This window comes from Lampetra planeri, chromosome 1 (assembly GCF_965212315.1).
Source record: "Lampetra planeri chromosome 1, kcLamPlan1.2.h2, whole genome shotgun sequence".
NCBI classification, from domain to species: domain Eukaryota; kingdom Metazoa; phylum Chordata; class Hyperoartia; order Petromyzontiformes; family Petromyzontidae; genus Lampetra; species Lampetra planeri.
This window is the reverse complement of record NC_136107.1, coordinates 31,424,018-31,689,602: the sequence shown is the minus strand read 5'-3', so window position 1 is coordinate 31,689,602 and position 265,585 is coordinate 31,424,018. Positions and strand designations below refer to the sequence as shown.

General features: G+C 48.6%; 2 protein-coding genes and 2 long non-coding RNA genes across 4 annotated transcripts; all 4 read right to left on the bottom strand.

Annotated features, from left to right (window-relative positions):
- Positions 1–6,074: 6,074 nt before the first annotated feature.
- On the bottom strand, positions 6,075–9,001 carry LOC144721277 (uncharacterized). The gene is made up of 2 exons (XR_013585874.1): positions 8,854–9,001; positions 6,075–6,288 (listed from the first exon to the last, which is right to left on the bottom strand). It is a non-coding gene; the product is annotated as an uncharacterized LOC144721277 (long non-coding RNA).
- Positions 9,002–21,917: 12,916 nt separating this feature from the next.
- LOC144721262 (ras-related protein Rap-1b-like) lies at positions 21,918–22,856 on the bottom strand. The gene has a single exon (XM_078598757.1). The coding sequence runs from the start codon at positions 22,738–22,740 to the stop codon at positions 22,024–22,026; it is 717 nt and encodes a 238-aa protein (XP_078454883.1). The 5' UTR covers positions 22,741–22,856; the 3' UTR covers positions 21,918–22,023.
- Positions 22,857–23,042: 186 nt separating this feature from the next.
- LOC144721270 (uncharacterized) lies at positions 23,043–32,020 on the bottom strand. Its single transcript, XR_013585873.1, has 2 exons — positions 31,938–32,020; positions 23,043–23,173 (listed from the first exon to the last, which is right to left on the bottom strand). It is a non-coding gene; the product is annotated as an uncharacterized LOC144721270 (long non-coding RNA).
- A 42,086-nt stretch (positions 32,021–74,106) lies between these two features.
- On the bottom strand, positions 74,107–224,213 carry LOC144742021 (caskin-1-like). The gene is made up of 24 exons (XM_078592449.1): positions 223,309–224,213; positions 184,959–185,010; positions 172,693–172,790; positions 171,194–171,339; positions 168,123–168,218; positions 162,787–162,917; positions 145,414–145,522; positions 139,266–139,374; positions 136,500–136,594; positions 135,566–135,680; positions 133,020–133,148; positions 125,354–125,603; positions 120,867–120,901; positions 119,659–119,783; positions 106,939–107,014; positions 104,247–104,341; positions 101,293–101,403; positions 100,307–100,408; positions 87,863–88,001; positions 86,834–87,441; positions 84,838–86,740; positions 83,506–84,123; positions 82,897–82,993; positions 74,107–82,152 (listed from the first exon to the last, which is right to left on the bottom strand). Exons 1-24 carry the CDS (start codon positions 223,400–223,402, stop codon positions 82,053–82,055), a joined length of 5,433 nt encoding a protein of 1,810 aa, XP_078448575.1. The 5' UTR covers positions 223,403–224,213; the 3' UTR covers positions 74,107–82,052.
- Between the last annotated feature and the right edge of the window lie 41,372 nt (positions 224,214–265,585).

Here is a 265,585-nt window from a genome sequence, read left to right as displayed (position 1 = left end):
TCCCATTCCTCTTCATGGAAGGTGATCTTGTAGCCTGCAACAACATCGATGGTGTGATGGCAGCCCTCAACATCGTTCATTATCCAGATGAGTGGAGACTGTTCATTGATTCACCGAAGATGAGTCTGCATAATGGCAATGTTTTGCCATCAATTCCAGTTGGTCATGCAGTCCATATGAAGGAAACCTATGACAACATGAAACAACTTTTGAGGTGCATAAACTATGACCAACATTAGTGGCAGCTTTGTGACGATTTGAAGGTTATTCCTCTCTTGCTTGGTCTGCAGACTGGATACACAAATTACTGCTGTTTTCTCTGCGAATGGGATAGTCGTGCGAAAGATTACCACTACGTCAAGATAGATTGGCCACTCTGACAGTCATGGGAGCCTGGGAGGAAAAGTGTTCAGCATCCACCACTTGTTGAATCAAGGAAATTTTTGTTACCACCCTTACACATCAAGCTGGGTCTGATGAGGAACACAAGTAGCTTTCTAGTACCTCCGTGGAAAATTTCCAAGATTAAGTGAAGCTAAGATAAAGGAAGGTGTCTTTGTTGGTCTTCAGATTCGTGAACTTCTTCGAGATGATGCATTTGACAGTGTGTGGCAAGACAAAGACGGCATGGAAAGCCTTACAGTTAGTGGCAACAAATTTTCTCGGAAACAACAAGGCAGACAACTACAGGGTGTTGGTGGAAAACCTCTTCAAGGCATACAACAGCCTTGGTTGCAACATGTCACTAAAGATACATTTTTGCACTCTTATCTAGATGTTTTCCCACCGAACTGCGGAGCAATAAGTGACGAGAATGGCGAGTGATTTCACAAGGACATTGCAACAATGGAGAAACGCTCTCAGGGCAAATGGAGCCCATCAATGCTTGCAGACTATTGCTGGACAGTGACAAGAAATGCTCTATTTAATGAATACAAGAGACAAGCCAAGAAGCGCCGAGTAGACACTGCATAAGGACTAAACTACGCACTTATATATATGTACTGACATCACTGGATGTCACCAAGCTGGCGGTGCAGTACCGGCCCTAGAGGGGCACGGTGTAGGATGATTAACAGCGCTGGATGGCACCATGCTGTAAGTGCAGTGCCGGCCCTACAAGACACTGTGTGTGGGTGCCGACCAAAGGGGAAGGTTGTGTGAGGCCATGGCATTCTGCTTGACCCGGGAGGACACTTGAACGGATTTGAATGACAGGGTTGCCCCCAAGAGGGGGCTATGGGGGTCACGTGATTGGGACGCAGGTCCTTCCTGATGGTTCTGGGAGGGGAACGTGTCCAAGGGCGGAGCCGGCCACGCCGCAGAGAATCTAAGCCGAGTCCCGAGAGGGATCGGGGTTGTTCATCCCGGGAAGAAACCCTTCGTCTACGATCTCCGTTCTGCGAGTCTTCCAGCACGTGGACCCGGGCAGATGCTGTTGGTCCAGGGTCCGTAGTAGCAGTTATGTGGTAACTAGTGTAGTTAGCAGGGTGGTCACTACCCTAGGTTGTTATTCTGTTAAGGGGAAGTCTACCCCGTGTGTTGGAACTAAATAAATGTGCTGCCTCTAAAGTCTACGTCTGCGACTCAGTTGAACCCATTACACACACACACATCGACTCACACACACATCGACTTACATGCACACACAAATGTTTTGTTATTTTCACTTTCATACACACACATCGACTCACACACACACATGGACCTACACACACAAAGAACTGGACTTACTCACATGGACCCACGCACACACATCGACTTACACACACACATCGACTCACACAAATCGACTCACGCACACACACATCGACTTACACATAGATACATCAACTTATACACATGCACACATGGACATACACACACATCGACTCACACACACATCGACTCACACAGACACATTGACTTACACACACACACCGATGCACACGCGCACATCGACTCAAAAGCACACATGGACCTAGACACACACATTAATATAATGTTTACTAACTTAATTTTTAAATATCAGTTGTCTCCACCCACATTATTATTTTAATATTTCCTAACTTCATTTTTAAATATTAGTTTTCTATCTACGTGCGTTTGGTGAAAAAAGCAAGAGAATAGTACTTACTTAACAGTGCCGTGGTGAGGCCTAGTCCCGTGCAGAGCCCCCGGCCTCGCCTACCCCCCCCCACCATTCCCTCGCCCGCTCTACAGTCATAGTACATAAGCTCTATAATAATAGTATCTACCGACCCTATAGTAGTAATTGCATACATTGGGGTGGGGGGGGACATCACACTTTGAAGATTGTACCTCAGTCTTGGGTTTTTTATTGTGGCATTTTTAACGCGAATGAGAATCCCCCCACTGGAGTGGCCATCTTTATTCGATGGTTAGCCAAAAGCCACTGCGACGGTGACCGGAGTTCGCGTGATGGTTTTTTGACGAGATCAGCAAGGCATTGTGGTTAATTTGTGGCAAGCACTTTGTGTGTAATGAGTGCGACCTTTTAATGTTTTCGTGCGGCAACCGGAAGCCAATGCAGCCCAGCAAGCACTTGACGGACATGGTCGGATCTTGCAGTGCCCATCGCGACACGCGAGGGTAACAGCCAAGCATCTGAACGGGAATATCGAGTGCTGTTGACTCTCAATGATGGTGTGGCACAACAGCCTGCACGGGAGGCATAACCATGATCTCAGCCTGCTCTTGGTTGCAATCTCTGCGGGTTTTGTGGGTCGTGATCGAGGCCAGAGACCTTTTGCATTCCACTGACAAGCCACAAATAGAGTTCACAGAAGGCTCGACATATGCACACCTGAATAAAATGTACTTTAAATTCAAAACATGTGTGACAAACATATCAAGAGTAGCTCGAAATGAGCAACACCATCCTAAAATAATAATAGTAATGTTACAGTACACTTGCAGTCGATGTGTTTTATTCCTTAGACGCCAGTCTTCATTGAGGGCCCTCGCCAACTTGAGTTCATCAGAGGACCAGGCAAGGAGGTCTTGCAGGTGTGAGGATTCTTCAAACCCGAGGTTGTTGTTCTCCACATCAATTGCCTGGAGCTAAGCGCCCATTCGCGTACCATAAAGCACAGCAACTCGTGAATACCGCATTCTCATGACTGGCCAAAAATTTGGCTGGCTCAGGTTCTTGAACTGGGCAAGTGAATGTGGCCTGGATTGCTGTGGCAACCTTACCCAGCCAAGGCACCCGAGCTGCGTAGCCCACTTCGAACGGGGCCACAGGGCCAGCATTAACGGAGGCAGCTACCCACGTTAAGCTTGGGCCATCCTTGCAAACAACCACGGCAACGGTGGCATCAACACAGAGATGAGTGATCAATCGTACCTTTCGGTACATCAACTTCAGGGCCTCATTTTAGTTTTGGAATAAAAAGCTTTAAAATTCCAAATGCGATAGATTATCGTTTGGGGCCAGCTTAACGCAAGTCAAGAACATGTCCCTTGTGTTTTTATTTATTAAAGTCACTTCTCTCTCGTTGTGGAGATGTGGATAGGGTAGAAGGGATAGAGCTCACGGTTCCATGCAGCTCTAGGGACAATAAATAAGCCGTGCTGAGACATTTTTAGAATAGCCCAGCACGGCTCGGGTCTGCTTCCCCCAAGTCTACGGAAACGTAGCGTCAGAACCAACCCCGGCCACATAACCAGCCCACCGTCTCATCACGGTTGTGCCCGGGTGGATTCAAAACCATGTTGGGCGATCCACACAGCCTGAGGCGTTGCGACAACAGGCGATTGACCACAGCAGCAGCAGCAGGTGGCAACAGTTGACGCTGTCACCGCCGTCCTGACACCATTCTCTCTCGCCAACCAGCTGCGCCTGTGCCATGTGACCAGAGGTCGCAAACGGGTTTTGATTCCTTACCCGTACCCGGCCGCACCAATGTCGCAAACGGGTACCCGTACCCATACCCGGCCGGGTACGGATAGCCGGGTATCGGGTACGGGTACCCTATTGCGACCTCTGGGATGAAGCCATGTTGCAGGCGCGGGTGGGTTGATTCTAGGAACTTGAATTGTGAGAAGAGACAAGACGTTGGGAAATGAGTGACAAACGGTTACTCACCAGTGACTCACGGCCTACCCGTACCCGTACCCGGCCGCACCAGGGTCGCAAACGGGTACCCGTACCCGGCCGGGTACAGGTAGCCGGGTATCGAGTAGGGTACGGGTTTCGGGTACCCGATTGCGACCTCTGCATGTGACCTCTGCAGCCCCGCCCCACCCCCCCCCCAGTGGTTTAGCAGACAACAGCGGACTCGCCTACCTGGCTGAGATGAGCTGCCCTCTTCAGCTATGAATGTACCAGGTGACCTCCAGAACATAAGCCATTACATTTTTCAACCCACCATGAGTCTAGCTCACCACAGATCGCTTCAAAGTGGCCTGTGTTCTGTTAGCTGTGATCTTCCCGACACTGTTAACCTGTCCGCTGCCTGCTATCTGTAATGATGCCGCCCCTGGCTGCTTGTGTCGCTATTCTTCCTCCTCTTCGAAACTATTGATAACTCCCTTTATAATCAAGCGATCACGCATGGATTTTACGATTAAAATTCATTCCTGCACCTACGATACCTGGATTGAGCGTTGTCTTTGAGAAGTCGCGTGATACCATGTACGCAATCGTTCTGCAGTTGTTACATGTTAAGGTTAAGGGAGTGGATAAAACTGTACAAACGAGACGTAAACACAAAAGTGAGAAATAATACAAGTAAGTTGGTAAAAATAATACAAAAACTTTGATTCCAGAATTGCAATGCAACACTGAATGTATTTACTTCTTTGCGACAATTCATTGAATTACTGGTAGGGGTGGGATGGAAAATCATTACGGGCCTACTCTCAGTACTCCATGTTCTACTCGATCTTGCATCCGAGCCTCATGTCGCCAATAACTTCAACTCCAAATGATCTCCTCTTCGCTACATCAGCGACTCCTCCACATACCTCGCTCGCCGTGCGCTTCTCTCTGCCCTTGCTGATGGCCTCTGCTCCACCTGTCCACAGCAACCCTCAAGGTCATCTCGTGACCGTGTTAGCGCAAGCTTCCTTACTATTGCAACGTTGATCTTTACAAATCAGCCCTGCATATGATGTGGACCTACATCTGCTGACGGTGCCACCTATAAACACACTCGAGGAAGACCAGGGGCCAAGCTGCCTCAAACGTCCCTCTTCAAGTCATGGCTTGAGAACCCTGGTGTGGAGTGGGTCAGGTGTTGTGAGGTACAGGGGTGGGGATTGCAATCGGATGGGATGGAGGCATCTCCAGCCGCTGATCTGCCCTTGAAGCAGACAACTTAAAGAGTATCCAATCAGGCTGCATCTCCCGTACACTCCGCGTCTCCTGTGTGGCGCGCTTCTCTTCTGCCCTGCTATATGACGGTGTTGCGACGCGTGCTCAAGACGTAGCTCCTGAAGTTCTCGGTGGTCGCGACGACGGCCAAGCTGATCGGAATCACGGGAGATGGCATCGGCCTTTTCCCCTCTTTTCCTCTCCCCTCCTCCTCCTCCTCCACGTTGCCTCCATCCTCTAACTCCTCGTTCTCTCCGTCTGCCTCCTTGTCCTGCAATTTGTCTTCCATGAGGACCAGGCGAAAGCCCTGTTCTTCTGGTTCTTGCAAAGTTGAGCCACTGTAGCCACTCGGGTCCTTCCCTCGGCAGTCGTAGACGATGCAGGAGATAAGAAAGATGAGCAGCAGGATGACGTAGCTGACGATGAGGATGATGAGGTTGATGATATTGGGCTCCAAGTCCAGGAGGATCTCCATTCGGGAGACTGATGTGTCCTCTCAGGGTCGATGTCTCTCCGTTTATGTTCTCTCTGTCTCCGTTTGTGTTCTCTATGTCTCTGTTTCTGGTCTCTCTTTTTGTTTTATTCCTTTTCTCGTATTTGTGTCTCCGTCCTGCCTTCCTGGTCGGTCTCTGTGTCTTTGTTTCTAGTCCCTGTCCATTCCAGATCTCTGTGTTCCTGGTGTCTCTGTGTTTCTCTGTTTGTGTTTCTCTGTTTCCAGTCTCTGCCCTTGTCTTTGCTTTTTCCCTTCGCTCTCAGTCACTGCCTCTCTTTGCTCTTAGTCTCTCTCCATTTCTGATCGCTCCATCCCTGCTCCCTCTCTCTCTCTCTGTGTGTGTCCTGTCCTCGATCTCCCTCAGTGTCTCCACCTCCACCCGCTTCTCATTACTCGTCTTGCAGTGCAGTCACAGATATCCTCTGTTTTACCAGCAGTCGTCGCCATCTCTCGCCAGACTTGCATGAACAACACTCTGTATGTATAACGAGAGAGTCATTGTTAGTGGTGTGAGACACAGCTTCGATAATGGTTGCAAGAATTAATGTATCACGGTGCATAATAAGTTACAGCCACTTACTCAATCCACATAGAAGTAAGACAAAGGTTGCACAGAGAAGAAGACCTGATGCAAGCAGTGATGAGAAGGAAACTGGCACTATTTGCACAAATATATAGGATGGACAGCAACAGGAGCATTAAAAGTTTGTTGTTGTTCGGAAAAATGGAAGGAACTGGAAAGAGAGGAAGACCTAACAGAGAACGGCTTGACGACGACATCACAAGAGATCGGTGCCAGAAAGAAGTGGCCACGACTTGAGCGAACTGACACAAGGCGGAGGAAAGTGGAAACTACCGACGGAATTATACAGTGGACACCTACGGGGCTATCTGCCCATGGATCATGATGATGAGGACTCAATCCACTGTTGAGCGAAAGCCTCTCCATACAATGTTGGTCATGGGGATCGTGCGACCATACTTCACCACACTGGTCAGTGCAAGTTAGTGAATGGGGGTTCCTTGGATTGAGTCAGACCTCACTCGCTACCGATGTTAGCCATGGCCAGGAATTGAACTAATCTTTCTGTATTGTTACAAATATACATATGCACGCAGAAATATGTCCATATTGACCAGCGGGGTGAATTATGATCAAACAAGCCTCATGGCGGACATGGCATGGGTAATCCTTCGTTCAGGAGGGGAATCATTTTTTTAAATAAATCATTATTTTACTTGTACCTATACATATGTAAATCTGGGTCGTTATATGTGCTTACGCATGTGTTATATTTGTGTACGTATTGCGCATATGTGTGTCTACCTGTAAATGCACATTCCCTAAAAATGTGTATCCATCTCTGGGTAAGATGACTGAGCATAGAACATTACCATGTAGAATGTGCAGACTATCTGAAAAATTAATTGTTGTCAATCTGGAGACAGAATTCAGTAAACTAATAAGGGACATAGTTGGCATTGGTGATGTGAACATAAAAAGACATAACTCTATAGTTGTGGAAAGTGGCATCCTTTCCTATCATCGAGGGACAGTTGACAGTAATTATGGTGGAGTGGAATTCTTAGCATCGCCATGAATAAAAATTGGGATTTTGGGGGTTTAAGAGTTTTATCAGATGATGTGTGTCAGCTTGGACTAAGGCTCTTAAAGCGCAAAAAAGTCAAGAGATTATTCAGGGACATGTTCCGAGGGCACCAAGAAGAAGCCACAATAGAGACGATGTAGACCAGTGGTACGAGAAAATTGCCCAACTACCAAAGGCGAGGAGGGTTCCACGCATCTCGACATTGTAATGGGTGAGAGAGGGCAAAGAGTTAAACAAAGGATAGCGTCTGCCAATTTCATATTGACGCTGAGCAGTGGACCCACGTGCCTAGAAGACGTGATAGAGATGAATATCATCAATTTTAAATAACGCAATAAGTAGAATAGGAATGGATAGCGCATTAAAAGTGGAGGTTACACAACAAACAGAGAACAAATGATCTGGACCCACAAATGACATTCTTAGGAAGAGGAGCGCGATACCAAAGGAGATACGAGATGATTTGAGATGTATACACAGACACATTCTCTCAACAAAGTTATTCAGAGCAATAGAATATGTAAAAATTTGAATTTGAGAGCCACGCATATAAATAGACAATGCATATTGACCATCCCAACCTTTGCAATGGCTATATGATCTGCAGGAAATTAGAAAATGACGCAATAGAGAATACTGTAAAGTGTGGCTCAAGATACATTTGAGCAAAACGAAAGCCACTTGCAACAAGTTGACTAAAACAACTTTAGACATTTGCCTGAGGGACACCACATGAAAGGACGTCGGAAAATGCATCTATCGGGCAGCGATTGGAGACAGATTGGCATGAGAACGATTCAATTAAGGGACAGAGTAGAGCGGATTGGAGTGCTTTTTTACTTAAATTAATCATGGAAAGCATATGCACAGACAATTAATGTGTTTTTTTATTAGGGTGTATTTAAACAGGGTGTATTTCGCACCTTTGATGAGCACGGTTGGCTACGTACGGTGCGAAAGAAGTTCAACATACATGCATATTACCCGTTCTTTTGACATGTGAATCAAAAGCATGGACATAGACAAATCAAATTAACAAAGGCTAAAGAGTCTGCATATACGCATGAATACATGCATGCCTGGAATTACAGAGAGAGAGAGAGACAGAGACAGAGGAAAACACATGGATCAGACAATGAGACACATCATATTGACACGTCGCGCAAATAACTAAAACTCAACAATTGTTCTTCTACCAGGTAAGGCCCACAGAGCTACGTAGCTCTTTTTCAGAAGCGACCTGAAAACAAATGACAGCTCAACGAAGTGGCTTATCACGTGGAATTGTATAGCAGCAGCCAATTACTCTTAAACGCACGTCTCTCAAGGGTTTGATGGCCGGCGGTCGAGCCTAACCACATAAGTGGCAGCCAACGGAGAGAACGCGTCCAGAGAGCACGTCCACAGTAGACGTTAAGCGATGAGATCACCTGGGGTGCAGGAGCTAGATGGATTGTTGCATCGCAGGGCCGTGGCGAGGGATGGCGACGGCTTGGGGAGGCCTTCATCCAGCAGTGGATCGATCAAGAGTCAACGTGCGGATATGTGAGCCTTGCGCAGCGGTGGACCTCGCCAGGGCTACAGACCGGGAAACATCACCACCACCATCATCATGAGTCATGGTCGATTACTTCTGGCTATGTCATCATCATGTCCCCGATACTGCACCTCCGATTAGCGCGGTTGGCTACGTATGGTGCGAAAAAAGTTCAACGTAGATACATACACACTGGATAAACACGTTCGACTGCGGTGTGTGTGTGTGGATGCATCTCTGTATGCGCGTGTAGAAATGCAATCACACTCAAATTCTGAATCATATCTTATCTGTACTCGTGAATGTGCGTCTATATATATACGTACACGGGGTACAATCCGCTTGAACCCACATCAATGTGCTTGCTGTTCGAGCGTCTGGTCACCAGCAGCAGCAGCGAGCCTCCACCGCAAACCTCCGCCCGCCGTCTTAATAGGCGCTCGCTGACAGCACGTCCAGCGCGCAGCCCAGGCATTGGCTACATGGGAGACCACGGCTTGCCTGCTTTCTCGCACTCCGCGGATGGAGATTGAGACGCAGCCGCCGCTGGAGTGGAGGGAGGCCGAGAGGTGACACGAGAGGCGTGGGGTTTCTTTTAGCTCGGGTCGCACCAGTTGGAGATTAGATCGAGGCAGCGGTCCAAATATAAACGGATCATTCGAAATGATCCCCGGGCGCAGATGCACGCGCGCGCGCACGGACGCACACAGCAGAGGTGTGGACTCGAGTCATGTGACTTGGACTCGAGTCAGACTCGAGTCATGAATTTGATGACTTGCGACTCGACTTGGACTTGCATAACAATGACTTTGTCCCACCTATGAGATGTGGACTCGAGTCATGTGACTTGGACTCGAGTCAGACTCGAGTCATGAATTTGATGACTTGCGACTCGACTTGGACTTGCATAACAATGACTTTGTCCCACCTATGGCACACAGACCGACGATTCCCACCTTACAGCCCAATTCAGTGAGGGGTGCAAGCTGCTACTCTGTTCGTGAGCACCTGCTGCCTTGTGCATTAGGGGCCGTCCATAAATGATGTCACGCGATTTTGGACGATTTTTACCCACCCCCCTTTGTCACACGGCGTCACAAAAAGTCAGATCCCCCCTCAAATAAGACGTCACAAATATCTGCCCTCCCCCTCAAAATAAAACATGCTTCAAATCGCTTTAAACTATTGTCATTGTAGTGCGTATTTAATGTGGCGCTGCACTCTGATGTTGTAGGAGAAAACATTCATTAAAAAGTATATTTAATTAAGTCTATATTTATTTAAAGTTGCACATTTTTACGTGACGTCAAATTTCTCAACCCCCCCCCACCCCTCGTCACAAATGTCTGACCCCGCCCCCCCCAGGTGCGTGACGTCATTTATGGACGGCCCCTTAAGGCTGGCGCGGTGCATGACTGTGTGATGGGGACGGCGTCACGCTCCGGCCGTCTTTGTCTCTCCGCTAGTGGTGATGATTTACACACCTCGTTAGATACTCGACTTACGGGGGTTCAAGACACCATTTGGATAGTGCAGCGTGCTTCCAAACCTCTACACACCGCTTGGACAGTGAAGCAAAAATCCCATTGTTGCACTGTACTATGCTCCAACATCTGTGCACCCTCCCTTCACCAATCGGGACTGACCAGCCCGATGAATTATAATGGAATAATAACGCCCACGACCCTCATCTGGCATACAGTAGGGACTGTACATGAATGTTGATTGGTAAACAAGTCGAGTCAACGTGTCCAAGTGTTTACAACAAACAGTTGACGGCGCTCATCGTTGCAGGAGACACTGAGCCAACGGTGGAATTCCCACATTCTCACGACGGGGGCAGAGTGTCATCGATGCCCCCGTTAAGACTCACCGGTGAGCCACGCCTCAGTTCCAGACTGCCACGACTGAAGTCCAGCACTGCAAAAGCTGGGGGTTGGTGGACCACACAGATGTTTTGAAACTCCCTTCCCGTGGGCATAGAGTAGGGATTCTTAACTTGGGGCGCACGCACCCCTTGGAGATGCCAGATGCCCTTTCTCGGGGTGCAAGACATGGCCGCATGTTGTTCGAAGGTAAATAATGGAAACACACATTAAGCACTGGCACGTAAGTACAACTACTTTGTTTCATCAAACCTTTGTATTTATTAAACATTATACAACTGTTGTTCACGATTGAGAACCAAAGGGGTGCAAGGCTGCAGTAAAGGTTAAGAACCACTGGCATAGAGGTACCATATCCTGGCTTGCCAAGATAATGCGGTACAGCAAAGTATGAACTAATCTCCATCTGCCGTATTGGTGCAGGAGAGAGTGTTGTAGCTTTCACCCATGGGTTTTCTCCGAGTGCTCCGGTTTCCTCCCACACATATCAACACTCGTTAATTGCGTCACCATCTTAATCTACAGGGTGTTGAAAAAAGATGGACCCGATTTGAAATCGCTATATCTCTGCAACCACGAACCGCCCATGAATGAAACTCTTACCACTTGAGAGGGCGGGGCATAGAGAGAGGGCGGGGCATAGAGAGAGGGCGGGGCATAGAGAGAGGGCGGGGCATAGAGAGAGGGCGGGGCATAGAGTTTCAAATCATTACAGCTCGATGCCTCTCCCAGCGCACAAACAGCCCCGAGCCTTAGTCATTCGCAAGATGGCGACCCCGCAACACAAGGCGTTTTGTGTTCTGCAATTCAGTGACTGAATCCGTAATTGCGGTGCAGCGTGCGTTTCAACGGCGTTTTGGCATTGATCCGCCAATATCAAAGAGCATGGTGGCACAAAATACCGTGTTTTTGTGCCACCTTTAGCGACTAATCTGGATGACCTCAAAAACAGAATCACGGCAGCGGTGACTTCAGTGGAAGAAGACACTTTGAGAGGCGTTTGGGACGAATTCAACTATCTTCTCGATGTTGTCCATACAGCAGGTGGAGGGCACATAGAGCATTTATAAAATGGTTAGTAAAACTTAATAACGCATTAAACCGTTTGTAACTTTTTGTGTAATTGTAACGTGTTGCCATCGTGAAATATACTGCTTTGTAATTGCGTCCATCTTTTTTAAATACCCTGATTATGCACATACGCGTTTGCAGATCGTACGGTATTGTAATGCAGTTGCATGAAGGATTCTACTGTCTAAAAAGTAAAAAGTATTTTCAATGTGCTATACTGGGCGTCATAACATCAACAACATGCACAGACCAGGGTGGTGAAAGATGATCAAGCAATCTAACACGACTGAGATTGTCTTGGGAGGCGTGATAATTTTATTTTTTATTTTTATATTTTATTATTTCCCCTCTACGTGACTTTACCGAAAGAACCAAGAATAAAAATGAATGAAAAACAAAAAAATGCACTCAGCAGTGAATTATGCCAAGCTCCAGACTGCTAAAAATTGCTTAAAGTACTACCTTGGTCATTATTAGGGGTCATCAGTTGCTCAAATTCCTATATATGGACTAGCATCTTATTACATCTTGGGTGGTCTTAGAGGTCACATGGGAGACTTAGACCACAACTACTTTTTCATCATGTTGAAAAATGTAACATATGATTTGTAAATGTATATAGTATCTTGCTTTTGTTTTACTTTTTTCTTAGGCTTGTATTTATATTTTGCACGTCTTGATAAAAAAAAAATCTGATCTTAAGATCTAATCTGAAGAAAGTGCACGTATCTTTGTAATTAATCACCAACGCTTGTCATGCGCATAGACAGGCCCCTGACTCATACATGTGGAATCTCCACCACTGGCTTAGAGGTCATCGTAGTTCAAACGATCCTTTGAGGAGGAAGACACGTGGTTTGATGATTCCACTGCCACTGTCCCTGCCACTTGTCGATGCTGGTGATGACGACATTCGTGATGTCATCCACTATTCCAGGGCATTGCAGCAATGTGGTTCAGGAACAAAATGCCAACGCGGACGTCTTCTGGCCACGAGAGGGCTTCAGGAGAGAGCTCGTGTAGCGTGCCTCGTCCTCCGTTAAAGGAGCGCAGACTAAAGTGGTTCACGATGCGACTCATCATCATAATGGATGGTGTGCCGCTTCTTGATGGCGACGATGATGACGATATTGGGAGAGTGCTGTACTTTGGTTGAGACCTGGGAGTTTATTGACATGAGGTCTGGCTCCGGACTGGCGCTCTAATCCCACCCATTTCCTGATCACATCGTAATCGGATGGAAGGGGGGAAGGTGCTCTGGTTTATTTGGGTGGGGGGCGGTCAAGCGAGCTTTTGTCGTTTGACGCACACAACCAATCCTCTTTCCAGTGATTTGTGACCACGCTTAGAGTACCCGAAACATCACTCGCTGCGGTCTTTGCACCCAATCCCAATTCAATACATTTATTCCGTACCCAGTGAGTGGTGCAGGTGCTGATGGTTATGGACCCCCATTCGCAATATATCTAGACGACCAAATGACCCCGATCTCATCGAATCTAGGAAGCTAAGTGGGACTGCGCCTGGATGCCACTTGAATGGTTTAACCGCCAGGGCTTGCCAGGTGTTGTAGGTGTCAGGCTGCGGGCCGCACTGTGGCCAGGAGATGGCAGTACACCAATGGATGAGTTCCTCATAAGGTAAACAAAATGTAATGTACACTACACGTATTTTGTCTATTGATTCAATCTATGCGTGCAAAGCTTAGACTGTCATCCCCTTGCATGCGTTGGGTTTATCCGAGTACTCTGGTTTCGTCATTAGAAGTTTCTTTAAATAACCTCAAGGCTCAGTGAGGCTCCCTTTGGCAACTTTATTGGCACTCAAAAAAATTGGAAGTATTAGCACGTACATCAGAACATCTAAAAGGTGATGACACGTGGAGGGCATTCGCCCCATCTCATTACTTCCAATTAGCAAAGTTGGCTACGTATGGTGCGAACAGAGTTCAAGAAGTTAATCCCGCTCGTTAGGGCAGGAAACCAAAGACAAGCTGGAAGGCAGCGAGACACCGGTGCCAACAATTGCCCATGCTCTGTGGTCTGCCAGTAGTGAGGTTGTAGGAGGCACTTGCAATGTATAGTCCGATATCGTGCACATTGTGGGTCATTTTTCTAATTTGGACCATGATGCCGGCACACAATGGCCGACCCTTGCATAAGACACAATGGGGATCTGTATCATTCACTATTAATGTTCATGCACCCTCAGCATTATCTGAACTGGTCCTGGGCCTCCCCTATGAGTACCTGTTGCGGTGTGTCAACATCGCTGCTGGGAATACAAAGGCGTGGTGTTGGTCACCCACCCCCTCGTGTGCCGTTCTGGCCTTCATAAATGCTCGCTGAAAGCACATGCCCCAACAGTCCGTTCAGGCTATAGGGGGATCTTTGTGTCAGTGAGTAATGCGTATGTATCATGGTCAAGCATAGTGACCATCAGAGTGACAGCCAAGGGATTACGTGCGTCAGAGACAGATGGAGCGATTAAATCAGCACGCGTATTGGTGTTCGCTGGATTATTTCGTGTGAGAATGATGCGAGATGGCCAAGGCTTGATAAGGTATTTATTCAGCAGTAGATTGATCATGGCTGATTTTGTGTGTGTGTGATGGAGCATCGAGGTACTTTCAAGTACAGGCGTGATATCGATTGTTGGCATGGCAGGGCCACGAGGAATGATAAACGTGTGGATGGCCTTCACACAGCAGTGGATAGACCATGGCTCATAACCATAACGACGCTGGGATAATAACAAGTGCCGGATTAAGCTAGTGCGGGGCCTGTAGCATCATGTTATAAAGGGGCCCCTCGTTAAAAAAAACATAAATGTTTAACTTGCATAGTAAAGTAATTGTATTGTTTCATTTGCTACACAGCCAAATAATACGACATATCGCTAACCTTAAACACCCAGTCGTCCAAGTTGAAAGCAGTATAGTACTATACTAATAGAGCAAGTGCAGAATCACTGAACCGGAATTGATAACTTTAAAGCATTTAGTGCGGGGCCCTTGAAAGTGCGGAGCCCGTAGCATATGTAGCTACTTTTGCTACTAGGAGAATACGGCACTGATAATAACCACGATGATGTTTAATGAAAGTAGCACTACAAGACGGGAAACGTCGGCCGGAGTTGAGAAAAAGATGGTAGAAGTTGCTCTATACGGACATGGGCCAAACACATCCCTTCTTTGTCGGCTCAAATTTCTCAGAAAAATTGTCTCAGGATCTGAGCAACCATTACCATCTTTTTTATCCGCCGCGATTCTAGTATATTTTTACCACAATCCAAAGTAGTTGTCCTTTATGTGAAATCGATTGTATAGTTCCTCAGCGAGCCTTCGACACTTCACGTGGCCTCAAAGTGCACCTGGCCTGGCGCAGGCGCCGTGGTGACGTCACCGTCACTTCGTGGTGAATGGCGGTTGTTGGTATTGTTATTGTTCCTTATGACCACCAGAGGGCAGTAGTTTGCACGCATCGGCTATTATTATTATCCTTCCATGGACGATCGAGATTAACTGTAGCAACCAATGCAATCTCCCCTGCCGATTGAGAGCTCATGTAGCTCAAAAGCACGACGACTCGAACCATTTTCGGTGCATAATCGTTCGTCGCGCCCTTCATTTGACTCACAGGGCTTGGCCAACGTTGCCCAATACCGGTATAAACACAATAACTTGTACCCTTTCACACGAACATTATTTCATTCAGTTGGTCAAACATGCAAGCCTTGAGATGGGTTCCATGGATAGATTGAGTCTGCGGATTGAACCCATCCTTTTGGCACTTTTAATACTCGCCCTTTAAGTGCTTGGGTTTTCTACGGATACTCCAGTTTCCTTCTGAGTTCGGATGCCACGTGATAAGCCACTTCGTTGAGCTATCATTTGTGGCCAGGTCGCTTCTGAAAAAGAAGCTAATAGCTCAGTTGGCTATACCTGGTAGAATAAACATAAATATATATTGGTGGTTTGCTTACATTTCCTATACTTTGCACTCCTATCGTGTGTTTGTATTGTTTGTTGTTGTAACCTTCTGACCCGCCCCTGCTGGACATCTGTGAAAAAGAGCTTTGTGGCTCATCGGATTCCTCCAGTATAAATAAAGATTCTGATTTTTCCACAACACTCATTCAATGTAATTTCCCAAACATCCCAGTGCAGCACCTTCATGAAAAAGACCAGGCTTGAAGACTCGCTGATGCCTCAAATGTTACAATAAATGACCACTTTATGATATTTATTAAAGCGGTGAAACGTTGTGCTTTGATCTTTTTTTTTTTTTAGAAAACCGATATGATAATTCTCAACTTGTAACACAGTGCAGTATTCCCTCGCTCTCGAAGAGAGAGATAGAGAGCGAGACAGGGTATGGCTCCTGCTCGGAGACCATGGGAAAGGGTTTTTTAACAACATTTGTATGATCCAGCAACCGTTACTACCTCTGCTGTGCTGGATTGACAGGCCACATCCATAGCCACCACCAAGTTTGACTTGTGACAGAGCCTTTGTGTCTCAAATGACACGTGGCGTGTGTTAAAGGACGAAGGCAGGGCGACGCGCAATACGGTTATCGCACGTGTTTATTACAATCTCGCACGTTCACATTGACTACGAGCGAGTGGAACATGTACAATGACAACACGATAAGAAAGCAGCGCACAAACACCAACTCTAAAGCTCCAGGTCTATCCTCGCTCAGAATGGCGCACACGTGAGCGGCATTAACAGGTGCACCCAGAACCACTGACAACCACGCGAGGCCAATTTGGGACAAGTCCCGTTCGTGTGCACCGATTGAGACGAGTCGGGCACACGAGATGGACATAGCGTGGCGACGCGCGTCCAAGTCGCCTTTGTCTTCCCCGCATTAATGGCTACTCGTTTTAGGCGGAGTCGACCTACGCGATGCGCATGATGGATTCAGATACCATTTGCAACTGTCGCGCTTCGTGGCCAGGGATGGAACTTGGATGTTCAGGATTTCTGAGATTCTGCGAGAACCACCGAGGACACCGCGTGGAACACGCGCGCGTGCATGCACTAAGCACTACAACAATACCAGGTCACGCAAGGCTAGTTGCACCGCAACACCACATACACGACCACAAATACTGCATGTTTTCAATGTGCTTAGCTCAACAAACTGCTGAGACAAGCGAAATTGGTGAGCACCTATTAAGGCGGAAAAAAAATAACTCGTAGCTTAGCGTGAACCACGCCCTGGCTGTCTTCATCTCCCCAGTGATGACGTTTACACATCACACCTGGTACTCATTTATGGCTGAGTCGACCTAAAGGTGCCCATGCATGCTAGGTTCATTTATAATTCACCACCGATGGACATCGTGAGGAATTGAACCTGAGTCACATAGTTTGGTGCAAAGAAAAGCCTTATATACAAACCGCACAAATTCCGTGCACATATGACCCAATCACCAGGATGGCACCCAATCTCATCAGCTCTGGGGAGCTAGGCAGGGTGAGCCTGGCTCGTCCTTAAATGGATGACCACTATGCCAAAGAGACGGGTGCAGTTGGTGTTGTAGAGGGCAATGCAGACAAATAGATTGTTCTGCACTCTTCCTCCACCCCAGTAAACATGCAACGTTGGCGTGTGATCGCAACCATTGGCCCAACGTTGGCCCAACGTTAGCCCAACATTCCATGCTTACTGGGACAGTCACCAACCCGCACTGGCCAGCGTGGTGAAGTATGCTAAAATAATTGTCTCGTCCAGCAATTGATTCATAAAATCGCGTTGCATCTGTACACACAAACACCACACGCACATACAAGACGAAGGCAAAGATCCCACGTACACCCTAAACAGACTTTTGGGGAAAGTGCTGTTTGCGACCTATGAAGGCCAGCATGGCACACGAGGGGGTGGGTGACCAGCACCACGCTAGGCCGCCTTTGTCTCCCAAGTAGAGATATGAATGCACCGCACCAGGTACTCGTTTGAGGATGAGTCGACCTAGGGGATGGCCCAAGGACCGGTTCAGATAATTGTCACTGTTGTTGGTGGCCATGAGCGGGAATCAAACTCTGGTCCGCGGGTTTCGTAACGCAATGCGATAACCGTTGCACTGCCGCACGACATAACCATTGCACTACACGCACGTACACACTGACGGGCACATGCAGAAAACCCATCACGACATCACAAATCAGGTTAGCAATCCGTCTCCAATTTGGAGCTACTGGTTTTCACCGTCGCCCAACCGCCAGCACAGCTGGAACATCACTGGTTGCTAAGCGACACAAATTGTGTTCGCCGGCGCAATCACTGCCTTGCATCTGTAGGCCCTACCGGTAACATCAACGGGCCTGTGTTTACTCAGGAAGGCCTCACAATAGTCCCAGGACCATGTCTATAGGGAGGCTCCTGCTACATTGAGATGTTTGGCTATTTCTGTGAGGAACAGCCTGACTTCGTGTGGGAGTAAGCGGACAAACACACAGCCAAGTGATTTTGAGACGTGAAAACTAAATGGCCATAATGTTCATGGAAACATCGTTGTTAGCGACTACTCAATTCGCTATCGTCGACACTGGAGCCAAGTCCTATTACACAGTCGCCATGTGTAGCTCTAGACTATGTAGACTACGGTAAAACCTTGTTATTTCGGTATTTGTGGATAATTGGGCACGGCTGCGCTTTCGGCATCTATTCGCCATGAGCCGAATTTCTATACCGAATGGTTCAATTTCGCCATACACGTGGAGGGACGCCGCGCGCCACGACCAAAACAATGACTGAGTCTAGTAGCGGCACGCGTGGTCAGCGTTAGTGCAGACCCGTCGCTTTAGACTTTACCTTGTTTGTGCAAGGCAATCCTTTACAAAATATCGTCTACGCCTACATCAAGAAGTAATAGAAAGGGACTGAAGTATACATCCCTTAGTCTGCACGACAAATCAAAAGTTTTGGATAGAATTGATGCAGGCGTGTCAATGCGTATGTTGTGCGAAGATTTTGGAAAACAAATTTGGAATTTTTTATTTATTGGGGCAGGAGGCATTGGGGAGTACCACTGCATAATTCGGAATATTGCATAATTCGGCAAGGCCAGAGCTCCATGTATAGAATTAACAGGGGTTCACTGTATATATAAATCACACTCAGATGACTGATGTAAACCCTAATCGTATTCTAGAATGACTAGAAATATGAAATTTGGCACAAATATGTCTTGCCACTTCAACAATCCCAAGGTTTTTCCAATCATATTTAAGACCCAAACATTTCATACACTAAGCCATGTGCCTAAGATTCCACATGGCACAGTGTCGTGATTAACACTTGACGACATAACCTACTTTCTTTGTAATCAGTGGACCAAGTAATTGGCCTCTCGTGGAGTGTGCCACTCAAGCAGATAAAAAAGGCCGCAATTGGATACTCATAAATATGCTCATATGATGGATATATATGTTTAGTTCAAGAAATGTCGTAACATGCAACAATATATAAACCCAGTTCGGTGGTTATCATAATAGACACACTTTAAAGGTTACGAGTTCAAACCCCAGTCAGCATAGTCAATTCAGCCCATCATCTCCTCCCCGCCCCCAATATTGTCTTATGTAGTATTTTAATCCGGCCTTGAGAATGTGGCATTTCCACCGCTGGCTCATGGCAGCCAAATTAAAATTGCACCTTAAACGTCCCAAATTCTCATTTGAGCGAGGGAGATGCTTCGCGGGAGAAAATAAAAAACCCGATAACACAAAAAAAAACTTCACCTACAGTTTGTGTTCTCGCAAATACAGTCACTGCGTCATTATATGTGCGCTCTGCAAGGCGGAATACTGCACTGGGAAATACTCAAATGACAGACGCACGTCACGACGAATACACACAAACACGCGGATGCACATTCTGGGGTCGCCGCCTTTGTCGACGATACAGCGCGGTCCAGATGTCTTGTGACCCCCAATTAATTAATTGACCCCTCACAGGTTTTTCCCCTTGCATATTCATTTCTGTTTTAAATAAACCTTACTTCAAAACATATTACGTTTTAGATCATTAAATGGGGGGGTCACACGGCATCTGGACCATCCTGTAGATCAAACCCGGACGGATGATTCAGCCCAAGTCTTATCGTCATGACTTGTGCAGTTGACCACAATAAAGTTCGACACAAATACCCGCAGCAGAACACAGATGGCAATGCTCCGGACTGTCCGGGTCAACCCTGCACAACATCTACACACACGACAACACAATGACGGCTATTTAAAGGGATGGGGATGGGGGGAGGGGTAACGATTTGTGGTGACCGTGGCGCCCTCTAGGATCCAGAGGGAGGAGTCACGTAGACTTCAAAGAACGACAGACGGATTCGACGCTTTTGAAATACAGCATCCACATCGATCGAGTGCAGTGTGTTTTGCACTTCTTGTAAAAGGGGCTCTCGCATGGAAAATGCATAATTTGATCGGTGGTAATTCATGACTCCGGTTTGAGGAGGAAACATGATCCGTCTCGGGGTTTTCCAGTCTCGGTTCCGGACGCCAGTATAGCTGGAGGAAATTGATAATTGTTGTAAGACAGAGGAGGCAACGCACGCACCAATGCTGGATTCCACCAGTACGGTTCTTTGTGGGAAGCCGCGTGGGCTGCGTTCGGCCGTTTGCTCGAGAAAGAGTTGATGGTGAAACCACTGCCACCGCACTCCACTTTCTCAGTCGCATCCTGCCTGAGTCTACGCATCTCTTTGTGAGAGACTGTAGGCCTCTGTGCGAGTCTATGGGTCTCTATGACGGAGTGCACTGATGATGACGCCATTGCTAGGGCAATCCACTTTCTCTGCATTCAAATTTCTCAATGTGTCTGTGGCTCTCCATGTGCGTCTATGGGTCTTTGTGTGAGTCTATGAGTCTCTATGTGATGATATGGATCTCTGTGTAAGACTATGTGTGAGTTTGTGTGTTAGTATATGGATGTCTGTGAGACTATGGGTCTTCGTGTGAGTCTTTTAGTCGATGTGATAAAGTGCTGGTGATGAAGCCACTGCAAGTGTGTTCCAGTTTCTCAATTAAACAAACTACACGCATCACCTGATATTGGAAAATCTGAGATGGACTTTCTTGCCTCTTCAATCTGGAGTCACGAACTGGATTTGATTGAGCCACACAATAAGATCAATGTGTGATAGTTTAGGTTATTGTATATTCATTTTACATTTCTGGCAAATGTAGTGAGGTCAGATGAAGATCAGGGTTCATTTAGCCACGCGAAATTTCATCAATTTTGTTAATGCTATCTCAACCGGTGTTCTAGTGGGTAGAACACTGGTTCACATTTCTCATGGATAATCAGCACAGATATAGCCATACCACCCTCCTGCCCAAAGTGTGCCTATGGCTATTCATCCTAGAAAAAACCTGGTATAAATCAGGGCCAACAGTGGAGACACGTGTCTCCCCACTGCTCCTTATAAATCAACAGTGCTCTCCCTACAAGAGACTGGTCGCAGCCATAAAACTGTGGAATTTTCACCACCAAGTTACACCCAATCCTCTTCCCAGTTATCTGGAGCCACGCTTGCCCATGATAACACCAATCGAGAGGGCTCTATATTCATAAAATACAAAGGAAACACGTTGCATGTATACCCAGTGATAGGGTGTTTGACTCATAACTCAAACAATTTACGAGTGGCTAATCTTTCTTGGTCAAGAGTCAATTCCGCCCATCATCCATCCCGGGTCGACAAAATCAGGACTACTTCGTGGGTAGACAACAACGGTTATTTTATGCATGGAATTGTCTCAGCCATAGGAATGTGGAATTTTGCACCACCGGCTCAGGAACTGCAACGGAGAGATGAGCGCCGCTCCATCGCTCGTTTGAGCAGTGAGACACTTGAAATGTTGCGTGTTGTAGCTCAACAGTGGATGTCTTGGCCATGGGAATGTGGAATTTCCATCACCACCACCACACCATTTCACGTGCGAGCGTAGAACCATCTTGCGGTTGGGCTCACTCCCACGTCCACTGCGTACGAGGCCGTGAGCCAGGCGAGCGAGTGGGTGGACGCTGGGCAGGCAGGCAGGCAGGCAGGGACGCGGACAATCTTGTCCACAATCAAGCCACCACGCAGCTGTTGGCCTTCTTGATGGGCGGCCGCGCCACCTGCAGGGGCAGGGGCCTCACGGGCAGAGTCTCGCGGCGGCGCTGCAGAGCGGGGCTCAGGCGGCTCGGGAGGTTCACCTCCCGGAGCAGCTGAGCGAAGACCCGCGTCACCCCTCCGTCCTCCTTGGCCGACGTCTCCACCAGGCAATGGTTCCACTGCAGCTCGACGGTGGCACGGGCCACCTGGATCTGCTGCTGGTGGAGGTCCTGCTGCTGCTGCTGCTGCTCCTGCTGCTCCTGCTGCTCCGGCTGCTGAGGCTGCTGCGGCTGCTGAGGCTGCGGTGGCTGGGTGTCCGCCTTGTTGGCGATCACCACGATGGGAGGGCGCTTGTCCTCCTTGATCTCGAGGACCTCTTCGCGGAGCCTCCTCACCTCCTCGAAGGACTGCGGCTCCTCCAGCGAGAAGACCAACGCGAAGGCGTCCCCGTCGCGGATGTACAGCTTGCGCATGGCCGGGAAGCGGTAGCTGCCACTTGTGTCCATCACCTCCAGCTTGATCTTGGAGCCGCCGGCCTCATACTCGAGCGCGTAGAGCTCCTCCACCGTGGGGCGGTAGCGCGTCTCGAAGGCGCCCTGGAGGAAGCGCTTGATGATGGACGTCTTGCCCACGCCGGCGGCGCCCAGGAAGACGAGACGCACCTGGGTGCGCTCGGGCACACCAAGAGACATGGTCACTGGCGATCTCCTCGCTCGTGCCAACCCGTGTGTGGGGAGTACGAGTGCTAGTGGTGTCCAGTTGTGGTCGTCGCAGTTGTGGTGGCGGCGGCCTGTTGTTCTAGAAGATGTTCTCCTTTATTCTAATACTTTTTTCTTTGCACGGATATTTGTATTGTCTTCTATTGTTCTGGGTGTCGTGCTTCGACGAGGCTTTCCTCTTTTAGCAGATGCCCTTATATTGTTTACCCTTTCTTTCCTTGTAGATGTTATTCTTACAACATTTTTGGCTCATACATATATTTTTTCTTGAACTCTTTATTCGAACGGATGTACTACTTTGATTATTTTTCGATGATGATTTTCCTTTCAGATGTTCTATATATTTTTTCTCAAATGTATATTCTTTTTCTTCTTTCCAGGAACCCCGTGTGTTTTGGTGACGGATCTGCAAAACAACAATAATAACAATAATACATCCCTTGATGTACCAAGGAAAACCACACCGAGTCTGACGTCTCAAGTCTCATTTCCAGGAGGGTCCTGAGTTGGGAGTGTTCGGCCAACCAGAGTTTCCACGGAAAACGATGCATACGAAAGAGAATATTAAACGGTCCGCACAGATGGATTCAACAATCCGTTTGCTGCACCGCCACCTCGCAGCCAAGCGTGTTTGAAATGTAAAAAAATGTTCATGATCCACAAACCCCTTGCCACTGAAGGGCGAGATGCCTGGAGGCGATACATATTTGTCCTTGATTTATTTTTTTCCAAATGATAGTTCCATTTCGGTATCCGAGTCACGTCAAAAGACATTACCAAGCTGCAGCGTGTACACAATTCTTTGCGACACGCCGTGACGGGTACATACTGCAAGGTCCGACCATGTGCTTGTCATTGGTGACCGGGCTAAGACAATCAACTCTCCACACCTTTGTAATGACAAGTTGCTCAAACCCTGCTATCAGCGGGCAAGTGATGCGTGACTGACATGGCCATTATGAATTCGCCTGAGCCACTCGAGAACAACTCGATGATGACTGTTGCACATAAAAGTCATAGTTAGAGCCCTTTGTCAATACACTGCTGGATTAGAACTGCTCACACCGTGTCGGCCGTGGAGTTTGTTTGACCATACTTCACCACGCTGGTTCGCGAAGGTTCGGTAGGATGACCGTTAGGGGAAGGGGGGGGGGGTGCAGAACCGGTTCGGATATCACTCGCCGCTGATTTTTGGTGGCCGGGTCTCGGGACGCAGTGTGCTAACCACCGCGCCACTACTCCACCCAAAGGCATGCTGTCAATTAACATGGCTGGCTGGCAATTTGAACGTAATGCACAGGGTGTAGACTACAGAGAACAACGTCATTGAGCAGACGTAACGCCGCCTTCCCGTATTTGTTTTTCCGCATAAAAAACGTGAAAACATTTTGCTACATCACATTGGCTCCACGCCCTTTTGGGAGTGTCTCTTTTTAGCAGCATTGGTTCAACGCAAGCAAACTCTGGACCAGTTTCCACGTTCACCGTCTCAGGCAGAGGTAGGCTTAGCTTAAACCAATGCTGGTGAATTGTCTGATGTTTAAAGGCAAGGTCCCCGCTGTGAGAAATGGGCTCTAGTTCAACGCAAAGCTATACAATACATAATAGGCATAAGGTAGGCTTCGTTTGAGAGAATGCAATACAATGTAGGGTTATTGTATACCACAGAGAACCATTGACTCACAGCGTCCTCGACTCACAAACTCTTAAGTATCCGAGTTTGCAGAGACCGCCTGCATAGGAATACCAGGTGTTATAGGTTTGGCGTGTGACGTCGCCACGAGATGGCAGCAAAGCGTTCGTTTCTTGAATCCATGGATTCAGAACTCCCAACGTTACCCTCTCGTGCCCGCGGGGGTCTTCTCGACGCTCTCCAGTTTCCTCGCACGTAAAGCCAAGCTCTTCGTGAATAGCATTGTCCATACATACCCGCCATGCGTGATCATGGCCATGCAGGTGGGTGATCTCTCACTGGGCCATGGAACTTCCACCGCCAGTCGCCTGCGATCCTGCGCAACCCCATCAAATAGGCGCGCACGCGGCACGTGACTTCGAAAAAGCGAGGTTGTTTTACATTCCTCAGCACCTTTCATCTCTCTTTCGCCATGTTCTGTACTGAACATTCCTTTGAATTAGCACTGATTTAATCATATTTAAATGCGCGCACATCAAAGAATGTCCGTGACATTTGTTTAAAATTGCCCTTTGGGGATAAAACTCACGTACATATGAAGACAAATATCCCCCGTATAGCCTTAACAGACAGTAGGGGCAAGTACTGTTAGCCAGCACCTTTCAAGGCCGGCACGGTACACGAGGGGGTGGGTGGCCAGCACCACGCCCGAACGCCTTTAGTCTCCCTAGTGGCGACGTTTACTGCGCCAGGTACTCAACTGAGGCTGAGTCAACCTACGGGAGGCCCAGGGACCGGCTCAAATAATCCCCCCACGGACATAGAACAACAGCCGCCATTCGCCACTAAGTGGCAGTGACGTCACCGCGGCGCTTGTGCCAGGCTATGTGCACGTTAAGGCCACATGAAATGTCGAATGTCCGCTGGCAGGTCACAAGACAGACCCAGGTGCCATGGGTCGACTGACTGAGATTACTGGCCGATGCACCTGTGCCCCTTACTGTGCCAACTTCCTGTGTTTTATCCACCCAGCGTTGCATTCGTTGTTGTGAGCATCCTTTCTTGCTGGAGGGCGACTAGTACAGGTTATCAGAAAGTCCACTTAGCTCCACATCCTCTTGTACCACATCACTCCATCTCTTCTGTAGCCCGTGCCACGCCCGTTTAGCCCCCTCGAGCAGGCCGAACAAAAGCTATTTAGGCATGTGATGGCTGGGCATGTGGGCTACATGACCCAGCCAATGCAGCCATTGTCTGCTGGAGCAGCTCACCGAAGGGACTTTGTCCAGTTCTTTTAAGGATTTATGAGCACCTCACACGTGGGCAGGACAGCCTAAATGTTTCCAATCTGCGAAGATGCTCCATTAGGGGGATCCACGTTTCGTAAGCGTAGAGAAGGGATGGAATGACCTTGGCTGAGAAGACTCGAAGCTTCATATGGAGCGACAGACCAGGTAGCTTCCACATCGTGTTACACAGCCGATGGAAAAATAATGCCGCTCGACTGATTCGGAGTGAGATCTCTGCTATCAAACCAGAGCCAGTCATGAGCACACTGCCCAGATATGGAAAACTATCCACATTCTCCACAACTGCCCCATCACCAATTGGGAGTTGTAGGGGTGGAGTATCTGATGGCACAAAATGCCCAGGCAGGTGCTAAGTTTTGGTGGGGTCGATGGTAAGGCCCCATCTCTTAGTGGCACGCTCCAGGTTTAGCAGCAGCACCTCCAACTCCTCCTCTGAGTGAACAGCAATCACCAGATCATCAGAATACATAATATGGTTGACTAATAGGGATCCCTTGACCGCACCCGGGCATCAATGAGCCTCCCATCATATCTGTACCAGACGAAAATTCCTCCGGTAACGCCATTGAAGGCTTCACAAACTATGTAGTCGAAATAGATGCTAAATAATGTGGGAGCCAGTGGACAACCCTGTCGCACCCCAAGGTGAACAGGTAATGGATCCGATTCCCCACCATCATGAAGGTCCTTAATGATTGTGAGCAGACGGTCTGAGCACGAAGGATAACCCAAAGCCCTGGCCTACTGATGGTATAATAGGCCTTGACCAGGTCAATAAAGCAGAGATGTAGGTCTTGTTGGAATTCTTTACACCTCTGCTGTAGCAGATGGACAGAAAATATAATCTGTGCAGGACCGCTTTTTGCTGAAACCACATTGGGGCTCCGCAAGCCTCTCCTCAGCGTGCCTGGTATGGCGATGTTGAATAATCCATGCCAGGATCTTTCCAGGCACACTGAGGAAGGGTATGCCCCTGTAGTTGTTACAGTCTGTGCAATCCCCCTTATTAAAGAGGGAGACCACCAGGGCATCCTTCCATTCCTGCAGAACCCGTCCAGTTGTACAGACTGTTATTATGATGTCATATTGGGCAGTCTGCGTACAAACACCACCCTCCATCAGCATTTTGCTTGGGGGATCATCTTTGCCCAGTGCTTTTCCTGGTCTCAGACTCTGGATTTCCTTTTGAACTTCCTCAAACAGATGACACTTCAGCTTGTCACTCACAGGGGGTGACGACTTCTTCCAATATTTGAGGCACAGCAGCCTCAGAAGGGTCACCCCCACTGTGCCCAATGATGTTTTCTAGGCTGAGAGATTTCCTCTAACTCACAGACATGCTCAGGAAATCTGCAAACCTGTTCCTGGGGGTCAGAGATCGGATCACCATCCTTTCAGTGCTGCACGGCTCTCCGAACCTCTGAGTGAAGGCTGCGGTAAGCCTCCTCATTCTCTGACATGGGATTCTAAGCCAGCCGGAACACCTGCTCTGTCAGCCAGGGTCTCTGGGGACGTTTGGACCATGCACCTAAAGCCACCATTGCAGTTGCATGAGCCACAGTCCTAAACTTTGCCCATTTCCCCACAGCATCAGAAGTGGGGGAAGATGCCAACCCCAGCTGCAAGCGATGATGAAATTCTTGCTTGCAGGTTTTATCAGCTAGCTGAGACCAGGCCACTTTTGGTTTGGATGGGGTCCTGGATGTACACCCACCACCTGAGTGGAAGAATGGCAGGCGCATCTTACAGATGACAAGCCAATGATCAGTGGGCAGATTAGCTCCACGGTAGGTCCTGGTGTCAAGGATATGGGCCCACATCTGCGGTTCCATCACTATATCATACAGCAGATGTTCTTGCCTGGACCCGGCATGCATCCATGATCTTGTGTGGATGCGCCGATGACAGACAACGTATTGGTAATTTCAAGCCCATAGGCTGCACACAAGTCTAGCAGCCTTCTATCATTGTAATGGAGAAGTTCTGACCGATGCCTTCCAATCACTCCAGACCAGGTGCCAGCATCATGACCCATTCGGGCATTAAAGTCACCCAACAGGATGACTCTATCCTGACGGGCCACTTTAGCTAACACCTGTGACAGGAGGTCAAAGAAGGCATCTGACTCATTGGCCTTGCCTGCATCCCTCCACTGATGTTCATCTTCGGTGGGGGCATAAGTTACCACGACCACCACTCCTCATCTCTGGTTGATGGGAAGACGAGCCCAGAGAAGTCTCGGGCTTACAGCTCCCCACACCTCACCGCCACCGCTCCATGCCCCCTTCAAATTTGTGTTCAGAAGAGCCACTGCCTGTTGATTGGCAATCTCCTACCCCGAGTAGAGGACTGTCCACCCCTCATTGTGCCAGGAGCCAGAGCCAGTTCTCTGGACCTCCTGAATACCGCAGAGATCCAGTAGGTACTGGTCCAGCTCCCGACAGAGGAGTGGCAGCCTCTCATCCGCAGTGAGTGTTTTCGAACATTCCACGTGGGTACCCGCAATGGCTTTTTGCTGTTTATAGAGGAACTCCGAGGGTAAGGATTCAATCGGGTTTGGCCAGGAAAAGTCATAGACACCCTGTCCCCCCGGGGCCTCCGGCACATGCTTATTTCGATTTTTAACACGTGTTTTAGTGGCAGTTAGGTTGAAGGTGGAGGGATTACCAGCCCCTTGCACCCATCCAGAGCCCCCATTGGCCACTGTGGTGGCTGCAAGCACCATTAGGGGAAAATCCGAATAGCATTGGCCATTACCCCCATGGAATTGCTCGCATCCACCACAGTATTACCGTCCGGCACCACCGAGGAGGTAAGGGTTTATTTTTGCTGGACACACGTACATACAAGGACTGACACACAGACATAAAGAGTTAAAAAAAAAATTTGAAAGACATTTTTCCGAACGAATTGTTCTAAGTCATTATGATTCTCTTTATTTACCCATGAACACCTCGTTGAGTCTCCAGACTCTTTTTGAAGGAGGGTCCTGCGTTGGGATGTTCGGCCAATTCCATTAACGAGTGTTTGAACTCACGTGGAGCGAAATCAGAGCACGCGGAGAAAACCGAACAAGCATAACGCGTGAGGAGGTGGGGAGGGGCACTGTGCGCTACCATCTCCTGGCCATACTTCACCGTCCCGTGGTCAACAACACGTGACAAGCCTTGGTGGTCACCCACTGAAGTGCTTAACAGGTTCAACGTTGCTGAGCACTTGAGGGTGCGATGAGAAGAGGCTCGTTTGGAGTAATGCTCCCATTATGCGCCCTGCAGGTTCACGCGACGTCATCGACTCGAGTGGGGTCACAACTGTAGGGGCAAGTGCTCTTAACGAGCACCTATTTAGGCCGGTACGGCGCACAGAGAGGGTGGTGGTGGGTGGCCAGTGCTACGCCCCAGTCGCCTCTGTCCGCCCAGTGCTGATGTTTAATACACCGCACCAGGTACTCATTTAAGGCTGAGTCGACCGAGGTGACACCCAGGACACATTCGGATATCACTCGCCACGAATGCTTGCCCGTGCATGGGAATCGAACTCAGATGGCCGGGTTCGTAATGCACTGCGTGCGCGAGCCACTGTTTTACCTCTCCCCAGAACAACACAGACGAAGATCACTCGAATAGCCTTTCGTAATCGGGCAAGTGCTGTTGGCGAGCACCCAATAAGGCAGACAAGGTACACGGAGAGGAGCTGGGGTCGCTGGGTTCGTAGCGCAGTGCGCTAACCACTGCACCATCGATCTCCGAGAACAACACAGACATATCCTATCACGTGCCAGGATGTTTGCGAGCACCTATTAGGATCATCACAGTACATACGAGGTAAGTGGCGTGGCCAGAACAAGCACTCGCGGTCTCCTTTGTCTCACCAGTACTGATGTTGACACGCAACAGGTATTAATTTAAGGCTGAGTTTATCCAGCGCACGCCAAAGCCAAGTTTCATTCACCTATCGCCACTGGCGATTGCCATATGACCTGGTATCGAACCCTGGTGTTTGGTTAGAGGCAGCACTCGCAATAAAGATTGCACAAAGGCAAACACACCCGCACTGTAAACGTGTATGCACCCACACACAATTCACTGGGTGCAGACTTGTTCATACGCACAAACGCACGTGCACACGGACACGCACAAACACACGCACGCGCGCGCTATTCACACCTGCAAACACCACACACACACACACACAATTATAACACAATTGTAAAAAAAAAAATCGATATCACCGGGATTGGCCAAACATCCCATGACTGCAAATCACGCAATTGGGATGACACACAGAGGCAGTCAGCAGCAGCAGCAGCATCGCCCCTACTGTGGAAACTTTGGCCAGGGCCCTCCTGAAAAAAAAGAGTCTTGAGACTCAGAGTGATATTCTTAGGTTTTTTCGGTAAAGTCACGTAGGTAAAACATCAAAATTAATGAAAATAAAATAAAATAAAAACAAACATCACGACGTTTCGGAGGCAACACAAGTCTCCGTCATGCTTTTCGGGATGAACACGTGTTGTAACAACAATAATGACAGATACGTTTGCACGCGTACGCATACACACGCGCAAAGTAATTAACGCGTACATACTTGAATATAAAAATAAGCTAAATAGCTCAGTGGGCTTTACCTGGTAAGATAAAAAAAGAAAATTATTTAGTTTTATTTGTATACAATTTTTACTGATTTGTTTACCTTTTCTCTACTTTGCACACCTGTTGTTGTATTGTTTGTTGTTGTAACGTTCTGAGCTGCCCCTACTGGACATCTGTTAAAAAGAGCTTTATTGCTCATCGGATTCCTCCAGTATAAATACATATTGTGATATACATTCATGTGCACACACAGAGTTCAAACACACACCCGCAATACACATATATAATCCTAGAGTCATTATTTACATCCCTACCGAATGAAAGGGTTGTATGAAGACTCAGTGTACTTCACTATGGCCAGAGGCGCGTGGGGTGGGAGAGATATGCAAGGCCGGCTGAGAATCGAACTTAAGTGGCCTGGTTCACGGTTCAGTGCGCTAACCACAGCGTCACCGCTCCTCCTCGATGTACAAACGATACGGTGACAATTCGAGCGCATACGCTATTCAAATACGCATGCGATTCACGCAGAAACAGACAACAGTGCAAACACGCGTGCAAATACACACGCGTGCAAACAGATGATTGCACACACACACACACGCACGTGTATATGGTCATGTAAATATCAATTTAAGAAATGCAAAAACATGCTAATAGCAAATCTAATGCTCACGGTCTGTAACGTATTCGTACAAACAAACGCGCCATATGAACACATTCAATTGAAACACAGCGCGTGCACAAACGGGACTGACGCGCAACAGACGCGCATGCATTGACTGAAAAATAAACTCGCACAAGCACAATTCACACTCGCAATTCAAACCGCACGAATGCGCAATTTAAACACCCGAATGCCTTTCGCGGGTAAAACTCGCACATGGCGCATGTCACAAGCACAACATTTACCCGAGCGCAGCTGTGATTCACACACACACGATCACAACTCACACCGTGACATTCACTCTCTCTTACAGAGACAAAGATGCACAGTGTAGCCTTAACAGACTGTTGGGGCAAGCAAGTGCTGTTAGCGAGCACCTGTGAAGGCCGGCAAGATGCACGGGGCGGTGGGTGGCCAAAACCACGCCCGACCGCCTTTGTATTCCTAGTGGCTAGACACCGCACCAGGTACTAAATTGAGGCTGAGTCGACCTTGGGGAGGCCAATGATCGGTTCGAACAATCTTCACTGGTGTTGGCCGCGAGCGAGAATCGAACTCGGTTCAAAGGGTTCATAGCGCTACACGACCACTCTCTCTGACACACACACACGCGCACAATGTATACCCCCCCACAGTTTATCTCCCACACAAAGACAAAGATCCCCCGTCTGGCCTTAACAGACTTTTGGGGGCAAAGTCCAGTTAGCGAACCACCTCTGCAGGCCGGCACAGCACAGAAGGGGGTGGGTGGCCAGCACCACGCCCGACCGCCTTTGTCTCACTGGCGATGTTTACACATAGGACCAGCTCCTCGTTTAAGGCTGAGTCGAGCGAGGGAGCGGTTCAAATAACCTTCACCGGTGTTGGCCGTGAGCGGCACTAACCACTACGCCACCGCTCCCCCTAATTCACACACACACACAGACGCGCCGCGTATCTTGTCGGTCGTCAACGTCTCCCTCATTTACCTTGCGACCAACGCGCTCACACCTCAGAGCACACGATGGCAGCGGGCAGGTGCAGCTCTCAGTCCAGAGAGGATGTGTGCCCCGGTGTCCCGTATCCTGTGCCTTTTATAACGCTCCGCCAAACGCTGCCTCCCTCTCTCTCCCCTTGCACCCAAGGCCACTCCCCCGCACAGCCCTGAGATAGGGTAGCTCAGCTTTCTCTCTACACACACAAAGATCCCCCACCCCCCCCCGTATAACCTTTAAGAGATCATTGGGGCAAGTGTTGTTCGCGAACACCTATGAAGGCACACACGTGCATATAGACACACACACATTCGGATCACCCACAGAAAGACGAGCAGCTGCCACGAGTGGGCACGATGAGAGATGTGAGCGGAGGCTCAGTGCCCGGTTCAGCGAGAGGAGCTTGAGGGCGGTGTTGTTCAAGCACGACCCCGCGACACTAAATCACGCCTAATAGAGGCAATGAAAGCCGCATCTGGGTCACCTGGTTACCTCATTCTACCCTTCCCGTGCACCTGTCCCATTGAAATGCACATATGCATGCGCGCGTGTATCTGTGCGTCCATGCGCGCGCGCACGTGCGTTAATATGCATTGAATATGGGGAGCAGAAGTGGAGTGGTTTGCGAGCTGCGACACGGGCTTGATTCCCGCTCGCTGCCAACACCGGCGACGAATATCTGAAACCGCTCCTGGGCCTCCCCTAGGTCGACTCGGCCTCAAATCAGTAGCTGGTGCGATCTGTAAAATGTCGCCGCTGGAGAGACAAAGGCGGAGCTGCGTGGTGCTGGCCATCCACCTCCTCGTGTTCCGTACTGGCATTCTTAGGTTCTCGCTAACATTGCTTTCCCCAAAAGTCTGTTAAGGCTTTACGGGGGATCTTTTTCATTGTAATATGTATCGGGAAGCGGTCGTGTAGTGGTTATCGCGCTGCACTGAGAACCAGAGTAGTGTAAGTCCGCGTTTAACGCGGAAGATGCGTTCCCGAAAAGTGTCGCGTCAAGCGAAAAACGCGTTGTGCGAACACGCGTTAAGCGAGGACCTACCATGCAATTGGTGCATTCTTTTTGTATACTGTGCCCGCTTTCTGTCGGATTCAACATCACACTCCACTGGGAGGCGATTTACTCGGTGTGCTGTTGGGTGGGGATTGTACACGTGCGTTAAGTGTTTACTGCGGCACATTGAGGAGAGTGGGGAACTGAAGGCTGAGCCTGCCCCATCAGTGGCGGCAGATATAACCAACCAACCCACTCGTCGTGGTTTGTTTGGGGTACCAATGAGAAATGTTGTTTTACGATGTTTATAGTGTATCACGTTATTATACGCAGCGACGCGTCTGTGTGTGTGCGAATGTAAGTTGTGGCTATACGATACAGCAACCCACCCTGCTTCTAAAGTTCTAAAGTGTTGGATCACGGGGATGACCCGACACGCATTATACACCGATGCATTTGCATGTAAATATGTATGTATATGAATATATATGCACATGCACGCACGTGTGCATCCATATGTATGTATGTATGCAAATAACAGAGTGCATATATACGTGACTATATGAGCCAGCATTCAACGGGGTTTGACTATGCATATTGTGAAATAAATAGAGTGGCCCAAAGTCTGGGCACTTGATTCATTTTAACGCTGGCTTCAAAACATTTAAATTGTTTATGCTTTAAGTTCAGATTTTTTTCTATTATTATTACATATCTATGCTTCTTATTTCTTCTTCTTCTTGGTTCTTTCGGTAAAGTAACGTAGAAGAGAAGTAATAAAATAAGAAAAATAAAACAGAATAAAATAATTCTCACGACGTTTCGGCCACAACGCAAGCAGCCGTCCTCAGGTGAAACCAGGTCTGTCGAGGCGGCAGCGTCTGAATGAAACAGCACACGTGCTTGGAGCATATATATATAAGCTGGGTTGGAAGGGGGGGGGGAAAGGGCGCCTTGACAAAAGAAAAACATTCTTATTTCTTGTCAGATGTTAATGGAGTCAGTTTTCACTTTCGTTCAAATACATTAAATAACCCTTTGTGATTTGTTAATATAAATATAACCCTTTTGGACCACCCTGTATGTCTGCATATATGCAACGTGATTGTGAATAGAGACGAAGGGGTGCGTTGATTTATTATAATTTATAACTATTGATCGTTATCGATTCCTCGAGCTCACAATTCACGCAGACAATCACGTGCGCAAAAATCAACGTCTGTCGATTCGTATCTCGTACAATGGGTTCACGTGACCCAATCAGCCACTAGAGGCCGATACATTCGTCGCAATGTCCAAAAAAGAATCGATTATATTTAATAGAATCACGGTGTCAATTAGACCCCCGACTGTTGGTAAGTTGAGACGGGCTGCCTAACAGGAATATCCTGAATTGCTCGTGCCATGCCGCGCTACTTCTGATGTCTTTTGAGATGTTTGTCAATGCGCTTACAACTCGGGAACCGTGGGCGGTACAGGGATGAGCAACGCACCAATAATCTGCAATATAAATTGCTCCTTTACAAAATGCGAGCTTTGTTTTTGAGTGGCGTGAGCTGACCTGGAAAGTGCAGTACTGACTGGTTGTGATGCCTCAACTACAATAGTTGTCGTCATGCTACGGATCAATGTACCGTATCATGAGTGCGTGTGTATGTTGAACTTCTTTCGCACCGTACGTATCCAACCGTGCTAATCGTAGGTGCGGGGGAAGGACAACGAACTAAACACAAATAGGAGGTCTAAAGAAAGTGCAACGGAAGGAAGCGTTGGACCAAGTTATAAGGACAGCGGATTGTTTTTCTTTCTTTTACACAGGCGCTTAGTACGGTTTCAAAAGCCCAACACATCAAGCGGCCAGCAACAACCAGCAACTATCAACGTTGTAATCGATGAGAGTGTGACACCTTGCTGCAACTGAGCGATAAGAGGCTTGGGGAACGAAACGATGGGAGGCAATTGCATGTGACTTCGGAAAATAGGCAGGGAGATCAAATGTTAGCAACCGACCCCCAAAGCAACAATGGGGTTTTGTGTGTGAGAAAAAAAGGTAACACTACTTGTTGTAATGCAAAATGTGTGCTCATCCTTCAGCCTTACATGCTCTATTGTTTGAAACAAGTTTTGCTGGCTGACCGGCTGGAGGGATGGAGGGTCACGTGCAAAGGACTTGCACGCTGCTCGCTAAGCTCAAGATGAACATGTTTTGCACGGGAGACCCTGTCCCTACACGGCAGTCATCCTGCCTACACTGCTGTTGTGGTGAAACGGCTGATATCGGTGGTGAGTGATCGACGAGCCGGTCCTAGGCGTAGCGTGGCTGGCATGGGCCTCTCATAGGTCGACTCAGCCTTAAATGAGAATCCCTGGCGCGCTGTTATCTGATGCCCCGGGGGCACAGCTGTCTCGACGCAGCCCCTGGGTTTGACTGCTACGTGAATTTCCACCGCGTGGACTGAAGACAAAAGGTCGTCCGGACAGGGGTATGAGACCTATGAAAGGGAGCTCGGCGGCTCAGTGCACATCGAGTGGGATGCATTGTATTGATATTCTGGCTGGAGATGCGCTAATGAAGGGGTCAGGGCTGCACAGACCCGCGCTGATGAGTGATGTCCGCGTCCTTTCACGTAACGCCGCGCACGTGTGCAATTGTGTGGGGTCACGAGTTTATATATAGTACGTGCTTTGTGTGTGTGTATGTTTGTGTGTGTTCGTTATAAGTGCACGTGTGCGTGCGTGCGTGCGTGCGCACGTTAAAGAGGGAACGGTGGCGCCGTGGTTAGCGCACTGCGCTACGAATCCGACGGTGACGATTTTCTGGACCAGTCCTGGGCCTCCTCGAGGTCGACTCAGCCTCAAATGAGTACCTGGTGCGGTGTGTAAACATCGCAACTAGGAAGACAAAGGCAGCCGGGCGTGGTGCTGGCAACCCAGCCCTTTGTGTGCCGTGCCGACCTTCATAGATGCTCACGAACAGCACTTACCCTGAATGTCTGCTAAGGCTATACGGAGCATCTTTATTTCTGTGCGTGTGATTACGCCGGCGTCTGTATATATTTGCACGTGTGTGTGTGTGTGTGTACATGCATGCGAATGACACGTGTATTCATTACGAATCTGCCACAATGCACAACGCAGGTGGCGATTGCTATCTGAACCTGGTCTGTGCTTCCGCGAGGTCGACTCAGCGCTGGGGAGACGAAGCGACCGAGTGTGAGCGGTGCCGGCCACACCGCCCACTCAACCGCACCCTGTATAGGTGCTCACCAACACTGGTACAGTGGCGTCAGTGGTTAGCGCTATTGCGCCGTGAACCTGTCGACGTAAGTTCGATTTCTGGGCACAGCCAACATCAGCGGCAAGTGACTTCTGAATCGGTCCTGGGAGCTGACAACTTTACTATACGTTCTGATTCACGTGCTCCTGTTTCTGTCCGTGTAATAATACAAGCCACTCCATGCTTCAGCTATTGTTCCGTTTTCTTTGTCAATGCCAACGTTTGCGATGCATGTCGTTGCAGTGTTATACTAACACGTTGTTCCTTCGTCACCTTGCAGTGTCGCTTTTCAACAGTAAGGTCCGTTTTTATAAAAGTGACATAACCTCTCGTCCATCGCCTTTCACGAGCTGCCCTAGGAACACGTACAGCTGAGCTCCTCCCCACTCCAATCATAGATCTTAAATTGAATTTCGATGTAAAGCTTTCGTGACTGCAGGGATTCATCTCCTTGGTTCTTTCGGTAAAGTCACGTAGAATGGAAATAATAAAATGATAGAAATTGATTTTTATTTTATTATTTCCATTCTTTCGGTAAAGTCACGTAGAATGGAAATAATAAAATAATAAAAATTTATATAAATTTTGTATTATTTTATTATTTCCATTCTACGTGACTTTACCGAAAGAACCAAGAAGAATATATCTTAAATTGTTTATGAAACTCGTCGTCCGTGACTTTTATCGTGCTCATATTTGCGACCTTTTGTTTTTCTTTATTAAGACCTTCGATCACTTCCTTTTCTTTCACGAAGTTTTACAATTTTTTCCCGTCGGAGGGAAATACAATGACGATTCTTCAACAATGAGTTCGTTCCCATTGGTTGTAGCAACGACCACGTGATAAGGCGGCGGTGACGTGGCCCAGCGACAGCGAGTTGGCCGCACGTTGCAGAGGTTCGCGGTTCGTTTGCAGCGGCCGCCCTGGTCATTACTGCGGGCACAACAGCCGTAAAGAAATACTAACGCGCCATCCGCTTCACGGTGGATGTTTAGATCCCTTGACGTCATTCGCAAGAGGAGGCCTTTGTGTGCCACCGTCATGGTCCAAATTTGCGAATTTTGAAAATTGCTCGATTAAGACATATTCCATTCTATGTAGGATGTATTTCGCGCCCTTGCCGGTGATCCTTATAAATTTTCATCATCAGTGTGATGGCCGCCACACATTTTAAATCATTGGGAGTGACAGCACGATGGGGTGTTTGTACTTATTGTGTATTGTTGGGGGCTGCACTACAGGCCACCAGGAGCCACCAGTGGCCAGCAAGCCTTGCAGTGAAGGACACTTGTGTGTGCAAATCATCGCCCACTGCAGCAAAAAACTTGCAGGACCCTGTTGAATAAAGAATCATGAGACTCATTGAGGCTTTCCTGGGTAAACAAGCGTTAACTCTGGCTTTCAAGGAGTTGGATCACAGGTGTACGCCATCACTACTGAGTCAATACCAAGTTTGTATATTTTTTTCACAATTGACAATTAAGTGCGGAACAGTTTACGTACGATGTGCCATCACAACTATAAAATGTTTGAGCAATATTAACCGGAGCGAAACATTTAACGTATTTAAAGTAATCACAAGGAGAGGAATTCGATAGTTTATGTATTCGTTTTTTGGGGACTTAGGGGCCGTTCATAAATGACGTCACGCACCTAGGGGGGGGGGGGGTCAGACATTTGTGACGATGTGTGACGAGGGGGGGGGGGGGGTTGAGAAATGTGACGTCACATTAAAATGCGCAAATTTAAACAAATATAGACAACACGTTCTACTTAATTAAATAGACTTTTTAATACATGTTTTCTCCTACAACATCAGAGTGCAGCGCCACATTAAATACGCACTACAATGACAATAGTTTAAAGCGATTTGAAGCATGTTTTATTTTCAAAATGGAAATATTGTTTTAGGGGGGGGCGGCAGAGCTTTGTGACGTCATATTTGAGGGGGGTCTGACTTTTTGTGACGCCGTGTGACGAGGGGGGGGGGTCTAAAATTGTCCAAAATCGCGTGACGTCATTTATGGACGGCCCCTTATAACAACATATGTTTCATATGTTGCTTCTGTCACCAAATTGCATTCCAATTGTACCATCGCCATCGAGTTATGAGATTAGATTTCCAATTGGAATATCCAGCTTGGCAGTGGCAGGGGTGCCTTGGAAGATGACATCATCAAACAAATTATTGGGTCATTCCATTTGGCCTCTTTACCCAATGGTGGGGGGGGGGGAAGTAAACATTTAAATTCCTCAAAATGAGTGTTATGATGTAATTCAAACCATTGATTTTGTTGACTCTCAGAGAGAGAATTGAATGAATTTACGTTAAGACCCTTTGACATGCTGCTTGTTTTCTGTGTTGTCGTTGGTGACTCGGCTGTAAACACCGCTGAGGGACACTCATCCACGCGTGGCTGCAACCCAAAGTCAGTATCGCAGTGGTGGCGGCTCAGTGAGTTAACACCTGAGCTACACGGCCATCTATTACTTATTTAAAATCCCAGTCGACCTAGGAGCAGCCCAGACCAGTTAAACAAACAAAAAAAATCCACTTGTGTTAACAATAATAAAAATAAAAACAGATGTTTTCTTTTCAGATAATACGTGATTATCTGCCAGCTTTGTAATAAAAACACAAGCACATATTTACGTACGCAAAACATTGACAAACAGTGTTTGTTAATGATTAAATGCAATACGTGAGTAAGCTTGTCTTGCTGTTCAAATGGCCACGGGCTGGTGATCAACCGGATTTACAGCCCTGTCCTAGGGGGGGAAATTCCACGTTTTTATGGCAGTGGTCACGAAATCCAAGGGACTGCTACAGTCGCAACAATTGCGACACTGGCTACCTCTGAACGCAAAGTCGAAGGTCAAATGAGCATTGGGACGGCACTCACCTCTGCTGGTGACACTGAGACAGTGATGGCTATTCCACATTTAAAAAATGGCCTCAACTATTATTCAGCAAATGATCCTCATGGCGGTACCCCGGGGTACCAAATAATACAAACTTTCCGAGGCAATTAAATATTTTATTTCTGGGATACTATTTTTTTCCAGGGGCGTACTTAACTCCGCGACTAGGGTACCAATCAATCCGAAATCAATGCTACTCCACGATGTCGAAACGCAGCGAGGACGATTGCGCCGAAACCCTGAACGCTCACGGTACGCACCGTAGTAGTGCATCGTGTACAACTCGTCGAGATGAGTCGATCGCCGCATCGCCGACCATCAACAGACTAAACATGACTGCATCACGGACATTATGCGAGAGCCTGGGTACTATGGAACCCCGGGGTACCGCCATAAGGTTCATATCACCAACGTCTTGCAGGGAGCTGATCAGCGCACCTCCGATGAGCACGATCGGCTAGGTGCGGTGCTAACGAAGTCCAACATACATGCATACATACACACTTGTCGAGGTTGGTGGAAGAGCCAGTGGACAGCTTCAGTAATTGCGACAATGGACCTGCTCCCTTGACCTCCCAGACACGCCCCACTCGTGTGCTCCCCATCCTCCGCTCTAACCTCACATTTACACTGACGACATAATTCGTTTGAACGTGTGTTGGTTTTTTTGCGCGCGTGTTTGTTCGCATTTTTTTCCTCCGGGTGTGCCCTCGGAGTGGGCTGCGCATTTGAATGTTTTATAAAATATTGCTTTTGGAACAAAAAATGTCACTCTTGCGAAGTGCATGACAAATTGCAACGGCGTTTAAAGAGCACTCTCCCCGTTGTTGTGTGTGTGGCTGGGCAATGTTTAAACACGGGCTGTTCCCGGGCTTAGCGAACCTTACCTGACCCACCTGCAAAAATAAATGAACGCATAAATTAATAAATAAATGGCGCGCTTAAATAAACAGTGCAATGATCCAAAACAAGACATGAGCATTGGCTGGCTTAGGACAGTTCTCCTGCTACCTTTAGAATTATGCTCTGAGCACCATTCCTCATGGAAATTCAACAACAGTTGCTTTGTGGATTGACTGGCCCCTAACATAGGCATGTAGAATTTCCACCACTGCCACAGCGCTGCCAATAGAGATGAGTGCTCCTGCACATGCCCTTGAGCACTCATTGACTGAGAGTTTCCCAATAGTTGCATTCGTCTGGCTAACGCAACCTTTTGTGATGGCAAATATCTTGAAATATGTGAAATATGCGCGTCTGTGCGATTCAATTCGACCTGAATAATTTGTTTAATTTATTTGCTTCTTTGGCGATTATTTTTCATTGCCAGGTCCTCATTGGCATGCGGAGAGCTCCTCTGGCTTTTGATGAATGCCACGATTACTCAAGAGAAGACCTCAAAAGCCAGATGGCGCAATTAATGAGGAGAGAGCAACTTGTCAGTCAACTGCACAGCAACAACAGCAGCAGCAGCAGCAGCAGAAACAACTGCGGGATCTGGCAGAGGGAAGGAAGCGACATCAAGCGGCGATTGGTCACGATGAATCACTGACTTCACCTGGTTCTTTGAGTCTTCGGGAGTTCTCCAAAACCTCGAGAATCGAAGACATGCCTTTGTTTGGCTCCGCGAGTCTCAATTTTTTCTCGTTGTGGGTACAGCAGGGTTGGCACAGCAGGATAGTGCGCTGCGCTACGCACCCGGCGACCCGAGTTTAATCCCGTGCCATGGCTAACATCCGTAGACAGTGACGTCCGAACGGTTGCCAGGGCCGCCCCCTTCACCTACCCACCCTGACCAGCACGGTGAAGTATAGTCAAGCAACGCTCATGATGGACGCAGCATTGGGGGAGAGAGAACCTTGGCTTAGCAATGAATTTACAAAGGGCTAAAAATAACACGAATGAATTTATGAAATCAGCCTCCAAAAAAAATCTAAAAGCCGCGCCCCAGGTGAGGCTGATTTAGAATTCACGCCGTGGTGTTGACCGAGGTCAGGCTCACACCGCTGGGCACAGGGGACCTTTCGCGATAGCGAAAATTAAAGGGCTTAGGATTCATAAATATCCCTCCCAATGGAGCACATCGAAGATAGTGAGCAGGTAAATCCTGATGTGCATTATTTATAAAGGCAGCTGTCCAGCTTCGTCACGTTCAAAGAAGCGAATGACAATAATGACCTTTACCCAGGAAAGTCTCGCTGAGGCTCCTCAAGATTTATTTTTTTACGAGAATCCCGCTTCTTTTTTAAAGTTGTTTGTCCAATTCCGTTAAAGGGTTGTTCGGCGTGCCCACAGCACGCGTGTGAACAAGAGGATACACGGATATTTTTTTTGTTATGCTACTGCATAGCAGCAACGGGTTCACTTGGCAAATATAAGACATATGGTGTTATTGGTCTGACTCTTTGAGTGGCGTTAACATGAGTTGTTGATTTGGTGACTGATAAATATGAAGTACAAATTATAATTATACACTTAAATTCAAGTAACCTTAACCAGCCAGCCAGACAGGTGGCTCAGTGGGATAGCAAGCGGCGAAGGTTGCGAGTTCAACTCCTGGTTAGGAGTTTTGACTTAGCCCATCATTCCTTTTGGGGGGGGGGGTCAATACAATAGGTACCGTTTTATGAGGAAGTCAGCAGGGGTTATCCTATGGATGGAATTGCGCCTCGTCATAGGAATGTGGAATTTCACACACGAGCTCAGGAATGTCAACAGGAAGTGAGCATCGCCGCAATTCTCATTTAGACAGAAAACCATCAACTTAAAAATATTAACATCTATTTTTTTAATTCCACGACTTTACCGAGGTCAATGATTTGACTGACAACTTCGCATGCGTAGCCGATTGCAAATGAAAGCTGCTGCATTGTTTATTTGAAGTTTGTCAACGCAAAATACAATTTCGAGAACGACGCATACAGTCCTAGAAATGAATCTTGTAATCATGGTTTTGACATTTTCCGAAGTGGTGACATTCCATTCAATCTTATTTCTTCACTGGGGGGATTTGGATCTGTTGCCTAGAGTTAGTCTGAAATCGTCTTCCTCTTGACCTCGATATTTCACGCTCACAGTCTTGTTCAGGCCTCTACATAGCGTCCTCTCTCTGTGGTGACATTGAGGTGTAACTTGCGTCAGACTCGCCTGTGATCCACCTCCGAGGTTAAATTTGCTGAGGATGGAGATACACATTTCCAACAATCTGAGCGTTTTGTCCATTATAATCAAGGCAATTTCATTTATAATTCCGCTGTTCATACTCCATTCATGTCCATATTATAGACTTCTCTTTTTTAAAGGAGTTAATTATCTTGATGGATCAATCATCCTCTCATCTCTGTACCTTTTACCTACCTCTGCACTGAGGTCACCCACAGTCATGTTCTCGTGCGTACTGGTCTGTTATAAGGCCATAAACTTGAATGAGCGTTAACGTTTAGCGAGTTAAAATCATTAGGCAATTATATATATACAAGTCTACATTTGAATCCTGCAGAGGCTAAGAATCTGACGAATGTGGAACAAACGAGATTCGAAGCTTTCGTGACTGCAGAAATTACTCTTTGGTTCTTTCGGTAAAGTCACGTAGAAAGAAAATAAATACAATAATAATAGAATACGACGTTTCGATTGCAACACTAGCAACCATCATCAGGTACGAGTGAATGAGAAAATAAACATAGCAAACTTAGACATATAATGCAATACAACCCAGAGAGTCGGCCAACACAACAGTCAACATCCTACCTGGTTGATTAACGTTCTTTCAAAAAATCCTACATTTGAGACAGAGACAAAATACAGACACGGAGACACACAGACACATAAGTATAGAGAGAACACACAGAGACACACAGAGAGGGACACACACACACAGACAGACAGACACACAAGTAGAGAGAGAACACACAGAAACACAAAGAGAGGGACACACTCAGAGACACAGAAAGACAACACCTCTGTGTCGCGGCCTTAAATAGAGAGGGGGGCAGAGGGGGGGGGGGGTAGAAAATAATAAGAGAGTTTCGATTTAAGGCTTTTGTAACTGTAGGGATTCATATTCTTGGTTCTTTCGGTAAAGTAACGTAGAAGGGAAATAATAAAATAATAAAAATAAAACTATTAAATTCTCACGACGTTTCGATTGCAACAGAAGCAATCATCATCAGGTGTGAAACCCACAGCAAGAAAATCTGAAAAAAGTGGCATGTTTTTCTTAACGTTAAGAAAAACCCGCCACTTATTTCCCTTCTACGTGACTTTACCGAAAGAAACAAGAAAATGTAAGAGTTGTGTGGAATTCCTGCCCATAGCGGGTGGAGGAGAGACAATAGACTTACACACAAGTACGGAGAAAGCAAGTTTAGTAAAATTAGGAAGTGTAATGCCATCCAACCAAGAGAGTCGGTTAACACAAAGTTAACACACAGTTAACACACAGTTAACACACAGTTAACCAACTCTCTGGGTTGTATTGCATTATATTTCTAAGTTTGCTATGTTTGTTTGCTCATTTATTCGTACCTGATGATGGTTGCTAGTGTTGCAATCGAAACGTCGTATTCTATTATTACTTAATTTATTTATTTTCCACGTGACTTTACCGAAAGAACCAAAGAAAAATGTGGAACAATGGCCGAGAAGTATGCAAGGAAGCAGGGAGAGATAACATTGTAGGAACTACTCGGCGAGACGGGAAGACGGCCGCGTGGATCATGGAACAAATGCAAATCAGAGACATTATGCTGACTGTTAAGAAGCGTGGGTGAGCTTCACCGAGACACATCGCTGGATGCGACGACAACCAATGGACAAGTGCAGTGATGAAAAGGCAGCCAGAGAATGGAACAGTTTTCAGTTTCAGTTTTCATTTATTTGGTATAGCCCTGTGAGCCATTCGGCTCTTGAATCGGGTGCAACCGCAACAAACAACAAACAAAAACATGAACAAGAAAACATCTTAAAGTGAATATGTCACTATGTGCAAACAGAAATTCCAAGAAAAGACAGCAAAATATTGCAGAAAAAGCACCGTACACCAACGCTGTCTGCAGAAATCCCAGTGGGATGCAAGTCAAACAACAACAACAACAACAACCACAAGACAACTTAGATTAAGGCGATCAGTCTAACTCCGTACTACAACAAACAAACATGGCCAAACAAAAAACGTTTCGAAATCACCAAAATAAAGCCATAAAAGCAATGAAACAGTGATCATAGGAACTGTGTCCGGCAGGATGACCCCCGCCGACATGGAGTTATAAGAGATGGAGTGAGATGGATTGTGGGCATCACGGGGCTATGAGGGATGGCGATGGTGTGGGGAGACGTTCAGCCAGCAGTGGAAAGCCCGTGACTGATGGATAGGCTTTCAATTGTTCAGCATAGCGTCATTGAGTCTCAAATCGTTTTGTTTAGGAAGCTACAATTGGGATGTTTGGCCGTGAATTCCTGAGAGAGAATATATTGGAACACAATATGCGTGCAGGGAGAATGTGTGCGTGTAAGAAGAGATGACATTTAAAAAGCAATGGTACGGCACATGTGTATCAATAACAGACTCGCTGTACTGCCTCTCAAGGGCAACGTATTATCACCACTTTGTCACCAAAACACTGGATTCCAATTGCAGCCCACACCACCATCACCACTACCGCCACCTTCACCAACGGCATAGCCGACATATGCTGCTCAGCCCGAACTATAGATGCTCTGATAGTGGCATTGTCCTTGTACTGGTCGCCTTTAGGCGTTCTGTGGTCTAACACTGGTCGTGAGACAAGGTCCTAAAGAAGGCTGCCTCTGGTGTATGCCAATCAGTTTCAAAGATAAATGCGTGTATCATTATTATTATCAGAGCGTGTTTGTTTCATGTTCAAGTACGTGTGGCTAATGCAGACTTGATTCCTTGCAAAACGGTTTCTATTTGGTGTTTGAACATCTTAACACCTGTTAAATTTCCAAAAAGAGTAAAACCAATTCTGATATTGTTTCATACTTTTTACTGGCAAAAAGGTCCCAATTCCCATGTTGTGTGTCAGCGCCAACGTTCAGAGCGACGTGGACCGGAGCAGATGGACTGCCGAGTGTAGAGGCAACCGCTCCACCTCTGAATGTCTTGTGCCTAAATATCGCGTTATGTTGTGTTAACTATGTACATTGTGTTAACAATGAATGCGGTCAGCAGTTTTCATTGTGCATGTGCCCTTCGTTCGCCCCGTAAATAGGCCAATTGAGCCATCTTGTCCTTTGTTCTGTAATTCCAGATCAAGCCCCTTTATTCTCTCTCCCTCTACGCGCGTGTGTGTGTGTCATTATTCACATATTGTAATGCGCAACAGGTTGCCTGCTGCCACGCAAACAACGTGTCCTTCCATTTGTTTAACAACCCCTTTTGCGCGTACACACACGGGTTGGCTTCCAGCTCGGTCGCGCCGCGCTCCTTTATTCGCTCATTGTGATTCAAACCCGAATCCACGGCAATTCCCGCAGCTCCACCTCGTCCGCGTGTTTAATGTGCTCCGGTGCTCATTCATCACACGCCACGCGACCCCCCTCGCCGCCTCCCGCGAGTCACGTGATTCGGCGTTATACTTAGGGGGTGATAAATGTCACGGAATAGCATAACACATTCCTCAAAACCCAAACGCTCTCCGTTTAAGTAGAGTTCAAAACAAAACAAAATTGCCTTCCCTCTGGGCAGCGTGTGATTCGGTGCTGACAATTAAAGGTGGCACTGCACTTTATAGGCCATCGTCATCATCATCGTCATCTCCATCGACATAACCGGCAATATGACTCGAGCTCTGCCTGATCACAAGCCAGCATTTACCGCACTGAACCCGAACACAGGAATGTAGAATGTGAAGCACGCGCCGTCTCCCGCCAATGCTGGAAATAATAGCCCTTCAAATCAGCATTCAAACGGCAAGCAGGGGGACATTTCCTTTGCTTTCTCTCTCTCTCTCCAAGACCGTGCTCACTGCCCTTTCCCACTTAATTCATCCAATTACTCACAATATTAATTATACATTCAAGCGTGTCTCGTTGGCTTTTACTCCAATGATGAACCAGGTTTTTGCCCATACCTTTCCCATTTACCGAAGAAGCAATTACGTCTACAGAGGGAAACATCTTATTGGCAAAATTGCTCCGTGGCTCTCTGGTTCCTGTGTGTGTGTGTTTTTGTCCTTCTCCTAATTGAGCCCTCTCAGGGGCATCTGGCTGCAAGCCTCAATAAACAAGGCGAGACAATCTGAATTACATCCATTCAAGGCACGCATGAAACGCATTTATCCTCCCGCTGTAGGACCTTTAATGAACACAGGCTTCCGTAGACTCATTTTCACGGGAGAACCTTTATGGGTTCCTTGCAAACCAGACAGCTGCCACATAGCAACCGCCAGCCAATCTCACGCTTTTGTTCTGCAGCGCACGCGATCACATAGCGACGATTGCATCAGTGGTGTTAGAACAGACATGGAAGTCCGTAGCACATGTGACCGCATAGTCCTGGTAATCGCCACATTGGAATTGGACATTTGCACTTTGGTTCGCCATTGGGGAGACAAAGGCGGCCGGGCGTGGTAATGGTCACCCACCACCTCGTGCGCCGTGCCGACCTTCATAGGTGCTCGCTAACAGCACTTGCGCAACACAGTCTGTTAAGGCTATACGGGGGATCGTTGTCTTTGTTTGGTGATGTGGTGGTGTTTAGCAAATCAACCCCTACATCCCTATTGTGCCAGAAAGTCTGTGGCGGTCTGTGAGCAATGCCATTGAGGGAGAGGTTGTTGGATGTCTGCTAGCTACGGCTATGGCGCACTCACGTCCACGACAAACACATACAGGAGGTTTGGTCCAGTGTATGATGGGATTGTAACTCCTTGACCTACACTCCGCTTGCAAGAAAACTACGGAAAGTGAATAAAATAATGTTGACAAAAAACGATCACGTGTCATAGCCAGGGGAGTGTGCTTGCCATTGTAGTAATAGCAGCCAATTCAAAACCACAGTTGCTTGGTCTCAGCTCGCTGTTGGTATCAGCATTTGAGAATGTAATCATCACTTGCAGCTGAGGTTGGGATCTCCCTTCCCTCCTAATGCTGGGGGGGGGAAAGGAATGAGGTTCACAAATGCAGATTATGCAACTGCTTTGCTTGCAAGAAGGAGGAGTTCTTCACAGAGCCGTATGGTGCTGAGTGGTGGTCGTGGATTGTCGAGAAGATGTAAGCTGCCTCACGGACCCACGACCGCAGATAAATACCATACCGTGGAAAATAAACTTTCTACACCACTGCTATTGCCATTGATAAGTGGGAGACTGGCAGTCCGATCTCTGACCCCCCACTATTAGATATGCATAATCGGTCAGCATTTCTGTGAGGTCTTCAGGGAGGAGGAACCCTTCAGTCCCAACAACTTCCTAGGCCAGGGAGTGACGCTGGCTATGCTTGAGCCACATTCTCAAAAACTGGAGGAAAAAGTGATTATCTGTGAACGGCGGACATGTGATCTGCCAAGGAGGTGCGGAGAGCGATCCAGAGGCCAGGTAAAGCACCCAAGAGGAATGACCTCCCAAGTGAACGGCTGGAGGAGAGTGGCCCATTGTGTGCAAGTTGCCTTACGTGACATCATGTCGACCGCTCGGACCACAGGACAAATTCTGCAGGATCGGAAGGATGCCATGGTTGGTCCCACTTCGTAAGAATCTCGCTACCGTGGCAATTTTGCACGGTCAAGTTCAGCAGGAGGATACTTGGACCGCGTGTCTGTGAAAATAATGGTGGATTAACGTGGGCGGCGCCTTCTCGTAAACGCGTTTGCTTTGTGGGAGAAGACGCCCGTGCGCGCTTCGTTGCTGCCAGAGGGGGCAGAGTGATGGTGATGTCACAGGGCGCCTGCGAGGGTAATAGTGGGGGGGGGGGGGTGCAGATCACGTGCCCTGCCTATTGCTTGAGGCTGTCTCATGCGCAGGCCCCTCTAATTATGGAGCACAGGGTCTGGCCAGGTCACGTGAATACACAATGTTCGTGGATTTAAAAAAAACATATTTTCGTTTATATATATACAATATTTTAATCCAATTGTCAATCCACTGCTGGATAAAGGCATTCCCAAACTGTGTAAGTCAAGTGGCGTCGTTTAACTATATTTCACCACACAGGTCACAGGGAACTGAAACTAATGTTAATTTTGCAAACTCACCAATAATTCAGATGAACCTTCTTAAACAGAGAATATATCATTTAAAGACGGTCAGTGCATCGCGCGCTTTCAGATGCGCTAGTGCGGCCGTCTGGAACGCTCTTCCTTCTGATATTAGGAAGCCACTGGAGCTATGCACTTTTAAATAATCTCGATTCAAAATTCATTTCTTTAAGACTGCGTTTTGTGTTTAGTTTGTTGTCCTTCACCGTACCTCCGATTAGCACGGTTGTCTAGGTACGTTGCGAAATAAGTTCAACATGCATTTGGCCGAATAGTCTCATACTCTGCCATTTTATATTCTTGCTGCGAGGCTGGCCAAAACTCCAGCTTCCCCTCTTCGTAGCACTCACCACGAAGGCACAGCCAGCCGAGAAATTTCCAGAAAGGCACAGATCAATATCAGCCACCTAACAAGCCGCTCGCACGTGATGTCCACAGGTTAGCGAGTCGCAGAAATCGTCGCAGGCGGCTCGGCACTGCGCTGATAAAGACGCGAATAACCTCGCGGCTAACCCGCCGCACCTTCGGTTTTTCGAGGCGTTAGCTCGGATCAACAGGCAGCTTTTTCTTTTTTTCCTCCGAGCAAAGACTTTTGATGGACCGAACATCCAGAATGTTATATATTTTTGGGGTTAAAGGACTTGACCAAATAATGATGTTGTTCGTCGAAGCGCGCATGTGCACGCGAAAAGATGGATGGTGATGAATGTTTGCACATTTTTTTTCTCCATTTATTCCGTCAAAAAAGAAAAAACGTACGATCTGGTTTCCTTATTTGATTAATCTACAAAGGGCTTGCGCCTGTGTGAAGGGCACGTGTTATTTATTTATTTGTTATTGAACTTTTGCACCCCCGGAGCTATTTGGGACACACGCCTTATCTAACGATCTGGCGCTAAGTGTGCCGATAGGTCACGCGCCAAAATCTCCTTCGCCGATTCGCTGCGTCCAGCCAGAGTGCCGTTGTATAAGAAGGGGCGCGCAATCGCTGCCTTCTCTTCCCCGCAGATTTGTTGTTTAATTCTGAACGAAACAAATGCGTTTAGCGCAAATGAGATGTGCTTACGTGCCCATTACAGAAGCACGACTTGCATACTCCATGTTGTGACTATAAATAAAGTCGATAAGCACATTTGGCATATGCATCGTGGCTATCGTGAAGGCGGTTTCATTGTGCCTTGTAAGCTTTACTTTCAAGTGTTATCACCAGAAGCCAAGTTTTATCTCCAGATAAACGCCACCATAGAAACGAATTGCATGCTATAATGATTATAATTTCTATTATTGTGACTGCTAACAGTCATCCTGTATCTTATACTCCATGGAGATTGCCCGGTGCAGACAACAATCAGCAATAGTTCAGCACAGTTGCCAATCATTTTCTCTCGCCAAATCAGGTCATGCGGTCGTGAGCCAGTGGTGGATATTCCACGTTCACATGGCAAAGGGGTCGTTTTCTTATCAGGACGACCACTTTCCATGGCCCAGGGATATAATGGGCCGATTTAAACCACTTGACAGGGTTTGAACTTAGAACGTTCCAACTATGAGCCCAACGCTGCTGTGACAGCAACGGTATGAGAAAATGTAAAAAAACATGTTGTGTCTGCCATACATTTAACACATCTGACATTTGTATGGGCAAAGAAAATGACACAGTGGAACGGTGTGTCAAATCTTAGGTCACACCTGCCCATCAAAGAGAACCATGTTCTCTTCCAGTTAATAGCTTTGTTTTTTTGGGGGGCTTTTTGGGGCAGCGATACCTTCTAGAACCTCATTCACCCTCAGCCTCGTGCATTTCCCCACTGACTATTGAGACGCGAGTTGAATCGAACGTGGCCTGCTGGAGCTCACACTCCGGGCCGCGACTGACCAAGCCCACAGTGTGTTTTTCCGCTCTCCCTACCGCAGTGCCGGTTCTCAACTCCACTTCATCCCTAAACAACACCCGCCCAAAATTGGCTTAAGTGCCACAGATAGAGATTCAAGCTCCCAATTTTCTACTTAACCTGTTTACAAGAGTTTGCCGTGTGCCAGCATTACTCAATTTTTCCCCCTCCCACGACACAGGCTGTCAAGTCCTGTGCTACCACAGAGCAGAGTGGGCTGCACACGTGTGTGTGTGTGTTTTCGTCTGTTCGCTAACAGCACTTGCGCTAACAGTCTGTTAAAGGCCTTTGTGCGCGTGTGTGGGGGGGGGTCGGTAGTGTAGCGGTTAGCGCACTGTGCTACGAATCTGACCACCCGAGTTTGATTTCTCGCTCGCAGCCAACATCAGCGACGGATATCTGAACCCGTTCCGTCGTGTAGCTCAGCGTTACGTAAGCACCTGGTTGCAGCGTGTGGTTGTAAGCATTGGGTAGAGAGAGGTGGCCAAGCGTGGTGCTGGCCACCTACCGCCTCGCGTGCCATAATAGGTACGCACTAATTAAAACACATGCCCCAATAGTCTCTTGAAGGCGTCTGTTTGTTTTGTCTTACGTGTGCTTGTGTAAAAGGGGTGGGGATGTGGTGGGGGGGGGGGGAGTGGTGGTGCAGCAGTTTGCTCACGTTGCTACGATTCCACGAAACATGGGTTCGATACCCGGCCACGGTTAACATCAGTGTGGCAAGTGTCATCAGAACTTGTCCTGGATATCCCTGAGTCGACTTGGTCTTAAATGAGTACCTCGTGCAGTTTGATAGACAACAGCACTGGGGAGGGGGGGGGGGAGAGACACGTGTGGCCGTGCGTGTGTTCTGGCTACACCAGCTTGCGCAGAGTCGGCCTCGACAAGGTGCGTGTCGCTCACAGTCTCTGTCGTCTGTAAGACTACAGAGGGAATATATATAGAGAGGTGCACGCGGGTGCATCGCGTGCCGTTTGATGCTCAGCGGAAATTGTAAAAGCATAAACATAAAAAGTAGCAGGTTGTGGGAACATTCAGGTAAGCGACTGGCATCAGGTTCGGGATGTCAGAGTGGAAAAAAAACGAAACACAATTCGAACGATATTTGATTGAGCCACGGATGTAATCAAACCACGTATGGTTATTCTCAGCCGCGTTTGATTGCTTGCGTTGCAGACATGTGGACATGGGGTTGGTGGTTCGCACTAAGATGTGTTGTGTGGGGCGGGGAGGTGGTGCTTAACATGTCTGAAGTGCATTAAGGCTTGTGGCATGCAAGGCGCTCCATATATAAATACATGTATTATTGTTGTTATTGGAGGGCGTACAGAAAGTGGGTTGCTGACCCATCTGTGTAGCAGACTTTGAGAATTTCTCCCTCATATGCAACGGGTTTTTATCCAGGCATCCTCGATTCCAGTACACAATTAAAAACAAAACATGATCGTATTTATAATACTGTACTTTAATAATAGTAATGATGCGAATATTTTTGTTTATGCAGCAAAACCTCACCGAGTCTCAACACATTTTTTAGGGTCCCACGGCAGGATGTCGAGCTAATTCTATACATTTCTGAGGAAAATTGAGTACCCGGAAAAAATTAAAACCACAGATATAAGCCCTGCACAGATGTATTTACTCCACAGAGACTCAATTTATTGAATCTATACGCGTGTAGCGTACTAATTTACCGACACTAGTAGGAGATACTCCCTCTCTTTTATTCCGGCCTTCACAGCCTTCGGGGATAACTCCACACCGGGTCGGGACAGCCAACACGCTGTCAGACCCACAGCTTGAAGAGGCGAAGACCACGACGATGGCAGCACGACGAGTTCCACTCCAGATCGCAGCAGCCCCGACTGTGAGTCGGAACTCGTCTTTTATCCTCCCCAGCGTGGCCAGGCTCTGCCCTCGGCCCCGCACCCCTCTGGATCCCCCAGAAGGCTCCGTGCCTTGCCCACAGGTCCAACTGGTAAAGCGGGCTGCTACCTCCAATCCCATTGGCTACCAATCTCCCAGCGCCACGTGCTACAGTGACTCATTTAATGTCCTGCCATCTCCTGGCTACCTTGCAGCCTTGAGTCGACAATACCTGGCATGTCCTAGTGCTTACCAATCAAAGCACTAACCAGGGTCTAAGCTGCTAAGATTCATAGATCGGACGTGACCAGGCACACAGAGGAGGGAGTTGTCGTCATAGCTGACCAGTCACACCTCTCAGACAGGATCCAATTAAAAGTAGTCTTTAGACTCAGTGAGGTTATTTTGAGTAAGCAAGGTTAATGATTATAAATGTTACCTATTCAGATAACTCAACATTACTTTGGGTAACCATACGTAATAGTCAATCATCAGTAAACGTGTCTAAGAAGCCAGTGTGTCCGCAAACACACAGGCAATGTGTAAATCTACATGCCGCAAGCAACCATGCATGCCTGTTGATGTTTATCGTGTCAAATTCTGTGACAGTCGAGACATTACTCTGGCTCAATTTGGCCTGCTGCATCGCGATACATTGGAAATGAAATGGCATCGTGCTTCGACTGATTGCATTGTTCCACGTCAAATCCCATGCACTGCATCGCATAAAATATCACTGTGAGTGAAATTCAGAGAATAGCAACATTACAATGCAAAATAGCAGCATGTCATCGTGTCATGGATAGAGTAATTCATACCACATATACATATCCTCATGATCAATCCACTGCTGAATGAAGGCATTTCCAATCCGCCAACCGTCTCTCAAGATCCTGCTACGTAACAATCTACCCAGCATCCGCACGCGAGCCGATTCATCGCTCCATCTCCCCGCTGGGCGTCATCACGTTCTGTTCCTTGGATCCACACTTTATTTATTCAAGCCATGCAGATACCCAGCGTTTTTTCTCTCTCAAACAACACTAGGTTAACACTAAATAATAATGCTAATTCAGGAGGGCCCTGCATTGTGATGTTTCAACAATCCCTGCTTGGCGACTGTTTGCTTGTGGGATTAAAGGGATCTTTTTTCACTCGTAAAAAAAGAAAGAATCCACACACACGGGTTCACGAAACCCACGCACTGCACCGTCATCTCCTAGCCACCTCATACCGCAGCACACGTGGTGTTGTCTCGCAGCGCACGTGTTGCCTCACAGCGCACGTGATGTTGTCTCGCAGCGCACGTGATGTTGTCTCGCAGCAAGATAATGTGTCCTCTCTCCGACGTGCTGGGGAGAAAAACGTCGGACATTCAGGAGGAAGCCCCGAGAACACGCCTGAGAGTCGTGAATCAGCACAACCGCGAAAACCAGCGCAGCCGTAAATTGCGATCCCTTTACGATCCGTAAATTCCCAAACAAGCGGTGGAGGAGGGGGGGGGGCAAAAGAGAGTCAGCTGAGTAATTGCCAAGAGGAAAGGGTTCCAGGTGGTGGGGTCAGCTGAGGAGAAGCAGCGACCCCCCTCCCCACACACCCATATTCCTTTGAATGGAAGTTAATTAGAGGCATTCGCGATAGAGACCTTGATTAGTGGGGGGGGGGGGGTGCAGTGGGATCTCAAGGAGCCTCTTGAGATGCAGGCTTTAGAGACAGCTCCGCGTGGCTTACTCGCCGTGCGCGCACGTGTTCATTTTTATGGCGCCCCACCGACAGCCTCCTCTGTAATGAGCAAAAGGTCTGGGGGTTGGGGGAGGGTGGCAGCGGGGATTTGCTCAAGGATGGTGGTCCCCATTTTTCACTTTCACGTCGGGGGAGCACAGCAACCGGTATCATCAGACATCGAGGTCTCGGTTTTGGTGGCTTAAATACACGCCGGCTGGTTGACTCAAATCCGTGGCCGCGAAAGCAGAGTTCTTCATTGTGTAATGTCAGCGGGTCGGAGACGAGCTTTGTAGAGGCACCTTCTTTATTGAACGCTCACGATCTCGCCTGCACACTCTACAGTCGCTAGCCTATACACAGCACTCGCCGTCCAACACCGACGGCACTGACGGAGACAGCCAACAACTATCGAGCAGCGCAATGTCGAGCGGAGACGGCAGCGACGATGGCGACGAGGCTACAGCAATTACGAGACGAATTCAATCCCAGAACCGGCAGCCTCGAGCCCCCCGCTCTCGGCCTCTTTTATGCTCCCAGCGCGGCCTGGCTCCGCCCTGGCCACGTCTCCCTTCTCAAACCCACTAGCAGGTTCCAAGGGCTTCTAGATGGGGCCCCCCGTGACCCTTTCCCGAGTTCCACCGCCCTGCCGACACAGCCGTGTATATGCTTGCCGGCGTGTGTACTGTTTGTCCACCACAGTTACCGCTGCTGGCCACCAGCCGGCGCTATTACACTACAATTGCAAGGCCTGCGGGCCACTGGTGGCCCCCTGGTGGCCTTTAGCACGACCGCTGCCGTGCGACCCCCGACAATACAGAGCACGTGACAACACCCCCCACCCATCATCGTCGTCATCGTCGTCGTGCTGCTGCTGAAAAAACCCTACAATAGTTTCAAATGTGTGGCAGCCCTCGCGCTGATGATGTCTTATCAGCGAAAGTGCTGCCCCCTCTCTGAAAATTAGTGAAGAAGACCAACTTCAAAAGAAAAAAACACAATGGCCGATGTTTCGGCAAATGGTCCTTATTCATGGCGCGTAGAAAGACTCTACCTCTGTGGTCTCTATTTAGGAGCCCACATCACTAATTATTTATGACTATATTGTTTTTCTTTTAAGGAAGCGTTATTGATGAATATGCTGAGCTCTGTTGTTGCGCGTTCACCACAGTGTGTATAGCAGTGCGTTGTTCTTTGGCATGTTTTGTTAACGTGACAAACCTCACTAATCGGCTATGTCGGGTGGTGGCGGGTTTAACGACACATTTATATTTACGCGATCTAACCCCCCAATAACCTCTATTATGGATAATATTGGATCGCGAAAGCCTACGACGTGTTAAACTCACGCGTTGGGTTTATAGGTTGGCTGCAAGCCAGGGGCAGCAATTGTCACGTGTCGAGACGAGTCATCGTCGCCCCCTACTGCCAAACGACTGCCCACTTACAGGCTGTTGATGAGCAGTCGCCTTGTGCCACACAGGGACAGCAGCTGCCACTGCCCCACAAATTTGTATTTTTTTCCGAGATGAAATGCGATGTAAGATGATTTGACCATATAAGTGCGACGATTTGACTCATTGTTATCGTGAATGGAACTCAATAAAGTAGTCCCTCCGTTTCCATTGTTAATCCGTTCCACCAAAACTGTCAACCGAAATAACTGTGAATCGAATTCACCTATAAGTTGAAAAATTAAGTAAAAATCACTGAGTCTGCAAGTGAGCTGTTTCCACTGCCAAAACAGAAAACGCAATGTTAAACAAAGCACAGACAATATCGTTAACGCTCATAAATGGGCGTCGCCGATTGGCTGAGGGCATGGCTCAGTCCCGCTTAACGAGCGCTCGGATTGGCCGAAATTAGCGTCCGCGTGCACAACGTCAACACGTGACCGTTACGTCAACATTTGTAGCGTTTGTCTAAACTCTAAACCATGGTGGGGGTGGGGTGGGTCCACGATGTGAGACGAAACGTTAACTGAAAAAGCGTTCACCGATGTCACAGTCAACCGAGGGACTTCTTGTATCGTCGAGAAATCCACGTTGTCATCAGTGCCGACTCACCACAGAGAACGCGCCCATGGAACCGCTGAGTCACTCAAGCGACCTGCGACATCTCTCGGCTTGAAGTGGAGTTCAGGGAGAGAGGTTGAAGCACCCCTCGTGTCACGCTGACGCAGGCGTCTACGCGCCACGCAACCCCAACACACACACACCGGCATCGCAGGCACAGGCCCTACACCCTGTGCGCGTGCGTGTGTGTGTGTACGTTGAACTTCTTTCGCACCGCACGCAGCAGCCAACCGTGCGCATCGGAGAGGTGCGCGCGCGAAGCTGCCGGCAAGCGTGGAACAAATATGCCCTGCGACAATTGCTGACGATTTTAATGCCTCCTGGTAGTGCAAGGTTGTCGTGAAGCAAGGCTGTCGCGAAGCAAGGCTGTCGCGAAGGCAGGCGCTATGCTTCTCAGGCGAGGTCTGCAGTAGTTTCACAGTGGGGGGAGGAGAGGGTTTGGGGGGGGGGCGGTGTTGCCGTGTGTCATCCCGATTGAGTAACGTGCGGGGAAATGTTTCACGTTTGCACCATAACGCCGACGCACAATGGCCAAACGGTTGTTTGGTATTGACGCCACGCGATCTCGTGTCGTCTATTGTGAAGCCGATGTGGAGCGTAGTTGATGGTCGATACATCTCGCAGTAATAACTAGGGCGGACCGCCGATTTAGAACCACAAACCTCGCAACAAATGGCCAATGCGCTACCTCCCGGCCATGTTAATGAACAAAACTAAACACTTTGGTTGCCGCGATATCATTTTTCACTATTCGATATTATCATATTTTTTTGGTGACAATTACCACGATATCAGTTATCATACCGTTACAATTTGTATTTCACGTATTTATCTAATAGTTTTTGTGCTTTGCTTTACTTCCACCAATATTGTATTTTTTGCAATTTTGTAATCTATAATGCACATGCGGTCAGTTACACAATGTATATTCTTCAATGAGTGATTGACGACTAAAGAGACAAGGTTGTATAATCGCCACGCTTTCAATAATTCCGCAGAACGCTCATCAAAAAGCCTAATATAATTGTTAATAGCCACACGTTTTTACTTTAATCATTGTGCTTTTGTCATTCTGTTAACATTTGGCAGGAATTAATAAATGCGAAAAAAATAACTACGTGAGCTAAATGATATATCCAATTAGTCAATTGAGATTACACATAGCAGTCATTGCCCCCTTCTGACAAAATAATTCCAGCCAGCAGGCTCAGACTCCTCGTACCACACAGGGTCAGCTTCTCCTGGGGGTGCACTTACAATGCGTTGACATGCGATGTAAGTCGCTTATCGCGTGTAAAAAAAACACGCTCTGAGATGTCCCGGCATCCAACGCGCACTATGCAAAACAACCTGTGATCATTTTTATACAACGATAATATTGCACACAGAGCGGGTCGATTGCCGTGGACCTCATTGTCCTGACGATATATCGTAGCGTCGCCGTATCTCAGCAACCATACGAAACGCGCGGCTTGGCGATTACCTAATAAGGCTCCTCTGGCCGGCTCTTCCAAAGTTTAGTGATTCCCCCCCCACCGCTCGCTCCCGTGAACGCATTAATGGGATGACCGGGTGGAACAATATTTGCTCACCAATTAAGCAAACGGGACCTTGCGCTTTTAGGCTGCAGACTGGATGGAGGGACACGGTGTGCGAACGCGGAGGAGATAAGATTCACGTGGCGATGGGAGAGACAGGGCCATGGTTGCGGGTTCTTGCGCACGCTGCCCTCTCGCTGCCTGAGCGCGCACGACGGGGCGAGGAGACAACGTGCGTTGTTGTTGCTGCTGTTGTCTGGTTCGTCTTAGCAGCCACGGGGGTCGACAACCTGCGGCTCCGGAGCCGAATGCGGCCCCGTTAAGGGCCGCTTCGTCAGGTTATTCATGCAGGACCGCCATCCTCGTGCATTGCTGCTCTTGAAATATTGTGGCAGTTTTTTTGTTTTACTGAATTCGAAAGAAATGGCACTTCTTGTTATTTTGGTTTGCCCTGGGTCTTGGCTATCTCGACAATCGGGTGGGGGCTTTGCCCCACAGGGTTTGGGGGGTTCTAGGGGGATAAACCCACCGCATGCCCCCCATAGTGAAGCCTTCGCCAATCCCATAGTGAAGGCTTAGCCAACCCTGTACTGAAGGCTTAGCCCACAAGGTCACGCCGTCACATTGGTGTGGCCATCCACACGGTTTGATCAATTCAGTGCCCTATGTTTATTAGGGGTGCATCGACTCATCGATGCATCGATTGAGAACAGATTCATTCACTCACGGACGCGGCCACTCCGTGGTGTCATGGTTCGACCTTCAATCCGGAGGTCGCACTGCAGCTGAAACAACGGGGACAAGACTTCTTAAATCCCTCCACCTCTATGTAAATGGGTGCACTGCACTAATGTCTGCAGGCCACGGGTGGCGGGGTAAGGTCTGGGTGCTCCCACACATCTTACAATATGCCTTGACCGGCATGGAAGAGTAGGCCAAATACCCTCTACAACGGCTCTCTAGAGCTCCCAATTGCAGGGCCGCACATTTGCCTGCAAACATGGTCGCGATACGTGTATGGAATGGTATGGGTGAGAATTGATTATTCCAGATGTAAGCAAATCATACGTGAGTGATGTGCTAATTATACGTGAGCGATGTGTTAATTTGGGCCAGCACCTCCAGCAACAACACAAATATACACGGGAGGCGGCATCAATCAGATGCAATTCGCCGAGACTGCGGCGTGCGATTTGTTACACAATGAACGTGAACCACTCCATCAGCAGTCGCAAAACCTCCGAGTGGCTTAATGGTCCAACACAGCACGTGTCAGGGAGACCTCGCATCCATTGGCAGCTTTGAGCCAGCAGTGGATAATGACATATTCTGGTGGAAGGGGCCATTCTATCCAAACCATGCTCGCTGTTGCCGTCCCATAAAGTGGTAGGTCCCAGCTTATTTATCGACCGTGGTTGGGCGGGGGGGGAGCGGCGATGATGGGATGCCGAGAGTCGAGAACTGACTGGGACACTGAACTCGTGAATTTCTGGCTGCAAGTCCATTACTCCGACCGCAGCGGCGCTCAGCAACGCCGTAACGAACAGCGGCAATGGGATAGCAACAGCAACAACACCAATCATCAAAACAATAATAATAATACTCTTAACCCATAATGTAGGAACGGCAAACCCAAGTACAGGGGCTCCGTGCCTCTCGTATCCACACTAATCTATTAAAGAGCCCAAGCAAACGTGTTGTGAGCTGCACACAGAAAGAGAAGCAGAAAAAAAAATGTCACGAGCTTTCTCTGTGGCTGCAGAATGCATTAGTAGCCAGGCAACACGCATCATCTCCATGGCGCCCACTCGTGAAAGGGGCATTACAAATGGCAGTGCGATTGAACAGCGGTTTTTCCCGTGTTTTTTTTTGTGTTCTGAGTTGTGCATCTCCTGCGCGAGAGAGGATTTGCCTGATTGACCCGGAGTGGTCAGGGGGTGCGGGGAGATTGGAGCTGAGAGAGACTCGGAGAGTGAGGTTTACTGGGCGGGGGGGGGGGAGCGGAGGGTAAAATAATAGAAGGGATCCACTGAGAGAGACTCGGAGAGAGATGTTTACTGGGGGGGAGTGGAGAGAGCGGGGGGTAAAAGAATAGAAGTGACCCACCGAGAGAGAGACGAGAGAGAGGCCAGCAGGGGTGGGACGTGGAGAGAGAGCGTCCGCGCGAGGTTTTGAGAGAAGGGGTCGCGAGAAGAAAACGGGAGAGGAGGGGAACGAGCGGGGAAAAACTATCAAGAAAGTCGGCCTCACAATAACGACCGCAGATGTTCAATTTTTCGAACTCGATGTTGTTTGACCAATACATAAATAAACATGTCATGCGTGTGCACTCAACGCGTGTTACGTTTACTTTGTTTTTTTAGACGTTTACATTAAACAACGATGATAACATCATGGGATCTCCTTTGCCAGTACCAGAATATGATCATAGGTGTTTCCCCTTTTTTCGTACGCCTTTTGGCGTCCTCTGGTCTAACACCGTTTTGAGACTAGGCTCAAAAGAAAGCTGTCTCTGGAGTGGACCAATCAGTTTCAAAGACAATGCATAGATTATCAGAGTATGTTTTTTGTTTGCATTCTGACCACAAGTATTGTTGTTAATGCAGACATGATTCCTTGTAAAAGGTTTCAGTTTGGTGTTTTAACATCTTAACACCTGTTTTGTTGCCAGAAAGAGGGGGGAAACCCTATTACCAACGATGATAACATTGACATTGCCTTCACGCCCCCACCCCCTCCCCCCGCAGCGAGTGCCACACTCTTACACAACCAGGTGACCTGTTCAAATCCTCGGTCAATCATCATCGTCGTCGTGGTCAATCATTATTTGAGTTGACATAAACGGGAACTTGTTTGTCCATACTTCGCCACGACGGTCAGTGGCGGGTTGGTGAGAGGCGACGCGCAGGATCGGTTCGGATGTCGCGTCACGCACGGGAGAAGTTGATCGCCAGGGGTGCCTTGTGCGAGATTTGATGTTTCACTGAAAGTAACCGTTCTTTGGCATTGAGACATTTGACATAGCCCACTTCTGTCGAAATGCACAGCAGAAACAATCAAAGTCATTTATTCCGCTCAATGCATGATAATTGCGCGAGTGAAAAAAAATAAGTGTGATTCGATTTAATTAAATTTCAATGATGTTATCATGGAACACAATGAGACATTTCTAAGCCCAGAATTTCATATATTGATTGAACCGTTTGATGCGTAATCAACAGTGTCTTGCCTCACGGCAGATGGGGAGCGTACGTTCACAGGAAGTTCCTGTTTTTTTATGCTAATGTTGGTCACGTGACCAGGAAGTGACGATGTTAGATTTCCACTGTACCCCGCGGGCGTCAGCCATTACACAGATAAGTCAAGATGGCGGCACGCATCGCATCTCAGTGAGACCACAGCCGCACTTGTCCATTGTGGGAGCTTAAGAAGCATTATCTGTAAGTTGTTTATATTCCTATAATATTGGAAATGCTGTTGTAATGTTGGAATGACCGTTATAGCAATGTAAATGCCTTTATGGTGCCGTTAAGTTGTTGTAGTAAATACGAGGCCTAGTTAGTAACGAAGCCTGTGACTTTCCTTATTGTGGATGTTACTTGTGATTTAGTAGGTTGAGTCAGACTTGTGCCTATGTTGCGATCCTGAGAGTGATGACGAAGTATCTCATCCACAGTTTAGTGTTAAGTGTAATGCTGTACATTTGGGGTGCAGTGGGATGAATACACTATGTGCCTGTATGCAACGCACCAGCTTGTGCCTTTGTCTAGTTGTTCAGGGGTAATGTGGGGGCCTGGTCCTTCCAGGATCTATTGTTATCTGAGACAATGTTCTGATGCTGTGGTGTTCATTGTGTGGGTGTTTCCGAATTATAACAGATGCTGTATCTATGTTTTCTCACCAGTTTTACCTGTTACAATCAATAAATGACGATCGGAGTTGGACGGTCATCCTGGCTCCGAGGGTTTATTGAACACATGGTTATATACTCGACTAGCGGTGCAACGCAGCGCACGGCGAGGCCGAGACAGTAAAAATATATTCTTCCTGAAGCTCCCAAGCAGTGCTGCAGCCAGCTCTCTGCAGCCAAGTAAAAATATACTCTTCTTAAAGTTCCCAAGAAGTCCTGCAGCCAGCTCTGCAGTCAGCTCTGCAGCCAGCCCTGCAGCCAGCTCTGCAGCCAGCCCTGCAGCCAGCCCTGCAGTCAGCTCTGCAGCCAGCTCTGCAGCCAGCCCTGCAACCAGCTCTGCAGCCAGCTCTGCAGTCAGCTCTGCAGCCAGCCCTGCAGCCAGCTCTGCAGCCAGCCCTGCAGCCAGCCCTGCAGTCAGCTCTGCAGTCAGCCTGCAACAAGCAAGGAGCTCTGCAACGAGTCTACATTAAAATCGTGCTGCAAGCATCGCAGCATGGAAAGCCACAGTTCAGCAGGGGGAGATGCTGAAGAAGGTGAACCAAGCAATCCAGGATCTCCCATCCTGCCTCAAGAGGACCAAGGGAGTTCAAGGCCCCAGAGGGAGGTCAGGTTGACGCAACGGGCCTTGGAAAGCTATGAAGCTGAGGAACAGGACCTTGATGCCAGGATACAACGGGCATGGAACCGGGTTGAAGCAGATTTATCTGAAGCTTCAAACGCCTCAGACACAGTGGCCTCAATTCAGCGGGCCATCCAGCGAGTGAATGTGAGCAGCTCAAGCTACAAGCTCCTGGCAAATAAATACATCTCGCTCCTGATGAAGGTGAAAACAGATGAGGGCATTGAGGGAGTGCGCAGACAAGAGCACTTCCTCGAACTGCTCGATGATAATGTGCAGGCAGTGATACAAGATGCAATGGACCGTGTGGAGGGCTTAAGAGAGACACGATCTCAGCACTCTGTCTCATCCAGGTCCACCACAAAATCTAAAGCCTCAGCACACTCAAAGACATCATCTACTAGTATGGCAGCAGCTCAGGCACGCGCAGCAGCAGAAGCAGCAAACGCCCGTATTGCCTACATGGCTGAAGAGGAAGCCATGCTAATTGAAAAGGCCCACATACAAGAAGAAGCAAGCATAGCAACTGCTGCCACATGGAGGAAAGCAGAGCAAGAAAGTATATTAGCAACTGCTGCCGCACGAGAGCAAGAGAGTATATTAGTGGCTACTGCTGCACGGAAGAAAGCAGAGCTTGAAGAGCAAGAGAGTATATTAGTGGCTACCGCCACGCGGAAGAACATTGAGCTGGATGCTAAGTTAAGCACCCTACAACTCAAAAGGGAAGCAGCTGCTGCAATGGCCCAGGCAGAGGTGCTCGAGGCAGCAGCCAACCTGGATAAGGAAGAGAATTGGAGTGAGTTTGGCACTCAGATACCTGTCAAGGACCGTGATCAACTCACCAGAAAAAATATTTTTGACTGGTCTGAACAATGCATCAATGCTCCTCCACCAAACGATACTGAACAAAGGGTGGACGTTCAGGCATCGCCATCTCCACACCGAATGAACATGAATGCTGTCTACAGGAATGGTGGAAATGCATATCCTGCCCTGGCAGTTAGTCGCCAACTCAGCGTCACGCACGTGGGGTCAGACGTGGATGCACCAAGTCAGACCCACATTCCAGACAGTCACATAAAGGGATCCAGCCAACGTGATCGAAACCCTTTGGGCCCACAGTCCAACGCCATCGCAAATGACGGCATGCTTGGCAATACAGCCAATAATGCCGCCTCACAAGCGCCAGTATGGACACACCCTGGATCAGCAGGACTAGGAGATTTTGCTAGGTACCTGGCTCACCGCGAACTAATCAACACAGGACTCGTTAAGTTTGATGACCACTCTGAGAACTATCCAGCCTAGAGATCTACCTTCAGGAATGCAATCCGAAATGCAGACATCTCTGCAAGTGAAGAACTCGACCTGTTGGTGAAATGGTTAGGAATTGAATCTGCAGAGTACGCAAAGAGGATCCGGTCAGCAAACATTGACGACCCCGCCTCAAGCCTGCATGCGGTGTGGGAGAGGCTCGAGGAGTGCTATGGTAGCCCAGAAACCATTGAGAAGGCTCTCTTCAAGAAGTTGCAGAACTTTCCAAAAATCTCTGGTCGAGACAATAAAAGGTTACGGGAGCTTGGAGATCTTTTGATGGAGCTTGAATCAGCCCAGGCTGATCCCTACTTACCAGGTCTCATTTTCTTGAATACCTACCATGGCGTGAACCCCATCGTAGAGAAATTGCCATTTGACGTGCAGGAAAAATGGAGAATAGCGGGTTCAAGATACAAGTCAGAGCATCAGGTTGCATTCCCCCCATTCTCTTTTTTCTCAAAGTTTATCCGCAACCTGGCTAAGACTAGAAATGACCCGAGTTTCATGTTTGGCACCACGGGGATTTCCAGTCCAGATTTCCCAAAAATGGAAAGGACAACGGCGAAACGAGGAACAGCGAGAGTGCCAATTTCCGTACACAAGACTGAGGTCTCTCCTGCGACATTCGCAAACTCCGTCCAGGCAACCACCACAAAGAAAAAGATAGAGGATCCAGAGAAGCAATGCCCATTGCATGATAAACCTCACTCCCTCCAGAAATGCCGTGAGTTCAGGAGGAAGCCATTGGAAGAGCGGAAGAACATGCTGAAAGAATTTGGAGTGTGCTTCAAATGCTGTGCTTCTACAAACCACCTTGCAAGGAATTGCAAGGCAGATATCAAGTGCGAGGAAGGTGGCAGCGACAAACACGCAACTGCTCTGCACACATTTTACTCGAAACCCAGTAGCACTAAGGCTTCCAATCCCGAAGCAGAGCACGGCGGGGAGCAAGGCGAGATCGCCGCACTCACTTCGTCAATCACAACCAAATGCACAGAAGTCTGTGGAGAAGGCTTCAAAGGAAGATCTTGCTCAAAGATATGCCTCATCCGAGTCTATCCCAAAGGACATCCTGAAAGGGCAGTAAGGATGTACGCCATAATGGACGACCAGAGCAACAGGTCTTTGGCAAGGTCAGAGTTCTTTGATCAGCTAAGTGTAGGTGGGAATTCCTTTCCATACATGCTCAGAACATGCTCAGGACTGATGGAGACAGCGGGAAGAAGAGCGAGCGGCCTCATGGTGGAAACCATAGATAGCACCATGAAGCTAGCCCTTCCTACGGTGACAGAGTGCAACGAGATACCGGACGACAGGAGTGAGATTCCCACGCCTGAAGTTGCACGTCACCACCCACACCTGAAACCCATAGCAGAGTTCATCCCGCCATTGGATCACGCGGCACAGATTTTACTTCTGCTCGGCAGGGACATGCTGAGAGTCCACAAGGTTCGTAACCAACGCAATGGACCTCACGACGCTCCTTATGCCCAGAGACTCGACCTAGGATGGGTCATCGTAGGTTACGTTTGTCTGAAGGGAATACACAAACCAGACCACATTAGCACATTCAGAACGAGTGTGCTCACGAATGGACGCACGTCGCTCTTCAAACCGTGCCCCAACCACTTCACGCTGAAAGAGGAACTCGGCGAGAGAAGTCAAGGTTGTACCGTGCAGACTTACGAAGAAACCACCATGACTTCGCTTGTGCATCCACCATCTTCGTTGGAGTTTGTTCCTCCACGTTTCTCCAAGCCAGTCCTGACTGACGGGAAGAAGACTAAGGTGAAGCCGCTGCTCGTCGCTCTGCTGGTGGTCGTGGCGGTGGTCGCTGTGACCGTGGCCTCTCCGTTCCTTGACTCGGAGCTATCGTCCGAGTGGGAATTCTGGAAGGAGTTCCACGGCAAGGCCCCACAACCGGAACATACCATCTCAAGGCTCGAGCTGTGTGGAGCCATTCTTGCTACAGAGGAGGCGGAACTGATCTTAGACGAATTTGACGTCAAACTGGACGCGGTCAAGTTCTACACGGACAGTAAGGTCGTACTAGGCTACATAAACAACCAAACCAGAAGGTTCTACACCTACATCAGCAACCGGGTGGAGCGCATCAGGAGATCGATGCAGCCGGAGCAATGGAATTACGTTCCAACTGACCAGAATCCAGCAGATCTCGCAACTAGGTCTGTCCCTGCATCTCTGCTGAATCAAACCATCTGGCTGACGGGTCCAGCATTCCTGTTACGACGTGACGTTGGCCCATGTACTACCAAGGAGACCTTTGGACTCTTAGAGCCCGAGTTCGACAAGGAGATTCGTCCTCTAGTGACAACTTTCGTAACAAATGTGCGACCAAGAAGTCCACTGAGTCCACACCATTTTGAACATTTCTCGAAATGGACGACGCTCGTGCGAGCGATAGCACATTTAACGCATATTGCAGACTGCTTCCATCGCCCAATGAGAGGCACCACTGGTAGCTGCAATGGATGGCATCACTGCACAGTGCCACGCACTGAAGACGAGCTTTCCAGAGCAAGGAAATCAATCTTCCGCTGTGTGCAACAGGCAGCTTATGCAAGTGAGATCAAGGCCATTAACAAGGGAGAAGACCTTCCTAGGGTCAGCACCCTCAGGAAGCTAAACCCTGGGATGGACAAAGACGACTTGCTCAGGATCGGTGGTCGGCTAGGGAATGCAAAATTAGATGAGAATGAACGAAACCCCCTCATAATCCCAAGCCAGAGCCACATCGCAATCTTACTCGTGCGCCACTACCACGAGAAGGTCAAGCACCAAGGTCGGCACTTCACAGAAGGAGCAATCCGATCTGCAGGGCTGTGGATCGTTGGAGCAAAGAGGTGCATCGCCAGCACAATCCACAAGTGTATCCGGTGTCGCAAGCTACGTGGAAAACAGGAAGAACAGAAAATGGCAGACCTCCCAGCCGATCGACTCAGTGTGGAACCTCCCTTCACCTCTGTAGGGATTGACGTGTTCGGACCGTGGACAGTCATCTCCCGCCGCACCAGAGGAGGGCTCGCGAACAGCAAACGTTGGGCAGTGCTGTTCACCTGTATGAGTACAAGAGCAGTGCACATCGAAGTCATCGAGTCCATGGACTCTTCGAGCTTTATAAATGCACTCTGGAGGTTCTTCGCCATCAGAGGGCCAGCCAAGCAACTCCGTTCTGATTGTGGAACCAATTTCATAGGAGCATGTAAAGAGCTTAAGATCAATATGGAGAATGTCGAAGATTATTCTGTCAGGAAATACCTTAGTGACCAAGGCTGCACATGGATCTTCAATCCTCCCCACTCTTCGCACATGGGTAGAGTCTGGGAACGCATGATCGGGATTGCTCGACGCATTCTCGACTCCATGCTATGTGATGTCGGGTCCACACGGCTCTCTCACGAGGTCTTGACCACTCTCATGGCCGAGGTCTCAGCCATAATTAACTCAAGACCCCTGATCCCCGTCTCAACCGACCCGGAGTCACCATTCATCTTGACTCCTGCTACACTTCTTACCCAGAAGACAGATGTGCTCACAGCACCTACCGAGGAGGCCAGCACTGCAGACCTCTACAGACGTCAATGGAGACAAGTGCAGAGCTTCGCGAACACGTTCTGGCGTCGCTGGAAAAACGAGTACCTTACGACACTCCAAGTGCGCAACAAGTGGCAGTCTAATAGACCAGACATCCAAGAAGGCGACCTCGTCCTACTGAAGGACAATCAAGCCAAACGGAATGAATGGCCAATGGGCCGCATCCTCAAGTCGATTCCAAGTGCCGATGGAAAAGTTCGAAAGGTCGAGGTTATGATTGCGAAGCAAGGAGTCGCAAGAACTTTCATCAGGCCCATAGTCGAGATAGTACTACTTCTCTCTCGCAAAGATATGGACAAATAAGTCGACCCGTTGAAGTTGTTATACACTTGTTTATGAGATAGGAAATAAATGGTGGTATCTCCTAGATACCAGACGGGGAGTGTCTTGCCTCACGGCAGATGGGGAGCGTACGTTCACAGGAAGTTCCTGTTTTTTATGCTAATGTTGGTCACGTGACCAGGAAGTGACGATGTTAGATTTCCACTGTACCACGCGGGCGTCAGCCATTACACAGATAAGTCAAGATGGCGGCACGCATCGCATCTCAGTGAGACCACAGCCGCACTTGTCCATTGTGGGAGCTTAAGAAGCATTATCTGTAAGTTGTTTATATTCCTATAATATTGGAAATGCTGTTGTAATGTTGGAATGACCGTTTTAGCAATGTAAATGCCTTTATGGTGCCGTTAAGTTGTTGTAGTAAATACGAGGCCTAGTTAGTAACGAAGCCTGTGACTTTCCTTATTGTGGATGTTACTTGTGATTTAGTAGGTCGAGGCAGACTTGTGCCTATGTTGCGACCCGAGAGTGATGACGAATTATCTCATCCACAGTTTAGTGTTAAGTGTAATGCTGTACATTTGGGGTGCAGTGGGATGAATACACTATGTGCCTGTATGCAACGCACCAGCTTGTGCCTTTGTCTAGTTGTTCAGGGGTAATGTGGGGGCCTGGTCCTTCCAGGATCTATTGTTATCTGAGACAATGTTCTGATGCTGTGGTGTTCATTGTGTGGGTGTTTCCGAATTATAACAGATGCTGTATCTGTGTTTTCTCACCAGTTTTACCTGTTACAATCAATAAATGACGATCTGAGTTGGACGGTCATCCTGGCTCCGAGGGTTTATTGAACACATGGTTATCTACTCGACTAGCGGTGCAACGCAGCGCACGGCGAGGCCGAGATAAACAGTGCTTATGCAACTCACGCTAAAGAGCCACTTGCTATGTTGACTAATCACTGAAGGGATAATTTAATTGAGTTGACCTGGTTTTCTGCTACATTCATAATTTTGGTCGTTGTGGATTTGTGAGCCAACGGTTAATCTCCACAGGACCCATCTCAATTGGCAGTCCCAGGCCAGTGTTGTAAATTCCAACTTTAGATGGCAAGGACTTGTACACAAAATGGTACCTATGATAGAGTTAGTCGGTCGACACGGCTGGCCCGCGTGGAAGAGTAGACCAAACACCCTTCATAGTTCCCCCTATTGGAGGCCCTTTTGCCATCAGTGGCGTGAAAGAGCAATCGAAGGGCAGTGTATCTAACCTCATGTCACTCCAGAAGTGTGGTGTGCATGTCTCACTGTCTTGCATAGCACCATGAGATAAGGTTTCATTCACAGGGTCCCTAAATGTAAATCCACATTGTTTCGTAAGAGTAGTGATGTGTGGTGACATCCATGACATTAGACATGCGGCCCTCTTGACGGGTTACAAATGAATAACAACGGCATTTGGGCTATGCAATTGGCTCTCAATAATGTCCTCTTGTGAGCGATATCATAGTATCGTTAATATCCACTCAAGAACAGAACGGAGCTGTTCAGATGTGGCTGGGTGACTCAGAGGGCAGAACACAGATTTGGCAACTACTGAGCCCTGGGTGTGAGTCTAGGTTTCAGTCACTCTTGAATAATCCAGGTCCTCAAGAAAGATAGTTAATGGTCTCAGAATTGTCACCAATGATTGCACACAAAATTTACATCTTATTGAATTGAGGTTTCCACTTAATTCGGAATTGAACATCTCTCTATTGCAGGGCACGTTGCAAAGTGCATCTGCCATTCGTGACCCCAGAAGTAAGTCTGGCAATATCTCCTTTCATTTGGCATGTTCTAACTCACAGCGTGATGCACTGCTCTTCGAGAGCTCCGATTGGACGTTGCTTTGTCGTGCGACTTGACGATCATCGCAACATTTGGATAGAAATAAATAGACAAAGGCAAAAAAGGAGGATGCAAAAATTAAGTAACGGAGAGCAACATTTGGTAATTCACCACATATATCGGGAGCACGCTTCGAAGGCGATTCGCGTGTATCTGCTGCATAAACTGATATAAATCTAAGCAACAATGTCAAGGCTCATGAAATTGATGCGTCTGTAACCCAAGTCTATTTCAAAATACTTTTTATCGATTTTCACTCACCCAAGACAATCTCAGTTTGGGAAGGGTTACGGTAAATTGTGATTCCATCTGGAACTGACAACTCGGCTACTTTCAAATACAGAAGACATACATTGGGCTGTGTCTTTTCAGGAGAAAAAGTCCAGAGGAAATTGAAAGGTTTAAACTTTGATCAGATAACGCCAAGTCTCCATTCGATGTGATTTAAGATTTAATGCGGGGCAGCCGAGACATAAAATTGATGTTTAAAAATGAAAACACCGCGACACATTTTTTACGATCCCGTCTTAAATGTGAGAAGGCAGCTTCGTGACACGTACCCCGGTCTTGTGCACGGACGCATTTGAGTGTACAGCAGCGTTTGTCCTAGGACGGGAGCTGGTTCTCAACGTAGTAATGAGGCACTGCTCTCAAAGAGCCTTTGAGTGCTCGTGGATGCATGTAAACACTTTTTGGTTGTGTATTTGCGTTGCGAATGCCTGTGTACGTGAGTTTAACGCGTAGCAGGCTTTCGCGACCATTATCATCCATAATGCAGGGTTGTTTTGTTTGTTTGATCGCGTAAATATATAAATGTGTCGTTAAAGCCGCCACCACCCGACGCAGCCAATTCGTAAGGTTTGTCACGTAAAAAGAACGTGGCCAATTCGCTACTAGTAAAGCACACTGGTGTGTTGGAGAGCAAACCCACAACATTGACAATCTGAGTACGACGTTTCGACAGTAATTACAACGAGCATCATCAGCCACAACACATCGGTGTGCTATACCTAGTAATGAATTGACATGTCACGTAAACGTTCTGTTTACGTGACAAACCTCACTAATTGGCAGTGTCGGGTGGTGGCGGCTTTAACGACACATTTATATCTACGCCTGCGTATGTGCTTTTTTGCAGAACTCTCCGCGTTTGTGCTGCATCGCGCTCCAAAGTGTTTTCGGGTCGTACCGACGGAAAGTGTCTCAGCTTAAAGCGCAGGTTAGAGTAGTCGCGTAATTATTTTTGTAAGTATTATTAAAGTAGAAATATTAAACTAAACTTCGCATATGTGGATACATATCTGCAGTAGTAATTACACATTCCCATGTGGCCAGTGGGATTGGTAGGAATAAGCAAACAAAGTCAGAGTTTAGGGCCCCAAGTTACGCAAATGGTCCAGATTAATACAAATGTAATTGGGGTGCAGTAAACATCAGCTCGAATTCGGTTTCTTACACACATTTAATTATCACAAAACGGTGACTAGGAATATCATCTCTATCCTGGCTGCAGATCTCTTCTCTCTCATCTCACCGCACGTCTTTCGCTCATCTCACTTTCATCTCAGTCGATTGTCTTTAACCCTTCTGTCAACTCACGAGTCGTTTATACTGGAAGGAACCACCTGGTTACACCAGCCCACAGGGGATTATTGTGTCCGTCCGTCCGTCGTGCATCCAAAAATGGGAGGGGTGGGGCTGGGTGGAGAGAGGAGGGTGGGGATGGGCTGGGTGGGGAGGGTGGGGAGGGGCTGGGTGGGGAGGGGAGGGTGGGGAGGGTCTGGGTGGGGAGGGGTGGGGCTGGGTAGGGAGGGGCTGGTCACCTCGTGGTGCCCTTATAAAACTCAACGTTTAACCTACTCACGCCGGCTTGTGCCCGCCCTCACAGTCGGGCATATTTGCGGAATACACCACGCCGCGTTTGACGCTGGCCATTGTCCGAGCAGGTCCCAACGTTCCTACCAGCTCCCTCCGCAGGAATGTGTTTAATGTAACGTGTTACACCGAAAGGATTGGGGAGGGGGTCATGCATGCTCTGGGGCGCCCCCAATTGGCCACCATCGCCACCGCTGATTACGAATTAAATAATCAAAGGTTCTCCCCTTTTCAAACTACTGCTGGATGAATGCCTCCTCACGCTACAATGGATATTGGTGGGGGAGTTTTTGTACCATGCTTCAACATGCCGGTCCGTGCGGGTTGGTAAAGGGGAGCCATATCAGAGACCACTTTCAGTTACCACTCGCCGCTGCTGTTAGCCGTGGCGAAGAATTGAATCCAGATCGCTGGGTTCATAGCACAGTGTGCTAACCACTGCACCGCCTCTCTTCCACCAGCTGATATGAAGCAGAATACAGCATAACACATCGCGGTAATAATTCGTATCTTAAAATAAAGATACCAATTATGAAAGTGACCGGTACTCAATTCAAGCTCAATGCATGGCAGTCGTGTTACGTCCACAGGGCAGGTCCCCGCTTGCAGCGCCGCCCAGTGGACCAAGAAAGCAAAGACAGCTGAAGCGTTTTCATCTTCTTGGTTCTTTCGGTAAAGTCACGTAGAAGGGAAGTAATAAAATAATAAAAATAAAACATAATAAAATGAAATAATTCTCACGACGTTTCGGCTACAACGCAAGCAGCCGTCTTCAGGTGAAGAATGAGACACTACCAAGCTAGGAGCTTATATATAAACTGGGTTGGAGGTGGAAGAGCGCCTTAACAAAAAATCTGAAGCGTTGTGAGCGTCCAGCATACAGGGGACTCAATCTTGATTTTAAGCTTTCGTGACTGCAGGAATCCATACTCTTTGGTTCTTTCGGTAAAGTCACGTAGGTAATACAGGGGCTCCTCGACTTACGAACGCATTAGGTCCAGAGGTCTGTTCGTAAGTCGATTTGTTCGTAACTTTACTCCTGTCGATTCCAAACATGTTATATGGCGTATACACGAAACAGGGGCAATGGATTTAAAAGTTGTAAAATTTCCTGTATGATGTAGATGCCACTGGTGCATCACGTTCTGCAGATGTAGATGCCATCACCGCCATGTATTGCGCGGCGATTGAACTTACGACTCTCGGTCCAACAGGCAACTGGGCATACGGACCAGGTGTGTTCGTATCTCTGAAAGTGCGTAAGTCCAAAGCTCGTAAGTAGAGGAGTACCAGCATATTAGCAAACCTTAGCTAACATCCGAAGAGCCAGGGAATGACACCGAGATTCATTATTAAAAAAAAAGCCTTGAGACTTTTTTGCATTGTGAATGTCTGGCCAATTCCATGAATGGGAAAGTGCTGCCCCTCTCGTGTGTGAATGAGAGACGTCACCCAGAATCAATTCCGTGAAATCCGCTTCTGCGAACAATTGATTTTTTTTTCACGGGAAATCATTCTTTGTTTCGTGACACGACACTCGTAATACTACAATCAGGATAAAATTAGGGAAGAAAATTACTAAATATATATTATTCTACAAGAGCCACCAGCCTCGAAAGATGTCAATTGGACACGGTCATGTCATAACCCTTGCCATGCACGCCTATTGCTGTCAAATAATAAAAAAAACTCTCCTTTTGCCTCTGCTGGCAAATATGTCGAGATCAAAAAATTACGTCACCTTTTGGCTTAGTTGTGCCACAACAGAGCACTCTGTCAGGTTTAAATGACTCTTGGCCAACACGTGACTTCTGTTCAAACGAGTATTGGGGCAAAACTTTCCTCCATTTGTAGCACCCAGCCCCTGCTAGATACGAAAGACTCGCGTGGCAAGGACAGCTATCTCTCCAAGACCACCACTTTTGACTTGCCACAAACTGGTGCTTAATTCAACAACTCGCCATAGTGCCAAGCGCCCCTCGGCTGAATACAGACGATCATCTACACACTGAGAACAAACGAAAGACCAAAAGTAAACATCGCGCGCGAAGTGCACCTACACGCGGGGCTTCATAACTCACCAGCGAGGTCTGACCGGGCTGGAAGATGAGGGGCCGTCCATAAATGACGTCACGCGATTTTGGTCGATGCATGCTTCAAATCGCTTTAAACTATTGTCATTGTAGTGCGTATTTAATGTGGCGCTGCACTCTGATGTTGTAGGAGAAAACATTTATTAAAAAGTATATTTAATTAAGTAGAACGTGTTGTCTATATTTATTTAAAGTTGTGCATTTTGATGTGACGTCACATTTCTCAAACCCCCCCCCACTCATCACACATCGTCCAGGGTGCGTGACGTCATTTATGGACGACCCCTAATTTTGCACTCGGCACAACGCATCCCGTAACCGCTCTTGCGATGGCAGTGGCTACGGGTCACGTGTCCATCTCCTCGGGTCACGTATCCATCTCCTCGGATCACGTGTCCATCTCCTCGGGTCACGTGTCCATCTCCTCGGGTCACGTGTCCATTTCCTCGGGTCACGTGTCCATCTCCTCGGGTCACGTGTCCATTTCCTGGGGCCACGTCATAATGCGGGCGAGCGCTACGCGAGCGAGTGTGCGGCACAGCGCCATTACTTTCACAGACTACTCTTTTTCAAATTTGGTTTTACAGTCTCGCCCAAAAACCCCTAAAGAGATTTGATGGGAACTCATCGTGGAGTGTTCTTGGTGGCTTAATTCCTGGGTAGAGCAACACAAAGACAAAGATCCCCCGAGTAGCCTGTAACAGACTGTTGTGGCAAGTGCTGTTAGCGGGCACCTCTGAAGGCCGGCACGGCGCACAAAGCGGGTGGGTGGCCAGCACCACGCCCGACCGCCTTTGTCTCCCCAGTGGCGACGTTTACACACCACGCCAGGTACTCAATTGAGGCTGAGTCGACCTGCGTGAGTCCCAGGCACCGGCTAAATACAATAGTCGCCGGTGTTGGCCGTGAGCGGCAAATCGAACTCGGTCCGCTGGGTTCGTAGCGCGGCGCGCTCACCGCTGCCCCACCGCTCCCCACGCGCCCCCCTTAAACGCGAGCGCGAATCGACGGAAGCAGAGCGACGCACAGAAAGAAGAGGGCGACGCACACCTTCACGAGCATCGTTATCCTTAGCTTACATTTATTTGTATTGTGTTCGGGGTTAGGGTGGGAGTTCCGGAGGTTTCATTGGGGGTGCATGTTTTCTCACAAGGCCCCCACTCCCACCCTGCTTGAACTCCATACATGGGGGGGGGGGCACGTCTTGCAAGGGATGATCGATCGCCGCACATCTTATCTTATCTTATATATATATAAAAAAACAATCTGGGAATAGCCATCGACTGTCAGCTCAGACTGCGTGCGAATTCTGCACAAAGCGAATGTCCTAGCAAACATTGAAATGTACAGACCACATAATGCACAGCGCACCTCACGATAACAATTGAATTCGGTTTCTCTATGTTTTTTTTGTGTCTCGTTTTGAACACCTTTTCACTTTTTTTACTTGTTTTCATACCTAGCGTTTATGTGACATTTCCTTTGTGTGTAGTGTGTGTGGGTTTTTTGCTGCACGTCTGGCAGTATTGAGGCCGACGGAGATGCGGAATTACGTCATGGTGTCAAAAAAAGTATTCCGCAGTGGAAAAACGGAGGCTTCAACACGAGTTGGACCACCGTGCTTGCAACACGAACGGGCGAGCGATGAGCACACCACGCTCAGTGGCGGGTCAGCTCGAGCCCTGGAGCCACGTCCCTCGTCGCAGATGCTGACGAGACAACGTGGCCGGGTTGAGCTCGGCAAGCGCCCGCGTGCTGGCGCGTGCCGGCGTTCGCGTGCGCGCGCTCGTGGGTGCGTGACGCGGTGGTGGTTTGTGGTGGTTGAGTGCATTGCGCTGCGAATATGGCGACCTGCGTTCGAATCCCCACCGTGCCCAGTGGCAATTATTATTTGCCATCCGAATATGTATTGGATCCCACTGTCAATCAACCTATTCTGTTGGCCGTTAGGGCTATAACCTCCCGCATGATTCAGTGGATTACTCGACTCAGGGTCGCGATACGATTACATGTTTGAATGGTTAGCACCTCTTGGGGCTGCAGGGCTTACGCGAATTTAGTAACTACAACGTACGCGCATTAGGAAGAAGAAAAAAACGTAATACGCGATTCAATGTAGGTATCTATCGCAAGCATAAACATCGACATACATCAATCGATGTAAGGTTATTCACGCCGAATGCCCAAACAACCCCCATTACTTGTGCCGTGCCGGCCTAAATAGGCGCTCGTTCGCAGAGCACCCGTCCCTACAGCCCTATGAAACCAAACAGGGGAATGAACGGATGGGTCACCTGCGTGTTTTTTTTGTTTGTTTGCAACACAAAACATAGTTTTGACACCACCTCACAGTAAAGAACCCCACGCTCAGAGGGGCTAGCGACATTGAAAAAGACAAAATTAACACAACGTCGCCTTTTAACCATCTCACAACGACATTACAGAACTGCCCGGACATCATCCCCATTCGCCCAGCGTCCACATTCCCATCGACAAAAACAAAACAACAAGGGAGCCGCAGCAGCAGCCCGACACGCGGCAGCCGTTGTCTGTGCTCGTTGGCATGCTGCACGCGCACACACGGGCACGCGCGCTGCTGCACGGGCACGCGCACACACGGGCACGCGCGCGTCTCCACGGGCACGCGCGCTGCTGCACGGGCACGCGCGCGCCCGCGAGACAGCGCAACGCACACACAGCTGAACCCGCGCTACGCTCACCGACTCATCTGTGCTTCGATTCTTTTTTTTGTAGCTGTACAGTTAATACGTCTAACTTGTAAATATTTTCTCCCGGCCATTTGTCCACAACCTCTCGGTGTGTATAATATATATAATTATTTTTTTCAATATACGTATACTTTTCATTATTATCATATTTAATATATAATCTAATTGTATCTTACCCGCTGGACGAGTTTTGACCAGCAGAAATTGTGCAAGGTATTATTACAGTCCTGGCTGTATATATCTCTTATGTGCTGCTGAGATTTATTTTTTTAAGCAAAGACCCAGAAAGGCAGTTAAAGAGTGTGGTGTTTGCTCCTAAGGCCCTCTAAGTGGGCTCGAGTCCATACGTTCATATGCCTTGTGCTTTGTACACGAAAGGGTGATCGCAGTTAATCGACAAAGGCCCACACTACTACAAGCCTCATCCTGTCGTTTGCCGCAAGCATTGCCCGTAGCTCTATTCAGAGAGAATGTGAGTTTGAGATATGCATTTTCTATTGGGGGGAGAAGGGGGTGTCTAGCTATCCGTCTCGCTCCTCGTATGCGTGGAGTTTCTCCGGGCACTCTGGGTTGTCCACCCACGTGCAAAATCACTTGAGAATTACATTTTATTGGTCAAAATAACCGAAGGTCGAAGCCAACTGAACGCGAGTCCTGTGACTCACTGAAGCTGCGTTTGGTCAAAAGTGGTCAAAAGGCCTCTCCCTTGGTAGCACTCATCTTTGTTGGGGGCCCTGAGCCGGTCGGTGGTGGAAATTCCACATTACCATGGCAGGAGGCGGATTGTCCAACGGATTCGATGGACTTCTCAAAAGAAGTGGTACTTTTTGGGGTCCGTTAAATAATGCAAACGAGCCCCAATATGAACGAGGAACATCGGTTCGTGTCACCGCTGACTTGCGATGACGCTTCACTCAGCCGGAGAGAGTCGCGCCGCTTGCTGTGATCACAGCTACTCGCCGTGCGAGTCGTGGACACAGCCGTACGCCCGGTGCCACACTACATCGGCAGATTGTCGTTTCCTTTTGAATGGTCGATAACATTACGCATCAAATAAAAATGAGGGAGTAGAGGGCAAGACAGAGGGAGTAAAGAAACACGTGTGTTTTTTTTTTCTTATCGCAGGTGACACTTTCAAATAAACTCGCATTGTTGCCAGCTGCCCTTGCTCAAATAAAAATCACACAATACCTTTCAGAGATTAAAACAAAGAAAAAATGGTAACAGTCACAACAGTTTTTTGTCCTCAATGCAGTCATAAGCTGCGTTTGCAGGAACACACTGTGCATTGCAGTCGACTTTGGCGATGAGCTGATCACGAGTGGAGCTGCAATAATGTATCGATTCATACTCAAATCAGCTCTTCCAACCGTGCATCCAATCACGTTGTATTATAATGGATCCATGTGATTTCCACAGCCGCCAGAGGTCGCTCTATTGAATGGATAAGAAACAAATATAAACGGATTCCTCAATGGAGCGGCTCATCCTGAATCTTGATAATTGGCCGAATCGTTTGGCCCTCAACGACTTTCTAAGTTCAGCTTCAGCTGCCACTAGCGATGCCATTAACTGTCGTGTTGTGGTGATATTTAAGAATAAAATGTGAAAAATGTTTAACTTCTCCTTTGTATTTTCCCAAATTAATTACGTCTTGTGTGTAAAAGTTTTGTTTCTACTGTTATCCTAAATTTCAGCATTACAGCAGTGTTGTTGATCATTTGTAAATCACTTGGCATGAATGGGAAATCATAAATTCGTGGACAATTATATGCATGTATTGAGAGTTAAATCGATTTGAAGCAATGAATCAACACATTGTTATTGAACAAAATAATGCATTAATCCATCGGCCACTATGTGCCTGTAAATTACACAAAACCATCTCACCCGACTTTTCACAAAAACAAGCGTTTTAATGTCCTCGTGTGACTCTGTGGCTGCTTGCAGTAGACGCCTTCACTGGAATGGATTCTTTAATTTATCATTACAATATAAGGTGGGTTATTTATGCAGCTCGGCCACCAACTGCGTGAAGAATTGTGCTCAATAACATTAAGTATCGGCTTACCGCGCAAACGGAGTCCAATGTTTAGCCAGGGGTATTTCTTACATCGTGTTTCAGCTTCGAATGCTTGGCAGCCCTATTCGCGGTAAGCTGTGGAGCGTTTAACAGCAAATGTCAGAGCATGGTTGCCTCTTGCACAAACTCGAGCATATCGAATGCAACTTGATCACGTACACCTACACCCTACAATGGCAAATTCACAATACAACTGCCAATGACTTTAATGGATGTAAACCAGAACGAGGCTGCAATTACAATAGAGATTGCATTGTGAACAAATGCCCAATTAATCAGAAGACAAGTAGTACGGAACGAGGGTAATTTAAACTAACACGAATGCAGTCCTAAAGCACGTGTTCCTAACAGATTTGTTTTTTTGTTGTTTAGTTCGTTGTCCTTCCCCAGCACCTCCCATTAGCACGGTTGGCTATGTGCGGTACGAAAGAAGTTCAACGTACAGGATATACAGAACCAAAATCATGTTCTGCTACACAAACAACCTTGGCTAGTCATTCACAGCAATTGCTGATAAACTGTGGAACTCATCACCCACCACCGTTGCCTCCTCTGCATAACTACATTTGTTAACGTTCAGTCCCAACGTCAACTCCTCTCCAGTCTTGGACCTGCGGTGGCGATTGGCGAATGGGGTTCAGTCGAAAGCATTTGGGCGAGGCCAGTGGCAGATGCTCGTTCCTCTCCCGCGTCGGTTCATCGGCCAGGCTTATCACCTCAACGCTGCGTGGAGGAAAACGAAACAGTGACGTGCCTTCACCCCTTCGGGGAGTTTGCACGGCATCAAATGTTATCAGAGGGTTATTTCCGAGGTTACAATATGTATGGAACAATCGTCCTAACCTCACCATTTTATGAAATGTCAGGATTTGATTCCAGATTCATTTATCCCTCATTTTTAGATTAATCATCGGAATCAATTTTCTTGTACGCTCTTTTTGCACTGTGTCAAGGTGTCCCATCAGCCTAAATGTATCACTTGAATTGAATTTCCATGTGATTGGATAAAAAAAAAATTGGGCGTGGAGTGGTGGTGCAGTTGTTAGCGCATGGGCTATGGACCTGGCGCTCTGAGTTTGATTCCTGTCAACGGTTGACGTCAGTGGCGAGAGATAACTGCACCGGTCCTGGGCCCCGCCCACTTCACCAACCTGCACTGACCAGCGTGGTGAAGTATGGTCCAACAACTCCCGTGGGCGATGCGGCGGTGTGGAGATGCCTTCGTCTAGTAGTGGATAGACCAAGGGCTGTCTAATTATTGTTTCCTACAAGCATGTATTGTGAGTGTAATCACTCATATTAACCCTCTGACGCATAATGTCCACTCTAGTGGACTGCTATGCTTTAATACGAATGCTATGAAAGTACATGACATTTCTTCAACACATTTGGGGGCTTTTATTTGACTCCCAAACTCACAATAAACCAAACTTAATTTTTGTTAAGGGGGGTTTTGCGTTTGATAATTCATGCGAGGGTGAATCGATTACTTGTTACATGCCTACAAGAAATGGGCTGGGCCTTTTGTTAGTTGCCACTAACAAAGGTATCGCTCTGATCCGGTCACTTCACGACAGAACAAGTTGAATTCAAGTCGGAATCATCGTGACAAATCTCACACCTCGCCCTAGCTTGCTTCCTCCTGCCAGCCCCACCCCTCAGAGGATGCACAGTCGGCATATGACCTCAAGCGGTTGTGGTCTGTGAGTGTCCAACCATCTGGATTAAAGCCGTCACTCTCCCACCTGATCCTCTCCCACCTGAACCTCTCCCACCGGATCCACCCGGGATTAGTGCCACTGTGTAACGGCAGCCAAGTTGCCACCGACGCCTCAAATGCGTTGGGTCTATCTGTCACTTTGTGCTGTCTCCGTTATTTGCTCACAAGATGTGTAAGCATTTGCGGCTGCAGTTGTGGTCCATCAACCCGAGTGTGTGCAATGTGTGCTTCAGTCAAAACAGTGACTTAATTAGGTCGTGCTGCTTACACAAGATTATCCCCGCAAAAAATGTGGGGCATTACCGACAGCTTTTATGAACACTTGACGAGAAAACCACTTCAGTCATTGTACGGCTGGAGAAAAAAACCCGTTAAAGTCATATTATACAAATGATGGAAAATAAAGGCACAATTATATCCGAAACAAAAAAAAAGTTAAAGACTGTATTTCATTCTGTCTTACAGTCGTCTGCTCATAAAATATCAACAAATAATAATAATAGAATGCAACACCGAATATCAAATCGCAAATGATGGCAAACATAATATAAAAACGTAAGAAGCCACTTAAGTGCAAACGTTGATTGGCTGATTGTCCGTGGAGCTCTGCGCTCAAACAGGCGACACGAACGCTGAACCCTAAACACGCGGCAGCAGCAGCAGCACTAGCAGCGCACGGTGGCACTCGGACCAAAGCGGAAAACCCCGTCGAGAACAACACAGACATCACCTCCACACGGCAGAGCAAAAGATACAACACAGGGCGGTGCCTGGGAATTATTCAGTTTGTCTTCCCACCTTCTATTTTTTTTATTTTCTGCAGTCGCTGCTAAGATATTTTCATTTACAAGTCAGTTTGAATCCTCAGCTTCTGTTCCGTGGTTCTCTTAATGTCCCCCCCACCGTAATTCGTTTACGATGTTGTTGCTGCGGCGTCAAACGAGGTGAGTTTTCTGATGCCGCAGCTTCAAACCTTTCACCACCACCCACCACCCATGGTACGTTTCCAATGAGCTTGCCGTACCAAGCCTGTGGCGGTTTAGTTTTGGGCACATCATCGCTGAAGCTTTGGGGGTGGTCATTCATAGTCACGTGCAAATGCTTTTGAAGACTTGGCGTGAAGAACCCAATAATGGCCATCGGCTCCGTTGGGTTTGCGTTTGTGTTTTTTCTTTCTCTTGCGCTGCACTTGCCGAAGACTTCCACAAAATACTTCGATCCTCTCGGTTTGATAATCTCCCTCCAAGGCCCCTCCACCTGCTTCCTTCTCTCGCCCCCACTGCCCAGTGTCACCCAGTGTCACTCACACAAACTCCCCGCACTGCCCCACGCTTGTCCGTTCCCCAGGCTCAACTCCCACGAGCCATTTAAGAAGGTCCGAAGCTCCTCAACGTAACTCTGTGGAGCCCTCCCATCTTCACCAACCGGCCACTGTTGAGCCATAGTTCCCAGTGCTATTGAAGTTCTCCTGTGCTTCCAAAATGCAGTTTATAAGTCGAGTCCCTGAAGCTTTTAATGCGATGCAGCCAGCAACGGTGAGAACTCTAGTGAGACTGCAGGGGCCGAGGGCTGATGGCCTTAATTGGGGTCGGAAAGACAGAAGGACAAAAGTTCCAAAGTCAAGCCGTGCGGGGAGATGAGGAGGAGAATGAGGAAAGATTCCGTTCTGCACCGCGAGGCAGTAGCAAGCAGAGCGGTTGAGAAGAGCAAGGCCAGGCGTGGAAGACCTCGTCCCCAACTCTGAGGTGACATCACGGCATGCAGCTCCTAGGAGCGATGATGGCCTAGACAGTGGCGTTAGGAGTGAGACAAGGAAGTGACGTGCCAGTGAAAAAGACTGTTCTCGTCAATTCCTCCACGACGCTGCTCCGCGGGAGGCCTCGGCAGGGGTCGTGGGACAGGTTTGGTGCCAGCAGGAACGAGGCGCACGCTGCAATACAAGACCCGAATTTTGACGGCGCACATTCGTTTAGTGAGGGCGCACAAAAAGTCCCCCCCCCCGCTCTCCCCCCCCAAACTTCAGGCCCGTCCGTGTCTCTTCCCTCTTTCGTAGCACCTCGTTTCACGAGAGGCCCTCTGCCTCGACGGGCTTCACGGTGACGGGACGTGAACGGCGAGTGTCGACCGGAGAACGAGCGGAGACAAGGGGCTTCAGAGAGAACGTCCAGCAAAACGACGCAGCGAGCCCGAAAGGAAGAACTGGATAAAATGAAAGGGGGCGAGAGGAGAAAATACCTTCACGCTCGCAGCGAAAGCGCCATACCTCTCCGGGGGGCAGATTTGGGGGCAACTGTGGTGCAGGGGTGAGGTCAAGGGTGAGGTCAGGGTTGGAGGGAGGGGGAGGTGGGACCGGACGGGGTGCGGTGGAGTGTGGCGGTGGTGAGGGGCAGGTGGAATGTGGTGGTGGTGGTGGAACTTCCTTCGCGGGGCCATTGGCTACGTGGCACAGGGAGGCACCCAGCCGGCTCCGTTACTCCAGCATGGCATCCAGCTCGTCGGCAAGATCGTCAAACATGGTCCCGATGTCGTCCAGAATGCTGCCCGTGGATTTTTGCTCCCCCGAGGCGTCACTGTGCACGGGTGCGTGCGCGCACACAGACACAGACGCAGACATCGGCGTGAGTTTCAACGTTGTGCGTCACGTCTTTTACAATGCGGCTCTTTAAACAAATCTTAAAATTATTGTTGACCGGTTCAAATCGTCATTGTGTGCATGTGTGTGTGTGCCTGCTTGTATGTGTATGTGTGAGAGTGATCACGGAGTGCGCTGCCCAATGAACCTGGCCACACAAGTTCGATTCCTGCTCAGGGCCAAGACCAGTGCCAATTATTTGAATCGGTCTTGGGCCTCCCCTAGGTGGACTCAGGCTCAAATTAGTACCTGGTGCAGCCACCTTTGCCTCTCTAGTTGCAAAACTAAGGAGGCAAAGGCACGAGTCCCGGTGAGAGACAGTGGACACACATCTGAATCGGTGTGCATGGTGTAGTGTGTGAACATCAGCACCAGAGGTCCAAAGGCATGACGTCAGCCACACCACCACACGTTCACATGCGTGTACACTTGCACGCAGCCAACATCGGTGACAAACGGGTCCTGCGCCTTTCCCGAGGTCAAATGAGCCTTAAGTACCTGGTGCAGTGTTTGGGGAGACAAATGTGGCAGAGGACGGTGCTGACGGCCCACCCCAATTCGTATGCCATACGGGCCTCTCATTGGTTCTCGCTAACATCACTTGCCCCAACAGCCTGTTTAAAGGCTGCACGGTGGATGTTTGTCTGGTTGCTGTGTGTGTGTGTGCAGGCGTTGGGCTCACTCTGGTCTCTGCAGCTGTTCAATGCGCTCCTCCAGGGAGGGAGCGTCCCGAGACAGCTCGAGTCTGGTCGGAGTCTTGCTGGAATGGTTGGCTTCACCTGGGGCGCAAGGAGACACCACCACCACCATCCATCCATCAGTGGAAGTGACAGCCAGCAAATGAATAGCTTCAAGCATAAGCCCTCGTGTTGCATTTGTGCCCTGTAGTGTTCCCCTAAACTAAGATGACCGTTATCATTCGGGTTAGTTAGGTGGCCGGGTAGCTCCAGGGTCGCTGCGGAGGTTCTTAGTTCGAATCTGGGCTTCATCTGCCCGTGACGAAACAGTTGGTTACCAATGACTGCAGAACGATTATTCCATGAGATCGTTCACTTAGTTTGTAGTCGATTAGACCTCTGTGAAAGTGGAAGGCAGTTAGAACGTTGCAGGTTTCGTGGCCTCTGAACAAAGTAGAGGGCACTACAACTCCACCACCACTCGCCACCATGGCGGCCGCTGTGCTTGAACCACAAACCTCTGCACCAAGCGTCAACCGTGCTGTCGCTGGACCACGCCTGTTCTACATCAGCCAATTAATCCCTACGCCTCTATCACAGCAACGCACGCGTACCTGTGCCGTCCCTGGCCGATGGCTGCTGCGCCAAGTCGCCGGGGGCCAACTTGGTGGCGACGGCGGTGGCGTCTCGTGAGGTTTCCGACGGTACGGTGGCAGTGACGGCGGCGGCAGCGGCAGCTCCATCGCCAGCGCTCCCCATTCTCGCCCTCTCCCCGTCGTCCGCCGTCGCCCGCGCGCCGCTCTTCCCCGGCTCGGCGCCGACCTCCGCGGCTTTCGCGACCTCAGCGTCGGGCGCCGCTTCCCCTTCCCTCGCCGGTTTTGCCGGCGCCTGCGACGACGGCGTCTCGGCGGCGACGGGCGGGTTGCCCGGAGCCACCGCGGACGGGACCGTCTGTCCCGCTCTGGCTGGGCTGGACGCCGCCGAGGGGGGGCTGCTGGACGGGCGCGGCGTGGGTTTGTTGGGCGACGGAGAGGCACCGGTGCCGCCACTCGCGGATGACGGCTGTTGCTGCTGCTGTTGTTGTTTCTGCTGCTGCTGTTGTTGCTGTGGTTGCTGCTGCTGTCCCGCTGGTACTGATTGGTGGGTGCCGGCAGACCAGCCAGTCACTCCTGCTCTCAAGGCAAGCGGAGGTTTGGGGGCCACTGGAGGTGGAACACCTTTTCTCCGAAACTCTACAATGAAGATAACAGCAACGGTAAGGTCATCATGATTTCTGTGCTCTACAGCTCTCTGCTGTGTGTTTGGGTTGTACGACGAGTTGTTAATTAAAACATTATTGTGTTCTGGTTAGGAATTACTTGATTACAATCACGTGTGTGTGTGTGTTTGAATTAGGCAATGGTGTTATTAGCTCACTGCCCTGCAGATTATTAAATGCTCAAAACTTGCGTGCCTTTAACCGCTTTTAGATTTTAGCATTCCATATGCTAATGCATTTTTCTGTGTTTAGTATACAACACAGGCAATATAGAATTGTAGTCTGACCTTGCCCTATGAGTAGGGCATGTCTAGCGAACCAATACCATTCACAGAACGTGTGCATCAGTAGCAGGGCTTATGTAATTAAACCATAGTCTTACAAAAGATCGTATCTGAATTTTCCCCCAACTAACACGAATATAAATCGTGCAAAAATAGGCGTGAATAAAACATTTTTGGAGTGAATATTTTAACGCCATTGCAATGTCATTTTGTTAGAGAAAGGAAATCGCATTTCCCAGCTGAATTCTGTTGAAAAAAGCCTAATGAGCATTTAAAAAAAAGAGTAAAAGTCTTCTTACAAAATTGTAAAAAAAGAAAAAAAAATGAATGTTTAAAATCCCTGGAATCTGAAATGGATGAGGAATGATCAGTTTCACGGCCCCCACCAACCAAACGGCGCTCACCTGGGCTGGCGAGGAGCGACGTCTTCTTGGGCGGCGCCGGCGGCCCCAGCCTCTTGAGCGCGTGCGACGCCAGCGCCGGTTTCGGCGACAGCGGCGGCTTGGGCGGCCGCCCTCCCCCGGCCTCCGCCACGGCTCCCCCCAGCAGGTCGGCGGCGCGGGCCCCGGGCGACCCGGCGGCCGGCGCCGCGTGGCTCGCCAGCGCCGAGTCGGTGCGCGCGCCGCTCATGTGCGACGGCGGCGTCGTCGTCGTCGCGGCCTCCGCCCCGGCGCCGGCCTCGGCGATCGTGTACGGCCGCTGCCGCGCCGGCTTCCCGCCGCTCATCGCCGAGCGATCGACGGCGCAGTCCGCCAGCGCTCGCTCCACGACCTCGCCTCCCCCGCCGGAAGATTTCCTCGCTCGCAGCAGCTGCTGCTGCTGAGGCTGCTGAGGCTGCTGAGGCTGCTCCCTCTGGTCCTTGGACTTGGGCCTGCGTTTGACCGTGTCCGACTCGATGAGATAGAACTCCGGCAGGCCTGCGCACTCCGACTCCGAGTCGGGAGAGCCCGCGGCGAGCTCCTCCTCCGCCCGTCCCCCCGCGGCGGGCGGCGGCGGAGCGCGCTCCGTCTCGGCAAACACGGCGGACCCGTCCTCGTCGCCGGCGGCCGTGGCAGCGGCGTCGTCGTCATCGTCCTCGCTGGGCTTGGGCTTGGGCCGCTGCTTGATGGTGAGGTTCCCCTCCTCGGCGAAGGGGATGCACTCAGAAGAGCTGTTCTGCGACGAGGCGGGCGATCGCTCGGCGAGTGCCGCGGGGCCGCCCAGCGATGCCGCCACCGCCGTCTCCTCCTCCTCCGTGTCCGACTTAGCCTCGTCCTTGTGCTGCTGCTGCTGCTGCAACGCTTCTTTAATCGGTGATGCTTCCTTGAGCGAGTGCGACCTGGAGTCGCTGAGCGTGTGCTTTCGGCTGCCACCACCTTCGGAAAATGATGGCGCGACGGTCACGGCGGCGGTGCCGACGACGACGCCGGCGGCGACGACGTGGTTGTTGGGCTCATCGATGCTCAGGCTGGCGGTGGGCAGCGGCTTGATGGCGTGCATCAGGCTCAGCGTGTCCTCGCTGTCCACGCTCGAGCGCGACGAGAGGCGGCTGACGCGCGGCAGCGTCGCCGTCTCGTACGGCGGAGGCCGGTCGCCCGACCTCTCCCTGCGCACGCCGACCGCCTTGGCCCTGTGCCGTTGCTGCTGCTGCTCCGCATCCGAGCCGCCTTCCCGCGCCACGAGTGGCCGAGCGATGGCAACGGGCGGCACGGCCGACGCCGCCGCCGCCGAGGACGGCTTGTCCACCCTGAGCGGCTTCTGCAGGAGCCCCGGCCTCAACCCCCGGCCGCGCCCGCCCAGCGACGTCATCTCCAGCTTGGCAGCGATGCTGCGCACGCTGCCGGCGCTCGCCGTCTCGATGCCGCTGTCCTCGCTCGAATCGGCCGCCGCTGCCGCCGGGCCGTCGGCCTCCCCGCGCGGCGCGATCATCGCGACGGCCTCCGCTGCCCGGTCACGCTCGAACGCGTCGCCGAACTGCGTGCTCGTGATGGCCGAGCTGTAGCGCTTGGGCGGCGGAGGCGGCGGCCCCTTCTTCTTGGGCCGCACGGCAAACGACTGGCTCCGGTTCACGTTGCGGTCGACCGTGCCTCCCCCAAGGCCGCCGACGCCGATACCGACGCCGCCTGCGCCGCCGCCTGCGCCGCCGCCGCCGCCGCACTGTCCCGCCCGCGCCGACTGGCTGCGGCTCACCCGCTGCTGCTGCTGGTGCAGCGCGGCCGTCGCCAGGTCCAGGCAGTGCGCCTGCTGCTCGCCGAGCAGCTGGTCGGACGGCTCGGCGAAGCCCGCCCGCCACCCGCCCTCGGCGCCGCCCAGCTCCTCCTCGGCGCCCTGCGCCGGCAGCCGCAGCAGGGGCAGCGCCTGGGCGCCGGGCGGCGGCAGCAGCAGCGGCGGCGGCGGCGGCGGCTGCGGCTGGGGCTGGGCGAGCCTCCCCGTGGTCACGAGCGCCACGCCGCCCTCCAGGTGCTGCGCAGGGACGTACGCGAAGCCCTTGCGCGTGGGCGACTGCGGCAACGAGCGCTGCGACTGTAGGCGCGGCGCGGCGGCCCCCGACGCCGGCGGCGGGGTCTGCGGCCGCTCGGGGGAGCGGTGGCCGAGCTGCGCGCCGCCCGTGGCCGCCCGCACGAGCGGCGAGGCCGGGCGGGAGCGGGTGGGCGTCTGCGGCGGCGTGAAGGCCTTGTACGGCGACGCGCCGCCTCCGCCGCCGCCGCAGCTCCGCGGCTTGCCCTGCATGCCCGTCGACTTTCCGCCGGGGAGCGTCGCCGACGAAGACGACGGAGACGACGGAGGATCCTCGGGGAGGGCGCCCTCCGTGCCGGAGCGGCCCACGCGGGGGCTGCTCGCCCTGCGGGCGCCGCCCGCGCGACCCGACCGCCCGTCCTGGCTCTCGCCGCTGTCCTGGCTCGTGGAGGCCAGGCGGACCCTGCGCGGAGGGCGGCGCTCGGGAGAGTTGGCGTCGCCCGACGCGGCTCGCTCAGCTCGCTGCAACTCCAGCAGCTTGCGCACGGCCAGCATCAGCTTCTTCTGGTGGCCTAGCGGCGGGCAGGCAGGCGGCCGGGTGGGGGCAGGCGAGATGGTGGCGGCGTGCGCCTCGGGTTATTGGCCAGGAAGGGTGGCCGATTCACATTGACCAACAACATCGGTGTGATTCACCAACCCTCGCGTCCACCGTGCTGGATTACAGACCACGTGCCATAAACAAACACGGACGGTGGAGCAAACGCATACGATTGACAGACATTGATTTGGATGGAGGATACACATAGTTTGGAAAGATATAGAGCCACGCAGGCTTGCGGGTACTCTGCGGGTATAGGAAACACACATAGCTTGCTGAGGAAAAGAGAGACGGTAAGACGGGCAGGTGAAGAGATGGGCATACAGACGGATGGACAGACAGACTAATACACAGGCAGAGGGAAAGACAAGCAGACGTGTAGGTGCAGGAGGCACCTAGCTTAGTGATGCCGATCTCCTGCAGGTCCTCCCAAGTGATGTCCGTAATGAACTCCACGCTGTCATAGCCGCTCTCCACCAGCAGTCGTTGATACTGAGACAGCCCGATCATGGAGAGCCACTCTCCCAGCTCCGCCTGTAACAGAGACCACAGGCCTTACAGCCCCGCAACCTACAACACCTGGCAAGCACTGCTGGTGGTTGCCCATCCTATGTTCGACTCTCCTTGGTTTCCAAGATCCCACGAGATCAGATTCGGTAAATGGGCACAGTTGGCTAAGAAGTTCAGCATAGATTTGAAGCTTTCGTGACTGCAAGGATTCATACTATTAGGTTTTTTCGGTAAAGTCACGTAGGCAAAACATTTAATTAACATTAATAAAAGTTAAATAAAAAATCACGACGTGTCGGAGGCAACACAAGCTTCCGTCTTCAGGTGGATCCGTCACAGCACGATTGCTGTATCAAGTAAAGATACTAAGTAAAGATACTTGATACAGCAATCGTGCTGTGACGGTTCCATTTGAAGATGGAAGCTTGTGTTGCCTCCGAAACGTCGTGATTTTTTATTTTACTTTTATTAATTTAAATTTTATTTTTTACTTACGTGACTCTACCGAAAAAACCTAAGAGTAAGTTCAGCATACACACGTACATGCGAGACAGAGCGAGCGGGAGAGCGAGGGCACGGTCCGCACCGACTTCACCCCTCGTCTTTACATTCACGCAGGCCATTTAGGCCAACATCCTCGCTTGGCTCCGGCTCAGGTGAGCTGCTTCTGAGCATGGTCCCAAGCCGCGCTCAGCATTTCCACGAGGGCTGAGCCCCCAAGCCCAGGGATTGAGCCGCTCGCTCGTGCGTCTTTGGAAGCCACTGAAGAGGCTCCAGCCTCAGCCGAACCAGAGCAGAGGTGCAACCGAGAATACGGCCCCTAGGCAGTGCCAGCGTTTTGGAACGACCTTGTTTCCAACCCTTAACATCGTAAATTTTCTTTCAGGAAAAAAAATATATCCTGCAGCAGAAGATTTGCGCTGGATACAGCAGTCACATTTGTAAATATTATTCGTAACTTTGGTCATTGCCTGTTTTTTAATCGATATTTCAATGTTAATGTGCCATTTTAGTGAGGGACTACGACTCTGTGGTGTTATCTTGATGTTGTCCGTTTTGTTGTTGTTCTTGCTGCCTTGCCCAATATTGATAAATGAAACTTATTATTTATAATTAGTGACTTGTCTCCATTTTGCACTCCTATCGCGGACCTGCCCATAATGGATATCTCTGAAAAAGATTTCCATAGCTCATCGGATTCTTCCCGCAGGCTAAATAAAGATTCTGATTCTGATCTGGCTCCCTTAACCACACAGCATTTTTATTTTCAGTTAACATGCATTGGAACTACACTCCCCACAGCCTCGATACACCCACCCCACCTTTAGGCTGGCATATAACTAATCAATCTGTTCATTAATTCATCAGGACGAGTCACCCGACCTTGCTCGCTTAAGCATAACTGTAATAGGGGATCAATATTGCAATCGCGTGTCTCTGTTATTCGATTTTTGGTCTTGGCAGTTTAGAGCGAGGCACAACGATATCGCCTCGTCATCCGGTTCCCGTAGGTTGTTTTTTTTCTTCCAAGGGCTTTCTCTTTGAATCTAACGGCACCCCGTGCAAAGAAATGACGTTCGAACTCAAAAGGCCCGACGCAGCCTCAATCGTAGCGGACTAAAGATTCAACAGCTCCTCTCCCACCCGACGCAATTCAACGAAAACCGGCGCAGCGCAGGGCGACGACCCCTTCTCGGTTGACTGAAGCGGTCTGGTCGCGTCGCGAGAAATGGGGAAGGGGGGGGGAATCAGAAGAGAAGAGGGGAGGGTGTAATGGCGCTGCCAAGAAGACGAGACGGGGTGAGGTTGGGAGGGGTGGGGTCAAAGAAGACACGGATGAATGCTAATGGAGTTGCTTCGTGGTTGGGAACCCCTGGACTTGATTCAAAGAATGGGTTGGTGAAGTAATTTGATTCAAGAATACGAATTTGGCCTTCTCGTTCTGCTGGCTCGTTTGCATTGTTGCGTTTCATTTGTTCTGTGTTGCGTTGACTTTCTTCCAATACCGTAAATATCAACATTTGCATATAATTTACAGAAATAGCAAAGTGAACGCATACTTGCCTGCATCACTTCAAGCACGTACGCACCATGAGCAGAACAATCGATTGCTTTGGTCTTCCCCCCCTTCAATTGTATTCCCATTGTACCATCGGCATTAATTTCACGAGACAAACGATCCATTCAGTGGTCTGGCACAACATCAGCCGTGCACATCCCCCTTCTCCCACCTCCATATCCCCCTTCTCCCACCTGCATATCCCCCTTCTCCCACCTCCATATCCCCCTTCTCCCACCTGCATATCCCCCTTCTCCCACCTGCATATCCCCCTTCTCCCACCTCCATACCCCCCTTCTCCCACCTCCATATCCCCCTTCTCCCACCTCCATACCCCCCTTCTCCCACCTCCATATCCCCCTTCTCCCACCTCCATATCCCCCTTCTCCCACCTCCATATCCCCCTTCTCCCACCTCCATATCCCCCTTCTCCCACCTCCATATCCCCCTTCTCCCACCTGCATATCCCCCTTCTCCCACCTCCATATCCCCATTCTCCCACCTGCATATCCCCCTTCTCCCACCTGCATATCCCCCTTCTCCCACCTCCATATCCCTTTTCTCCCACCTCCATATCCCCCTTCTCCCACCTGCATATCCCCCTTCTCCTACCTGCATATCCCCTTTCTCCCACCTCCATATCCCCCTTCTCCCACCTCCATATCCCCATGCTCCCACCTCCATATCCCCCTTCTCCCACCTCCATATCCCCCTTCTCCCACCTCCATATCCCCCTTCTCCCACCTCCATATCCCCCTTCTCCCACCTCCATATCCCCCTTCTCCCATCTCCATATCCCCCTTCTCCCACCTCCATATCCCCCTTCTCCCAGCTCCATATCCCCCTTCTCCCACCTCCATATCCCCCTTCTCCCACCTGCATATCCCCCTGCTCCCACCTGCATATCCCCCGTCTCCCACCTCATATCCCCCTTCTCCCACCTCCATACCCCCCTGCTCCCAGCTGCTGACAGAAGGAGATTTCACAGAACTACTTCTGAGCTCCCTTCAAGCGACCGCTGATGCGGCTGCACCTTCCGACGAGCCTGTAATCCTGTAACTCTGTCACGTGTCACACTTTCCACACGCGCTGCTTGTTGCTGGCCGCTCAGCAGCCGTGCTCAGGAGCCATGACAAAAACAATCATCACAGAATCGCAAAGGAGGCGCTGCGATGGCAAGATATGAACTATCTCGCTTTGTATACAGGAGGTCGCGCGTTCGATCCCCACCCTGACGCCTGCTGTATATTTGGAGTTTGCATGATCTCTCCGATGGTCGCGTGGCTTTTTATTCGGGTCCTCCACATTTTCTCTCCACATTTTCAATCGACATGCGTTTAAGAGTATTTGGCTGCTATAAATGTACACGTGATAAGCCACTTCGTTGAGCTATCATTTGTGACCAGGCCGTTTCTGAAAAAAAGGCTCTATAGATCAGTGGGCCGTGGTTAAATATTTTTTTTTTATAGTTTTGTAATTCCAGGCTACGATTCCACCATCACACGCTCCGATTTTGAAACAGGACCAAGATGTGTTTATCACTGATCAAAAGTTAATGCGTGGCGGTGATTTCCATTGCATTCTGTTTCTTATTACCCGACATTATTATTATTATTCCAAAGGAATATGTATGAGTATGTTAAGCCCCTTAATTATGAAAATAATCATCTAAGCAGAGCAATGATAAAATGAAATAAAGTGGTGTTACACGTGCGTGGATCCGCGACTTGTTTCTAATTAATAAAAATATATTGTATACATTTTACAACTAGGCATAAGTATATTACCCGACCAGCAAATATATGAAATAATGCACGATACAAATAACGCATGATAACAACCCATAATCAAAATTACAAATTCAACTCCATAATCAAAACATGAGGGTGAACCTAACATTCCAAGCATTTCCTGGTCGTCCGTCTGTTACGAATCACACCAACGTTCTTTCCACACATGGCGCATCCAGGTTTCACCCGCTCCCACCCCCCCTGCTCCAGCCCAGAAATTATAGGAAGGAGGATCGAGCGGAAGTTTTTGATCAAAGTTAAAAGTTGTCCGTGAGCTCGTCTCAACTCAATCGCAGAAAACGCGACGACGACAACAACGATGTTGATCACGACGAATTGAAAGCAACGGCTCACAACAATACCTCGGTTTTGTCGATGCGAAGGTCAACATCTTTCCCTCGCGTGGATTCGCAGTCTCGGCAAGTTCGCGAAAGCAATCGTGAAAAAAAGCCACCGCTTTCCCGGAGGCGTGCATCTGGCGAGCCGTGAATATCGCGCGAACGCAAATGCGAAGAACTGTCTGTGCGAACGTGCGGTTGGGCGTCCGCGGAGGCTCCGTTGTGCGGAGCGTAATGGGCAGCGGAGCAGAGAACTCGGCTTCTCTCCCCTCTTGCCCGTGGGCTTGCGAAAAGAAAGAGCACAAAAGGCTGGCTGTGTCGCGACCCAGGCTCGGCCCGGCCTATCATGTGACAGACCAACAAAAAAAAACCCAGCAACAACAACAAAAAAGAACCGCTCCCCACCCCTAAAAGAACTCCACCACTGCCACCCCGCTTTGTGATTAAATAAAAAAAACACTTTACATATGCAGCCCCCAACCCCACGATGATTCCTTGTGGGCCCCCAGTAATGACGATGTCCCCGCCTCCTCCCACGCCACTCCGAGCTTTCTGCTCCCCGGCGCATGCACAGCACTCGCAGCGTGTGAAGTGCTAACAGGGCGGCGTGTCGCGCGACAGATCCGAGCACGAGCCACCGTCCACCCCCTGCCTATCCCGTTGTTGTCGGACGCAAGGCGGGCGTCGAGTGTACGTCTCGCCCACCATACACTCGATGCAACTGCTGGTGTCACAAATGAGCACACACACACATCGAAAATCACAATTCACGTGTCCGTGTGTGTGTGTGTATACACCATGGAGTCAACATTGGGGGGGACCAAATCTTCCAGGGGGTCTGGGGGTCCCCACCCAGAAAAAAAAATCTAAATTTGAAAACGAACTTCATGCCATTTCCTGCCTAAAATATTAAAACATGTAATGGCAGAGATGAGGGATTAATCAAGTACAACCATAACCACAATCATATAAACAGAAATCTATTTTATAGCAATATATTGGGGGGGGACATAATATTGGGGGAGATGTGTCCCCCCCCAATGTTTACGGCCTTGATATACACACACAAATACAGTATACAAATAACCCTGATGTGTAGCCTTACAGACTGCTGGAGCAAGTGATGTTAGAGCACATACATATTAAACTAAACTAAACTTTTTATTTTACCGGGTAAGGTCCACTGAGCTGTATAGCTCTTTTTTCAGAAGTGACCTGGACACAAATGATATATCAACGAAGTGGCTTATCATGTGCTAATATATAGCAGCCAAATACTCGAAACGCACGTTTATGCTAAACTGGAGGGGACCCGGAGACAAATCCACACCACCACGGGGAGAAGATACAAATTCCAAATATGCAGGCGTCAGGGTCGGGATCGAACCCATGACCTCCTGCATACCAGTTCCATTACATACACAACATCTACACATGCACATCCACAAAGACAAATACCCACTGTATAGCCTTAACAGACTGTTGGGGCAAGTGCTGTTAGCGAGCACCTATGAAGGCGTGAACGGCAGATGCGGAGTGGGTGGCCAACACCACGCCCGACCCCCTTTGTCTCCCCAGTGGCGATGTTTACACACCGCACCAGCTACTCATTTGAGGCATTGTCGACCTAGGGGTGGCCCAGGATCGGTTCAGATAATCGCCACCGGTGTTGGCCTTGAGCGGGAATCGAACTCGGGTCGCCGAGTTTGTAGCACTGCGCGCTAACCGCTACACCACCGCTGCCTCTTCTACGCTACAACACACACACGCGCGTACGTACGCACGCGCGTACACACACGCACTCCAGCTGAGCTCTCATCCCATCACCCAGCGGGCTCCCAGCGTCCACAGCTCCTTGTCCTCTCCGGGGACCTCCGTGCTCAACAGCCTCATTCTCACGAGCCACCCACCAGCACCCCCACCGCCCACCCCGGCCACATGCTCGGCACCCTTTCAGGTCCCCCCTTGCCACAACCCCCATGCACGACCCACACGCGTCACGCTCCAACGGCCGTGGTCGCACGCCCTCCCCCCTTCCCCCCCCCCTCCCCAACGCCGCGTCTCAATCTCCAAGGCCCCCTTTTCATTGGTACGTCACGATGTGTTTTTGTCCGAGTTCACTTTACGGATTGTTTTTTCGTCAGACTTTGCTTCACAGTGCAGGTTAATTACGTCCGGTGCATTTTTAACTCAATCTCTTTTTACGGTGGCTGATAATGCCATTTATTGCCATATTGTCTGTCCATCTGTCCATATGTGCATCCATCTGTTCAAGGGCACACTGAAAATGCCTTTCATGAAAACCACAAAACCCACGAACCAGTTGAGGTGTAAGCTACTCCACGATCCACCAATAGCAGTGCACAAAGCTGCTTAGGTTTCAGGCAAAATTTAGAATTTTTGTAATTTCGAAAAATTATTGTACGCATAACTGTAACGTGATGGCATTCAGCTATGAGAATACTGAAACAAACGTAAGACCAAGAGATGTACTGATGAATCATCACATGCCTGAATAAAATGTATCCCTACGCTCATGACACATGCATCGAATCACGCGTAATAAAATCGATATATTTTCGATCGCTATTTTACATCTGTTCAAGTAAGTGGGTTTGGGCAGGATGCGGTCGCTAGAGGGGATGACGATGGCTGCTGGGCGAGAATAACGACCCGATTCCTGAGTGGCAGCCATAGGAGGGGAAAACGCCCAAGAGGTCATCCTTCGCGGAGATGGAGCAATGAGATCGGCTTGTGAGCAGGTGCTGGGTGGAGTGCTGCATCACGGAACTGTGAGGGATGTCGACAATTTTGGGGGAGCCTTTATCCGGCAGTAGATTGATCATGGCTAATAATGTTGATACGTCACATTCAATTTGTTCTCTTAGCCTCTGCAATCATTAAATATGCTACAATGTACCGCAACTTTACAAAATGACCAATTCCTTCATCGAATAATGGGGATGTATGAACCTAAAAGGGTGGTGCGTTCTCACATTCCTCGTCAGAGCAGAGCGCGTTTGAGTGTAAGCTTGCGTGCCCAATGGAACGGAGGCTCTGCTAAGAGAGTGGCTTGCCAGCTTGGTTTTTCTTGAAAAGCACATCCAGTAAACGTGCATAAATGTGTAATTGAAGGATTTAGACGTGTGATTGTGAATTGCACATCGTCCAAACATATGATGAATATGATTGACAAAGTAACGACGGATAGATGTATCACTTCAAGTAAATTCTTACAAGAACGCTACACGCGGTGAGTCACGCGAGTGAGAATGAGTGATGTGCAATTCATGCAACTTATAACTACACTTACATTTGGGGTTTATTGAGTGACCAATACTGTTCAAGTGACAAAACGAAAATCGATCCAAATTAGACTAACAGTAAAGCAAATATTAGACGGAAAATAATTGACCATTGAATCAATGTTAATCCGTAATTATGTGACTTCATTAAATTGCTGTGGGAGACGATGATGATGATATCCTACCTGTCATTGTGCAATGGTAACATTAGTCTAACAGAAGTTTTTTGTTGTTGTATAGACTGTTGGGGGTCACTACTATTCGCAAGCACCTATTAAGGCTGGCACTCGAGGGGGTGTTTTGGCCAGACCCAAACCCTCAGCCACTCATTTCACTCCACGTTAAATCGCACTACGCCGGGTAGTCATTTAATGCTGAACCAACCTAGGGGAGGCCTGGAAGAGATTCAGAGACGACTCTTCTCTGACGAGCCTGACTGGGAATTGAAGAAGCCAGGTCGCTGGGACTGTTGCGGTGCGACCCCGGGTCCCTTTCATCTAAATCCTGCACCCATCGAGCACCATGCATTAAACAGCGCGCACGCCATGTACACAACGCACACACGCCGTGTACGAACGCACGCACGCCGTGTACAAACGCACGCCAAGATCTGCTTTTTGTGTTTAGTTTGTTGTCCCCCCCCCGCACCTCCGATCAGCACGGCTAGCTACGTATGGCGCGAAAAAGAGTTCAACGTAAATATGCACGCACGCACGCGCCAACGCCTCGTGGTGATGATCTCCTGCAGCCATCGAGCAGAAGGGCCCCCTGTGCGCGTGTTTTGGGCGCCGACCACAGCTGGCCCAGTAAATAAATGAACGCCTCGACTCCCAAGAGCTCGGCAACACCCCCCAGCCTCCGGCCATGCCCGGGCCTCCTGCCTCCACGCTCCACAGTGCACACCCAGAGATGATGAATTTGGATTTTGTTGCAGAGGACAGGTCCACCGCCTGCCCCCCCCCCCCCCCCGATGGGCTCGTGGCAACGCAATCAAACGCCCGGCGAAATGGTTTCACTTGCGCACGTCTAATGCGGTACGGAGAGTCAGAAATTCAGAGGTCAAAGCGTCTGGATTCCCAGCTGAAAGCAGCGTGGGGCGATGCCCGTGTCTGTCTCAAGCTGCCGCCGGAGCTTCCACGTCCCAAAGTGGAACTCGTTTTGTCAACCCTAGAGGGATCACAGGCTGAAGTGACATCCAGAGTATGTGTGTGTTATTAAACTTCGTTAGCACCGTACGTAGCCAACCGTGCTAATCGGAGGTGCGGGGGAAGGACAACAAAATAAAACACAAAAAGTAGTTCTAAAGAAATGAGTTTTCAAAATCGCTGCGTGATGATTGTGCATTTTATTTACGTGTACTCGAGTGCCTGATCATGAGCATTTTTCCATCTCAATGGGCTCTCCCCGATTTGAAATAAAATATAAATGTAAAAGTCAATCAATCTCACACCACTGGCAGATAAATGCATATTTTTTTTACTATTTTTTGCAATTTTTTATTTTACCAGGTAAGGCCCACTGAGCTATGTAGCTCTTTTTCAGAAGCGACCTGGCCACAAATGATAGCTCAACAAAGAGGCTTATCACGTGGACATTTACAGCAGTCAAATACCCTAAACGCATACATCTTGACTTAAAGCTTTCGTGACTGCAGAAATACATAATTATTTGGATCTGTCGGCAAAGTCACATAGATAGGTTCAAAGAAAATAACAAAAAACTACGACGTTTCGATCGCAACTCAAGCGGTCGTCATCAGGAAAAGGGGGCTAGTTATTTTCTTTGAACCTATCTATGTGACTTTACCGAAAGACCCAAAGAACCCGAAACGCATTTTTCTAATAACACGATGCCGATTACCAAATACCTCTGAATTCATCTGATCTCAACAGTGGTTGTTGGATCTCAGAAGCTCAGGAAAGTTCAGCCGGGACCCTATTCCACCTTTGGAAGGTGAAGCTGCCTTGGGATCCCTGTATGTGGTAGGCCCATGCTGCAAGCTGACCAGGTGATGGCAGTACAGCAATGAATTCTATAGATCTGCTGAGCTTTGAGTAAATTACAGCCCCTTGCCTGGGCACTGTGGTTTTCTCCCTCACTCATTAATGGAATTGGCTAAGAATCCCAGTGCAAGACCATACTGAAACACACACACACACTCGAGCATCACTGAGGTTTTCCCTGGATTGAACAAAGCCGTTAGTATGAGCATTACAAACCATCATGTGCCGCACGCATTCAACGCCACCCAATCGTGAACACTCAACTCACTGGTGTCAGCACCACTCCATCTGCGCTTCGGGTGTCTCGCCGCGAGTAACTTTTTTTTCACGGCCGCCATCACGTCATCGGTTTCATCCATCACTTTTCCTCCCCCCTGGGCTGGAACATCATGCCTGGGCGCCTCACTCAATGCAGCAGTGAGTGTGGCATCTTGGCCGTCTGCCAGGTCTCCGGGTGCAACAGAGATATTGTATCTCAGTGAGCGCCCCTGCAGCTTGCGAAACAATGCGATGGATTCTTTCATTCACCCGGACCCGGGGTTCCCGCGCGTCGAATTAAATGAAATGCGCTTCTGAAAAAGTGGGGTCCTTTTGGTTATCGGAGTGCCCTGATTGAAGGTTTGTATGGGTTGTGTTCCGAGTGGCCTGCACACAAAGTTGTGCTCTCTTCACTGAATCTTCAGACTGAACACACAAGAAGAAGAAGAAAGCCTCTATGTAAAGTGTTGTGCCCCGCTCAAATGATGAGCGTGGGATGATGGCCGCCGCTGTTAGCGGGCCAGAGAGAGATGTGGACATTTTCACATTTCAATGCCAAGAAGCTCCACCCTTAAAACTGTGAAGTAATGGGACGCAGAAATAATTAACATCTTAGATTCAACAGTAATGATGGTGTTCTGCCCTCTTGTCAATTGACTAGCAGAGGAAGGTCCGCAATGAATGAGCACGGACAACGTCCACCCATGGCATTGCAGGAGTTGAAATCCACGCGTACAAAATACAAAAGAAACGTTAAAAAGTGAGGCTGAATCACTCATCGTATCTCAGCATCCAACGTCCAGAAATCAGTGCGATCGTTCCAGGTTTCCAATCCATTGAAGGAGGTGAGGTGACCCCAGCCGGCGTCATTGTGACTGCGCTATTGGACGCTGTTGTGGAGCTGGCACCTGAAAGTGCTGCGGCTGACTTCTAAGTCATTATTTTTTATCGTGTCGGGGGCAGCAGGGGGCAGTGCTTCCTTGTCTCTGCTGCCCGCATTCACCAACCCGCACTGAGCAGTCTGGCGAAGGTCTGGCCCAAACAACCCACCCGACCCGCACGGTGTGAGGGAGGACCCGGCATCCCATCGTGGATTGACAAAAGGGCCGTCGTTCACGAACACATTAACATGCCCCTGACACAAAGCTTAGGCATGAGCGTGGTTTCAACCGTGGCTTTACATTCAGCACAGCCTATGGGGTCTTCATCAGGGGTTCCTACGTTTCCACCCAGTGCACTGACTGCCTTTTTGAAAACACTGGTGGTCAGTCTCCAGCCCCTTAATGAGTCACACGATTAGTCTCATGTGATGACACACACAGGAGCTGTCGTGTGAACAGCGAGAGACCAATCAAACGGAGCCCGTGACATCACCTCGCTGGTGCCAATTTAAACTGACCCCCAAATAATACAGAGGGTAGAGCGAAAAATGAAACATCTGTTATCATTGATCTTTGCGAGCATTGCTTTCGGTATGTGCCCAATACCGTGAGTCCTTGAAATAACGTTGGTGGAGAAACGATGCTCAACGTATAACATATCTCTTTGTTTTTTTTTTTGGGGGGGGGGGGGGTTGGGGAGGACCCTACAAAAATGGAAACTCGCACTCCTGAGGCTCAGAGATGGAACCGCAGAGGCACGCTGACCTCTTTTGCGAGTTGCGTCTCCACGCTGCACAGAAACGTCACGCAGCAGGCAGCCCCACTTTGGTACTGTACTCTACAATAGCCACTGTGAGTGGTATCACTGTTAATGCACATTCCCAAATCGGCTTGCGGTCTTCTTCGGTGCTGTCAAGGCAAAAATTGTATTTTTGTTTTAAATATTCAAAATGGGAAAGATTATTTTAAATCGGAAAAGTATTAGAAATAACATTAAAGGCTGTCACTTGGATAAATTTAGTGCCGTTCATTGAATAACGGGGGTTTTAATAGGAAGATGGTTTTGATAAGAAAATTCACCCCCCCTGCCCCCCACCACGAGAATGAGCCCAGTATTTCGAGGACTGAATCTACAAAGGACAATTATTTTCTCCGAGACCACTTGGGCACCTTGCAAGCGGGCATCACTCCGCCAGCCGGTAGCGGGCGACAATTTGAATCCCAATCGAGTAAATTTGTGGCCAATTTCTCAGATAGTGGCAGATTTGGACCACGACGCCGGCACGCGATAGCCCACTTGCTCCGAGTGAGGCCAGCGGATCTTTGGCATTCACCGCGAGGAGGGCGGTAAACGTCTAATCTTCCCTTTTTCATATCCACAGAGCGCCTTTAATTGAGGCACTTCGCAAAATGAGAAACGGTATGAACAAAGAAATGATTCAACTACACAGCTGCGGCAACAACCAGGGCAGGCCCGGCGGATTTGAACCACGCACCTCTGCGACGGGCAGGCGCGCTACGACTAGGGCACCCGCGTCACCGGCCGCACATCCGATATAGCACGGTCGGCTGTGTACGGCGCGAAAGGCGATCAACGTACACGCATGCAAACTCAAAGGGCACCTGTCTGTGCTGTACGTTGTGCTGTGTCTTCGCGTAACCCAGCGTCGGTTGTGTGCGAGGCCACACACTCACCGGCTTGTAGTCTGGCAGCCACTCTGGGATGCTCAGTTTGCCGATCTCGACGGAGATTTTCTTCCGATGGCCGGGCTTGGTGACTCCGATAGCGGTGAGGTCCTGTTGCGCAAGACCACAACATATCCCAGCGGCTGTAATCACTCAACTGTATACATTCAAATTATTATTAACGCCGCAAGTTCAGCCCTTGCAATCTTCTATGTGCCTCAGCGTTCCTATGCTGTGTATAGCAAGAATAAATTATTGTCACGTGTGGAAGTCGGTGCTCATTGCACAGGGGGCAATATAACGTCTCTCTTACATCTCACGCCGAACCCATCCCAGTCAAGCTTTCATGGACAATTTGACTCGATACTCGGGCAAAATGAATGAGAGTGGTTTAAAACTATACATCATACTCAATTTCAAATTTAACCCCTATATTGTCGGAGCCAGTATCCAGATTGATGATTGATTTTTGAGTGAGTCTGAAGCAATGATCTGGCCAAATCTGTGTCGTTAAAACCCTCCAGCAGTCTCCACCACCCGCCATAGTCATGACACCTATCTCCTTCCAAAGCTGGCTCAGGTGACACCGATATTTTCCAACTTCCTGGATTTTATTCAGACTTCCTGGATCCTGTCCTCAAGATGCTTGCTGTAGACTCATCCAAAAATGTAACAAATCCAATTTCTGAATGTGGTCGTGAGAATCGGGCTTCAACTTACTGGCGGACCGAAACAATCGTGATCGGCACGATAGACGCTCGTGCGCGAGACAACGTGTTTTGTCCGACCGCTGATGCGGTCTGCCCTTGAGAAAAAGCCTCGGATCCCATTGGGCATTACCCAGGAAATAAACTTCTGACTCTTCTGACCAACCACACAAATGTGGCCTAACACAAAACACAATGTTGAATCCAATTTTAATCTGTAGCTGACTTAACAAAGTTCTAATTCAAAGTATTTCTCCATTGCTTTGTATTCCGATCGGTGCCGCAGACCTCCGGGGTCATGCGGCTGATGGTCGGCACGTCGTAGCCGGCGCTGATGAAGTTGGACGCGTACTGCTGCAGCTGGAAGTCGCTGAGCCACTGGAAGATCGCCTCCGCGTCCTGAGAAGAGTAGGGAAAGGGTTGAAGCAGAGTGAATTCGCTCACGGAATTCACGCGCGCCCTCCAACATTTTGCTCTAGACAACTCCCACCATCTGGCCTTCGTAGATCTTGCTTGTGGTCACCGGACTCGTGGAGATCTCTCCACGAGTCTGTCTCGACAATCGGCCTTGCCCCATCCTGCGCACGTGTCCCACCCAGAGCAACCAGGTTTTCTGTGCCTCTTCGCATCTAAGGCACTCACCTGCCACGTCCTCTTCCGGACGACTGCACGGCTGGTTCTTTGTCTTGCCACGGAAATCCTAGCATCTCTCTCAAAAACTTCAAATGCCGGCGACAAATTGTCGAGCTTCTTAGTTAGGGGGGTCCAGCTCCCTGATCCGTAACGAAATCAGTGATGAAAATAATCATCGATGAAGCCCCGTTGTGAAAATCACTCCCTGTCTGCGTGAGCAGCTACAACACAAGCTGAAGGGATTTATACTGGGAGGAAGCTAAGCAGTGATTAAACAATGAAGTGCACATTTATATACTGCACAGGAAGAATTCTGCAGAAGCTGATAAACGAAACAATAAATTAAATTTGCAAAGATAGCACCGTGCTTTAAAGCCTGTGGACTTTTCATTGACAATCTTCTTGGTGAATGACCGAGACTCTGACGAAAAACCAACATTTACTCGTGAAAAGTTGCATTCATTATATTTAAGAGCAGACTAAATGTTTTATTACTTGAGCCGACTAGAGAGTCACTAAATGAATCCACAGATAAAGATGACTCAAATTCCACAGGTTGTCTCAGCTGAACTTCCACTATGAACACGACTGAGATTTATCCGACTACATGAACACTGGGGTTGCAGGTGGAAATCTGGCATCAAAGTGGGCAGACGCGGTGTCGCCTGGCTAATGCCGCACATCGGCGATCACCTGGTGCGAAATGACCAATCAGCAGGGCGACAGCATGGCCGAGAGATGGTAGTACAGCAAGCGGGTTGCCGAGATCTTCTTGGTTCTTTCGGTAAAGTCACGTAGAAGGGAAATAATAAAATAATAAAAATAAAACATAATAAAATGCAATTCTCACGACGTTTCGGCCACAACGCAAGCAGCCGTCCTCAGGTGAAGAACAGGTCTTTCGGAAAGACTGGGTTAGGGGTGGAAGGGCGCCTTGACAAAGGAATTTGAGACCCCCCCTACCTCCTACGCATTCCACAAGTAGTGACTAATCCCATATCTGTATTTCCCATAAATATTCTAAATTCATCTGTTGATATGCAAATTCCTTTGTCAAGGCGCCCTTCCTCCTCTAACCCAGCTTAAATATACGCTGCCAAGCTTGGTGGTGTTCATTCAGACGCTGTCGTTCCGACAGACCTGTTCTTCACCTGAGGACGGCTGCTTGCGTTGTGGCCGAAACGTCGTGAGAGTTGTATTTTATTGTCTTATTTTTATTATTTTATTATTTACATTCTACGTGACTTTACCGAAAGAACCAAGAAGATGAATCCCTGCAGTCACGAAAGCTTTAAATCGAAAGGGTTGCCGAGATGTTTGGGAGCACCTGGCACGCAAGGGGTCTCTCAAAGTATTCTTCGTTTCCTTCCGCACGCAAATCGCCATATGAGGAAAGTCTCGGGATGAAGTTTGTTTTTTCTTCTTGGTTAAGTTAAAGAAAAAAAACGATAAGCAACGAGGCAGTGCTCCTGCCTGCGTTCCAGTTCTCACAAAGCGGTACCCATTTTAATGATCCCACGAGGCGTGATGGACTTGTCAAAAAAAATACGTCAACAGCAATAATGATGATAATAATACCCAAAAATATAGAAAGTATCTACTCAACGACAATAAATTACTACTTTTTTTTTCTTCTTGTGAAGTACTCACAATTCATATATCAAACAGTGGCCACTCATCCATTGATAATGGGATGCCATTCACCAAATACATAATGCATTGGGAGCTGGCCAAGTCGCACTCAATATAGTGCATTCAACACACACACTCAGCGCAGCGCTGCCAAATCACCAGGGGCATCGGCACGGCTCGCTCGGCGCACCCGCGTTATGCAGGCGCATTAATGGACATTTAAATGTACGGCTGCTCCGGAGATTGCAGGGAATGCATCAAGATTGACAACCGCAGTAAAAATTCCATCCGACGTGCATTGAATCGGCATCGTGGTTCGCGCAGGATGACGTGTGTGCGTGTGTGTGTGGGGAGCGGTATGGAGGAGGGTCATGAAGGACGCTACTGGGTAATTGGAGGCAGTCGCCCTCCAGCAACAACGGAGGGCAGATGAGCAACGCTCACAACAATGAGCGGAGCGTCGGGCGGCTAAAATGCAGCAAGTTGGCACAGTAGGGGGTACAGCTGGTGCATCGATCAGTCATCTCAGTCAGCCAACCCATGGCACCTGGGTCTGTCCCGAGATCTGCTGTCAGCGAGCCTTCGAACCTTCAAGTGGCTTCAAGGTGCACCTAGCCTGGCACAGGCGCTGTGCTGACGTCATCATCACTTAGTGGCGAATGGCGATGGTCTTGGTATTGGGGAGCGGTAGGGTAGCAGTTAGCGCTGTGCTACGAACCCGGCGACCCGAGTTCGATTGCCGCTCAGGGCCAACACCAGTGACGATTATCTGAAATGGTCCTGGGCCTACCCTAGGTCGACTCAACCTAAAATCAGTACCTGCTGTGGTGTGTAAACATCGCTACTAGGTTGGGATTGGCGCTTGCCCCCCACCCCCTCATGTGCCGTGCTGGCCTTCATAGGTTCTCGCTAACAGCTTTTACCCCAGCAGTCTTTTAAGGCTTGGTGTGGTTTGTATACGTTTGTAATTAACAAACCTTTCCTTCCAAGACGTGATGGGGCCTCTTGGTGAGGTCTCCCTGAGGCTGCTCACACACAGGGACACCTCCTGCGCCGTGGGCTCTGCCTGCACCTGACGTGAGAAGGAATTGAAAAGGGGTTAGTACAATTATTAAAACAATGAGCAGCAGACAGCAACAGAAGAATGCAACATTATCATCAGCAGCTGCAGAATTAATTCATCATCAACAGCAACAGGAGTTTCATCATCATCATCATCAACAGCCAAAGCAGCAGCAATAATAGGTGCAGTAGCAGTGATCATCATTATTGCTATCATCAACCTTGTCATCAGCGTTCACGATGAAGTTTGTTTAGGGTTAAGTCGTGTAAATGTGTCATAATTTGATTTTATTGTTTGTGTGCATACCAGATTGCATTTGTATATATTTTGTTGAACTTTATTTTTGCGCAAATTATTTACTGTTGTATTTCTACCTGTTGCACTTATTGTTTTTTTATCGATCCTGCATCACGTCTTATACTTTGTTTTGGATGAACATTACATTTGGGTAAGCAACGGGATATTTTTTATTTCAGACTTCTGTTCAATCCACTTGGGAAAAAATATTCCTCACCTCATGGGGGTTGTTTGACCATACTTCACCACGCTGGTCAGTGCAATTTGATAAAGGGGTTACCCCCAACTGGTTCAGACTTGCCACTGATGTTATTTGGATTCGGGAATCAAAACCAGGCTGGTGGGATCCTCGCTCAGCACGCTAACCACTGAACCACTGCTTCCCCCACGATTGTAAATAAAGGAACTCTATCTACGAATAGACAAATGTTGGAGTGAATTGCACATAAGACAAGGCTATGACAGATGACTCTGAAATGCTCTACATGTGGCTCGTCTGCGAATCTCGTGACCTTATCAAAAGCCCACGAGGACAGAGTTTGCATGCGTGATGTACCCGTGCAGCGGCGCGCTCCTCCGTTGTTGCGCGCCAAACCTGCGCCATTGGCCTGCCCCGTCTTTTTTCACCCACTTCAATCACTTGACGATTCAAGTTAATTTGAGGCAACAATCAACACCTAGCCACCGTGAATGCGAAACGTGCGAGGGTCCGCGCGTGTGCGATCACGACAAATTAGTCGCGAAACGCCCGGACACGCGCCCATGGCCACCTATGAATTGTAACCCTTGCACTGTCGGCGTTACATTTGGATTGCTCGGACGCCCAATGGCTAGCACATGAGAGACGCACAATTTCTCGACGGATGTTCATTTTGGTCCAAGCTGTTAGCGACAGTGGGGCTTATTCTACAAAGCGTTGACGTGTATGTACAATGTTTTGTCAAGATGTGAATCTGGCCCTATATAGAGAGAGAGAGAGAGAGCCATCTGTTGGGGTGTACGTCTCAACATTTCACAATTATTTACAGCCCGTTGTTAATCCACTGCTGGATGAAAGCCTCCCGAGTGCTGAACATACTTCACAAGGCTGGCGAGTGTGGGTTGGTGCGGGGAGGGCGGCCAGGACAGGTTCAGATACCACTCGCCACTGATGTTTGTTAGCAAGGACTTGGGATGTTGAACCCAGCTCACCAGGTTCATAGTGCGGTGCGCTAACCACTGCGTCACCCATCACTTCTGCGCCCGGGCGTGAGACTAGCGGCTAGAAGTCATCATCTCCCCGCTCCAATGAGCTAGGGGGCAGCACTCCTTTCTGTTGGTAACTCTGAACCAGTAGCGGAAATTCCACATTCTTTTGATGGAAGTCAATCTCTCCATGGGATTAACCGTCATTGATTTTCCACAACATCGTTCTCCATTCATGGAACTGGCGAAATGATGGCCTGAGTTGACCCACAACTGGGATTTGAACTCGCAGCCATCTTAATATGATATGAGCACTCTAACCTCAGGTCCAGGTCAGTGCCCCCCAGCAGAAATACCTATTTATTGGGCGGCCAGATAAAAATAAATAATCTCAGGGCGACATCACACAGGCGACGTTAAACAAACCTCAAACCAGTGTTAAACGCTGGACAGAATGAGTAACGGTACGATTGGCATTTGTCCATCACGTATCCTGCTCTGGCTCTCACCCCCGATGTTATACCAACATTTTTCTACTTGCATATAAGAATTGAGAAGGGGGGGGGGGGGGGGCGAGACTTCAGTAGGAGGGAGGGGGGGGGGGCAGCCCCCTCCACCCCCCTGCAGCCCCCCACATGCTACGGAGCCAGCCAGATGGGAATACGCATTACATCTGGTTGTTGCCTGATGATGCGAGTTGTAATTACTGGCCAAACGTCGTACTTAGATTGTAAATGTTGTATGTTTGCTCTCCAACACACCGGTTAGTGCTGCACTTGTGACGACTTGGCATGTTCTGTTTACGTGCTAATTTGCTGTGGCGGATGGTTGCAGGTTTAACGGCACATTTATGTTTGCGCGATCTAACCCTAAAAAACACCTGCATTATGAATGCTATTGGTCGTGAAAGCCCACGTGTTAAACTGACGTATTAGTAAGGATTGGAACCTTCTTTTGCACAGTACGTAGCCAACCGTGCTTATCGGAGGCGCGGGGGGGGGGTGGCGAAGGACGCCAAACTAAAGTCAGCAACAAGCAGCTGTTCTAAAGTCAGCATTTTCAACGTGGATTTCAGAGTGTCGGATATGAACGCTGGCGTGTGTGGGGGTGTGGGCCCCGCGTACCGGATGACGGCTCTCCGTGCTCGTTCACGGCCGGGCTCAGCAGCGGCGAGGGCTGCGGCACGCCCAGCAGGCAGCCCTGGGGAGGGGGCGCACGGACAAGAGGCGGCACGTCACTCGCACACACACGCACGCACACCCACCCACAATACCAACCACCTGGACGGTGGACTTGCAATGATGAGCGGCACACATACGGAGATATATACGCACACACACTTCCGTACGGTACCTGTGTGCATACACGTACAAATGTAAACACACGGTCATTATATAGATTTATTATGCACGCACAAAAAGACCGGGGATTGCACCATTGGATCGGGGCATTGAATTTGCATGAGCCCCAATTGGAAATCAATGGTACAATTTTAAATCATCGCAATGAAAATGGGATCGAATTGAAATTGTTGTACCGCATTATCGCCCATCTCTTTTTATTGAAATGAATTGATTTTACGCGTAAAATGGTTAGCGTCTGACAAAATACTTTTAGGCGGTATGTCGTACGTAAAAATGCATTTATTCACACGAAGAATTTAAAACAAAATGTCTAAATTTTAACTCCAATAAATTGTGAAAAAATTATAAACTGAAAAGTAAACAGGAAATGAATCCTGCTAAGATGAGCGTTGAGCATCACGGCGGTTCACAGCCCTGAGCCAGTGGTGGAAATTCCACATTGCTATGGCAGGGGTGAGGTATTATAATATTTTTTTCCCATAGAACAACCACTGTTAACCTCTTCACAAAGTGCTACTCATTGCATCGACTGCAGATGAATAATTGATCGGCTGAGTCAACAACCTCCCAACCAGGATTTTAACTCGCAACCTCCCGATTGCGAGCTGCTCGGTCTACCACCCAGCCACTTGCCAATACAGAACAGAAAACATACTTTACCTTGTCCTCGTTTGTACAACACTGGTTTTTGTGTTGAGTTTGTTGTCCTTCACTCGCACCTCATGATTAGCACGATTGGCTACGTACGGTCCGAAATAAGTTCAACATGCAGGGACTCCTCTACTCACGAACATGTGACTTACGAACCATCAGAGATACGAACAAACCTGTCCGTATGTCCAGTCGCCTGCTCGGACCGAGGGTCCTAAGTTCAACCGCCGTGCAACAGATGGCGGTGGTGGCATCTACATCTGCAGAACACGAAGGACCAGTGGCCTCTACGTCTACAAGAAATTATACAGCGCTTAAATGAATTCCCCGTGTTTATTGTAGATGCCGTACAACATGTTTGGAATCGACAGGAGTAAAGTTGGACAACTCGACTTACGAACAGACCTCTGGAACATAACTTGTTGATAAGTAGAGGAGTCCCTTACACACAACACTGTAACTGTTGATTTTTGCTTCGATTAAAAATGACTCTAACCGTGTCATTATGCACCCTTCTCATTATACCATACGACATCATGTACTTGTGTAAGGCTGAGTTGACCGGTTTCAAATATTCGCCACTGATGTTGGCCACGAATGTAAGTTTCCGCCAAAATCATTACAAACACTGCCAAGTTTACACACACGGGGTGTGTACATTACACACTAATATACACACCCAGTGTGTACATTACACACTAATATACACACCCAGTGTGTACATTACACTCTACTATACACACCCAGTGTGTACATTACACTCTACTATACACACCCAGTGTGTACATTACACTCTACTATACACACCCAGTGTGTACATTACACACTAATATACACACCCAGTGTGTACATTACACTCTACTATACACACCCAGTGTGTACATTACACTCTAATATACACACCCAGTGTGTACATTACACTCTAATATACACACCCAGTGTGTACATTACACACTAATATACACACCCAGTGTGTACATTACACACTAATACAAACCCAGTGTGTACATTACACTCTAATATACACACCCAGTGTGTACATTACACACTAATATACACACCCAGTGTGTACATTACACACTAATATACAAACCCAGTGTGTACATTACACTCTAATATACACACCCAGTGTGTACATTACACACTAATATACACACCCAGTGTGTACATTACACACTAATATACACACCCAGTGTGTACATTACACACTAATATACACACCCAGTGTGTACATTACACACTAATATACACACCCAGTGTGTACATTACACACTAATATACACACCCAGTGTGTACATTACACACTAATATACACACCCAGTGTGTACATTACACACTAATATACACACCCAGTGTGTACATTACGCACGGGGGGAGGTGGGACGGAGACATCTACATACCTGTCAACCCCTTATCAGTGTCCTACCTTATTACAGACCAATTCCGACCTTATTGGTCACCCCGTGCCCCCTTAAAAATCTCAACGTTCATCCTACAAAGTCCCATCACGAGGGAGAAACACAAACAAACACGTACTTTTTTTTTTGCTCAATTTCCCTGTACAAGATTCCGGGTAAACCGTGTGGGTTGAAAGGTATGCATAATCATCATCATCAAACACAAACAGGTGAACTACAGAACCTTCATTCAGACATTTGCTCCGTTAGACAAAGCGTGTGTATTTAATAAAGTAACACATGGCCATCTGCACGTGACAAACAAATGTGGTCCAGCAAAAGACAACTCTGGACCGATGTCAACCTTTTCGGACTACATCAGCAGAGCCAGGCTTGCTCAGCATTTTCCGCTGGATGACATTAGTCTGGAACACCCATAGTCTGACGGCTTTTGTCATATTTTTTCACGTGGAAAGGCAAACCCATTTGTCCGTTTATTCGTTTGAATATTCCCAATACATTTTTCATGACAGCTCAATGAGTTTACATGTTAAGCCGTATATAGTTATTAATGATTTTGCAAGTCTCAGACATGCACACACGCAAGCACGCTTGGGCTTAGCCGACAGCGTTCATCGTGATCACTCCTTTCCATTGATCTCATGCTTGAATTCCTGCCAACGGTGGAACATTCACATATGGTCAAACATCGGGAGTGAACCTCTCTCCTGTATGATCAACCCCTCCCCCTGTCTCCGATGGGGCAACCCCATCCGTCTGAACGCAGCACACCGGCCATGGAGGACAGGAACGCGATGTCATAGTAATGGCTGCTTTGTGGTTCCTGTTTGGGCACGGTGACAAACTAGTGTTGCCAACTTTTTTCAAGCGGAAAGTCGCCAAATGGACCTCTAAAAACATTTACTGGAAATACCTACGGTTGTCAAAACTTCATGAGAAATTCTAACGCAATCAATTCAGGATTCTGATTACGTATCAGGCTCGCTTATACTCCGGGAATATCGCTCGCTCGTTAGCTGTCCTGGAAAACCAGATGAATCTGATGCCGCCATTCGCTTGGAGGCAGCTCTTACAAAGCCAATGCCAGCCGCTCTCCAATTATTCACCTGAACCACCCTGCCTAGGGCAAGGAAAACCCCGAGGTGGAGTGCATCACCCCACCGAACTGGAGCCACAAGAGCCATGACTTTTATGGTGGGCGAGAAACCTTCGGCAGGCGGACTTGATGCACACAATTTGATGAATGGGGAGTTAATGGAACCATCTGATGGTTCCATTAACATCTGCACCGGCCCACGGTCGGTATCGATAGTGGCCGCTAAGGTGGACGGATGCTTAAGGTGAACATTTAACGAAGTGGGCCAGGCTGTCCACCGTCGTCACGAGCGCTGCCTTGCACACCAGAGAGATGTGCGAAGCGGTAGCGTCTCGCTTTAGGCTATGGTGCTGCGGAACACAACAACTGCAAAACCAACACGGAGTGAAAAGGGGGCCTTGACAAAGCGCCAGTAGCGGAGTTACGAGTGGCTTAAATGTCAGCGGGAGGGGCTCGTGCTAGTTGGCTCATTGTGAATTTTAGGGCTTAGTGCTCTAACCTTGTTGGTTAGTTGGCTAGGGTTAGGGGTATGGCTGGCATATCGATGGCTAGTGTGGTTAGGGTCAGTGATAGTGATAGTACAAGGGGCTGATTGGCTTGTTGGTTAGGGTTATGGTCAGTGGGAGGATTAGTAGTAGTCGTGGCTAGCTGGCTAGTTGGTCATTGCTAGCTTCAGTGGCAAGGCTGGAACTTGTCACTGGAAGCTAGTTGGTTATTGATAGGGGTAATACGAGTGGCTGCTTGGCTCACCGGTTAGAGGGAAGAGCAGGGCTAGCTTTTGGATGGCAAGCGTGCTATCTTCCCAAAAGTGTTTGCTCCACCACTCCATTATAACCTCTCACCTTTGCAGTTTATAAGCCACTCTATCCGTGGTGTTCAGAGCGTGCCTTTCTTGACAGCTGAGAGAGGGGGCAAGCAAGACTAACTGGCATATTGAAAACACTGGGAAAAAAGTATTTTCTTCGCAAGATAACTAACATTGGGTCAAATCGTTCTGCCCCCTCTCTCCTCTCTTTCTACTTTGAAGAAGAGCTATTACCCAGAAATTGGGACTGCAAATATGTCCCGTAAGACTAAGTTAATTGTTTCTTTATTGCATTTGTATACCACCGCCAACGCAATCCTTCAATTGTTTATTTTAATGCGAGTTGTCCATCTGGGTTCCTGTATTGTAAAAGGACTGACATAGTCAACGGTACATTAACTCACGTGATACGTAGACAAAGTAGCCTACGTACACACACACACTGTGACAGTTAATTAGGCGCACTATGCTGTCCTGATGATTCGTAGGTGGGGCGAGATCTGTAGTATTACCTCACCTGACACACATTCATAAAGTTAAGCTCACGGCTCTGATAAAGTTATATCATTGGGATGGGTTTTGGATAAACAATCAAATGTGTTGGAAATTGAGATTTGTTTTAATTGCAATTTTAATGTGGGTTTTCTCATATTTTTGGATGATTTACATTGCACAATAATTGATGCCTTCATGCAACAAGTGACATCACTTGAGGCCACATGACACCACTTTTGGTGGGAAAAGGATGGCCGTGACGTCATGCAAGTGATGTCACTTCCTGTGACATCATTTTTTTAGATCATCCGAAATTTTACATCTTGGCCCGATTATTGGATTCGTGATTAACCTGAACATCGGGAACAAACGCCGATTAGATCAGTAGGCAAGGTTTATCTATGACACAATTGAAGTTCATAATACAATACAGGCCTCACAACTTTTCCACAAACATTAATTTGACTTTTGACTTCCCAATCTGTCCCTAACAATTGCTCGGGGCAATATGTCCTTGACATGCAAAGCATTTTTGTAAATATTCACAATGCCACGACAAGCCAAAAAAACTTCTCCACATCAAAGTGTGTGGCCTATTTAAATGGAACGGCAGTAAAGCACAACGGCAACCGTGCAACCAGATTTACCCTGTTTAGGCATCATCAGCACAGGATAGCCCCAATACAATTGAACCACCACAAAGATGCCTTGGTTGTGGTGGTGGTGGTGGTGGTAACAATGTGGTGAGCAGCGTCAGGGTTGGTCCATGACCGAGCGATCTGTCACGCCGCTTGGCTGCATGCCACTGAATCGCCTACACGCGGACGTCTCTGCCACCAGAGTTGTCCACGTGAAAGTCGGGCAACGATCGAGCTGCGCGATTTGCGAGAGCGTTTTGATTGCCCAACAGATCTCTCCGGGTGTGGAGCCGCCCTCGAAATGAGCTGGCGCGCGAGAGGTGATTCCATCGAGGCCAAACGCAAGCACACGAGGGCATGCACACACGACGACCCGGGCGCACGCGCGTGGCATGGTGTTGCGGAGTGCTCGGCGAATTGACACAATGAACGAAACGTGACACGCTTCAACCAAGGCACTGTGAGCACGACGAGACACGCATGGCAGATGGGCTGCGCTTTAGGGTTCGGAAGGAGCCAACCAAAGTCTCCCACCGAAAACTGTTCGCCGCGAATATTCGAGCAGAGATGGATGTCTATCCCCCAACACGCGATGGTCATATGGCCCATTTGGTGAACGGTATATAGGTGTTGGAGCGAGGGGAAGGCAGAGGGGTACAAAGCAGGGCACATTGAATGAGGTAACAAATAATAATATAACGTGGAAATTTGAAACAATAAAAGCAGTAGGTGTGCACAGGAGAGACATGCATCACTTAGTTTGAAGGCCACTTACTTCAGCAATCCAAGCACACTGACACGAGGCAGAGAAAGTAACACACTGCGATTTAATACAGCCAATGCACAATGCCATCGTCACGTAGGTAACATCACAAGGGGGGGAAAGAAATCCTCGGAAGCGCCAAGCTCGTCTGGCTAAAAACGAAACCCCTTATTGTGCCTTTTCAGTGGTGGTGAAAGGCGGTCGTCTCCCTGCGCGGGGGAATGTGGAGGAGTTTCCACCGTGGGGTCATAGCCACCAACAGATCCCAATGCCCCGTTTTGAGCAAGAAAACAGTTCGACTCGCATATTGACCGTGCACGCATTGTGTGTGTGTGTGTGTACACATGTCGAATTGAATACACAGGGCCCAGATGTGAGTCACGCAATGCCTCTTATAACTATGACGATGATGGTAATGTTTTTTTGGAACACTTGGTAACAGTTTTTTTTAATTAACGGATTTCTGTCATATAATTAATGAAGATGAGCATATTACGATTGATGATAAAGTTTAGCTACGCTGTATATATACACACACACCGTTTTGCATTACAGTACTACGAACGAAACAGTAAATTTTACCATCTAAATGCTAACCGCTTACATTTCTGAGAATCGTGTTGAAATTTAAGCACATGACTAAAAAACCTGGAACAAAAATCCCCTTCAATAAGGCCCAGAATATAGTGTATCAAATAAGCAGATGCCAAACTACTGCTCCAGATCCACTCCCACTCCATCTGGAAAACTAATCCAGTCCGTGTTATGCAGCATAACACACGTGCAGTGCGTTTGCGACCACCGCTGCATCACTAACAGGACGCAACATGTGAAAGCGTGAGACCCATACATCACTTACAAGATCACACGTGTAAAACCCACATTGGACATTACTCCATTGTCGAATGGAGCGACATTCAATGCACAATTTCCATGAGGAATACAACTAAACCTTAATCGATTGCGCAGCTAATTATTTTTAACTATCCTGCATTATATGACCAACTACTACTACACTTGCCAAACCTTTCAGTTAATTTGGTTAAATTCGTCTCGACCTGAATCGTGTATCGTTTGAAGGGGGGAGGGGGGGGGTAGTGTTAAATGGGAATGGCGAAGCTTCCGTGGATTTCTACGCTCCCCTTTCCGCCCCCCCCCCCATTCCCTCCCGGCAGCGTTGAGAGAGCCGAGCGACGGTAAACTGTCGGGAGTTGCCGCGGAAGGAAAGCGGGCGATCGATCGCGGCGGCGGCGGCGGCATGCAGCATCATTGAGCAGAAACATGGGCGCGGGAGCTTGGGACGAGCGAGGAGGGGACAGACGGGGGGGGGGCAGAACCCACACGGCAACGAAGACGACAGAAAATAACCCTCCACAAGGGGCAAGATGCGTGGCTGCGGTGGCCCAGAATGCACCGTGGGTTTTGTAATTAGGGTAATTATTATATTATTGGATCTAAAGTGCGCTCCGGAATTTGGAAAACCAATGGCGGACTATTGGTCCATCATTGGAACATGGACTGTTCGTTTAAATGTGCAACCGCGTGTGACTGAGTTTGAACATTTAACGGAATGTAAAACAATGGGCACACATATATCGTGTATGCGTCAGGTGTGAACACTTGAAATTGACATTGGTTTCACTTGCAATTCGTGAAAAAAGGTGTAAAGTGCTAAAAGAGCCTTTTTATATTCATAAAAATACCTCTTCACCTGGGTGAAGCCATTATTAGTGACTCATTTCATTTGAAATGAAGGGACCATTCTCAAGCACATCTACCCACACACAAGCAATGCGCTTCTTGCAGCATGAAGATGACAATCCCTACTGTATCTTAAAGAATTGCTGGAATGAGTGTCATTAGCGAGCATCTTTCTATGGTGCAATAGATGGTAGTGGCGTGGCTAGAACAACATCTGGCCGCCTTTGTCTCCCCACACACTGCAACAAGTTCTCATGTTATGCTCAGCAGACCTAGAGATAATTCCCTGTCAAGGTGCTGATTCCACCTCCCACTCAGCTGAGCATGACCAGGTATCAAACCTGCATATCTGGGATTGGAGGCCTACGTGGTAACCATTATATAAATCAAACAAATTCACGGACTTTGTCAATCCATCACTAGATGAAGGCCTCACTGCCCAGGCTGTGTTGGTCATGGGGCTTGTTGGATCATACTTCACCATACTGGCCAGTGCAGTTAGACCTGATTGGATATCACTCGTCAATGATTTTAGCCACCTGGTCAGATGGCTCAGCGGTACAGTGAGCAGCTTGTCGACTGATGGTTGCAAATCAAAATCCTGATTGGATATTGACTCAGTCCATCATCCCGCCGAGGTCCATAAATTGTGTACTACTCTGGGAAAGTAAACTGTGGTTGTCCTATGAATTGACCTGCCCCTGCCATAGGAATGTGTAGTGTATATTTAACCCCTGGCTCAGGGCTGTGAACCAGAGATGAGTACCACCTCACTGCTCATTTTAGCAGGAAATCACTTTGACGTGACATCAGCCGTGGTTGGGAACTGAATCTCGGTCGCTGGCTTCATTGCGCAGTGCACTGACAACTGTACCAACTGCTCCATCATCTGTTAACCGTTTCTAATGAAGACCTTTCACACAATCTTAATCTGACAATCGATGAAGGCATCCTAAAGCCATGTCGATCATGCATTTATTATTATTATTATGTACCATACTTCACCACGGAAGGTCAGTGTGGGTTGATGGAGGAATAGCGAGCGACCAATTCTGATATTGCTCGTGACTGATGTTAGCTCTTGACCATTGCGCCACAGTCACAACCCAAGCAAGGCACGCGGGCAGACGGGCCTACCAATTTAAAGTTGAATGTGGCAGAGAGGGCACCTATCCGAAATCTGAACCCCTCCCTGATAACTAACGGTCCTGTCCAGGTGAATGTGTCCTGCTATGCGATGGCACCACTACCACCCCAGGAGACACTATTATTACTGCTCGGTTGAGAAATTAAATTGTGCCTTTGCTCGGATGCACGTGCAATGTGCGACATTCCACTTCTGCCAAAGAATGCGACACCAGGCTCCGGCTAAAACTATTTCAGCTCTCACTGGTGGGGTGAAATGGAACCTAAGACCAGGCTATAATGGAAATTGGAAACACATCAGTCACGTCTTACAAAAGAAAGGAAAAGGTTATCTTTAAAGTACTGAAGTGAAATGAAATGTATATAAGTTAAAGTAATTACTTTGAGCCCTTTGTCAATCTGGTGATGGCTGAAGGCCTCCCTGCACCGTGTCATTCGTGGGGGAGGGGTTGTTTGACCATAATTCACCATGCAGGGCAGTGTGGGCTGCTGAATGGGTGAGAGGGCCATGGTTCTGTTCAGAGGTCGCTACTCACTGATGTTAGCCGTGACTGGGAATTGAACTCGGTTGCCAGGTTGAGAGCGCAGTTTGTGAACAACTGCACAACCACTTTGGTATTATTTACAATAGACTATTATTTAATATTAAGTATTATTTCACGACAAGCTAATATTTTGAGTATGGTCTCCTTCTTCAGGGCAGAGAGAGAGACGTAGAAAGAAAGCAAAATTTTGTGGCCGACAGTTCGATATGACGCCTGACAATGCGGTGCCATGAAAAGTCTATTACGTTTCAGAGTTTAAAAAGATAAAAAGTGTGTCGGAATATGTTTCTCCACGAGCAATCACTTTGTAACACGACACCTTTGCAGGTAAACAGGACCCTGCGGGGTGGGCTGGTAGGAACGAATAACCAAATAATATAAACATCATGTATTATTACACTTGTTAAGCCAGGAAAGCCCCACTGAGTCAAAAGGTTTTTGTAGGGTCCTGCCAAGTGTTTGCAGTAGGGGTCGATGTTGATACACGGACGGACGGACGGATGGACGGACGGACGATATAATCTATTGGTGGTCTGGTCCACTTCGTTCCTACCAGTATAATGTGCTATGAAGTAGGGCCATCATTGCCTGACACGTCACCTATTATATAAAACAGTATATATATTTAAGGAAGCGGAATTGCCCAATGGGTTTTGTTTTAGTTGTGTGTGCGTTGTGCACGACTGCCAATACAGAATAACCAAATAAATTTAAAACTAATTTCTTTGGAACCATTTTTTTGTGTTCAGTTTGTTGTCCTTCCCCCCACACCCCCGATTAGCATGGCTGGCTATGTATGGCGCGAAAGAAGTTCAACATACATACACACACAATTAGTTTTAATGGCTTATTAGGTATTATCTTAATATACGCATGGTGGCTGGGAATGAGCGCTGATGGCAGCCACTGGGGGCAGAGCTGGCGGTTCGACGAAAGAGATGATTTTGACTACAGCAAAGGAGTCCGTGAGTCTACCCACTCGTGCTCTGGGCTTTCGTAGGCACAGGACCCAAAGGCGGGGAGTGGAGGGAATGGAGTTGGCAGCTATGTACGCCAACCATGGCACAATGCCCCCCCCCCTGCCGTGATTTGAGACTGAATAATTCATTCTCGGTTTACCTTGTGGTGCACGGAGCGTCTCCAGTGGCTGCGGGATTTAAGTGAACCAGCTCAACACAACAAATTAAAGTATTGGCGGTACACCTGGTGCACGGTAAAACAAAATCGCTATGATTATTTATCTTCCAGCGATTCACAACCCCAGTCGAAACATCTTGCGGGGTGCGTCAAAATCAATTCTCGTGAGCAGTCGGAAGACGAATGTCAGTTGAAATTTTGATTTTAGACTGTTTTATGAGGACCGATGTGTTATGCCGCACCAGTGTACCCGCCAATGAGTCAAAATGCCAATTGCAATGCTTACGTGCACGATACTGTGTGCGTAGCGCGAGCAGAATAATACATTTTTAACCGCTGAATCGATGTGTCGTTACACACAGCTGTAGATTTATAATTCTGATGCATAACTGCTAGCACCCCATCCCCAGTCTCTTCCATTGATGGCCTCTGCTGTGCCGACTTAAGCTCATTAAATGGGAGAGAAATTTCAGGTTGATGATAACTAAGATCCCTTTGCCGTAGTCGAAACCTGTTCATCAAAACAACGGTGAACCCCGGGCGTTAAGAGCTCTCCTTTGGTTAAAGGGCTAATTTTTCAGCGTTTCAACTGAACGTCTTTTTAAGAACCATATTCAAATTATTGTTTATATTTATGTTATTTTATTATTTCCCTTCTACGTGACTTTACCAAAATAACCAATAATATGAATCCCTGCAGTCAAGAAAGCTTTAAATCAAAAAGAACCATATTGTCGTTTGGGAGAAGTCTTCAACCACCAGATTGTAAAACATCTATAAAGTACCAATATTTACAGTTAATATTGTCATGTTATTGGCGTAAACAGCTGACTCTGGACTCTGAGTCGCAATGTCTCTCTCTCGTCTCCATCTCTCTCTCTGTGTCTGAAGAAGGGGCACTGCGCACTGTGCGAGATTATTGCTTCAGTTGGAAGGCGGTTGTTTGATGGCGGCAACATGCTTTAGTCAAAAGCTGCTCTGGCTCTGTAACGTGCATCAGAACTGAACACCGAGATGTCCTCTTTTGATTTCCAACTTCAATCCACGTGGATCCCCTCGCCTCTGAAGTCAGATTCAAAGAGCCAGATTCTCATCTTGATCACTTCAGATTATTTTTTGGCCAGGAGACGTCAATATATATGTGGGTTCATGAACCCATGTGTGGAACTTTGTGTGAAATCCCCGGATATGCATTGTGGGTTTCTCTTTCTTGCCATATGAAGAAAAACAAACATCGTTTCAAGAGTAATTGGCCAAACATACCCAATGCAGGATCCTCATGAAAATTACAAATCAGACTCAGCGAAGCTCTCATGGATAAAAAAAAACGAATCGATGTTTTAATATTTATAGTTATAAACTTATAAAAGTATTGCATGATGACATTATTACACGTTAATTTAGATTTAAGTAACAACAGATAAGTGTTATTATGCTTGAGCACGTTCAGCTATATAATCAACATTCTGTCTGGTGATTCTCTTCTGCCCACGACCACCAAGTCAAAATACTTGGTCACAATGACGGTCCGAAAAAATCCACTGTCAAATTATTGCGTGACTTAACTTGTTTAAATTCCAGCTCTGACAATCATTGCAGGGCGCATAACAAAACAAAATTACATCCGAAGGATCTTTTGGAAGTATTTATCGAACAACATCTGCCGGGAACCAATCATTGACGCGCGGTGGTGCACCGCTCCGTTGGGAGACTTTCCGAAAGTAAATGTCTCCATCTTTAATTTGGAGCTTTCGTGACTGCAGTAATTATTCTTTGGTTCTTTCGGTAAAGTCACGTATAAAGATAAAATTATAAATTTAATTAAATATCTTTATACGTGACTTTACCGAAAGAACCAAAGAATAAATGTCTCCATCTCAAGACAAGCATGGCACCAACAGTACATCTGGACTGTAACCGTGGTAAACCATTACCTGGTATGCTGCAGCAATTGCAATGCATTCCCTCTACCGTGTCCCAATATCTCATTCACCTCGAACATCCACACGACGATAACCCCCCCCCCACCGCCTCGATGGTTCCGTCCACCTTGTGCAGTGTCAAGAGGTTGGGCAGCGCTCTCACCTTGCTGCCCTCGGTGGGGCCCGCGAGGGGTGGTGGGGGCCCGTTGGCGCTGCCCATGCTCTGCCCGCTTCCGGAGCTGCGCACGCTCACGGCGCTTCCGGTGCTGCCGCTGCTGCGTCGGTCCCCTGGGGGTCGAGGGGTTGGGGGTGGTGGCGATAGCAGGAGGGGAGACGGAGCAAGAGTGGGTGTCAGAAGAGATACACAGAGGGAGAAAAGGGTGTGGGGAGACAGGGCAAGAATTGTGTCAAGGTTAATTGGATCCTGTCGCCACGACATGCCAAAACAAGGTACACGTGTGAGTGTACGATTGCAGGTATGGTGTGTGTGTATATATATTTACACACCGAATATATGATTTCAAGTGCTTTGGCCAGCAGTGCAAGCCATTAACTGTGTTTGTCTGCACAAATTACTTGTTTTATCTGAAAAGTAAGGCACAGACTAACGTGAATAATACGACGAATGTGTCATCATTTCTAACGGGGACTCTACAACACACCGGTGTGCTGAACTAGTAACTAATTGGCGTGGTTTTATTTATGTGACAAACCTGACTAAGTGGCTGTGTCGGGTGGTGGCAGGTCTAACGACACGTTTATATTTACGCAAACTAACCCGAAGAAAAACCTCAATTGCGGGTAATAGCATGAATACAGCACTTTTGGGAGACCGCGTCTGGGCGATTCGTCCATGCGAACGCTTGGACAATAGCATCAATCTTCCACCACACCTGGGTCACGTGCTCTCATCGGCACAAGAGTTGGAATGGGGAAAAAATGGGCACACGGACAATGGTGGGAGACAAGAGGAGGAAGCGGGTGGCAGTCACATGGACAAGAGGGCTGCAGAGTGTCCTGTATCTGGCTCGGCCGGATGCTGCTTGGCCAGGGAGACTCATCAGCAGAGCGAGCGACTCACAGTGAGAAGGGATTGCGAGTTCAAATCCTCGAAGGGGTTGACGCAAACCCATCGTCCTTCTGGTGTAGAAAAGAATAAGTACCACTTCGTGGGGAAGTCAACATTATTATATTATTTATATTATTATTTATATTGTTTTTATTACTTATTTTATTATTATTTATCTATTTATTTATTTTTGCCTACGTGACTTTACCGAAAAAACCTAAGAGTATGAATCCTTGCAGTCACGAAAGCTTCAACTCTAGGAAGACAACAGCGGTTGTCCTACGGAGTAAATTCACGCCCACCGTGGGAATGTGGCACTGACACCGCTGGTTCAGGGCTGTGAACGCGACATGAGCACCGATGCCTCAGCGGTCACGAGCAGGAAACCGCTGTGACACCTTCAATGGATAGTGAACCGTTACACCCCGAATGCTACCCCGCGTGCCATCGATACCACAAACACTCGTCGAGTCACTGATTTAGTAGCCTTAATTTGTGTCTCACTGTTCGTACGAAGTGGTCCATTGGGAATGATAGTAAACTGATATGAATGTGCCACAATGAAAACGTACTACTGGAGTATTATATTTAGTAATGGAAACATATTTGTAAGAGAGACACTACTTTTCAGCACGTGCTGTACATTACAACTACAGCCCTTTGACATTCAGGACACAAATGGTTGGCTGCAGCTGCCCAAGTTGACTCTGGCTGACTGTGCTTGTAGCTGTGGTTGATTCTGCATGAGTGCGGTTGTAGTAAATGGTTGCTAGTCGTGGTTGACTTCATAAAAGAATATTGTGGCTCTCGATGTGAGTGTTGGCAGACACGACACGCCAATTGCACGATTCAGAAGACACGTCTTTATTCGATGTAGAACCCTCATCTCGTTGGATTCACAAATCTCATTTCATACGCAAATCCTCGAGAGAATGTTAAACACATATGCTTCGCGACCAATATCATCCATAATATTTTTTATGGGTTAGATCGCATACATATATAAATGTGTTGTTAAATCCGCCACCACCCGCCAGAGTCACTTAGGAAGGTTTGTCACGTAAACAGAACGTGCCAATTCGTTACTAGTACAGCACACCGGTGTGTTGGAGAGCAAAGCCACAACATTTACAATCTTGACTTAAAGCTTTCGTGACTGCAGGAATTCATATTATTTGAGTCTTTCGGTAAAGCCACGTAGATCGAAAAAAATTATCAAAGTAATAACAATATCACGACGTTTCGATCGCAAAACAAGAAATCGTCTTCAGGTAAAGACCATCAGGTGAAGACGATTGCTTGTGTTGCGATCGAAACGTCGTGATATTGTTATTATTTTGATATTTTTTTCTATCTACGTGGCTTTACCGAAAGACCCAAAGAATAACATTTACAAGCTGAGCACCGGCGTGCTGTATGAGTAACACATTGCCATGTGCTGTTTACGTGACACACCTCACTAATTGGCTGTGTCGGGTGGTGGCGGGTTTAACGACATATTTATATATTTACGCCATCTAACAAAAAAAAACCTCTCTCGAGAATGTCAATTCAAAGCGAGGGTGGACCCAATTGTTAAGACATTAACCCTGGCCACTGTTCGCTGTAACAGTAACATTGAATCAGAGCGGCTCAAACGAGGGGGTCTCACATTGGATTGTTTGGCCAGCTCCTTAGTGTTGTGCAAGCGTGTACTCCGGTTTCCTTCCGGAGAAACCCTACACATGTGAGAGGCCACCGCAATGGGAAGAATGGTCTGCACATGCAGGTTCACAGTGCCATTTGCTGTACTGTACCACTGTCGCCTCTCGAGTCACAATGTCACCTAAGCACACAATGTGCAATTTCGTGCGAATTTCTCCGGTCAAAACGCTGAGTGTGACAGCTCAAGTGTAATTGCTCGCACACAATGACTTCCCACCGCACCTCTCTGATAGAGATCGATAAGGGGTCAATTACTATGAGACGTTATAAGTGCACTGTTCTATTTCCATCAATGAATCAATTAGCGGCAAGTCTTGTGACAAACGTTCTACATGTGACAAAGACTATTGCCTATTAACACTGTTGGGGCAAGTGCTCTTAGCGAGCACCAATGAAGCCTGGCACAGAACACGTAGGGGTGGGTGGCCAGCACCACGCCCGGCCGCCTTTGTCTCCCTAGTGGTGTCATTTACACACCGCACCAGGTAGTCGACCTAGGGGAGGCTCATGACCAGTTCAGATATTCGTCACTGGTGTTGGTCGTAACGCAGCGCGCTAACCGCTACACTACCGCTCCCCCTTACACACACAGGTAGACACACAAAGATAAAGCTCCCCGAAATTGCCTTTAACAGACTGTTGGGGAAACTGCTGTTAGTGAGCACCCATCAAGGCTGTCACGGCACACGAGTGGGTGGATGGCCAGCACCACGCCCAACCGCCTTTGTCTCCCCCATGATGATGTTTATGCCAGGTATGCTTTTAAGGCTGAGTTAACCTAGACGGGATCCCGGACAAGTTCACACATCACCGATTTTAGTTGTGGCCAGGAATGACACTAAAGTTGCCAAGGTTTTTTTTTTATTAAAATCTTTTACCTGGGAAATACCGCGATATGGAATAATCCCGTTTGCTCGGGTGTCCAGGGTGAGTGTGTGCACCACTGCGCTCGCCCTCCCCGTAACGTGAAAATGATGGGGCTTGCGCTACACCGTTGCTACCATTGTCACCCAGCAATAAAATGTCCTCGCTTAATAACAGAAGACAGCCCCATCATTTCAGTGTATCAGACTCCATTCAATGGGATAACCAAGAGAGGCTCACGCTTCTACCTGCTGCACACATCACTGCACCCTGCTCGTGCCAAGATGGCAACACCATTTTCACAGATTCTCTGGCTCCGTCGCTTGTGCAGCGACCATGGAAACCTCCAACGATGGGAGGTTTCAGTAACAAAAGCCATGATGAAATCAAGAGGTAGTTAGACACGTCATACCAACGTACCTCTTCAGTGGACACAACTATCCAACCAACCAGTTTAGCCTAAAGCCGCAGGGCATGATGGGATTTGTCCTGAAAACCCACCAATCAAACTGGACATGTGAGATAAAAAACAAGAGTTTTATAACCCATCGGATTCCTCCAGTATATATAAAATAAATATTCTGATTCTTAAATGTGGCTATCAAGAAAGTATTCCCTTAACATGTTTTCATAACGGAAGGAGCGACACAAGCACTGCAAAGATTCGTGTATCTGCGCATTGCAGGTCCCTGCGTATTGCAGATATACATTTGTGTATCTGCACATTGCAGATACACAAACAGATACACAAACCACAGGGACTTGCTAGTACACAGTGTGCCATGTACAAAGCCAGCGATAGCACGAGCAAGCAGGTGCTTCCCCATGCAGCAGGGGAAAGGTGTAACGAGTGAATACGCGGACCAAAAACAGCTCCTTGCGGAGCACACGTTTTTTTTACACAGCACATTCGCTTTCTAAGTCAAATTGGACAGATACACAAATACAACTCGATGGTCAATCACCCCCCGTAAATTCCTCTACCCCTCTTCTTGCAAGGTGAGGAATTTAAAACAGCTGCAGGACAATTTGTTCTATATCTTTAAATATTGCCTATTCTTATTTAAATCAAATTGGGCCTAGGAATGCAGCACATCTGTGCATTAGGCTTTGACCTCGATGCAACAGTTCTACACATAATGCTATGTGCTAGCGACATTTTATGATGTTTTTTATTTTAATGCAAATTAGTTGATTTCAAATAAAAATGTTGTTTATTGAAGGATTGAAACGATTACCCGTAATAGATGTTGTTTTGTTAGATCACATGAATATAATTGCGTCTTTAAACCCGCCACCACCCGACACAACCAATTAGTAAGGTTTGTCACATCAAGAGAACATGCAAATTCGTTACAAGTTCAGCACACCTGTGTGTTGGAGAATAAACCCGCAACATCCACAATTCGAGTGCGACATTTATATTTACGCAATCTAACCTAGAAACCTCTATTATGGATATTGGGCATGCAAGTCTACGTGTTAAAATGAAGGGATTGGTACTCAATAGCTACTAATTTAGATATGCACGGTTTGCTACGTATGGTGCAAACGAAGTTCAACATACATGCATATGCCGAATTCAAAACGGTTCATCAGGAAACATTTAACAAGTAATTGTTAACTAGCCCCATTATGTAATGTTCAGTCTCGTGCATCTACGTAGATAGCAAAATAATAATAAATCTAAGTAATAAAATAAAAATACTAAAATTAAATAAAAACCACAACGTTTCGATCGCAACACAAGCGGTCGCCATCAGGGGGGTTAGCCTCTATGGGAGAAACCGGATAACCCAGAGGTAACCCATGCAGAAGGTAACATACCGCTGCACTCCCTTGCAGCCCTTATAATGCTATACACGTTATTGCTTGCCAAATTGTATCTCGATTGTGCGATTGGCAATTTTCCAACCAACTTTTATTTTAATGGGCAGCACTTATTCGAACAAGAAAATGGAATTGGAAACCTGGCATGAGATATTTTTTTCCCCAAATTGGCGGTGCAGGTTTGAGATGTGGATGTTGCAAGGACGTGATTGATGACCAAATCAAGCGCTCCTTTTGAGGCGGGAATCTCATTTGCCATTGTAGACATCATTGTCAACACCCTTTTCCATGTAGATACATCTGGAAGCACCAATTCAGGTTGACTAAAACGTCCTTCATTTCAATACATCCAAGTTTGTGCATTTACAGGTAAAATCCACTTTTTTTTTACCGTAAACATACAGAACCGATGCCAAACCGTATCTGTTTGTGCTCTCGTACGCCAATGCTTTCATGTGGAGGAGGACCGATGGTATGGAGGATGGCTTGACAAATGTGGGAATCGGGAGGTTCGTAACAGTGGAGGAGGTGGCCTTCGATACCTGACAGGGGCCTCCGCAGAACCCAGATGTCCTCACTGGAGGAGGGGGACGGCTGTGCGGAGCCGCCCCCATCCGCCACCCGCTGGATGGATGGGGAGCCTGCCCGCCCGCACACGCACACACGCACACGCACGCACACACGCACACGCACGCACACGCAGACACACGCGCACACTCGCTCGCCAGGAGGCAGGCAGGCAGGCGGGCAGGCAGGCAGGTGGGCGGGCAGGCATGCAGGTAGCATGTCGCACAGGTTCATAGCCAGGCAGTTGAGTCGGTCACATAAAGGTGGGCAGACGTAAGCAGTTTGGAGGGACGTACAGGTGGGTGAGCACATAGGTGGGTGGGGTGTTAATGCAGGTGGGAAGATAGGTGGGAAAGGTGACAAGAGTAAGCAGACAGGCAGGTGAGATGGCCAATGCAGGTGGGCATATGGACGGGTGTGACGGTCGCAGATCGGCAGGTCATACAGACAAACGCATAGGTGGGGATGTCAGGTGAGCAGGTAGGATGGCCACACGGATGCATCGGCAGGTGTGCACTCGCGTTGAATGCATGTTTTACACACGCGCACAGGTATGTGTGTATGCACACGCACGCATAGACGCATGCACGCATGTGCAAGTATGCACGTGGGCAGGCATGCAAGGAGACTCATGAGCAATTGGACAATGCACACATGCACACACACACACGCACGCGAGCACGTGCAAACACACAAAGACACACACGCACACAGGACTGTTAACAGATACGTTTAACAAGAGCCAAGCACCTACAATTATGTCACTAAGAAAATATCCTAAAACGAGCATGCAATAATGCGTCCTCCATTCCGTTCACACGTACATACAGGGACCTGTGCGATGCATTCTCCCAAAGAACGAACGCAAAGCGTGTCCCTTGCATTGCCATTGCATTGTGTCTACCACAACAGCAGAAGCGGCCCGTAGAGAACGGTGCACAAGCGCGACTGCAATCTGAGATGTCCCATTCGTCTTGATAAAAAAATCCGTCCAAGGGTTAATACGGTCTTCGTAACAGCCCAGAAACGACTGCACTGCAATCCTGCAATAGCCGGAGCAATGCGTGTGACAGAAGCTGCCTATTTATTTTTTCTGTCTCATGTCATTTGCACTGTATTCATATTGTGCCATCTCAGTCCTGCCACGACGTGCAACGTCTCTTTGGAACTCGCGCACAGCAGCAGCAGCAGCAGCGTCTGACCTCTTGGTTAAGGGGGGACGCTCTCTGCCCAAGTTGATTTCTCAGAACCACATCGATTCAGATCCCACCAAGTGTTCCCTTATCCCGGACGACTCACTTCACCTTCAACGCAAATGAGGTTCACGTCCTAATAATACATTTTTGATTGTCATTATTGAAGGGTCTGTCTGCGAGTCAATGTCTAATATTAGGTCATTATTCACACGCAAATTGAAAAAAACGTTTCGTCGTGAAACGTATTAACATTTATTTCTGATCAGTAGACAGTGCAGTCTCTACCTAGTATTCACTCTGGACTGTCTCTTTTGCTATTAAGGACCAATGCCCAAAGTTATATATTCATAATTTTAAGACAATTTTATAGTGTTGAGTCTGTTGTTATTTGTGATTGTGCATCACTGCCAATGTAGCATCGCCCAATAAAATGCCGCATTTTTCATAAATATTTGGCTGAAAAACTATTAGGTGACGAATGTACTTCTCTTACTTGTGAGGATTATTTATATATATTCGGAGGAATATGAGGGAAAACTGTGAAGTTATACTACTGTTCGGAAGGACGAAAATAAATTAACCAACATTTAGTCCTAAAAGCTAAACTTTAGGTTTTTTGTACATGTGTTTCTTAAACATTTAAACATGTGTGATGATTATTCTTTGGGTCTTTCGGTAAAGTCATGTACTTAGGTTTAAAGAAAATAACAAAAAAACTACGACGTTTCAACCCCCTTTCCTGATGACGACCGCTTGTGTTGCAATCGAAACGTCGTAGTTTTTTTATAAGTTTGTTATTTTCTTTGAACCTATCTACGTGACTTTACCAAAAGACCCAAAGAATATGAATTCCTGCAGTCACGAAAGCTTTAAGTCAAGATGTATGTGTTCTGCTTTAATAAAAAGGTAATACGAGAGGTTTCTAGAAATTGGATGATAGAACAATGGAGATAGACTCGCTGGGCCAAAGGCTTGTTTTCATCTGGAGACACCTAAACAGGTTTAAAAAAATAATCAGTTCCCCAATGCAAAGCAAATTCTAAAATGGATCTGTCTGCACTACTTTACCAGCGAAAGTTAAAGTGAATTGAGTCTTCATTAACAATAATCGCTCTCTCGAAATAGACTTACAAATTACAAGCTTGCCAACGCAGTATGTCTCTTATCTGTTATCACTCCCTTTGGAACACCGAGTGTTTGATCCTATCCATGATTTCTTACCACACATTTAGGGGTGGAGTGATGCACTGCTTAATCGCCTTATATGGTTCGTTAAGCTCAGGATCATCATCATCATCATATTCAGCTATAATTAATCCACTGCTGGATGAAGGCCTTCTATCTCTCATGGCCCTGCAACATAACAATCCGTCTAGCGCAGGGGTAGGGAACGTCCGGCCCGCGGGCCGTACGAGGCCCACGAAATCATTTGGTGTGGCCCTGCCAAGGCAACCGCAGGCGGGACTCGAAATTCAATAAATCTCGGAGCAAACCTGGAAAAGCAGTTGCGAGTAGCAGCATCATCAATACCAGCTAACATCACACGTCTCGCCAAAGAGAAGCAGTTCCAGCCATCACATTAGGGGTGGGTTAATTAAATGTTTGACCAAATATAACGGGCTAATTTTTAAGTTGATAATTTTGTCTGGTCCGCGAATGATATTATAAATATCCAAATGGCCCTTGGCAGAAAAAAGGTTCCCCACCCCTGGTTCAGCGCCTGCACACGAGCTCAATTTAATCACTCCATCTCCCATGGGAGACAGCATCTTGGGCCCGTTCCCTCCATTGGCTGCACACTCTGCTCTCATTCTTGCCCACAGGCCATCCTTCCTTCGAGCGACGAGTCCTACCCGAGTCCAGTTACTTTTATGAAGTCAAAACGATGTCTTCGACCCGGTTGTGTATGTCCTCTAAGCCATGTGCTCCCCTTCCTGTGTCAATGGAAGCCCAAGCACACAGTCATTCAGAGTAAAAGCTCATGGTACATGCATCGAACTGCGCATGTGAAAATGCAGGTATGGTGACAGCCCACATTTTTGCAAGCAATGGGTTCAAGGGACTCATCGAGCCACTGCAGGCTGCTACATTCACCGACATTGATCAAAATAACCAATTTTGAACACAATCGCGACCCTGAAACGCAATAATTATACTGCAAGGAGGGCACATATTTGAACCCCAATCAATTGTAGAAGTTAGGCTTTGCTTTTCATATGTCATCTCTGTTTAGATATACTCTTTAATGTTCTCTGAGAATTCTGCTGTTTATAGAGATGTATGTGTTCGACTGACACTGCACCAATTATCAATATTGATGATTTTCAACCCATTTTCAATCCACCGTTCAAGAGATGCCCCCGCCCCACCAAAATCCTTGTTGGCCATTAGAACAATGCTCCCATACTAGACAATGCTGCTTCACGTAGATTGGTGAATGGGGGGGGGGGGGGGCGAGAGAGACCCAGGACCTTACTATCATAACACACTAAAAAAAACGATATGTAATGAACTGTCACTGTTATAAAAATGCACTATCACCAGTAGTGAGCCCCCCCCCCCTCTCGCCCAGCCCGTGAGCATTGTGCTTTGGGGGGCTCCTGCCTGTGGAATTGTGAGCGCCCCCTTTTGATTTTCATCGCTCGCGCTTAGTTCCCAGGTTCTTGTAAAAACGAAACAAAAATCACCATCCAGCCCTCAACTCACAATAACAAGTAGATAATTTTCAATGACACATGACAAAAGTAAAAACACGTTTAGCATTCAAACGTGTTTTTTTTTTAAATATCTTTAGAAATCTATGGAATGTTGTGAGTGAGCAGCTACTCAGAATCTTTATCAGAATCTTCATTTAGACCGCAGGGGGAGGAGGAATCCGGTGAACTACGAAGCGCTTTTCTTCTCAGATGTCTGGTAGAGGCGCATCAACGAGTCACTGGGAACCAGCAGTGCGCACGAGAGGGTGGCGTGGACCAAACCGAATACAACGCGCAAGGGGAGGCCCACTGGCATTTCGATGAACTTTCATCGATTTCAGGTCGCGCTTCAATGAAAGAATACCGATTGTGACGAATGGTGGCGTCTAGAGTGGCTGTACGGTGACACGAACCCGTTGTCTATACAATCGATGCATGGTATCGTGAGATTAAGAATCGACATAAATTGATAAATCGATCAATTTTTCCAACCCTGAGTATACCCCCATCCACCTTTGTCTCTTCACTGCGCATACTGACGACCGCAAAGCCGCACCACATCCGATTAGCACGGATTACTACATACGGTGCTAAAGAAGTGCGACATAGAAATACAGTCTAACATTCAGTCCGAGCGAACATAGTGTAAATGCCCATCGTGGCCAAGAATCGAACCCAGGTTATGGGGCCGTCCATAAATGACGTCTCGCGATTTTGGACGATTTTTGACCCCCCCCCCCCCTTCGTAACACGGCGTCACAAAAAGTCAGACCCCCCCCCCTCAAATATGACGTCACAAAGCTCTGCCTCCCCCCCAAACAAAATAAAACGTGCTTCAAATGGCTTTAAACTATTGTCATTGTAGTGCGTATTTAATGTGCCGCTGCATTCGGATGTTGTAGGAGAAAAAATTTATTAAAAAGTCTATTTAATTAAGTAGAACGTGTTGTTTATGTTTATTTAAAGTTGTGCATTTTTATGTGACGTCACATTTCTCACCCCCCCCACCCTCGTCACACATCGTCACAAATGTCTGACCTGCCCCCCCCTAGGTGTGTGACGTCATTTATAGACGGCCCCTTATGGGGCTCAAGGCACGGTGTTTGAGCCACATCTCACCATGCTCCAGTTCACTCAGCTCACATCCACGACGCGGGTACATAGACAAATACAAAGCTCGGGAGAAGGCAAGCATCAGCCATGGCTGGGATTCATCAGGCAGCGCTGCCACATGCCCAACAAAGCTGAATTCAACTGCACAGACTCAAAGGAGCTGTGTGTGTAGACGCGAACAATAGGTCCAGTTGAGCCAAAACAGCCTTGAGATGTCATGCTGATGAAATGTTAAAAAATGCATGAATAAAACACTGTCAAACTGTTAAGGAATTAACTTAAAACGTAGGAACTTATTTCATTCACTTGGCATTCATTTTTCCTTAAATAATGTATTTATAATAAATGGAGGCCTGTTTGAATATGCTGGTCGGAATATGTCCCGAAGGTATTTCTCTCTCTCTCTTTGACTGTCGCAATGTAAAAAAAACTCGTCTCGCGAGCAGTGTTGCGGAATTTACATGCACGCGTCTGCTTATATCGCATTTGTACGTGTGGATGGTCTGACTGAGCGACTGACTGATGTCAATTATGGTATTGATCTTAAGGGCTGGGAATGCTGTAATTTGGCACGCATATATTTTTGAGTCTTTGCACATAACTGAAAACGTTGACAAAATCAAAACCTCAAAATTGGGGCCCCAAAATAGTTCCACTCATAGGGCAGGGTCAGTCTGAGCATCTGAATTGCTTTAATTCTCAAGCTAAACATGGAAATTTGATCCCTCTCATCAGTCAAACAAGTAGGTCACCTCTCATGGAGTGTTACACTATGGCCGTTAGAAAGTTGACGGAGCCCTCAACACAAACATATATTTGTACAGCTAATCACAAAATTTTCCACATTTGTACATATAATGCTGAACATACAGTAACCATGCATGGTAACTTGCAAGTGTATGCACAGTTATAATTCACATCATTACATTTTCGACCGTTTCGAGTAAATATAACGTGTCCAATAACTTAACTTTCCCTAATCATATTAGAAAGTTATCGATGTCCTTCATGTACCCAGGGAAATCATCAATGAGTCTCAAGATTATTTTTCAGTAGGGTCCTGGACATCAGAGTGTTTGGACAATTATATGAATGGGTTTCCGTTTTGGCAAATGGGAAGAAACTGGAATACCCCGAGAAAACCCACACATCCACACCAAAACCCACCCAAAGCTCCGCACGAATATATCCAATATTCCAATGATCTACTGCCATCTCCTAGCAGTCTCATGAACCTATAACACCTGGTATTCCCAGGTGGTCTTCCAACCAATTACAAACCAAGCTCAACATTGGTGAGATCTAGATCGGATGCATCGGGGGAGATTTTTTTTCATAGCCCACGTGTAAAGGTGAAAGTTCAATGCAAATGTTGCAGTTCCACCAAATGATTGAGGGATAAAATTAAGTGACGAACATCTCTTGTAGCTCTTGTGAGGAATGTTCCTCTAAAATATTACATACGATGCTAAGCATATGTATCAAACGGATTACACACATTCACATATACTGTTACATTTCCCCCATTAACTATGTACATTTGTCATCCTGCTCATTCTGAAATGGCTAAGTGAAATAATAACCAATTATTCAGGTTTCCATTTCGAAATCGAATTTATATATTTACATATATGTATACAAAAAAAACCTTGGAACCTTCCATGATGGCTGTAAAAAGTTCCATAGGGGCGAAATTCCAGCTCTCCAATCCAAGTTAGTTTTTTTATGTGAGTGCCAATTAAACTCGCATCGTTCCACTAACAGCAAATTACGGTTTCAATCTCTCTCCCGTGTTTACGCTTAGAGGGCTCCCAGGGTTGTGTTGGCCATACCCTCGGAACGGGGAGGAATTTTAAACAGTCAGAGATGACTTTGTTGGCATGACATCGTAGCTGAAAACCAAACGGCGGGCATCGTTAATTCCCATCAAGACGTTTCCCAGTGTGCTCGTTCACGCAGCCCATTTCAAGAAGCAGAGAGAGCAGGCGGAGCCAACGGTGGGCAATCCCTTACAACAACAAAGCACGTGCACACACGTGTGAAAACTAGTGTGTAACCTTATTTTGAAAATGAACGTTTAATTTGACATGCGTTTGTCTCTTCTTGGTTCTTTCGGTAAAGTCACGTAGAAGGGAAATAATAAAATAGTAAAAATAAAACATAATAACATACAATTCTCACGACGTTTTGGCCACAACGCAAGCAGCCGTCCTCAGGTGAAGAACAGGTCTGTCGGAAAGACAGCGTCTGAATGAACATCACCTTCACCTGAGGACGGCTGTTTGCGTTGTGGCCGAAACGTCGTGAGAATTACATTTTATTATGTTTTATTTTTATTATTGTATTATTTCCCTTCTACGTGACTTTACCGAAAGAACCAAGAAGATGAATCCCTGCAGTCACGAAAGCTTTAAATCGAAAATTATGCGTTTGTCTGTTTGTTCCTTTCACACCGACCCCAGGACCCTTTGCGCCGCTTCAGTACCTGGCCGCACGGCTGTGTTGCCGTTGGCTACGCAGCAGGGAATGCTGGGAGATTTGGGGTTGCCGTGGTTACCGGCGCCCACGGCGACGGGCTGTGGAGGATGACGGCACTTCATGGGACTCACGTGCGCTGAGGATGGGACAGCCATTGACAACGAAACAAAAATTGAAGACGTCAAAAACAAATTAAAATAAACACCGAGGAAAAGAAAAAGCATGAATATAAAACGATAAAAATAATGATAGATGTGAACAAAGACACGTGGGTGAAATCGTACAAAATAAAATGTTATGAAAGCTCACAGATCATTACGCTGACCTTTCACAATGGATTGCCGGGGATTTCTGTCCGTGTGTTCAGCTCTGTTGCATTGATTACGAGCTATTTAGAGCTGGCCATCATATTTACAAATATTCAATTTCCACGTGACACACAGATAAACAGCGCAAGAGGCACGCATTAACACCTTTTTTGCAAAAGCATGGAGTCATTCGACATACAGTCCTGTAAAAAGGTTCACAATGGACAGGACGATTTTTAACACGAATGCTTTTGCAGCCAACATGATTCATCATTCATTTTTTGAGTCAGATCGCATCAAGAAAATGTGTGTCATAAACCCGCCTCCACTCGACATAGCTAATTAATAACGTTGTCACGTGATGAACAAACACGTCAATTTAATACGGCTTCAGCAGCACCATCGGTGTTGTTTTATGTATGTATTTTGAACTTCTTTCGCGTTGTATGTAGCCAACCGTGCTAAACACAACATTTACATGGGTGCGACGTTTCACCGTGCTAAACACAATATTTACATGGGTGCGGCGTTTCGCTGATAGCTACAACCAGCATCATCAGGCATTTTCCAGAATTGTCCTAGCGAAATGTCATACCAATTCAAATGCTCTGTGCTGAAGCAGTAATACGTTGGCCACGTTTGTTCACGTGTCAACATTATTAATTGACTGCGTCGGGTGGAGGTGGGTTTGCGACAAACATTTTACTCACGCCATTTGCCGCAAAAAAAATCAATTACGAATCAGAGAACGATTTTTTTTACATCTGTCCATTACTGCGACGGCTCTTCACTCGAATCCCGGGAATTGCATCCGAGAGATGGAAATACATCTCAAAATTCACCCACCCCTGTGTGACCGCACAGCAACCAACATTTTTAATTAACGAGAGTGACACGATTTTAGCCGTGCTTCTTGCATCTTTTCCTGCTCGTCACAAAATCAAGCAGCAGAAAACAAAACCGTGGAACTCCCCTTCACGTGGCACGCGTGTGATTGTGCGGCAGAAGCAATCGTGAGTCTCCTACTTTACAGTTCCCCGTGCATTTCGCACGGATTAATGAGTTGGAAAGTTGCAATTTTATGAAGACCAGACTCTCTGCGTGTGTCCATTACAATTTTGGTTATATTGTTATTTAATATTTTTCATGTGTTATTTTTAGGTTATCACATCCTGATTTCTGGCAGCTAAGAAGGTGATAAAAAAAAACTTATCTTGTTCATAATGATCTGGGAAAGCTTCGTAAATTGAATTATTGGCAACGGAATATTCATGTCCCGATTGGATAAACACTGAATGTTTTTCTAAAATCATATTCTTGCGTGTCCAATTACACCACAGATGAAATGTAAGTGCACCCGTTTCACATTAAAACTTGGAATCGCATATACATTTTTCCACACTGACGATCTTAACTCTGAACATGGCAGTGATGAATCAAGATTTAAATCGTGTGTCCCAGAAAATTAAAACGATTGAAAATTCCATAATTTTCAAATTACAGCTTTGTCCAGTGGGACAGGCAAACTTGGACAAGAATGAGGCCTACATGAAGTTCTTCCTCCTGCAAAAAGTAACTAATTAAAAAAAAAGAATGCCAAACATCACAAAATATTTAATCCAACTTGAGAAACGAAAATCTGGCACTTGAAAATGAATAATAAAGTAGACCTAGGCTTAGTTTTTTTTGCTTTGGTTAATGCTAGGGCCAGGTTCATGGCTATTATCAGTGCTTAGCAAAACGTTGGGATCAGTGTTCAAGTTAAATGTGTTGTGTGAGCTGAATTTGTGCTGTACATAATACTGACATGAATCATATTTATACCTTCAATTACATTTACTTATGTATGTTAGGATTAATATCATGGTTAGGAAGAATGCAAGAGTCATCGGTGATGACGAGAGTTAGGGTACGTATTATGGTCAGCATCAGGGCTAGTGTCAGAGCGTAAGGCTTAGGATTAGGTACAGAGTCTGTGTCAGTGTTACAGAGTGTTAGTGCTCGTGCTGTCAACGTGAGTGAAAGTGTTAGTTAGGTTCCCTGTCAACATGCTCGGGTAAGGTGACGGTGTTAGTGATGGTTTTAAGGTCAGTGCCAGTGTTAAGATCACAGTGTCCGTGACAGCGTGAGGGTCTTTGTCACTTCGGTTCAGCGGCAGCGGTTGGGTCAGCGTCGGTGTTAGCGTCCCTTACCAGCGGTATGGTCAGTGTCAGTGGCAGCGTTAGGGCCATGGCTAGTTGGGCACCTGTGCGACGGTTGATGACCTCAGCGATGGTCGGAGGGAAGAACCCGACTCGATCGGAGCCCCGAGCTTCCTGCACCACCCCCTTCCACCGCCCGTCCAGGTGCTGCCCGACCACCTGTAGCCGGCAGAGAACGCTAAGCTGCACAAGCAACTGGGCCAGCAGCGCCAGCGACTACTGCGACCGTAACAGCAGCAACAGCTGTCAAAGCTGCTGTGTCAGTTGGTAATGGTCGTAGCAGTAGTGGCTGTCGCAAATAGCAACAACAACGACAAAGATCCACCCCCTATAGCCTTTAACAGATTGTTGGGGCAAGTGCTGTTAGCGATTACCTGTGAAGGCCGGCACGGCACACGAGGTGGTGAGTGGCCAGCGCCAAGCCCCGGCAACCTTCGTCTCATCCGGGGCTGATGTTTAACACACCACACCAGGTACTCATTTGAAGATGAGTTGACTGATGGGGAGGCCATGGACCGGTTCAAATTTTCGCCACTGGTGTTTGGTTATGAGTGGGAAATCATGCTCGGGTCGCCGGGTTCGTAGCGCAGCGCGCTAAACACACACAAAGACAAAGATCCCCCGTATAGCCTGTAACAGACTGTTGGGGCAAGTGCTGTTAGCGAGCACCTATGAAGGCCGGCACGGCACACGAGGGGTTGGGTGGCCAGCACCACGCCCGGTCGCCTTTGTCTCTCCAGTGGCAATGTTTATACAACCGCACCAGGTACTTATTTGAGGCTGAGTCGACCTAGGGGAGGCCCAGGACCGGTCCAGATAATCGTCATCGGTGTTGACTGTGAGCGGGAATCGAACTCGGGTCGTCGGGTTCGTAGCGCAGCGCGCTAATTGCAACACTACTCTTCCCCAAACACCACACACACACACAGAAGGACACGTGCACGTGTGCGCACATGGCAGAATGCACTGCACACTCACCGTGATGGTGTCCCCGGCTTTGACCGTGAGGCTCTCGGGGTCGTACACATTGCTGAAGTCCTTCACCGCCCGCACCTGCAAAACTGCAGAGGCCTCTGTGCATGGGACGGAGGTCAGGAGATTGGAGGTGGTGGACAGGTTCACGCGATGTGAAAGAAACGGAGACAATGAGATGAGAATTTCTTCGGGAATAACAATGAACCAGTGGGTTGAGGTTATAGAACATTTGGAGGCACTGATTGGGATTTAAAGATGATTATCATGATGTCAAATATACTGGTGACTTCTAGATTGCAATTCCAGGGTGCTCACACTTTCACCATGGCAGAATCCCCATAATACATTTGAACTTTCGCATTCGCACGTGAAATGCACTTTCATTAAATGTTAAAATACCACAATACCCAGTGCAATTATTTTTAATCAGCATCGAACATATCTGAAGCCTTAAGCATCACAGAGTGCGAAAAAGACTTTAATATTACGCGGTGTGTGCGCTAAATTAAACTCTGAAACTGTGCCGTGAAAACTTGCCATCACGGGGCAGTGTGTTTAAATTGTTGAAATTGCACACACCACATGCAGCATGTTTGACCGATCACTCCATCCCGCACCAGACACCTCCACCACAAATGTGCAGATTGCACCTTGATTAAAGCCCATAAAGACCCTCATCAGCTGCATGACAATTATCACCCCGCACGAAAGAAAGTGGATGCTGCCCAGGAATAATGATTATCATGCCGTCAGTCCGATTGTTGCTGCTAATGTTCTATCTCTTGGCTCGGCAGTTGAAACAATGGTGCACGTTTCTTACATTTCTCTGCCGCTGTTCCACCCAGCACCAACGAATAGATTCACCACGGTTTGACACGTAGGCTTTCGCGACCAATATTATTCATAATAAAGGTTTTTGGGTTAGAGCGCGTTATTATTAAATGCGTCGTAACCCTCCACCACCCGACACGGCCAAACAGTAAAAAATGTGTCACGTTTACAAAAGACAAATAGTTCACTACTTTAGCCCACCGGTGTGTTGAAGAGTGAATCAACATCATTTACAATTTTTGAGTACGACGTTTCGCTGGTAATTACATCCAGCATCATCGGGCAGGTCGTGTGTAATGGGGTAAAGTGTGCGGTACCCCCGCCTCTTTAAACACGTCTGGACAGCATGGAGGAGTAGGGCAAAAATACCCTCCAGAGGCATCCTCTAGTGGAGGCCCTTCTGCTAGCAGTGGTGTGAACAAGCAATTGCAGGGCTGCACCGTTACCTTTTACTAAACAGACCATGGGACGAGCCAGTCCATTAAGAGATCCTCTGTTTTGTTCAGGGTTTGTACCATACAAGAAATTTGCACGTGGAAATGCACGCACACAGACAGACAGACAGACGCACATGTTCGGCACGTGTGTTTTTGCACGCACGTGCTCACAGAGGAGCGGACGGATGGACGGTAACAATATTTGCCAGATACAGCAATAAGGAGCCTGTAGGCCCCCTTAAAACTGTTACTCACTGCAATGGCGTCTCATTACTGAAGGTGCACAACAGTTTTAATTATTGATTATTAAAGTTACATAATAATAGGTACTGTTGAAACGTAAAGCTCTATATTTGATTCCCAGAAAGGCTAAGGATCCCGCTCCTCTATAATTATCATCAGCTCTCGCTCAACGCTTCAGAAGCTTGCCACTTTTCTTTTCATCTCACTGATATGCCAACTATGTCCAAATTTATTCGCTCAAATCTGTTTCCAGTTTGGCAAAAAAAAAAAGATTAAAGCGTAAGTACATCAAGATAGAGTTCCCCAGCTAACATTAAGGATTCCAGAACCGTTACAAGTTAGAGATCATTCAAATTCATGCTCCAACAACATGCCATGATGATGAAGAAGAGGACCAAATGTGTTGAATATACAGTGTACGCCAGCTACTCATCGAGGGTAAAACGCGGGGCAACATCGTCATGGTTGACAAATGCAAAAAGGAGAGACGGGAAGACGCTTGGTAAATTTGGCAGCGGATTAATGAGAGAAATGAGCATCTGTTTAGAGTTTGCAGCCAGCACAATGCATGTATGTAAAGTAATGAACACGTTGTTCTTTTTTTTTTGTTACAAGGAAACTAGAAAATCAACACGGAGAAACCAAAATGGAGGGGTTAGGCATGAGATCGACTTCCTTCTAATTACGGGAAATCTGCTTCTTTATCGCGTTGGCTGGAGTTGAGATTCTACCAGCGAGAGTTTTCGCGACGTGACACGATTTAAAATTTCGTGATGTGCAGCATGACAACCGATTTTTTCCGCAATGGCCTCTGCTGACAATGATGTAGCGTTGTTGTTGGAGCAGCCAACAACAATTCCGAATAGAATGTCCAGTGATAATAATAATGTTTTAAAAACCAGCGAACAAGTGGAGTGGATCTTTTTGGTTCTTTCGGTAAAGTCACGTAGAAGGGAAGTAATAAAATAATAAAAATAAAACATAATAAAATAATTCTCACGACGTTTCGGCCACAACGCAAGCAGCCGTCCTCAGGTGAAGACCAGCGTCATTCAGACGCTGTCTCCCCGACAGACCTGGTCTTCACCTGAGGACGGCTGCTTGCGTTGTGGCCGAAACGTCGTGAGAATTATTTTATTATGTTTTATTTTTATTATTTTATTACTTCCCTTCTACGTGACTTTACCGAAAGAACCAAGAAGATGAATCCCTGCAGTTACGAAAGCTTTAAATCGAAATTTAAGTGGAATGGACTCACCACGCAGCATCTGTTTTATCTCCTTGCTAGCCTGCGATCCCGTGAACTGGTTCACGATGTCCAGCGCCGTCTGGTTGTAGGTGTTCCGAATGTGCACGTTCACGCCGGCCTGCGTAGGTGGGGGGGGGGGGGAAGTGAAGCGAGGGTTGGCGGATCACACACAGTGAACCATGATGCGTGCAATACTCCAAACCTGCTGGTGTGAAATATACCTGCTGTCTCGGGTGTGGACCAATCAACTTCAAGGACAGTGCATTCATTATCAGAGTTATGTTTTTTGTTTGCATTATGACTGCAGGTATTGTGGTCTATGCAAACATGACTCCTCGTAAAAAAAGGTGTCAGTTTTGTTGCCAGATAAAAGGGTAAAAAAACGAATTATCATAAAAAAATTTACTGGCAAATGAGGTACCAATGGTATACCTTCCGGGGTCGCGATATAGTTGCAGAGCAAGCAGATTTATAATCTTAATTTAGGAGCTTTCGTGACTGCAGGAATTATTATTTGGTTCTTTTCGGTTAAGTCACGTCTAAAAATAAAAGAATAAATTAAAATAAAATAACTTATGTTGTCTTTTATTTTTAGACGTGACTTAACCGAAAAGAACCAAAGAACAGATTTATAATGTGTCCACCCGGTAGATTGTGCGTGTTCTCCCCGAGCAAGCGTAGATTTTCTCCGCACACTCTTGCAGTTGAATAATGAATTAATAAGACTTTAATTCGAAAACACACACACAAACGAGTCCTCGTGTTTTGCTCTAATGAACACGTCTAATTGTGTTTGCTCTAATGAAGATTATGATGGTGCACTCACGTGCATTGGCATCCCCCGATGCCAGCAGTGGAAATTGCACGTTAACATGGCAGGGTACAGTCCCTCCATTGGTTAAGGTCTCTTATATACTACGGGTGTAACAATTGACATACTCGCATTCTTGCATCACCCACTCGCCAAGGGTTTTAAATTAACTGTTTCTATTCAAGGTCATTGCAGGATTCGGGAATAATGCACGCAAATTGAATGCAAACGGTCATGCATATCTTTATATTAAATCAATGAATAATGTACAAAAGGCACACAAAGAACACAATTAAATATATTGTCTCTCCAATGCTAACGCTAATACATCAAAATAGGTACTCGTTCATGGCTAAGTCGGCCAAGGAGAGGACCAGCACCAGCTTAGATAAATGTCACTGAATTGGGCCGTGAGCAGGAATCAAACTCGGGTAATCGGCTTCAGAGCACAGCGTGCTAACCACTGCGCCACGGCTCCCCACGTATACACACAGACACACCCTAATATTGAATTAATGGTGCACAAAATGCATACAAACTATCGCCGATCCACACGTGCACACACGAACGCAAACAAAGAGCCACGGCACGCCCACAGGGGGAGAGATGTCACCGCGTCTGGGCGGCGAGTGAGCGAGCAAGTCGACTGCGGGCAGGGAAACCAACCAAGATCATCGGTCAACCCACCCCACCCCACACCCCCTCTACATAAAAAACACAACACACAGGACCCTGGTCCGACGATTAGGGGCAGGTAATGGACGGAGAGGCGTGCGCGTTACCCTCATCACCGAGTCTGTCTCCCAAACTGCCAGGGATGTTCCCCCAGGTCGATTGCAATCAATCGTGGCCACGGAGCGAGCAGTGCGGGAGCACGAGCTCTGGCAATGGAGCCGAGGCCGAGCGCAGCGCGAAACCGCCGCGCGCCGTGATGCGGCGGCGTGGGTCGTGCACTACAGGCGAAAAGAAACCCGCTCAAGCGAGCCATTTGCGATGTTCATCACCCCTGGTCCACCCTGATCTGCAGGCGCACAAACCATGGCAGATGCGCATTCCCGACGCACAAATGGAAAATTGTAAACTCTCCGGTGTGCGACTGTGGTCATCCAGAACGTATAACGACGCAACGCCCGAGCCGCAAATACGAAGGAGACATCACAGCGGTACACTCCGCTGCTCCTGACGAGGTCGTCTGGCCTGAACACCTGAATGTGACATCGTAGCTGTTGTGCTGCATCAGCAGCTGTACGACAGAAGGAGATCAACTTTGGTGACCCCAAGCACTGTCATGAAAATTCCACATTTCCATGGTGGCAACCAGACATTGCAATTGTTGACTTCCTAAGTAAGTAACTTCATTTGGTATTCGAGTCAAGCTTATAGCACTATGATGGGCTGAGTTGACCACTGACCAGCATTTTAACTCTCTTGTGTTCCGACCGTGAGTTGATTGAGCTTAGCACCGTGCCAGCCAATGCATCGACCAGATTTCCACAGTGATCGTTTTTGGTAAAATGTAAAGGACATAAATACAAAGACAGGACGATGAACAGATACAAAAGGCAAAAATACAGAGGCATACAAAGATCAACGAAGACAAACACAGACAAATGGAGAACCGAGCAGGATGACATTGAGTTCTGTTGCTTTGTTTGCTGTTATAAGTGTGATGATCAGTACTGGGCATGTAAACATTCACCCCCGTAGAAAATTTACAAATTGCTGTGATATGTGGTCACGAGCCAATTCAAGAATAGATTATTTTCTTTATTTTTAACCATCTCTTTTTAATTGTTTCTTGTGTCATCTGTTTCATTTCTACAGTCCCCCCCCCACCCTCCCCACTCCATCAGTCTCAGTGAATCGTTTGCATACACCTACAATCAAATGTCACACGTACGATTCGATGTTCAAATTTCTAATTTATTTTACTTGACCAGGTGAGAACTCAGAACGACAGGGGAGCCTCATTTGCTAGAGTCTGCCAATTGGGGGGCGACAAACACTCCGTACAATCCAAATTCATAATAGAGGTGTTTGGGGTTAAGTCGCGTACATATAAATGTGTCGTTAAACCCGCCACCACCTGATACAGCCAATTAGTTAGGTTTGTAACGTAAATAAAATAAGCCATTTCGTCATTTTAAATTGATTCCTAGGCTCAAAATTAATATGTACAAACATTACTAGTGTAATGACAGGGTGACACCTGCTGGCCTGGAAGGGGAATCACGGGTACGGGCACGGTTAAGTAACAACCAATCAGAGAGGGAGGTGTATCTGGAGCAAAGGGAAAGGTGGGGCTATTCGAGATACTCCGGGAACCTGCTCGAAGGTTCCACGAGAGGGCGTGGCCGGAGGCGGGGCCTAGCCACGCCGGGGGGATATAAGGGGGAGCGGATCCGGGGCTCGGGGTTCGTGTGTGGGGTCTTAGGTCCTGGCTGCATCGCTGCTCGCCGACATCTCTCTCTATCGTCCGGCCACGTGGAAGATCTCCTGCGTGGTTTCCATTGCCGTCATCGTCACGCCGCCAGCCAGCGGCGTAGCCGAGTGAGGGAGATGGGGCCACGCCGAGTGATCGGCTGTGTGTAGCCAGTAGAGATGGTAATATCTAGCGTTGTACTCAGTGTGAGGAAGAGTAAGTGTTGGCCTGTGTTGCGCCCAGTGTGAGTGATAAAGAAGAAGTACCCTCTAACCGACGTGTCGCGGAAGTCGCTCATTACACTCGTAACTAATTGGCATGTTTTGTTTACGTGACAAACCTTACTGGCTGTGTCAGGTGGTGGTGGGTTTAACGACACATTTATTTTGACACGATATAACCCAAAAACCTCTATTATGGATAATATTGGGCGCGAAAGCCCACGTGTTAAACATAATCCGAATTGCAGGCCATTTTGAAATTTGGCAAATTTGGACCCTGACGTCCGGCACACACGATGACCTACTTCAGCGGAGAAATGATGTCAGGGGACCTTTAACATCCACTTGGATGAAGCATTCCCATAATGGTTGTTGCACCCGCAGTTATAGTCGGGGCGACCGCTGGATTCATACCGCGAACTTCTGCAGCAAGCGGCGAACGTGCTCCCGCCAGGCCGTGTCACTGCCGACGTTTGTACATGTGAATTGTGAGCCAAAGAAAATGTTTTAACCAATCAGCTGGCACATCATTAGATGGCTGAATATTACAGCCAAGTGCGGTTGTGGTGGTTGTAGTGGTGGAGCACGTCTGTGTGTAAATTCGCACCTCCGATTAGCGTGGTTGGCAACATACGATACAAAAGAAGTTCAACGTTCATATATACATACAATCCAGTGATTTATTGACTGGGTTCGAGATCTTTGTGTGTGAGCAACACGCCAGCAGGGCTACAAGTTGACCGCTAGATATTAGTTCAGCAAGCCGCTCACCTACCTTGAAATTGGAGGTTGAGTGTTCTCTTCTCGTGTGTGTGTGTGTGTGTTTTCTCCACGCCCTCTCCAGGTAAATTTACTCAATTAAAAAATCAGTCAAGCGGCACAATGCGGGGCCCTCTTGAAAAAAGTTGTCCTTGAGAATCAGTGAGGAGGCTTTTCTGGGTATAATCGAGTTAGATCTCCTGCTTTCAGTTAACGTAATACGTGTAAATACACGCACAGGTCAATTCAGCAGACAGGCTGCCAACAAAGAGCATTACGCGACAAAGTTTCACTGAGGAAATCACCGCATCGCTGATATTCGGATGCACTTTAATGCTGCTTTCCAATGCATATTTAATGACACTCTTAGCACAACCCGAAAAATATGCTGTGTTGAGTTGAATGCATCCTTGAACAAGCAATTAAAATGTGATAAATCTACTTTTTTTTTACATACTTGGCCTTTGAAGTGCTTGACGCAACTCGATCATTAATTTACAGTCTACGGTTGCCGAAGACGACACCGTTTATTGTACCAATGACTTTGACTTACTCTCTTCTGGAAATGACCCAAAATGTTGAGTTGTTGAAACTGTGATGCCATCGCATAGATTCAGCAGCATCCTAAAAAACTTCGATATGCAAACCTTCTTAGGCCCAGGTTTAGGCCCAGGTTTAAAAACAAAAATAGTCACAATTTTGCCTCCCGGTTTGCGAGATAGAAAAATATCCTCTCGAGGCACAAACTGTAATATTTTAGTTTACCCAAATTGAATCGATAACACTGGTCAACACACTTTTTCTGGCATAAGGTATTCCAACGGTTTTAATGTAATTTTGGGGTGCCGATTCCAAATCTGACATCAGTTTGTGTCTATCACATCAGGTTTTTGAGATATCAAATATTGCATTTTCAATAAAAACTGCAGAAGAAAAATATTAAATAAAGGTGGATATCTACATAAAATTATATTATAAAACACACTATCCTAAAAATACAACACCATATTTTAACACTAAAGCAGCCACTGACTCGCAACAACTTGCAATCATAAGTGACAGAGTTAATTTCGGGTAAAATCAATTAAAATGGGGTATGCCGATAGCATAAAAATGAGATGTGATAGAGCAAATCTGAGATCAGATTTGGAATCAGCACTCTGAAATTAGTCTAAAACAGCTGCAAAAGTCCAGGCCAGAATTTTTTTTTTTTTGACCAGTGTAATATTTAGACCTGCGATTATATTTGTACCTGCGTGGGGTACACACTTGATCCCTTATACACGGATTCGATAGAGTCGACTGTTGTTGCTGTACCACATCCTGGCGAGCCAAGGGAAGGGAGTTTCACAACATTTGTGCGATCCACCAACCCACGCCTCGACCAACCCTCGCCTCCGCAACAGTGACGACTATCTGAACTCTTCTTGGGTCTCCTCTTGGTCGATTCAGCCTCAAATGAGTACCCGGTGTGTAGTGTCTAAACATTGCAACTGGCCACCCACCCTCCCGTGCTCGCGAGCAGCATTTTCCCCAACAGTCTGTTAATGTTTCACGACGTTTCAGCCACAATGCAAGCAGCCGTCCTCAGGTGAACACCAGGTCTGTCGGGGAGACAGCGTCTGTCTCCCCTACAGACCTGGTGTTCACCTGAGGACGGCTGCTTGCGTTGTTCTCACGTCGTGAGAATTATTTTATTATGTTTTATTTTTATTATTTTATTACTTCCCTTCTTCGTGACTTTACCGAAAGAACCAAGAAGATGAGTCTGTTAATGCTTTCGGGGAGGGTTGGGGGGGAATCTTTGTCTTTGTTTGCAAACGCACTGGCGCGCGTGTGTGCGCGTGTGTGTGCGCGTGTGTGCGCGCGTGTGTGCGCGCGCGTGTATGCGCGCGTGTGTGCGCGTGTGCGTGCGAGCGCGTGTTTATCCACGCGTGGCCTCACGTCGATGAGCAGGCGCACCACCTCTGTCTTGCCGTAGAGCGACGCCTCGTGCAGCGCCGTGCCCGACCGCGTCTGCCGGTTGATGTCGATGCCGGCGTTGAGCAGCAGCCTGGACGAGGGGGAGACGGCGCACGTTCCGAGTCGCGCTCGCAAAACCGCGGCCACGGCGAGCCTCCCGCAGCCGGGCAGCACGAGTCAGAGCGCGCGCGATCACAGTTCCGCAGCACCTGCGATTCGCGCGGTTGGCTACGTGCGGTGCGAAATAAGTTCAACGTCATATACACACACGTACATAGCGTCAACGCCGTGAAACCGACGCCTTCGCTTCCTCCCATTGACGACCTCTGCTACAATCTCATCACAGCCATCTGGGGTTTACGATGAGTTGCAAACCTCTGCGTGCCACTCCGGTACCTGGTTTGGTAAACTTCTGTCCTCCACCCCGCACACTTGTCCCGCCCATCGCAGCCTGCTGTTACTCAGTAAAATTCAATAAATATCCCGTATGTGGTCGTGACTTAGTGACTGATGTACACTGCAATTGCTGTCCAGAAGATCTAGAAACATGAGAGTTAGCACAAATACGACTATTTAATTTTAGCCACCGGAAATTTTGGCCAAGAGGTTAATTTGTTTTACTCATAGGGCATGGTCAGCCAAACAACATAAATCCCTTTAAATCGAAACACGTACAAACATACGATCGACATCGAACCGGATATTTCACCTCTCGCAGGGCGTGATGCTAAAGCCGGTAAAAATGGAAATAGACTGTAAAAGCAATGATAATGAAAATTACGATTAAAAAAAACATAATAACGGAGCAGATTAAAAATAAAATATCCGTGACATCTCATGTTTGTTATGCAGTGTACATCAGCAGCTACACACAGAGTATTAAAAGATGATTGCTTAACCACCATGTATTCCTGCTGCTTCACGTGACTGGGTAGATAATGATGCATTAAATGTTAAACAACACGTTCATAAAACACAAGGGCTTGATAACCGCGATGTACACAGAGTGTCGTATGCTCCGTCTTGCCATTGAGAAAAAAAAAGACTAAAACCAACGTTCAAGAAGCCGCCTAAATTCCATCACACATTTTACTTTTGGGGCTCATTCCTCCAACCCAATGGGATTCCGTACACGCTGAAATAATGCACAGAGCCTGCACCATCACAATATGAGCAGTAACACCCTGGCACGGTGGTGCAACATTTATCACAATACCTAACTCAGCACTCGAACCCCAAGCACTAGATCTGTGGCTCAATACAAATCTGACGATGAACGGGCCCTGTAGCCCCACACTACAGATCAAACACTCTCACCCAACAGGGTGGTGCAGTGGTAAGCACTCTTTCCTTAAAGTGACAAGGGTCTGGGTTCGGTTCTGGATAAACGAGCCTCGAGACTCAGCGAGGCTTTCCTAGGTGAAGAGCGTACATTTATTTAAACTAAATAAACATAACCTCACACTACAGCCTAATACTGCATACCCAGGCAGCAAGCACACTACAGCACCCTGTCCATTACTATAGAGCAGCACCAAGCACTGGGACGTGACAGAGAGTGCTCGAGTTTCACCACAACGTCCAGCACTGCAGTCAGCACCGATCCCAGAATGTTAGCTCAGCACGATACCTCAACACCGAACACATTACTAACTCGGAACCATGATAAATCAATTCGTTCAGTGACAGAATTTCTTCAGCCCACGCACGATACATGCACTCAATCGCCTGTGTATAAATGAACGATTTTCAATGTGTACAACGTCCATGGGGTCACGTTACGCCCTGCAGCCCACTAGAGATATTGCCATTCCCTGCAGTGTTAAAAACAAAATACAAAACAGATTCTCGAATCCATGCTCGACTTGGAATCGTGACATTTCAGCACTGCAACCCGGTAACCCAACGCGGCAGCCCCATCCATCGCTATATCCCGCATTCCATTCATAGAACATCACCCTTCTACGAGCCCGACAAACCATCAAATCCCTACCCAAACGAACAGCGATGGCGGGCGGTGGTCAGTGGGCGGTGGCCGCCTGCTCCGAGCGAACCGCGTGGCCACGGCAGCGCGCCCACAAGGCCTCCCTCCAGCCAATGCTCCCAAAACCGGAACGACCCAGGATCTCATTGCGGCACTTTTTTTTTAAGAGAGAGAGAGCAGCGAGGGACATCACGTGGGAACTTATCTCAACGCTCATCGGGTACTTCATGCCAAGCACTCTCTTTCCCCATCCTCGATGCCACTCTCCACCTCCTGCAGGCAGAGCCACCAGCCACTTCGGTTGCATCAACTGCAAAGTCCTCATTGCCAGGCTGCACGGCCACCAGCTCCAGCCCTCAATGTCCCACTTGAAATGCAATCCGTTGCAGACAGTGTTCGAGCTGCACATTAGCCACTGCATTTGTTTGCTGGCCGCTCGGCTTGTTGCATGGTTGGTTGGTTAGTTGGCCGATGGGTTGGTAAGTTGGGCTGTTTTTTTCGTCTTCTAATTTTCAACAAAACGATTCCAGACACCTGCAAAATGTGACCCTAAAAAACAAAGCGATTTTAACTGAAAATTCAACCTCGCAGTGCCACTCTTTTACGTCAGGCAAACCTAAAAAAAAATCTCAAATCGTCCCTCGTATTTTAAAAGTTGTTTGATTACTTGATTTGCGTTCACTTCGAAGTGAGCAGGCACGATTTGTGAAACAGGCCGAGTGGGGCCGACCCGAATTCCCACAGCAGTCTAAGCCCGCTTGTCTAAGCCCTACTTGCTCGCTCTCAGGATCGTACAGCCCAGTTCAGGGCTGCCACCTCTTGTCCGGGTTTGACATCGTGCAGTCTGGGAATTGGCATCCGTGTTTAGGGGGCAGGTAATGATTTGTGCCGAAACATGGCGCTGGTATTTGTGTTGAACTTTATCAGTCGCCCTGCACAATGTTGACGATAGACCTCGTGCTGAATGAGGAATATGCAGTGGACAAGGTGGTGACCCTACATGAGCCGCCATTGGAAATAGTTGTAAGGTCACGGGGTCAATGTTGCAAAACCTCGTCCCCATGTTACAAAATAACAACTTTAATCTTGGGATAATATACGTTAACCAAGGCATACCTTAAACCGTGTGAGTAATAAACATATATGAATTGAAATCCAACTAAAAAACTTATTCAATAACTGCCTTAAATGTAAAAAAAATGCACGAGTGACAACGTTCTCTGAAGAAAGGCAAATGCCTGAAATGTCACCCATTGCATATGTTTCCTATTCACACAGTGCTATTTCTGCACGTATTGAGTACACATTTTCTTCTTAGGTTTTTTCGGTAAAGTCACGTAGAAAGTAAAATAAAATAAAAACAAAAATCACGACGTTTCGGAGGCAACACAAGTCTCCGTCATCAGGTGGGACCGTCACAGCCAGATTAGCTGTATCAAGACTGAGTACACATTGTTCGTAGGCGTGCACACTGCCAATGCAAGTATCAACCAAATATCCTGGTGACACAACTACACTCGCTTTCCTACAGCCAGAGGGAACGGAGGCGGATGGGCGGGGGGGGGGGCAAACAGGTGGGGTGGGTAGGAGGGAGGGGGATGGGTGGGTAGGACGGAGGGGGGTAGGAGGGGAGGGGTTGGTAGGTCGGAGGGGTGGGTAGGAGGGGAGGGGTGGGTCAGAGGGATTGGAAGGGGGTAGGACGAGAGGAGGGGGAGGGGTGGGTAGGAGGCGGGAAGGCGAGGAGGTTGGGTAGGAGGGGTAGGTGGGAGGGGGATAGGAGGGGTGGGTAGGAGAGGAGGGGGTGTGGGTAGGAGGAAGGGGAGGGGGGTAGGAGGGGAGGAAGGGGTGGTTAGGAGGGAGGGGTAGGAGGGGTAGGAGGGGTTGGAGGGGAGGGGTAGGAGGGGAGGGGTAGGAGGGGAGGGGGAATCTGTGGAGCCGCACGGCTGTGAAGTGTGGGATGAGAAAGAGGGAATCGGTGCGGGGCTGCGCCAAGCGTAGCCCTGCACGGCCGAGGCTGCTTGTGATGGAGGGGGGGGGGGGCAACACGCACGGCATGGATTCACATGCATGAGGTTGGTTAAACGTTGTAAATAATTGAATTGTTCATATAACAAGCACGTGCCACCATTTACTTCCACGTATCAATAATTAAAAAAAGAAAATCCATCTCAGAAATTAAGCGAATTTTAATGTAAAGAAAAACCTATAATACATATCTACTGAGGGAAATTCGGTAACTACTTTGTTGGCAATGCAGAATAATGCTAGACCTGCAAATTGTTGGTTTTAATTACACGTCGTTTTTATTGATTGATTTATTTCATGGCTCCCAACCTTGTGGAAAATATAGTGGACTTTAATCTGGAAATGGCAAGTGACACTGTAAAATCATTGTTAATTAAAATGCAATTTCATTGTGCAAGTTTCATCATTGTTTGTGCTCTTGTAGTTTTGATGAATCATTTAATACTGGTAGGAACCTCCTGGTTCCACCAGCCCACAGGGGATTCTTGTGTCCGTCCATCGTGCAGGGAGGGGCTGGGTGGGGAGGGAGGGGCTGGGTGGGTGGGGAGGGGCTGGGTGGGGAGGGGAGGGTAGGGAGGGGCTGGGTGGGGAGGGTGGGGAGGGGCTGGGTGGGGAGGGTGGGGCTGGGTGGGGGGTGGGAGGGGTGGGGCTGGTCACCCCGTGGTGCCCTTATAAAACTTAACGTTTAACCTACTCACGCCGGCTTGTGCCCGCCCTCACAGTCGGGCATATTTGCGGAATACACCACGCCGACGTTGACCCTGGCCATTGGCCGAGCAACCCAACGTTCCTACCAGCTCCCTCCGTAGGAACGTGTTTATTTTCCATCTGTATGCTATGCCCGTGGCCAGCTACAAAATGGGACATTTTTGCCAGTATCAAAGTGTGAAAAAATAAGAATAGGTTTTACCATTTTTCGCCATCTCATTTGTATTATTTTCTCCATTGTTTCATATTCTTTCTACCAGTTTGTAATTGTGCTCCATAACCATAAAACGGTAACCTTCGCGTGTCATTCACATATCATTTGCAGCAACAAATATAAATAATTCTTCCAACACAAATTGATGCACGTGCATTGAAGTCGCAGTAATCGAATCAGTCGATCAATCCGTGCCTCATAAATGATGGCGATGTTAATGAATAGACACCCATCAAGGTAACGCATCGATGTGCACGGAAGCATTCTCGCATGTCACGTAAATGTGTGTGGGTGAACTCGCATGCGTGTCGGTGCACATGCCTGTGTTGACACGTCTTTACCCGTGAGCATACTGCTGCTGCTGCTGCTACTGCGTGTGTGCACGTGTAGGCGCGCATCCGTGTGTGGATCGGCGGTGCAGTGATGAGCGCACTGCGCTACAACAACAAAAACATACCAACTTAGCCCATGGACACCATCGGTGACGACTGACGAGCGATATCAGAACAGGGACTGGTCCTCGCCGAGGTCCCCTCGGTGTTAAACGCGTACGAGGCGTCGCAGTGTCTAAACGTCGGCTACTGGGTCGTGGCATTGACCACAACGCTGACCTCTCTGCATGCGCCGTGCAGGGCTTAAGAGGTGTTCACCAACAGCACTTGCCCCCAACATTATTTAAGACGACGCGGGGGTGGCGGTGAGGGTTGTCTGTGTGCGTGTGTGCGTCCAGCGGTTAGCGCGCTGCGCTACGAACCCGGCGACCCGAGTTCGATTCCTGCTCACGGCCAACAGCGGTCGACGATTGCCTTAAAAACCGGTGCTGGGCCTCCCCTAGGTCGACTCAGCTGCAAGTGAGTACCTGGGTGCGGTGCGTAAACATCGCCGCTGGGGAGACAAAGGCGGTCGGGCGTGATGCTGGCCACCCACCCCCCCTCGAGTACCGTTCCGGCCTTCGTAGGTGCTCGCTAACAGCACTTGCCCCAACAGTCCGCTAAGGCTACACGGGAGATTCTAGATTTGAAGCTTTCGTGACTGCAATGATTCATATTCTTAGGTTTTTTCGGTAAAGTCACGTAGGTAAAACATTAAAATTAATGAAAGTAAAATAAAAAAATTCTTTGTCTTTGCGTGCCTCTACCACCACGGGGTCATTCATCTGCGCAGTCAAGCGCCGTGCTGCCGACCCACCGCTGACTGGCAGCAGCGGCGGGCACATTTCCCAGACACAGGCGCTTATCAGCTGCATTAGTCATGCAGCTGCTCATGCAGCCCGCACGCCACTCACCCAGCATTCGACACACACACACGTGGACGGCTGTACGCAGCCGCCAAATAGCCACAGATCGTCCCACCGCTAGTAGCCTTTAAGAGGCAACATGCGGGGTGAGAGCGCTGTTCAGCGAGTACATTCTGAAGGCTTTTGTATCCCCCAGTGCTGATGTTTACACACCGCACCGGGTACGTTTATGAGGGCTGAGTCGACCTAGGGGAGGCCCAGTGCAAGATAATCGTCAGTGGTGTTGATGGGCCGTGAGCGGGAATCAAACTCAGGTCGCTGGGTTCGTAGCCCGGCGCGTTCACCGTTACACTACCGAGCCCCACTACTACAACTACGCAAGAGCGAGCACACACACACACGTGCACACACACACACACGTGTACACACATGCACACAACAACCGCCATTCACCACTAAGTGACGGTGACGTGATCACGACGCCTGTGCCAGGCTATGTGCACCTTGATTCCACGTGAAGTGTCGAACGCCCGCTGGCAGGAGGTCACGGGGCAGATCCAGATGCCACAGGTCGACTGACCGAGATGACCGAGATGCCTGGCTGATGCACCAAGTGTGCCCCCTACTGTACCAACTTGCTGTGCTTTAGCCACCCGGCGCTCCGCTCGTTGTTGTGAGCGTCGCTCCTCCGCCCTCCGTTGTTGTTGGAGGGCGACTGCCTCCAACTGCCCAGTAGCGTCCTTCACGAGCCTCCTCCACAGAGGCCGATCTTGACACCGCTGGTACCAGTCATCGGCAAGTCCACTCAGCTCCACATCCTCCTGTACCACATTATTCCGTCTTCTCTAACCCGTGCCGCGTCCGTTTAGCCCCCTCGATCCGGCCGAACAAAAGCTGTTTAGGCATGCGGTGGCTGGGCATACGGACTACATGACCCAGCCAACTTAGCCTTGCCTGCCGGATGAGCTCAGCGATGGGACTTTGTCCACATCCAGCCTGGTTAAACCCAGGATGGATCGTAGGCAGGCCAGCCTAAATGTGGGCATCGATCAGCCTCCCATTGTATCTGTACCAGATGGACATTCCTCAGGTACAGTTATTGAAGGCTTCACAAACTGCGTGATCAAAATAGATGTTAAATAATGTGGGAGCCAGAGGACATCCCTGTCGCACTCCAAGGTGTACAGGGAATGTCTCTGACTCCCGGCCATGTAGTTTTACCTGGGCCCGCTCACCATCATGAAGGCCCTTAATGATCATGAGCAGAGGGTCAGGGACTCTGAAAGCACAAAGAACAACCCAGAGCCCAGGCCTACTGATGGTATCATAGGCCTTGACCAGGTCAATAAAGCAGAGATGTAGGTCTAGTTGGAATTCACTACACCTCTACTATAGCAGACGGACAGAAAATATGGCATTGGGGCTCCGCAAGCCTCTCTTCAGCGTGCCTAGCAAAGCGATTTTGAATATTTCTTGCCAGGACCTTTCCCGGCACACTGAGGAGTGAGATGCCCCTGTAGTTGTTACAGTCTGTGCGGTCCCCCTTCTTAAAGAGGGAGACCACCAAGGCATCCATCCAATCCTGCGGAACCCGTCCAGTGGTCCAGACTGTTGTTATGATGTCATGTAAGGCAGTTTGTGTACAAACGCCACCCTCCCTCAGCATTTCGCTTGGGAGATCATCTCTGCCCGGTGCCTTTCCTGGTCTCAGACTCTGGATCGCCTTCAGTACTTCCTCAACAGATGGCACCTCAGCCAGCCACTTACAGGGGGTGACTTCTTCTTCCAATATTTGAGGCACCACAGCCTCAGCAGGATCATCCCCCACTTTGTCCCACGTTGTTTTCCTGGGTGAGGGATTTCCCCTCCTCCAGGACCTCACAAAAATGCTCAACAAATCTGCAAACCTGTTCCTGAGGGTCAGAGATTGGATCACCGTTCTTTCCCCTAATGATGGTAATAGGTGTGGTGATGAAGGTTACTTTTTTGATGGACTTAAAGAGCAATTTGTGATTGCGGGCCACTGAGGCAGAATCCATCTCCTCAGTAACCTGCGACCACCACCCATGTTTGCAGTGCCTCACGGCTCTCCGAACCTCCGAGCGAAGGCTGCAGTAAGCCTCCTCATTCTCCGATGTGGGATGCTGTAGCCGATGAGAGTGGGCCTGTCGCTTTTTCTCAGCCAATTTGAACACCTCCTCTGTCAGCCAGGGTCTCTGGGGAGGTCTGACCATGTACCCAAAACAGCCATTGCAGCTGCATGAGCCACAGTCCTAAACCTCGCCCATTTCCCCTCGACATCAGGAGGAGTGGGGGACAATGCCAACCCCGGCCGCAAGCGATGATGAAATTCTCGCTTGCAACTTTCATCAGCTAGCTGAGACCATGCCACTAAGGGTTTGAATGGGGTCCTGGGTGTACACCCACCACCAGAGTGGAAGAATGGAATGCGCATCTCACAGATGATAAGTCGATGGTCAGTGGGCAGATCAGCTCCACGGTAGGTCCTGGTGTCAAGGACATGGGCCCGCATCCGCTGTTCCATCACTATGTAAGTCCAGCAGATGTTCTTGCTTGGACCCGGCATGCATCCATCATGTGGTGTGGATGCGCCAATGCCAGAACAGCGTGTTGGTAATTACAAGCCCATGGGCTGCACAAAAATCTAGTAGCCTCCTGCCATTTTTATTGAGCTGATCTGGCCCATGCCTTCCAATTACTCCAGACCAGGTGCCAGCATCATGACCAACTCGGCAATTGAAGTCACCCAACAAGATTACTCTATCCCGAGGGGCCACTTTAGCTAGCACCTGTGACAGGTCATAGAAGGCATCTGACTCATCGGCCTTGCCTACATCCCTCCACGGATGTTCGTCTTCAGTGGGGGCATGAGTAACCACGACCACCACCGACCACCTCTGATTGATGGGAAGGCGAGCCCAAAGTAGCCTGGGGCTTACAGCTTCCCACACCTTACCGCCACACTCCCACGCCGCCGTCATTTTTTTGTTCAGAAGAAGAGCCACTCCCTGATGTTTGGCAGTCTGCTGCCCCGAGTAGAGGACTGTCCACCCCTCATGGTGGCAGGAGCCAGAGCCGGTCCACTGGACCTCCTGAATACCACAGAGATCCAGGTGGTACCGGTCCAGCTCCCGACAGAGGAGTGGCAGCCTGTCCTCCGCAGTGAGCGTTCGAACATTCCACGTGGCCACACGTAGTGGTTTTTTGTTGTTTCTGGAGGAGCCCCGAGGGTAAGGATTCATTCTCCTGGCTCTGCCAAATGGGGTTTGGCAAGGAGACGTCATAGACGCCTGTCCCCCCGGGGCTTCCGGCACAAGCTTACTTATTAAATTTTGTGGTCGTGGTTTAGTGGTAATTAATTGAAGGTGGAGGGGTTACCAGCCCCTCGCACCCGTCCTGGACACGTGCATACACACACGTGCCGATGCAGCTCTTTAATACGGTATTTCCTTTGGGCAGACAGCCCATGCACAGCCAGTGGCCATTAGCCATTCATTCCAGATGCACTCGGTGGGGTAAACGTCTACTCAATAGCAGGATAACGATGATTATTATTGTTCTTTGTTACCCATGAGCGGGATGAATACTCCAGTGAGTCGATCACATCTGCAGTTCGTTCTCAAAAAATCACAAGAGTGGATGGACCTACGTCCCACAGAGAACGGATTTATTTTGGAGGGACTCCTAAAATTGGGGTGGGAGAGTGGGACATGGGGGGGTGAAACATCGGAGAAGGAATATGATGAAGCTGTCACTTCCGAAGCGCCACACACTGAACGGTGGATGGTTTAGCCATGTTTGTTTGCTGTAGTACAGAGTTAGCCTGATAACTTTAATCTAAATTGTCTTATGGTTGTTATTGGTTGACTTGCATCCCACTGGGATTTTTGCAGACAGCGTTGAAATACGGGGTTTTTTCTGGAAGACTTTGCTGTTTTTTCCTGGATTTTTCTGTTGCGTGTAGTCACTTTAAGATGTTTCTTGTTCATGTTTATGTTTGTTACAGTTGCACCCGAGTCAAGAGCCACATGGCTCACAGGGTTGTACCTCATACATGAAACTGAACCAGGGCTACGACGACTTGCCCGACACAGCCACGCGCCTGTGGAGACCCAGTTTCGAACTCCACCATACAGTTACTCTCGCGATATCGCCTAAAGTTTCATCCTCCACCGTAGAGTACGTCAACCAAAGTGCGGACGCCGTCAATGCACGTACGTCCGCATGTCTACGTTTAATTGCGTTGCGTTGGCCTGCGTACCTTGATGTTATACATCACTGAAATCGACTTTCTTTGGAACTGACCGTTGTGTTTAATTTGTTGTCTTCCTCCACAACTCCGAAAAGCACGGTTGGCTACGTACGGTGCGAAAGAAGTTCAACATACGTACAAACGTACACTACGTGTATTTCTGCTGCAATGTGAATTGTTGAATGGTCAAGAATTGATATACGAGTTGTGAATTTCACAAATGTGGGTCTGCGTGGAAACATTATTACGTGGCTTTTTATTTTGTTAAGAAGAGGATTCTCGCTGCAAAATACTTCCGGGGAGAAAAAAAGTATCTTGAGGCTTGCCTGGAAATGAGATGAGTATTATTACTACTGCTACTACTATAGCACGAGACTGAGACACACACGCATTGAATAACAAGACTGTACCCTTGATTGGTGGTGGCTCTGCTCCTATCTCTACAAGCCAGCAAGCTGTAAGGCTTCTTTAAATAATTAATCCCTGCGTGCTTAAACGTTACAAATTATATTTAGTTGTACGGGGTTAGCATACAATATCCATCACAGATTGGATTATTATTGCGCTGTATTTAGCTTAGTGGTTTTATTTAATTAATCTACGTATTCATTTGATTTGCTGAAATCAAAAACTGATGATTCCGTAGTGTGATTATGTAACGTGTGATTAGCAAGCTATGACAAATGCAGATTTGCTAACAATGTTGTTATTATATAAAATAAATTAAATGTATGAAGCACAACGTATAGAGCTTTGGACAGTTATAATCTACAGTAGAAAATATAGCAGTTTGCATAACCAATGCTGTAAGTCGTAGCAATTCTAATAATATTGTATTGCCGTTACAATCAGTAAAAGGTAATATAGTAGTGCTGTGTAACCATTGACATCATCAATTGTAATTCTAATACAATAAAATTGCATTTAGGTTCAGTAGAAAGCTGTAACTCTGCCATTACTGTAACAGTTAATTGCCATCAGATTTATACTTATTGTTGTACGATTAGTGCAGTAATTGATTCATTAATTATCCCTCTGTTTGAAGGGGAAAGTACATAAGACATGTATTGACAAACATGCTGAGTGTTGGGACTCCCACACTGAGAGAAGGGAGCAGAGGTTCATCTCAGGAATGGTTTTTACGACGGAGACGTGAATTTTGGCAATGAGGAGACTGAGTCAGGCCAGAAATGCGGTGACGAGGCACAATTGGGGAGGCGCGTCGTAAGAAGAGAGGAAACCCCATATCGGAAGAAGGTGAGGCACATGGATGCACGTGGACGCACCAGGGTGGACATGACAAGAATAGGTGGATGGAGAGGACTGAGTGGGGAAAATTCCAGAAGATGGAAAATATGACCGTGAAGAATGCAAATAATTTCGGGAGGCCTACGCCTAGCAGCAGAAAAAACATTATTTCTGGTAATGGAATTTATATCTTTACAGATGGGGACCTGTTAGATGTGGAGGTGAGTTGCTGGAATTGTACGGCAAAGCCATCAGAAGTTAGCTGAAACAAAACTGAGAATATAATTTTTTTTCAAATCCCACGTTACAATGTGAGGTCTGAGCGGGGGATCTCAGAGGCGGCGGCCCCAACACCACACGGCAGCCGCATGAACGCCCCCGAGCCAGCCGGAGTTGTTTTCATTGCGGTCGTACTAAACGGAGCGATAATCAAAACAGCCAAGAGTGATCTTTGTCTCTCTTTGTGAGTCGTGCCATGCCCGTGCCACAGTCCCATCAACCACAGGTACCCTCGCGCAGTGGCGGCTCCTGCAAAATCTCTCAGGGGGGGGCAAATGTCTGGATGATTGATACGGATAAGGTCCACCCATGCAAAGGATAAATTAACAGCTTAAGCATGGAAAGGCAACTTCACTTATTTAATATTAATGAAAAATAAAGTGACTCTTACAATACATCTTGTTTGTTTCTATACTCACTATTAATACAATCCACTCATGTTTCTTTTATTAAAGATTCCACTAGGTGGCGACAAATAATTTTGTTGGATGAAACGTGCTTACGTATGATGACGTAAGCACGTTAGTGCGAGCCCTCCTGGAAGCCATATAGAATGCATTGCAGCGCCCCCCGTTCGAAAAAAAACATCTTTGAATGTAAGTCTATGGGACCACTCGGGGCGATTCTCAGCCGGAGGGAAATCGCCCAAAAAGAGGCGGTACTCCACAGAACGTAGCATGACGCTGATTGGACTATATCCAGAGGCACAGTGACGGCTAGCGTGACTCTGTGGTTGAATGACATTGGTGGTGCGTCGCCCAATCGCCCTAATGAAGAAACCGCCCCTGCCCTCGCGGCTTCGACACGCATCGCCGGAAGAAATTGCGATATTCACCTGGCCCGTTCTTCCACGTGGCCCACTCAGTTTGCACAGTAGTACCTAGTGGAGTGTGGTGAGTGTCAACGGTGGGAAGACAAAGGTGGGCCAGGCGTGTGTGGTCCCATCCCAGGGGTTCGGCGACGTGGCCGCTTCCTCCACCACAGAGGTGGGCTCAGAACAGCAGCCACCGCCGCCAGCCACAGAGAGAACTCAGCGGCCCCGGGGTTATGTACACACAGCGCGATGGCGCAGGGGAGGCAACATGTGCTGGGAGTTGGACACAGGGGATTTATTTTGAGCCGGGGTTATTTGGTCTGTGGGTTATTTCGCCGTAGAGCGTTTCCATGAGGGGCGGCTGAAGGAGTGCTGCCCGCTTCGGTTCAAGAACCCCAAGGCTCATCGCTCGCTCATTCCATGGCCCTCCCGTTGACTCGCTCGCTCGTTCACTCACCGACACAATCACTCACTCGGCCACTCGACCATTGCTCGGCTACTCACTCTCTAACTTGCATGCTCAGTCGCTAACTCGTGCATTTACCTGCCGGGTCAATTATGTTTGTACCAACTCGATTACGAGCATACCCAGTCTAGTACTTAGCTCACTGGCTCACACTGTAAGGATCCATACTCTTTGTTTTTTTCGGTAAAGTCACGTAGCAAAAACAAAAATGAAAACAACGAAATTAAATCACGACGTTTCTGGCGCAACACAAGCGTCCGTCTTCAGGTGGGGACAACGTAGCGAAAGCACAACCGCTTAAGTGTGTCTAAGAGATGGCTGTGACGAGGAATTATATAGTGGCTCACACTGACCGACTCACTCATTGACTCACTCGCTTGCTAACTAATCCACTCACCTGCATACTCACTCATCTACTCAATTATTTGCTGGTATACTCACCTACGTATTAATGTACTCACTTAAGAAAGTGCCCACTCACCTACTAACTCGCACATGTTTGCACTTGCTTGCTCACTCGTTTACCTACTCACCTGTCCACGCACTCACCCACTCACTCAGCCACTTAATAAGGCAGTAATCTACTAACTCACCAACTAGCAAGCTCACGGCAGTCATTCACTCTCATACTCACCAAGTAATTTCCCCACTCACTCTCTCGGCAATCCTTTGTGTCTCTATCTTTCTTTGTCCCCACAGCTGCCCCAGCTTCTCTCAATCTCAAATTGAATTTACCGAGGGCAGAATTACAGTCCTCTGCACTCTGTTGTTATTCTTCGGAATCATCCACTTCAACGGAAATGCCTCAGGCCCAGAGAGCCAAACTAAGGCACTTTAACGAGATTTATGTTAAAGCACACATTGCAGTGAAACAGGACTCACGCGTATGGTACGAAAGGCAACGCAGCTCTCCAGCAAAGGCTCCCAAGCAATAATTAACACCAGTGGGAGCGTTAAGTTACGTACACATTGACAGCTAAGAGTTCGTGTAAACGTTCTCAAAATCCAGCCGTTGGCCCTTCCGCCCCACCTTACTTAAACGGAGACATCTCTCAGCACACTAAGACGGTAACGGTGCATCGTATTCATCAATAAACATCGATACATTCGCTTAGGGTAACGTGGGGAAAATCCACACGTGCCACGAACGAGGTTTTTTTTGTTAAATAATCGGGGTCACGTGGTGACCCTTGCAAGCCACTAGAGGGCGCGATACTCACCGGGAATAAATTATCCTCAGCGTCATGGAGGATTAATGTCCGCGGATCCAATGATCCGCGCGGGTTATCCGTGATTTAACTCTCATCCGCGAGGGGCAGTCAGTAAGTAAAAAAGAAAAGCAATCGCCCACAATGGGATTTAATTTGCTAAGAATGTTTCATCCGAGAAGAAGAAGAAAAACACATCGTTGGTTAATAACGAGTCTTTTCATTTTGCCGACGAGTGCGCCATGCACGCACACCCTGGCGGTATCGCTGCAATCTGTACAGCATCTACTGCCGCCTTGGATTGGTTGAAGGACCTTAACATTGAACTGGCATCTATACAACCTGTTGCTGACATTGCCATATGAAAGGATCAGTCTTTCAAGTCCTGTGGGGGAGGGGTGGGGGGTTCTTAATTCTATGGCCCAAGCAGCAGCGCGCAAACCGCCAGCCACGCGGGCAAGTGACCGCTTTTGCCCAAACATCCAAACAAAGGGCCACAGAGCTTGAAGGAATTATTGGCGCTGGTTCTGGCTGCCTTGCCCGTGTTGTGATTTCTTAGTGTCTCCATGCGGGGAAAAAAAAACTGCGCACTACACAAATTCGACTGCACGTGTGGAGATGCGATTTGCGTGATTGACGCTATATATCTAAAATCACATGTATTTAAAGAAATCACATTGTCATTATTAATTATGTTCAAAACCCACCTGATATTTCCACAATTATTCCCTGCACGAATACACCAATCACTCATTTGCAACTCACTATTGTTCCATCATGTATCCTGATTAAGTGTCTGAGGAGGTTTTGCATATTTTAATTGGCCATTTCAATTGGTCAAGCTTAAGGACTGCTAGGAGACCAATTTAGCGTGTTATTTATTATGTTTAAGCCTCACCAGATTTCTTAATGGCTTGCAAATGAAGGAGCGCAGATGAATAAGACTTGGGTATTTTTTTTCTCCCTTAAGTCATCTCCAGAGAATTTCCCAAAACTATTTTAAATAGCGTTTCAGGACGCAAACAGCCGAAGCATAACACTCATGAACACTCCATAACAGCGCCGGTGTCTCTTATTTCAAAGGGATGATGGTTAAGTCATCATCTGCCCGGGGTGTAGCAGCGCGTAGTAGTGCGTAGTAGTGCTCAACTCAAAATCAGAAGGTTGCGAGCTCGGCGTCGACTCAGGCCAACCCCGACCACCTGCGGTTGTTAAATTAAGTACCACTCTGTAGGAAGCAGAAGACCGAATCCTGCTAAGCAAGTGTGGAATTTCCACTGCCGATAACGGGCCATGAATGTACTTGAGTGCCTGCTCAGGCTTCGTTGATCAGGTTCAAGATGAAGATGTCATCACGCACAAAGCTGTTGATGCCACCACACCTCGCCAACGCCTTCTGCTAGATCCTACAGATCCTACAGCGGATACCTTAACTTCTAAGATCTGCCCGAACAGTGTCCCACCATCTGGTCTTGGGTCTTCATCTTGATCTCTGGATTGGAGGAGACCATCCAATGCTTTTCTCGGTATCCGGGCATCCTCCATTTTGTACATATGTCCTACCCAACGCAACCTTCTTTGCCTTATCAGTACTGCTTTGAAATCGGGTCCATCTGTTTAAAACATCCTGTATTTACAATTCTTACCGGCCATGTTACAATATGGATTTTTGCCCTGCCTATCCTATCAAGTACACAAAACTCCTAGCATCCGTCTCAGACACCTGTGTTCAAGTGTCAAACAATTGGAACAGGGAGACACTTTGGGCTCAATTCATGTGCCAGCAAAGGCTCCTTTGTGTTCGAAATGTTAAAAAAAAGTGCTCGTGTCTCCATCGGCAAAAATCTGCAGAATCAGCGAGGCAATGATTTTTAGGCATTTTACTTTGCTCTGATTCAGAGCCCTTTGCGTTTTATTTTACTCTACTTACGCGAATTATCTCTGCTGCGGCTAGTAAGGACTTTTAGAGGCCCTGCGAAGCAACCGAGTTTAAATAAAATAAGGGAGGAAAGTCCACGCATACTCATGTTTGTTACGGTACGTTTTCCAACACGTGTTATTCTTCAAAAGCGTTTAATTAGCGGTACAAATACCAACATATGCCTGTCAGGACCACACCCGTTCCCATATTTCCAAACAGTTCTTTGAGCTATGGTTTGTTTCGAATTTTAGGGTAAATCCCTGATAGTAACAAAGTATCATACGATTTAGTCCGAACCATTTTGGATTATATTTACGAGAGTAATCATTCTCCCTTCCCTCATTTCCCCCATTACATACGGACGGAACTAATGCATACACGATTTTTAACCTTATTTGGAAATGGTGTTAAAAAATCAACGCATGAACGCAAGATCTCGATGTCATATGGCCCCCTTATGTCAATCCACTACTGGGTGAGTACCTCCCCATACCAGTACAGGTCGTGAAGGTTATTTGACCATACTTCACCACGCTAATCAGCGTGGGCTTGTGAAGCTGAAAGGGAACGCACGTGTGGAAACGTACAAGTACGGTACAACAATGGATTTTGCCGCAGTGTCCTCTACAGGCCTTCACATAGCCGCCTTATGAAATCAGGTACAAAAAAACAACAAGTGTAAATTGCTGTGAACCTCTGTTGGCCACCCTGCATGTATGTTGAACTTCTTTTGCACCGCATGTAGCCAACCGTGCTAATCAGAGGTGCGGGGAGGGGGAAGGACGACTGAACACAAAGCGCAGCTCTGAAGAAATGAGTTTCCAATCTCGATTTAAAAGTACACAGCTCCAGTGGCTTCCTACTATCTGAAGGAAGAGAGCGTTCCAGACAGCCGCAAGAAGCACGTCTCAAAGCGCGCGATGTTCACCGTTGAGCCCACAATTTAAAGGTCTGGGCCTGTGATCGCACCCACCCCACCTGATGATGTCCTTGTGTCCGTTCTTGGCGGCCAGATGAAGGGGAGTCGTGCTGTTGGGCTCCGTGATGTCGGACGATTTCCCCTCCAGCAGGGCGCTGCACATGTTGCTGCTCAGCAGCAGCTGGGCCACCTTCACACACAGGCGCAGGGGGGTGCACAGAGCAGAGAGGATGAGCAACACGATCACCCCCCCCCCCCCCCTTTAGTCCACTGGCACGCGATGGTTTGCTCCACGGGAAAGCACTCAGCGATGCGCTTTCCCGAAGAAGCTTCCAGAATTGAGAGCGAAACGTTGGGCTTCGTGCCGAGCCAACACGCGGTGACAACCAAAGAAACACAACGGAGGAGAGCTGTTTGGACACTTTTATTTAACTTGAGGTGTTGTCCATTTTATCGTCTTTCACATGTTTGACGCTTATTTCCTTCGGTCTTACGAAGCCAAGCGAGCTGAAGTTTTTCACACAGACTCGTCTCGCGTGACAATTCAAGATTTTATTAAAACGACCTGTCCAGATCCCGCCGATCATGTGCCTATTCACGTTTTTCACTTAACTTGAATAGTTATTAATACTCGTTTATTTTACCCCCCCCCCCCCCCTCGGTTTTTTTGCAATCACGAATGGTCGCGCCCATCCACGAGGGTAAACGTCTCGTCCAATCAGAATGGCTGTTGGGGAGCCTCTGACCAATGAGAGGCGTGCAAATTTCGCCACTCGTCATGCCGCCGGAGCGGCCACTGCTGTTTCGCTGTCCTCAGCTGCGAGACCTACAATTGCCATAATAATTCCTACTTTTCGATTGTTCAAATAATTACGTAGTTATAATCGTAATAGATTTAATATTGTCGTTTGCGTTAACACGCCCGTTCCGATGCACTGAGCGCAACCTTGGTGACAACTGTGATCATGATTTAGAATTAATTGCTGTATTTTCATTGCAAAAATGCTCGAATTAATATTGTTAATATACAAGCTTTTAATTAAAATAATTCATCTGTGCAAATTTAATACGGTGTTGCGATATGCACTATTGTGCATATGCGCGCATTGTTATAGCATTGCAGTCATTGTAGGGTCCAGAGTTGAGAAAGCAAGCCATCATTGCCATCTCTACAGGGTCATAAAAGTGGTACGAAGTCGTCAGTGGTTCTTAAAAATGGTCCCTGTCCTGGAAATGTGGAATTTCCCCTGGTAGAGAGGCGCGCCGCACAATGCCCATAGAAGCATAGAGGCCTTTTGTCAATCCACTGCTGGATGAGGGCCTCCCCACACAGGGCTGCTTGTGGAGGCCGTTTGACCATACTTCACCTCGTCAGTGCGGATTGGTAAAGGGGGGCAGCATAGACGTACAGTACAACTCGAAATAAACAGAATGTCGCCCGGAAGCCCTATGACAACACCTGCGTGTGCATGGTGGACACCCATCCAGACACTGTCCAAGCTCAGATCTGCTTGGCTTTCGAGGTCCGACCAGATCGGGTGCATTCCAAGCCCGGGTGATTTGTTCATTGGCGAAGAGGGTTATAGTGATGCTGTTCTTAACAGTTAACATCTCACGATGGCGAGATGTTATCTACTTCGCCTGGTATACAGGAGGTCGTGGATTCGATGCTGACCCTCACGCCTGTATTTATGGAATTTGCATGTTCTCCCCGTGATCGTGTGGATTTTTCTCCAGTTTTTCCCTCCACGTTTACAAACATGCTTCGAGTATTTGGCTGCTATCAATTTCCACATGATAAGCCACTTCATTGGGCTATCATTGTGGCCAGGTCGCTTCTGAAAAAGAGTTATATAGTTCCAGTGGGCCTTACCTGTTAAAATGAAATAGCAGTTATAATATTTTTACGGTACAAAAATTTGCTTAAAAAACAAGTTTTTCAATGCACACACTTATATTTGCACATTAAAGTAGAAAGTAAATTATTTTGACCCCAGAGTTCAAGTGATCTGAGAGCCCCACGGTGTATAAAGTGTGATTTCCATCTACAAGTCAGGCAATCTCTCTGCCCTCTCTCTGCCAAGCGGCATTGCTTACGGTGTACGCCTAAGGTGTATTTGTTGTGGTACGAGGCAGTGTTAATAGCAAACGTGTCCATTAAGACGGCCATGGGAATGTGGAATTTCTACCAATCGCCTAAAGTCGCCAACAAAGTAGAGTGCCACCCTTCACTAATCTCAGAATCAGAATCTTTATTTAGACTGCAGGAGGAGGAATCCGATGAGCTATGAAGCTCTTTTCCACAGATGTCCAGTATGGGTAGGTCGACGGGCTATTTTATTTTAAGTGAATAAAACTCAGTTGTATATAGTGCCATTCACACAAAGCCTCAGTGCTTTGCAACACAATCCCAGTAAAAACCCTTAACATTCAAACTAAGAGGAAAACCACCCCACGCAGAAAGATCCGCAGGAGAAAATAAACGTGTTTTGAGACGAGCCCTAAAAACCTCGACAGACGGAGCATCCCGAACGGACCGGGACAAGACGTTGTTTCCTCGTGAACTAAATAAACTGCGTAAAAACCCCATAGAATATTGGATTAACAGTCTATATCAAGGAATGCTTTGCATTCACACTGTTCACACTGCAATGCTGCATTATTCCATACTTGAATATGCATCGCGGCCAGAAAATACTGCTGCCGCGATGGCTTTCGCGCATTTATAAACAGTTGCATGCTCACGGCGTTTTCTTTTACGTCTTAAATAAGTCTCGGAATCCGAGGCGGATCTTTCACGCTGGCTCGAGTTACGATTGCGGTAGCATGAAAAAGAATACATGAGTTAAAAAAAAAATCTCCCGGGACGCTAGACACATTTCTCTGCATCGTCATACAAAATATTTATAATGCGCGTGTACAGTGATCATGTCAATCCACTGCTGGATGAGAGCCTCCCCGCATCGCGAGTTTTGTGGAAGTGATTTGACCGCACTTCACGCTTGCCAGTGCGGGCTGTCGGTGTAAGCGAGCAGCATAGACATTGGGGAATACAGTGATCCCTCGTTTATCGCGGTTAATGGGGACCGGAACCCCTCGCGATAGGTGAAAATCCGCGAAGTAGGATTGGCCCCCTAGGAATTTCCGTATATGTGTGTGTGGGTACCAGAATGTTTAAAATATGTATATTTATACTTTATATATATATATGTTTTACTTAAATCTATTTAATTATAAAACCTTAATATTATACATTCACTCTCTCTCTCTCATACGAAACGTATTATGGTGTTCTACACTCACCAATGACAGTAGTATCTTGAGACTTGACTCCAGTAATGACGACGACGACGATGACAATGACGATGACAATGACGACGATGACAGACCTGTGCAGTTCGATGAATGTGATGATGAATGATGATGATGATGGTGTTACTGCACAGGTATAATGAGGCCTTTAAATCAGTTCGAAAAATCCGCGATGCACTGAGGCCGCGAAACTTGAACCGCGAAGTGGCGAGGGATTACTGTAGTATGGTACAATAACGGATTTTTGTTGCACCATCCCCTGCGAACAACATAGTCTCACAGCACCCTACAAAGCCTGTTTTATGGATGGTATTGACCTGTCCAGACACTATGCAGGCCCATACCGGTTTACTTTCCGAGATTTGACATGTTGAAGTAAATCAGATTTTGAAGTTGAAATGGATCATGGGCAAAGGCTGCATATAAAAGTACAGCATAGATCAAAAGACAAAGATCCTCAATTTACCTGAATAGAATGCCGGGGCAAGTGGTGTTAGTGAGCACCTACAAGGCTAGAATGGCAGACGAGAGGGTGGTGTGGATTGGGCAGGGGTCAGTAAACAAAACAAGATTGTTTTTTCGAATTCAGTAATAAACAACCTCTATCTTCTTGGTTTTTATTTGATTATGTTTTATTTTTATTATTTATTATTTCCATTCTACGTGACGTTACCGAAAGAACCAAGAAGATGAATCCCTGCAGTCACAAAAGCTTTAAATCGAAACAACCTCTATTTCAAAAGCATGTCAATACATCACAATGTGAAAACGAGACGGTGCTCCTTAGTAAATAACAGCCACGAAGTAGCTCTTAAAGAACCGAACGCGGCTTCAGAGCTGCAGGTTGCCGGCCCCAGGGATCGGACCAAACACGCCTGGCCACCTTTGTCTTTCCATTAGTGACACTGACCACACTGCACTCGGTTCTAATTGGTCAACTGAGTGGGCCTAGTGGAAGAACAGGCCAGGTTAAGATTGCAATGTCTGCCGGCGATATGTGTCTCAAAGCCAGGAATCTAACTGTGGCTGATGGGACTGTGGCACAGATTTGGCACGGCTCGTGTAGCCATTCCGACCGTAAGAGCGAGCGCTGTTCCATGAGCAATCGTCACGGCCGGCGTGGGGCGTGGCAAGGGCACAGAGGGCAGTGACTTAGACAGCGGAATGCCATGCCTGGCCACCTTTGTCTCCCCCAGCTTACATGCCACACTTAAGGCTGACTCGACCTAGGGGCGGGAGGGCCCCCCGGGACCAGTTCAGACATCACGAGCTGCTAATGTTGTCCTTGGCCTGTGTCAGATAAATATTTGTACACCCAGGGTGAACTATTGGTTTTCCCCACGAGTGAACAATCGTTCCAGTTTGGGTTTAGGGTTAATGTGACTTTGATAAGGAGAGATATCCAAGAGGGGACTCGATATTCCCAGATATTTTAGAATTATTGCTTCCTAGGGGGTGCAAATAACCGGTGAGCTCAGAGCGTAGTGTGCTAACCGCTGCACCGCCGCTCGTCTTGCGCTCGCGTGAAGACAAAGATGAAGATCCCCATTTCACCCAGGCAGGCTGTTGGGGGAACGTGCTGTGACCAGCACTGCACCCGACCACCTTTGTTTCCCCAGTGCTGATGTTTACACACCGCACCAGGTACTCAGTTAAGGCCAAGTCGACCTAGGGGAGTCCAAGAACCAGTTCACATATTCATCACTGTTTTAAGGCCGTGAGCCGGCATCGGACTCGGGTTGCCAGGTTTGCAGCACAGCACGCTGACCACTAGGCGACCGCTCCCCGTACACGTGCACACACATGCCTAGACTTCTAAAAGAAAAAATCTCATCAGCAGGCAAACACAGGGAGATTGTGAAAATAAATACAAAGCAATTCCCCGCAGGAATATAAAAATAAAAAAGGCTGAAATCTTAATTCAGCAGTGCCATGCACAACCGGCCAGCCGTTTCACAGCTACTCACAGGTACGTAATTTATGGATGCATTCGCGCAGTTATACTGGGATATAAACACGCGCTGCGGAATGTTCCATTCCCACACGGGGGTGAAGAAGGATGTGCGCTGATGCTGCTGCTGACCTTGACGCGGCCGAACTCGCAGGCCATGTCGAGCGGGGTTTTGTTGGCGCTGTTGACGATGCACGCGTTGGACTGGTGCTGCAGCAGCATCTCTGACTGCAGAGACGACAGACGATAGGGGGCACAGAGGGCAGAGGGCACAGGAGGCAGAGACACAGAGGGCAGGGGGGAAGAGACAGAGGGCAGAGACACACAGGGCAGGGTGCACAGAGAGCACGGCCATAGAGACTGCGGCATGAGTGCAAAGTACAAACTGTGGAGTCGGCACGTGCAGCCGTGTCTGTGTGTACGTTTAAATATGTGTTTCATTTTTATATTACCTCGTTGAGAGCTATAAGAGCCAAGGGAGGGAATGGGCCGAAGAGGGCGTCTGCCGTGCAAATGGAGTATTTAATCAGCTCGTGGGCAGGTGCTGAGTGAATTGTTATATCATACGGACAGTGAGAGATGGCATTGGTTTGGGGGAGCCTTCATCCAGCAGTGGATTTATCAGGATGATGATGATGATGCTGATGAGAGACCATTTAAGCCAACATTTTTATTTTTAAAAGAATACTTGGGTTGTGAGAGTCATATAGAATACATATGGAAAAAAATCTAAAGTATTCAAGGTCGACGTTTCGCTGCTAAGAAGGCAAACCTTTTAGAAAATACCTCGTTATATTCAACGTTTTACATATTACGTAAAACTTTAATTGTCGATAAAAATGTGAATAACAACGTATGATGGGGCATGGTTCAAAAGCGCTTGCTTTGAAATTGTCCATGCAATGAGCCCAATTGCCCATTTAACTCCGACTGTGAGGTAATGGTTTTTAAATGTAAAAGATGCAATACTGCTCCAAGTACGAGGAACATTGAGAAATAAGCAATGTTTCCAAACCTATTATTTACTAAATAGCCAAGCAGACGATGCCTCCTTCATATATATGTCTCAACACACATGGGTTTTTTTGTTAAACACAACACATCGACTTCACGACCTTCCAGGAGTGCACAAATTCAACAGCATCGATTCTGTAGAAACCGGTCCACAGTATTGCTTCCATTGAATCAATGCTGCTGAAATTATGCACTCCTAGAAGGCCATGGGTTGTGTAAAGAATATGTATTTTCTCACGTGGAGAGACATTCTATGCTGGGTAGTAGGGCCTTCTCGAGTGTGGTGCCTAAGATATTGAACTCTCTTCCAAATTTACTCAATCAGCAAGACTCATTTTTTCATTTTAGATTTCCTTGAGTATGCCCCCTCATTTTGATATTTTTGTATATGTCTAGATTTTATATGTCGGACTACCTTCATTTAATTCATCTTGTAAAGTATTGCGATGCCCTCTTCAGTGGAGGTCGAGTTATACTAAAAAATGTTTTTGAATGAATGAATGGAATTTGAATATTATCTGGTTATATAGTGTGTTGTATGTATTCCCCACAACGATGCTAATGATTTGACTTGAGTCTTATTCCCAAGTATGCTTCAGTCACTACGATACAAAAACAAATAAGAAATAACCATAATGTAAGCTATCGGACACCAATTTGCAGTTGTGTGGTGGTCATGGCGGTGGTAATTGAGGTGGTGGTGATAATGGCGATCATAGTAGGGGAATGACAGCTCCGTTACGTATCGCTTGAGAGTGGTTGTTATGGCAGTGGAAGTGATGGTCAAGGTGATAATGGCTGAGGGGGTGGTGGTGGCATTGATGATAGTGATAATTGCGGTGCCTGTGGTGGCAATTGGTGATGGTGGTAGCGATGCCAGCAGTAGCAGAGGCCGTGGAGGGCGTTAACAATTTTTAGCAAACAAATAATGAATTCATTAATTTAATTGTGACCCCAAATCGTGACCTGTAATCGTGACAATTAATAGTCTCGTGGAGAAGGCGAATTGCTGCGTTCCTAGCGGCTGATGCAATATTGACAGTGGTAATAGTGACGACGATGATGGCAGAGGTGATGATGGTTGAGGGAAGCAAAGTCACAGCTAAGGTGCAGCACTGCTCTTGCTCTCTCTCTCACCTATGAATCGTGGTGCTAGTGGTGGTGTTTTTTTGCAGAGAAAGTGATTGCTGGTGGCATCACTGCTGTCTCTCTAACCTTTCTCTTATCACTTGGCCATGGTGTACGTTGAGACGGTGGTAGGTAGTGGTGATTGTTGTGACAACTACAGCAGTGGTGGTGGCACAGCCATTTTCTCTCACCACTTAGTAGTGATGACGGTGTCGACAATGATAGTGATACGCGTTTTGGTAGAGGTGGTGGTGGCAGTGGTTCGTGGTGGCGGTGGTGGCAGCGTGAGTCGTGGTGGTGGTGGCAGCGTGAGTCGTGGTGGCGGCGGTGGCAGCGTGAGTCGTGGTGGCGGCGGTGGCAGCGTGAGTCGTGGTGGCGGCGGGTGGCAGCGTGAGTCGGGGTGGTGGTGGTGGTGGTGGTGGCAGCGTGAGTCGGGGTGGTGGTGGTGGTGGTGGCAGTGTGAGTCGGGGTGGTGGTGGTAGTGGCAGCGTGAGTCGGGGTGGTGGTGGTGGTGGCAGCGTGAGTCGGGGTGGTGGTGGTGGTGGTGGCAGCGTGAGTCGGGGTGGTGGTGGTGGTGGCATCGTGAGTCGGGGTGGTGGTGGTGGTGGTGGTGGCAGCATGAGTCGGGGTGGTGGTGGTGGCAGTGTGAGTCGGGGTGGTGGTGGTAGTGGCAGCGTAAGTCGGGGTGGTGGTGGTGGTGGCAGCGTGAGTCGTGGTGGTGGTGGTGGTGGCAGCGTGAGTCGTGGTGGTGGTGGCAGCGTGAGTCGTGGTGGCGGCGGTGGCAGTGTGAGTCGGGGTGGAGGTGGTGGTGGTGGCAGCGTGAGTCGTGGTGGCGGCTGTGGCAGCGGTGGCAGCGTGAGTCGTGGTGGCAGCGGTGGCAGTGTGAGTCGGGGTGGAGGTGGTGGTGGTGGCAGCGTGAGTCGTGGTGGCGGCTGTGGCAGCGTGAGTCGTGGTGGTGGTGGTGGCAGCGTGAGTCGTGGTGGTGGTGGTGGCAGCGTGAGTCGTGGTGGCGGCTGTGGCAGTGGTGGCAACTGCCGCGGGCATCAGCGCCGCACGCTCACCACTTGGTGGTGGCCGTGCTGGGCTGACAGATGCAGGGGGATCTCCCCCTCGTCGGACTGGGCATTGACGGAGGCTCCGGCACGCAGCAGCAGCAGCGACGGCTCCGCCTTGCCCTGCCACGCCGCCAGGTGCAGCGCCCGCATACCTGCCCCCAGAGTCAGGCACAGCCATGTTCTATCCACTGCTGTCGACGTCTCTCACGCCCCTGCGACGCCAGGGTCCCATTCTGCTCCTGTGCACGAGGTGAACTCATTGCTCCAACGTGGTGGTGGTGGTCGTGGCGGTGGGGGCGGTGGTGGTGGTGGTGGTGGGGGTGGTGGTGGTGGTGGTGGGGGTGGCGGTGGTGGTGGTGGTGGTGGTGGGGGTGGTGGTGGTGGGGGTGGTCCTCTCAAACAACCGCGTGACTTGATGTGGCTTGGGAAGGCCTCTAACTTAGCGGTGGTTTGAGAAAGGGCTATCATAAATCGTGATCATTATGTGCTGCGTAAAGAGGTAGGAACAGGGCCAGAGTGTATGTTATGATTGGGACAGAGATAAGACGAGGCTAGAGATGAGGTTCGGGACAGGCTTATTAGATTTGGGAAGTGTTAGGATTCGGGTAATGTTTGATGTTAGGATTAAGTGTTAGTTTTGGGTGTGTTGTGTTTGGTTATAGTCGAGATTAAAGCGAGGGATAAGATTAAAGTTGTGATTGTGTCTTAGATTAGTGGAATATATTGGTTGGGTTAGAGTCATGGTTAGTGTTGGGACTGAAGCTAAATATTAGGTTTAATACTAGGGTTATGGTTAGAATTAAGTGTTAGGGCTAAAGTTAGAATTAAGTGTTAGGGCTAAAGTTATGGTTATAATTGAGTGTTGGGTTAGTGGCACTTTGGGGTTTAAATTAAAGTCACTGATGCTAATACCCGTGCTATGGTTAAGATTATAATTAACTGTCAGGGTAAGATTAGGAGTGAGATTTGTGGGAAGATTGAGCTTGGGTTGGAGTTATGGTTCAGGTTTTGGTAAAGATTTAGGTTTTGGGGTAGTGCTTTGGTTGACGTTAGAGTTTGTGTTAGGAATCAAATTGGGATAGGAGTTGGGGTTCAGGCTAAAATTAAAGATAGGGTTAAGGTTGGGTTCAGGTTAGAGTTAAAGATAGGGTTAAGGTTGGGGGTTCAGGTTAGAGTTAGAGATAGGGTTAAGGTAGGGTTCAGGTTAGAGTTAAATAAAGGGTTAAGGTTGGGGGTTAGATTTCCGGCTGGGGTTGTGACAATGTGTGGACATCAGTGCTCCTATACCAAGACCACCGCCAATTGCCACTAAGTGACGGTGACCACGGCGCCTGTGCCAGGCCAGGTGCGCTTTGAGGCCACGTCAAGTGTCCAAGGCTCGCTGACAGGAGGCCACTGGGCAGACCCGGGTGCCGTGTGTTGACTGACTGACATAACCGGCAGATGCCCCAGCTGTAAACCCCTCCTGTGACTCGGGCGCCTTTCCCGATGGAGTTCCTCCGTACCTTTGTTGTCACGCAGGTCCACAGCTGCCTGGGCATCGAGCAGCAGGGAGATGAGCTCCGAGTTTCCCATAAGAGCCGCATGGTGCAGCGCGGAAAACCTAGACAAAGATCACCCGCATAGCCTTAACAAACTGTCGGGGCAAGTGCTGTTAGTGGGCACACGCACACACACATGCACGACCCCCAATCGGCATGACAGACCACAGGGGAGAACGCTGCTAACGAGCACCTATTAGGGTCAGGATGACACGAGAGGGTGTCATGAGGCCAGCATCCATGCCTGGTTGCCCCTGTCTCCACATTCCCGATGTTCACACATCAGGAATGATTTGTACAGATTCTATTTGCTTCCCGCGTTGTGCATGGCTGGGAGTTGAATGCGGGTATCTGGAGGTCATACAGCAGTGTGCGAACGTCTGCAGCGTTGCTCCATACACACATGCACACAGAGACACACACGTCAAAAAAACAGGTACACACAAACATAGACAAAGATCCCCTGTATAGCCTTAATAGACTGTTCGGGCAAGTGCTGTTCGTGAGCACCTATGGAAGCCGGCACGGTACACGAGGGGGTGGGTGGGCAGCACCACGCCCGTTCGCCTTTGTCTCCCCAGTGGCGATGTTTACACACCGCGCCAGATACTCATTTGAGGCCGAGTCGTCCTAGAGGAGGCCCATGACCGGTTCAGGTAACCGTTACTGTTGTTGGCCGTGAGCAGGAATCGAACTCGGTTCTCCGGGTTCATAGCGCAGCGCGCTCGCCGCTACACTACCGCTCCCCACCTACACACGCGACAAAGACAAAGATCCCCCGTATAGCCTTAACAGACTGGAGGGGCAAGTGCTGCTAGCGAGCACATATGAAGGCCGCTACAACTCACACGAACAGACTCTCACACACAGGCACGCAACCTCCTTGAGTGGCGTGTCTGCCTTGGCGTACAGTGCTTTGCTCGGCCGGGTCTCCCTTCTAAAAAGAGACGATTCGGTCTCGGTGGGCTCGCAGCCGCTCACAAATAAGCAATGTGACTGATTGATTGGTAGCGCGAGCGCTGTCACAACGGTTTACGGCGGGTAATGACGAGCGGTGAGAGAGGCCCGGCCCGGACCGCGAGGTGCCTCCAAGCACCCGGTCAGCAGCCCAGCGGCACAGCGCCCCGTGCCACGCGGGTTCAGGAGGTCGCTCAGGGTTCGATTCCTGACTCGGGCACCCTGTGATTGTGTGCCTGCAGAGTTTGTGCGTTCTCCCCGCCGCTTGCGCCGGGGAGCGGAGCTCGCCGCGGCGATCCCGAAAGAGCAGCTTTTAAGGGAATGTCCCATTCATCGAGCTGTGAAAAACCTACATCAATATATTTATATATATTTTAAACGGTATCATTGATTTTGTCCAAACTTTCCAAATGCAAGACACTGCTGAGAGAGTGTTCAAACTCAGTGTGGCTTCCCTTGTCGATAAGCAATTGTTATTATTATTATTACTACCTGTAGGGAGTTAAAAAAATAGATATTGCCCTACGCAAAGCTTCTCCTGGTGAGCACACAATTGCACGTGACCGGCAGAGTCGCGTGTTTTGCCTTTAACATTCTATGTAATTATAATTAGCACAATACTTTCGTGTAATGTTTTACTGTTTTATGTGCCCAGATGCTGTGGTTAGCCTCGTGTTATGTGATGTTTCCGCCGTATTATTATTAGATGCAAAGAGTTGTTATTATACTCCTACATGAAGATAAATATTTATTGGCACGGCACTCTTTCGATGAAAACCCTTTTCCCCCTGTACTTTAAGGCAAATGTCTGGAGGTGCGACTTTTCAGGGTGTTTAAAAAGCGATGGACCCAATTTCAAAGCGGTATATTTCACGATGGCAACATGTTACAATTGCACAAAAAGTTACAAACAGTTTCATGTGTTATCAAGTTTTACTAACCATTTTATAAATGCTCTATGTGCCCTCCACCTGCTGTACGGACAACATCGAGACGATAGTTGAATTCGTCCAAAACGCCTCTCTTCTCACGTTTCCCTCTGAGGCGCGTGGTCGCCCTGTGCTCTTCCCCTTACACAGACAGCCTGGTTCCTCAAATTGCCGGTGCCAACGACGAATGCTCTTTGACATTGGCGGATCAATGCCAAAACGCTGTTGAAACGCTGTTGAAACGCACGCTGCAACGCAATTACGGATTCAGTCTTGCTGAACTGCAGAGCGCAAAACGCCCCTTGTGTTGCGGGGTCACCGTCTTGCAAATGACTGAGGCTCGGGGCTGTTTGTGCGCTGGGAGAGGCATCGAGCTGTAATTATTTGAAACTCTAAGCCCCGCCCTCTCTCTATGCCCCGCCCTCTCTCTATGCCCCGCCCTCTCTCTATGCCCCGCCCTCTCTCTATGCCCCGCCCTCTCTCTATGCCCCGCCCTCTTTCTATGCCCCGCCCTCTCTCTATGCCCCGCCCTCTCTCTATGCCCCGCCCTCTCTCTATGCCCCGCCCTCTCTCTATGCCCCGCCCTCTCTCTATGCCCCGCCCTTTCAAGTGGTAAGAATTTCATTCATGGGCGGTTCGTGGTTGCAGAGATATAGCGATTTCAAATCGGGTCGATCTTTTTTTAAATACCCTGTATAATCCAGTAGCTGTGTGTGTGTGTGACCAGATGTGTATACTTGTACAGATTGTGAGCTGCAGCGTAGTGGCTGGTGCACTGCACTACAAACCCGGCGACCCGAGTTCAATTCCCACTCGCGGCCAAAATCGGGTGTGCCTCCCTTAGGTCGACTCAGCCTCATTTTAGTGTCTGGTGCGATGTGTAAACATCAGTGCTGGGAACACAAAGGCGGCCGTGCATGGAGCTGGCCACCCACCCCCTCTTGTGCCGCGCCGGCCTTCATAAGTGCTCGTTAAGGGTAATTATGGGGGATCTTTGCCTAAATGCATGAACACACGGCACATGTTTGGGTGGGTTAGGGTTCAGAATAAGGTGATGTTGCAACTGATCACACGACCTCATACACGCGCAGTGCGCTCGATCTAATTAAACATCACAATACCCCAGTGGTACCAGCCTGTAACAGACTGTTGGGGCAAGTGCTGTTAGCGAGGAGCGCCGATGAAGGTCGGCACAGCACAGGAGGGGGTGGGTGGCCAGAACCCCGCCCGGCCGCCTTTGTCTCCCCAGTGGCGATGTTTACACACTGCGCCAGGTACTAATTTGCGGCTGAGTCGACCTAGGGGATGCCCAGGACCTGGTTCAGATAATCGTCACCGGCGTTGGCCGTGAGCGGGAATTGAACTCGGCTCGCCGGGTTCGTAGCGCAGCGTAGCGCTCACCGCTACACCACCGCTCAACCAACACGCAGACACCACGCACGCACGCACGAGCCTTCTCGCACTCTCGATTTCCTTCAGCTCAGCAGCCCAACGTGGAACCCAAATTGGCGCTCGCGTCGGCTATCAACCGGGCTCCGCGTCCGTCCGTCCAAACGCGCACAACGGCCACTTGCCACCCTCCCACCAACGCCGTGAGCCGCTTTCACGGAGCGTAGCACCAGACCATCGCTGACATCAGTGTCAAGTGAGCGCCGGCCTTGGTCAAGGTGGTCAAGGTGGCCGAGTGTGCAGGAGGAGCGCACTTGCTTAATTCCAAGCCGGCGTGCCTGACGCCGTGCGTTTTGCCTTCCCGCCTAATGAGTCAGAGTCGGTACCAGCTGCCGATGCTGCTGATGTGCGCACACTCACACACGCGCGTGTGTGTGTGTGTGCATCAGCAGTACACACACACGCACACGTGCGCGCGTGTGTGTGTGTGCATCAGCAGTACATACACACGCACACGTGCGCGCGTGTGCGTGTGTGAGTGTACTGCTGATGCGCGAAGATGCGCGTGTGTGTTTTTGTTTGTCCGGGGGATATTTTGGACACGAGGCTTCCAGCCCCCGGGGCGTGGAGGGGTGGAGGGTGCGTGATTCGCATGCGTCGTTGCCCTGGGCTAAAGCACGCGTGCATCACCACCACCCTCTTTCTCTCTCTTAGAAGGCGAGAGTTAGCGAGAGTTGGAAGCTTCTCACGAGTCACCTCTGGCAGCAATTCAATGAACTGACGGCGATTTCAGTGGTCGAGATTGGATTCAACACCAATCCGGTTTTTTATCGTCTCGTTGGTATTGTTGATGGGGTTTTCTTTCCTGTCTCGCTTGTACACAGGCTGTTCACTCCAACAGCCGAAATCTAACACGAGCGTAGTTTTCACGTCCCATTCGCCTGCATTGCAAATAATCGATTTTTAAATGCGCAATTCGACGTCCGAATTGCGACCGAACGATCGGAACGTAGTCGATTATTCGATCCGTCGGTACATGCCCGCTCTGATCCAAACGCCAGCCAGATCGCAATCCTCTCCCTTTCTCACCTGAGGGTCTGGCGGTGCTCATCTCAAGCTGGCGGACTCGAGCCAGCGCTGGAAATTCCACAAAGTGTGAACTCAATGTATTGATCCCACAAGATTGATGATGATGGGGTGTGTTTGACCCCCTGTTGGGAAGTACTTGAGAAACCGGACAAGCTTCCCGCACAGGATTTGACTGAAAAACGTGTCTCGAACTCATTATTGAGCAAACAACATCATCGTTAGAAGTAACAATTGCCAATGATGCATTTCTCATAACATAGCCGGTGGAGCAGACACCCTTTGACATGAAAGCAGAGCCAGAGATCAATGTCACGAGGTGATCAAAGTCAACACTGCTGATGGCCAGCACACCTCACCTCATCCTGCCAGACGCCACAAATGTTGCTCGGTGGACAACCAACATCCCAGGTTCTGATCTTCCTCCACAATCGCCACTCTTTGGGTCTTTCCATTGCTACACAATTTAACCCGCCCCTCGGAAGACCACTCTCACCGTCACATCATCTGGCATCGGTTCCTCTTTCTGTGTCGCCCACCTCTGCAATCCCTGTCTCGGCAACCCAGCCCTCCTCCATCCTGCACGCGCGTTCCACCCATACCACCGATCGCAGTGTTAAATTAAGACGCCGATTTTTTTTCTCTCAGCACTGTACATCACCGCGGCGACCTTCGTGTCACCCTGCACAGAATCGCAGATGAGGTGTGTGGTCGAGCTTCTTGTGTGTGCATAACACAGCAGCACCACAGGGAGGGAGAGAGCGCGCGTGGGAGCGAGATGCGGGATCCATTACCACGATTTATCCTGCGAGCGAGCGAGACTGTATCTACAGACAAATGCGACGCCGTTTACGAGAGATTAATTCTCACATCTCCAGGCGTGCGCTCCACTCCACGCGGGAGACAATGAGCCCCACCTCCACCCCAATAATATGAAACTAAACCTCCTCTGCCACACCGCCGGCACGTGTCGCAGGGGTCCCGTAGCCACCCACGATGCCCCCTGGCAGGTTCTGGTGGGGTGTGGGTGTGGGGGGTGACACCGCGCCACGCTCCGTGCGACATCCTCGCCAACCGTGCGCTTTCGCCCAAGCGGACGTCGGCAGTGTGGGCACGAGCCGCCGTCATTCATTCAATCTCCTTCAGATTTCTCCCCAAAGTCATTCCAACTGCGGTCTCGACGTTCCCGTCGCAAGAGGGAGAAATGTCCTTTTGGAACTCTCCATAAACTATGAAAGAATTGTTTTTGTTTGTTTTACCAGGTAAGGCCCACCTGAGCTATAGAGCTCGTTTTCATGAGCGACCTGGCTATCACAAATGATAGCTCAGCGAAGTGGCTTATCACGTGGATCAACAGCGAAACACTCGAGATGCACGTTGAATCTAAACGTGGACGGGAAGAAAAAAAACACCTCTGTCCAACCAGCAACAGTTGGTCACTCGACAGGTTGCGTGTTGTGGGGTAAAGAGTGGGTAGTCATACCTCTAAAGAGGAGGAGGCAAAATACCCCCTGGAGACCCCTCCATCAGTTGCAGGGCTTCCCACGTTGGCGCCACGGTGGCGAGATGCTAACTACTTCACCTGGTATGAAGGACGTCGTGGGTTCGATCCCGACCTTGACATCTGTATGTTTAGAGTTTGCATGCTCTCCCCGTGTTCGCGTGGATTTTCTCTGGGGCCTCCGGTTTTTCCCTCCGCATTTAGAATCAACATGCGTTTAAAAAATCTGGCTGCTATAAATGTCCACGTGATAAGCCACATCGCTAAGCTATAATGTGTAGCCAGGTCGTTTTTGAACAAGAGCTTTATTGCTCAGTGGGCCTTACCTGGGAAAATGAAATAGCATTTAAAATATTTTCACAGTAAAAAAAGATAGTTTATAGCTTAGTTCATATTTTATGAGAGACGCTGTGACATTGCAACAGCAATGCACTGGGAGAACAAGCTCCTTTCTCGAAATGCCCTCACGCACGTCTAAATGAATAATCTGACAGATCGATGGAGGCCAGACGCACGGCTTAATGCTGCTGATTGGGAGACACTGAACACTCAAACTCTGGAGAGGTCCCTAAAGACTGACTTGGAACACCAGCAGTTAGCAGCTTCCAAAGTCTGCTCGCAATAATGCTCACCTCATCACCCCCAATTTCCCCTGGTGCATATGATGCATTCCATAGACGCGGTTTGGTGTGCGTGCGAGTGTTCGATAGTGCATATACTGTGTATCGGTGTGTGTGTGTGTGATTGTGTGTTGTAGCAGTGTGGGGAGTGGTAGTGCAGAGGTTTGCGCGCTGCCCTAAGAACTCGGCAGGTCGCGAGTTCGATTCCCGCTCAGGGCCAATACCAGCAACGATTATCTGAACCAGTCATGGTCGTCCCCTAGGTCGACTCGGCATCAAATGAGTACCTGGTACGGTGTATAAAAATCGACATTGGGGAGACAAAGACGGCCGGCCGTGGTGCTGGCCAACCCACCCCGTCGTGTGCCGTGCCGGCCTTCATCGGTGTTCGCTAACAGCACTTGCCCCAACAGTCTGTTACAGGCTATATGGGAGATCTTTGTCTTTGTAGCGGTGTGTGTGCGAAGCGGAGGCACAGGGGTTCATGCATCATCATCAGCCATTGTATATCCACTGCTGGACGAAGGCCTTCCCATGCCGTCACTATTCCCGCGTTCCAGTACGGCACACAAACCGATCCCATCGCTCCGTCTCCGCGGTGGATATTGCTCTTTTTACGCTCCGTCTCCTATGGCCGAGATTTACGCACCGCTCCATTAACCTGGCGACATTAGTTTGATTCCCAGCCAAGGCTAACATCATTAGCAGATGATATCTGATCCGATCTAGCCCCCTTCCCTCCCCTACTCCCATCGGGATGCATAGTGCCAGTTAGAATTTGTGTCAGACCTGGGGGCTGGGCTTCCAAGAGGTCAACTCAGCCTGCAATTATTACAGTAACACAGACAACAACACTCCTGTCTGTTCAAGTCTCTTTAACAATGCAGTTAATACTGGTAGGAACCACCTGGTTCCACCAGCCCACAGGGGATTATTGTGTACGTCCGTCGTGCATCCAAAAATGGGAGGGATGGGGCTGGGTGGAGAGGGGAGGGTGAGGAGAGGCTGGGTGGGGAGGGTGGGGAGGGGCTGGGTGGGGAGGGGCTGGGTGGGGAGGGGAGGGTGGAGAGGGGCTGGGTGGGGAGGGTGGGGAGGGGCTGGCTGAGGTGAGTGGGGAGGGGCTGGTCACCCCGTGGTGCCCTTATAAAACTCAACGTGTAACCTACTCACGCCGGCTTGTGCCCACCCTCAGTCGGGCATATTTGCGGAATACACCACGCCGCCGTTGACCCTGGCCATTGACCGAGCAACCCAACGTTCCTACCAGCTCCCTCCGCAGGAATGTGTTGTAGTCTCTCTTGTGAAGGCACGTTGTACGTCTTTCGCACCGTACGTAGCCAACCGTGCCAATTCTGTAGTCCCCTGGCAAGTGCCTCGAGTGAATTAGCATCTCCAACGATGACCAACAAACGGTACGAAACAAACGAACGTGCAATGAGAGAGATAAATAGTTTGATGTATATTTTGTGAAACCACTCGCACGGGACGGCGATGGACACGGATTGTGGGGTCGTGAACAGCACCCCACCCCGCTGCCTGCCGTGCGCTCTCAGCACCGAACTCAGTCGGGCACCGCACGGAGGGGCTTACAAGGCACCGCGGTGGCGAGAATAAGTTAATTACCTCGCCTGGTATGCAGGAGGTCGTGGGTTCGTTCCCGACCCTGACGCCTGCTGCATATTTGGAGTTCGCGTGTCTCTCTCCGTGGCTGCGCAGATATTTTTTTTCCCGGGTCCCCCGTTTTTTTCCCACTCCACGTTTAAAAGGAACGTGCGTTTCGAATATTCTGGCTGCTGTAAATGTCCACATGATAAGCCACTTCATTGAGCTGTCACTCGGGAGAGCCAGGTCGCTTCGGAAAGGAAAAGGGCCTCATACTGTAGCTCAGTGGGCCTTACCTGGAAAATACCAAAATAGTTTGCTTTTATTATTTACAATTTATTATTATTTTTAAAAATATATTTTTTTATTGTGGGTTTTTTGCTTTTATTATTTTCAATTTATTATTATTTTTAAAAATATATATTTTTATTGTGGGTTTTTTGCTTTTATTATTTTCAATTTATTATTATTTTTTAAAATATTTATTTTTATTGTGGGTTTTTTGCTTTTATTATTTGAAATGTATTATTATTTTAAAAAATATATATTTTTATTGTGGGTTTTTTGCTTTTTTTATTTGAAATTTATTTTTATTATTTTAATTTAGAATTTTTAATTCTATTTCATTATTTTCGTTTTCTATCTACGTGACTTTACCGAAAGAACCAAGAATATACTTTTAGTATAGTTCAGTTTACACCCGCAGCGCGGCGGCGGTAATCCTGATCTGAGAGGCTTTGCGAGAACACGGCTCCTGTTGTAAAGGGGGCACCGATTCACCCCCCCGCCCCCCCCCCCGCATTCAACAACAACCTCCAACTCCAAAGCGAACACTAACCAGGTCAGTTGTATAACTGACCCAGGTTTTGGGTGAATTGATTGTGAGTAAAACCAGACCGTACCCCGCCGTTGCTCAGTTGCATCGGGCGTCAGTGTCGCGTGAGAACAATCGTGGAGGTTTAATCGCTGACACATCGGCGATTCGATAACTCAACAATTAATTGTTTGGATGAGCCAAGTTGTTCCGCAACCAGGGTTTCAAGCTACTCACGTCCAATTGTGAATTGGTCATTCTGCCACATGATCACGTGTCTTTAATTAAAATAGCACAGCGCACTAACCTTTGCACTACCACTGCACTACCGCTGCACTACCGCTGCACTACCGCTGCCCACGAAGACAGACAAAGATCCCCCATATAGCCTTAACAGACTGTTGGTGCAAGTGCTATTAACGAGCTCCTATGGAGGCTGGCACGGCACACTAGTGGGTGGGTCGCCAGCACCACGCCCGGCCGCCTTTGTCTCCCCAGTGGCGATGTTTACACAGTGCACCAGGTACTTATTTAAGGCTGAGTCGACCTAGGGGAGGCCCAAGACCGGTTCAGATAATCGTCAGTGGTGTTGGCCGTGAGCGGGAATCGAACTCGGATTGCCGGTTTAGTAGCGCAGCGCGCTAACCGCTACACCACAGCTCCCCACACACAGACACACACAGACCAGCAGCTACTGTGATATATAGTAATATAATATCGATGGAATTACTCCCATTCCCTGCATTGGGACAAATAAGAGGACACAGCCATGCTTGCAAGCTATGCTATCTGTCATGTTCTGTGTGCATCGACTGCTGCAGTTCCTGTTTTAACCTAAGCCGCTTCGCAACATTATTTCTCCCTTATTCATTGTTTTTAAGTTTCATTGCCACATACAAGCAATCAACCTGGACGTGCAAAGCAATGGCAATCTAATTACGCTCTGAAATCGGAGTAATATTTTCGGAATGGCCAGTGCCTGCCTTTGGAAATCTGATTATTAACTTCAGGCAAAATGGTCTCCCTGCTCAAACAAACAATGGAGCAGCGTCCATCTCATTGCCTACCCCTGCGCCAATACTGGAAATTTCACAATCCTATGGCGAGAAGCTATGCTTATTTAAACGCATGTGGTGGCCTCTGTTGACCGGTACTCACAATGTATCAGCCCCTGAAGGATGATGTGCTGATTCAACCACTGAACGACTGACTTCCCACAAAGCGTTACTTCACGTATCATTCCCTGACTGATGACCGGTTAAATCAGCCGCTGACCGCAGCTCTGAACTCGTGGCCTCCTGTGAGCCAAACGCGAATCCAACCCCAGTGCCAGCCGGCTGGCTAACCTGAGGATACAATCACACGAGGTGGGGCAGCCACTGTGGGTATCGCATAGGTGTCAGATACCCACGGCATGTTTAGACATGGCTAAGAGACCCCCCCCCCCCTACTTCCACCTCCTTCAGCATTCTGAACGAAAACCACGGTATTTTTGAGTCCACGTTTCTCTTCCTTTGGCAAGGTCACGTACTAAATGCTGATCATGCTGATGACGCAATCTTTAAATACACAATTGCGCACGAGCAGTCGGCTCAGTGCTGAGTCAACAGTCGGAACAGCAGTTGGGTAGATTTTAAATAATTTGCGCTGCAGCAGAACTCCGCTTCAGCTCGGTGGCTCAGCGGTAGTGCGAGCGAGCGCGCGGCTCGCAATCCGAAGGTTTCGAGATCAAATCCTGCTTGGGGGTTGACTCAGCCCATCATCCCTCCGGGGTTGATAAAAAAATGAGTGCCACTTTGTCGGGGAAATCAACAGCGGTTTCCCTACGGATGGACTCATCCCTGCCATGTGAATGCAGACTTTACGCCGCCGGCTCAGGCCTGCAAACAAGCAATGAGCACCGCTCCTCCGCTAGTTTGAGCATCACATTACTTCGACTTGAAAACTCCTTTCTCGTCTGTGACTTTGCGGTGGTCCACGTTTGTAATCTAACCAACAACCACCACCACCGGGAACAATTTGCTGGTGGCGATACCCCCAACGATCCTGGCTCGCACGACGGCCACTCTGCTCTTCAACCCCATAAGAGCAATGCCCAGCGGCACAACGATGAACCAATGCCCCCTTGCTTTCCACGTTGGCCCCACGGAGCTCCCCCTGCCGCACTGCATTAGGCAATCAGTGGTGGGTGCCCCCTGCCAGCCACTCCAGCACCCCCCCCCCTCCCCTCTCTCTCACCCCTGCACGGCCCGGGAGGCATACAGTGCGTTTGCAAAACATAATGAAGGCAAACGCTTCCATCTGGCAGCGGGGAACCGCTGCGGAGCAGAAGCGCGATGGCACATGCTCGCGGACGAGCGAGTGGCGGAGATGCCTGCTCGCTCCATGGCCATGGTGGCGGCAGTGATAGCGATGAGAGTGTGAGTGATGGTGGTGCTGATGATGATGATGAAGCTGGTGGTGATAATGATGTTGGTGGAGGCATTGAAAATGCTGATGATGATTCTGCAAATGTTAATTATAGAAAGAGTGTGGCATGATGGTTATGATGATGACTCAACAGAGCTGGCTCATTGCTCTTAAACACTCGTGAGCCTGCCCACCTAAATCACCCTCGCACCTTACATCACACATTAAATTAATATCTGTTGCACAATCAACTGGATCTAAATTAACCAAATGCTCCAGAACCACGGTGGCTCTGCTCAAGGCGCCTTGCGTAAGTTACGATGCAAAGCCGAACCATCGATCAAGAAGGTCTATGCGTTCACAGAAATGAGTGAACTTGATGAAGTCGTGCCATTCTCTACACGGTCCCCTTTAAGTGCAGCACATTTGGTGCATCAGTATGACCATCATCATCATCCAACAACGACGTTTCAAGGCATTAATCCCATCCCGGAAGATATCTGTGTCTCACTCCTCACACCCACTCACAGCTCACTGCTCACGTCGCTTCATCGGCACGAGGAATTCCCTTTTCCCCAGGAGCGATTCCTCAGCCCTGGTGAATGTGGGCGGCACTGGGAGCCAGGGGCGGTTGCCATGGATTGTTTTCTTCTGATTCCTGATATATCTGGATGTCAGATGCCTCCATCAATCAAATAACCTTCAATACCAATTCAAAACTCCACCGCCTCCGCCCCCACTCCCCGCCGCAAAAAAACTAGCATTTATCGCGATGAAATTTGACTGTAACGATGTTAAATATACTCTACTCATGACCTTTGACTGAACGTCCAAACCCTCTGTCGTAACACTGCTCCATCTCCACATGAGGACCGTGGACTCTCCGAGCATTGGTCGATGACCGGCGGTCAGGCGCCACCTACCCGTCTGTGTCTTGGAAGTTGACGTTCGGTTTCTTGGTTGTGCCCAGGAGCTCTGCGTGACAGGGGGCGGGGGGAGGGGGGTGGTCACACAGAGATGCAAGTCCATTAGCGAAACCAAGTTAACCCTGACGACTCTTGTCCACATTTGTTGTCAAGGCATGTACAGATCATTGATGTTGTTGTTTTTTTTATCACCGTCTCTCGATCGCTCCGATATTACCCATTGGCGGTTTCAGGTGAAGTCCAAGATTGTTCTCCTCGCCTACAAAGGCCCTCAATGACGCTGCTCCCTCACATATACACGGGACCTCCTTGGCCCATATGTTCCAACAAGGGCACCTCCAAGCGTGGCCGGTTGTGTGTGACCAAGGTCACGTCTCTGTACGACGACGATGATGATGATGATGGGTCGCCGGGCCTTTTCTCGCGTGACCCCCAGGCTGCGAAATTCACTTCCACTGGACGCTCACTCTGCCATAGTCCCCACTCGCTTTATTCAAATCGTGCCTTAAGACGCCACTGAATTTTAATGGATTTCTCTATCTTGAATAATTTGTTTCGCGGTTGGATTTCATTTGTGTATGCCTGCATGTGTTTTTTTCTCTGTTACAGTGCCTTGTGACCTCCGGTGAAAAATGAATTAGACGTGTAAAGTATTAATAATAATAACATTTATATATTTTGACTTAAAACTTTCGTGACTGCAGGATTTCATATTACATGGTTCTTTCGGTAAAGTCACTTAGATAGAAAAACTTGTAATAAAATAACGTGATATTTTTATTCACTTTTTTTTATTATTTTATTGCAATTTTTTTCTATCTACGTGAATTTACCGAAAGAACCATAGAACATTTATATAGTGCTTTTTTATATATAAGGGAAATTTGTGAATGTGTGTCTGTTAGAAATGTAACATGCAACAAACTTGAAATTTGGCATGTGGGTAGCTTCCAGACTACACACAATGCAAAAAGTAACAAACATTTACTTTTGTATTTTTAGGGGGGGGGGGGGGCGCAATAATGGATGTAATATATTGCACGGCAAGTGAGCGGTGACGTCTCATCTGTGATGTCACCCGCATGTGGCAGCGTCACACAGTGTGCCTGCTGACGTCACGCATCCCCCGTCCCCAACCCTCCGCGTAGGCCGTCTATTAATCCAAAAGAAGAATCCAAGTCTCGGGCTTAAGCCGGGTAGTAAAGCCAGTCATCAAGAATCTCAAAGCGCCGTACAGGACACAGCAGCAGCAGACACTCAACATCAAAATAAAAATAGTATTAGTATTGCTCTTCAACCAATAACCATTTTTGGAGTTTGTAGAAATAATTTTTTTGTTTTGTTTTACTTCCCCAGTCGCTATTGTGGTTTAGGTGCCGCGGCACGACACACGGCAATTCGCGTCCACAGCTCCACGGCAGCGGGAGTGCCCCTCGCTGTTTCAGAGAACGACGGCCCTGGAAGATGACGTCACAGAAAGACTTCAAAGTCACTCGAGTAGCCTATATATAGATAGATCCACACTCGGGAAAACACCTTTTAATGTCGTGCAAAGAGTGTGGGGCTTTTTTTCTTTCTGCATAGCAATCAAACCAATTAATTTAGAGGAATAAATTGCAGATAATTTTCCATGAAGTCAGACAACTCTAGCAAAAATAACAGCATTGAAATCCATTTAAATTCAATTTTATATATTTTAACTAGGTAAGCCATGTGAACTTCATTATCCCTTTAAACAGGCACATATGAGCAAAATTCTTAACAATGCGATATTTTATTTAGTGTAGTTAGATGCAGGTAATTCACAGTTTTCAGAATGTGGTTCTAACGCTTGTGCAGAGTGGTGCAGCGGTTAGCGCACTGGACTTCGAACCCAACAACCTCTCACGGCTAACATCATCAGTGGGCAGTGACCACCGTGGTGAAGTATGGTCAAACAGCCCCCCATGGCTGACATCGCAGAGGGAGGCCTTCATCCAGCAGCAGCTTAACAAAGGGACGTAAATATGGCCCACTCGAGAGATTAATTCAGTCACAGCTCTTTAAATTAGTCCTGTGGAATGGTACTGAAGCACAGCTCACAATCTGAAGGCCGTGAGTTAATTCCATACTCGGGGTCAACCCAGCCTGTCATCTTGTCAGGGGTCAACTACGCCCTGCAAAGTCAACAGAGAGTCGATCAGCGGATCAAACATGGTGCCGTAAAGCGTGGGTACTCCCCCACCTCTTCAAAGACATCTCGCCAGCGTGGCAAAGTAGGCCAAGTGCCCTCTTATCGGAGCTCTTGAGAGCTCCATCCAGTGGAGATCCTTCCACCGTCAACAGTAGTGTGAGCAAGCATTGCAGGGCTGCACCTTTATATTTACCAACAGTGGAGAAACTATGAATGAACTAGACCCTAGCATGATAACGTGGAATTTTCACCACATCCTCAAAGCCATCAGTAAAGATTAGCACTGCCCCATTGCTTTTGTGTAGGGGGATACACTTTGACCTTGAATTATGCAAACAGCATCTGTATTCAGCCTCCAAACAACCAGAAAATCACATGCAACTCAGTGCATTCTCGATGCTATATCGGCCCAAACTTGCGGCCAAATTTACCGCCTACTGTAAGTTCAAATATTCTCAAGACCCCAAACATAGCCCATGTGTAAACAAACCATACATGGGTTCATGGCACTGTCCCTATTTTAAACTCAGCAGTAAACCAAACAAACCCTCATTGTAAACAGACGCCATGTGGTTACAAGGAACCATCCTGCAAGTGGATATTTAAAGATGTCATAAATAGTACAGTAGATACACAGAGGAAGATATGTATATGTATATAGACAAGCTGATAGACCATGGGGCAAATGATTGTATAATCAGACGGACAAAGAGACACAGCAACTCATTTGTCATAAGATGGACGTAAATTTATAGACCCATAGGTTAGACAGATCGATGGGTCGACGGACAGACTGATGGATAACTCGACAGCCGAATCGGACAGACACACCACAAACATCAGGCAGACAGACAAGTAAAGCATTGGATAATCAATTAGACATAGCAACGATGTAAAAAGAAACCTTCCAAACTCCTAGACGATTGGAAATGTATTCAAATGTCTCCAAGTGATTTCTCGTTCTGCCTCCGAGGACAAAGTGCGTTTTAATTGGACCGTGTTTCCCATTTTAACTTAAACTTAAAATGGGAAAGACAGTAATTGTCTAAATGGCATCCACTCTCATAAAACTATACATTATCACAGACATTGTTGAAAAAAAAAAACATCTGATAATTGTCCTCGAATTAAAGTAGAACACATTCCAAAATTTCATTAAAAAATCAAAATGTTGTGATTGTTATGTGAATCTTAATTGTTTCTATATGGTGACAAATGCAGCATTAAGTTATTATTGGAATGCTTACATAACATTTAAATTCAATATTACCATCACACATACAGCGATGGGACGGCAATGGCACAGTGATTTCAGCACTGCACTACGAATGATAATACTCTTGAGTTTCATTGAGTGCCATCGATCATACAAATTGCATCTGACGATCTCTGAAGAACCACAGACTTAATGTGGGAAGGCAGCAGCCAAGCAGTGAGTCGACACTACCAACAACTTTGCAAGCTCTGCAGACCTATATGTATATTAAGATGTGTTCGGCCAGTTAATGAGCGTGAGACGAAACCAGAACTTCCAGAGAAAGCTCACGCGTGCGAGGGGGCAACACTCTATCCCATACAGATGGGACAGATGTGAGGTTAGTCCACACTCTTTTTTATTTCACCAGGTAAGGCTCAATAAGCTATTTGGGGCTTTTTAAGAAGCGACCTGGCCACAAATGATAGCTCAACTTAGTGGCGTATTGTGGGGAAATGTATTGCAGCTAAATACTCTGCACACCCCCCCCCCCCCCCAACTTCACCAGTGACTAGGCCGGTGAAGTATGGTTAAACAACCCCCATGACTGAAACATTGTGGCGAGGCTTTCATCCAGCAGTGGATAAAAAAAGCCTGTAGATTGTCATTATTAAACTTCATTTGAAGCTTTCGTGACTGCAGGAATTACTCTTTGGTTCTTTCGGTAAAGTCACGTAGAAAGAAAATAAATGAAATAATTGAGAGAGAGACAAAACACAGACACGGAGACACACAGACAGACACGCAAGTAGAGAGAGACAACACAGAGACACTCTGTGGTGTCTCTTTGTGTGCCTCTGTGTTGTATCTCTTTGCTTGTGTGTCTGTCTGTGTGTCTCTGTGTCTGTGTTTTGTCTCTCTCTCAAATTTAGTTCTACCTGATGACGACTGCTTGTGTTGCAATCGAAACGGCGTATTCTATTATTCAATTAATTTTCTTTCGACGTTGTCATTATTATTACACTGTATAAAGCAATAGGGGTAAAGGTGCAGCCCTGCAATTACCTGCTCTCACCATTCATGACGGAAGGGCCTCTACTGGAAAAATCTCGAGACCCTCTGGAGGATATTGTGCCTTTCCTTCCATGCTGGCCGGATGTCTAGGATGGAAATGTGATCGCCCCCACGTTACCCCACCACACACGACCTGCCGATTGACTAACTGTGGCGAACCCATTCATACCGCCTGGGTGAACCCGAGGTTGGGGTGGGCGGTGTAGCCACCCATAGTGCACATTGGTGAAGAAGAGCTTAACGGCTCATTGGATTTCTCCGGTCTAAACAAAGATTCTTGACTATGTAGTTAAGTCACTTGCCACGTTGTTGTAACTGGCATCGCAGATGGATTGCACTGGCAACCTATGGATTGTCCGGCGTGCTATCCCATTACCCCCGATGGCAGCATCCCATATACAGAAGAAAAACAATTAACCCGTAAAAACAAAGTTTTTCACTATAAATCCTTTATATGCGTGGCATCGGTTTTATTTTATTATTCATTTCTGTTTTTCTTGAGTAAGAGTTTCATTTTTATCACATTGGTATTTTAAACAAAATATGAAATTTTCTTTTTCCTAAAAAGTGGAACATTTTTGAAAAAAAATGTCACGAAAAGAAATTGTCACGCACAACGAGTCTGTGTGCAAAATGTCAGCTCGATTGGATCACGGGAAGTGGGTTAAAAAACGACCGAAAGATTTGCACGGTCGTAAGCGCGCAAGCAAGCAAGTTAACTTAATATAAAGGATTTAAAGAAGCTCGAGTCGAATTATGTGAGCGGGGAAGAAGGAACGCCAGCGCTGTAACGAGTCGAGCGAGGGACGCTTTGAAATCAAAGCTCCAGTTCAGGGGGAGCTCCTCGTGGTGGCCACACGTGATTTACCGCTTCCATGGGGCGTCGATCGATGGGCAGGAAACGTTTCTCTCCTTACTTGCGGTGGAAAAAATTTAGAACGCGCAGAAAAATCAATGCGATGCAAAGCAAGTGATCACTGCTGTACAGTGCACGTGACGAGAGAGGATAGAGAGAGCAAGGAGGTCCTGTAATTTATCGTCCACCCCTTGGTGCCTCGCCCTCGCCTCTCTGCACGTGGGGGGGTTGTCTCCACGAGTTCCGGTTTCCTCCCACGTGTACGAAAACTCATTGACTGGCCGAAAACGTCTTAATACATCGAGGACCGCAGAGCTTGCACAATTGCCGGTCGTGCCGGTCTCAACTGCCCGGCTGCTGCCTTCCAGCTTGAAGATTGCGGTTAATAATAATAATGATGAATAATAATTATTGCAATTATATAGCACTTTTTATCAAGGATCTCAAAGCGCTGCGGTTCCTTATCCATAGGCTACGTCTTCTTTGCGAAGTCTTCCATCGTTTCTGTAGAACAGACCCAGAAGACGGTACTTCGGACATGGAGCTGGTGTCACTGTCGAAATGATGCTATTCTGATCTTATCTTATTTCATATTTACCTAGAGAACCTTCACCCAAGGCGTGTAGTTGAAACCACAACGGTGGCAGAATATAATGACTTAGATGGCAGGGGCGTGCCACAAGGGTTGAGAAATGGGCGACTGCAAGAAGGGGGACTTGGGGATAACGAAAGGGTAGGGGAGGGGTGAGGGGAGAGAAGAGAAGAGCAATGGAATTGGCAATAGAGAAGAGGTGAGGCTTTCAGAGAGGAAAGGAAGGAGGTTAAGGAGGGGGACTGCTCAATGTGCGGGGGCAGTGTTGAGTCTATGGGCAGTGCTGAGTCTATATGGAGCAGTGTTGAGTCTATGGGTATCAGTGTTGAGTCTATGGGCATGGTTGGGTCTATGGGTGTCAGTGTTGAAGTCTATGGGCAGTGTTGAGTCTATGGGCTGTGTTGAGTCTATGGGTATCAGTGTTGAGTCTATGGACAGTGTTGAGTCTATATGCAGCAGTGTTGAATTCTATGGGCAGAGTTGAGTCTATGGGTATGATTGAGTCTTTGGGCATTGTTGAGTCTATGGATATCAGTGTTGAGTCCCTTTGCAGTGTTGAGTCTATGGGCAGTGTTGAGAGTCTATGGGCAGTGTTGAGTCTATGGGCAGTGTTGAGTCTATGGTGCAGTGTTGAGTCTATGGGTAGCAGTGTTGAGTCTCTTTGCAGTGTTGAGCCTATGGGCAGTGTTGAGAGTCTATGGGCAGTGTTGAGTCTATGGTGCAGTGTTGAGTCTGTGGTGCAGTGTTGAGTCTATGGGCAGTGTTGAGTCTATGGGTAGTGTTGAGTCTATGGGCAGTGTTGAGTCTATGGGCAGTGCTGAGTCTATGGGCAGTGTTGAGTCTATGGTGCAGTGTTGAGTCTATGGGCAGTGTTGAGTCTATGGTGCAGTGTTGAGTCTATGGGCAGTGTTGAGTCTATGGGCAGTGTTGAGTCTATGGGTAGTGTTGCTCAATGTAAAAGGGAAAGTGATTCCAGTGGAGGGGTACAATGAGGGAGGACAGCAAACAGGATTGGGCACGTTTTGCAAAGAAAGCCCTCCGAATATCAATAATGCAACATAGAGTATTATATTCATGCAAGTACGGGAGCTGAATTAACCAATGAAACACATGTTATGTAATGGGGTGGTTTCTTTGTACGTGCGGTCATTGGCGACTGGGTTGAAACCATCCACTCGCTTCCCTTGGAAAACTGGACCGGGATTTGAAACCAGGATATCAATTGTGTCAGCCCATACTCTTTGGTAATTTCGGTAATGTCATGTAGGTGAAAATAAAAATAAAAATAAAAATAATAAAATTTAGAATAAAAATTAAAATAACTAAATTAAATCAGGACATGTCAGCCCAACTGAGACCTGTGTAGTGACATTGAATGAGTCACTGTAGCGCGTGCCGCTGGGAGATTGGTAGCCAATGGGATTGGAGGTAGCAGCCCGCTCTACCAGTTGGACCTGTGGGCAAGGCACGGAGCCTTCTGGGGGATCCAGAAGGGGGCGTGGCCGAGGGCGGAGCCTGGCCACGCTGGGGAGAATAAAAGACGAGCTCCGACTCACAGTCGGGGCTGCTGCCATCTGGAGTGGAACTCGTTGTGCTGCCGTCGTCGTGGTCTTCGCCTCTTCGAGCTGTGGGTCTGGCAGCGTGTTGGCTGTCCCGACCCGGTGTGTAGTTATCCCCTAAGGCTGTGAAGGCCAGAATAAAATAGAGAGTGCCTCCTACTACTGTCTCTGAATTGGTACACTACACCTGTGTGTATAATTATGTATTGATTCATCCATTTGTGTTACATTTAACAATATAGTATGTGTGCATAAAATTGCGTAAACAATAATAATCCACGTGTATGATTTAAGCAGGCGTTACGCAAAATTGCGTGAATGAGAATGAATGTCAGGCTTTGGTTTATGGAGGCATTATGCAAATGTAATAGAAATGCTAATTGTTCAAAGAAAATGTGCAAACGTTACCGTACACGTGCGATGGTTGATCGTCGTGTTGAACTGTGGCCCCCTGAATCGCAACGACGAACAATCTCCTCGTACCCCTCGCATGGCCGTCAGTCCCACGAAGTCACTCGGCCATCCGTGCGAGTGGCGGCTCGCGACCGGAAGTCCGCGAGTTCAAATCCTGGTCGAGAATCGACTCGGCTCATCGCCCCTCTGTGGTCGACGAAACGAGAACCACTTTCCTGGCATGCTGTGGAGAAGTTGGCCTCCATCGTGGGAATCTGGAATTTCCACCACTATTCTGATGCCACCGGTGGAGATGAGCGTTGCCACGTGACATAAAATTATTCGGCGACTATCCAGGCCTCCCTACAAAACAAAATCTTCAGTCTCAATGGGCTGCCACCTAATTACGAATATGAGACCATCATTAGCTGTAATCAATAAACTGCTGGATTAAGTCCTCCCCTCGCGATCCTTCGAAGCAACAATCCGCTCAGCACCTGCACACACGAGCTGATTTCATCACTCCATCTCCCGGGGAGGACATTCTCTCAGACGCTTTCTATTCCTTGGCTCCCACTCTGTCATTACCCTTGACCATCACCCCGTCGAGCCGTGACTCGCCGGGCTGCATTGGCTTTAAAAGGTCGCACTCCTTACACACAAAGTGCTTTCCACGACTGAAGCACAATAACATGCTGATCTCATCAAGGAGCATGAACCATCACCCGAATTTCGGTCATCCGCGCAGCGGCGGTTTTTGACTGGCCATCTAACAAGGACGATCACTGCATCACGTGCTTTCAGATGTGCTTCTGCATCCGTCTGGAACGCTCTTCTGATATTAGGAAGCTACTGGAGCTATGCACTTTTAAATCTAGATTAAAAACTCGGTTCTTTCGTACTGCTTTTGTGTTTAGTTTGTTGTTCTTCCCCCGCACCTCCGATTAGCGTGGTTGGCTACGTATGGTACAAAATAAGTTCAACATGCATGCATCCTTTCCGAGCCCACTAATTTTTCCGAACAATTTGATCCATATCTTTAACTGGCACACATTCTCGACTCGGTGCGCTCCTCTCTCCATCTCTCAATGTAATCCCAAGCATGCGTCTCTGCGTGATTCTTCGAGTAGTCTTAGCAGTATGCGTCTATCTTTGCACTTACTTATTTTAGCTCTCCTACACTTTCGCGAGTATGAGACTTGCCCCTCTCGACCCGAACAGGAAAGGCGTCCCGTTATGTAGCGACCGACGGTTTAACAACAGCCGCAGGAATTGACCTGTCATACAAAAATATGTAATTGTATCTCTTTGACTCGGAGGATTTCAGGTTCAGGGCAGAGGAGCCTCCGCACAGACTCTGTGATGCAGGAGCGAGGCTGCGGATGCTGACTGACAAAGGGTACCATTAAAGAGGCCCTCTCCACTGCCAAAATGGAATGAGATTATTCCAGAAGCATGCAGACAAACACACGGATAAAGATCCCCCCCCCTCTCTAGATGTACAGACTGTTGGGGCAAATACTGTTTGCGAGCACCTAATAAGGCTGCAATGACACGAAAGGGCGGTGTTGGGAGCACCATGCCTGGCCACCTTTGTCTTCCCACTGCTGTTTACATACTGCACCAGCCTCTCATTTAAGGCTCAGTCGGCCTAGGGGAGGTCCAGGACCGGTTCAAATACTCATTACTGGTATTGGCCGAGAATAGAACTCGGGTTGCCGGGTTCGTAGCGCAGCGCGCTAACCGCTCCCCACACGCGCGCACACACACACGCGCGCGTGCACTCACACTCTCAGTTTCGCCTTTCGAGGAGCTATAAATATGACAAGATCCATACTGTGTGCAGCCCCTGCTCACCACAAGTACAGTCCGTCTGCCCTCTCAGATTGAGAAGAGGGCGCTTTAGCCACGGTCGATGTTCAAATGCAGCAGAGAGGAGGCCCACTGCATGAAACATGAGCCTATTAAAACGCACTACAATTTGTATGTTACGGCAGTGTTAGCACAGACGCTGGTGGTGGTGGAGACTTTTTTCAATCTGCGCTTATCTCCCACTGCCAGCGCAGTTCCCCGAGCTTTAGTAATTCACAGCCCTTTGTCGACCCACGGCTGGATGAAGTACCCCCCACATCGTGTCGGTTATGGGGATTTCTTTGACCATACTTCCCCATGCTGGCTCAGTGTGGGTTGAAGGGGGCGGGCGGGGGGGGGTGCAGAACCTGTTCAGTGTTAGTCATGGCCAGGGATCAAACTAAGATTTCTGGGTTCATAGCGCGGTGCGACAATCACTTCGCCACTGCTGCCCAGGGTGAACGAGTTTTTACGTGAAGGTATTTATGTGACGAGTCATTATTCGTGACTGTGTTGAGAATATCAACTTGCTCTAGCAGTCAATACAGCGTCATGGGGGGGAGAGTCGTTTTTATGTGTGTGTGTGTGCATTTCATCTCCTGAACCCGAGGCCTGGAATTGCACCCATGATCTTGGCAGTGCCGGCTCATTTCTTGGAGACAGCCTTTGCGAACCACCCTTGCCTTCCGGATAACCTCTGTGAGTGTTGCTCACACGAATACTGAATGCTGTATGAGGCCTCCATAGCACGGTCGACGGACAAACGCAGCGCGCTAACGTTATGCGGCGGGTAGTGGACTTCTTTTCATTAGACGTTGGGATTTATCTTCCAGCTTCCCAGTTCCAGGGCAGTTCCTAGCAAGGTAATCCGTGAATCATTCCTTGAACTTCAGTGGGAGGTGAAGATGAATAAAATGTCACTTTCCTTTTTGAACCGACAGCAAATACACATCAAAGTTTTCAGGGGGGGGGGAAATAAAGAAAATTTTCAAAGCATTATTTGGCATTTTTTTCGCAATATTGTGATTTAAAAAATTCCAAGCTGTAATTACTTTAAGCAACTCATTTGCATGACCATGCCTATCATTGGCTGAGCGGTAAACCTAAGCCCAGTCGTGAGAGGTAAAGCTCTATGAAAGTCACTTTAAAATGCCACCATCACCTCCAACTTTTTATTAAATACGGGGAAAAATATTTTCGTCAAAGCTTGCAGAGCGTGAGAGAGAAGCCACACTGCGCTAACTTATTCATGAATCTCTCTCTCTCTGTATTACATGGGGAAAGGTCAGCATGTGTTTAATGCCCAGATGTGTGTTTTTTGCGAAAACTTAATTCATTTTCACGCATTTTTGCCAACTTGTGCAATTGCTGCCTGCAGCCCACTGCGCGCTTGAAGGGAACATACATCAAATGCGCTCGTTCTGACCCAGCAGCTTGAAAAATAAAATATAACACTCTGAATTGGTATTTATTCTCCGTTTGTCATGCGAAGTGAGCACGCAAGCTCTCGAATTCCACTTGCATTCGTAGCAAGCTTCAGATGGATGCCACGCCAAGCGGACCATCGCAACAGTCCACAGTGGTAGTTTGTAATTTTCAGACTCAATAGCCCACCTGGCCAATTGCTCATCTACCTTGTTGCTTAGTCAGCCAGCTACCAAGCAACCCAACCACTCTACCAGACATCTAGCCACGCAACCACTCAACCACCCAGCTACTCAGCCAACCATCCACTCACCCACCATCCAGACATCTAGTTCCTCAACCACTCATCTACTTTCAGCCAACCACTCTACCAGACATCCATTGACCCAACCAGCTACCCAGTTACCTAGACTTTCAGTGACTCAACCATCCATATTTCCCAAACAACTATCCTGTCATCCAAAGAAATAGCTCTCTAGCCACTCAATTACACAGCCACCGAGCTACTCCCACATCCAAACAACCATATCGCAATCCACATACCCAGCCATTCAGTCACAGAGTCAACCATCCCACTCATATTCAGCCACATGGCCACCAAACCACCCAGATACTCAATCACCCACCAACCATCCAGCCATCCAAACACCTAGTTGTGTAACAGTGCAGCCTTGCAGGCAATTAGACAACCACTTACAGAGCTACCCAGTCAACCAGTATTCCAAGCAATCACTAATCTACTCACACATGCCACATATCAGCCAAATACCCACCCAGCCACCGAGTCACCCACGTATGCAACCACTCAGCCACCAGTCAAGCAACTGCTCAACCACCCATCTACACAATCACACAGTCTTCCATACATCCAATTACTCATCCACCCATACAAGCACCCATACACCCGCCCACCCAGCCGCCAAGCCAATAAATCAGCCCGCCATCAAAGTAGAGACAACGTCTGATTAATGCAAACACTCCCCCCGCCCACACAATTTAAACTGCCCTATTATGCCATTATCCCTGGTTCCCCTGACCAGGAGTCTACAGCCTCCACAGAAGAGACTCGCACGCTTTGTTGCCCCTCCGCTTAACGCAGTTGACTATGTACAGTGCGAAAGAAGTTCAGCAGACTTACACACGAACGCATCATCTACGGGTGGCCGTGTGTGTGTGTGGCAATGCGACGGGGAACATTTAAATCATATTTATGCGTTATGGGTTTTTTTTTTATTCCCTTTGTCACGTTCAAAATGTCACGCAGCCCCCGCTCATCAATCAAAAACAGCATTATAATTCACCAATTCAGCAGCTTATTCTGCTGAGCCCGACGAACAATGCACATTAAGCGGCTGCCAGACTTAAAAACTCTGCGTAATCCCTTCCCCCATCCCACGCGTGGGGTTCAGTTAACCTTTTCCGCCTTCTCTCGCCTGCCCCCCTCCCTGTCCTCCTTGTAATCAAATCTGCAAGTGACAAAGAGAATCTGGTCACAACAGAATGTGTATCTTGTTTGATGCGCCCCTTGAAGCGAGCGGAGGAGGTCCGATGGCCATCGTCGTTGAGAATATTCACGGCCAACACTGGAGCGTCTCATTCGTGGAGCGTTTCATTCGCTGGGCGTTTCATTCGCTGGAGCGTCTCATTCGCGGGGCATTTTATTCGCGGGGCCATTAATTCGCTGGGCGTTTCATTTGTGGGCCCCCGTCTTAGGGGGCATTCGTTTCGCCATGGTTTACCCCCCCCCCCCCAATCACGCGTGGTGGTTCGATGAATTGTAATTCATTTTTTTTTCTCTCTCAAGTTTGTGAGCCTTGTGGTGGCGTTTTTATTTTGCTCCGAGTTGTTTTTGTTTTACTGCAGTCGCGCCTGATCCTCTATCCTCAATGCAGTGTTAGCATTTAATTTACATATAATTTGCATACATTGTAATACATCTACTGATGCATGATGCACACACTGAGAAAGCAAATTTAGTAAAATGAAGAAGTGCAATGCAATGCAACACAGAGGGTCGGTTAAAACACAGTTAACGCATAGCCTGGTTGATTAACGTTTTCCCAAAGATTGCTAAATTAGAAGTTAAGTGTGGAACAGACAAGCAAGGAGAAATGTAGAGAGAGAAATAGGAAGTTTGACAACAAATTTAGTAAAATTAGAGAATGTAATGCAACGCAGAGAGTCGGCTAACACACAGTTAACGCATAGCCTGGTTGATAAACGTTCTGCCAAAGATTGTTAAATTAGAAGTAAAGTGTGAGTTGTGAGTAAACCCTCCCCATAGAGGTGGTTCAAACTAGATTCGAAGTTTTCGTGACTGCAAGAATTACTCTTTGGTTCTTTCGGTAAAGTCACGTAGAAAATAAAAATCAAATATTTGAATACGACGTTTCAGTTGCAACACAAGCAGCCATGATCAGGTAACAATTAATGATAAAACACAAACACATATGCAGAGACACACCGAGCGAGACACACACCGAGACAAACAAAAGGACAACGAATCTGAGCCGAGGCCTTTTCGCCGTGACTTTATTTTTAGCAGGTGAGGCCCACTGAGATATGTAACTCATTTTCAGAGGCGACCTGGCCACAAAAGACAGCTTAACGAAGTGGCCTTTATCATCATGTGGAATTTATAGCAGACAAATACTCAAAACGCATGTTTCTAAATGTGGAGGGGAAAACCGGAGGACCCGGAAGAAAATCCACGCGGCCACGGAGAGAGAGACACGCAAACTCAAAATATACAGGCGTCAGGGTCGAGATCTAACCCATGATCTCCTGTATACCAGACAAGGTAGTTAACATCTCGCTACCTGCAGCCTGGCCATGCGCACCACCACTTGGAAATGGTATTTGAAATTGATGCTGGCCCTTGCCAAAGTCAACTCGGCCTGGAGAGGCCAAGGTGGTCAGGGAGGATGCAGATCACATTGACTTTTTGGGCGCTGTTCTAGCCGTAAGATGTGCTCACTAACAGCACATTCCTCCGTGTTATCTGAGGTTCACCGAGCGTTGTATGTGTCTGCATTCGGGCTCGTGAAGAAATTAGCCGGAAGGTAGGAGTTGACATTTCAGCGTGCCGGATTTCATAATGATGCCATATCCTCCTATCGGTATACACCATTTCCTCCTGTCTATATACAGGATCAAATACAGTCACCACAACTCCTTCCCATACCTGTCCCTCCACACACATTTTACACATCCCATCAGCCGCGTGGCCTCCTGGGAGGAGTGCATTGTCTAAGCAACATCGGTTGAACACAAATAAACTCGGGATCGATTTTGACATTCATCGCCTTATGAGCAGTCAGGCTTCCGTGAATCAATGCGCTGGTGAACTGCCAGATGTTCATAATCACAGACCCTCCTTGGTGGATACGAGTCGGGGTTCAAAGTGTTCCCCATTCTTGTTGACCAAGAAAAGTGGGGCCAAGTTCGCCACGCGCCTGTGTCTTGTTCACCGTCATCATCGCAACGTGACTTCGACGACAGGAATTGCCGTGCTTACAATAAATAAATAAATAAGGTGCGGCCCTGCAATGTCTTGCTCACGCGACTGCCGGTGCAAGTGCCTCCACGAGAGGGGGCTCTAGAGAAACCCTCTATAGGGCATTTGGCCTACTCCTCCACGCCGCCCACACATTCACCGTGGTGGAGACACTGCTGGGCGGACAGAAGCGGAGGGGGTGGGGGGGGGGACGATGTTGAAACGGGGACCTCTGCGTTGCACGTTTCATGTGCTCACCGTTACCACCAGGGCAGCACCTGCCATTTTATCAAACTTGTCTCTTCTTGTCGGTTGAATCGTGTAATTTTTTTAAGTGGCTGATCCCTTGCATTGGCTGTTCTGTGAACATGGGTAATGCCTATTCGTTGGGTCTTTCGGTAAAGTCGCGTAGATAGGTTCAAATAATATATATATCTACGTGACTTTACCGAAAGACCCAAAGAATATTAATTCCTGCAGTCGCGAAAGCTTTAAGTCAAGGTTTATGCGTAATGCATTTTCTCAGATTCTAACATACGCACTCCACGACATGTAAATATCACGAGTGGCACAATTCAAACCCCAACCAAGGTCAATTCAGGGCCAGTTTCTCGATCATCAGCAGCAGCAGCAGCACCACATGTTGTATGTATGCTGATCTTCTTTCGGACCGTACGTAGCCAACTGTGCTAATCGGAGGTGCGCAGTGGAGTGCGTAATGATGTAGTGAAGTACACGATCGTTGCCATATGTAAACACTTAAATACGGGCTCCATGCGCAAAAAAAAAAGTTATGGGGCAGCGCCCGGTCTCCATTGGTGGCTCTGAGCCAGTGGGGGAAGTTCGACATTCCCATGGCAGGTGCCCGATCCGTCTATGGAGACCCTGACTCTGTGACAACAAAGACAAAGATCATCTGTATAGCCTTGAGAGACTGTTGGGGCAAGTGCTGTTCGCGAGCACCTATGAAGACCGGAACGGCACACGAGGGGTGGTGTGGGGAGCAACACGCCTGGCCACCTTTGTCTCCCCAGTGGCGATGTTTACACACATGGAACCAGGTACTTATTTGAGGCTGAGTCGACCTAGGGTAGACCCAGGACCGGTTCAGACAATCGTCACTGGTGGTGGCAGTGAGCTGGAGTCGAACTCGGGTGGCCAGGTTCGTAGCGCAGCGCGCTAACCTTCCCACCGAGTCGCACACAACTGCGGCACGGCTAGGGGCAACGACTCCCTATCATTTGCTTTCGCATAACAATTCACATAAATTGAGACGAACGAGACGCAACATTTGTGCGATTACCGACTGCAAAGCACCAATGCCTCCTCATTTGCCATCTGCTAGAGCCGCGGCGTTTCTTGGTTTTGTTTTATTTTAATTCAAAAAAACATCTCTCACAGCCATTATTAGCTCAGCCGTGCACTCACGTCCACAACCTCCAACCGAGATGGGCAAATTCAAAACAAACGGCCGAGGGGACTCAACCAAAACAACGATATTCTCCAAAGGCCAAGGCATTTAAAGAGCAAACACCCCAAAGCTTACAAATCAAAACATAAAGCGGCCAGGCTTTTTGTTTTTTTCTCCCGAGAACGAGCACATTTTCAAACACCCAATGACCTTCGTGGAAAAAGTTGGGCAGAGATCTGAGCCCTTCCTTAAGCCAGCGAAGATGGCACGGGATGTTTTTTGCACACAATGCCATGTTTGTTGAGGCTCCAGAAACAACTAATCTTTCATACAATATCGTTGCAAAAATATGACACACTGGCCAAAACCCTCATACAAGTGTACAAAGACAAAGATCCCCCGTATACCCTGAACAGACTGTTGGGGCAAGTGCTGTAAGCGAGCACCTATGAAGGCCGTCCCTGTGGCACACGAGGGGGTGGGTGGCCAGCACCACACCTGGCCGCCTTTATTTGAGGCTGAGTCGACCTAGGAGAGGTCTATCACCGGTTCCGATAATCGTCACAGGTGTTGGCCGTGAGCGGGAATCGAACAAATGTACACACACGGACACGTACACAAGAGACATTCCTTATGCACTGAGAAATACGCACGGAAGACATTGGTTTTGATTATAGTCTATCGCTCAAATTCCCCAAGTAGATTCACCATTATTTCAAGATGCCAGTAGCATGACGCCGACGATGATGGTTTGTTGTTGATGGAGCCGCCCTCCTTCATGCCGAGGGGCCGTCTCTGAGCGCTTTACGCGCAATTACCATCTTACATCAACCCTTATCTCAACACACTTCAAAAGGACATCCCCAGTGGCAGCTGTCCCTGTGCAGAACAAATTGATTCAGCACCTGGCCTGCCAGTGGGCATTCGTCTGGCAATAGGGAGTGGGGGCAATGATTGCTATATGTAATCCTAATGAAGTGATTTATGGATAATTTTTGTAACTTGGCAAATTTAGACCTTGACACTGGGCAATGGCTTATTCATTTCAAATGCTGTAATGGAGATGGTCACGTACACTGTGAAGCAGGTGGCACCGACTTGTATGGTCAATGCACCCAGGGTATTGACCAGGGCGGCCTGCTTATTTCAAAACCGCGTACCTCTGCAGCTCCCGCTGAGCCGTGTCACTGCGACCATCTGAACATCGACCATGAGAGTGCAGGCATCTATGATCCTGTGAGTTGGAGGCAGGGTTGGTGGACTACAATAGGATGAGATGAACGTGTGACAACCGCGAGCACCTTGATTAAGTGGCATATCAGTCCGGCGAACAGGTTGCTTATAATATACATTGTTAATTCCTATCAAGGCAGTGCTATTGACAAACGTGTTGACTTTTGTTCTTTGTGCTTGCTCACCGCTGCCGATGCAGCATCACCAAACAATAATCTCGCCTAAGGTATACTTCCATTCAGCCAGTGGTGGAAATTCCACATTACTATGGCAGGAGCCCGGCTTCAACCACAGAGGAACCATTGCTAAATTCCTACCCACAAATCGGTCCTAAATTTAGGCCGCCGAAACGATGTGGCAAGAGGCTTGGAAATAATCGCGTAAGATTTATTTTAAAATGAATGAGCGCTGGAACACTCAAGTGACGCATCAAGGTATGAATGCCAGCTTGATAGCCTGCTAATTGTCCAGGTGTTATTTAAGTTAACAGCGAGCACCCGTTCAAGAGACTCGGCACAGCCGCTAACGAGACGCCGTCAAAACGATTCTCAAACGAAATTAAGAGGCCGATTGTTTCCACGGGCCCATTGAAGGCTCGCTTACTAAAATATAAGCTGCACTTTTATTACGATATTCATCCAGAGCCATTCGCGTCCTGCCAATAGCCATACATTAGCGTGATGATACTACAAATAATAATGGCAAATAGTTTACAAAGGAAAGCCCTGCTGAGTTTCAAGACTATTTTTTTTATCAGGAGGGTGTTGCTACACTGAATGATCGGCTGGTAAAGCATCTCTGGGTTGTGACGACAATCATCAGAAAACCGAGGAAACTAGAGTATGTTGTTTGTATTTGCATTCCGATACTTTCTTTGCACACAAGTAATGCATCAACAGCAGGCATTCGTGTTAACAGAAACCGAAATAGTAAGCTGTCGTTAAAGAAACGCTGCATTTAAAACACTGAAATTTCTTGCTCGAGAGCTAGCGGCATCCATGCTCTTCTCACCTTCACAGTAATGCAGTAATTATAGTAATGCGCCATTATTGACCCAGGAAAGCCTCAATGAGTCTCTAGATTATTTATAAGGAGGGTTCTGCAATGGGATGTTGAACCAATTCCACGGATGATGAGTTTTTTTGCCTTCGTGTGTTGGGGGGGGGGGACCCCAGAGAGAATGCTCAAACATTCACGCGAATACATTCAATCTATAGACCAAACTATATGACCAAACATATCCGTGGACAGCACTGTTTGCTCGTACTGCCATCTCCTAACACCTCATAGCACTCGCAGTCCCCGCCTGCTTAGCTTTAAATATCTGGTTGCAGTGACGGTGATTTGGCCAACAGAAGAAAGTCCTTGAAGAATGCATCCAGATTGGGAAAAAAATATTTTAGTAATTAAGACATTGTAATGCATTTGAATTTGCAACGGGAGGAGACTGGTGTTTGATGAGCAAGAGTAATCCATAATTACAATTCAGATTCGTATAAGTCCCATGAATTCATACAATTGACAGGATGAATAAACGCGAAAACGTCCTTGCAAAATTAAAAACGTTATTTATGTTTGTATGTATGTTGAACTTATTCAGCACCGTACGTATCCAACCGTGCTAATCGGATGTGCGGGGGAAGGAACACAAACTAAACACAAAAAACGGTTCTCTATCAATGAGTTTTCAATCTAGAGTATGTCTTACTTCCTTCAATGAATGCATTTGGGGTGCTGTGAAACGTCACACTCATGTGAACACAAGCCATTCATCACAGAGCGCAATGCCAGTAATGCTGCACAGAAACAATCCCCTTTTTGGCCACATCTCTCTCCCGAGTGCCGATGTTTACACCTCGTACCAGGCACAGCATTCATTTGAAGGCTGAGTCGACCTGCATGTATATACATGTCGAACTTCTTACACACCGTACGTAGCCGACCGTGCTAATCGGAGGTGCGACCTGGGGGGAGGAGCGGCCAGGATTGGTTCTGATGCCGATTAGCACCGATGTTTCGCAAAAACGTGTGTTGAACTCAGGTCACCAAGCTCCCAATGCGGTACAAATCTAACTGTGCTGCTACTCACGATGGCAATGCTGCTGTTGCTGCTGCTGCTAATGGTGCTGCCGTTGCCACCGCTACCGACGACGCCGCTGAATCGTGCTGCTGATGCAATTGCTAACGCTGATGTTGACACCAAATTAGCTGCTGCCGATAACGATGGCGATGCAGCGGCTAACCCCCCTCTGCTTCAACTGCTGCTGCACCCGCCAACTGCAGACGACGACAATGACGCAGCTGCATTGTGCCGCTGTATGGATGGCTGTTGCACTTCTTTGCCGCCGTACGTGCTAATCGAGGTCGCCGACAGCGACGACAATCATGATGATGATGACGCTGCTGACACTGAATAAACCGGTCAAGGTGAATGACACACGACGCCTCGTTCACGACTTCCAGGCCACCACTGCTCGCCATCTCAAGACCCGCACGTGCCTCCTGGGAGGTGGGCGGACGGGCGGGCGGGCTGGGAGCGAGCGAACGAGGGAGGGAGTCCATCACTTCCCCCGCCGAGCGCTGACAGGTAGAGAGAGTTATGGATCGCTCCTCGCTCCGGAGCGCTAATGCGCCATTGCGTCACGCAGACCGCTGACCCTTCTTCCTGCGCCCCGAGCGTTCGATGGCGACCTCACCGGCGAGACGTGCGCCGCGGCTCCTCGAGCTCATCCTCTTGCGCGCGCACTCACAATGGCAGCTAAGAGCCCGGCTACACGTATGACCGCTCGTGCCGTACGATCCATCGGCGATGGTCCCCCACGTTAACTCGCGGAACGTCATTTTGATTGGAATCACGATGGGGTCGTTTTGGTAGTCGCGCCATTCTCTTAGCCGGTGGCCCAAGTTCAGCTCCTGGCCGCGATGGCCGATGCTTGTGGCAGCTGAGTCTGGCGCGAGCCCCTGCTAGGTTCACTCGGCCCAAAATGAGGAGCTTTGGTGTGACGTTGTGAATCATCAACACGGTGCGCGAACACGCTGCTCTCGCGGTCACTCCATATTCTGAGTCAGAATTCTGAGTCACACTGGAGGAATCGGACGAGCTACAAAGCTCCTTTTCACAGATGTCCCGCAGGGCCACAGGGGGGTCAGACATTCACAACAACAAACACCACGGAAACACAGCAAAGTCCAAAGCATAGGAAAGGTAAACAAATCACTAAAACAAACACAAACAAATCTACATGTCTTTTTTATACCAGATACTCATTGAAACAACTTCCCAACTCGCGTCCACCCCCTGTCTCATTACGCACCGTGGTTCCCAGACGCCATGTGCCCCCTCCACAGCAACTCAGTGGGGCACGGTCGCTGCCCCCCTTTGCGAGCTCGGCACCGCGCGAGCTTCCGGAGTCACTCATCAACCAGCACCGCGCGCGGAGCTTACGCCACGTTCCCTACGCCACGTTCCCTACGCCACGTTCCCTACGCCACGTTCCCTACGCCACGTTCCCTACGCCACGTTCCCTACGCCACGTTCCCTACGCCACGTTCCCTACGCCACGTTCCCTACGCCACGTTCCCACAGCCACGTTCCCACAGCCACGTTCCCACAGCCACGTTCCCACAGCCACGTTCCCACAGCCACGTTCCCACAGCCACGTTCCCACAGCCACGTTCCCACAGCCACGTTCCCACAGCCACGTTCCCACAGCCACGTTCCCACAGCCACGTTCCCACAGCCACGTTCCCACAGCCACGTTCCCACAGCCACGTTCCCTACGCCACGTTCCCACAGCCACGTTCCCAAAGCCACGTTCCCTACGCCACGTTCCCTACGCCACGTTCCCTACGCCACGTTCCCACAGCCACGTTCCCAGAGCCACGTTCCCTACGTCACGTTCCCACAGCCACGTTCCCACAGCCACGTTCCCACAGCCACGTTCCCACAGCCACGTTCCCTACGCCACGTTCCCTACGTCACGTTCCCTACGCCACGTTCCCTAGGTCACGTCCCCTACACCACGTTCCCTACGTCACGTTCCCACAGCCACGTTCCCTACGCCACGTTCCCTACGCCACGTTCCCTACGCCACGTTCCCTACGCCACGTTCCCACAGCCACGTTCCCACAGCCACCTTCCCACAGCCATCGACAAAGCAGACCTAAGCCGTGCTGGCGGCCCGTTTACTCGTCCCGGTGCATCAAGCACGGGTTGTTGGCGAACTCGTGTGCTCGGCCACTCAGTCGCGACACAATTTGGCTCCGTGCATAATTCAGACGAGTTCCTGCTCGGAGAATGAAAATATCGATTTCGGTGTCGTGCGAAGAACATAATTCCAAGGGTGTGTGCGAAAGTGCCACCCTGTATTGCGTCACTTAAAGGGATCTCAAAGTCAGCTCTCTGATGTCCACTTCTGTGGGCCGTTCTCCAACACGGGGAGGTTGCACTTCTGCGCGAGAGTTCCAAATATATTCCTTATTTCATGACACAATGGGGATTACATTTGCGAAAAGGACAAACATGTAATAAATAACATTCTAAGATAATATGCAATTGCCCAACAGTCGGGGGAAAGGGTGCACAGGCAATGTTTGTTGTTATTGCTTTGCATGGAGTAATGGTGCAGTGGTTTGCACATTGTGGTACAAACCAAGTGACCTTCATTCAATTCCCAGCCGCAAATAAAGCGAGTAGAAAGTGGCATCCGCACCTGTCCTGTGCCTCTCCTAAGTCAACTCTGCTTTAAATGAGTATTTGGTAGTATATGAACATGAAGACTTGGGAGACAGAGGCAGTCAAGCATGGCACTGGCCATACCACGCCCACTTGCATTGTTATGGCCCAAAGAGATGCGAGCTATGAGCACGTGCCGCTATAGCCATCACAGCAAACAAGGGGACCGTTGTTTTTGTGTAAATGCATGTGCATATGTGGACGTGTGTGTGTGTTCTGGTCGACTCAGCCTCAAACGAGTACCTGGTGCGGTGTGTAAACATCGCCACTGGGGAGACAAAGGCAGCCGGGTGTGGTTCTGGCCACCTACCCCCTCGTGTGCCATGCCGGCCTTCAGAGGTGCGCGCTAAACAGCGCTTGCACCAACAGTCTGTTCAGGCTATACGGGAGATGTCTTTTTTTCTGCAGGCAGAAGGAAGTGGGTGGGCTGGTGGCATAAACATACCACTTAGACCACAAGAAAGGCACTCACAGCTTTAAGTACTTGGTGGGTGGAGGAGTGCTCTTGATTCATGTCTAAAGCTGTTACCGCTTTCATGCAGGCGCTGCGCTAATAAAACAGCGTGGTGGCTGAGAGCGCGATGTTGGGCCTGTGCCACAGCACTGAGCCAGAACGCTGAGGACCTGGGTTCAACTCCCCGACCCCGACCCGAGAGGAACGAATTTGACAAACGCAGTGATTTTAATGTATGTACGTATGTATGATGAACTTCTTTCACACCGTTCGTAGCCAACCATGCTAATTGTAGGTGCCGGGGAAGAACAGCAGACTAAACACAAAAAGCAGTTCTAAGAAAAATCCTTTTCAATCTAGATTTGAAAGTGCACAGCTCCAGTGGCTTCCTAATATCAGGTGGAAGAGCGTTCCAGACGGCCACAGTAGCGAATCTGAAAGCGCGCGATGCGGTTGACCGTCTTTGTTCAATGGCTAGCGGCCAAAAGCCGCTGCTGCGAGGATGACCAGAGTTCACGTGATGGTGGTTTCGGCAACCATGGTACACATCTTAAGTCCGTAATTCTTCAAGATGCATTCACCAGATTATCGAAATATCGAATGAGTTTATTCATTAAGGAATTAATAATTGACCACGTGTTCGTGTTGATGTAATGGCCAGCCACGTGAAAAAGACAGCACACTCATGATTGAGTTCATGGTTCTCATCATTTGTTCACTCATGCTGGTTGGGGGTCAACTCATCTCATCAAACCCCTCGGGTTAATACATTGAGAACCTCTTTGTGTGACACCAGAAGGTGTGCATACTACGTTGCATGAATGTCGAATTTCCACACCAGCTCATCGTCATCTTGTGGCATGACGCTGCCAAGTTAAAGTAGAATCAGCGAATGGAACAACGTTTAAAAAATATTTTTTGAGGCTAAAAATATAGGAGTCAAATCGGCAAATCTCGGGGTTGAGGACATTACCGTGAGACAATGGCTAAGCCCGCGGGGGGGTGGGGACAGGCTCCCGATTAAAGGGACGGATGCCCGAGGTCTGTCAGTCAATGCCAAATTAGGAATAAGACGTTCGTGTGCGGATTGGGGGGGGCGGGGGCGGGGTGGGCCTGGGGGATATGCTAATTAGGTGGCCGGGTAGCAGCTGCCCCCCCCCCAAGGAGGCAGTGGAGTCTACGCGTCTACTGCGGCTCCACTCCACTCCCTGCCAGGGGACGGCTGCTGCTGGATCCGTGGCGTCCCAAGGATCGTCACCTCCCACTGGGTCGGCAGCAACAAGGAAGGGGGTCACGGCGGCAGTGTGAGGGCGTGCGGCGTTCGTGTGTTTGGTTCGCCACCTGCCCGGTTTTTTCCCAGGAATCGTCCTCCACTGTTGATGTAGCGAAATCTGCGTAAGTCTTCCCGAGATGTCACGAGTCCCGATTGTTGTCAGTTGCGCAGCAGTAGTGATTACAATAATTGCTACAATACACCACACCCAAGACAATGCATTCACATGTAGTTCTCACCTCCTCCGGTATTGTGAGATATTATTTTTCCCATGACATTTCCAAACTCGTATCTCTTTGTTTGTGAGTGAGTGCCAGTCCATCAACCTGTTTAGCTTCATCATCAGCGTCTCATGTTGTACCACTGCTCAATTTGTTCCGCCTCGTTTGTACAGTTTTGTTATTGCGGTCTGGGAAACATGTGGACCAATTTGCATGGGATAGAGGGTTGCCCCCTCGCGTGCGTGGTATTTCTCTGGGTGCTCCAATTTTCTCCCACGTGCATAAACACTCATCGATTGGCGGAAAACATCTTAATACTGCCTACATAGAGGATGGCAGAGCTGGGCTGCTGCCTTTCTGCTTGTCTGTGGGTTCCTGCACGCGCCACCGAATCGCTTGTTCACTCCGAGAGTTGCGTGAGCACCTGTGTGGCACGTTACGATTTTAAATCAGTATTATTGTGAGCAAATAACCTGAACCGCTTCTTATTCATGTGATTCGATCCCCGTGCCATTTCGCGAGGAGAACACGTTTTAATCGACGCGTGCTTCCGTGGCCACTGCCGATCGTGTAAGCGGCGGGGCTAGTGGAGGTCGTGTTGCTGGCCGTGACATTCATTCTAATTGGGTAGAGTTGGTAAGCGTGTCGATGGTGTCGTTTGGCGGTATTGGAGGAAGTATCATCAAACCCTCAGCATGTGAACGGCACGTTCGGGCTGTCATCGCGACCTCAGGCTGCCTCTCTCTCGGTGGTGTGGCTGCTGCTGGTGGTGGCGTAGGCATCACTTCCATTCAAGATTTCACGATTATTATTATTTTTTAACAGTTGTGGTAAATGTAGCAGCCTCTAATGGCTGAAGGGGGCCGTGAAAACATTGAATGTAACACATATTCGAATTGAAAAAATATTGATTCTTACACACGTCGATGGGTGTGTGTCGTGAGCTAGAAGGATCGATATTAAGGGATGGAGCAATGCCTCATTCCACCCTGATTGGTGTAGAGAGTGGTGGTGGTGGTGATGGTGATGGCCATCTCCCCAAGCATACCAACACCTCCTACGGCGCCCACAGATAGCTGGCTAGCTGGATATATATTTAATTTATTTTATATTTTACCAGGTAAGGCCCACTGGGCGATACAGCTATTTTTAGGAGCGACCTGGCTCTCACAAATGATAGCCCAAAGAAGTGGTTTATCATATGGACATTTCTAGACAGCAGATACTCTTATTTTCTTTGGGTCTTTCTGTAAAGTCACGTAGATAAGTTCAAAGAAAATACGAAAATAACAAAAAACTACGACGTTTCGATCGCAACACCGCTTGTCGTAGTTTTGTTATTTTCTTTGAACCTATCTACGTGACTTTACCGAAAGACCCAAAGAATATGAATTCCTGCAGTCACGAAAGCTTCAAGTCAACAGATACTCTTAAACGCACGTTTCTAAATGTGGAGGGAAAAACTGAAGGAGAAAAATCCACGCGACTACAAGCAGAACACGCAAACTCCAAATATACAGCAGCAGGCGTCAGGGTCGGGATAAAACCCACGACCTCCTGTATAGCAGGCGAGGTAGTTAACATGTCGCCACTCACCCACCCATACACCCAGCTACCCAGCCAGCCAGCCATCCACCCGTTCAGTCATGTACTCACCCAGCTAACCAGCCAGTCACCCACCGCCACACACCCAGGCAGCCATCTACCCACCTCGCCACCTACCCAGCCGCCCACCCAGTCTTCTCTTAAAGCAATAAATAAAAGTGCCTCAAAATCTGATGCATTAGTAATGAACTAAAGCCCTTGCATATCCGCCTCAAAGTTACAGTCAGAACAGGGCTCACCACAATGCACGCACGCTTACAAGCACGTGCAACGTAACAAACGCAGTGCATGCATAATGCATGCAGTGCATTGCATACACACGCGCACACACAATGCATGCAGTGCATTGCATACACACGCGCACACACAATGCATGCAGTGCATTGCATACACACGCGCACACACAATGCATGCACTGCATTGCATACACACGCGCACACACAATGCATGCAGTGCATTGCATACACACGCGCACACACACACAATGCACGCGTTGCACGGAACTCATTGACAACACAGGCACACGCCTGTGTGTGCACATACAACAACACATTCGCCTGCGTATTTGAAATGGACAGTGGGGCATATTTAATGCATAGACATTGTGTTAAATGTACACACAACACGCTATACACACATACATAGTGCATTCATGATTTTTGCAGCGTGCTCTACAAATCACCGCAAAAACAAATCAACCTGAATATGCCCGACCTCTCTGGATCTCGGAAGCTAGGCAGGGTTTTAACCTCATTCGTGGCTGGATGGGTCACAGCTCGGGTTTGCCAGGAATCGGAGGTGTGGTTGTTGCAAGGGCTGCAAGATGCTAGGATGTAGAAGTACGGGCAATGGGTGTGGCCCACAGAGAGATGTCATCCACTCATTCGCCTGAGTCTGTGAACAGAATCCATCTGTGCGGATCGGTGAGTGTAATCTCCTTTGTGTGTGGGGTTTCTCCATATTCTGCAGTTTTCTCCCACAACAATACAAGACACTCATTACACTACCCAACCACTACCCCAGCCACTGCTACTGCACACACCAATGTGGGCACCCGACGCATTCAAATTAAACCGTGAGTATTACATCTGCACCTCCGTTTAGCACGGTGTGTTACGTACGGTGCTCAAGAAGTTTAACATACTTACGTACAATGGAATTGGCCAAATATCCCAAGCCAGAACCTTTCTGAAAAAAAGAGCATTGACTCTCAGTGGAGATTTCCTGCGAAAATAAGTCATTTATTATCATTATCTAGTAACAGGGAATATACTCTGTGAGAATTTGGCACGGCAGGAGAGGGCGTCATTCACGATCAGAAGGTCCCCAGGGTTGATAAACATTTCTACCAGTTTGTTCAGAAGTGAACCACGCTTGTCATCTCTAAATAGGAGATGAAAACACCTGCCCTCTCACACTTTCTTGAACTGGAAACCACTTTGACGGTTTTATTTATACAAAGCAAAATGAACGACATTGCTTCAGCTGCTTACGTATTAATACATACAAGAACACCAATTTGTAATTCAGTACAGTGCACTCTCATGAGATTGTAGTGGATAAAACTGTGCCTGTACAACATGAAGCCGGATGTTGAATATTCGCGGTGGAAGGTTTTTCGGATCGCACTGGAATTCGGGTACATCACTATGTCCTACGAGCCAGAAAAAATAAAGGGAATCGGAGGTTGGAAGGTTAAAAACCTGAGATGGTCAATGCTTCGACTGCAACATAAGCCTTTTCCAGCCTTTTTTTCCGTTGCAACGTGTATTGACTCTCTATTTTTAGCATTTTCCCGAAGGGAAATACTGAAAATCTGAACCCCAGTTTTCAATATAGGATTAGAAAGTGCACGGTGTGTGTGTGTGTGTGGCAGGGCCCTGCCGCGACGTGGTTGTGGTGGCCCCCCCACACAATAGCTCTGTTGCTCCCCCCCCCCTCCACCATGTCAGACGTTTCAGCTCCACATGCTGGGAACTTCTTCTGCAACTGAATTGGTTCATGAGATGAATAGCTCCTTGAAAACAAACAAACAAAAACCCCGCGGTAAACACATCGGAGAGCTCCGACTAAAATTCCATTGTGGCCTAAGATGAAGAAAAGGAAAACCGTCCGATAGCCCATGACCAAAGCTCCCCGACTGTGCCCGATCTCGTCGGATCCCGGCAAGCTCTGCGACGTGGAGGATAACTGGGAATGACCTGGACGAGGGAAACAACGCGCGGTGCAGCAGGGCCGCAAAGAGTCACGGGCATTGAATTGAAGCCGTCGCTGTTGTCGTCGTCGTGACCTCAACAAAGCTGTTGCCGAGGTCACATTGTGGTCGCCGTCTTTTGTACGGCGGTGATCCGGCGCAGGCGGCTGTCCCAGACAACAAGACGCCCACATTTACGCACCGCACCGGGTACTCGATTAAGGCCGAGTCGACCTAGGGGAGCCCCACGATCCGTTTCAAATATGTGCCATTGCCATTGGTCGCGAGCGGGAATCTAACTCAGGTGACTGGGTTTGTTTAACAGTGCGCAAACCACTAGTCCACAGCTCTCCATACACACACACAGTCACAATGCGACCGACGTGATCACGTGACTCTAACTCGCTCACTGATTACATAAGTGCTTCGCCCCTGATTGCATAAAAAGAGCATCACAACCAATTTCATAGTCCATCGTCATTATCATCATCATGGCATTGATCAATCCACTGCTGGATGAAGGCCTCCCCGAGCCGATGTTGTCTCTTGATGCAACATTCTACTTTACGCGTGCGCACGAGCCGATTCCATCGCTCCATCTCCCGGGTTGACGTGTTCTCGGATGCGTTCCATCCCTTGGCTGTCTTTCTTGTTATTATTTGTGACCCTCTGCCGTAATCCCTTCTAGCGACGGACGCGTCCCTGTCCAAGCCCTACTCACTCCCTTTTCTTAACAAGTTTGAATGATGTCATTAGCCCACGTGGGTCCTGTAATAAAGGTTTTATTTACGTATTTATTTCGTGCAATGACGATGCAAGGGTGCAATGATGCGAATTCATGGTTCAATAACGGTTAACTTGTGTGTCGGTGGTGATGCTTTCGACAGGCCTCAGTATGACCGCACTCATCAAAATCCCGGTGTTTCTAGCTCGGCATTCAGTGCTCTAGCGCTAATGGTGCTGGTGGTGGTGGTGGCTGTGTGGTCGTGTTGATGGTTGTGATGGTGACCTTGGTTGCTATGGGGATGATGTGGTTTTAGTGGTGGAGTTATAATGGTGACAGTAATGTTTGTGATAGGCTTGTGGTGGGATTGGTGATGACGGAGGTAAGCGATGTGACCATGGGAGTCCAGTTTTACCATGGAAGTCCAGTCCAGAATGGCAAATGTACGAATAATTTGATGATTTCATGACAGCAACCAGACTTGTATTGGGCAGCCGAGAACGTGCAACCTGCGTTGTGTGTCCACAAGATACGAGCCACGTGGTCTCTGGGCTACGTCTTGATGTTCCAGAGGCCATGCAAACAGAGGCCGTGCGGTAATGTCAGATTAAATGCTCTCAAAGTCAAGATAGTCACGATAAACGAGATAAATTGTCGGAAATAATGAAAAACGGCGGGTAATTCTGTATAATTAAAGTACTGTACAAACCAAATGTAAATAATGGCGTTTTTTCTATTCCAAATCAGACATCAAACGATACTTGATCAATCAGCATTCACCTGCCACGGCGGTTAGCTGGGAATTAGCAGCCGTGCCCTACAACAGGTTGCAGCAATTAGGGGTGACACGTGCCTTTTTTGCGCCGGCCTAAGTGGCACCCTGGTGGGATAAATGTATGCATAAATAAATAAGAAGCCAGCAATGCACAGCAGACATGAGATCATGGGTCCAAAATTAAGCCATCGATTGTAATGAAGATCTCACGGGTAGCCACTGCACTGCTGCCTGAGGCAAACATTGAATGATGCCGGGATTGTAAACGTTCACAACAAGACAGGGACCCCCCTCACTCACCCACCCCCCCTTGAAATATCCATTCAGAATGTCGGCACAATTGTTTAAAACAACCGCTTAATAAAGGCTGGCACGACACATCTGTGAAAAGGTGTAGTGTGGCCAAAAGCACAACCAGATGCCCCTTTTCTCCCCAATGCTCATGTTTCATTTAAGGATGAGTCAACCTGGGGGAGGTCAGATATTTGTCGCCGGGTTCGTAGCGCAGTGCACTAAGCACTGCACCAATGCTCCCCTGCCTGTTACACACCCACACACAAACGATACCAAGCATGCAAAATGTAGCTGGTACAACAAAATCGTGTTCTGCTTCGCTAAATGTGAACATTACTTTCTCGCTCGCCCTCTGTGCCGGACTCTTGTTAAAATGAAAATAAATGAATGACGGCGTACTCTACTAATAATGACCGTGATTGTTCGTTTAAATAAACATAAGTAAAACGAGTACGTTAGTAACAGTTAGTGTTTTTGTTGTTAATACAGTACAAGCTTAACGTTAACAAAGTGAAGCTTCGGCAGCACACATCGCTACCAGGGGTGATTGGCAGTGGTCAGGATTGGTGACGGAGTGGCAGCCAAGGAACGGAACGCGTCCGTGGGGGAGATGGAGCGGTGAAATGAGCACGGGTGCAGGTTCGTGAGAGACGGAGGCGGCTTGGGTAAGGCCTGCATCTCGCGGTAGATTGGCCACTGTCTGATGTGCTGCTGATATTAAAATGAGTACGACCGTCTGCGATACTGCCAGTGATTTTCTTTCAAAGTGGAATGACCACTGGCATAGGAATGTGGAATTTCCACATATCGCTCGAGGCGGCCAATGGAGATGAGCGCCGCACATTTCTCGTTGAAGCACGTGGTTACTCCGATGTGTTTTGTGAGGTTGAGATTCAGGGCCGTGGTCCATGCAGGGCCCGGATGTGGAATCCCGTCGGTTCAGAGAAGCCTCTTATAATGCATTTTGATGGCGTGAGTGTCGGGCAGGATTTATTGTTATTGCGATGAATTGGGAGCACGCTGACTCCTGCGACTGGAGCCTAAAGGGCCCCCCTCCCTCCCCTATCTCTCTCTCCACCACATCCCTCGCTCGCCCTCATCATTGGCTGAGGTCGCTCTCATTATTAACGTGGGATCATCAGACGTCCGGGTGAACGCGACCTTTTCGTCTGCTCATCATGAAGAACGGCACGGTGCACCGAGTGACGGGCAATTTGCATGTGTGCATGTATGCGTGCATAATAATAATAATGATGATGATGCACGTCTCAAAGTCAATCCACTGCTGGATGATGGACTGCCCATTAGGTACCTTGACCATAGTTAACCAAACTGGTCATTGCAGGTTAGGGAAGGGGCGATAATGGCCATGACCGCTTCATATATCATCCATCACTGAATGTGAGCCGTGGCCGGGAATCCAACTCAGGTTGCCGGGTTGATGGTGCAGTGTGCTCACCACTGCGCCACTGCGCTCCCCTCACATGTACGTACGTACGTCTGAAAGAAATGGACCTCTGCTTGTTTCTCTACATCTAAATAAAATGTGTTTTAGTCTATCATCTCCGTGCCTTGTGGACTAACATTATCCAGCAGCGTTTGTTTACCGCAGTAAATTATTCCGTGGTTTTAACCTTCAGGGTCTCATCAGCCAAGTCTGGCTTGTTGAGAAAAAGGCTGCTGCGTTGCCAGATACTCCATCCTCCCATTGCCCAATAAACCGAAAATATTTCATTTTTATGTGGTGGTACGAAGAGAGGTTTTATTTTACTAGCCATAACGCTCCACAAAAGGTGCATAATGCATCTGTGTCTGTATGTTGTGTTCACACACGTGTGTATGTGTGTGTGTGCGCGACGATGCCGGGTATTACGGTTTCCTCCTACCACGTGCCAACCGTGCATTGAATTGTATTGGCCAAACATCTAAAAACAGGGCCCTCTGAAACAAACAGTCTGGAGACTCACTGAGACCTTATCGTGGGTGAAGAAAAAGGCCACGACCCCTCTCTCTCTCTCAGAATTTTTAGGGTGTTATTTTGTTCGCTGTTACTGACCTTCCGCTGTGAATAGGGACGAACCCAATCAGCTGCAACGTTGAACTCTGTCTGTCCTCTCAATGACTTTCAAACCCCCCTGGTTATTATCTCTAATGATCAAGTTGTTATTACTCAGTACATCCACTTTTTAGATAAGCCAATCTGATGTTTGCTACCATACCCTTTGTCTTGTTCGTGTTGTTCACTGCAGCGAATGCCATAAAATAAAATAAAAATTTAACAGTCCACTGTTGGACAAAAGGCCTCCCCCACTAAGTGTTGGAGCCCTGAGTTAAATTCCTGGCCATGGCTATCATCAGTGGCGAGTAATGCTGGACCCCTTCCTTCACCAACCCACACTGACCAGCGTGGTGAAGTATGGTCAAACAACCTCCACGGCTGATATAGCGCGGAGAGACCTTCGTTTAGCATTGGATGGAAAATGTCAGTGAATTATTTATGACGTTATTAATATGATTATTCTCCTACTTTATTCATGGCATGTCTCAGTTCATACAACGACTGTCATTCCTACAAATTGGTGCTGGTTGTTTTGATCCTGGGGTGATCACGATGGATGTGATAATGATGATTATGATGACAAGTCAACCTCGATTACAAACACATTCCAAATTATTGATGGTGGAGTGATGGCACAATTGTTAGCACACCGCGCTACAAACTTGGCTACCTGAATGTTATTCCTGGCAACAGCTCACATCAGTGGCGTGTAATATCTGAACCAGTCTGGGTATCCTCTAGGTTGACTCAGCCTTATGTGAGTATCTGATGCGGTGTGTCAAAACACTACCCATGGAGAGTATGTGCAAATCATCCACTGCTGGATGAGTACCTCCTCATGATGTGTCAGTCACAGACAGTCTGGCCCAAATCCAAGAGTGCCTTGACAAACATCTGCTCATTAGTTGTTTGCATTCTGATTATTAATTATTTCCCCCGTCATGGGAACGTTGAATTTCCACTCAGAGCAATCACTGTACTGTACAAGAGTTGCTGCCCCACTGCTCACCTGAGCAGGGAGACTGACACCGACTCTGATCACGTGACCACATTGACACCTGAGCATTGCGCCCGAGGGCAAGTTAAAAGTACAAGACAAAACGGTCATGAGAAAACAAACCCAACGCAGCCGCATTCTGCCGGCTGCTTTGTCAGAGCGTGGTTATCGCACAGATATATTGCGCCGTGCTTCCTTCACAGGTATTGACCAGTGCCACTGCACGCTGCCGGTAATGAGAGGGACTTTGGGCTCGCAGCTACCAAACCCCGACCACCCTCCCCCGTTTTGTTTCTGCGAGTGTGCCCTGAATTTACCAGTGCGCTCGCCTCTGGATCGCGAGCGCATACTAACGAGTCTTGCCCCTGTGGAGTGCGATCGCTTGGGAGCGGAGGTTGCTCTTTCTCTGTTCAAACGTTCGTGGATGGGGAATTTCAGAGAAACGGCAGTCCGATCGGAAGGGGAATTCTTGAGGGGTCAGTCCCATGGAGTTGTCGGCAACTCCGTTTACAACTTTAGGTTGTCACTCAAAAATGTCGCCTCTGTTGGAACACGTTACATCGAACCAGCCTGAAGCAGGCTGCATTTTGGATTTATTGGGAACACGACAAAGAAAAGTGGAAACAATTGACGAAATGTGCAGTGAACACCTACGGGGTATCTGGGCCATGGATTGTGATGATGAAGATTGCGACCTGCATCTCAACGCACGAGTCGGCGAGACGCGCCTGGTGGCTTTACAACGCGGGGGTTCCACAATGGGCACGTCGCACCCGGGTATCGAACGCAGGGCGCGGCGCGCTCTGACACACACGGAGCCATCGGTGTCGTAATCCACTTAGCGCTCCCGGATTCAGCTCGCGTGCTGCGCCGAGGCCAGCCACGTGGAATCAAAACGCATTACCTCGTGTGACAACGTTGGCGCTCGTGAATCCGAATATTGATAATAAGCCCGTGGGACGAGACTGATGGAAAAACTAAACTAAACACATCACGTTGACAATTCACCCCAGGGCCGTTGACGAAAACGTCGGCGTGTTTATTTTATTTTCTGCCAAAAAAAACAACGAAGGAAAAGGAGCATTCGCCAGTGCGTGAACGGGGCCCTAAATATCTTGATGGAATCCGACTGCGTGCTAGCAAGCCTAGCCACGTGGAATCACAGTGGATGGTGGAAATATTTGCTTAAGCAACTTCAAATTCATAACAGAAAGTCGTACACTGCAGATGCGTACACCACACGCACGCGCGCGCGCTTACCTGCGTGCGTGAACTGCTCACACGTGGTGGGGTAAAGCCGGCGTGGAGGAGGGAACCCAATATCATCTGGTGGGGCACTGTAAGGCTCCCTCTAGTGGAGGCCCTTCCACCAGCATTGGCGTGAGCAAGCAAGTTGCAGGGCTGCGTCTCCACATTTCACACGCATCGTGCGTGGTTTAATTTCATGTATATCCAGGTGAGAGCATTTTGAGACTAAATACCCTTTGCGAGTGAAACCTGGCATGCAAAACAAAGGTTTAATCTGTGTGCTAGCCATCCTATCCAGCTCGAATCGGATTACGCGTTAACGCTGTTAGCGCTGGTAAATCTGACTGCTAAAAGAGCCATGTCTATCGCATACAATTACATATTAATGAGATTATCAGAGCATAACAAACAGTGGCAAGTCGGATTACATACAATCCTATATCGCACTCACGATCTTACTCTCTACGATCTGAGTCGAACAGGTTTGGTCTTAACCCGATAATGAATTAAATTGGGAATGAAACTCATACATGTACGCACGATATATATTATTGTTTTTCTCTTTCGTTTGAATTCAAATGTTGATGTTGACATCAGTCTGTCTTTAGACGGATACGTTTCCTGTTGGGGTTTCTTGCACAGCGTGGTGCAACATCGCCCCTTGTTCGTAGAGAAAGGAGCTTTCTGGAAGGTGACGTCGCAGGATGACTGCTTAGGTCGCTTCAATTGCCTCTTGCGCACACATAGGTCGAGCGGCATCTCACTAATTGGCTTCACAATCGAACCGTGTTTAAATCTCCGGAGCGAGAATATTCAGAAAAAATGTTTTTGGGTGAAAAGCCAAATGTGATGCGACGTGGATCGCAAATAATGATTTGATGGTCGTCTGTTGCGCCAGCTTAAATTTGAACAACATTTCGATTTAAAGCTTTCGTGACTGCAGGGATTCATCTTCTTGGTGCTTTCGGTAAAGTCATATAGAAGGGAAATAATAAAATAATAAAAATAAAAAATGTAATAAAATAAAACAATTTCGGTTTTTATGTTTTTTATGTTTTATTATGTTTTATTATAATTATTTTATTATTTCCCTTCTACGTGACTTTACGGAAAAAACCAAGAAGTTGAACAACATTATCTGAGGGCCCTCTCCAACAATGTGCTACAGGAGCGTTGCTGTTTGCATTGAAATTCTGGACCGGTTTAGGATTTCCCGAGGCTCGTCAGCCGACTGTGGCCTGTTTAAAACCAAGGCTGTCGTGTTGCCTGATGTTAGTATTGGCAAGAACACTTCATGAACACCAAGGGACTTGTTCGGTGCGGCAAAACTTCTGGGGGAGGGGCGTTTGTATCGCTCGAGACAATCAACTCACAAGGCATGAGAACCCCAGATTACTCACGGCCTGGCATATCAGAACCCAGGTACTCATCATTTTAAGTCCTCCTGATAGCATGGCCTCTCTCGTCGGCTGTATGATAGCGCATTCAATGCACCGTGGATATGAGAATCATTCAATGCATGTATACTCGGGCTGGTAAACGTAGATTTTGTTTCATGATAAATAACCACATTGAAAATAAACAATAAAAAAACGATTGTTGCTTTCATGTATATAGCCACGTCTAGCAACGAAGGGTATGGCCACGGTTTCGTGGCGAGCACATTATGGATACGCCAGCCTCTTTCAAGACGTCTGGTCCGCGTGGAAGAGTAGGCCAAATACCCTTTGGTGCTCCCTCTAGCGGAGGATCTTCCGACAGCAGTGGCCCTTTTCACTGACAAACCAGGGCATATTTACCACGCGGTGACTGCAGCCGCCGTGCTGTTTGTAGATTGGCGCGTGCCAATAATCAGTGCATTCACCACTCACGCGCCACTGAAAACGGCACCTGACTCTGGCAGGCGGCAAATCGATCGTGACAACGGTTACCAATTTACAGCCATAAGATGTGCGGCGTGTCACTTGACGTCTCGACACATTCGTCAACGACGCTGTGGGCTTAACAGAAAAAAGATATAGGCGACGTTTCGGGCAATGGCCCTTCTTCAGGGAGGATAAGGGGAGTGCTGGCTCAATACCCCCCTCCGGCTGCCTGTACGTTGAACTTAATTCGCACCGTACGTAGCCAACCGAGAAATAACATTCGGCGTCACGTCAAACATTTGTCAGCTCACTGGTGCTGAACACAGGCACCAATTAGCACTGCGCGGTGCTATGAGTGTGCTGCTGCTGCGTGTTGTGCCTGATGGGAGTACGATGTGTGCTGTGCGTGATATTCATAATGTGCGATGCTTTTGTGGTGTGCATTTGCTTTGCGTGCACATACTGAGCGGTGTGAGCCCGAGCGCCCCGTGCTCCATGTGCTGTGGGAGCGATCACGTGTCGTGTGTCTTATGTCACGTGTTGCGATTGATACGTTGTATGTGTGTTGTGTTTCTGTTGTGTGGTATGTGTGATGTGTGGTATGTGTGTGATGTGTTATGTCTGATGTGTGCGTAGCATATAACGTGTGCATGTGCTGTGTGTGTAATGTGTGTGATGTGTGCTGTGTGTGCTGTGTGTGTAATGTGTGTGATGTGTGTGTGTGTAATGTGTGTGATGTGTGTGATATGTGTGTGCTGTGTGTGTGATATGTGTGTGCTGTGTGTGTGTGCTGTGTGTATGTGTGCTGTGTGTGTAATGTGTGTAATGTGTGTGATTTTTGTGCGCTGTGTGTGTGATATGTGTGCTATGTGTGTGCTGTGTGTGTGTGTGCTGTGTGTGTGTGTGCTGTGTGTGTGTGTGCTGTGTGACGTGTGTGCTGTGTGTGTGTGTGCTGTGTGATGTGTGTGCTGTGTGTGCTGTGTGATGTGTGTGCTGTGTGTGTGTAATGTGTGTGATATGTGTGTGCTGTGTGTGTGTGTGCTGTGTGTGTGTGTGCTGTGTGTGTGTGTGCTGTGTGACGTGTGTGCTGTGTGTGTGTGCTGTGTGATGTGTGTGCTGTGTGTGCGATATGTGTGTGCTGTGTGTGTAATGTGTGTGACGTGTGTGTGATATGTGTGTGCTGTGTGTGTGATGTGTGTGTAATGTGTGTGATGTGTGCTGTGTGTGACGTGTGTGCTGTGTGTGTGTGCTCTGTGTGTGTTGCGTGATGTGTGTGTGTGTGACGTGTGTGCTGTGTGTGTGTGTAATGTGTGTGACGTGTGTGCTGTGTGTGTTGCGTCATGTAATGGAAATCGGTTGCGTAGCGTTCGCGCTCTGCACGACACCGCCCCCAACGCCCAGACGCGACTCGTCACCGTCCACGTCAACACGCAGCAGAACGCGGTTTGAGCCACCGCGAGATCTACAACACGAAGAGCCGTGGCACCTGCCGTGGATGGGCAGTCGGGCTGATGGTGGTCAACATCACGATACGGAGTCGATACTACGTATCGTGAGCCGCCGCGATCTGGGCCACTTCGACGGAGGAGGAAACAGCAAACAACTTCACAGCCGCTTTCTACCGAAGCCCTCCTCGTCGTGGCTAGCAGACCTCGCCATTGGCATTTAGCTCCTGGACGTATTGCCAGAAGCAAGAAGGGAAGGGCAGTGGGGAGACAAAGACGGCCGGGCGGGGAAGGGGGTTTGGGGTCACTTACCCAGGCGAAAAAAAAAATAATTGGCACTCGCCTGCTTTAATGAAGGACGTTAGAATTTTTTGAATTGTACTTTCCTCGACATGTTTATGATTTCGGAAAACATCACGTAATCCGCAACACCGTCGTGCGTTTGTTAAACGCAGTCAACGCCAACCCGAGCGCATGGATGATCATCACACATTCAGAGATGAGCGCACAACGCAGTTGGGTATTGGACGCACGTGCGCTAATAGGCCACGCGCAGCTTCACTGGCCAATGACGCAATCGCCCCAGCTGCGAGCGTTCGCGTGCTGCGTGCGCACGACGATTTACATCCAAGACGCCTGCCCGGGGATGAGCGGCACTAAGCGAGCGAGTGACGGGTGGAAAGTCGCACGATGTTCCAGAAGGGTTAGAAAGCTACGACGTGGTAGCTATATATATAATTACCGTGCTGAAATCTATAGAGGGAGGAAAAAAAAAACACGTGAACCAAATGTCTTCGAATTTGATCCCCCGCACACGAGAGCCTGGGCTGAGGGTGATGGGTTCCCCTCCTTATCCGCTTGGCTCAGCCTAGAGTTCCACATTTCTACAAGTGTCACAACCAAACACTTCACACATTCAATGACCATCATCCGCTTTGAACCGACCCGACATACGGAAACGCACTGTGCATAACAACAATGTGTTCGTCGCCCGGACATTGGCGTGCGTAACGCGCAGCAGCTGCGGTGCCGTTCCAGATGCCCGCGAGCAATGCCAGTCTATCAGCACACCTGTAGTACGATCACGCCGCCAGCGACAAGAAAGCGGCGGAGGTAGAAGAAGGAAGGGGTCGTGACAGCTAAACGGCCAATGACGACGCAATTAGAGCGCCGCTCGCAAACACCGACGCATCTACTCACTCGCTCGCCCGGCCTTGCTCCGGTTCAGAAGGCGCTGGACGGTGGCGATGTCCTCGTTCTTCACGGCTTGTACGAGCTCCTGATCCTTGCCCATATCGGCAGCGGCGACGGAGACGGAGGTTCACTCACGAACCACACGCACGCTCGCTCGCTAGCCGACTGCAGACGGAGATGGTCAACAAACCTTCGGAGGAGTCCAACCTCGCCACCAGGTCCACCTCAATTGCCTGGCCGGCCGGCTGGCCTGCCTCCCCGATCTCACCCCGAGTTAACCCTTCCAGCCCGGAGGGAGCCGCGCGTGTACGCAGCAGAGGGAGTCGAGCTCGTGTGGTTTGGATGTCCTCGGTTCGTGGGTTGAGATGCGAGCCCCGGGCTCCTTGCTTGCTTGTTGTTGTGTGTGTGCGCGCGTGTTTGTTTGAGAGCGTGTGTAGCCGTGTGTTTACGTAAGTCTGTGTACGCGTGTGTGTGTTTACGTGCGTGTGTGTGTCTGTGCGTGTGTACGCGTGCACGTTGCTTGCTCAATTCAGTCTCCGATGCGGGAGGAATCCCCGCCGCGCTTCAGCTGCGCTGCCCCCGCTGCTGCCCCCGCTGCTGCTGCTGCCGCAGATGGAATTCGCCGGCCTGACGCGGCCGCCTCTACCTCGGCGCATCCCGCCGACTGGGCTCGCGACGCAGCAGACATCACAACAACAGCGGCGGCGGCGTCCGTGGGACTGAGCGCGCAGAGGGGCATTCGTGGGGCTGGATAGGGCTGGCTCCTCTCGCTGGCTCGCTGACTCGGCTCGCTGGCTCGGCCTGGCTTTCACTGGCGTCCTGTGCGCCACACCGCGCCAGCAGCGGGAGCCCCTGATATCTGCGCCATCATTCTCGCGTATTCCTCGCGTTCGCCCCTCTCGCTCTCTCTTCTCCCCCCTCTCGCTCCCTCCCTCCCTCTCGCTCTTCCGCCGTGAGATGCGCACCCACACGCGCGCAACGTTTGCGTGCTAGCCGATGAGTCGCTGCAATTGAGTTGTATTTTTTTTCTGCTGCTGCGATGATGGTGATGATGATGGTGGCGGCGGCGGTGATGATGGTTGTAGTGCTGATGGCACGGAGTCACGCCTGTTCACACCATCATCGCCGCGTATTCCGAGCCTCCTCCATGAAAAGGAGGCGGGACGTGCTGATGATGTAGCGAGGCACACATAGGTAGGCAGGCTCGCACTCACTCACACGCACGCGCACGCATACAAGGACAAAGATCCCCCGTATAGCCTTTGTCAGGCCGGGAGGGCAAGTGCTGTTAACGAGTAGTACCTATGACGGCCGGCACGGCACACGAAGAGGGTGTGTGTGGCCAACACCACGTCCGGCCGCCTTTGTCTCCCCAAGTGGCGATGATTACACATCGCACCGGGTACTCTATTTTTGAGGCTTGAGTCGACCGAGGGGGAACCCCAGGACCGGTTCAGATCGTCACATGCGCAGAGGCAGGCTCGCACGCACACACGCACGCACGCACACACGCACACACGCTCGCTCCACACGATAATACGCGCAGACCCACACATGTGCAAGCACAAAAATACAAAGATCCCCCGTATAGCCTTAACATACTGTTGGGGCAAGTGCTGTTAGCGAGCACCTATGAAGGCCGGAACGGTACACGAGGGGGTAGGTGGCCAGCACCACGCCCGACCGCTTTTGTCTCCCAGTGGCGATGTTTACACACCGCACCAGGTATTCATTTGAGGCTGAGTCGACCTAGGGGAGGCCTACGACCGATTCAGATAATCGTCACTGGTGTTGGCCGTGAGCGGGAATCGAACCCCGGGGCGCCAGGTTCGTAGCGCAGCGTAGCGCTAACCGCTACACAACCGCTCCCCACATGTGCAAGCACACACTCTCGTGCACACACACGCAGACACACACACACACACGCGCACAAACTAACCATGCACACGCACACACACACACTAACCACGCACACACACGCTAACCACGCACACACACACTAACCACACACACACGCACACTAACCACGCACACACACTAACCATGCACACACGCACACACTAACCACACACACACACTAACCATGCACACACGCACACACTAACCACACACATACACACTAACCATGCACACGCACACACACTAACCACACACACACACTAACCACACACACACACTAACCATGCACACACACCAACCATGCACACACACCAACCATGCACACACACTAACCACACACACACACACTGACCATGCATACATACGCACACACTAACCACACACACACACTAACCACACACACTAACCACACGCACACACACACTAACCACACACACACACACTGACCATGCATACATACGCACACACTAACCACACACACACACTAACCACACACACACACTAACCACACACACTAACCACACGCACACACACACTAACCACACACAAACACTAACCACACACACACACTAACCATGCACACACACGCACACTAACCATGCACACACACACACCAACCATGCACACACACGCACACTAACCACGACACCATCGTCACCACCACCACCACCACGACACCATCGTCACGTGGTGCTGGTGATGGTGCCGATGAGGATGATAACGACGCTTGTGATGGTGATGGCGACGCTCGCGATGATTGCTGCCACGGATGTTTTACTGATGCGGGCTCTCGGTGGGGGGTCAATGCAGAGACGAGGCTGTGACAAGGCTGTGACGAGGCAGAGACGAGGCTGTGACGAGGCTGTGACGAGGCTGAGACGAGGCTGTGACGAGGCTGAGACGAGGCAGAGACGAGGCTGAGACGAGGCTGTGACGAGGCTGAGACGAGGCAGAGACGAGGCTGAGACGAGGCTGTGACGAGGCTGAGACGAGGCTGTGACGAGGCTGTGACGAGGCAGAGACGAGGCTGTGACGAGGCTGTGACGAGGCTGAGACGAGGCTGTGACGAGGCTGAGACGAGGCTGTGACGAGGCTGTGACGAGGCAGAGACGAGGCTGAGACGAGGCTGTGACGAGGCTGAGACGAGGCAGAGACGAGGCTGAGACGAGGCTGTGACGAGGCTGAGACGAGGCAGAGACGAGGCTGTGACGAGGCTGAGACGAGGCTGTGACGAGGCTGTGACGAGGCTGAGACGAGGCTGAGACGAGGCTGTGACGAGGCTGTGACGAGGCTGAGACGAGGCAGAGACGAGGCTGAGACGAGGCTGAGACGAGGCTGTGACGAGGCTGAGACGAGGCTGTGACGAGGCAGAGACGAGGCTGAGACGAGGCTGAGACGAGGCAGAGACGAGGCTGAGACGAGGCTGTGACGAGGCAGAGACGAGGCTGTGACGAGGCTGAGACGAGGCTGAGACGAGGCAGAGACGAGGCTGAGACGAGGCTGTGACGAGGCAGATACGAGGCTGAGACGAGGCTGTGACGAGGCTGTGACGAGGCAGAGACGAGGCTGAGACGAGGCTGTGACGAGGCTGAGACGAGGCTGAGACGAGGCTGTGACGAGGCTGCGCGCGGTCCGATTGCCGATGGGAGATGCACGTCGTGAACAACTCGGCGGCGACGTTGCATCACCAAGGAGTGATGCATGTTTGTACGTCGAACTTCTTTCGCGCCGTACATAGCCAACCGTGATAATCGGCGGTCCTGTGGGTTGCGCGCGGTCGGTGCGCGTCTGTGTAGGTCGACTCAGCCTCAAATGAGTAGCCGGTGTGGTGTGTAAACGTCGCCACTGACATAAAACGGACACACATTGATGCTAAAACACATGCAAAACAAACACACGTGTTTAATACACACGCAAACCGGGGTGACGTCGTCACTGCGTGTGCCAGGCTAGGTGTGCAGATATACGGGAAGCACGCGAACAATATACGTGCAGCTCCCATGCACACCTCTTAGTAGCACCTCGATCCCATGTCACAGTGGAGCAGTCCCCGTGCCGCGTGTACAACAACAGACACAAACCACGTGTACACACCAGACACAAACCACGTGTACAGCTACAGACACAAACCACGTGTACACACCAGCCCACGTGTACAGCTACAGACACACGTCACGTGTACACACCAGACACAAACCACGTGTACACACCAGCCCCATGTCTACAACTACAGACACACGTCACGTGTACACACCAGCCCCACGTGTACACACCAGCCCCACGTCTACAGCTACAGACACACGTCACGTGTACACACTAGACATAAACCACGTGTACAGCTACAGACACAAACCACGTGTACACACCAGACTCACGTGTACACACCAGACCCACGTGTACACACAGACCCGAAGATGCACGATGCCAAGTGAGAATTCGTTGAGAAGAGCGATGCCCATTTGTGGAAATGCATCCGCCCGCCCGAATGCTCACTCACCTACGCTTCCCCGAGCGCTGTTATTGCTGAGTAATAACATCCAAGGTTATTAGCGTGACAAAGTTTAATTAATTCGCTGTCCTGTAAAACGCCCCGGTATCAGCCCGTCATAGGTACAGCGCGATTTGTGTGTTTTTGATATCTTTCTCTGAACCACAAACATCACATTTCCAAGTGACTAAGGGACCGTCCATAAATAACGTTACGCGATTTTTTACGATTTGACTCCCCCCCCCTCGTCTGCCCCCCCCCCCCCAAAAAAAATAAAACATGCTTCAAAACGCTTTAAACTATTGTCATTGTAGTGCGTATTTAATGTGGCGCTGCACTCTGATGTTGTAGGAGAAAACATGTATTACAAAGTATATTTAATTAAGTAGAACGTGTTTTAAAGTTGCGCATTTTGATGCGACGTCACATTTCTCAACCCCCCCCCCTCGTCACACATCGTCACAAATGTTTGACCCCCCCCAGGTGCGTGACATCATTTATGGACGGCCCCTAACAAGACGTATTCCAAAGTCGCGATGCTGGTGTGCGTCCTCGTTCGCGACACTCGACTTGCCATCCAGAGATCGCCGGTTCGATGACGCGGCAGTTGAATATATTGTCACAGACACAAGCACTAAAGCCAATGCAAAGATCCCCCGTATAGTGTTAACGGGCTGTTGAGACAAGTGCTGTTGGCAAGCACCTATGAGGGCAACACACACACACAGCACGTGCGCTTGGCTCACGCAGTGACACGTGCCAGGCTCGCTGGGAAAGTTAAGTGCCGTTTTATTATCCCCACAACTTCGAGGTAGCCTGAGGGTTGACGCTACGACGTCACGGCCACGAGCGTGAAGCCATAGAAGCAGAACGTGAACATCACGTGACCATAACGTGAACACCACGTGATCATCATCACAATGAGCACGCGGCTTTGTTGGCCACGTGGGCAAATCGAGGCGGCACACTCCCCTTTGCTCTTTGCTTGCGTGCGTGCGTCCTTGTGGGACAAGGGACAAAGATGCCCCCCCCCCCCCCCACGTGCAGCTGACACAGATTGTTGGGGCTAGGGCGGTTAGCCGGCACCTATTGAGACCGGCGACGGCGCGTGGCCGAAATCACGCCCGATCGCGTTGTTTTATTTTGAATTATCTCCAATGCTGATGCTCATGCAGATATTCATTTACGTCTGAGTCGACGTAGGTGAGGCCCGGGAAACGTTTTCAAATATTTGACACTGATGTCAGCTAACAACAATCTGGTAGAGGCGGTACGGGCGGATCGTTGTCTGTGTCGTTGCGGGGGAGCGGTGGGCCAGTGGCGCAGTGGTTAGCGCGTTGCACTACAAACGCATCAGCCTCAGTTCTTTTCCTGGCCAAGGCAAACTTCAGTGTCGAATGATCGTTAAAACCGTCTTGGGTCTCGATGAGAGGCGTCGTTCCGCTCTATTTAAGGAAGAAGGTGGATTGCTTCACTCTTCTGGCAAATCGCCCGATGATGTTGGATGTAATTACCAGTGAAACGTCGTAATACTCAGATTGTAAATGTTGTGGATTTACTCTCCAACACACCGGTGGGCTGAAGTAGTAACTCCTTGTTGTTTACGTGACAAATCCCTTACTGGCTGTGTCGGGTGGTGGAGGGTTACGACACATTTATACTTACGCGATCTAACCCAAAAACCTTTATTATGAAAAATATTGATCGCGAAAGCCTACGCGTGAAACTTATATTTTCTCAGCCTAAGGTGAGTATGTATGTTGAACTTCTTTCGCACCGTACGTAGCCGTCCGTGCTAATCGGAGGTGCGGGGGAAGGACAACAAACTGAACACAAACATCAGTTTTATCGAGATTTATAGGTGCAGACTGTCCAATAAAAATACTTGTATTTTTTCATCTCATCACTTTTCAAACTTTGCATTTCACTGAAATGTCACGCAAATGAATAACCAATTGCGCAGGCTAAGTGGTCTCATATTTAAAACATCGTCCAGCGTAGACTGACGCAAATGAACTGATGCAAACCGATGTAAGTTGTAAACTGTTCATTTTTCAAGCATATTTTGTTTAACCGGGTGAGAACGTAAAAGGCTAAGACAATCTCACTTTGCATGTTCCAGCAGGAATAGTGATCTGAGAGTTGGAACAAATATAGAAGACTTCACCTTCATAACTACTGCAAAGATATCGAAAGAAAAACATTTAAAAAATTTCGAAATTTGGCACGGAGGTTGATTGCTTTTACTCAGCGAGCAGGGTCAGCCTAATGTGGCTTGAATTCACTGACTTCCCGTGGAGGGAGTTGGGAAGCTGATGACTTGCACGAGTGCTGCCCGCCAGTGTAGTTGACAAGAGATCACTTGAAGATACGACAGAAGTTGCTGAGCGATATATCCTTCCGCGAAACATTTCCTGAACACGGGCGTACTGGGCAGCATACGTTTGCATATGCCGGTGTCACATCCAGGCCATATCTCCAATTCGAACATCGTACATGCACTGCTGGATAAACCATGGGGGTGACTTGACTATATTTAATAATAATAAATAACAATTCAAATGTATGAAGCACATTCCATGTTAGGATCTTAATGCGCATGGCATGAAAAGCAGGAAACACAAACAGAACCAGGGCAACCGGCCAAGCTAAAGAGGGAAGGCCACTTTAAAGAGATAGGTTTTCACAGCAGACTTGAATCTATCTACCGACCCTGATTGCCTGACTTCAAGTGGCAAGGCGTTCCAAAGCTTGGGTGCCACGCAAAACAAAAGCCCGAGCACCACAAGAGCGCGACCTGTAGACGTGGGAGTGCTGAGCAGTTGGAGATCAGAAGATGTTAAGGACCTTGATGGAATATATAAATATATTAGTTCCTGCAAGTAATATGGGGTGAGCTGTTTTAAAGACATATATGTTCACAGCATTATCTTAAAATCCACACTGATTTTATTTCTGTAATGCCCTCTGATGCCCCCTTACTTAGCCCCACTGCCTGCAACAGCTGTTATGCATGGGGGTCGCCCATCCATGCCCTATCCAGGTTCAAACCTGCTTAGCTTACTGTGATCCAATGCGACCGGGTGCATTGAGGGCGACTTTGGTGGCAGACAGCAACGTGGCCCACAATTCTCACGTTGGCTGTCAGCGTCCTCTAGAAATTGTGCTACCAACCATCAGGTCCTCAGGGACCAACCGCCGCAAAGCCCCAATCGTGAGACTTGGTCACGGGACAACAAAGAATCACGGTGCTTCACGAACGATCGCGGAGCGGCACCCATCCGAGCCAGAGGTAAACATTCCCAATTCTAATGACGGGGAGACCCCCTCGCTCCGTCCAAATGATAGTGCCACAAAGTGCCACTCATTTTGCTGACCCAGTCCATTACCGATTGGGAATTCAACTCGCGACTTTCCAATTGAGAGTTTAGTGTTCTGACCGCAACGCTAAACACCGGTCAGACACACGGGCAAAGACGCCGCATGTGATACTGATGCATGCGAGCAGTGTAACTAAAGCAATTTACAGGTGTTTGTCAATACACTGATGGATAAAAGCCACCCCATAGCATGTCGGTCGTGGGGGTTGTTTGACCCCACTTCACCAGGCCGATCAGTGCAGGTTGGTGAAGAGGTTACCCAGAATATCGGTCACCAGGCCCGGAAACAAACTCAGGTTGCCGGCTTCAGGGTGCAGTGCGTGGAGCCCTGCGCCACTGTTCTACCGCGTGCAGGGACAAGGACCTGAAACGATAGCATCGCGCCACCGGTCAGACAGGTTCGGTCCTTTACTGGCAGGGAGTCTATTGACTCTTTATGAGTCAGAGCCTCTTTCTGGTGAAGATGTGCGGATGCATGACCCCATTACAAGCTTTGATCTCTGAAGCTTGGCAGTGTCTCTAAGCCAGAGCCAGCGAACGCATTCAGGTATCTGTGAAAACTGTGCAACGGCGTGACCAGCGCACTGCACCGATGGGTCCACGAATTCACAAAGGAACAAGTGCCTTCTTCATCATCATCATCATCATCGGAAAAAAAAATCGAATATAATTACTACAACTGCTATGTTTATTTTACCAGGTCAGGCCCACTGAGCTATTTCGCTCTCTTTCAGAAGCGACCTGGCCACAAATGATAGCTCAACGAAGTGGATTATCAGGTGTAAATGTATATCAGCAGTCAAACACTCTTGTTTCTAAATGTGGAGGGAAACCCGTAGGACGCAGAGAAAAATCCACGCGACCACGGAACTTTGCGGAACGCAGTTTTTTTTTCGAGCAGTGTTTGAGCAACAAACATCTGGATCTGTTTCAAAGTCTCAGAGTTTCATCAGCACGGTATGGCATGATGTAGTTATGAGCATTGGGTGATGACCATTTCCAAGTGTGGAAATTCCATATTCCAATGTATGTCCACGTGTCTATCAGTGGCTTTGTCAATTAACCTTTTCTCGTGACAAAAGAAAACAGGACAGAGCAAACATGCACACGTCCTTGGGTTTTGTTACATTGAAATACATTCACTCAGGAGACAGGGAATGAAAAGGTGAAATGATATTAAATGAGCCTTTGTTACATCACAGCTGGATGAAGGCTTGCCATGTCACACTGGCCATGCGGCTTGTAATGGCTTTTATTTATCCAGCAAAACATGAACCAGAAGGGCCCTGTAATGGGATATTTGGCCAATTTCACCTATGCGTAGCAAAAACAGAACTGCATAAGTGCCGTAATGTATCTTCTAATAGGAAGCTACACTTGTGTGTGTGTGTAGGGCTGTGGTGGCATTTTGCATACCATACTAGGAATCAGGTGACTCGGGTTTCATTCCACAGCCACGGCTAACATCAGTGGCGAGTGATGCTTGCAATAGTCATGTGCCTCCGCTGCGTCCACTGAGCCTCAAATGAGTACCCGGACCAGTGCGTAAACGTCGCCACGGTCTTCGGCCTTCATAGGTGCTCGCGAACAGCACTTGCCCCCAGCGAGCTATGCAGGCCGCACAGGTGGAACGATGTCTTTGTTTTGTAGCTATGAAACAGCCCTAGACCGGAAATGCGGCTTCTTTACATAGGGAGGAGGCGGGGGTCTCGGTGGTGAATGGGGAACGGTAACGATGGGTGGGGGGGGGAGTGTCGGAGGAACGGATCGAGTCGAGGGTGACCGAGCCGTGACATTTCTGGTAGCCGCGTGACACCGGGAAGCGTTTTTACAAACGATATCTCCACGAAGTTCTCACAAACGATATTTCCACGAAGTTCTCACAAACGATATCTCCACGAAGTTCTCACAAACGATATTTCCACGAAGTTGTCACAAACGCTGCCCGGTGCGCAGCGTGCTCGAGCCTTTTCGTGTCGACCAATCTTCTCCATTCGAAGACAAATTCTGTCATTACAATTCAGGCTGCACCGCGCCTGATGAATGCTAAACGTGCCCCGCGTGACGTAAGAGAGCGCTGATCCAAATTGCGATAGAGATCTCGTCCGGGTGTTTGTGTGTGAGTATGTACGTGTGTGTCTGTGTGAGTATGTGTGTGTGTGTTCATGTGGGGAGCGGTGGTGTAGCGGTTAGCGCTCTGCGCTATGAACCCGGCGACCCGGGTTCGTATCCCGCTCACGGCCAACACCAGTGACGATTATCTGAACCGGTCCTGGGCCTCCCCTAGGTTGACTCAGCCTCAAATGAGTACCTGGTGCGGTGTGTAAACATTGCCACTGGAGAGACAAAGGCGGTCGGCCGTGGTGCTGGCTACCCCCCCTCGTGTACCGTTCCGGCCTTCATATGTGCTCGCTCTTAGCACTTGCCCCTACAGTCTGTTAAGGCTTACCGGGGATCTTTGTCATGTGACATAGAGAGCGCTGATCCAAATTCTGATTGAGATCCCGTGTGTAGCTGTGCGCCCAGCGTGACGCAGAGTTGAGGACGGCTGCTTGCGTTGTGGCCGAAACGTCGTGATAATGATTTTATTATGTTTTATTTGTATTATTGTATTATTTCCCTTCTACGTGACTTTACTGAAAGAACCAAGAAGATGAATTCCTGCAGTCACGAAAGCTTTAAATCGAAAAGTGAAAAGACGTGTTTACAGAGAATGCTCAATTGAAGGTTGTTCCGAGGAGCAGTTTGGGCAACGTTGGGATGTAGAGCCTGTCAATGTAAAGGCTCAGCCCTGCAATTTCCTGCTCATGGCACTGCTTGGGAGGAGGGCTCCACTAGAGGGAGTTCTCAAGAGACCTACGCGTTGTTGCCACCACCACCTGATCGACTGACCGTGCTATAACTCTCTGTGCTGAAGCGTCGACAGAGGCAGGGGATCAAACCGTTGATCCCCGTGACGGCGAGACCAGCGCGCGCTCGCCATCACACTACGAGGGAAGCTCCACATGTGGAGTCTATGTACGCAAGATGTCCGAAGAAGGCCGACCGATCTATTTATCAACGAAGAACAATCCGCTGCCTTTAAATATTACCCAACGATGCGTACATGTTATTCATTTACAACGTTGTCTTTGATCATCATTTATTTTCCCCTGCGCGTGCTCACACGCCCCTTCGTTTGCAGAATACAGATCACGCTCAAACATCCGCTCCTCCGAGACCGGAGCAAAAGCGACGAGTGGGACCGCGCACATTGCAACTGTAATAGCAAATCTTCACGATAATGAATGGAGAGAACCTACTTTACACATGAATGGGCATCCATCCCATCACAGGATGGAATAGATTGGAGGCTGACTCGCGAAGGGCTTTGCAGTGGTGGTCCCCAAGGACCTCAGGGTTGATAGCCCAATTGTGTCGAGCACGCGGGCAGCCAACGTGAGAATCGAGGGTGGCGTGCTACGCCTTGCCACCAAATCGCCCGGTCTCGTGGGTGCGCGGAAAACTCAGCAGGGGGTTTGAGACTAAACCCATCACGGCACAAGCTATCGAGTGAGTTTGCAGGCGGTGCGACCACACGGCCAGGACCCACGGGGCCAGCAGGGCCCCGGCCAGCCTTGGCTACGAAGAGAGAAGACATTGAACCAGGGGGGAGGGAGGGGCATTTCAGACCGACAACGCTCCGCCACTGCGAGTTTACGCTCGCGTTGGGGGACCGACGGGTCCTGCCGTCGGTGTTAAATGCGCGGGGCCTGCGAAGTGGCCAGGAGATGACAGGAGGGTCAAGGATACTTGGATGTCTCTGTGCGGAGCTCGGAGTGTCACCCTCCCTCTCGCAATTGGGTTCACCCGCCCGCCCGCCCACCCGGGTAATCTGGTTTCCTCCCACATGCCCTGCGTCCTAATGCAGCACCACCGTTCTGAAAGAGTCTTGAGACTCGGAGAGGCTTTCCAGAGCAAATACTTGGCACTATTATAAATAATATGAATTGTTAGCATGATAGCTAAGGGCATTATTAGTAATATTCGTGCACACACGTCGGTTTGAGTACGCCTTGCTCTGCTGATGAGATAATAGATGTTGAAACTGTTCCACGTTCGACCGATCCTGTTGAAATCATGCACTCCCTGAAGGCGATCTGTCTGGTCGGATGTGTACATGTACTTTTGTTGTCATCGTGGAGAGACAACTGTTTGAAGGAAGTCGTACTGTCCGCTCATCGATGTTCTTGCTCGTATCCTCCACAAGCACGCCAATGAATGATTCCGTCTGACGTCTTTCCACGAATCGGTGTTTAATCTCCGCATAGCCACCTCGACGGCGCAAGGTAAACCTTCTTCATGCATTCCACATGACTGCGGAGTCCGAAATAACACACGGTGCACAATATCCTCGCAATCAGATTCTTCCTTTGTACTGGAGGAGTGCGATTGGGCCACAGCGCTCTTCTTCACTGCTGCCCAGTAGCACGTCCTCATGCAGCCCTCGCAGACGCCGTCTCGGGGTGTGAACCTCGGTCTCTGGTGCGCTAGCCGCTGCTTCACAGGTCCCCAAAGCAAAGGCATCATCCATAGGGATTCTGGGCCCATCGCTGTACGAATGTCTGTTGAACTTTTGTCGCACCGTTCTTGGCCAACCACGCTGATGGGAGGTTCAGGGGGATGCACCACAAACTAAACACAAAAATGAGTTCTAAGTAAATGAGTTTTCAATCTAGGTGATGATTTAAAAGTGCATATCTCCAGCGGCTTCCTAATATGGGAAGGAGGAGCGCTCCAGAGGGCCGCAGAACCGCGTCTTTGAAAGCGCCACGCGGTGCGGTGGCCGCCGTCTTTGTTCGACGTCAGCTGCGAGGATGAGCGGAGTCCGCGTGGTGGTTTTTACTCCTTGACGAGATCAGCGAGGTAGTGTGGTTCATTTGTGTCTGTGCGGTGTGGGGGGAGGTTGGGGGCTTTGCCCCCCCCCCCACCAGCCTCTGCTGCGCAGGCAGCCACGAGGAAGGCCGATAAGAAGGTTTCCACATCAGCAGCAGGAGGCTGCTCCCGGCGATTACAGGGCGATTCATCTGCTCAAGCGTCACCGCGATTAATCAGCGCCCCGTGTGCACAGACGGTGCGTACTGTGTACACACACGACACGGAGCGGAAGTTTATGGCACCCCGAGTAGCTCAATGAGCCCCCCCCCCCGATTCGTGAATAAATAGGGACGTTATCTTTCGATTAGCCGCCGTTATCGCGTTGTCTTTTATCACTGGAACCTCTCTCATCTGCGCAGTTGAATCCCACCTGGGTATGTATCACTACCGTTTCAACCTCGCCACGTAGATCTCTAAATATCTCGCGTCTGTATCTCTTCTGTCGGATCAGGAGAGTTTAAAAACAAGAAAGTAAAAATGTTGGGCACGAAAATTGGCGTTTTGCTTCGGGCTCCAAATGGGCCAGCACCACCACTGCCATCATGCATGTCCATGATGTGTAGGGTGTAGGGGATGTATGTATGTTGAACTCCTTTCGTACCGCACGTAGCCAAACGTGCTAATCGGTGGTGTAGGGGATGGTGATGGTTGCAGAGGTGCATAGAGGAGGACATTAATAGGTGTTCGCTAACAGAACTTATTCGTACAGTCTCCAAGGCTGCAAGGGGAAGTCTGTGGAGCATGGTGCTGGTCACCTACCCCCTCGTGTGCGCCGTGCCGGCCTTCATAGGCGCTACTCGCGAACAGCACTTGCCCGAGCAGGCTGTTAAGGCTATACGGGGGGGGGGGTCTTTGTGAGTATACAGTGTGTGGCTATATATATAAACAGCAGTGCATCGCGTCCCACTGTATCCATCCTTGCCAAATGCACCGGGGCATTTGAGGTCATAAATCACCCTCCTTTATTAGCGCCATGGGATTCGTATTTCAAAGCGGAGAGAGGGTCCTGACAGCCCATCTGCTGGCCGGTGTTCATCCTCAATTTGAAGCACACACGCACACACACGCATATACACACACACACATATACACACACACGCATATACACACACACGCATATACACACACACATATACACACACACACATATACACACACACACACGCATATACACACACACGCATATACACACACACACACATATACACACACACACGCATATACACACACGCATATACACACACAACAACAACAACAACCGCCATTCGCCACTAAGTGGCGGTGACGTCACCACGACGCTTGTGCCAGGCCATGTGCACCTTGAGGCCACGTGACGTGTCGAACGCCCGCTGGCAGGAGGTCACGGGGCAGACCCAGGTGCCACGGGTCGACTGACACGCATATACACACACACACATATACATACACACACATATACACACACACACACGCACACACACGGATATACATATACACACACGCATATACACACACGCACACACACGCATATACACACACACTCGCTCATACACACGCGCACACACGCACACACACGCATATACACACACACGCACACACACGCGCACACACACACGCATATACACACACGCGTACACACACACGCGCGCACACACACACACGCGCACACACACACGCGCACACACGCGCGTGTATATGCACGGCATATACGTATAACACACTTACTAGCATTCCACGTATCCACGTGCATTTGCGTACAATACATGCAAAACGCATTCACGCACGTACGCGTGAACGAGTGTGAACAAACACATCGTGAGATAGAACGCCTCCCGTCTCCATATCTTTCCCTCCACATACAATGGCGCAAGAATGTTTTTTTTCACACATCCCGGCAACCACACGGACTTCTGGGCAGTTGCGCACTTTCAGCAGCGTTGGTGCAAGTGTAGTGGTGGTGTTGACGCGCGCCGACAGTGATAGATCACGGGGCGGCGCGGGGTGCGTGGTTGTGCGCGCTGACACAAGGTGGAAAATAGGATCATGGGCAGCGCGCAGTGATTGGTCAACTGGGGTGGGTGCTCTCAGCGACGTCCGCATGAAGGACTATAAAGGGGGACGCGCGGGAGCACTCGAGGAGTTGATAACCAGTTGAAGATCGAAGACGGAGTTGAAGAGGTAGGGCCCTGAGACCCCTAGTCCCGCTGTCCTTGTAAGGGCCGGGACCCTGTGTGGCTCGGAGGCGAGACTGTGGGACCCGTGGTCTGACGTCCATGTGGGACGAGGCTGTGGGACCCAGAGTCGAGACGGACACCCCAGCCGGGTGGGTTCCGAGAAGCTACGGGGCGTAAGAGCCCGTGTGGGTGTAGCCAGGGGAACCCCGTGGGTTAGGCTGCAGTTAGCCACCCGTGTAATATAAGTTGGTGTTAATAAAGAGTGTGCTACCCGTAAGGTCGTCTCCCGCCAAGTTACTACATTACAACTGGCGTCAGAAGTAAACCTGTCTTCAAAAGGATGGATACTAGGAAGACTACCCGTACCCACGAGCGAGATCGGGAAGACGACGGCGTACCGGAGCCACAAGCCTCGGAAGGCGAGGACGAAGAGATGCCGCCGATGCAGCACTTCGCGGCGATGGCCGACGCTCCGCTCGCCTCCGACACCGGCCTCCAGGATGCACACTCCCGCCTGGCGGAGTTGCTGCTCGCCGCCGCTTCAATTTTGGCAGAAATCACCGCTTCAGGAGGCAGGAGGACGACTACGAGGTTGGAGGAGGGAGCGCGGCCGGAGGGATCCTGCCAGAACGCGCTCCGCGCCGAAAGTTTTGGAATTGGCGCCATCTTTGAGGGTCCACCATCGATTGGTGGGAAGCGTGGACACCACGTGGTCGGGGACCTCCACTCTACACAGCCCGCGTCATCGGCGCGCGCCAAAACTCTCCACTATGCGCCTGCCGACGGAGCCGACATTTTCGTCAACAACAGCGGCGCGCGGGAAAAGCATTCATCGGAGGACGACGACCAGGTCTTCCAACAAAGACTGCCCGCGCTGACGGCGTTCAAGGCGAACGGGGGCGACTGGGGGGCCTTCCAACGAAGGTTCCTCGCACATCAAGAGATGGCGGGGTGGTCCGACACCACTGCCCTACGCGCGCTGCCGGCGACGCTCGACGACGACGCACTTCCGGCCTTCACATCCGCCCCAAGGTCGCCCCGCTCAACGCTCCAGGCCGCGCTACATCTCATGGCTAAGGTGTTCGGACTGCCCTCGACCTGTCGCCACCAGTTCTACGATCGGCGTAAGATGGATGGAGAAACTACGCTCGCCTATCGCACGTCGCTGCTCGCCCTGGCGGACGCCACTTTTCCCCGCATGGACAAGGAGGGGAAGGACGCCATGGTGACAGAGCAGCTGCTGGCATTGGCTCACGACCTGGGAGTCCCCATCAATACGGCGGACGAAATGGACATCTGCTCCTTGGGGGTTGCTACAAGTATCCACGCACACGAGGTCCTCAAGCGCAAGCGGGCGGTCGTCTGTGCATCGGCGGGGATCGCGACACCTGCCGCGACGGTCGCCGAGCCTCAGACTGCTACGGCTCGGGAGGAGGCCTTCACCGTGTCGAGACCGGGGGAGTGGAGATCAGGAGGTCGTTCGCCCATACGATCATCCCGCAAGCTGGAGCAACCGAAACCTACGACGTCCCTCGTCATGTGTTACAACTGCGGCCTTCGGGGTCACGTCGCGTCCGGGTGCCGGGCTCCGCGTCAGCGCGCCACGGGACCACATCCGGACGACGACCAAGGCCCCAAGTCATCCCAGCTAACCCCGGCAAGTCGCGGCACCCCACACGCTCGGTCCACATACACGGCACACTCGGGTCGCCGCTTCACGGTGGGGGGACCGCGTATGGTTACCGGAGATTCGGTTCGGCGAGGGGGGTTCGTACACGGCCCGGGAGCAGTCAAATGGTCCGAGTTGGCCCACAGGATAGTGGCTGCGTCGGCCGGGTCGTCCGTAGTAACGGGTTTTATTGACGGGGTTGAGGTCCGGGTGCTGGTGGACACGGGTGCGTCGGCCACTATCATTTCGGACCTTATTTATAACATCCTCCCCGTCCAATGTCGACCCCTTCTTCCGGTGGACGTACCGTTTTACGCGGCGAACGGGGGATCTTTGGGAATCATCGGACAGATTCGGGCGACTATTTGTATTGGCGATATCAAATTGGCGGGTCCTATTTTTGTGTCATCATCTCTGGCAGTTCCTTGTTTACTGGGTACGGACTTTCTGGCTAAAATGCCCATTAAAATTCTCGTCGATCAGGCCTGCATTGAGCTTCCATCGGGTCGGCGGGTTGCATTTTTTACCAAAATACGCACGGTTTGTGCAACGGTTCAGGCGCTGGCAACTCAGACTTTGCGGGTGCCCCCGGGATCGCAAATGTTGGTACCCCTTCGATTGCGAAAACCCCTCGGGGTGGATGCGGCGGAACAAGGTGTTCTGTTGGGGCCGTCAAACAGAGCTGTTGGGGGCCTCGACTTAGCGGTAGCTCAGACCATGGTGCGGGCGGACAGGGATCCGTTCATTATGGTTCTGAATACGGGGTCGCGGCCAGCTGTAATTACACAGGGCACGGTGCTGGCTCACACGGCGCCGCTACCCGTCGATGAACAGCTCGTTGCACATGCGGATTCTAGCCTCGATACGCATCCTCCATTGGAGGAGGGGACAGAATGGTTGGACTCGTTGTATGCTGGGTCTAGTAACTTGTCTAGTGTGCAGTTGGGAGCGTTGAGGGGCCTGCTACTCGAATTCGCTGACGTGTTTAGCAGACACAATTACGATATTGGCTGCACGGACCTGTTGCGCCACCACATAGCGACGGGTGACGCGGCCCCTATTCGGCAGAATCCCTTCCGGCTCAGCCCAGCCGAGAAGGAGCATGTGCAGTCGGCTGTTAATGATATGTTGGCTGCCGACATCATTTCGCCCTCTTCCAGTCCGTGGGGTGCTCCCATCGTCCTTGTTAAAAAACAGGACGGGTCCTTGCGATTTTGTGTAGATTTCCGCCGCCTAAATAAAATCTCGATGGCCGACGCGTATCCACTCCCCAGGATGGATGAGTCGCTGGATGCCTTGGCGGGAGCACAGTTTTTTTCGACGCTTGACCTGCTTTCGGGATTTTGGCAATTGCCCCTCGATGAGGAATCGAAACCAAAGACCGCTTTCCGGACACCAGGAGGCCTATTTGAATTCAATCGATTGCCCATGGGCTTACATTCCGCTCCCGCCACGTTCCAGAGGCTCATGGAATTGGTTTTGTCAGGACTCCAATGGGACACCTGTTTGATTTACCTCGATGATATCATCGTTTTCAGCCGGACTTTCGAGGAGCACCTCCAGCGATTGAGAGGGGTGTTCCTCAGGATGCGTTCCGCTAAATTAAAATTTAAACCGGCTAAATGTCACCTGCTTCGGGAATCCGTCAGGTACTTGGGGCATATCGTTGGCCGTTCAGGGATCTCTACAGACCCTGCTAAGACGCACTGCGTCAGCTCATGGCCAACGCCAACCTCAGTCACTGAAGTCCGCAGCTTCATAGGATTCGCCTCCTATTACTGCCGTTTTGTCGAACATTTTGCCACCATAGCCAGGCCCCTACACGCTTTGACGGCTAAAGGGGTAAGGTTTCACTGGGGGCCGGAAGAGGAGGCTGCGTTCTGCTCCCTTTCGGACGCCTTGGTGCGGGCTCCTCCCTTGTGTTACCCCGATTTCATGCAACCGTTCCTGCTTGACACGGATGCCAGTAACACGGGTATCGGGGGAGTGCTCTCACAGGTGGTCGGGGGGGTCGAACGGGTGGTCGCCTACGGTAGCAGAGTTTTGTCACCTGCGGAACAACGCTACTGTGTGACACGTCATGAATTGCTAGCGATCGTTTTTTTTATACTGCAATTCAGGCCGTATCTCTACGGCCGTCATTTTACTGTTCGTACGGACCACGCGGCTCTCCAATACGCAATGCGGGTGGCGCAACCCTCCGGCCAATTGTCCCGATGGCTGGAGGTCCTCCAAGACTACCAATTCACGACGATTTACCGTAAGGGATTGCGGCACTCGAATGCGGATGCCTTGTCGCGGTTGTCGCCTCGCTCGGAATGCGCATGTCTTCTGGGATCGGCGCGGTGTAAACCCCCTGTCGCCGTCCCCGCGGAAGTTTTGCTCGCCGCCACTGACGCTCCGGGGGTCGACGCGCCCGCCGCTCCCACGGGCGGGGACTCGTTACTCGCGTTGCCTCTTATCGAGTGGGGCCGTCTCCAAATGGCCGACAGCTCCCTACTCACGTTGCGTCGGAAGGCAGAGGCTCCCGGGGGGGGGGAGACGCGGGTCGGTTCCTGGGTGGTCAGACAGGGCCTCCTGATGAAGTGGGACAATATGTCCCGGCGTCATACGCTCGTTGTGCCATCTGCTATGCGGGGTAGGGTCGTTCTGGCTGCTCACGAACGACTCATGCATTTGGGATTTCATAAAACGCTCGCCCTACTCCAACGGGACTATTATTGGCCGGGTATGGGGAGCGACGTGGCAAACATCCTCAAGGGATGTGTGGGGTGCGCTCAAAGAAAACCGCCACCAATAGCGGCTAATCCACCGCTACAATCCATTCAGGTTTCGCGCACGAACGAACTGGTTGCGCTCGACATCTTGGGGCCCTTTCCCGCTACACCTAGGGGTAACAAGTACCTGCTGGTTGGCGTAGAATACTTCACCCGATGGCCCATGGCGTGGCCACTCGCCAACCAGTCGGCTGCGGCAGTGGCGGACGCCTTTGTCCAGGGCTATGTTTTGGACAAAGGCGCCCCCGAACGCTTGCTGACGGACCAAGGAAATAATTTTTCGAGCGTTTTGTTGCGCGAGGTGTGCGACCTGTTGGGTACGAAGAAAGTGCGTACCTCCCCGTACCACCCGCAGACTGATGGAATGGTTGAACGTCTAAACAGGACGATTACTTCTATGCTGTGCCAACAGGTCTGCAACGATCAGGTTGATTGGGACTTACAGGTACCTGGGGTACTCGCGGCCCATCGAATGGCCCCCCATGCGGCGACGGGGTTTTCCCCATTTTTTCTCATGTATGGGTGGGAGGCCGATCCGCCCATGGATGTCCAACTGGGGATTTCCCAGCCACGTGCGAAATCTAAATTGGCCGACCACATCAAATTTAATATCGCCAAACTGGCTGAAGCGCGAGAGGCTGCGAGGTTGAATTCAAGGTCTCGCCAGATCGCTAACGAAAGATTGCATGCACGAAAGGTGTATACGCACGATTGGAAACCAGGCGATAAGGCCTGGCTGCACTGCCCACATGCACCGTTGGCTACGTCCCCTAAATTGTTGAGACCATGGAGGGGACCGGTGGAAATCGTGCGTATTGCGCGACCCCAGAGTATCCAGATTAAATGGGAAAAACGCCGTTGGTACGTACACCCCTCCCGGCTGAAACCCTTCGCGGCACCACATGGCCTCCCTTTGTGCCGTAACGACCGAGCGTGTGATGTGGCCGTCGACTCGGGGAGGGATGTGTCGCAGTCTGATCCTCACGTGTCTCCACCTGACCCACTCCCAGGTGATTGTTGCTTGTGTTACGGGGCACACACGGGGGGGGGGGGGGGGTAATAAAAAATTTTTTATAGCAGCCGGGTCGGCTGCGAGCTATGTGGTAGGGGGTGATGTAGTGGTGGTGTTGACGCGCGCCGACAGTGATAGATCACGGGGCAGCGCGGGGTGCGTGGTTGTGCGCGCTGACACAAGGTGGGAAATAGGATCGTGGGCAGCGCGCAGTGATTGGTCAACTGGGGTGGGTGCTCTCAGCGACGTCCGCATGAAGGACTATAAAGGGGGACGCGCGGGAGCACTCGAGGAGTTGATAACCAGTTGAAGATCGAAGACGGAGTTGAAGAGGTAGGGCCCTGAGACCCCTAGTCCCGCTGTCCTTGTAAGGGCGGGACCCTGTGTGGCTCGGAGGCGAGACTATGGGACCCGTGGTCTGACGTCCATGTGGGACGAGGCTGTGGGACCCAGAGTCGAGACGGACACCCCAGCCGGGTGGGTTCCGAGAAGCTACGGGGCGTAAGTGCCCGTGTGGGTGTAGCCAGGGGAACCCCGTGGGTTAGGCTGCAGTTAGCCACCCGTGTAATATAAGTTGGTGTTAATAAAGAGTGTGCTACCCGTAAGGTCGTCTCCCGCCAAGTTACTACATTACACAAGCAAGCCCGACGCGGCTGATGAGACACCGAGTGTTGAAACCGGCCCATCGTTTGCTCGTCTCGGCGTTCATTTGAGGCTCCTCTGCCCCAGCTGGTGCGGGGAGGGCCGACAGGCCGAGTTGGTCCACGGCACGAAGGAAGGATGGGCTTCGCCGGAGTGATATGATAATGGCACGGTGGCGAGATCCGAGATGTTAACTAACCTCGCCTGGTATACAGGCGATCGTGGGTTCGATCCCTACCCTGACGCCTTGTGTATTTGGAGTCTGCGTGTCTCTCTGTCTCTGTGGTCGCGTGGATTTTTATCCGGGTCCTCCGGTTTCAGTTTAGTTTCAGTTTCATGTATTCGGTATAGCCCTGTGAGCCATGCGGCTCTTGACTCGGGTAAAACCGCAACAAACAAAAATATGAACAAAGAAACATCTTAAAGTGACTACGCGCAACAGAAAAATGCAGGGAAAAACAGCAAAGTTTGTCCCTCCACATCTATAACAAACGCGCGTTTAGAGTATTTGGCTTATATACATTTCCACGTGATAAGCCACTTCGGTGAGCAATCATTTGTGGCCAGGTCGCTTCTGAAAAAGAGCTACATAGCTCAGTGGGCCTTACCTAGTAAAATCAACAAAATGGTTTAATAGTTTAGTTTTTAATGGCGTGCAGGACTCGATGTTTTTCGAAATGCTTCTGCTGGGCTTGGCTTGGAGTCGGGGTTTTCGGTGTAAGGCCCTATCACTCGAGTTACCAGGTATACGCCTATCCATAATACATCTATATTCTTGTATTATAATAAGATAATAATAACAACAAAAACATGATAAAATAAGGCGGGATGGCTGTGGGATGCTAAAATATTTCCGAGACCAGCGTTCAGATGCGCTTCTGCGGCCGTCTGGAACGCTCTTCTTTCCGATATTAGGAAGCCGCGTGAGCTATGATGCACTGTTAAATCACCGAGATTAACAAACTAATTTCTTCAGAACTGCTTCTTGTTGTTGTTGTGTAAGTTCGTGTTGTCCTTCCCCCGCACCTCCGATTAGCGCGGTTGGCTACGTACGGCGCGAAACAAGTTCAACTTACACACGTACACACACACACACGTACACACACACACACGTACACACACACACGTATACACACGCACGTACACACACACACGTCGACGTGCATGGTGCGCGTGGTATGAGCTGCACGTCCCGCACTGCACCAGCGCGTTGCCCGGCTGAGTTGTGTGAGCGCGGCAAGCAGCTGACGCCGAGCGACTGCGACTCACAGCGCTCAAGGACAGGGGGGACGCGCAGGACAACGACGATGATGATGTATGGAGGCAGATGATGATGATGGTGGTGCGTGCATGATGATGATGTATGGAGGCAGGTGATGATGATGATGGTGGTGCATGCATGATGATGATGTATGGAGGCAGATGGTGATGGTGGTGCGTGCATGATGATGATGTATGGAGGCAGATGGTGATGATGATGGTGGTGTGTGCATGATGATTTATGTCGGCAGATGATGATGATGGTGCATGCATGATGATGCATGGAGCAGATTATATTGATGGTGGTGCATGCATGATGATGATGTATGGAGGCAGATGACGATGGTGGTGTGTGCATGATGATGGTGGTGCGTGATGATGTTGGTGCGTGATGATGATCATCATGATGGATGATGGTGGTGGCTCATGAAGGCTGATGATTATACTGGTGCATAATACATTATTGTAATGCCGATGTGGCTGCTGCTACTGTTGTAGCTTCTGCTGCTGCTCATGGAGATGATGATCGATAGATATTGATTATCGTGGTGCATGCAATTAATATTTTGTACAAATGTTAATGCTGCATAACATTAAGGAGGTACATCAAGAAGATGATGATATATAAGGATGAAGATTATTTTTGTGGCACTTTAACAATGCGGCGGTGCGTGATAATGGTGATATTAATTATGATGACGCATTGATGACGAAGGGTCATGATGGTAAGGTTATTGAACTCGTGGTGATGGTTATAGGGAAATGAATATGATAATGTACGATCATCATAATCGTCCATGATCAATTCACTGCTGGATGAAAGCACCCTGAGAACGTGGTTGTACTTAGTTGACGATGATCGTATATACTTCATTAATGTTGAACTTATTTTGCACCGTATGTAGCCAACCGTGCTAATGCCAATGTACACATTATGATGCTGGCCAGCGTTGTGGTGGACACTTTAAAATCTCTGCCAGTATTTGATAAAGAAGCAACTGATGACGATGCCAATCATCTCCATGTTGGTCAATTGCTGTTAGCGAGGACCTGCCGGCACGGCACACGAGGGGCTGGGTGGTCAGCACCAAGTCCGGCCGCCTTTGTCTCCCCAGTGGCGATGTTTATACACCACACAAGGAACTCACGTGAGAATGAGTCAACCTAGGGGAGGCCCAGGACCGGTTCAGAAAATCGTCATTTTGTGTTCGTGGTCGCGAGCGGGAATCTAACTCGGGTGGGCTGGTTCGTAGTGCAGCCGCGCTAACCACTGTGCCACCGCTCGACTACACCATTGCACACACACACACACGCGTGGCTCATGACTTTGTCGAGACCGCACGCGGACCGCATTGCACCTGAGCCACGGCTTAGAGGCGACCGCGCTCTGCGCCGGGACTGTGGCTGATAAATGGCTCTGGCTGTGAGGTTCCACATGCAGAGGGCACTTTTACCCAAGGTGAACACTCAGGGAGCATAACTTACGCAGTTGACACTTTTAGAAAGAAGAAAAAAAACGAACTTCTTTAAAAAAAAAAGATCTGGCATGGGCGTGCATTGCACTTCTGTTGTTATCGCCTACTCCCCCCAGGTCTCCTTTGCTAAGGCGACCTCTATCTCAATGGGCTGTCACCTGGTTATAAACGGTGGCCACTGATTGAGTGGGGTGGGAGGGGGAGGAAAAAACTAATCTGGGAAGGAATTATTTTTTGAGCATCTGTTATGGACGTAGTTTTAGATGTGGATTGAGTGCTTCTTCGTTCTCGTCGTCTCGTGTGGATTTTTTTTTACTTTAAAATTGGAATGAGCTTCAAGTCTAAATTTGGCTAGATACGTTTTTCAATCGGAAATTTAATTAATAACATCGCATTAATAAATTTATATTTCAGCCTGACATTTTCTAATATAGATTTTTTTTTTCATGTTAGAATTACAATTGCTATATATTTTTAAAAATATGGAAAGGTTTTCTGTTTAATTTTCACAAATTGGAATAAAACAATTTAAATGGCAAAACGAATAACAATATAAACGATATGCATGAATAATACATTCATTGTGTAAATCATTTATATCTAAAATGCATGTCATGGCCAATACCACCACAAGTCAGTGCCTCTCTATTCAAGCAAGCAATAGGGCAATGCACATCTGTCCAATGCCCTGTGCCATTCCACATTCTCATGGCAGGGAGTAGTCGTTAATAGGTTGACCACTGCTGACTTCCCACAACGTGATATCCGTGATAGACCTGGTCAACCCCTGACGGGATTTCAACTCGCAACCTACTGACTGAATCGGCCGCTCTGGCAACAGCCCCGCCTCGTCAGATGATCGTTAATTCGCGTTAAATGACTCCCGAGAAAGTTCCACAATGATCCCAACTCCATAAGATCTCAGAAGCCTGATCTGAACTTGCATGGGCAAGTTCAGATCAGGCTTCTGAGATCAAGGCGTTGAAGGCACGGGACTGCTCGGCAGAGGTCGCAACCGGGTAGCCGATACCCGTACCCTACCCGATACCCGTACCCGTACCCGGCCGGGTACGGGTACGGGTAAGGAATGAAAACCCGTTTGCGACCTCTGCTGCTCGGTGATGAGCGTCACCCCCTAGTATGCATCCCACTGGAATTTTTGCGCACAGTGTTGGTGTACGGTGCTTTTTCTGCAATATTTTGCTGTCTTTTCTTGGATTTTCTGTTTGCACATAGTCACTTTAAGATGTTTTCTTGTTCATGTTTTTGTTTTTTTGTTTGTTGCGGTTGCACCCGATTCAAGAGCCGAATGGCTCACAGAGCTATACCTAATAAATGAAACTTGAAGCTTAATTCGTGGCTTCTATCCGGGGTCTCCAGTTGAATCCCAGCTGAAGCAAACCAACGGCTGATGGCATTACACTAACATCCCTAGGGGCGGACCCTTCTTGCGACGAGTCCCAATTCCCCGAGCGACCTTTCCTGCGGAAATAATTGGTTCGCGAATAAAGTGGGCATCATACACTCACCGATAACATGCCAAGAGTTTACAGAATCATGAGGACGCGTTCAGTGATGCAGGAGACTAGCGCTGGAAATACCTCGCGTGTGTGTATGTGAGTCACGTATGTATGTATGTTGAACTTATTTCGCACCGTACGTAGCCAACCGTGATAATCGGAGGTGTAAAAGTCTGTCGAGAGCAGGGGTCGGCAACCCGAATAACAAGAAGAGACAATTTGTTTTTCGAATGCGGTAACAAAGAAAACAACAACAACTCACTATTGCAAGAGCCGCAATGCAATGTGAATACGAGACGGTGTGGTCCTAAATAAATATACGGTCACGAAGCAGTCCTTAAAGAGCCGCACGCAGCTCCGCAGCTGCAGGTTGCCGACCCCAGGTCTACACGAGGCGAGCAGTGGGGCAGCTGATACCGCGAGCACAATTTTCATAGCCACTGATAGGCGTGGAGAAGTGGTGGTGGTGATGGTGGTGGGGTGCAGTGCCGGATTACACTGTGTAACAATTGATAATTGTGTTCGTTCCTGGGTAGCAAGTGTTATTTTCTAATTGCTTATGCCTCAAAAGTACATAAAATGGCTATTACTCCCCACAAACTTTGCTTTTTGTGACCAGGACAGTGATATTTTGCAATTGACCTATTTTCCAGAACATTCCAGATAGATTAATTGCTGAGTAAACTTGGAGTAACTTCTAGAACATTCTAGAATTTTCTAGAAATATGAATAGTAGTATAAATACAGGGGCCTTAAGCCCACCAGTTCAGTTTAGTTCCAGCTGCCAAAGTGTATACAGGTCTGCATTTTTCTGAGATGGCATCATGAGGCTGCTAGCATCCGACAGACGCATTTTGCTATGTCTGCGGCCAATTTATAGTACTATACTGCCTTCAACAACTTTTACGAACGACTGGGTGTTTAAGGTTAGCGATTTGTCGTATTATTTGGCCGTATAGCAAATGAAAAAATACAATTACTTTACTATGCAAGTTAAACATTTCTGTGTTTTAATATTTACGTGTTTTTTTTACAAAAAATGTAGAGCCCCTTTATAACATATGCTACAGGCCCCGCACTAGCTTAATCCGGCACTGGTGGGGTGACGAACAGCCTGGGGCCGCTTCAGCGGGAGACTGGAAGAGTTCATCCAACTGCACCGCGGTGAACACTCCGATCACGCGAGCAGCCTCGCCTGGTGCTCCCAGCCAGCCAGCACCCCCCCCCCTCTCGGCGCCACCCCTGACGGTGGTGGCACGAGACGATAGGCCCAGATTGCAGTGACGTCAACGTTTCCAAAACGCAACGCCTCGGCAATTTGGCTCGATGTTCAGATTTGGAATCTGTATTTATCCTGGAGAAATCCGATGAGCCGTGAAGCTCTTTCCCCCCCCCCACAGATGTCCAAGTAGGGGCACGCGGTCAGAAAGTTCCAACAACAAACAATACAGACAACGACTGGAGTGCAAAGTATACTAAAGGAAGCAAATAACTAAAAAATAAATACGTAAAATAGATCATTTCAACACGCTACTGGTAATAACACACGAAGTGATGCTTTTGCTTTCACGACCCAATTACACTCTATCACAGTGCTGCAGGTGTTGCATTCTCCCCATTATACAGCAGCACGTGTATATGTATACCGCATATCGATGCTTGGGGTTCCTTAAAGCCCACAGCCTTTGGCTGGGGCCCCTGAGGCCCCTTCGTTAATGGGGCCGCTGTCCACAGCCCCAGGTGCCTCTCCGCTGGCGACTCGGCGTGAGAGAGAGGGACAAAGTGGAGCGGCGGTGGTGGTGGTGGTGGTGTTGGTGGTGGTGGTGTTGGTGGTGGTGGTGTTAGTGGTGGTGGTGTTGGTGGTGGTGGTGTTGGTGTTGGTGGTGGTGTTGGTGGTGGTGGTGGTGTTGGTGGTGTTGGTGGTGGTGTTGGTGGTGTTGGTGGTGGTGGTGTTGGTGGTGGTGTTGGTGGTGGTGGTGTTGGTGGTGGTGGTGGTGTTGGTGGTGGTGGTGGTGGTGTTGGTGGTGGTGGTGGTGTTGTTGTTGGTGGTGGTGGTGTTGGTGGTGGTGTTGGTGATGGTGGTGGTGGTGTTGTTGTTGTTGGTGGTGTTGTTGTTGGTGGTGGTGGTGGTGTTGGTGGTGGTGTTGGTGATGGTGGTGGTGGTGTTGTTGTTGGTGGTGTTGTTGTTGGTGGTGGTGTTGGTGGTGGTGTTGGTGATGGTGGTGGTGGTGGTGTTGGTGGTGGTGGTGGTGGCGACCTTGGTGAGTGGAAATGGAACTCTGGGCTGGAGCTCGCGATGCCAAGGGCCCGCGGGGGGCGCTGGCAGCGATCGCCATGCGCTCGTGACAATCAAAAAACAAAATAGAGCGATCGTCTCGACACCGACACCGCCAGCTTCTGATTAAATATTGATCCGGCCTCCCGGGGTCTATCGGAAAAAAGGCTGTGGCCTGACGTAGGACAGGGTCATGCAACAACAAGGGGTGAATGATCAGTTAAAAAATAAATGAAGTCTTAACTTTTGGTGCGATTTCATTAACGCCGTAGTTTTGCGACAGCCCTTCGAGATGGTCGCGATTGTGGGTTAACCTGCGAAATGGATAATTATGGAAAATGCAACGTAGTCTGTGGAAAGTAACAACAGAAAGCACGAGGAAATACGGAGAACCATTTGTGGGGATATAAATATGTATTTTACAGTGCCGTGAGCTGTGAGCAAGTAGTTATAGGTGTAGTATAATTCATATTTTTGGGCAGGGATCAAAACCTTGGCATATTGATGATGGAGGAGGAGGAGCACTGATCCCAGGAAATTATCCCATTCACGTGCTAACCAGGCTCAGACCTGCTTAGCTTCCAAGACCTGGTGAGATTGATCTCATTGAGGGTGCTTTGGTCTCTAGGCCACTTAGTATCGAAATGTCTCCCATTCACACTCGTGTCAGGCGGCACTCAGTGGCAGAAATTATTCCCCCTATACCACGACCACTGATGACCTCCTACAAAGTGGTATTGATGTCATCGATCCCAGGGGGATAATGGGCCTAGTCGACCCCTAGTCAGGATTTGAACTATTCTGGGACGGGAGCTGAAACAATGGTGCAAGTTTTTTTTAACTCCAGCCGCCTATGTCCATCCAGCAGTACAAATGGGTACAACCACAGTTAGTCCATCGACAGGTCGCGTGTGGAAGGGCAAACTGTGAGCACTCCAATCTCTTCCAAGCTGTTTGTCAGCGTGGAAGAGTAGCAAAACAATATCCTCCCAGAGGCTTGAGGAAATAATTGCAGGATTGCAACTGTATCCCTCCAGTTGCAAGTCCCACGATCTGACCACAGTGTCACCTGGTTGGAAACTGAGTGATATTGGGGAATTTTCTATATTTGTAATTTTTAGGTATTTAAAAAAAAGTTACGTTTTTGGCTGAGATTGGATAATGTGTTACTACGGATGGAGCCTTGTGACATTTGGTTTCTACTACAATCTTTGTACTATATTTTTTTTACCAAGTAAGGCCCACTAAGCTATAGAGCTCTTTTTCAGAAGCGACCTCGTCACAAATGATAGGCTTATCACGTGGAAATGTATAGCAACCAAATACTCTGAACGCATGTTGATTCTAAATGTGGTGGGAAACACCAGAAGACCCGGAGAAACATCCACGCGACCACGGGGTGGAGAGAGAGAGCACGCAAACTACAAATATACAGCAGGCGTCAGGGTCAGGATCGAACCCACGAGCTCCTTGCACACCAGGCGAGGCAGTCAACATCTCCTATCCACCCTCGCGTTTCATTCGTGAGATTTGTTGACACGGACGTTGCGTGGCGCTGTGACTTCTCGTGCTAAGGGACAGTACCGGGCGAATCGAAGAGTCATGCATATGCCCCTCGTCTGCTTTGAAGCCTTTGTAGACAATTACACGCGGCATTTCGCCACGTAACGTGACAGAGTTTGGTTACAAATTCAGCACAGCGCATGTGGTGAACCCTCCACGGAATTGCTATTTTGGGCAGAAAGTCTTTATGCAATTATGAAGAAAGAAAACGCATTCCCTGACATTAAGGACAATACCTTCCAAACAGCGCTTTTTTAATGTGCAAGGAGCCCCCTTGGGAACAATATTATTATGCAAACGAAAAATGGCGCTAATTCGATAACAGTATTCGGGACACTTTTTACACTCCACGATTATATTAAGAGGGCCAACCCCTTTTGATTTGATAAGCACAGCAGCCGCACAGTTTAAAATCGTCTAGCGTGATCAAAATATACCGTGTGTTATATAGCGCAGGTGACAGAGGACGTCTCTGTCGCACCCTCAGATGAAGGAGGAATGGCTTTGACTCCGAGCCACGTACCTGATTTTGCTCACCACCACGAAGGTCAGAGACACAAGTTTCCTATCATCGCACGTATTACAAACGATTCCCTGCCACGGCCAACATCGGTAACGCTTGCAACCCGGTCCTGGTCTTCCACCCCCTTCGCCAATCTACACTGAGCCGCGTGGTGACGTATAGTCACCCCCCCCCCCCCATCGACACGGTGTGGAGAGGCATTCAATCCTTTAGTTGATTTAGAATGGCTCAGTGCCGGATTAAGCTAGTGCGGGGCCTCGAGCATACATTATAAAGGGGCCATAAATAAAAATAAAAAACAATTATGAAAACACATTTTTTTTACTTGCATAGTAAAGTAATTATATTTTTTCATTTGCTATACAGCTAGATAATACGACAAATCGCTAACCTTAAACACCCAGTCGTTCATAAAAGTTGACGGTAGTTATAGTACTATAGTAATAGAGCAAGTGCAGAATCACTGAACCGGAATTGATAGCATTTAGCGCGGGGCCCTTGAAAGTGCGGGGCACGGAGCATTTGTAGCTACTTTTGCTACTAGGAAAATCCGGCACTGGAATTGCTGGATTTGTTTTTTTACATAATAATAAAGAACCTTATGTCCGGACCTATTATAAATACCAATGGGTAACATTAAAACTGGTGCGGAAAGTGATTATAGCATGCGCCTATTCAGGTAACGATGGGATATTTTTTGGAGATGTTGTCTTTCATTTACTAATGCAGACGCTCGTTTAGGCTCAGGTGACATCGCGAAGGCCTGAGCTACATTCAGATAAGTTGCGGTGTGCATCGTGACAATACCGAGTGTTGGGATAAGTGCTGATAGCGAGCTCTCAATTATCGGGCATGTTGATCTTGATTCCACTGGTACCAGTTGTCCAAGTTCTCCAAAATCACATTAAATTATAACTTCCCCAGCCTGTGCCATGAACATTTATCCCCCTCAATCTGTTCAGACTGCCTGGGCATGCAGTGGCTGGGCACGTGAGCTGCTTGACAAAGCCAACGCATCCCCACATATCGGAGGAGCTTAGTGATAAGGCAATTTCCAGGCATTTCAATGATTTGCGAGCTCCTCGCAATCTAGCCAAGTTGAATCTCGGGAACTATTGAAAGCAAACTAAGCCTGAATCTTTCAAGTGAGCACAGGTGTCGCTGTGACAGGGTCCAGGTTTTACGGGCATACAAATGAGGGGGCATATGGCTGTGGCTGTGGGGGTTTTGTGTGCAATCAAGAGGCCGGGCAGCTTTCACACAGCGCCTCAGATAGCCGATGAAAAGGAAACGGCGCTCGACTGATGCGGAGCGAAACCTCTGCTATCAAACTGGGGCCAACAGCAATATTTGCCCACCCTCTACATAACCACCCCCATTATGCATGCAGAGTTGGGAGGGTGGAGCGCTTGATAGCATTGGATAGCCGAGCAGCAGGGTAGATTGTTTTTGTCGGGCTGAGAGTTAGGCCCCACATTCTTTTGTCGCCAGCGGCAAGGTCAGCAGCAAAGTGTCCAACTCTGAAGAGTGAGGCGCAATGGCCAGGTCATATGCAATCCGGTTGACCAGTATAGCGCCATCCCATGACCACACCCAAGAATCCATCAAGACTGTCATTGTATCTGCATCCAGTGGGTTTTTCTACTCGTGCAGCCAACCGTGTGATCAAAATATACCGCGTGTTAAATAGCGCAGGAGCCAGAGGACGTCTCTGTCGCACCCTCAGATGAAGGAGGAATGGCTTTGACTCCCAGCCACGGACCTGAGCTTGCTCACCATCACGAAGGTCCGAATGATCATGAGCCGAGTCTAGGACCATGAAAGCTTTGTAAAAACAACCCAAAGTCCTGGCCTCTCACTGGCGTCGTAGGCCTTATCCAGGCGAGTAAAGCTGTTGAAATTCTCTCCACCTCTCTTATCGCAGCCGGACAGATAATATGGAACTCTACAGAATCACCCTTGTCTTGTTCGATCTTGTCCTGCCCTGAGTAGAGAACTCTCCACCCTCGTGATGACAGCAACTGGAAACAGTTGTATGTTTGTATGTATAACTTATTTCGCGTCGTATGTAGCTAACCGTGCTCATCGGAGGTACGGAGTGGAAGGACAACAAACTAAACACAAAAAGCAGTTCTAAAGAAATTAGTTTTCTATCTATAAAAGACCAGTTCATTGGACCTCCCATATTCCACACATGTCCAGGCACACAGCCAACAGAGCAATGGCAACCTCTCCTCTCGGACACTCTATATATGTGGCCAATCATATAATCTGAATATGTATTCATACTGGAGGAACCCGATGAGCTATAAAGCTCTTTTTCACACGTGTCCAGTAGTATCCATTTTTGAAGGGCAGGTTTCAGTCCCTTGACCCTGCCAAAAGGGATTTCCCGGACGTCAAAGATCTTGGTCCCCTCGGGGGCCTCCGGCACAAGTTCACTTTGCTTCTCTTGTTGTGGTTGTCCAGTGACTTATTTTAAGGTGGAGGGCTTTAACCACCTCCTCGCAGCAAACCAGGGCCCCTTTTAGTCACCTAAGTGGATGCAAAAAAGCACAGCACGAGGGGCAATCAGCTGACGAGCATCCTCTCCCACCAGGGCATTGCTCATAACACACCACCGTTACCATCGGGCACTGCAAGGTGGTGGGGGTTGTTTTGTAATCATTCATTTGCATGCGCAAATAGTGGAGAGAGAAGAAAAAAAGCTCACATTCTTGCACACACAGAGACGTACATATGTTGACACCCATATACATGCAGAAGCGCACACACATATGATGATAAGGCTCTAATCTGAGACTTCCGCTGGGCTGATAAGCCACCGGAAGCACAATGTCGTCTATTTAAGCATGACAAGCAGCGTCCCCCATTTCCGATACTTGACAGTGCCCTGCTCAACAAAGGCAAAGATCCCCCGTATAGCCTTAACAGACTCCCGGGACAAGTGCTGCAAGCGAGTAACACCGATGAGGGCCGGCATGGCACCACGCCCGGACGCCTTTATCTCTTTAGTGGCGATGTTTACACATCGCACGAGGTACTCGTTTTAGGCTGAATAGACCTAGTGGGGGGGGCGGACCGGTTCAGATAATCGTCAGTGGTGTTGACCGTGAGCGGGAATCGAACTGGGGTCGCCGGCAGCGTGCTAACCGCTGCACCACCGCTCCCCCACCCACACCAACTCGCGCTCTCCCGCGACGCACCTCCACTGACAGTGATTACACCATGATAGCACCATGATAGCGGGCACGTGGCGAGACTCGCAGATCGATGGGGCTGCGAGGAACACAGCGACGTCGTCAGAATGCGAGCGATGGGAGCATGGGGTCTGGACCGGTGCCACTGACTCATCTCCCTCTCTCTCTCAGGGACACCAAGAGGGAAGTGGAGTCAGCACATGCTTATGAAATGAATGATAAATGATGGGACTGCATTGCCACTCGTGTACAGGTACATATAATTACATTATCGCCATCATTAATGTTATCTTATATGCATGTATAAATATTCGTTGGGTCTTTCGGTATCGCAACACAAGCATCGAAACGTCGTGAAATTGTTATTTTTAAAAATTATTTTTCTATCTACGTGGCTTTACCGAAAGACCCAAAGAATATGGATTCCTGCAGCCACGAAAGCTTTAAGTCAAGATTTGCATGTATATAATATACGGCTAATTTTCATTTTTAACATGTAGGCTTTTGCGAACAGTATTGTTTCATAATGTATATTTGAGTCAGATAGCCAGTTTACTCTGCAAGGCCAACAGCAGTACGAACTTGTCATTTCCGTGGTCATTTCCACCATTGACTAAGGGCTGCCCATTAAGATAAACACCGCACAAATGTATTCCGAGCAGAGAAACACCGGCTCACTCGACGTCAATTCCAATGCAGCCTGCGTCGCCAGTGTCGCAATCTTACCATCCTGGCAGACCTCGCGAATGTTGGGCCCGGCGTAAATTTGATAAGTTGATGCTTTTTCTCATGTGACACTCGACAAATCTATTTTAGAAATATAACTCTCAGTGGGTCCTCAGCTGGTTATATAAGGGCCACCGACAAGGTAGTTTATTTACACCCGACGGGCAAGATCCAACATTCATTCCAAGGGACGCACTTTAGGCAGACACAAGTTTGGAACTTTGTAGATACACATAAGCAATGTAACGTTGAAGAGAATTTCAATCCGAATAGAGACTATATATAACGGGGGAGGGAAACAGATGTGGAGTGGCGAGCACGCTGCGCCGCGAACCAAAAGACCCGGGTTCAATTCTTCACCATGGCGAACGTCAGTGAGGAGTGCTGCCCCGTCCCCACCCCTGCCACCAACATGTGCCTACCCCGACCGACCATCGTGGTGAAGTATGATCAAATAACGCCCGACACAGCATGGTGATACCCTCATCCGGCAGATTACTCAGGGTGGTAAATGTATCCTTTCATTTGCGGGAACTTAATTTGTATACGACAGAACAAGTGGGGAATTACTAGTACCTATTAGAGGAAATGTCTTGAAAAAAAGAAAACAATCCCTTGCAGCTTGCTCAATTACGTAGTCTTAGCCAGGGTCCATATGAACACACACCCTCTAACTAGACGCTCATTAATTATTCGCATTGAGGATGAAAATAAGCACAATGCTGCCATGCAGTTGGTACCAATTAATGAGCAACATTTCCAACAGCTTAAACAAAATCCCGCACAAAGTCCCACTAATTGGCGAAAACCAAATTTAACACGGCGGTTGGATTTTGGTTTTAACAAGGTCTTAAAAGAATGACAATGTTAAACTTTGCTAAATCCCTCCGTAAACACTTGCCATTTTACTATTCTATCAGTTGCAGTAATTTCCATGATGATAACAATGTTGTGTTTTCATACGGCTTGACTTTTATCACTGGCCGTTTTGATAAAGAGTAGAAGAGAGCAGTAAGTAGTAGGAGTGGAACAGTGACCCCTCTCTTGAACCACCCACTAACCCTCTTCTGGGTTGTGGAGATTCAAGAAATGTGGCTCTTAGTCTTACACTGAATACATCATGGTCTTTGAATTCTAAATGTTCTCTTGCTGAAAGATCCGACAAGATGAACAATCTCACAGTTCTGCCTAACAATAAACGATGAAATATTCCATTTATACAAAGAAAATCACGCAGAGAATTCCATAACAACACAGCGTGGTACAGACCAAGAAAATTACGCGAAGGGGCATGACGGCATCTTGTGTAGCTTGTGAACAGCTGTTTGTTGAACTCATAAGTAGCACTGGCAGACATTGTACACGATGGCGTATTCTATGGGTCACAAGCACGCAAACCCGAGCGCCAGCGTGTTCTCCGTTCTTTTACAGTGGTTCGTGGTTCCAAATCCAGCGGCCGCCCTGGTTATCACTGCGTGTGTATTCACCATGTATAATACACTGCACCGGCCGCTTCACAGTGGATGTTAAATACCCCCTGACGTCATTCGCAAGAGAAGGCCATTGTGTGCCAAATTCTAATATTACACCGCAAATTACTGAATTGGGAATATACATAGCAATCATCGCCCCCTCCTGGCAGACGAATGCTCCGGGTCACTCTTAAATATGAGACTTTCCTGGTCTCTTGAGATCTCACCTGGTTAAACAAATTAAACCAAACTGCCATCGCCCATTAAATATGCTATAATTTAAAGACAATTCACAGTGAATACACACAATGTCCTAATCAATCTTGATTAAATCAAGTGCTAAGAACAAAGCCCTACACAGCCAGATTAGTACCTAAGAAACGTGTTTAGGCCAGTACTAGACCAACCCAAATGTGTCCCGAGTGGTAATGTTAATGCTAGACTGCATTTGGTACTATGTATTACTTTCATTTGACCAGGCAAAGCCCACTGAGCTATATAGCTCTTTTTCAGAAGCAAATATACAACGCTGAGGTAAATTCTTCACATTGTGATGTCCTCTTCTCCCCCCCCCCACCCCAATGTGTGCACTTACTACTATAGGGTCGGTAGATACTACTATTATAGCCCTTAGATACTATTACTGTAGAACAGGTGGGGGGATGGTGGAGGGGTAGCAGACCAGCCCCAGCCTGCGACCTCGGCCGGCTGGGCAATCTAGTCGAGGCCGGGGGCTCTGCACGGGACTAGGCCTCAGCACGGCACTCTGTGAAGTTAGTAGTTAACTGCTATATAATCCATAGATACTATTATAGAGTTGGTATATACGACTTTAGAGTCGGTAGATACTACTGTAGAGTCGGTAGATACTACTGTAAAGTCAGGAGATATTACTGCAGAGTCGGTAGATGCTACTGTAGAGTCATATATATACTGATATAGAATAAGCAGACACTGCTATAAAGTAAGCAGATACTACTATATAGTTAGTCGTTACGACTATAGTCAGATGATACTACTATAGAGTAAATACATACTACTATAGATTCAGTAAATACTACAGTAGGGTCAGTAGTTACTACTGTAGTTGGTAGATACTACTATAGAGTCGGTATATAATACTACAGTCTGTAGATAATACTATAGTCAGTATATACTGCTGCAGAGTCAGTAGATACGAATATAGAGTCAGTAAACACTGCTGTAATCAGAAGATAATGATAGAGTCAGTTGTTACTACTATAGAGTTAGTTACTACTATCGCCAGTGGATACTACTATAGAGTCAGTATATACTACTATATAGTCAGTAGATACTACAACAGTCAGTATATACTGCTGTAGAGTCGGTAGATACGACTATAGAGTTAGTAGATACTGCCATAGTCAGCAGATACTACTGTAGTGCAGTAGAACCACGCGGAGACGAGGAATTCGATAAGTGCTGTTGCCGTTTAATAAAAAAACTGTTACACTTGACATCCTACACTCACATCAGTATAGGTGCACTCTATATCGGTCCTTTACCCCGGACACTGAATACAATTTGGGTCCTACCCTCGGCTACCCTTTGGGCTCTCTCACTCGTCTGCCCGGAGCGGGGGTTCAGCCAACACCGCTCCACGACGAGGAAGGAGAAACCCTCTGCAGCCGATCCTTACCCTGGCTACCTACGACGACCACGCCTTCATCACGGGGCCCCCCTTAAGAACCCTTTAGGCGGCTCCTCCCCCCAGCTCGGCTCCGCCCATGTTCGAGAAGATACTCTCCAAAGCCCCTTATGTAACCCGTGACATTACGTCATTCTTGACTGTCAACCAGCTCGCAACTCCTTTTTCTCGCCCCCTCATTGGTTACTCACAATACTTTAGAATGAATAAATAAATACGACTGTAGATTCAGTAGATATTACTATAGTCATTAGATGCTACTGTAGAGTAAGTATTTACTACTATAGATTTGGTTGATATTACTATAGAGTCGGTAGATACTACTGCAGAGTTAGTAGATACTACTACGGTCAGTAAATACTTCTACAGTCAGTAGACACTACTATAGAGTCAGTAGATACTACTGTAGCATTAGTAGTTACTACTATAGTTAGTGGATACTACTATAGAGTCAGTAGTTACTACTATAGCCGGTAGATACTACTATAGACTCAGTAGCTGCTACTGCAGTCAGTAGATATCACTACAGTCAGTAAATACTGCTACAGTCAGTAGATACTACTATACAGTCAGTAGATACTACTACAGTCAGTAGCTACCACTAAAGAGTTAGTAGATACCACTGCAAAGTTAGTAGATACTACAATGGTCAGTAAATACTTCTACAGTCAGTATATACGACTATAGAGTCAGTAGATACTACTATAGAGTCCATAGCTACTACTATAGAGTCAGTAGATACTACTACTGCAGTCAGTAGATACCACTATAGTCAGTAAATACTGCTAGTCAGTAGATACTACTATATAGTCAGTAGATACTACGACGGTCAGTAGATACTACTATAGAGTCAGTAGATATTACTGTAGCGTTAATAGTTACTACTATAATCAGTGGACACTACTGTAAGGGATCTGCGAGCCATCCTCAAGCACTCACACCACGCAGACATGAAATCTCCGCACTCGGCAAAAACACGCACGGGAATCCACGAGATGGGGGTCAAAGGTTAAAGGGCACTGATGTCACACGGACCCGGCATGCGAGACGGAGATATGGATTAGGAACGAGGGCGGAGATGGAGGGTTTAAAAGGGGCTGCGAGACGCGTGTTCAGGGTTGGTTTTAGGAACGAATGTGGCTGTGGGTTGAAGAATAAACAAGTGCGTAACCAGTCTCCGACTCCTCTTCACGAGTATAGAGTCATTAGTTACTACTATAGAGTCAGTAGATATGACTATAGAGTCAGCAGGTTCTACTATAGAGTTATTAGTTACTACTATAGTCAGCCCCTCCCAGACAGAAGATGGGAGAGGAGGGGAAGCGGATGTCGGCCGCTCCCTCCCCGTCGGATGGCTTTCCAACGGCATGATGGGCAGTTCCGTAGTCGTCAAGTGCTGAATCCCTGTGGGCAGAGGAACAGAAATCCACTGAGGCACAACCTCGGTGGTCACATGCCTGGGTTCGTTGGGCACATCAGACACCCGGCATCATGGCAGTGGGGATGAAACATCTTGAGAAGGCGGAAAATACGGTTTCAGTCATGACGGGTGCCCGTACCAACATCTGCGACCGACCTGGATCTGAATGCATTGAGGCCTTTTGACCTCTATCAGCTTTCCCACCTGATGATGGACGCTTGTGTTGCGCCTGAAACGTCGTGATTTCTTTTATTTTATACCTATGTGACTTTACCGAAAGAACCAACGAGTATGGATTCCTACAGTCACGAAAGCTTCAAATCATCACTACACTACTATAGAGTCAGCAGATACTACCACGGTCAGTAAATACTGCTACAGTCAGTAGATACTACTATAAAGTCAGTAGATACTACTATACAGTCGGTAGATACTACTGTATAGTTAGTAGATACTACTACTCTCAGTAGATACTACTACGGTTAGTAAATACTACTGCAGTCAGTAGATACAACTATGGAGTTAGGAGTTACTACTATAGTCAGTGGATACTACTATTCACTACTATATTTACCAAAGAATAGCAGTGTGTAACGCGCGTGACATCACTCCACGTCCACCAGCCCCCCTCATTAATAATCATGACCAGGTTACGTCCTCTCCATGGACCTGCCCCTCATGAATAATCATGAGCGGGTGATGTCACTCCACATGGAGAACCCCCCTCATTAATAATCATGAGCAAGTGACGTCCTCCAAATAGACACCCCCCCTCCATTAATAATAATTAGCGGGTGACATCACTGCACATGGGGGGGGGGGGGGTGAGGCGCCTCCTCCCCCCTCCTCAGCATCAACTTACAACCCTCACTACAAAGGCAGAACCCTCACGTCACACGATCTCCATAACGCTGTTGAGACATAGAAGTAAAAAGGATGTCATGATTGAACAAGGGATTATAACCTTTAAATGAAATAAGTCTGTGTCACCGCGGCTTTCCAAATTGCACACAAATGGATGCGATGAATATCACGTCAGTCTGCTTTTTGCTTGCAAGTTTCAGATTTACTGCAATACACCCGTCCTTGGATGGGCAAAATGCTAGTAGTCAATAGATACTGATTCAGTAGATACTACTGTAGTGTGGTAAAATACGCGGTGCGCACTGTTGGCCGAGGGCAACCGAGGGCAGGTAGGTACGTGTGTGCAATGTGAGGTTGCACAAGCAAACCTCAACCTCATTAAGGGGAGAATCGGTTACAGACGTGGTTAGCCCGTGGTTGCACGCCGACACCGGAGGTGTGGCCAGGGCGATGTGATAAGGGGTGATTGATTGCCTGACAGGCGCCAGCCTGTCTGGCCCTCAAGAGACACAAGGGAGGAGCTGGATAATTGGGAGGAAGATATAAGGAGGCACGTGAGAGCGGAGCGGGAGTTCAGGTTGCTGGGATCAAGGTGAAGACATCTTGCCGCTGCCGCTCAAGCCAGGGATGGACCTCAACCCTCACCAGTCGCCGGGCGGATGATGGCTGATTCACCCGCCCGGATCAGACGAGTGAGTGGGTCTGAGGGAACGTAGGCGAGGGCAGCGGCGCAGAATGAGGGAAGCTGTGTGCAAGCCTCTGTGTGAGCAAAGCTGTGTGCAAGCCTCTGTGTGAGAGCTGCTGTGTACAAGCCTCTGTGTGAGCGAAGCTGTGTGTGAGCCTCTGTGTGAGCACTGATGGGTGCAAGCCTGTGTGTGAGCGCTGCTGTGTGCAAGCTGTGTGAGCGCTGCTGGGTGCGGAGCCTCGAGTGCGGAGCTACCGAGAGCGGGAGCTGCCGTGTGTGGAGCCTCGAGTGCGTAGCTGCTGAGAATGAGAGCTACCGTCTATGTGCGGAGCTGTTGAGAGGAAGCTACCGCAGGCAGGTTAGCGAGGTGTAAAGTAGATAGGGGAAGTTGGTTAACAAAAATGACCGTATAGACAGAGACAAGAGCGCCTACAACTGGTGCAAGAGTAATAAAGTGTAAGCAGGTGATCTGTAACAACATCCGACTGAGTGATTTTACAAGACACTACACTACTATTTTCATTAGATACTACTGTAGAGTCAGTATTTACTACTATAGAGTTGGTTTATACTACTATAGAGTCGGCAGATACTACGAGTCAGTAGATACTACTATAGAGTCAGTAACTACTGCTAGTCAGTCGATACTACTATACAGTCAGTTGATACTACTAGTCAGTAGATACTACTATAGAGTCAGTAGATACTAGTATAGTCAGTAGATACGACTATAGAGTTAGTAGTTACTACTAAAGTTTAACACGTAGGCTTTCGCGACCAGTATTCTTCATAATAAAGGTTTTTGGGTGAGATCGCGTTAATGTGTCGCAACCCTCCACCACCCGACACGGCCAATCATAAAAAAATGTGTCACGTTAACAAAACGCCAATTAGTTACTTCTTCAGCCCACCGGTGTGTTTGAAGAGTGAATCCACAACATTTGATCACTATGTAACACGATTTTTGTTCTTGGGTAGTAAGTCTTATTTTCTAATTGGTTATGCCTCAAAAGTATAGAAAATGGCTATTATTCCCCACAAACTTTGCTTTTGTGACCAGGACTTTACGTGAAGGAATTACACAAATGCACACCACGTTTTCTCATTGAAAATAGGTAAATTTCAAAATATCACTGTCCTGGTCACAAAAACAAAATTTGTGGGGAATAATAGCCATTTTCTGTACTTTTGAGGCATAAGCAATTAGGAAGTAACACTTACTACCCAGGAACAAAAAAAAAATGTGTCACAGTGTTAATGGAGTGAATGATTAACTTTGCTTTTGTGCCATGGTCACAAAACCAAAGTTTGTTGGGAATAGCCATTTTCTGTACTTTTGAGGCATAAGAAAAATTAGGAAATAACACTAGTCATGAACACATTTTTTTTTGTTACACAGTGCGATGTACCAAGGTCTAACATTATTAGTATTAATCTATGCATCGTTACACCCTTAATATGCAGTTATGCTGTCGTGACTCGAGACACCACCATGGCGTTATGTACAAGACCAAACTTTCTGCCAAATTGGGTATCTCCACAGCTGTTCGAAATGCAGCAGTGCGGCTATTCTCCCTTTTGAGAATAGAGCAGTTATATCTGCTGGACGTTGATAAAAAAAAATATGCTGGAAAATCGTGGAAGAATCACTTTTCTAGTTGAGGACACAAAACCTGGATAAAACATGAGTATAAACTAGTGGGCACATCAGCTGGTGCCGATTAATCTCAACTAGGGAATGCAATTGACTTTAGCAGAGTCTAATGTGTATTATATATATTTGTGACGAAGTTTGAAACAATCTTATCCTACGTTTGGGACTGGAGTCGTGTAGAGATAAACAATTGATTGACAAAGAAGTGCAATTCTCCATTAAGAAATGACACGCAGAAGCGGATATCACAAACTTGCTTCCGAGAGCCCTTAAAATGCTGCTATCATATCCTGTCGGAATGGAATAAAGATGGAATGGGCCAAGTTTCCGTCATGTGGCTCATTAAACGGAGCCACTTCTATATTACATCTTTACAGCGCCTGTTCCTCTATATAACTGGGCTCTATGCTGGTTATACTTTTACATGCGATCAAACAATTTACACGAAATTGACCGCGCAAGTTCACTCACTACTAGAGTTGTTAAATGATAACCGAGTAGCCGTTTTCAGAATCGGTTACCGGGCCAAAAAAAAAACAGGAACCGTAACCGATTCTAGCATAGTTTTATAAATTAATGAAACCAATTGGCACGCGCGACCATTTACATCACAGCCATCGCCTCGTAGCTCAAAGGCGCAGCCCCTGAAATGGCTTGCTTACGCCACTGCTAGTATGTAGACCTTTTTTCACACCATACGTGCCCAACCGTGCTAAACCGAAGGTGCGAGTGGAAGGCCCCCCACGAAAGGAAGCAGCAGAGGGTGTTTGTGGTCTCCTCTTCCATACTGGTCAGATGTCTTGGAAGAGGTGGGCAGAACCCACACTCTTTACTCCAATACACGTGACTTGCCAATCGACTGTGGTGACCCCGATGGACAGAGGCGGGGGGTGGGCATATAACAAACTTTCGCCACTGTTCCAACTACCGTGCCACGAGATGGAATCGAACCGTAGGTCCTCTACGTTGCAAGTCCAATGTGTTCACCATAACGCCACGACAGCTCCACCGCATCCCCCAACCCCCCATTTCAAAATGTA

Bases quoted from the DNA above. Each gene is read 5' to 3' on its own strand.
- LOC144721262 (XM_078598757.1), bottom strand. From the start codon at position 22,740: ATGTCTCTTGGTGTGCCCGAGCGCACCCAGGTGCGTCTCGTCTTCCTG.
- LOC144742021 (XM_078592449.1), bottom strand. From the start codon at position 223,402: ATGGGCAAGGATCAGGAGCTCGTACAAGCCGTGAAGAACGAGGACATC. The intron at 119,784-120,866 runs GTGGGCGTGAAT...CTCGACCCCCAG, and splicing joins GTCAGTGCCACATTCCCACG to GGGACCGACGCAGCAGCGGC. The intron at 107,015-119,658 runs GTGAGAGCGCTG...CCCCCTCCCCAG, and splicing joins GCCCCACCGAGGGCAGCAAG to GGCTGCCTGCTGGGCGTGCC.